Raw genomic sequence first — 283,550 nt, forward strand, 5'->3', positions numbered from 1 at the left:
AGTTTGGGCTGTGGTAACATGAAGTTCAGGAGCTCAAATAAAGTCCGTGCTTGGCACGCACACACTGACCAGCCACTCTGACAAGCCTCACAGCACAGTCAGCCACTGCAGGGCCCAGCAGCTCTCCCAACAGCTGAGCAGACATTGCAGCTTTCATTCAGAAGGCACAGCTGTGTACTCTGAGTACAGATAAAACGTCAAACTGAAGCGTTGCAGGTATTCATAATCTATTTAATAGTGGGACACCAAAGAAGTACTACACATTTTTCTTGAGCACATTAGATTTTGATTTAAGCAATTGCAATTGATGAAGTAATTTCTCAAAAATAGTCTTCTATATTCTACAATCCACAGTTTACTGTATCAGTCTAATAGGTCATATAATGATATACTGTTTGTGCTAACTGGTCTGATCTTTAGCAAAGCATCCTTCCCATTCCTCCACCACCCCAAAAAGTGTTGACAAAATTCAGCCAAATTTTTAAAAATTGTGTGACTTATTTTAGATTTTTCTGCTGACCTAAACACAATGGGAGCTACTAGTTATACACATCTTATGAACGATGTTGCATTTTAATTCTAGAAATCCTCATGCTGATAACAATAAAGTATTTTATACAGCGATCAATTTTTAATGCTTTATTCATTGATTAAAAGAATATAACATTTAACATAAACCATACAACATCAGTCATCAATTCAAACATTCAGCTGGTTTCCTTACATTTTCTGTCAGGAGTTTTTTTTAATCTGATCACATTTATAAGATAAAATCTCACCACATCTGGCATATACACACACTGTGCCAGTGGATTCACTCTACTGATGTACATATAAAATCCGCATGGTATGTGCTCACTGGAGACAAAACAGCGCACACCTGTCAAAAGGTCATTTTAATATAAGATGGTAAAACCATTTGTAAAACACATATAAACTTTTTCCATAAATAGAATCATATCTGGACATCTGTTGCATAAATTGTGTTTTCCAAAGCTTACAATATAGCAGCCAGGTCTCAGCACTGCTGGGCACCCACGTTGGCCACTTACTTTATTATTGCAGACTGTCCTTTAAACATTAAATGCACAACATTCGTACCACTTAAAACTGGGGTCAGGTGGAAGTCTCACAGAGACCACGTCTGTACCGCGGTTGCCCTGAAACAGTTACATCGGCTTCTAAAGCCTCTCAGATATAACAAGATTTTAAAACATACTTCATGGAATGTTCTTCATGCATCATAGCAGCTCATACCTGTGATAGAACAAGCTTTGTATTTGTTTCCTTTCCTTCCTTTACATTCACTATTCACAGTGAAACAGGTGCATGTTTGTTAAGAGTTCTGAGGTTGCTGACTGAGCCACAGCACAGCTGTGTACCACAGGTCGAAATTCGACCTTATATATTACAATCTAGCAGTATCTGGCTGGCCAAAAGTTGGCCTGCCCCTGCCAGCATGTGGGCACTTCTTCGTTTTTAATCTATTCTTTGGCAGCTGACACAGGCGCTGACAGAGAAAATCCAGTGACTTGGTTGTTAGGGATTTCACGACTAATGTTTGTTTGCAGGTGTAGACCTTTGTATTGAAATCTTCACTGTTATGCGTTTACCTCACCGGAGCGCACATTTCTTGCTTTCTCCTTTTAAACTTTGGCCCAAAGCTAACTTTTAAGGAAGATGACAGAACGTGAGAACAAACAAGGAGGAGCTTGCAAAGAATCCAAAAGACTACAGCTTTATGGAGTGGATGTGTAAGTGCAGGAACCTGAATTGCTAGTGTTTCACACCGCTGCTTAGCAGCTAAGGAAAGCCGAGAATGGAGTTAAGCCATGCTGCAGAATCCACACGTGAAATCAAGCAAGGTAAGAGTCTTACAGTGAACAGCCCTGGACAGACTTCTCATCCCTTAAGCCTATTAAGTAGCATGCTACTGGATTAAGCACACAATGACAGCATAGAGATCCACTGGGCTATGGATATGGGTATTAAAAACAGTTGGCTCCCGAGCATAGGACTCCAATAGAATAGCAAAAGAATTCAAAATGCAGTTACTCAATAAAGTAAAGTTAGCCGGCAACCTCAGACAGCCTTTGGCTGTATCTTTACAAGGTTTGGTAGACAAGTCCATTAACCGTGAAAACCCTAAACACTGCCACTTTCAGCTTCTAAACCAATACCCGACTACGTTCTTTGATCAAGAAGTAGAATACACATATATAATTCTATATAGCTAATACTGATTAAACACAGCACAAAGGGGGTTAATTCACACTACCGAAAAAACATAATAGGACCCTACTTGCATATGTAACCACAGGAATTGTAAATAAGGAGCTAAATGCCTTCACTGAAGCTTTGCATCTCTCTGTAAAAGTGACGGGTTGGCTCAGTGAAGACACTGAGCAGCTCTATGTCCATGACGGCGTGCCAAGGGCGACCCAATCCAAGAGATACTTGCTCAATGAAATTGTGTACTGGATCCACATCCTGATCAGCCAGTTCTCCTTGGTCGAATTCAATGCTTTCTTCTGTGACTTCCAGTACTTTCAGGTCAGAGCCACGAAGACGAGCAATTGCTATAAGATTATGAGCCCAGACTGTGTAACCTATGGGGAAAGAAAAACAAAGTTGTTCTGTCGTTTTCCTACAAGGTATTTTCTTACCCTAGAACTTAGTATCAGACCATCCCAGTATCTCTCCCAATCTATTCCATCATGTTCCATCTGGCAGAATTCCCCTAGGGCATTGTGGGGGCTTTCTGGTTTCAAGTGGTGAAGCTGCCATTTTACTCTGAATAAGTAAGTATAAAAATATTTCAGATCATTTAATCAACCTTTTCTAGCTCTTCTTCTACTTGCAGAGCAGTGAACTACTGTAAGTTTATATAAAACTTCAAACCTCCTGTGACTACTGTGTATTAAAATTAGAATGAAAAAAGTGAGTTATTAATTAACTGAATGCATAGAAGGAATGCTTTAAAACTCTGCTTATGCTAGAAAAAAATATTTGCTTTCATTGCTTTAGAAAGTAGACTTATTAAAAAAAAAACAAGCCACCACCAAACAAACAGAAAGTCAGCATGCACACAAACTGGAAGCCTCTGCAGCCTCTTCATGTCATCCCAGTGTGTGTGTTTATGTACATATTTTATATATATATATATATATATATATATATATATATATATATATATATGTAAGATAAACTACATGTATCTTGTTATTCTGTCTGAGATAAAATACAATTACAAAGCTTCCATCTCTTGACACTATATATTAGCATTTCTCTTTAAAAACTCCTACTCGCCAGTTACCTGTAAGCTTTCTGTGCCCTGGCTAAGAGAAATGCAAAGTTCCTCCCTATTCAGATGCAAACCACAGATGGGAATTTCCCTTTTGGGGAACTCTGCCAAATCAGCCCTTCCACTGCAAAAGGCAAGGCTCATTTCTGCTATGATCATCATTCTTGCAGGTGCTAAACTTCTTGGTGAGATGCCCAAGTAGATTCCAAGTAAAGCTGCAGTCTGCACAATATTTAACTGGGAAAGCTGAAGTGCTGAACAGTAAAAGCTGTGGCTTGGTCCTCCAACAATGCAGTTAACATGCTCTACATCATAACGTATCAAAATAGATTGTCAGAGAATGAAGAAAAGATGTCAAAGTAATAAATAAAAGAAATTTCTGTTCTGTTTTCTTTTACTTTTTTCTATTGTGTCTGTGGAAGTATGTTGGTTAGGGTAGGTGTTTAACAAAGAAGCCTGCATATATCTGTAAGGCTCATTTCTCGTATATTAACCATTACAAATGCATGAATTCCCACAATCTTCATCTGCTGGATACTTCACCTCTAACACAACCATCCACAGAAGATGAAGCTGTCTTAATTCAAGCAGCTTAATTCAGCGTCCCTTCCTCAACAGGGACATTGAACTCAATGGAAAATTCCTCCCTGTATGATGACACACTCCTTTCAGGACATGGAGCTCCCACCATCTTCCAGTTATCTTGACTGTAAAGGAACTTACCAAAGAAATATTTGAAAGCAAGTGCAAGAATAAAGGAAGAAAAAAAAAAAGCCCTGTACACAAATCCCCTTTACCATCATTTGGGCAGGTATATGGCTTTTGCTGTAACTTTTAGTGGTGAGATCCTCTATGCACTAGAACAACCATCTTATTCCCAACTTAATCTCATTTTAAATGAACTCTCCTTTCAAAAGCTCTGCCTGAAATTTCTTTGTGACCTCCCAGATGGCAAAAAGTCTCTCTCCAGCTAAGTATTGAGAGGTAAGAGGAAATGATCACTTCACTACTGGTATCACTGAACAACAAATTTACCATGAGCACACTATAATTTATTCTTCCTTGCTAGTAAAAATTTCAACTTTAGTTTTGCTCATGGACAGAATAAAACTTCACCATGATGTTTATAATACAAAGTCATAAAAATCCATGTGGAAGTATCCTTCCCTTAAGGAGGAAGAAAAAATAAAGAAGGCCTCTGTTCTCACAGATGGACCATGCTTTTTATTCACAGTGCCAGATCATACCATTACAATATCCTACTGTCTCCATCCCATCCCAAATGGTCACACACTCTTTACAAGCCTTTCTTTGTTCTGCAAGAATGTATTTAACATCTGCCTTCCTCTGGCTCCTGGACATGGACATTTCCACCATTTGTTGGTGGCAAGACAATGACTTCCCGCAAAAGACAATCCTGAGGCAGCCCATAGGAAGTGTCCTTAGCATATGTTTTCCCCTTCCCCTTTCAGTCAATGACAAGTGGCAGCCACAAGTAGATGGAAATAAAAGCTTTTTCAAAAGCAAACTAATACCAGAAGAGGAAACATACACACACACACAAAAGCCTGAGAAGCACTGGAAGCTGAAGAATAACCACTTCAGGAGACAGAAGAAGAAACCTGAGCACTTCAAGCCAATTATGGCACCTTGAACAAAACCACCTTCTTTTCCTGAAGGAAACTTCACAATATAATATGACAAGTGGAGCCAGAAAACATTATATGGTAAACCTCAGGGAATCCAAGCATGAGGCTAAGATGGATACTTCTTCCTAACAGTGCTCCATCTACAGTTACTACTCTCCAAGAACGATGCTTGCAGTATAGTACTAGAAAAGTTATGTCCACAGCTTAGAAAAGATCAGGAGGCATTTAAAAGCAGCTTAGCCAGCTTCTGCTGCAAAGGAGGGGGAAAAGAAGGGTAAAGAATGCAAATCCCAATGTAACAGCGAGGTGATATTTGGCCATTTTCTCACACAGGCAGACATAGCATCTCTCCAAAGAAAGGTGATGTAGCAACAACCATTTGCTAGACAGAAGCATAAGGGATGTTTGCTTTCCCAACACTTTGCACAGATTAATAACTTCTACTGAATAGACACATGCTGACATGATACTTACACTAGCTTATGTTCAGATGCTTCACTAGCTTTTAAAATTAGATAATATATTAGAGGGCTTTTCTGTAGCAGGAGGATAATTTAAGGTAACACAATTTTAATTTTTTTTAAAGGTCCTCAAACATGTATCCAAATTCTAGAAGAAACTGCTAAAAGCCACACCTAGATTGGCACAATCATGTACCAGCACCCAAAATCTGTCTCACCTGGAAACTATTAAGGAGAGACAGCTGAATTGATCATGCAATGATCCTACTCCCAGCAATGATTTTTCAGTAAAAGACCACAGAAAAAAAAAGAGCAAATACAGCAGGACCTTCTGATTTCAACGAATGGAAACCTGAATGTCCACCTCCTGCTGCTGAAGGTCTCCTGTTTGTACTGAACAACTGGAGATTTACTCCCCCAAGCAGTCTGATGAAACACATTTATTCTTATGCAACACAATAGCCATTGCTTAACTCCTTCATGCATCAGCAAACTTGGTCTTGGTAAGCTGATTCCAGCACAAATAAAAAAACATTATTCTGCATTATTTCAGTTTCGGGTGCCTTAAAATTTACCAGACTGCTGTAACTTCTACCACCAAGTTCTCTATTGATGACAGAGCTGAATAAATTCTAAAAGTTACTGGCTACTATATGGCAAATAAATAAGTGGGATAAACCTAGCTGTGGTATTACTGGTGAAACCAACACACTCAGTGAGGCAACTCCCTCTACATATTTTTCAGCCTTCATCTGCTGGTAGTCTTACCAAATTGGTAACACATGTCTTCTTCTCAGCTTTGGGGCACTTAACCCATGTTATTTACAAACAGGAAGGAAAATCATCTAATCTTGCTGGCACATGAGCTCACAGAAAAATAGCGAATGTTTTCAGTTCACATACACATAACCAGTCACTTAATGGAACTTGCACAGTGCAGACCACTTGCAGCATAAGCCTCCTGGAATGCTCACTTCTTAAGTTATCCTCATTTCTGTGAGGAGTTTAATAAAATCCTACGTGACTTCTCAACAGAAGTTAGTAAGACACAGGCAGGTTTAAAACTTATACACACTAAACACCTTCAACAACAGCATGGATAGCAACAGTGCAGCAGCCTTTTGTATAACATGCCACTAAAACACACTGATTAGAAAGGCTGAAGGCTTGTAAGCATTTAAAAGTCACATACTATGCCCATGCAATGTGTTACCTACCATGAACAGCTAGGAGAGAGAGTCTTGTGCACCTCCAGGCTAATAAGACAAGTGGATCTTCATTCCGGTTGTCACTGAGATCTGGGAAGGCAGACATATCTATCACATCATTCATTAGTATAAAATGAGTGAGGAACTTGTCATACTGCCTGGATATGAGATCAACAACAGCTCCTGAAACACAAGTGACATAGCTGTCAAAGTGAATCCTCTCTAGGGGGATACTGGGCTTAAGAATCCTTAACATATCATCACTCTTGACATCAAAAGCCATTATATAGACCCGAAGATTAGTGCTGTTGCGAGTCAGCGCCTGCCAATTCTCATCTTTTGGCATATTGTCCAATGACTTGTGCATTATGGAAACACTGTGGACCAGGAGAGACAGTCGATGCAAAGGCACATGGTTGCTGTCAGCCAGGACTCTTGCCATTTCAGCTGTAAAATCACAGAAATCCAAAGCGAGCGAACGCAGATTCACAAAGCGCTCCAATTCAACCGCAGTGATAAGAGTGGTATTACCAGGGATGTGGTTGTCCAATAAGCTCAGATGTTCCATGGTGTTGGCTATGGGGTTTGATAAGGAGGACAATGATGTGGGAGTTACTATTTGCAGCATTAACCCACAAGACAGCCATTTCAATTGCCTGCTATTGCCTAATATCTCTTCAAACAGCTGTTGGATTCTGTAAGTAAACAAAACAGACAATGATCCTATTAAACATGGTTTAGTCTTACCAACTGCGTACCATTCAATTGTTTTATTCAAGAATTACTCTTCCTTCATTTATAGCCTTATTCTGCAGGAAGATGCTATTACTATAGTTCTTATGAACTGCAACCAGACTGCAGACCTCCCAGAGCATTTTAACATCCACTGCACTTAAAAGGTTAAAATTGTAAACTAAAAGAAATAGGTACTTTGTCTTTCAAAAATGGTGACACACTATGAGCCTTCACTTCATGTATTTTCCAGCATGTATTTAACACCCTCCCACATACATTTTAAGGTTATGCAAATAAGAAAACCTGTAATGCTTTTAAAATGCAGCTCTTGTTTTTAAAAACAGCTTTTTGTATTTCCTAACTTCTCTAGAACAAATTTAGTACGGAAAAAAAGTAATTTTCAGTGGAAGGTGACAAACTTGGTTTTGAGAGTAAGTTAGAATGATATGAAACTACCTGCTTGATTTGCTCATTAAAGGGTAAAGAACAAACATACAAGAAGATTCTTTAAATAATTCCAAATATAGAACTAACTCTTGGATTTTCAAAAGCCAACAGGTTCATGTTTTACCAAAACAACTTGGACCCAGCAACATTTCAATCTCAAATTATCAGTGCCAGATTATTATGAATTTATTCTGATGTACTCACCTCTCCTACCCCTTTTTTTAAGTTAATAGATGTTCTTTATGTTAAGATATTTTGTTCAAGAAGGCAACAGAAGTATCTTAATTTTTCAATAAAAAATTCAAATAGTACAGTCACACTCCAAAAACTTTCTTCATGTAAGTATTTTTCCAGTCTCTATTCCAAAGCTGTAAAGGCCCAAAAGAGTCCTCCTGCCCAAATGACAAGTGTTCTTTTAGCATATTAGACACATGTAGGTAAGTATTTGATCTCAAGCCCTGGTCAGCATTACAGAGAAGTAGCTGAGCCAGGCTATGACATCAAGAAATAAGATGCCATAAAACCACAGAATATCAAGAAACAAGATCCAGCATAAAAACAGCAGAAATTTTTGTTCCCCAAATCAGGTAATGGTTTTGCACAGAACACTTCTTTTACTGCTATGAAGATCTGTATAGTTTATACATCTAAGCAAAAAAAAAAAAAAAATTTCATCCATATAACTTTAATAGAGATAATGTCTAGGTAAAATTAAAGGTTTGGGCCAGTATCCTGACTGCCAGCAGAGAAACACTAGCACCTTAAGGTGACAGAACAAGGAAAGCACATGGGGCAACTTACCAAATATCTCTCTAGTTTCCAAAACTTTGTAACTCAGTTCTGAGCAGAGGTGGCTTTATGTATTTTGAAACCCTCAGAGACTTCACTTCTACAAATTTATCCAGGTTCCTCCCTTAGGGGAGAAACGGTTTAGCAACCATAACACCCAATAATAAAGAACTTTGCAGTGCGATCATCTCCTCTTCTTGCTTGCTCTGAACCTGTCACCTACTACATTTGATGCCCCATAACCCTTCTGTTGTAATAAAGTTGAAATATCAGCGCTCACTCATCCTCTCTCTTGGCAAATCCTTATTCATCCCTTCCCTTGCCTACATGCGCTTTCTTCCTTCTCCTATGAAGGTATTGGGTTTGCAAGGCCTGACTTCACCCAGGTGGAAAAGCTGGTGTGGTTACTGTATTTATTTTACACCTTGGTTCCCAAGGTTTTACCTAGGATAGTCATCAGGTAAAAAGACTTCTATATTTCCAGATTTCTCCGAATATTTTATTTAAAATTGAGGACTCACAACTGTGACACAAATGAAACTGTTTTACACAACAGGTAAGACCCACAGAACAGTGCAGTTCTTCTATTTTATTCCTAGATTTATTTAGAGTTAAGAAGAAACTTATTTGATCCTGTCAATGTTTGTTTCGTCATTATTCTTGCCAATGCTTAATAGAAGGCTGATTATCTCACAATCCCCCAAAGAATAAGTTTCTACCACAGCAATCCCAAATTTCTTCCAAAGACTCTTCCTTCCCCCCCATACACATCTACAAAGGTGCTGTTATGGTTGCAGCAATGGTAGGATTTATTTTGTAATAGCCCAGGTAATCAATCGTAATAGTGCTTTTAATATTTTACAGAACTGTTGAAGACAAGTTAATTTTGAGGTGTTAAGTAGAAGACTACCATCTATATGCTCACTGCACTAAAAATCTGTTTAAATTAGGGCTCTCATACACCTTAAACATCTGAGCTTAGAAAAATACTGTTTTAGTGCCAGCAAAATTTAATAAAAAGAAATATGACACAGAACTCTGCAGCTCTTGGGTAGCTTTTCTCCCCAGTGGGAACTGCAGTAAAAAACTTTTTAAAATAGAGAGAATGATTTAATGCAATCAACTTTTTATTGCAAGCATCAAAGTATTTACACAAGTATGCAGATTTGTGCTGCTACTCTAATAACCTGTAGGTCCTAGGAAAACTTTCTCCAGTTTTTAGCCAGAGATCAAACATTTCAATAGAGAACATTTAACAGCAATAATTTCTGAATTGTTTTTAATACCTGCTTTTTAAAAAGGCCAGACAGAAAGCACTATATAAGATAGAAGTAATTAATTTTAACATATTTCATATAATTTTTTTAACAGCCTAGCAGGTTTGGTTTTTCCCTCCCCTGCAAATTCTTATGCACATTCTATTTTTCATAAACAGATTGCATCTAACTGGAGTTTGCAAAAATAGCCTGAACTGCATTCTAAAAAATAGACACATGAATTCTTGGAAATTAACACCTACTCTATTACCATGTTAATTTTGCCCAAAGTGCCCAGCAGGTACTACAACATTTATGCTAACTTAACACAATTATCTCAGAGCTCACTTATAAAACTGAAATTTGAGCATATAACAGAGAATACAAGCAGAACTCACTCAGCACATGCTAAAAAGCAATGCAGCCTACTAATGTCTCAACAAGTGTCATCAGCCCCCGCTGCTCCCTGCAGGCAGCAATTATGGGATGGTCACCATTGACCTGTAACCTACAAATTATTATACTGAAACATACAACTTAAAAAATAATTTTTTTTAATGTACTTTCACAATAAATGCCCCAAATGGTGTTTTCATCTAGAGGACAGACCAAAGCCTGACTAAACAGGCACAGTTAGTGCTTAAGCTCCCAAACCAGTCCTAACCAGGACTGAAGCACGTCCATGGCCCTGGACAGGAAGCAGACAGATTACCAAGGTCCATATGGAGGCTATTTGTTTAATTAAATACTATCAAACAAAATATTTTGTTTAATAACAGAGGCTAAACCAGTTCTTTTGGAAACCAAACTATCTGAACCACACAGATCAATCATGAGAAGCAGATTTCAGAAATCCAAAATTTTAGACAACTACCCTTCATTCAACTTGAGACGAATTGTTTACACTGAGCATCCCAACACTAAGAAACAGAGTTGTAAAGAGAATTTTAGGAAGTAACCAGGGACACACATGCTGTACAGAAAAGGAATAAGCATCACAAACTCACGCAAACGTTTATTTTTGAAAATATCCTCCAAAGCCTCCTCTGCCTCAGGAAAACCCTTAGCCTAAAACCTTAGGAAGCATCCTAATGGCTCTGTAATAGCTGAGAGTCCACCTACAGTCTGTTACACCCAGCTCAAAGTCAGATTTCAGGAATCAATTTTTTTCCCTGACTGCTTTAACTGCAGGAAGAAGTTTCTGAAACAGCTAATAAGGTTCATCACCATACAGGTTCCAAAAATCCTCAACCAGTAACACTGTCTCCAAAGGCTGCTTACACATTTCACTGTTAGTTATCAGCATCTACGTTTTGCAACTTACTGATGCAAACCCCAAGCACAAAAACCAAGGCTAAGAAGCCATAAAGATTTACTTTCTGAACTAAGTCTGCTACTAGCTCTCAAACTTTAGACAACTGAATAAAATACTCTCAGCTTTCCTTTAATTTAGACAAGGACTAGCAGGTCCCAAATACACTGTTCTATTCTAGAAAAAAAAACAATCTACCAACAATAAACCCCCCCCAAAAAAGAAACAACAAAAGAAAACACCACCCCCCCAAAAAACCCACCAAGCAAAAACTCACAACAAGAAACAAACAAACACAAAAACCCAACACCAAAATTAACTGAACTAAAAAGAAGTAGCATTTATTAATTTGCTCATTCCAAAATGTGCAAAGGTTAATATTAATCTAAAAGACAAACAAGTTAGATAATCAGTTTTGAATGGTTTATGGCTCCAAAATGTGAATACTGGCTTGAAGAAATGTTTGACCATGCACTCAGCTGACTAAACATCTGCTTAGATGGCTCCCTTCAAGTCCCTTTGCAAAGATTTGATTACATATTTATATTTTCAAAAAGGGTATCAAATAAAGGAGCTTTTACCAAATGAGCCTTTTACCTGCACACAGCACTACTGTACATACATAGACAGAATCACAAATTGCACCAAGTTCTGCACTGGAAACATAACAGATGAAAAAGACACACTATGTAACTCACAGCTCTATTTGCACTGGTTTGCAAATTTAGGTCAGGACCAAACATTCAGTTTGATGACTGTGTTCACATACATACATTCATCTGATAATATGCCTACACTGGTTCTAAAAATCACTCAAAACAAAAAATAGTAAAGACCTAGAGTGGCTGTACTTACTCTACTCCCAAGCTACTGGGTGAATGATGTTTAAATTGACATAAATTAAAATTATGGTATTCAGGTTTTATTGTATCAGAAGTTTTAGCAGTACTGCTAAAATAGTTAGTCAGCATCACTCTCTCTGTGGTAATTTATTCCAGAAGTCAGTAGCTGTTTATAGTGTATTTAACCTTTTCCAAAGAAGAACAAATAACTTATTTGGATTATAAGCATTCAAGGTTTGTCCTGTAATGTAATAATGGCAAGCTAAAATATACCTCTGAACTATACAAGCACACTGAGAGCTGTGATCTTTCAGGAATTCTGCAAATACATAACCTAGTTTTCAGATGCAATTTGAAATAAGTTGTAGCAGTTCCGTGTTTCAACAGTTTCTCTATTTCTCTCTCAAGTTTTGAGAAAACTTGAAAGAGAACATAAACACAAATATGTTTTTAGCTCTTGTGAAATACAACAGATTACTTCCTTTTCTAATTTTTTTCATGTACAGCAATAGTAAGAGGTGCTGGTAATAACTCTTCACCCCTCCTCCCCTTTTGTGGCATTAATATAATAATTTCTAGAACACAATGAAAAGAGGAAAGAAAGGACTCTCATCCTACTGAGAATGGAGGGGAAAAAAACCAACAAAAATACAACAGCCAAAAAACCAGACTACTTCATGTAAATAGCAGGAACACGAACTTATATTTTCACCCTGGTAAAAAACTTAAAGCTTCTCAGTCACATATTTCAGGAACTTCTGAAAGTTCTGTCATCTATTTTTATTATTTTTGTTATTATTATTATCCTGTATTTGATAATTTACAAATATAACTTACTGCTTAATCTTCTTGCCATCAGGATCAACCTTTCCAAGGTAGGTATTTGATATGGTTCCATGTTGCTGCAGAATGCTTATATCCCCAAAGAGACTTAACTTCTGGAGGTTCCTAGGAAACAACAAAACAAAAAGGAATCTGTACACAAAACTAAAATGGCATGGGAAATAATTCTGGAAAAGACAAATGCAGGCAATAAACCCCACCATTACATGGAACACATAGCCTGTGGTGGGAAACACTGTCCTGGAATGCAGGCACGTATGGAACTACAGCATATGAGACTGAAGTATAAAGGGGAAGAGGACTACACAAACTGCTGAAACCAGCTGTAAGAGCAAATACTGCTTTTCAGTCAGCACTGGAGTATTTTCAGCAAGCCTGTAGCACTGCAAAGAAAACTCAGGAGTGGTTTCATACAATTTTTAATCCTTGGAAAATGTGTGTTAAGTGTCACAATGAAAACATCAAATACTTATTCCTTTCAACATTTAACACTGCATTTAATGCCCAAGTAGAATACAATCACAAACAACCCTGCCTGAGCACTTACATCAGCTGGGTTACAAATGGGAGTCCAAACCTGCCTCAATCAAAGCATCATAAACCTGAGACAGGAAAAGCAAAAGCTCTCCACACCCTAATCAAATGTCTAATTTCTGTTATATCAAAGTAGGGGAAGCTTTTCTAATACTCCCCATCAGTAAGGGATAGTGGTCCACCACGACATATGATTTTAACCTTTAGAAGGGTTACCTAAAAAGAAGTGAAAGAACCTCTGAGTTGATGCTGAACATGACACAGTGCACTAGACAGTCACTTTTCCTTTCCCTAGTTCAGTTTGCTGACTTGCATATTTTCTATTCCTAAAACAGATCAAGAAAGAAGTATGCAAATGACTGCAGTTTTAAAGTAGCTGTGTAGCATTTACTATTATTATTTTTGTAGCTGACTAAGTTTTGGGTCAACATTTCTTTTATTTATATAGCCTTTAAATTAGATTTACTCCTAACATGCAAGGACTAGTCTGCAATTGAAAATTAACAAGGCAGAAACTCCAGTTTCACCACGAATGGACACATAAATTAAATTAATCCTAAACAGTAGATGCCAATTAACCTGTAGCTCACAATTACATGAGTTACCATAAATCCTTATTTCTTCTGGCTCACAAAGCATATATTAGTATTTCAAATCAGCCTTGAGGAAAATGCAATATGATTACCATGCTCAAAGCATAGGGAAGCTCTGGTACAGTTCACTACCTCTACAGTACAACCTGATATTCTACCAAGAGAAGATGGGGGCGAAAAAGGATTAAGCAACCAAGTTTTACATTTTTTAGTAGGTATGAGTTGCAGTCTATAATTGTTATCTACCATAAATCATAATTTACCTGTTGTGAAGTTCCTGTATTCAAAAACAGCACACTGATTGCCTGAAATCTATCCACTGTTGCACCTGCTACTTTTTTTCTCTAGGAGAACAACAACTTAACAGCGAGATCCACAAGCTTCATATAAAGTCTGACAAATACTGGAGTCAAATACCTAGAATTTACAACTGTGTCTGAAATTCCAAACATTTAATATTTTGTATTTTAAATACAGGCCTATTGTACTGATGATACACCAAAATAAACTAAGCCTTAAAATATGATCACTATTTTACATATCTCACTAAGACACTGCCTGACCATACTAAAGAATAAGTTTGGCAGGGAAACCTAAAACACTGGCACACCAAACGTGAGAGTATTTTGGCCTCTTTTTTCCTCAAAAGCTGTAAAAGATAATCTGGTATGACAGGGAAGTAGCAGAAACCTCCACCAGGTTTGAAAAGTAGTGTTCACAGCCAATGCTATAAGTAACCTTTATCTTTGATCTTGGTGACTTATTTATGAGAGTCAAGAGCCAAAATGCACTCTCAAGAACAGTTCTGAATCACCTCCATATTCACATCAAACACAGGTCTCGGTTTGTGCCACCCACACCACCAGCCAATGCTACAGTGGGACATAGGCAGGCATTAAGAGGACCACCAAAGCACAGGACACATGGAACACTAATTACTAGCACCCCACACATTTTTACTTCATCTTTTTGACTGCCATTTCATGCAGTACAGAGACAAATGGAAAAGTTCTCTGCCCGAAAACTTAACCAATGACAATATCCAATTATTTTTCCATTCACAGCGCGTTATTACCATCTACAAATGTGATCACAGTTCAACACAATGTTAGATTTTTGCTACTATTTGCAGTTTCATACAACTCCATGACATTCAGTTCACTGCTCATCTTCACAGAGTCCATAAAGTGATTGCTATTTAAAGAAAATTATTTAAAAGTTACTTATCTTTTGCTAAAAGTCATAATGGTATCTTAATCCTGTGTAGTATCCATACATACAGCTGGGGGTAAAACTTGTGTTTTGGAAGGATTTCTAAACCATTTATTTTCCGCTAGCTCAAATAGCACACTAGAAACAAAAAGCTTCTTACTAGGCTCCATCTTCAGCTTTGGTCGGTCTTTTTTAATACCCAATTTAAAAAAAGCACAAAATGTCCTTGCTTACATTCAAGGCGAACAAAGTGGTAAGGCACATATTGTATTACTACACTAGTTTCTGCCAGTTTCAGCTGCCTGTTTAGACCAATAAAAAACAGTCATTAGAAAACATCAAAACCAGATGCAGCCTACTGCTTTGAGCAATTCACCAATTTTTGGTAACTCCAAGAGATAACATACTTCAGCAAGACACCACAGCTTTATAGTAATCTGCATTTTTGTCTCCATAGCAAAGATCAAACGAGTCATACAATTTAACATGCTGCAGAGGAAAAGAGGGGTGTGTGTGTGCATGTCATTACCTTCCTACCTTCCTTTGTAAGCAAGGAAGGAGGAGTAGAGGAGACAATACTTTGGTATCTTAGAGTTACATAAAAGAACAGGATTTTCCTACTGAATGATCACAAGGTGCTTATTAGCTGTTGTACGCATGTAAGTGCAAACAGAAAGTTTGTCACACTCCCACCCTGCCTTGTAGAACTCAGTTTTGAAAGATCAGTTCAAGAAGGTGCAGATCATGAGGACTTAAGAAACACCATGCCCACCCACACCCTTTTTCTCAGTAGTAAGTAGAACATCAGCTTTTAAACAGTTATAAGGTTTGCTATTTTGCCACATTTGCTATCATAAACATAAAAGCTTATGGAAAAGTTACAGATCACTATAAATGCTATTTTAGTACCTTTTCATTAAATAAATGATAGATTCTTAGAGCTCATGAAGGTCCCAATCCTATTACTTCATATGCTGCCACCCACGAAACAACTTGACCTCTGCTTCAAATATGAGACAGACCTTGAACATACCTTTTTGGCAGCAGGAATATTTGTCAAAAAATTTCAGTTGTTTTTAAAACAAATTGCAGACAAGTTGTTATTTCCTTAATTCCATCAGAACTAGCAAAGGTCACTCCAAAATATTTTTCTAGAGACTTAACACACAGATTTGCTTAGAAACTAGCAATTTCATGTTGTACAGAAAATGCTCTTAGTAGCAAATACATCATTCTCCTCTAGCCAAGAGAGCATTTAGAAATTTCATTACTTTTAGTAATTACTTTTCTTAGGTCCTGCAGTTTTGTAAATCCTCAAGGAAATCTGTAGCCATTTAAAATACATGATTTTTCTTGCAAGGAGGAAGGTTGCTACTGCATTGCTTAATAATAAATTTAAAACTCCAAAACAACACTACACAGTTAAGAAACAGCACCACAAAGGCAGATTTCTTCCTTTTCAGCTCTGAAGTGTAAAATGGAACATTTTTTGAACTTATCTGCCAAAAAGCTATCATAAGGGCTGACAGGAGTTATGAAAGACTGCCCTGTTCTAAACTTAATTCCAAAAGGAATGCATTTACAGTGATTCAGCCACTGAAAAAGTTAAAAATTTCCATTTACATTATTTTGGAAATTACAATTGCTATCTTGCATACAGTGAAATACAGTGAAAACAAGAAGGAATTATTAATAGCCCTTGAGTTACAGACAAATAAAGAGAAGCAGAAAAATTAATTACGGACTGCAGACCCTCCTTAGACAAAATTAAGCATCAAGCAGGTGACAAGGTCTCTGGTTTAGACATTAGGTGGTCGCAGTAAGAACTAAGCAGCAATTTGGCACGTGTTAATACTCCTCCTCACCTCTTTTCAATCTCAAAAATCTACTTAAAGAACTAAAACATAGCGTTCTACCTAAGAACTAATAATTTATAGGTAGTTACTTTGCAAGGAAAAAAACCTCAAACATCAAAATAAACTAAAAACCTAGTCTGTTCAAGGAAAAAAAATGAATCTATTCTGAAAGTAAAACTGAAAAAAGGTCAAGTATTTAATGTAAATTATGCCAACTCTTCCCCCACTTTTTTAAATGCTCATTAAAAAAAGCCTGCTGTAATAATCGGGTACCCTGTGTTCCCCACTCATGCATCATTCATTTCAAGCCAAAAGAGCAGCATATAAATTTAGAGACAGCAATAGAGTACGGCAATGCAAAATCCTATCGAAGTCGGTAACTTTTCTTCTCTGTTTTACCACCAAAATGATACTAATCTACCAGAGAACAGGCACTGGAGAAACAACTACTTCTGCACAGTGTTTTACTGCAGTCCAGAGTCCCACTGTGCATACAGAATCTGTAAAATGAACTTCAGAAAGCAAGTATCCTTGTACAGATTTCAGACAAGGCCACGGAGAATTTTTCAAAAGAAAAAGTGTATCAAAAGCCTTCTCACATCGCAGTTAATTTTGACAGCCTCGAACTTCAGTGAGGAAAAAAAGAAACAACTTAGTTTTCTAACAACACCCACATGCAACAGCTCCTATAGATACCACTTATTTTAAAATTCCAAGGCCATGTCATGATATCTGCCTCAGATCAGACAATCACCACAATCACATCAACATTTTTTCCCCTTATAATACTAGCTGGATTTCCCGCAGATTTAACAGTTAAGTGAAAGCTCCTGAAATGCAAGAGAAGACCAATCAAGACCGACGATCACGATTCACACATCAAGGATTCACAGGGCAAGAAATAAGATAAAGGTGAGCTGGACTAACGAGCTGTTTTCTGAAGTGAGGTCTGTAACGCTCAGCCATCGCAGCTGCACCACAGGAAGTACCTGCTGGGGGCAACAGAGCAGAGGAACTGAAAGCGAGACTTCACACACCACATTTGCATTCATCTCAAACCAACGAGGAACTGCATTTAAAGTTCTCTTGCTTCAATTCAAAATAAAGACACAAGGAAGGCCTCAAGCTACTCTCTCATACCTCTGGAATCAAAGGGGGCGGTAACAAGATCATGACTCAGTTGCAGTTAGTTTTCTAAAGGCCATCCACAAGGTTTAATTCATCTTAAAGATGCCCTGAAACACTTGAAGCTTTTTTTCTTCCCTCGATAGGTGAAGCTATATGCGCAGAGAAGAGAAATAATATTAACTATTTCTTATCCTGAAACCTACATGGCTTTCCAAACTCATCATAACCTAACTGTAATATCCTTGCTTTCCTGTCTGACATGCTGACTAGAGGCCATACATTAGGATATCTTATTATCATCTTATTATCTCTATCACACCCCCACACAGTGAAGAGAATGCAAGTATTTTAAAGACCTCAAAGCTGAGGAAATTAGCTAACCTGCCAAAGTAAGAGTGTGAAAAACACAACTACAAGCCACACGAAAATATTTCTATCATTTAAATTCAATTGGGCCAAGAAAGTCCTACACGTGTACATATTTTTCAATAAACAAAAGAGCATAAAACCTCCTCAAACCTCAGACAGGCAGTTAAAACGAGAGGTGACATGAAAGCTCAGCTTTTCTACAGCGAAAGACCTCACAGCTGGAAAGGAGAAGGTATTTTATTGAGGCAGTAATGCAGCGCGCAAGAGCTGTAATTTTAACTCCCCCTTACTAGTTTCTCATACTTTTTTGCAAGCACACACAACGTCTAAACTCTGTCCGTAATAAGGCTTATTTTAAGTGAGAAAGCTGTCTTGTTATGCAGTAAATTCAGACTCCTGGCGCTCACTTGCTCCGTTCGAGCTGCATTCCCCGCTTCCCCCCAAAAGACGAAGAACTTATTACTGCAGCTGTATTTGTTTTGCGTATCGACCAGCCGCACGCCGACTCGACGTCTGAGCGTCTGTATTCCTCCTCAAGCTACATTATACGATAAAAATTAGGTAGTTTGAAGCGGCGCGCCCCCGTTCCTGCCCAACTCGCAGACTCTCTCGCAAACACACAGAGCAGCTCCGAGCGCAGCCCCAGCACGAACCGGCCGCCGCCGGCTCGGGCATCGTTTCCGCCCGCAGAAACCGGCGGGACGGCCGGACCGGGCCCCGCGCGGCTCTGGGGCTCCGTCTGCCCCCCCGCCCGGCACGCCGCTCCCCCGGCGGTACCTGTTGTTGCGGACGCTGCTCAGGACGCACAGCACCAGCTCCAGGTAAGTCCTCAGCAGGTCGAGCCAGCGCGGGCTCAGCGGCGGCGGCGCCTCCCCGTCCCCCGCCACCGCGGCGCCCTCGCCCGCCGCCGCCCCGCCGCCGCCGGTGGGGTAGTTGTCGGCGGCGAACTGTACGCGGAGCTCACGGACGAACCAGCCGCACTTGCGCATGAGGAACTCGAGGCGCGGGCGCTCGGCGGGCGAGACGCGGAGGCTGAGGCGGAGGCGCGGCCAGAGCGCCGGGTAGAAGAGGCACTCCCGCCAGTGCGAGCAGGCGGCCGAGGCCCGCAGCCGGTCGGGGGCCGCCAGGAAGGAGAAAATGTGGACCACCAGCTCGCTGGGCAGGGAGCCGGCGCCCACCGCCTCCCCGCACACCGACATCCCTGGCGCCGGCCCCAGCCCCGCGGCGGCGGCCCCGGGCGGCGGCCCCGGCCTGGCCTGCGGCTCCTGCGACACAAACAACAACATCAATGACACGGCGCGGGGGGGCGGGCGCCGGCCGGGACGCGCCTGCTGCCGGGACGCACCACCCGCGCCGCCGCCGGGGGGGAAGCGAAGGGGCGGAGCGGCCGCTACCACTGGCCGGCGCGGCAGGCAGAGATGGGCCGGACCACCCAGACCTGAAGGCGGCGTGCGAAGGAAGACACTGCCGGCGCCGCGCTCTGTTTCGGCGGGGCGGCCAGAGCCGCCGCGGCGGAGGGAGGAGGGTTCCCCCCGCGGGGAAAATGGAAGGTGCCGGCGGTGGCCTGGGAGGCGGAGCCGGCGCGCCCGCCCCGCGGGGGGACGTTGGCCGTTCCCCCCGCCGTGCCGGCGGCGCGGCCCCCCCGCTCCCCGCCCCTCCGGCGGCTCCCAACGCAGTGCGGCGGAGGCTCTGCCCGGGGCGCGGCCCGGGACCGCATTCCCGGCGGGCTCCGCAGGGGGAGCGCCCGCCGCTGCCGGGGGGCAGGAGCAGGACGGCCCCCGGCGTTTAGGAAAACTTGGGAAGGGTGTCTGGTGATGTCTGGTGGCGGCGGCGCCGAGGCCCGTACGGGACCGCACGTACGCCTTTGAGCCAGCAAAATTACCTCAGCAGCATTCCTGCTGCTGCCGCGGGAAACGCGCTGACTACGCAGGAAAGGTGGAGCGCGGCAGAGTCCGACATGTGACAGAACCGGGTGCGAGCCTGAGGCTATAGAGGAGAAAATGCTCCAAATCTTACCACTCTCAGTTTCTTAAATCTCACGCGCTTTTATAACACTCGTGCCAACATCCGCTGTAGGTGTGTGAGGGTGACTTCTGTGCATGCAGACTTTTGAGAGAATTTAAAAGTCTGTTACATGCTGATGCTGTAAAGGCTGAACAACAAAGTGCTGAAAATTGCATACATTTTTATAATTAAAAAACAATTTATCGAAATAAAATTGAGTACTGCCAGTATCTGAGAATAATGGACACAGTTTCTTTAACAACTTTATATCTGAGTGTTCAGATATGTACACACAAAATAATAAAAGATGTGCTAATAGAAATGAAATCTAGACTCCTCTGCCTACGGAGTATGCACACATTATAACCAGATTCATTAGCAACCAAATTAAACCAGCTCTCTCCCTTTGCTCCATGGCTAGCCGTTTCTGCTGTCTCACAGCAGGGGTGAAAAAACAGCATCACTTATCTTTTCTTGAATCTGGTCCTGGGGGAAATGTGTCTTCCATTTCCCCTTGATTGGAGAGAAGGAGCCTGTAGAGGCAGATGTTGCTATGAAAGTAAAACTATAGGAAATTCCCAGCCAGTTCGCTCATCAGGGACCGGTGCTGCTTCACACACCTGCACAAGTGATTTGAACCAGCATAAACAACTCAGGTAAGTGCTGTGCTACTCCCACTGTGGATTCCACCAAAATTCCCCAGGCAGTCAAGATGCAGGTTCTGCAGCAGCCAAACTCATCTGGCCTAGAAGGATGCAAATGAAAGGAATTTATGCGCCTACATGTCTCCATATTTTAATATCTACTCAGCGACTCCCCATTGTTGAGCTGGTGATGAGTCAAAGGACTTCCAAGATTACTGAGTATCTTAATGTAAAACAGCATCAAGCTTTATGATTCAGTTCCTTTGGATTACCAAAGTAGCATCAAGAAAAGTTGGTTTATGAAGTTTGTAGTTCTGCATTTATTGTTACCTTTGTTGGATTGTGCTGGATCAGTAAAAAAATGGCATACTGAGTTAGGGAAACTTTCCTGTCTGACCACCCAGGAGCTACTCTGGCAGTCACACTCTCACCCACCCAAGCTGGGACCAAAATCCCTTCCCAGTGGGCAGCCTCAGTGAGCCTGACTCCCCACACACCCCCATACTCACAGAGTCAGACAAGGTTTCCTTACCATCTCAAAGCCAGGTTTCCCACAGCAGAGTTTCACTGGTCCCAGACCTTAAAATAATTAAATCTTGGTGAAATAACTACACAGCTTGAGCTGGGATCCTGAACAAGGAAATCCTGATTTTTTTACCCTCACAGTCTAAGCATGGGACCATTTGGGGGTCCTTGGCTCTCTGAGTGTCTGATCACCTGGTTGGGCCACAGGTCCCTGAGCTTGTCAAAGGGTTGGCAGTTCACAGCCTCTTGCCTTGGACTCCAGCCATCCAGAGAGCTCAATCTGCAGCTTACACTGCAGTGCAAACCAAGCTACCTGCACTGAATATATTCCTCAATATATTTCCAAGGTACAGTGAAGTGGTCTTTTACTGTTACTGCTGCATGGCCATTTAATGAGCTCCAGCTTTTTGGGATTGTCTTAAAAAAATTTAGTTTCAGAAGCTATTACTTTCAGTTTTGTAAGCTCTGTCTAAAGCTTCAGGCCACCACAACTGTGGCTGAGTGGTCCAATACGAAAAATGCCAGACTTTCTAGGTTCCCTGGTAGAATCCATCTGCAGGGCCAGTATGGCACTGAGGCAGCCCAGTCTCTGAGGCTGTTGATTCTGGGTGTTGAATCACTTTTCCCTGCCTTGTACAACAGAAATGTGCTTCAGCTTGACTGAAAATTGATTTCACAGTGCAGGCTTTTCTTAGTATTAATGCAATGCCTGCAAGCTGATGGGATAATTACCTCAGAAAAAGACATGCATCAAACTTGCTTGCAGAATTTATGGAGTTACCAGGTGTCTCCAGCAGGTAGCTGATGTCAATAGTCTTTTTGCTGAAGCACTAGGCTGTCAGTATGACTCTCCATTAAGCCACTCACTGCACATTTAAAACTGAGGGAGATGACTGTGAATCTTTATGCTGCAAATCAAATTTTCAAATGTTCTGAAATGCAGTGAAGCCATATTGCACATCTTGGAGGGACTGGAAAAAAGAAGCCATTCCAAAGTAGTTCAAGGCAAGAGATGACAGCCATTTACCAAGAAGTGACCACAGGTTTTTTTTTCACAGTCCACCGTGGATCAGAAGAGGCAGTGCTCTGAGGGAGCCTCAGGAAACCTGATTTTGCCAGCCTTGACAGCTGCTGTTGGGTTACTTCCATAGCAGAGGGTTTTCACTGCCTATCAGCACCAGCACCAGGAGTGTGCCACGAGCAGCTGTGCTGGCACAGGAGTCAGGAGTCACACATGGCTCCAAAGCTACGGGTTAGCCATAACTGAGTTAAAGTTTACAGGGCCTGAAGGTCTCTGATTCAGCTGCTAATGTCAGGACCAGAGGCTGCCAACTTCTTCAGATTCTCTGTTCTGGTCACATACAGATAATGAGCTAAAACCAAAGTGCAAGTTTCTTAAATTACTCAGTCTTTTATTGTTTTTTTAGGTACATTGCAAAGACATGTACATCTCTGGAATTACTAACTTGGTATATATTTTTGTGAGCTACAGTGAACTCCTGGGGTTTTTCATCACTAGCAAGAAGAGACAGAGCAGCAAGTCAGAGCAAAGCCTAAACAGAAACAAAGTATTAGTAGGAAACCGGTGTTTCCACGTGTGCTGTAACAACTTGGGATAATGCGTCTTCCGTATTGATTTATGTGGAAAAAAGGAGCTCAGCAGATTGAAGGTTTCCATACGGTGCCGGCATGATGTTTACCTGTACAGTAGCAATCCATATAGAAAAGTTTTACTCGAAGAGGAACCAGGCTGCAGCTACAGACTGCGGTCCTGGTAACGATCCCGAGGTACCCGGGGAAAGCCCAGGCACCCAGCTGTTCCCGTCTCTTTTCGGGGCGATGGGAGCAGCCGGCGGCAGCGTCGCCCCGCCCCGCGCTCGCCCCGAGCCCGCGCGGTGTTTCCGGCCGGGGCTCGTCACGTCCGGGCGGCGGAGATGCCGGTAAGGCGGGTGCTGGGGGTGGTCCGGCTCCTGCGGGACTTGCCGACCCCCGTGGGTTGCGGGAGCCCAGCGAGCCGCGGGGCGCGAGGGGACGCCCCGGCCCTCCTGTCCTTCCTGTCCCCGCTGCCGGGGCCGCCCCTCACGGCTGCGGCCGGACCCCCGCCCTGGGGCGGGCGGCACCTGCCCCGCCGGGCCTCGGCGCTCCGCCCTGCCCCCGTTCCTCCCCGGGCCTCCGCAGGGCTCCTCCCGGCCGGGGCGGGGGCAGCTGGGCCTGGCAGCTCTGGCTCTGGTGCCCGTGGGTCGCTCGGGGCCCGCCCTGCCGGGCACGGGCTGGCAGGGGCAGCGGGCGGCCGCGGGAGCATCGCCGGGCCCGCTGCGAGCGCAGGGCTGAGTTAGTCTGCGCCCGCTCGCTCGCTCGCTGTGTGCGGTGTCTTGTCCCTCCGCGGCAAGTGAAGCTCCGTGCTGCAGTGCTGCTGTCAGGAGTGTGAGAGGAAGGCTTTTAGGTTCTCTTTTTAGCTGGTCCAGTGTTCTCGTTACTTTTTATCATAGTCGATAGACTGGTAGTTGTGTTGGAAAGAGGAAAAAACTGTTTGTAGTTCACATTTTTCTCCCATCAGCAGTGTCTGAGTGTTTTCCCGGCAGGCAAGAAAAACTTGTTCTTATGTTCCCTTTTTAGCACAAGCATCATATGGGTATTTGTGAAATGAGTTCTGTTTATCTGGGCTCATCAAGAAATTAAATTTCTGATTCTGTGAAATATCTCGACTGACAGGAAGAACTGATGTTTCCTACTGACAGGTTGTTTGTATATGGCTCCCTTTTATCAATAATTTGGATAATTCCACTTTGTTGTGGACTGGGAATTCAGCTTCCTAATATCTTGCATACTTTATGTGATTTGCAGTTGATCCCATAAGTTTCTAGAACAAACAAGGCAATTATCCATTAAAAATTAGTGATTGCAAAGAAAATGTGGTAAATAACATCTTGAAATTAATTTTTAAAGGCTATTTTCTTGATTTAGTGAAATTAGAAATCCAGGAACCTCAGTTAATGAGTTTTACCAATACCTCAAAGTATAATTTACAGTTGCATCAACACATGTTCACTTCTTTTTGCTTTGCTCTTGTTTTTCAGTTCCTCTTTCTTTATGTTTCCTTTTTTGTTGTTTTAGGTTAAATTAATTATTTCCGCAGCAGAGCTTCTTGCAGAAGGACCACCACACTGGTTTGCACTTAGGAAAATATGAAAATAAGCAGGGAGTGTTGTTCTCTCTGAACTAAAAAAAAAACTAAAAAAAAAAAAATCTGTGCCTTGCTGAGAACAGCTGCAGGAGTTGGACATTTGAATCAATGTTATCGGATGAGTTAGAATCCAAACCTGAGGTGAGCAATTATGAACTGAGTTTGGTTCCCAGGAACATTTACGGGCAACACTTAGAGTCAATGAGTTTAATCAGATTGCTGCTTACATACTAATTTTCCAAGTGTTTTCAGTGACATCTTCTAATGCTTCCATGGTTTGATTTGAATGGTAAAAAATTAGAAAATATTGCAAGTTTTTTTCACCTCCTTTCAAGTATCAGCCAATATTGTTGCCTGTTCTCAGGTTACATTTTTTCCACTATTACAGCATTCATTTGTTATGAGAATAAAATAAATTAACAAATTGACTATTTCTTTCCCTCAAACCAAATTGAGTTTACTTGGTTTTGGACAATCTGAATTATTCTATCAGCATCAGCTAGTCCTGTTCTTCAAAGTACTCCTGTTGCCATTCACCAGTTGGCAGAAGTGGTAGGCAGCAGCACACAGGGGATCCCGGTTGCTTAGTGTGAGGCTGCTGGACTGTTCCAGGTTCAGCTGGGCATGAATTGCAGGGACATTAGTGCATGCACAGCTGGCCACAAACAGGTAAAGCATGAACATTATCACATGCACAGGGAAAGCATGAACAGCCATGGTTTGCTGGTGGGATAGCTGTACCCTCATCACTCGACTCTTGTGCATACTCACATTCACATCTCTGCCAGGCCTACAGTCCTTCTGCCCAGAGCCAGGGCTTTTAAGCCAGTTTCTGGCTGGAATATTTTTTGGTTTTTTTCCAGACTGTGGTAGCCTCCTACTTGCATTAGTCAACTAGAAGCTCACTAGCAGTGGACTAGCTTGTGGTAGAATATTTAGGAATGTCTTTGGTAATTAGATAGGAGGGACTGCAGTGATCAGGCACAGCAGTGTACTGACTAGCAGCCAGCAAACATATGCTTGGAGTCTCTTCTCTCCCCGCTACCCCTGGTTCTTCATTTATCTACCTTGATTCCTCTTTTGATCCTCCCCCTAAACATAGCATAATAAGCTTAACACATCCTGCTGTCTTTGTTGTATTGGATAGTAAGTTTGGTCTCTCATATGAGACCCATTCTGATAAGCCACAATAGCTTTTTTTCTTACCAGTTAAAATTTCTGGTGAGCCTTTACAAGATGTCGCTCTAGCAGCGTCTCACTAATCAGTTGCTGAGGAGTTCTGGGTTTTGTTACTCTTACCTGTAACGCGCTCGATACAAGTGTTTCCAATTTGTTACATTCAACACCACCATCACCACCACCTCCTGCCTCTCCTATTTCTTGCCCTTTTTTCAGGTTGAATGGCCATTAGCTAGCTCTCTGTGCATTAGAGGTCCCCACTTAAAGATGCAGGGGTTGTATCACTTGGTATTCTTGCTTTTCCTCGTTCTCAGCTTTACCTCTGCAGATGGCTAAAGTCCTAGAGGAGAGGACATGGTACAGCTATGAAATACCTTTTGAGGAAGTTTGCAAGACTTAATTGAATGGTTTTTGTTGAGTCTTCTCAACAAAAGTCTTGCGTTTTTATCCCTGTGAGCAATACAGCATGTATCTTAAACTGGTACTCTAAAAAGAATGATGATTACATGCTGGTAATTCATTACAGCTCATGTGATATATTAAGGCATTTGTTTCTTAACAGAGCAGCCAAAGCCCTTCCAATCACACTGTTCAGGAAAAGTAGCTGCAAATTCCTAGCAGCTCTGAGTAGTCTCAGCATGATCTGCAAAGAGTTCCTCTCTCTTGTCTTGTCACTGATATCTCATACATTCTGTCAATTTTCTTCTGAGTTCTGAACTGTAAGGTGGGAGGACTTTGTTACTTTTGTCTGTGAATGGATGGTTTCCCTTAGGTTATTTCGGACAGCCGAGGACTAGGACAGCTGGAATGCTCATTGCTCATTCCTCAAATAGGAGCTGTAACTGGGCCTTGTCTTTTCTTGACTTGAGTAAGGTATTTGTTAATTAGGCTTGTTTACATAATAGTCCTATTTCCTCATGGCAGAGTTGCATTTCCTTCCCAGCAAGCCCATAATAAGAGTTAGCTGTTTATGCTCCAGAAGAAACAGGCCTGGTAAATAAAAAAAGTTACAGTGGTTGTTGCAGAGGGTATCCTTTCTGTAGATGCTGTCTTCTAAACCATATTTCTCAATACTGATCAAGGCTATTTTATACTAAAAACTTTGATTTATTTCCATGTATACACACCCTTTTTTTTTAGTCCTGATTATGAAACTTGGGTGTTAAGTTAGTACTATTTTCTATTGCTTTGATGTGAAACTGGTAGATCCCCTTTTTACACTTTTCCCAAATAGCAGTTCAAGTGTCTCTGAAAATAAATAATGATTTTATATTCTCTAGTGAGCCATGGCACCACAATTCTTATAGCCACAGATGTTTTTTCATATACCCTACCATGTGAGAAATATATTAAGAGCTAGCTGTATTTCCGTGACATCTAGATGATAACAATAGAAGCACTGTCTCTATTGCATAGACTTCTTTGCTACTGATTTTATTCCTAAAGAAGCCACCAACATACCATTACATATTTAATGCTTGAGTAGAGGTGAATCCTCCCTTCATAGGAAGTTACAAAGTTGCTTGGAGACAATTGTATGAACAGATGGATCTGCTTTTTCTTCTGGACTCCCTGCCCCCAAAGCTATGTAACTGTCATCCCTCAGGGAACTGCTAAGATTTGCATTTTGCATGCTTTAAGCCTTCGAGGTGATTTATCACACTTGCACATATTTCCAGTCACCTCCACCATACTGGTCCAGTACAGGGTGCTTTCTGCTCTTGGGGTAACTCCCAGCATGATCAAATTAATTACAACTCTGTTCTGTAAATTGAATTAGTTACTGAAAAGGGCATGAAGAGAGGTATTTTAGCCTCTCCTTTCTCTCCTCCTCACACAAGGAGAGACCCTTGTGATGTAATTAGTTCCCCAGAGGCTGTATGGGAGGAGGACATCCCGGTTTCTAGGTAACAAGCCTTCTGCCCTGCACACCCTTCGGCTCCAGCCCCTCCTTTCTCCTCCCCCTCCACTAAATTTTCTTTTGACCTCTTTATTTTGTTGTGGTTCACTGGTTAAATTTAGAACAGGAATGGCTTTGATTAAAGACATGGTCCCTGCTGCTCTGGGAATCTAGTCTAGCTCTCCAGCTGTCTAGTGGGAGGATAGATCTGAGGTTCTGGAGAACCTTCTTACCCTGTCCCTCCCAGCAATCCCTACTTCATCCAAAGCAGCTGCCTGACACTTCTTGGCTTTTGAATCATCTATTATGGGAGAAACTTAAGATGATCCATCCCAGGTGGCCATATCATAATTTGTTTCTGGTTTGGTTGTTTTGTTGGGTTGGTTGGTTGTGGTTTTAGTTTTGTTTTCTTTTTGTTTTGGTTTTTTTTTTGTGGTTTTGTTTTGTTTTGTTTGGTTGGTTTGATTTGGGTTTTTTTGGGTTTTGTTTTGTTTTTTTGTTGTTGTTGTTAAGGATTTCTAGTGCAGATTCTCGGTTCTTTACACAGTTTTTTGGTTGTTGTTTGTTGTGGGGGTTTTTTTCCGTCTCAGGTCAGCGACATTATTTAAGTCTCTTGGTAACACAAGCATTCTGCATAGTTTGCAGTGATAGACCTTGGCATAATCCTGTCCAACCATTTCTTATTGACCAGCAGGGATAACAAGTATTTGCTTAGTGACCAGAGCCAAGAAATACTTTACATTTTTAATACATTCACTGTCTGTATTATTTACAGAATTTCAGTTATGTGGCATTTCAGCTGAAGTAGTTAAAGGAGGTTATATTCAAGAAGGTGATATGGCAGAGCAAAAATAAAATTCATTATATCAATATCATTCATTATATCATTACATCATCATATGAACTTTGCCCTCCAAGGATTATAGATTCTCTCTGTGTGATTCACTTCTGTCCCATAAAGTTTCAATCTCTTGAGTCAAGGATGTCCTTTTGCAATATTAACATTTGTTTCAAATTCCAAGGGATGTCTTAGCTATAGAGTAAAGCCACCTCATGCCTGTTATTGTTCCTTTGGTAATCTGTTAATATTCTGTACATTCAGTTTCCCTAACTATAACTATTCTGGTGTCCCAAGATGGCCTATCTTCTTTGCTTACAAATTCTAGCACTTTGGTCATAGTGGATCAGTCTCCTCCCTATGGAGGGATTCTACAGTCAGCATCTCAGGAATATTTACAGCCCATTTGGGGACTGTTTGTGATGCCAGATGTTATTTGGTTATGGCATCTGTCAAACTGTATCATCTGGGAGGCTCCTGCCTTCCTGGTCTTTCAGACATGAGACCACTAGACTGTTCCCAGGTGCACACCCAAGTGCACCTGGGCCTGAACGGCAGAAATGTGCCTGTGCACACACAGACAGTACAGACATTATGGCTGTGTGGCAGGATAGGGCTTTTACCAGCACACTCAACACAAATGGCATTCCCGTGGAAAAGAAAGGCCACAAATGGCCTAATCCTGTCCCTACTTATCAGGTAAAAAGGCTTGACATTTTCTAGCATATCACATGTGCCCTCCCTTGGCTGACATGCATACTTGTGGTCCTGCATCTGTCCACTCTGCCAAACCTTGAGTTCTTCCAGTATCCATCTCCAGGCCTTGGGCTTTTTCATTCAACCTCTGGCCAGGATCTTGGGTTTCCAGATGGTGTTTTTCTCTATTTCACAGGCTATGCCAAAGTGAATTTAATCAAATGTGAATGTACTCAGAAACCATTTAAGAGCAGAAAGCATTAGAGAGGATGAGATAGACTCCAGGGGTGATGCAGAGCAGCATCCTGCAGCCTGCTAATGTGGTCAACCAGTATTACCCCCAATCCTGTTTCTGTCCCCAGTAGCTGTTTCTCCCCTATGATCCCTTCATTTCCTTACCTTTGGTCCTTCCCCTAAACATCCATAAGTTTTTCACAGTCCCACAGTCTCCGCTCAAGATACCTTGGTATGTTTTACCCAGTCCCAGAATTTCCCCCATATCCCATAGGAAGTTTGCTCTTGCCAATGAGATATGGGTTCTGGTAACCCAAGATAGCATTGTTTCTCTTCCTTACAAAGTTTCTGGTTGAATTTTTTCAAGGTCAAACTCAAGTTATTCCTGTACTGGCCCATCCATCACTTTCCCAGGAGTTTTGGGTATTTTTGCTCTCTGTTATCTGCAGTTTGCTAGAGTTTGTTAGTGTTTGTGTATCTGTGCATTTAATTTATCACCTGTCCTGTTCCTAGATTTCTGTGCTGAATAGCCAATTACCAGATAGCCTTATAATTTCCTATTTACTTTCAGCGAAAAAACCATATTGCAAGAAGCTTAAGACAGCATGACACAATGTTTGTAATGAGTTTTTTCCTGTATTCCAGTTGCTGTGTTTGTCCACAAAGGTATTCAATGATTTTGAATAGGAAGGCTTAGGAAAAATCTGTCAAGATAAAACTAACATGGAAACTTTTTATTTTGTCTGAATTATTTGAGTTGATGATTGGTTTGCTTTAGTTTATGTGAAGGGTTGAGGTTTTTTTATTTCACATTTTAATAATGGCCATGATTCATGTCAGTTTGTTTCCTTCTGCTTTTTTGCCCTCATAATTCTCTGTACTAGTTTGTCATTACTTTACAAACCAAATTAAAAGGAATTTCTTTCTTCTGAGCATCTGCTTGTGGTTGCTGCATTTTGCTTTTCTCTAGTGGCTTAATTTGCTATGTTGAAGTGGAGAGTTTGAAGCAAAGCTTTCTTCTTGTAGGAGGCAAGTTTCATTTAGGTCTTTTTGTATAAACATAGGTAAGTCCATAAAACAGGTGTTTCATGGTGGAGTGAGAAGCAGTAGGGCTCATCAGCATAAAAGACAATCCAATAATTTAGATCTATCTTAGTGTTCACAGTTTTTAGTCTCTAGTTCTTTTTTCTGCTTGCCTTGTGCATTATTCCTAACTCTCTTTTTACTTCTTTCTCCTATTTTTTAATCCTTAATTAGAATGCATGGCCCTGGGGTGGGGGGGTGACTGTCTCTTATTGCCTACTTATTTTTTTGACAACATAAAAATAGATTCATCTTCTTGCTAGGTCCTCTGGATAATATATCTAAGATGAAACAATTCTAAGCTTTCAAACTGCCATCTGGCTTGTGGCCTAGTTCAAATGGCACATTGCCATCTGAATGACTGCAGGACTTAATTTGTACCTTCATAATTGTCAGTGATGACAGCCTGCTCCTAAGGGAGGGTGAGCAGGGAGTCAAGGGTGATCCCAGCCCAGGCAGTGCCCTCACAGACCAGGGCACAATACTGCAGCACCTGAGCATGGAAGGCAGAGACAGGTGCTGGAATCCACAGCCCTCAGCCCTAGATAAGGCAAATTGGTGAACCAGTCCAGGGTCTACTCAGAGTCCAGCAGGAGCAGTAGAAGATGGGGCTGGAGACACAGATGCAGTAAAAATCTGAGGTTCATGCAGTAGACAGGGCTTGAGACAGGTAAACCTACAGCACAATTCAGGAAGGGAATGACTGGCCCAGGCTGAGCTTAAAAGGAGCCCCTAGGCAGACAGTGTGGGTGCAGGTCCCAGGGAGACCAGTCAGGGCTCTTAAAGCTTCAGAGTTCCTACAGCAGCAGCAGCAGCTCTTTGATTAAAAGTGTTTGAGAAAGCATCAGTATTTCTAGTGTTTTTGTGAGAGGAAATGAACATAGAGAAATCAGAACACAAAATACAATTTTGTTTGTTTTCTTTACAGTTTCTTTGATTTAACAGACTTTCTCTTGATGTAAGAGAGACTCAAAAGACTGCTGTCTGCCACAGGAATAATTTGGAATTAGATAGTTCTGAAAAGGAAGTATTAAGACAATCACAACATAGAAAATAAGAATCAAATTATCTGTGACTGTTGGGTTTTAATCACAAATATACAATGGGCACATCAGGATTTTTTAGTCTTTTTCTTTTGACACTGATGAACTATCTCACTGCACACACACCACCATCTGGGTTCTCTGTGACTGCATGTTAAAATGTGTCACAATGAGGGTAGTAGCTTTTGAATAACTATCTTGTACAATTTCCTTCTGAATGCCAAAGATAAAGTTTGCTACATACAGTTGTTTGCTAGACAGCAGCAGAATCAGCAGAATGCAGGATTTTTGTTAAGGAGTTTCCTAGAGATAAGGAACTTGAGGTTTAACTTTTTAGTGTATTGTTACTGTCCATATTTCTTCATTAAGTGTTTAAAAACCCCTGAGAATGTGAGTATATAAGTTAATTTGTTTGACAGAACTTAAAGGCAAACAAATAGATCCTAAGTGTGGGGTTTGAGCAGTATTTTCTCTGAAATGTGGAGTATGTGTCTGGGTGTGTTACAACTGGCCCCCTTCTGTCCTTCTGAAGTGTAAGGAAGGGGGCCAGTTGTAACACACCCAGGGGAGTGATACAGGGGAGGGATTTGAGTGCATATTTAAAAAAGCTCGTGTAGTTCACGGAATTTGTTCTGTCCATTGCAAAAGTTGGACTGTGTTGTCTCCTAACTCCCAGCAGCACTTCCTTTGTTAAATCAAAATGAACACAGGCTGAGTGCTTGTAGCTTTATCCTTATAAGCATGGGCAGCAGAAAGTACCTGGTTGTGTTCAAGGGTTGCTGTCTAAGGAAAACCTTCCTGGATTTCTTTGGGATCTATCCCCACACTTCTCATTTCACTTGCTAACTAGGCTGGCTTGGGGTTCATTAGCATATGACACGCACTAGAAATTAGTGTGTGCCACTGGAGAGCCACTGGAGAGAGCAGGACCACACAGGATGCAGGTAAGAATGGAGTTTAATAAGAAGACAGGATGGAGTGTAAGATTTAGGCTGTGCCAGACAACTGAATTGACCAACTTCCTGCTTATGTGCAATGGGCCCCTTTTATCCTTCCCTCTCCATTTTCTTATGTTTGTTCTGCCCTGATCCATCTTGATCTTCTCCTTTTCCTGCCTTTGTCCTTTCCCCTAAACAATGCCTAATGAGTCCTGTACAAATCCCCCCAAATCTTTTGACCAGTCCCAAATTCCTCCCCAGGGAATGCATCTCAGTTTAAGACCTGTACCTCTTTATACAATAGTCCCCCTTGTTTCATGTAGTATTTTGGAGAGGGTTTCTTCTGTTAATCCCCTTAGTGGGTGGGTTGGTTGTCCATCTTTGATGGTTTTAGGAGTAGTTGATTTGGATGGGTAAGGCTGTCTGTGTTCTTCCTTTTGTCATCCCAACCATGTTTCTCTGATTGTTATCTGCCTTTGAATAGCCATATGATAGACATCTTTGTAACTAGTCTTCTGATTGCTTTTTTTTAATTTAGAAAAGGCCAACTTTCAATTAAGTATTTAAAGACAATGATTTTAAAAAATACCTTTGCCAAAGGCTGTGGAAAACATTACCTTGAAATGTTAGACCATAATAAAGTATCAAGTGGTGAAATGTTAATTAAAAAGAAATATAGCCTAACTAGACTTACTTTGCAATGATCCGGAGCTGTTTATTATATGTCGAATGAGAAGTTTGTAGGTATTTCAGAGATGACAAACAATTCTTTCCTTGTATTAATATAAATTGAAAACTTTCCATTTATATCTGTATGTATTCATGGTATTATATTCAATGTCTCCTACAAGACAGTAGGGACTACTGGATTGACTGTATTTAGTACTTTTTAAAATGATTTGTGCTGCTCTTGACCTAATCTTCAGTATGTTTTTTCAGCTGCTGGTTCAGTTTGTTCAAAATACTTCTATTCCACTGGGACAAGGACTGGTGGAATCAGAACCAAAAGACATCACCTGTCTCTCTCTGCTTCCTGTTACTGAGACCTCAGAATGCAACAGACTCATGTTGCCAGGTAAGATCTATGTGGCAGATCTTTGTGACCCTGCCCTTCACACAGCTGTCTTTACTTCACCACTGGCCACTGTCTCCTGCTGATCAGACATTCCAGGAGTGGAGGAGCAACTTCAGCAGAATGACTGAATCTTCTCATTTAATAGTGAAGTCTAACTAGTTAGAAACTTCCTCCTCCCTTCTCTCTCAAGTTCTGGGGTTTTTTTCTTAGAAAAATAATTTCATAGGTGTCCTTTAGTCACAGTGTATTTATACTTTTATTTACTCTAGTTTCACTTTCCTCATTAGATGATGAAAGAGATCTCGCTTCTCCAAGTCACACTAATTCTTCCAAAGATGTTTCTTCATCTGCTGTCTTGAGAAGTCTCCAGGTAAATGTAGGCCCTGATGGAGAGGAGACAAGGGCACAGAACGTACAGAAACCATCTGAACTTCTGTCAACTCCAGAAACTTCTAGTTTATTGCAAGACTTCCAGCCCAGCGACAGCACTTCATTCATTCTTCTCAACCTAACAAGAGCAGGTAATTTTCCTTCTGTTTGTCATCTGGCTGGATATGTCTCAGCAGAATGCAGGAGATACAAGTACAACTCTGTCCCTGCTGCTTATGAAGAGGAAAGATAATGAAATTTGCTGGGCATTATTGGATATTTTAGCAGCATTTAGTCATCAACATCTTTCTACAATGTAGAGGTCAGTGGAGACTTTTTCAGGGCAGCTATTTCATCCATGCTATGAACCCTAATCTCTGAGAAACAAAAGACATTTCCCTCTGTGGCATTATTGTTTTACAAATTTGTCTTCTTTTCTAGGGCTGGGGTCTCCCGCAGAGCACTTGGTGTTTGTTCAGGATGAAGCAGAAGATTCTGGCAATGACTTTCTCTCCCATGACAGCACAGACAGCAGTACCCCATGGTTCCTACGAGTGCAGGAATTGGCCCATGACAGTTTAATTGCTGCCACTCGGGCACAGCTCGCAAAGAATGCCAAAGCAAGCAATAATGGTAGGAGATCCACAGATTGTGTCTCAAATTTGAATGTTCCATACAAGACCCCTAGTTTCACATTGTTTCTTCCTCTCTTTAATTCTCTCTTTCTTTGAACCAGTTATGACATCTTCAAATCATCAGTGACAGGATTATACAGAACAATTATGCTTTTTTCTTTATTATAAATAGGCTTCTCATTTTTTCTTGGGGAATGAACTCTGGTGGAACCATCTGTTCATTGTAGCCTACTAGTTCTCCAGTACATGTAAAGAATATCTTCTTGCTGACTGCAGCTGCTTGTTTTTCAACTTTCATTTTCACTTTTAAGAGCCTATTTTTAATATGTACTGTGAATTATACTTTCTTTTTAGCTCCACTGAGTTTGGAGATCAGTTTTCTGGAGAATTCATAGTTGGATTTAGTTACATGCTTCAGACTTAATTATTTTAATAAATAATTGCATGCAAATGCAATATCTCTTATTTTAGCTGAGGTGTTTTTAAAAGCAACTTAGCTAATAGGTGAAATTGACTGCTAGTTAAAATTGGTTGTTTGATATTGATATAGAGACCATTTTTACAATTTCTGGTGCACTGGCTTTCTATTCTTTTTGTGATAAGCCTTATCTGGTAGCAGCTGATCTGATCCAGATGGCTTGTTGGAAATAGTTTATGGGCCTGGTAGGGTTTGCAAATCTGTGTCTGATCCCTGCTATAGGCTAGGCAGCAGCATGTAGGACATCCTAAACAGTTAGTAGCCAGACACAGACCTGATTTACAATCCTGTATCATATATGATGCTGTTTTTTCTATTACATTTGACACATTATAATCTGTATATTTTTTAGATTTCACTGGGCTTTTTTTTTTCCAGGGGAAAATGTTCATCTTTGCACAGGAGATGGGCAACCAAAAGATTCAAGCCCCATTCCTCATTTATCTCGTGTGGAAAGAAAGCTGAAGTGCACAGTTGAGGGCTGTGATCGGACATTTGTATGGCCAGCTCACTTCAAGTATCATCTGAAAACACACCGGTGAGCAGAATGAAGCTATTTGTTGTTATGACCTTGAAAAATGCACTTTGTGTTTGAGATAATGTTAGGTTTTGACATTAAGAAGCTGTGAAAGCCTGGCATTATTCATAGAAATATTAGGTCTGTTGAGTGCTTTAAGTCAATTATGCTGAAAAACTTGGATTAGATTTAGATAATTTTGCAGGTCCTTGTTATGTTTGGTTTAGAATTTTTGTATTTTAACAGGTACTCATATTTAATAAAAGAAAGAAGTCAAATGTTCATGAAAAAATGCATTGCAGTAACTGGTAGTGAAACAGCTTTTTGTTGCTTTGCAGTAACGACCGCTCCTTCACCTGCCCAGCAGAAGGCTGTGGAAAAAGTTTCTACGTCTTGCAGAGGCTGAAGGTGCACATGAGAACTCACAATGGTGAAAAACCCTTTGTGTGCACAGAACTGGGCTGTGGTAAACAGTTCACAACAGCTGGAAATCTGAAGAACCACCTACGAATTCACACTGGTGTGTTTTAGACCTCACCTATTTGTGGTCTGCTGAGGTGGGGTCTTTCCTGAGGAATAAACCACTTCCTCCTCTGTCCTCAAACTACTGAAAGTATTATGTTGTTTACCTCTGCCCTCCATTAATGTCCCTTTTCTGTCAATTCACCTCGATCTGTAGGTCAGCTAAATCAAGTGCTAATCTCTTTTACTATCCTATATAGTTTCACACAGGCTTTACCTTTCAAATGGCGTGTGGTGATGCTATATTCTGCTCAGACACGTGCTCTGAAGATTCCCTTCCAGTAGTGTGATGAAGGGAGGGATATGTGAAACTAGACTGTTACCAAGGGAATAGTTAGTGAACATGACTTCTGAAATTGTGTTTTGTAAAGAGGTTATTTAAAATTCCTGAAAGGCTTAATAGCTTAGATAGTAGGAGCTGTACTGACATCTGCCTAACTGACTAGCTTGTGTTACCTATGCTGCTTGTAGAATGACTACATTTGGGACATACAGGGAAATGAGGAGTGCAGTGGAATGAATAGCAAAAATATAGTAGCAAAGAAAAGTAGAAAAGAGCATTAATTAGAAGGCAGCATTGTGGTGTGCAAACTGCTGTTTGCACCAATGCTAATTTGGGATGTTACTGTATGCTGGAGCCTGTACACTCTCAATTCATGCTCAGCTTTTATAGTAAATAAAATAAGAACCTTTATTTCATAGTGCTGTATTTTATACATGGTTTGTTTATGATGGCTGCTCTGGAGAATATGATCCTGCCTTGTCAGTATTTTTAGAAGTTGGTATAGCAGCCAAAGTGCTTTAGGTATTTTTGTACTAGAAAGTTGTTTGAGAGAGGCACAAAAGTTACTGTTGAAATGACCAGCAATATAATAATGACCAGCAATTTAATTAATGACCTGCAAAGTTCATAGTGAATAATCTGGTGATTTTGTTTGTTTAGTTTTTAAGCCTCAGGGTTATCGCAACACTCAAACAAATGGCCCAGTTTAGGCTTCTTGGAATATTGTTAGAGATTCCTTGATGGCCTTGCAAGCATTGTATTACAGTTGGTTAACATTTCAAAATAACCTTGACAAGTGTGCGAGAACAAGGTCTCCTTGGTAAAATGAAATTACAGATTATGTGGGTCGCCAGCAGCTGTTTGTGCCTTCTGCCTTCCTTAAACACGACCGTATGGTATGTGGTGTGTCGATGCACATGGGAAAAAACTGCTATTTTAAAGTATGTGCAGTCTAGCTGGAACACATGGTTTGGGGGCAGATGTTGGGATGTAGTTAAAAATTGTGTATCCCAATAATAAAATTTTGAATGTGTAGTAACAGCAGCCATAGTTTTTGCAGTTTTCTTTTGCACTTACAGCTCCCAGCCAAGGTGCAGATTAAGTTAATAGGCCCAGCTGATACATGCACAATCCTCCGTGGTAAGAGAGCATTCTGCAACCAGCAGAGTAGTAGCTTCTGGGGGAGTAAATAGTAGCTTCTTAAACTGCAAATGGATAATGTGGAATTAACAGTTTGATCAGACCAAAGGTGTTATCAAATTGCAGGTGTAAATAGCTCCAGGGTGTCTTATAGATGGATCTGTGTGCTGTTATTTGGGTCAATGGTAGTTTTTCCAAACGTTTAAAGATTTATATCAAGCCTGAAAGTACAATCAGTGTTTGAGACTCTGCTACATATTTCAGCTTTGTAACACCAATTGGAACATGCTGTGTTGATCCTTTTTGCTTACAGCTGTCAAATGCTATTGTAGATAAGAGGCTAATAAATGAGGTGTTGGGAGAAGAGTTCTAAAGGCAAAGTCACAGCAGAAATACCTTTAAAAACAAGTTTTCTCTGAAAGAACTACATATATGTTGTACAATAAATTGTTAAAATAGCTTGCTTAATTTCCTGTGGTCTTGCTATTACTCTTGTACAAGGGTCCAGTTAAAAGACTTGAAATCATAGTGTTAAACATGGTATATTGAGTTATTTAGTGGGATGTTGCAGGCAAAAGTTATGTCTAGCTTTATTAAGAGAGTGTTCAAAACAGATTAATTTTATTGCACTGCATTAATGTAGTAACCTTCCAATTTTTCATAAATAAATCCAAAATAGCTGGGATATAAACTTCAGCCCATGAGAACATGAGAACAATTTGTGCCTTGAATTACAGTTCTTCCTCACATAGATATAAATGACTGACACATCTCTCACAGGATTTTGGCAACTTCAGCCTGATCTGAAATAAGGTATAGCATCTGATATGAAGGGAAATACATTTAATGGGATTTTTGGCACTGAGAGGCAAAAAGGGAGCAGGACCCTGTGAGTGTGTGGAACAGAGAGCTGGTTGTTGAGAACTGCAAATAGAAGATAAATCATAGATCAAGTAGTTTTATATTATTCTATTATTATTTGTATAGTTGGAAGATTATCTAGAAACAGTGGTCCCTGGCTTCAGTTTTGATGAATGATGGTCTAAGAATATTTTATAATAATGCCTCTGTTTCCTCTGGTGAAGAGAATGCTGTAAAAGCCTTAGGAAACTAAGGAAGGATGTGCAATTTCCATGGAACTCTGATATACATAAGGCCAAATGGGAGAATAGAGTAGAGATGTCCAGGCTGTTCTCAGGGACTTGGGCAATCAGATTAAGTTATGATCCCAAAATCTAAGAACTTACTTTTCCCTTGTAGGGGAAAAACCCTTTCTGTGTCAGGCACAGGGATGTGGTCGCTCCTTTGCTGAATACTCCAGTCTTCGGAAACATTTGGTTGTCCACTCAGGTAAGAGTCTTCATCTGACATTCTGTGATCTGTCTGAAAAAAGACTTTTATTGTAGGACTTTGATTTGATTTCCTTAAGAAAAAGGAAATCTGGTTTCTACAGAACTTCTGGTCATAGTGTTTTTTTGACTTCCCTTTCCTAGTGCCTGTAGGCTGTACACTTTAATTTTTTAGGTTGTATCTATTTTTAAACTGAAATTACATTCTAAAATTTTTTTCTAAAATATCATGAAGTTTAATATCTTTTTCATAGCTGCCATTTGATTATTTAAAAGAGAGACTCTAGCATCTCTATATATTAACCACAGCCATTTGAATCTGAAATCTCTTTCAAGTGGATTTCTACCATAGGTAGAGTTTTCTGGTATTTTTTCCTACTACATACTTGTAATTGGACAAAGGTTTAGGTGGAAATGTATTTCACAAGTGTTTCAAAGCTTCTGCCTTCTGTTTTGATTGATCTGTCGTAAATATCATCAGCACACAATGAAAATGGTATGTTTGGGGAATAGGAGATTTTATTGAGGTAATAACATTTGGGATTGAGTTCTCCACGCTCTTTCTGTCCTGTCTCTTTGGCTTCCATGCCATTAAGCCAAGAATTATGGACAGCATGCTTGTATTGTGAAAATGATGAGCTGCTCTGTACAATGAAAATCCTTTCACAGTGACAGGTCATCATCAAGTCTGTGCTCAGTAATGTAAAGCAGATGCTGCAATTCATTGTGTGATGGCAGGAGACAGCTTGCTTGCCTCTGGTCATTTTATTCTATATGTGGGACATCAAGTATTTCCATACCAATGAGTAAATGATTTCAAATAACTTGTTACCTCTCATCAATCTGACTTGAAGACTTTGTTACTCTTCAGACTTGAGTTATCCAAGAACTGCCATTACTGATATCTAAACCTCTTCCGTTCTAGAAGCTTATGGCCCTCCAGGAGATGGGAATACGTCTCATTTGGTTTTTACTGATAAATTACCACCAGTGGTATTAACAGCCATTTCAAAACTGTTATTAGTGTTTTAGTTGATGAAGTCTCTTCTCCCAATTTGGTAATTCTTGGGATATTTTTCCCCCTTTGACTCCAAGGAGTGAAGCCCCATCAGTGCCAAATTTGTGGGAAGACATTTTCCCAGAGTGGTAGCAGAAATGTGCATATGAGGAAACACCACTCTCGAATTGGAACAGCTGGCAGCAGGGAGCGAGAACAGCCAGGTAAAGAAGGGAGCACACTCACTTTGGGGAAAAAGTGCAGGAAAACAATTAGTGGATGGTCAAAGAAAAGATGTTTGTCCTGATAATATGAGACCACAAGCCAGTAAGAAACAAAAGTCCGTTCCTCTTGGAGATAAGGACTGTACCCTTCCCCTTGGTGGTCAAGGAGCAGATATGTTTATTGTTTTCAAAATCCATGTGAATCTAGTTGGGTTTTTTTAACATGGATTTTTTCCCTTGGTTATGTTTTCTTGTTGCAAGCAGCGTGGGTTTTTACACAATGTGAATTATTATAAAGAGAAAGCCAATCCTGCATAAGATCCCACCATAGTAAGGTTCAAAACAATAAACATGGTATTTTCCATCCATTGGAGCACTGGCTGCCCAAAGAGTAGGAATGGATAAAGTAGGTGTCTAGGGAAGAATTCAGTATGACTTGAAGGGGGGCAGGGATTGTATCTTATATTGCAGTAATTGCATCATGGGAATTCTCTTTTACCCTTTTTTTTCACAATAGAGTCACTGATGGGCAGCAGTTTGCTGGAAGAATCGACAGTGCATAGTAAGAATCTCATCTCCATGAACTCTCAGCCCAGCCTTGGTGTTGAGTCTCTGCACCTGCCAGACACTGAGTCAATTATTGGAGTAGAAGAGGGTGAGACCAGCTGCTCTTTTTTCCGCCCTCTTATATGTGGTGACTGAGATGGGATCGATCATTCCACCTTGAGGCTCACCACATTGCAGTGGGATGAATGAACATTGCTTTAACTGTGCACAGAGGGGTGGGTAGATAGTGGATGAATCCTAAAACTGGAGTTGGAGAAGATCTACTGGACCAAGTTTCTCTCTTGCAGAGTTTGAAAGGTGAAGTCTACTTAGGTGTCACTTAGCCCATGTTGTGGAACGCCATTTCAAAACTGCTTATGCAGTCCATCTCCTAAAGCCTAAAGTGTTTGTTTTGCTGGAGCACCTAGGAGCCCCAGCTAAGGACCAGGACCTCATTGTGCTAGGCACTGTTCAAATATTCAGTATCTTGAGCAACAGGCCTTCCTTCCACCCTTTACCTTCAGAGACTATATTCTAATACATCTCACTGTCAGAAGCTGACTTACTATATGAAATAAATGTACTACTTGTTATCATTTGGTTATATTTGCTGTGTTCTGTTCCTGCTTTTCCCAGTCATTTTTCTCCAAAATGTTTTTGGTATATCAAGCTCTTTAAATGAGTCTTCCACATGGTGTTCTGAATACTTTGTTAACTTAAAGAGCCTTCACAACTGGTGTTACTGAGAATGCAGAGTTTTGCTAAGGTACTGTGTATCTGTAATAGCTTCTATGCAAAGGGAATGCCTAGAGTTTATATTTCTCCCTAGCTGAATGGAAAGGTAGTGCTGCTGCTGGTACAGATATTGTAACCTGGAGGTTCCTGCAGAAGCTCCACCAGGTACCTGGGAATCAAAGTGATGCAGCTTGGCTGCCATCTCAGCAATTGATGGGAGATACTCCAGTGAGATGTCTTCTTTTCTACAGTATTTCTGTAGGTTAGCTGAACAGGCTGTAAATCTTGTAACTGAATATAACCAAATATTTTCATAAAATGCAAAAATCCAGAACCATAGTTGAAACTCTTTATTTCCATACAATTTTTGAGAAATATTAGGAGAGTACAGCTCTCTTTTAGGATTACAGAAACGTAATCCTCCTTTCAGAACAAAACTTTGTTTAGCAAGAGAGATGTGAGTTTCAGTTACTTAGTTTGATGCTTTTACTTTATTGCATTTCTGCAATTTCAGTTTAGGGACCAATATGAAGGCTTTAATTTATTTGTTATTATATTCATGCATGTCACCTTAGTATTTTTTAAAAGGATATGGCATAATAATTTAAACTTTTGTTCCTCCTTTCTTAGGGTTTCCCTTTTGACTTCACATACTTGGAAACTTCTTTTTTCAGCACCATTAACTATTATTATGGAAATCAGCAACCAATTTTAGTAAATACCCTTTAAAATGTATGTATTAAAATTTCAGTCCCACTGCTCCAAATATATCCATACAAAGAGGCTTTAAACCACAGACTTAGAGCATGGAAGTAATCTTCTTTCCTTCCTCTTTCAATGTGGCAAGGCACGGTGACAATGGTTACATCACTGCTCTTTTCCAGGGGGTACCCAGAGAAAGAACAGCCTCTGGATGTCCTACACAATTAAACCTGTGTAGGAACTGGTACACTGGAACAGCCTTTCTGGAACCCTCCAAGGAGCTGAAGCCTGTTCTCAGTGTGGAGACTGAGTCACTAATGAGGATGTTGCAGTTTGGTGCATTCAGTCTGTAGTGTAGCAGTGTGAAACCCCTGGGCCACAAATCCTTGGATTTAGTACTTTGTTATGATTTTTAATCATGCATTATTTCAGTTTTATATCTTTGTCTAATGTGGTAGGTCTGACAGGTACTGTATTTCTGACTTGATGATAAGGCTGTGTTGTTACAGTGTAAGGAAGAAAGGATTGAGGTGACAAAAAGAGACACATCTTGTATTTAAGTAAGTGAGGAAAAGATGACTGATAAGGAAAATTGAGCAATACGGAAACATCCTATTTATTTGAAAATATTTTAATGTCAAAGTGCAAAATTCTCAGAAAACATTCCAGGTGGCAAGGATTTTTATTTTTGAAATGATTATTAGTGTCAGGCAAAGAAGGATCACTAAAGTGTGAAATACCCCTTTCAAGGTGCACTAGGCATTTGAGTGCAATGTCCTGGCAGGCAACACCTAATCTTTTTTCCTCCAAAATCTATCTTTGATATCACAGTAACCATACAATTAGGACAACAATAATTCAAAGTGATGCATTAAAAGTGTTTAATTACAACGCTCTTCATAACTTTGGTTGTTTTTTTGGGCCAAATTAATGACCTACATTGGTAAGATGTTGAAACACTTTCAATTCATGAAACATGGGAGATGTTTTAATATAGGAAGACTATTGCTTCTTACTAATGGGGGGAAGAAGGCGAGCTGGTAGTGGGTGAATGAAGAATTAACAGCAGAGAAGACTTCCCTTTGAGTCTTCTCCCAAGATGGGTCAAATCGCGATATTTGCTTTTGTAGAAATACCTTGTTTGAAATCATTCTACCACACATGTCTAAAAAGAGGTTTAGCACAGTAGAAGGCATTCTCCCTTTCCTGTGTGCTTCTGTGGCATGAATGCAAGGAGCTGACAGTAGAGGATGCACGTCTTCAATCTTTTATATCTACTTTTATCCAAAGACAGTGCTTCAACCTCTCTAACTTGTTTTGTTGCCCATTAAAGGGAAAGAGCTCACACAAGGGACACTTTTGAAGACTAAGGGAGGCTGCAGGGTTTGCTGGGCTGAACAAGACAGGCTCTAAACAACAGCTGTTTTTTTCCCTTTACTAAATTCTCCCATCTCACCCCACAGCAATTTTTAGGTGCCAGCTTAAACTATTAAGTTCCTGAGGATTAACCTGGAGAATCTTGAACCAAAGAAGTCAAGAATTGATTGATGGATTCTTCTGCAAGCTTTTATGTTGCCACTCCCTTTGTGCTCAGTTCCTCCTGAGGTACTCCTTGCTGTTCAGTACAGTCATCCTTTTCACCCCGAGGCTTGGGCACCCTGCAGAAACAGCGATGGGCTAATACCAGAAATGGTTGGCCCCGTGCATATGAAATAGGGTGCAGTCACAGGAATTCAGAGAGAGAAGCCACAATGCTTAATAAGAACAGTGAAGTTTAGTTTTTCCTACGCTAGATTATAGAAACTGGAATGCATTCATTAACAAGGAAAATATTTTTAATCACAGACAAAAGAGCTGTACTGCATTGTTTTTATTACCTGTGAACATCAGATTCTTCTTCCAGCAAGTCAGTGGCATCTTTTCCTTTTTTCCTTACAAATTCTTTGCTTAGGCCAACCTGCTGCAGGGTGCGTCTGTAGCGACGCTCTGCTCCTTGACGAGCATCATGCTGTGAAATCAAAACTTAAACAGTAAATGCAGAGAACTGGGGATTCCCCATAACAGTCAACTGGTTTTGAAGCGTAAATCTGATGCCCCTAATGGGGACAAGAGGACAACACAACCTCCTGTCCAAAATTTTTGTAGTCTATACAGTACAGTACTGAAACTGAACACTGGGACAATGTCTTACATGTCCCAAAGCCAGAGCTCATGTTTTCCTGCTTCAGTTCTTTTTTTTTCTTCCTTCTTCTACCACATTCCAGTCTTACCAGACTGGTATACTTGTCAGAGTTAGGACTCAGACACTCAAATCAAAAACATGTGCAAAACCCAAGTTATGTGAAATTCTGTAAGCACATTTGCTTGTAAGTGGTAAGAACTAACAACAGTGAAGTAAATAAATGGAGAGTGCCTGTGAAATAACTTCATATCAGCTCAATTGAAAAAGAAGCATCTTGAGTCCTATATTCTCACTGTTTCCAAATGAACCTTGCAAATCAATGTAGTCTGAGATTAGGGTTTTTCAGAGGGACAGTCCCTAAAGATTAAGGTGTTCCATATGGAAGGATAGAAACCTAGTATGAACATAAGTGAACACTATTGATAACGGTGAATTCTTACCAATCTGGTACATGGAAATATTACCAGTATTTATCACACATGTGTTCTCTGCCTCCATTATCAGAACAGAAAGCCTGATCTAGGAGGGTACTTTCTGTTGAGAAACTTTAAATCAGCATATTGTCAATGTATTGTCACTGTCTCTAACCAGCTGCAGTTCCTGCAAAGAAATGAAAGTGAAAGAGAAAACCCAGGGAAAAAGATACAGTACAGATTGTATCTACACCTCAGGTGCAATAGAGATTTGCAGCTGGTACTGTGTGATGGTTGAGATGTGCTGAGTGCAGCCCCAGATTGCAAAGCCTACAGGTGATAAAGGCAACATAATCATCATTAATGTTCTTCTGTAGCAGTAGAGGTACAAAGAAAAAGTGCTTAACTGGAGAGGGTTTTAAGAAAAATTTTTGCATCTCCAAAATGTAGTCTATGGTATTCAGGTGCAGAATAGGTATTTATTTAATTTCTGGTGTGATAAGGCCTTGATTTTCATCAGACCATATACTGTGATTGCAATATATACTTGGAACTGGCAAGCTCTTAGAAATAAGCCTGAATGTTTTTTTTCAAGGAAAAAAATAGGAAGGAATTTAAAGTATACTTTGGTGGCTTTTCCATGTGTTATTTTGAGTGCACCCCAGAGACTGAGACCGTTTGTACCTTCTCATCCATGAACTAATTTGAGACTAGATTTCTTAATGTCTGTCTTAAATGAAAGACAATTTCTCCTATTGCCCAGAAACACCACTTATCTTGGTGACCTGTTCGAAAAGGAATGGTCTGTTCTTGACTCGCAGCTTCATTTCTTCCAGCTCCTTTCTGTATTCTTTTGTTCTGTCTTGCATATTTTGCCTGAAATACAAAAATTGCCTGTCTACTATAGGTTACCTCTGACTGTAACTGATCAGGAATGATGAATTCTCAGTGAGTGTTCCATTCTTTAAATCACTTTGGTAATTCTCCTGATTCTGAATGCTGGGAAAAAAAACCTATAGCTGACAAGTTATGGACCTATTAGCAAAGCTCTTCTAGACTGTAAGCAAAAAACAAGTGTTCACATTTTTAGAAAAACTCGTCTCTTACGTGTTCTTTACCAAGCTACACATTACAGTTGACTGGCTTGTACAAATTAGTTTCTACAAACGTTAATCTAAAGGAAACGGTTCTGAATGGAAGGAGAAGCGTGAAATTGTAAAGATATCCAAATGAATGTGGAATGAATACAATAACCAAAAAAGGCTAGGCTAAGAATGTTTTTATACCCAATCTGTCCTAAAGAATTATCTGATGATCTTCAGTTAGTAGAGCAAATGGTTATTTTTGTGCAGAGTAGGATACTGACCTGTTCTGTTTTAACTTCTCCTTTTGTGTTTCCTCCAGACTTTTATGAGGATCCAGTGCTTTTGCTCGGCTGTTCACAGACTTTTGCATAGCTTGACATTTCAATTTCTGTTTCTCCAGCCAATAAATTCCTTCTTTGTCCCCTTCCTTTTTGTTATCTTGGGCATATCTATATGGAAAAAAAGTTACTGATGAGCCCAAGTGGACTGCCAGACCCACATGCTAGGTGGGAATTTCACTTTTGTAGTCCTCCAAGGAGAAAAGGCAAAATTGCAGCTGTACAAGTGTGCAGTTTCCAAAGCAACTGGGAGACAGAGCAGGACTTAACAAAGAAAGAAGACAGAGAAACATTTGGGAAATGTATTGTTGATGTAGTTGATGTGATGACAGAAAACACTGGGTTTTTTTCCTCTGTATTGGTCAGTAGTTGTACAGTCTTGTAGACAAACTTTCTACCTACCTAATAGCTGATTCTCTCTTTCTAGTTGCATCTGTAATATGCACAGGAAGGGTGTTGGAAGAGAGAGAGGAAAGTCCAGGCAGAGAGTGACTTTTTTGCACTGAAACCTTGGAAAGCTTCTGAGAATCCTGAAAGAAATGAAACTTTATTCAGTGTATTTGTTCACAGACAGTTGCTAGTACAGAATCTCCTCTGTTATTTGCCTACCAAAGAGAACAGCTGGGCTATTCTCTGGGCTACTCACTCTTCTCTCTTCCATCAGCAGAGATTTACATATGGATGGGCTGAGGGACAAGGTGAAGGAGACACGATTAGAGCTATGAAAGGGTGACTGAGCCTTAGCTGTCATAGCTCATTTTGTGTAGAATTTTGTTCTCTTGTTTGGCCTAGAATTCTGCAGTACTCTCAATACAAGGGCAGATGTCACAGGATGTTAACCATTAATAATTAAATGCTATAAACTTGAGAAGCTGGTATCTTGATAGGAGAAAGCAGTACCACAGAAATATCCAGCTATCTCACCTTTATCTTTTCATTAGCCTGCCTCTGCCTGGCATGGAGATTGGAGGTTCTCAGCTTGAATGGCTTATTACGAGTTGGCTCTTTGATTTCTTGTCTCCTTACTGTTTTCCTCTGAAACGCCCAGTAAAGTTCTTCAAAGTCTGGTATTGTTGGATTAATCTTTGGTTTGAAGCTGAAACTTGTGTCCTGTAAGAAGCCAAGTTTTTCCTGCTTAGTTCTGGCGGCAGTTCGGGACTGAGGCTCTCTCCGACAGTTGCTGGTGTCTATAGGAGCTACAGAGCTCTCCAGCAAATCCTTTGCTCTCATTTGAATGCGAATTTCCCTGTAGAGTTCAGCTTCTAAAGGATCAAAAGGAAAGCAATGAGAAGACCCGTGAGTGACATAAAAGGCCGTGAAACTGCCACTGCCCAAGTCTAAACTTTCCATTATTATGGCAGCTACAGATACAGGAGAGATCAAACATCCTGTGCTCTCCTTTCCCCCTTTTTCAGTCCCTCTCTCCTCTGCCTCCCAGGGAAAAATAATTCAAAGATACCAGTAAAACCATGGTAGGGTCTCCTTCTTAGGGATTCATTTCTAGATATCTCTTTTACTTATTGGAGCAATAACTGAGCAGGACTTCTCCTATTCTTAAAGGTACCAGATAACTTGTGCCCTTTGTCTCCTTTGTCTTGCAGAAATGTTAATCTTCCATACTAGTCCCATACTTTTTATATGGGATTTACAGCCATGTTGACTATGTGGTACAAATGAGTCATTCAAGTATACTTGTAACAGATGATGGCTTTTCTATGTAATCTCCAGCAGTAATTGTCTATATTGGAAAAGCTTTTAAGTAAGGAACATTTGATGGATAGATCACGTTTTGTGACTTTTGTGACAAACTTTCTATAGAATATGTTTTAGATTATAGCATCAAACTGAAGTCCTTCCCTGTGCAGCACTAAATATTTATGAAAATGCAGACAGTTGGCTGAGGGTTGGTTTTTTGCTTTTAGGAAAAAAAATCAATACTGCTGTTTGCAAAATAAGATGGTTTTCAGTCAATTTATAGGTATTTATTGCCTGAAGTATGAAATGTTCATTTCTCCTCCCTTCTCATATGCCACATAGAAATAGAACAATGGTTTGTCCTTTGCTGCCTTTTACCTTTCTAATCTATTTAGGTTAAAACAGAATGTTTTCTGATGAAAACTGAACTGGTGTATCCTCAAGAAGAAATCACAGAAACAGTAAAAAAGGAGAAAAGAATGAGAAAAGCCATGAGAATTATTAAAATAGACTGGCTTAGTTCCCACATTCAAGCATGAAGTCTGAATTGCTTACTTCAAACTTTCAACTCTGGTGGCTTAAGCCATCTGAAAGCAGGCAAGCATCAGTAACAATTCCTTGGCTGCCCTGACTAGAATGGTCCTGGCACCTACTTTCCCTGTTTTAGCAACTGAGCCATTGCAAGAGGGAAGGCCACTGGAAACATCAGAGAATGGCAGGAGAGACTGGACTACTACACCATCACTTAGAACCAAACTAATTGCCTGATTTGGGCTCAGGAAATATTTTTCTTCTCTCCTAGGGGTTCTGTGCAGAATGAATCACTTGAATAGGAGTAAAATTGTCAGATCTAAGATACTGCATGGACCTTGGAGACCTATGGCACTACATCTGTCTTCATGTTTGTGTCACAAACCATCTCAGTCCCTTTAGTGCAACCAAAGGTATGGAATCCAGTGCAGGGAAAGATTCCCAGACTGTCACGATCTGCAGCAAAGTGGATATGGAAATCTGCCTGTAAAGCTCAATGTGCCCAGTTTTCTGGGGAGTGGAACAGAACTGCTGTTGCTGACACTCATACAGGACTACTGAACTTAGGGCACTCTACTGCAAGGGTATCTAAACAAAATGCAATGACCAATGACACACAGGAGACTCAACAACACCAGGGGACACTGGCCTTAGGCTCCAAGTGGTGCCCTACAAGCCATGATCTTACCTCCCAGCATGGAGACAGCAAGGGACAGGCAGGGAGGTGCTTTTACAGAAAGAGCCCTGGCATGTTACCTTTCAGTTTATCTCCAAGAAGTGAGTCATAAGTAGATTTAGGAACTTTTTTACTGGCTTGCTTCTGTTTGGAGCTCTCATTTGGGGTTGCTGCTGCCAGGAATTTTTGTCTGATAGCTTCTTTCTTTTTCTCTTCCTTCTCCAGAAAACTGAAGGGCCGCTGTGTTGAAAGTAGCAGCTCCTTTCTTTTCTGTGTTGCTGCTTGCCTGCGAATCTCATTCTGCTCCATTATTTCCTGATAAAGGGGCAGAAACACATGGGCAGGTACAGGCTGTGCCCGGAATTGTTTCTGACATTCAGCTTCATCCTGGCTTTGCCTTTTGTCTCTGTGTGTGTCTAGTTCAAGGAACATGTATGACTTCATCAACTCTGACTTTTTGCGAGCTTCCCGCAGGGTCATTTTGAAAGGCTGAGGGATGGTGATGGAAGGAATCCAGGGAGATGAAGCGCTTTTTGGCCTCAAGCGGGACTTAGGAAACAAGTGAGGCTTTTGCTGATCCCAGGTACTGTCTGAGGTGAGGTCGGTCAAAGAACTGGACTGCCTTATGTTACCAGATGTGTGACTAAGACAAACACATTATGAAGGGGAAATTAGTGACATTATTAAAAAACAGGGTTAAAAGAAGGGAGACACTACTGATTAAGAGAACGACACCACAGGCTGAGCTGGTTGTTAAAAGACAGGCCTAGGGTTTGTCATTCTCAGGCTCCATATTTCGCTTTGCTACCAAAGTTCGTGAGCAGAGCTTTGCTTGTTTTGTTTTCCATGTATAAAATGGAAGTTAGGCCTACTTAGCTTTGTCATGCAATTTATTATGCTGAGAGCACTCTATTGCCAGAAAGGCCACAAGCAAACCATAAAGTTCCAGCTGTAGGGTTATCTTGCTAATAGGTACTCAATATAACAGACAAATGCAGGACAGGCAATCAGGCACACAGATGCACAAATGCCAACAAACAGTACCAAACACTAGCATTCCTGGGATGCTGATGGGAATGTCATTACAAGAAACTGCTTTAGTGTGATGGTTGAGAGGTTCAGCTAGAAACTTTGTACCTGAGAAGATGACCATATTATTGACAATAAGAAAACCCACCTGAGACTATCCTGGGTCTCATTAAAATGGCAAACTTCTCATAGGATGTCTAAGGGTGATTGTGAAAGTGAGTGAAACTTAGATTTTAAGGATGGAATAAATGCAGGCAAAAGGAAGGATCAAGGTGAATCAGAGTGGACCAAGAACAGCAAAGGGGAAAAAAGGGGGAGGGGGGGAGACAGAAGGTGCAGATGATGTGTGAACAGACTCCTGGTCAATACACTTGCTGGTAATTGCTGCAGTCTCTTCTTCTTCATAAACTATTTCCTTTGTAAGAGTGCACGTGTGACCTGCTAGTGAATGCAAAGCTAGATTAACCACAAGGAAAGTCATCTGAGAGCTCGACCTTGGAAAGCCCACAGCTCTGAAGACTGGATACTGGATAAGAATGTGTGTCATCTGCTGGCACATTTCAAGCATGATTAGCTGATGAGTGAGCCGGGGATTTGTGCTGTTCGTGTTTTAGGTGAAAGCTGCTTACGTGGGCACCTACTGGCCCATCCTCCCTGCTGTGACTCCACCTGTGGCCAGTGTTCCGGCACTGTACACGCGCATTTTGGGGCATCATGCTCCGCCTCCTCCCTGGCCAGAGGGAGAAGGAATCCTGCACCCCATCCTGCCATCCGTACCAGGTATCGTCCTACCTGAGAGCCTCCCTCAGCTTCTCACGCAGAACTTCCGCCTCCCTCCTGAAGCCCTCCAGCTCCTCATCTTCTTCGAACACTCCGAGGTCACCCCATAATTCTGCCTGGCACGGTACGCCCGGTTCTAACGGAGACCGCCGGCCCCCCATCCCGATAGGACGCTCTCAGCTCCTTGCCCGGCGGCGGGAGACGCAGGGGTCGGCGCGTTACAGCCTGAGGGTATGTCGCGTAACCTGGAAAAAAACGAAACGAATCGGGAAGTGCGGGATCCGGGGTCGCGACCCCGCCTCCCCGCCCGAGAGCGCCGCAGCCGGGCCCCCGCTCGACTGCGGACCGCCGCCTCAGCCCGCCCCGCCCCAATGAGCGCGGCCAGCGGCGCTCGGGCCCGCCCACTCGGCCGCACGCAGCCAATCAGACGTGAGGCCGGCGGCACGCGCAGCCGTTGTCATGGTTCCCCGCGCCACTTCCGCCGCCGTCAGTTCCGCGGCGATGGCGGCGCTGCGCGGGCGGGCGCTGCTGGCCCCGCTCGGAGCGCGGCTCAGGGCCGGGCCCGGGCCTCGCGCCCTGCTCCGCTCTGCCGCCTCCAACCCGCCGCTCTACGATGTGGTGGTGTCGGGCGGGGGCATGGTCGGGAGCGCCATGGCCGCCGTGCTGGGTAAGGCTGTGACCCACTCCCCGCAGTGTGAGGTAACCGTGTACAGGATCTCAGTGTCCGGGACCTGCTGAGGGATCCTTGATCCTGCTCTAAAGTTCGCCTGAGGCTCTTTGGTGAGCCGGTCAGTGATGAGCCAAGCCGTATCTGTGTGTATGCACAGCTGTTAATGGGGCCGTTAGCTGGAGTTTTATAGACTGTGGTGTTCCTGTCAAACATGCTCATCCTTAAATAGCTGGCGGATAATGTCACCCTTAGCCAAAATGCTTTTCTGTATATAGAATCATACAATGGGTTGGAAGGGACCTTAAATATCACCTAGTTCCAACTCCCTGCCGTGTGCAGGGACACGTTCCACAGACCGGGTTGCTCCAAGCCACATCCAGCCTGGCCTCAAACACCTCCAGGGTTGGGACATTTACATCTTCTCTGACACTTACATCTTCTCTTCATTTACACCTGTTCCAGTGCCTCACTATCCTCACAGCAAAGAACTTACTCTTAATATATAATTTAAGCCTACTCTCTTTCACTTTGGATCTGTTCCCCCTTGTTCTGTCACTACATGATCTTGTAAAAAGTCCCTTTTTGTCTTTCTTGTGGGCTCCCTTCAGGTACTGTAAGGCCACAATTCAGTCACCCCTAAGTCATCTCTTTTCCAGGCTGAACAAACCACATTTGCTCACTCTTTCCTCGTAGAAGAGGTGCTCCATCCATCTAATCATTATCATCTGATCTCAAGTTTCATTCTCTAACCCGGTATTTTAAACACTGGAATACCAAGTTAAAATGGATTTCTGCTTACTTTGTATCCTTAGAGATCCTGAGAGTACTGGCTGCTCCTTTCTTTGCAACGTGGATTCAGAAGGGTGCAGTAGTGACAGAAACCTAAAAGAAATAGTGCCCAGAAGATCAGAGATGCTGAGCAATAAGTGCTTTGCAAGTATAAGGGCTTACCGTGCAAGCTTAAGTTCTGCTTGTATTGTTAAACAGGAGCCCAGTGGATTTGGGATGGCATAAGGATCCCCTCCAGCAGGGGTGCCTAAGGCTGACAAGCAGGTTTGGGACCTCTCAGGAGATGAGGTTATTACTGTGCATAACCTAGAGATTATGCCCAGGACACTGCTGTCGCTAGGGCTGCTGTAGTAGTAAACTCTAGATGTTGCAAGGACACCACTTCTGTCCTCAGTGCCTTCTGCATCTGTGGTGGTTGGGATGCTGCAAGCATGGCCAGCTCAGCTGCAGTGTTTTACACTTCACTTGAGTTTTCTTTTTTTTCAGTTCTTTTTATGTGGAAGTTTAAAGTCTAAAGTGGCTGTGCTGTTCCATTGTCAGAATGTGAGGGCAGGGAAAATATTAATGCATCATTGCTACGTATCACAGAAGTTTTATTTTGATCTCTTCTTCTATAAGGAAAATTTATGTTTAAGCTCTGGAAAATGTGTTCTGGAGTTAACATGGAGTAAATATTGCAGATTTATCTTGATAATACTCCAGTAATAAATTTTCATTTTAAAATTGCACAAATTTGTACAAAAATGTAAGCTTTATGTAAAAGGGAAATATGTAATCCTTGCTTTAGCTGCAAAAGAGTCGTCCATCTCAGTAACAGGGCTGTAGTCATAAAGCTTTAACATAGAAAAGTTGACCTGCCTGGTCAAAACCTGTACTGTATATGTATTTCTTTATTAAGTGTTGCATCTACTCTGTCTTATTACAAAAACTCAGGTGTTCTGTTTTTGAGATTTTTGGCAGGAACATTGTATCAAAGCATGTATTTGCTTATTTTAGGGCATGACATCCACTTCCATGATAAAAAGATTGCTTTGCTGGAGGCGGGTCCTAGGAAAGAATATGATCACATGCCAGACAGTTACAGCAACAGGGTCAGTTCCATCTCCCCAGGATCAGCAACCCTCCTAAGCAGTAAGTATGATTTTGTTGTTTGCATTTTTAACATTTATATTTGAGCTGGTTTTGTTGAAACAAAAACCCCTTTGACCATGTGTTGCCTTCACCTTAACATCAGTAGGATTATTTGCCTTTGTCTCTACATGCTGAGTTGAGGTGATTAAATCCAAATTCTCTTGATAACAAGGATCTATGTTCTGGTATCTTGGTATCTGATTTGTTATTATATAAATATTTGTGACTTTAGGCTAGTGAAAGGTTGTAAGGTGCTCTCTACAGCACCTAGAATGTTCTATTCAAAAAGAAGCTTAGTGCTTTGTAGGCTGGTAACTCAGTCCTCAATTAATGAGGATTAATTGTCATTTTAAAGAGATATTTGAGCCTTGATTCCTTTTGGAGAAAGAAATGTTCTCTACAATAATGGCTGTGCATTTCTATGTCTGTTTTATTACCCAGTGATGGGACAGTGAGAGCTGTCTGTTAGGTTAGAGGTTCGTGGAGAGCTCTTGTTTCTTTCCCGCTGGCTTGTGTTAACAATAAAACAATGTGATTCTGGAGCTGGGATAGCACTGAGGCAGACCTGGCGCTGTCTAGGGATGGTGCAAGCCAAGCCTGAGCATAGTCAGGGAAGGGTGGAGGAGAGTGTGGAGTGAGCTTCAGTTTAGTTTTGGTCTCAGTGTCCCATGTGAACCTGTATCTCTGTGTATTTCTGTCCTTTTTCTCTTTCAGGTTGTGGTGCCTGGGATCATGTCTGCAGCCTGAGACTCAAACCCTTCCGGCGAATGCAGGTGCCTTAGGGCTGCAGATACACCTTGTGTCTGTCTACTCTGAATTCTCAAAAGTACTTGCATAAATGGCACAAAGTTTTTTCTTTCTATGGTAAAGGGTGGGTCATACTTATGTTCATTTCTGTCCCTTTTTTGTGGGTAGCAGTCTGCTCAGAAATACCTGTCCTCAGGGCCTTGATGTTACAGGCTGAAAGGTGGATTCCTAATGGCAGCTATAGATATGGAGGCTTGGGTATTAGCCAGGAAATAAAGGTAAAGGGTGTATTGGTTTGGCTGGGATAGAGTTTCTTCTCTTCATGGTGGCTTGTATGGAACAGTGTTTCAGATTTGTGTTGAAAACTGTTGATAGCACAAGGGTGTTTTAGCTATTGCTGAGCAGCACTTACACAGTGCCAAAGCTTTCTCACACTGCCCTGCCTGTGAGCAGGCTGGGAGTGCACAAGAAGCTGGGAGGGTACACAGGCTGGACAACTGACCCTGACTGATAATCCATACCATATGGTGTCATGCTCAGCAATAAAAGCTGAGGAAAAGAAGAAGGAAAGATGGGAAGTTTGGAGGGATGGTGTTTGTTTTCCCAAGTAACCGTTATGCTTGATGGAGCCCTGCTCTCCTGGAGATGGCTAAACACCTGCTTGCCCTTGGGAAGCAGTGAATTAATTCCTTGGTTTGCTTTGCTTGAACATGTGGCTTTTGCTTTTCCTATTAAACTGCATTTACTTCAAGCCATGAGTTTTGTACTTTCACCCTTTCAGTTTTTTTCCCCATCTCAGTACAGGGGAGTAAGGAAGCAGCTGCGTGGGGCTGAGTTGCCTGCTGGGGTTAACCTACAGCAAGGTTGTAGCATAGCTTCCTATGTCAATTATGTAACAGAAAAGTAGGGATGAAAAACTTGACTTGGAATTACTTTTAGCTTAAGCTAAATAATTTAATGAAATTAGTTATGTGGTGCACTTTAGTAGCTGGGAATGGACAGTAATCCAGGGTGTTTTGTCTAGTTCTATATTTCTACATTACTGTGTCTTTTTGCTGTTAAGTCCCTGAAATGAACTTCTTTATCACATAGCTTCATGTAATATATTTTTTCTTTGTAGGTGTGGGATGCTTGTTCAGAAGCCATGATCGTTTTTGAGAAAGATGACTTAGATGACATGGGTTACATAGTGGAGAATGATGTCATTATGTCTGCTCTCACAAAACAGTTAGATGCAGTAGCAGGTAGTGGACAACTTCTTCAATGTTTTATTTCCTGCAGATAGCTTTCAGTTACTTGCCTTCTATTGTGTGCTAAGTCTTGAGAGGGAGAAATTCATCTAACAAGTAACTCTTGAGAAATGGGCACCTTCTGGAATTGGGAAGGAGGGAGAAATCTGACTTCCAAAGGCTACAGAGCAGGAAAGCACTTGGATATGTAGTTCTCCAGAATACAGTCTCTTCAAAATTGGACTTAATTAAAAAATCTGTACCTCCTTGTCCAGAGCAGGCCTTACAGTGACAAGGGGTTGTCCATATCTGTTTTTTTGGGGTGCCTTGAGAATTGTAGGGTGAGCTGCTAGGGTGCTGTTAAGACATCTGCATGGCCTTGGCTGTTGTAGCAATGTTTCCTTTTTCCTGTCCATGTCATGACCATGGTACTCTGTGTTCCGATCAGACCGCGTGGAGGTCTTCTACAGCAGCAAAGCAGTTGGGTACACCTGGCCCCTTCCTTCCCATGGCTGTGACACAAGCCCTTGGGTCCAAGTTGAGTTAGCTGATGGACGCAGACTTCAGACCAAGCTGCTGGTAACTAAGCTCTTTATTTCTGTTGATAAGGCATCATCCCTAACCCAAGTCCTTTCCACTGGATTTTGTTCCAATTCCATGTGTGCCACTCCACCCATGTGGAGTGCTAGAGTGACATGAGTGGCTAGCCCTGTCTGTGAGGGTGTGTGACACTGGGCATGGCCTTCTCTCTGCCTGGTGCAAGGAGATGCTGCTGAATTTGAGAAGAGCAGAAGGGGCCACCTCTTCTGGTTTTGGGGGGATTGTTTTTTTCCTGAATGAACAGACAATATACAGATGCAGTCTGAGGTTTTTAGAGTGAAATACTAGCTCCTAATGTTTCTAGGAGCTGCTGAAGAAGTTGCTGTGCATCTCTTTGTTTTACAGATTGGTGCAGATGGTCATAACTCTATGGTCCGGAAGGAAGCTGAAATTAAGAACATTGAACATCAGTATGACCAGTCAGCTGTGGTGGCAACTCTCCATTTATCTGAGGTAAAATTCTGCTAAACTGACTCTTCCATAAGCTGTAGAACCTAAGAGGGTGATCTGGCTTGCTGCCCACTTGCTTCTTTCCACTGTAGGCTACAGACAACAATGTAGCATGGCAGCGGTTCCTTCCCACTGGGCCAATTGCGCTTCTTCCGGTAAGGTGTTTGTAGTTTTTAAAATGTTTTTTAAAATTTTTGTAGTCTAGTAACTTTATTTCTGTCCATGCCTTGGTGTGTTGGTTCTGTCTCTTAAGAATTTGCGCATCTGCCCTTCGCTCTTCATTTATTGCATTTTCCCCTCCTGCCATCTCCCTCTATCCTTGGCATTTCCCACTTGTAGCAAGTTGGGCAGGAACTGTAATTTTCAGAGGGACTGATGGTGGGAGGCAGGGCAGGGGGGAAGTCTTTGCACTGAATATTTATTTTTGTTTCTTTTTCTCTTGATATTTATCCCTGACACTCTCTTAAACTAGCTGTCTGACACTGCCAGCTCTCTGGTGTGGTCTACATCTCATGACCATGCATCGGAACTTCTTGCCATGGATGAGGAAAGCTTTGTGGATAGCATCAACTCTGCCTTTGTGAGTATCAGCCTCGTGACAGGGAAGAGGCTTTAAGAAATAGAACAGAATTCTGTAGCTAAAAAACAGTAATGGGAGAGGTGCATTCTGAAGTTCCTTCCTCTGGTGAGAATGATATTAAAGAGGCAGTTAGCAAAGAAAAGATGACCCCTTGGGACTGAATTAGGTTAGTTCTGAAAGTCACAGAAATTAACCTAAATTTCCAAAAGGTAGGAAGAGTGGGCTCATCCTAGCTGGAAATTTCTATGTCCTAAAATGGTGAAGATAGTTTTTTCTACTGTATAGTTTTGTCCAAGTGGTTAAAATTCAGTATTTGGAACTCGGATTTTTTTTCAGCTGGGTTCTTTTATGGGTCTAGTTTGGGTCAGCTTCCAAAGATTTGTTTGTCTGTTTCAGTGGAGCAACATAAACCACTCTGACTTCATTGACACTGCTGGGGCCGTGTTTCGTTCTGCCATTTCACTGCTGAAGCCCTCGGGGACTGCAGTCCGTCAGCTACCCCCAAGTGTTGCTGAGGTGGATGCAGAGAGCCGGGCCATGTTCCCCCTGGGACTGGGCCACGCCACAGAGTATGTCCGGCCCCGCGTGGCTCTCATCGGGTAAGGTGCTCAGCACCGCCCTTGGGTGGGCGAGTGGCATGTGGTTAGAAATGACCTGAGGACAGCAACTCCCCGTCAACAAATTAGATGTTAGAAATGATACATTGTTCCAGTTTGACTTTACCCAGATCTGGTTTGTTCTGTGTGCCCTGCTGTCCTTTTGTGTGAGTAGCTTTCTGCCCATTATCTCTGCTCTCTGTGTAAATTGAAAGATAATTATTTCCCTTTCCTTGTTTGTACAGTTCAGTGAAACAATCCAGTATCTCATGCTGGATCTGTACTTCCCCTTACGTTATACCAGCCATTCTGAGCACCACTTTGAGTTTTAAACTCACCTTTTTTGAACATAAATGACAAAAATGACTGCATGTGGGATGTCAGAGACTTTTGTATGGTAGCCTATTCGAACAGGAAAATACCTCATTTCTTATATTCTGAGGTCACATGTACTTTCTTCTCTGCCCCAGCTGCAGTATGGTGGTAGCTTTTAGTAATTCTTGGATGCTGTGCTACACTTTTGTGTGGTGCGCTTTTCATCTTTCCAACCTATGGACTACTCTATGCTTGGGAGCGCACTGTGCTTTATAGCTTGGTAAAGCACATGATCCTGCATTTCATATCAAAACTTAATCTAATTTCTTTAACTTTGTGACTCTCACAGCAATGATTGTCTTTAAGCTTTACAGATAAGTCTGTTCATAGGAGAATCCGATTGTGTTTCCATTCAATGATGATCCCACCTCTCCTTTATACTCGTGTCTGTCCACTTTGTGTTTGTGCAATGTGCCATTGACAGAGCTCCTGTTGTGCTGAGGTCACTTACAAAAGCATAAAGGCCTGTTCCACGTGTGATCTGAGAGGACTTTGGCTAGTCACCTCTTTATAATTTTTCCTTTCAGACCTGCTTTTTGTTACCTCCCCTATGTCTTGCTTCTTACAACTGGAGAGGCAGTCAGGTAGTTCAGCATAGCATGCAAGGAGGTACTGGATAAAGCGCATATGCTGCTCTAAGGTGGTTCATTGCAAAGAGGTGAGGAGTGCTACACTGATCCCTTCTGGGGTTGTCAGCCACTGTGGCTTTCTTCAAGAAGGGAAATAAATTTCTGTCTTTTCTTGCTCCAGGGATGCAGCACACAGAGTCCATCCACTTGCAGGACAAGGAGTGAACCTGGGCTTTGGTGATATTGCATGTTTAGCTCATCACCTCAGTGCAGCAGCCTTCAACGGGAGCGATCTGGGTAAGGCTCCAAGCCAACATTTGGGCAGTAAAAGATTAGTCCTCCCAGGCCTTTGCTGCAGTACCTCTGGTTAGCATGCTCCTGTCCTGTGTTTGAAAGCTTTGTGGAAGCAAAGCAGTTCATGATTCTTGGATGCAGTTTCCATCCCACGAATCTTAAAGCTGCTTAAAAAAAAATAAAGCTCTGCAGGATGGCAGTTAGAGATGTGGCGAGATGAAGAGCACTAGCTGGTGGAAAGAGGTCTTTATTGAGATGGACCATTTCTCTGCTCTCTTTCAGTTCCCAGAGGAAACTGCTCTATAGATAAGATGCACAATTGTTTGTGGCATGTCAAGTGTAATAGAAACCTTCAATTATCTCTTCCAGGCTCCTTAAAACACCTCCTCAAGTTTGAAACAGAACGTCAGAGGCATAATGTCTCCTTGATAGCTGCTACTGATGTGCTAAAAAGGCTGTACTCTACCACACTGGCTCCTCTGGTGTTGCTGAGGACATGGGGATTGCAAGCAACAAATGCCCTGCCTCCTGTCAAAGTAAGGATCTCACTTCAGTGAGGGCTGTAGGAATTGTCCAAAACTATTTATGAAATATGCACAAGATGTAAAGATCTTTGTTTTCAATGAAACATTTTTGGTTGGAAAATACCAGTTTAAACTGGGGGGTTTGTGTCCTGAATGGGCCTGAGAAGTTCCTAAACAACTGATGACTCAGTAGAGACTTTTTTCCCCCCCTGCCAGCACAAGGGATATAAAAGATCTAAGTGTCTTATATTCTGTATCAGTAATTAGGGGTTGGAGGTCATCAGAAGTCTTTGGCTTTATTTTGCTATGGAATTAGTGTCAAACCTTGAATTGTATTCCAGCAATGCACAGAGAAAACAGGACTGTGAAGACACATGTTCACTAAGAGATGGGATGACTTCCCAGATGCTGTGTGCAGCCCACAGTTAACTGTTTCTGTGCTGTTTTGCCTTGTGAATTGTTCCCTCGTGGCAGAAGTTCAAGTTTCTAAAATGGGAATTACCTGAGGAAGGCGGTGGTGTGGAGTTTCTGTCTTAGACCTCTGTTTGCAGCCCATCTGCCTGAACTTCTCACCCTCTTGACCTAGTTGCTGGATTTTTGTGAGGTTCCTTAAGCCCTCTGCTCTCAAAGCTCCCAAGCACCAGCAAATTAGATTCTCATCTTTGGATTTCAATTTTTACTTCATTTATTCTCCATCTTCATATTAAACACAGTTGCCCTGTTTCCTTTGTGTCATGGTCACAGTTGAGACACTTCCTCAACTAAAAATCTGTACATTCCTAAGGCAGAGCAGCTGCCACTGGCACACTGTCTTCATTAAGGAAGACTATGCTGCTGCTTCAGTGCTCACAAGTTTTTTTCCTCTTTCTCTGTTGAAAAGAAAAAAACAAATGAAAATGTCTTTTCTGAGCACAGAACCCATTGGTAATACCAGTTTTACACTACTTGGGAAGGACAGGAATGCTACAATTTTGTTAATTTTCTAGGACATAGGGATAGGTTCTCTGTGTGTGGCTAGAAAGACTGGCCAAGAACTGTTGTTCATTTATATGAATGGGAACGTGCCTAAAGGTTCTTTCTAAAACACATGCTTATGAATTACTTCTCTTTTTCTTCTCTTTTAGGAGCAAATCATGGCTTTTGCCAGCAAGTGATCTGTTGTCAGTCTGCCTGGCAGCAGCTTGCCTATGAATGCATTGCCCTTAAAAGGACTGTGACTTACTTGAATCTTTGAATTTTTATTTTAATTTACAATAAAACTGAGGGATTGAGCTGTGTATGACACCATCCACTGGTTTATGCAAAAGCTGTCACATTTGCCCTCCTCAAGAGGATTTAGGGTTTCTTTCCATAGTACCACGATGTCTTCAGCCACAGAACTAAGTGTAGTATGTGCTTTTAATCTGGGCCTCCTGAATTGAAGATTGAGGTGCAAACAGCTGTCTGTCTTTTGGCAAACACAGTGCTGAATTTTGCCAGCTGCTGGCTAATTTTTAACAGCTTTTGCTGCTTAATTACTTTCAGTTTCTTCTGATATGATTGCTAGAGCTGTAACATCACTCCTGGCTTCTTGGCACCTCAGCTCAGACAGAAGGGGTAGTTTGCAGCAGAGAGAAACAACACATGGTGGCAGATATATTTTAAAACTCTGTCTGTTGTTCTTTCACCCTTTTCCCTGCCTTTCTCTTGGTGCTTTATTTAATAATGGTGTTTCTTGTGGAACTGGATAAGGGCTCCATGGAAAAGATACAAGGCAACAATAATATCCAGGAAAGAAAACTATACCACAACATCTTGAATATTGTTAAAAATTCTTTAATTACTAAAATAGACAATTCAAGATATTCTGTCTTCGGTTCCAAACACCAGCCTCTTGCATTAGACATTTGCCACTCACAGACTTAAACTAAGCACTGCCCACGGGCAAGATTTACATATATGAGTGACCAGTATCAGAAATTAACATCAGAGAGAATGAAACCCAAGTTTTGAAATGAAAGCCATTACTTGTGCTTCTACAGTCACTCATATTAGGCAGTTCTTGTTAGTGGCTGGCTCAAAGACATTACAAAGGAGGAGATAAAAATCAGGGCTGCAAGTAGAGCTCTTCTCTTAAAAATGGCTGCTTACTCTTCAGTTTAGGTAATAAATAATCTCATTGCACTAGGGTAAGTGTGAGGACTTGACTGGGTTGTCCAGATCCCCCCACCCACTTGGGTTCAGATGTAAACAGCAGGGGTTCAATTCTGCAAATTCTTGCAAAAATAAACCTTTTAACAGAGTTTTTGTTTCTCCCATAACTGAAGGATCATGCCAGTAAGAGAGAGTAGAAGTTCTGCTTCAGTTAACAAATTGTGCCACTGACAAATGAAGGCCCTGAGCATTCAGATTAAATGCAACTTTGGTACTGGGAAGCAGATGCTACCCCCTAGCATTTGTAGTACCAGAGTCTGAGGAAAAGAATGCAGAAAAAACAATTTCCTCTGCATGGTACCCTTCTTCTAGTCCCTCCTTGCTTCAGACAAAAACCAGCCCTCAAGCCCTCCTCAGGGCTTGTGTGTTTTCAGGGGGCAGATAACACTGCTGCTTCTCCCTTAGGTGGAGCATCCCACCTTCAAAACACAGCCTCACTGCTGCCAGCTCTTAGCCCCAAGATCCAGTAAGAGTTTGTCATTGCACTGGCTCAGACTGAAAGATGATTTCTGGATTATTAAATTAGCTTGTTCTTAGGGTAACACAGCCTGCAGTAACCACTGCATCCTGCTTTGTGTTTTCTGAGAATACAGAAGTGTTCACTGAAGACATAATGAATGCATTTGCAGTCACCTTGTTCTGCAGACCAAACCCTATACCGAGTTTTACCAACAGTAGGAAATGTTTATGGTTGAGAAGAGGCTGCAATTACTTTCTTTATGTTCAAACAGAAACTTCTAGAGAGGAAGGAACAGAACTTTGGTGTGACACAGGAATTTCTCAATGTGGATCTCAAACAGATTCTGGTAAGGACCACACATGTAGGATGAGCATGTCCTGTTTCAAAAAAGCAGCCTGAATTTATGGCAAAGTGTCAGTGATGAGACAAGTATGGATGGCTCCATCCACAACCCTTGGCTTCTTGTTGCTGACTGAACTTGTTCAATCAAAAGCATGCCTTGTACCCTCATGCTGTAAAACCTGAGACATGAGAAGCAGTAGCTTAATCAGCCACAGGCAAACTTGCACTGCTAACTAGAGGAAAAGGACTAATGTTCACAGTAAGGCAAGTTTCTAAGTCTCCAAACTGTTTGGCAAGACCACTGAAGACACGAGTGCATGACTTCCTCCCCTTGCTGGAAATTACCAATTATTTTCAAACCCAATTTGCAGAGAAGTCAGCATGAGGGCAGTCTTCGGTTTGACAGAAAGGTGTTTTAGAGCAACTGGGACAGTTGGGTAACTGCAACTGTCCACCAGGGAAATGTTCATCACAAGATATCAGTGGCTAGAAGTTTCCCTTAGTCACAACAGTAACACCTCTTTGTTGTGATGGGGTAAATTCACCTGTACCTTACACATTCCTTGAAGAGGTGAAGACAGTAGCAAGCTGCCAATTACTTCATGGGGTGGAAGACATTTCTACAGCTGTTTTTACTTAGGGCAATGGATGGGTTTCAAATGGCAGGCCACACCTTAGAGCTCACTCCAGCAAAAGGGACTGTGGCGCTCAGACCTCTTGCTGGCCCAGCAGGCCTTGCTGGGCTGTGACCCGCCTGCTGTCCTTGGGATAGCACCAGACTTGACTCTTGGGTGAGCACCACCTCAGGTCAGGTGTCCTGAATCAGTTCATACAAGAACCCGAGGAGCACCAGCAGCAGAGGGAAGAAGGCTGTGGGTGTGCCTTGCTGAGAGCAGAGAAACAGAACTGGCTCTCAAAGCAAAGTGAGCTGTCAGATCAGCCATTTCATCTGACTGCAGTCTCCTTGTGGGTGGAATGTGACAAGCTCATCTTCTGGCAGTTGAGTTTCAATAGCTGGCACTGCTGCCTCGTTGTGCCAGCACAACTATGTGTTATGACTACATGCTGAATGAATAAATTTATCAAGTCTGGTAGTCAGATGTACGGTGTAGCTGCACAGACTTGGAAAGGGCAGCAAAACTGAAACACAGGCACACATTCTGCTTAGGAAATGCCTACTGCCCAAAAAAATGCTTGGTAAATGACTATGTTTTAGCCAGCACCTTTCCTAAAACCATGCCCAAAGTATACTTACAGCAGACCTGTGAAAGACTGGAATATTCTTGCCATGTATTTGCTAAGCTAGCAGCTGGGTTTTTGGAACACTGAGGTTGGCAGCATCCAGAGTTGTTCACTTTTCTCTGCATCACTGTTGATGCTATTCCTAATTTCTGTATTTAACATCTCACAAGCAAACTGAAGTTATGCATGTTTAAAATAGAAGGGGGTAGGGGAAATCATGTGTCTGTAGTCTGCCACCACATCCAGGAACTCTGTGCTTCTAACAAACTTGCTGGTGAAAGCTGGTTTTGAGCCCCTTGCTTATTCTCTGCTGGAGTTTAGACCTTTTGACTTTCTTAAGGCAGATTCTGGATCATTTATGGCAATCACAGTTATAAATCATACTCTCATTAGGCACAATGCCAATCCAGGGTAAAGAGCTGTCATATATTTTTGGTCCATGTTCTGCTCTGTGACCAGTCCAGCTGAACACCATACCTGGAGATTGCAGTTTACTTTCTCAGCATTTTCAGAAATGCTGAAGTCCACAGCAGTATCACAAGTCAATATGTCATCCCCAGAGACTGCAGCAGGTAAAAGGTAGCACCCAAAGTCCAGCTTGTCTCTATGTTGTTTACTTTCTTCGTCAACTATAAAGGAAGAAAAACAAGTTATTCCTGACAGTTCTCTAGATTCATAAGTTACACAAATGACAGTAACTACATGTTACAAATCTGGAAAGATTCAGTAGATAATTAGTCAGAAAAATTAACTAATGCATGTTAATCAATAGGGATTTAACTGTTTTTTCTCACCTTTAAGACTGTGTTGTCCCTAAATCCAAAACCTTCCTTTAATAAAGCAGCGATGTAAGTGAGATCCATGCAGAGGAAAGGACTGGCTGAGTTGTACCTCTCCATGTTATCACAGACTAGAGAAGGAAAAAAGAAAAAAAAAAGGGATCTCAGCAAAATAACAACTTTTATCCACATTGTACATTTGAACTGAACTCAAGCCAAAGCTTACTAAAACAAGCCACCCTCTTCTACTGGTTATGTACGACACATGGTACACACTACAGAGCTGTTCTACAATGCTGGAGAATAAACCATATAGTACATCCAGTTTCTCTTAACTCCATCAAAACTACACCTTTTATGACAGCAACATAATCCACACAGCTCTTTTGAAGAACCTCTGCTCAACTGATAACTAGCAGGGTGTTAGATTACTTATTTTTTCAAGAACACAGCATCACTTGTTTTCATCTTCTCCATGGATGGATCCAGTAATGGATTCCACTTTCTAGGATGGCAGTTTATGGTATGTTTTCCAACCACACTTGTCTAAGGAAATGGAAGAGGCTATTGCCCAACCAACCACTCGCTTGCTGCAGCCAAGTCAAGACTCCGTAGTCAGGGTGACAGTGACTGGGAAATGTATTTACACTAAGCATCATGTTCTGGACCTACTGTTGCTGCCCTGTTCTACCAGCAGCAAGAGCAGAGTTCACTTCCCCCTAAGAAAACATTAGCAGCATCCCTCTACTATTGAAATGAGATAGAGAAGAATTAGTTCAGGCTCACAGAACCGATCACCTGATGGTCTAAAGCTAAGTAAGTCGTTTGATAATGTTAGGTAAGATCTTAGCTACGTCTTTGGAAATAAACTCTCTCACTATCCAGGGAAAAAATAACAACCAACCCACACTCAAACTTTAGAGCCTAATCCCCCTATTCAAAATCATCCAAGTTTCCAGGGAGATTAAGTTAAACTGAAAAATCATTAAAACTTAGGCCTTATTTTAGGAAAAGTCAGTCCTGAACTACATAATTAAGCATCTTCTGCTGAAAAATATGGTCTTCTATTGTCTTGAGAATGATCACAGTACAGAGGTAATTTGCTTTTAGCCATCAGCAGCCAGGCAAGGTGGGAGCTCTTTATCCACAGGAGGTACAAAACTAGAACAAGCATTCAGGAAAAAAGACAGGAGGAGGTAAAGGAATGTGGACTAGGCTATCAGACTTAAAAACCCTGTCCCTCCATTTTGTTAGAGATTAAATAGGATTTAAGGTGACAGACTTGCAGAATTCAGTGCTCTCTTAAACTCAGAGAGTTGCAGTTTGACAGAAGCTCTTGATGCAGCAAATTCACTTTCTTTTGTAGTGACTCTGTGAACTACCTCCTTCTCTTGAACAGAGCTGTAAATCCACCAACACCTCAGTGCTCTATCAGTATTGTCTTCTGCATTAGAGTCTTTGACTAATAAAAGTAACATGACAGGTGTAAGTGCAATAAAGGTTAAATAAATTTGCTTTTCTTCCAAGTCACATTATGTGCTGCCTACACATTGATATTTTTGTTATTTCTTGTCCAAACCAGTTTCCCAGCTCATGACAATTACCTTCTTTGGCTTTTCTTTCAAAATCTCTCACTTCCAAAACACCTCCGCGTTCATAATCTGAAAAAGATGTGAGAAAACATCATCATAGACCTGACAGCATTTGAATTCTTTATCCAAGTTGACCCTAGAATGCAACTCAGGGATGCTGCACTAGGAGTGAGACCTGCTTGGAACAGAAGACAGAGCTGCAGGTGTAACTGGAGCCCAGAGTATATTTCATGCGCTGAACACCAAACTGCAGTGACAGATAAATGTCCTTCCCTCCAGGAATTTTGTGTATCTCCTCTTTCTCAATAACATTGCTTTCCTCTGCTCCCCATGGCTCCAGCCACCAGGGTTCCTCTGTCTACTTTCTGGAAGGCATGCTCACATGAAGTAGATTATCCCAAATTTACCAATTAGGTTGGTGTCAGCTGCTCGATCATAGTAATAGGAGAAAGCATAGAAGGAACTTCCACGAATCTCCTCTGGTTGGTGAAGTTTCCCTTTGACAACCTTGAGTACTTCCAAGTAGCAAGGCTTGAATCCTGTTTCTCCTGTCAGGAAAAACACAGACTGGGTGAGCCAAAGAGCATATGCAAGAGATGGAAGAAATAGTGGCAACAGGATGAAAAATTAAAGAAGCAGAGATTAAAGCACCAGAACAAGAGCTTAGATATCCCTTCTGTAATCCAACATGGCATCTACACACAGGTGAGGACTCTAAAAGCCCCTCATCAAGGAGAACTGGTTAGAGCAGATCACTGCTGTGTCTGAAAGAAGGGCCACACAAACTACTTCCATGTCAGGCAAAACTCCCATTGACATGTTCTGTGGCCAGCAGAATCTTCTACATTTGCTGCCACATGTTAGATAAAACCTTGCTTTCTCTCCCCAGCACATCGTAATTTTACCAACCTACTCCACACACATGAAATCTGCAATTCAGCTCTCATGTCCCCAGTCCGTTCAAGTCTATGATGGCAGCAGACTCACCCTCTCTACACAGCATTAGAGACTTATTATTATTAGAGACTTAAGAAACAGTTCTACAAGTGAGATTAACTGGTAGGCCAAAATGTTTGTACCCTAACACAAACAGAATTTTTGCACGTTGCTCAAAGCCTCAGAAAAACCTCTCTTATTTGCACAAGTAATTCTAAACATTTCCTATAAAGGTATGATTTGTAACAAGAGATCACAGTCAGAGGACAGGGGTACAGGTCAGCTACTCTTACAGCTTCAGATTTTAACCTGAATTTCTCAGAAGTCAACCTTTTCAACTGGACAGATATCCTTCATATCCCAATCATCATCAGTTAACTGAGGAAATATTTGACAAGGAAAAACTCAGATTCTGGAGATAAGACTTATTGTAAAAGAAACAAGTCTCCTTTATTTACCTTCTTTGTTACCACCATACTGATATTTCACTCCCCCGGAGTGCCACTCTGCCTCCAACTGCTTTGGCAAACAAGAACTGCGGAACATTTGTCCATCCACAACTGGAAAGAGAGCAGAGAGGAGAGTCAGGAAGCATAGAATTTTACATAGCTATAAATCAATGGCAGAACCAGAAAAGACTGAAAGACCTTCATTAAAAAGTCTTTAAGTGGAAGTACAAAAATCTGAATTGATGGATGTGGCACTAACTGATTACAAATTAAGGACCAGTCTCAAGTCTGGAAAAGTTGTATCCATTTTGTCCTCCAAACAGCAGAGCAGCTAGGCTTGTCATTTCTTAATGAGATAAATGGTACAAGGGTATCTGGATAATGGCTATTCACCACAAAAGACAAGAAATGAGAGGTGATAAACACACAGATGCACAAACCCTCATGAGAGCAGATAACCAAGACAAACAAAACAACTGAGCAATGAAGACAAAACCTCCTAAGATAGAGATCAATGGCCACCACAGGATCCACTGAATGTACCTTTGAGGGGTTCAACCAGAAATACTGTAACTGATAAGAAGAAAACATGATTATTGCTGCACACACAGGTCTCACAGAAAAAGCAAACTTCTAACAGTATGCTTGAGGCACACTCTGGGACAGCAAAATTTGCTATGGGATGCTTAGGGAAAGGCTCAAAGGCTGGGAAAAGGGGGAATTAAGGGATCAGGGAAGTGCAGCTATGGCAAACCAGAGGGCACTATAAAAGAAGACAGTCACAAGTAAGCAGGCAGCTGGTCCATGTGCTTTTCTGTCTGAGCCTTGTGACCAATCATTGCAGTCTGTCCTATCTTCTTCTTAATCCCTACTCCCAAATGTTTTTGATTTGAGTACATTCCAGTAATTATCACAAGTCCATCTAGCTGCCAAGTAAGAATCCAGAAGGTGGAAAGACCCCAGGTCCTGGCCAGAGACTAGACAAAAGGTCCAAGCTCTGGGTGAGAGACTGGAAAGACTCAGGAATGTGAATATGCACTCAGGTTACTGAGTGAGAGCATGTGATGTGCTCCTGGGCTTCTATCTAGACTAGGGCATGCACACAACAGGTCTGGGGAACGCTACAGGCCAGGCAGATCCTACAAAGTGGGTCTGGCCTAAGCAGCAACCCTAAGGAAAAGGATCTGTTTATGCTGCTTATGCTTCTGTGGATGCTTGTAAAGCTGTGTGTTTGTGGCTGGCCATGGTGTTTGTATGCTCCCACATGTGCATTTCTGGAATTTGCACTTGAATGTCACTGCTAGTTGATCTCAAAAACAGGGAAAAGCAGCTGTCTCAAAAGACAACCCCTTAACAAGTGGTAGCTGTTTTCAGACAAACATATACCATCAGAAACATAGAAAAGCACAGGATACAGAAGTGAAGACACACAGGAAATGGGCTGCTAACACAAGGCTGAGTCTAAACATCTCTTCATAAATCTTAAATGTTTTAGTTTATGAACATACCTTCCATGTTCAAAGCTCCAAGCGTTGCAAGTCTTGCAGCTTTTAATCCAAACCCCAAATAGCTGTGAACAACAAAAGACAGATGTTATAGTCTTGATTCCTGCACATCTGGTATACTTTACCCATAGCCCTCTTCCTAAGTCCTGGAACACCCAAACCAAATTTCCTTCCTCTGATTCCCAAAAGGCTCCCTCTCTAAAACAGAGTTCCCTTTGCCAGAACAACCCTGAGGGCCCAAAGAGTGACACAAACGCAAGAAATACAAAGAGTTGTAAAATGGGTGAATCTAAAACTGCAGGAAGTGGTTAGAGCTGATGTGGCATTTATACAAGATGATCATGAAAAGCAAAAAAGCACCACCTTAAAAATGAGGGAGGAAGAAGGGTGTGTGCTGAGTGCATGGGAATAGGGCAGCCACTCTTATGCAGCACACACAAAACTATGTGCTCTTAGGGCAGAGTGCAGAACCTCCCACAAAATAGGAACTGTGGCTTTGTGTGAAATTCACCTGTTTTGACTCCACAGTAACTGCTACATTCATTATAAGCTAGAATATGAACAATGCTTATGAGAATGTCATCACACATTGCAGCAACACAGCTAGATTAAAATCCTGTTGATCCTTTCATTCCCATCTCTGTGTTTGGCCACTTACCACTTTTGTCATGTCATTTTAAACATTTCCAGAATATCCAGAGTGAAACTAACCTCCAGCTCTCTCTCAACTTTTAGGAGATGATTTTTCAATCCCAGTTATTTTAGGTGATCTAATGGACTGTATCAATGACTACAGCAATTAGTTACATCAGCAAATGTAAGGAGTAGGAGAGGATGACTATTAGGCCAGCTCTGCTGTCAAGTAACCAGATTCTATAACTGGCTGAGATGGTAATGTTCACTCCACTAAGTCTCAGGAAGTCCTCCTTCCAAATCTCTGATCGTTTTTAGTTCTGACTACTGGCACAATATCTACCTTTCTGCTTGTTTCAGAATATTTGGCTTGATTCCAGTAATAAGAATTCTTTTCCTTAAATATGGGTTCACAATGCTGTCCCTTCATTTGACAGACTGCCTAATATTCCCTTGCAGTGACATTAACCATGATCCTGGAACACTTCCAGCCAGCTAATGTCATGTTCCACTTCTACTGTTCCATGCAGATAAGTAGTAAAAAAGTCATGGTGTCTGCTGCTGGTACCAGGATGATGTGGCTCTTAGCTCAGGGACTGATTTCCTCAGTGGAAATAGCAGTTTTTGCTCCTCACCTGTGGGTATAGAGCTTGTACGTGCTATTAAACATTTCAAATGAGGTAAGAAAATCCTCAGGGGTTTCCTTCAGAGTTTCCTAGAAGTTAAGTAAAAGAAAAAATTGTTTTCATTTATATTATGCAATAAAGAATAACCAACTTTAATGTAGTAACACAGATATACCCATACAGTTTACTGCACACTCATCTGATCTGCTTTGAAAACAAAGTACAGCTTTCCAATGCTGCCACTGCTGTAATATCTGCAGCTTTTAACACTGATTTTATTTATATGCATCTTTGTGCTACTTCAATGTATAACAGGGAAGCACAACAGATCAGGATGAAAACACTTCCTAATTCAGGTAACCTGAATTTTTCTAGAGTACTTACATGTTACTCGACATGAAGAGAGTCCCCATCCCCATTACCAGAAATCAGCTGCACAACAAGTGCTATGAACTTTTTCAAGTCACACTAGGCACCTAAACTGAGGAACTCAGAAGAACTAAAAATACAAGGTATAGGCCCCATTTTCACCATGTCGAATGTCTTGCTGGTGCTCAGGGAAACACTGACCACTCACTCCCAGTCTTAGGGCTGCTTCACCTAAATTAGCCTCTTGTCTCACCACCTCCAGTTTCTTCCTCTCAGTCTTCTCTCTGTGCACACCTCCATCCCCCTGGGACCCTGCCCTAGCCTCCTGTCAGATTAACTCACACTCTTGCAAGGCTGAACTGCTCAGCAATCATTTACTGATTCTTTGTGTCCCCTCCCTAAGCTCTCAGTCTCAGTTTCTGTCTCTCCTCTCCTCATGGCCCCATCCTCCCACCCCTTCTTGGCTCCAAGCACTTTTATCATCTGCGGTTATTCTGGGCCAAGCAGCAGAGTCAGAGAGAACTGAAGCTGCACAGTCCTGCAGTTACCATTCAAGTAGGGAGATCCAGATCTGGGTTATTTTTTCTAGAGTCCTAGACAGAAGCCTGCTCAAAGCTGAAAGGAATTTGACAGTATTCAGCTTGAGCTTCTCCTGAGCAAATACAAATCAAAATTTGTTTTGGGTCTCAAGTTGATTATCACTGAAATGGCAGTCATATCCTTGGCCTCATACACACAGACTGCCATATTTTGAGTTCTGTTTCTAAACCTTACATCACAAAAACTATTTAAAGGAGAGATCCTCAAAAAAAAATTAGTTTGGAGAAAACAATTTTTATGCCCTACTTTCACAAAAAATGAGGCAGACACCAGACAGACAATTTCATAATTACTATGATTGGTTTTCAGTTGCTTTTAGCTTTGGCAATAATGCCATGAAATTAAAATCAGCTCCATACAGTTGTCACTATATGTTCCTCTACTTGCTTTTAATTTGTATTTAATTAATGAATCTCTTACAGTATTTTGTTCAAAACTAATACAAGAGCAAGCATGTGACTGCCTCGGATTGCAGGAAGGAAAAGTCTCCACTGCAAATCAAAGGGAGGTATCCCCACTAATTCTGTCAGATGGGAAAAACTCCCAAAAACATACTAAGCTTATTTATTTGAACTTGACAGCACAGGTGAGAAGCAGACATAGTGTACAAGCATGAACCTTGACTCCACACTGCCCTACAAATGCACACCATTAGTCCTGGTCAGCAGCAAACACTTCAGGCCTTTTCCTGCAAGGCTGGAAGGGGACATTTGAATCCTGAGCTGCAGTTCAGCCTATTTCACAGTTCTATTTATTCTCCAAAACCCTGACATGCAACACCCTTTCCTGTTGGTCCAGTGCCCACTTTAGCAGGTGTTATCAACACAAAACAGAGGACAAGCCCAGAGTATACTTGAGGCTTTGCTGAACAGGATAAGGTTGCATGTCATGTTTCAACATAACACACAGTTGCAGAATTAGAGTATCCTGATGTGAAAGCCATGTGTTTTGTAGCCACCAAACATCCTTTGATAATCTTAAGTTCTATAAAAAAAAAGTTAAAGAAATTACTCCTTCAGAAAGAGTGACATAAACACATCACAATATGAAGGTACAGAATAGGTAATTTTCTCATGCAAACTGCAGAGTTGGGTCCCAGTTCAAATTGTTTCTAAACAGCTACAGAACTACTAAAAAATCCAGCAGAGGTGTCTGGGGGACAGAGAGCAGAATGCTCAAAAGGAATGAGAAGAAACTGCGAAGAAAACAGAGAACTGACTGTGCTGACTTTGCTGCTATTAAAGAAATTTACCCTACACAACACTCCTCCCCTCCAAAACTTAGTGAAGATCTGTTATCAGACTCGAATGGGAAAAAAAAGAAGATAGACCAGCCCCTACATTCTTCTAATATTCAAGAACATTACCTAGAAATGTTCTACATTTGCTGAATACACAGCAATATCAACATTAATGAGACTTTCCCAGCCTCAGTCTAGAAAACAAAAGCTGGTTCTTTTTGGTTTTACTCATTTGCTTTCTTTTTATTTCCTCATGATTCAGGCTCCTTTGTTTGCAGCGCCTATCAGCCGGATCTCAAAGGGAACAGAAATACAGATGTTCTGTAAACCAGGGATGTTCTGCTTGTGCCACTGCTGACAAAGTGGCACCAGAGAGTGCAGCAGTGCTCAGGTCTCTCCACCAGCCTTGCAGTCCCAACCCACACACTTTTAACCACTCCTCACCTCAAACCGTGGCAGGAATGTGATTTGGGTTGAGGCTCCTCCCAAGTCCAGAATCCCAACAGTTTGCTGGTTCTGGCCAGACAGCTGCCCTGCAAACAACACCGTGCTCAGAACAGCCCCAAGTGCACAAATGCTGAAATGCAGACACTGTGTGGATGCTCAGGCAGCCCCCAGGTGATCACAGCAATACAAGGAGGGCTGAGCTGCCCTTCAAAGAAAAAACCTCAAAGAGAACAGGCAGGCAAACAGAAGGTATTACAGAATGAGACACAGACTTTCTTCCTTGATTCCAATCTCTCCTCCAAAGAGACAAAAGCAGATAAATCTCCAGATATCAAGCAAAAGCTGAAAGTAAGAGACAAAGTATCTCCTGCAGAAGACTGTCAGGGAAAGTACACAAATTTTGTAACCACCATGTAGCTGGGCAAAAGCAGTAGGGGAAGGAAGGGTAGTAAGAGCCAAACCAGCTATTATAATTTCTCTTCACCCAGAGCAGCTTTTATGCTTGCTCATCTATCTACTAGAGTACTGATTTTCTTTTCTCTAGATTGCACTCCCAGAAGCTCTTAGAGGCAGTAGTGCTAAGGCACCATGCCCCGCAGCACCACTGTAGCTGCACAGCTCACACTGGGATGAAGAACGCTGCAAGAACTTGTTTCCCACACATGAGCAGTACCACTCCCCAAAGCATGTTAGGGAAACCAGCCTGCCAGTGCCTCCAAGATCTGAGTAAATTTTGGCACCTTCAGGGTTAAGATGTCTCCTTCTTACTACAGACTCTGGAACACAGTCTGCCCAAGGCAATCCTCTGCTTTAGCATTGGTGAGAGAGCAGGCAGAAAAAGCATGGCCAAGGCAGAGGAACTTAGGGTGATCATCTCCAGAGAAGTTACTCAAGTTCAAGTTTAGAGTAGTTATACAGAATTAATTACCTGTCAAAAAGTTCACAGTGATCCAAGCTAAAATTCCTGCAATGAGTGAAAAAAAAGAAAAAAAACCAGTCACCATTAAATACTCCCACAATCTCCTGCCCACTGTTCCTAGCCCTCCGCAGGTTATTTATTTACCTGGAAGTCATTATTAGCTTAACCCAACCACCCCAGACTTCAGAGATTATTTCAAACTCATAATTAAATTATATGATGCATTACTGATTCATACAAGTCTCATGAGCTGAAATAGGTAGGACTTTGTAATATCCATGCAACTGCAGCACACATAAATCATATCTATTATCCAAACAACATACAAAGAAGTAATGAGCTGACACAATGCACAAGTTTCCTTGGGGCTGTTTTTGCAGTCCAGCATTTCAATTCCTAATCTGAAAACTGCATTCACACCACTCTGTGTTTTAATCTTAAGGTTTCTATAATTACACTGCAGACAGAGCAGCAACCAGTAAAACACAAACAGCTCCTTTGACTCCAGTGGCTTGCTTGACACTGACATGATTCTCACCCACACATGTGACAGTAGAAGAGGTAGGGATTTTAAATAAATTTGGCAGGCTGCCCTGTGCTCTTTATGCCTCATTGGTACTGCCCCATGTCAATAAAAGAGTTCTCCCTACTGTACAATTCACCCATTAATCCATAGTGACAAAAATACTTGAAGACTTTATGATACTTCTCCTTTTCTCACAGCCCATGTGGACAGATTTTTTCTTTAATCTTCCTCCATTTATTAGTAGTTTAAGCACTGTGATAATTCTTTCCTTCAACACCTTCCAAAGTGGCAACTTATCTGCCATAAGGAAGAGTTCTGAACTGAACATAACATGACAGGATGTTTTTTTTCATCAGGCATCCATACAGGTGATTATTACTTGCCCATTCTCCAAGGTAGTAAGTCTGGATATGTAGTCAGAATGTTACACTGTTTTCTGCACTGCAAAATCATTGCTCACTCCAAACCTACAACATATTTCACCTTTTCTTGTATTTTACAGTACTTGTTGGCTACTTTACTAGCAGTATTTTTCCCAACAGAATATTTTTAACTTACTATTTTATTATTTAGTTATCTATTTTTAATACTTGCCAATTATCCTTCATTCTCCTCTAATATTCACAATCCTCCCAATTTTAGGTTGAAAATTGATGAGCTGATCATAATAGGTTATTTTTAATGCTAATATTGCAGAATTTACAAGGCATTTTCCATAAGCTTCCCAGCTTGCTAAATATTGTCATGTAGCCTTTCAGAGGTGGACACCACCTCCTTTGCACCAGTTCCCAGGAGCAGGCTTCAGCTGGTCAGCCTGCATCAGGCAATGCTTATTGTTGAGATAAAGTTTTGTCCTGAAACTTGTGAAATCTTTTTGTCTATCTGCATTTGTAGCCCAACAGGTGACCAAGTAATGAATAGCACCTCAAAAAGGCAGGATTGCATTGTTTCAAACAGGGTCAGAAACATTTTATTTTTTTCTGCTTAGTTTAGGGACCATTTTTCTTTCCCTCTCATGTTCCTAAGATATCCCTCTTTTTCCCATTTCTCTTTGCTTTTACTTTTTACCCCTCCTAAAACACACCTTCATGAGATCCGTCCATGATGCCAACACTGTCCTCTGGAACCAGGAATGGTGATTCCTCAAAGACTTCTTTCACCTGAGCAAAGAAATAGTGATTCGATTGCTTGGTCTTCAGAGACTTGTTCCGCTCTGAGGGTGACAAAGTTTTGTTTTATACAGCAGTAGAAACTAAGACAAGTGTGTGGAGTAGGGGCTAGGAAAGAAAGAACTACTGTAGGTCTCTCTCCATGCCTTGTGTCACAGCAAGACACAGGATTTCAGGACCAGACAAGATACTCTGTGAGTTTTATGCTATCATGGGATTACAGTCTCTTTTCAGAGATTAAATTCTCTTATGCTAAACAGAATAGAGAACTGAATTTAAAAAAAAAAAGAAACAGGGAGAACAATACCAGTGCATCCAACTCAGTACTACCTCAGAAAGCAGAGCCTGAGCTTTCTCCTCTGACAGCAAGCGAAGTCCAGCTGTGGCTTTTAACACCACTGGGGTCTTTTTCCAGAGATGAGGTGGCACAGCATCTACAGCCATGTCCAGCAATGTTTTGACAGTTTCAGCACCCTAAAAGGAAAAATATGCTTTTTATATGGTTTCCTCCTACAGGCCATCAGAGAATATGCCTCTCAGTTTCCCCTCAAAACTGTGAGAACAGTATTCAATAGCAGAAGATACTCACACCCAAGATAAGTACAAAAACCATGCCAGACATCTCATTAGAACATTAAGCAGAATGTCTGCATTGGAAGGAAAGTTGTATTCACAAATATATTTTAAGGAAGATCAATATCAGTGTTTGTGGAAGGTATTTTTTTGAAAGGATGGAGGGAGGCGAGGGAACTGATAACCTGACAAACCTAAACATCTTGCAGGATGATGAAACTAAATGGTGCAATTACTGACTGAGGCTACCAAAGCAAGGGCAAACTGTAGGGAGAATTGTAAGGGGGCACAGTATTCCCCAATGAGTTGCAGCTGTGTTAACACCTGTAAGTAATTGAGCACCAGGGGCATAAAAGGGTGGAGCTGGACAAAGAGTCAGAAGACTGCAAGAAGAAGCAGGAGAGTCCCAGAGAGGGTTGCAGCGAGGACAAGGAGAGTCCCAGGAGAAGATGGTGAGTTCCCCTAGAAGGGCATGAATAATATCAGAAGAAGACTGACCCCATGAGGGTAGACCCCAGGAGAGGGTTGGAGAAGCTCTGGACATGCCAGGGCTCTGTGGCAGTCTGGCAGCAATATCCTTCGTTGGATCACTGCTAGATTAGCTGCAGATGCTCCTGGCTGGGTGCTTCGGGAAAAGCCCCTGGAGGGGATGGACTCTGTTGTTGTAATGCTTACTGTTATATATGAGTGTACTTGTAATGTTTACTGTTATGTATGTATTGTTGTAAACATGTTTAATACAACAGCAAACATCTGTAGATTTCACTAAATGCAACATAAGAATTCCAAGTGTGTCCATAGCAATTATTGTAATTAAAATGCCAGCTGTGCAATGGTTACCACACAGGGTACAGACATCACTGCTGGCTCTCAATTATTTCCACTGCTCTAACAATCGCAGTTTGGCATTAGCAATAAATATTCTCCTGTGAAATGCCTAGAAATCTATTTTGGGCCGAGTTCTCCTCTCTTACCCAAAAAACAAGTTTTACTGGAATCATAGGTGATCTTATAAAAGTTTTAAAAAAATCCCCAATCCATTCACTCTTCCATGAAGTGTCACACTCAAATTCCTGTAGCATGGAATCCAACTGAGCAAATGAGAAACCAGAAATCCCCATAATGCTAGCTCCCAACTTCAAGGCTGCTGAAGCACACAAAATAGTGTATCTAATCTGTCATTTCTCTGGCACCTCCTTTAGTTTGTGAAAGAGCTTCCTGTCAGCACAGGGGGTCTGGAAAATGGCAGCTTACTTCAGAACTGAGAAAAGTATTTCTAAATGAGACAGAGTATGCATTTACTCATATTTGGGGTAGCTGTAGAGGAAATAAACACTGAATATGGATGCTGCTAGAGACAAAAATCACTTTGTCTTTGAAATTCTCAAAGGCATATAGTCTAGTTATATAAACATTGAAGCAATTAATTAATCCACTGTTCCACTGATGAAATATGTAAAACACCAGCTCCTATTTCACCATGTTAAACTTAACTCACAAAAGTAGAGGAACAGGTTTAGAGAGACAGCAGCAGAACTTTCACATTTCTTCTTGACTTTTTGCAATTGCAATCAGTAATACTTGAACTTGGTAGACTCTAATGACTATAACAGAAGCACGACCAACTCCCAGGGAATGAAGGCCAGTCCTACCTTTTCAGGCTGATCAGCATATGCAGACAGACCTGGCTTCACAGACTCAAAGATTTCCCCTTCCACCTCTGGAAGGTTTTCTGCACAAACAAAACATTACATGATGCAGTCAACAACTCAAATCTTATTCTTTAATTTCCAAAAGGTTGCCCTCAACTCCTGTGAAGTGACTATCCTTGATTCTCCTTGCAAACAAGATTATTCCCCTCCTGAAACAAGCCTTGTACCTTCACTTCAGGAACATATTTAGCAGAAACTTGCCCTTGTACCCTCCAAGTTCACAAACAATTTATTAATAACATGTTGTAATAATTAAAAGTATGTTCATTTAGCATTTGTGAACTACAGTAAGTTACAACAATGCAGCATAACTGTCACCTAGTCTTAATAGAATTTCTTTCCCTTTCTGTCCTTAAAAAAGTTGTGAAATACTAGTGCATATTAAGACACACACCATCAATACCCAATTATCCTAAGGTGATTCATCCAACTCAGACAGAACAGAGCTAACTGTGCTCAAGTACTTGACTGAGAAGCCAAACAAGTTTGACCACTGCTCCCAGAGCAGTTGGGGTGTAGAAGCTATCCCTGAGTAATGCATACTGCAAGCCAGGCTGAGTCAAACACAACTGGACCTTGTACCAGTCCTTCCAAACCATGGATGAAATCATGCAGAGACACATAAGCACTATGACCCAGCAAGCAGCCCTCAACCTTTGCAAACCTGCTGGCTCACTGTACCCAAGCTACTTCATCCTCCTGAATCCATCCTGTCATACATGCAGCCAAAATCAGGCACCTCTACACCATGAGAGCACCAGATACACAGGAGTGTGGTGCCTCTTAGCACACTTCTCCTGGGAATGGCTCAGACCTTCAGTACTTAATAGCTCTTTAATTTACTGATTTTAATTTGCTACAAAATGTGACATAAACATATGCAGAATTCAAGTATCTCACGATAAAATTTAAGGTAACATGCAACCTGACAAAACCAGCCTAAGTATCTTTTTATCTCAATGAGATATTCCTTTTAAGCAGCTGCATAGATGAAAATGTTTGAAAATTTAGAATTCTCCAGTATACCCAGAATTGTATCTCTGAGACTCAAAAGACCTACAAAAAAGGTATTTAAACAGCAAAACACCATGACAAATGGACAACAAACACCTGCAGGAGGACCATTTGAAGGACAAACTGTAGAAATCTTCAGCTGCTCCCAAATGCTGAGCTGGCAAAAAACAAAACTGTTTTGAGAAGATGGAATCTAAGTCAACATACATGGGGGTCTTACCTGGGCTCTTCTGCACAAAGGTGTAAATATGAATACGGGTTCCAGTGCTTCCTGCATCAAACATGATGCCATAAAAAGTGTTTGCTTTGGCATTTATAGGGCACACATTAGGTGGAAAGAACTCCTGAAACCACATTTCCCTGTTTGAATGTGAAAGAACGAAGGGCAAAGAGGAAAATGCCAATGCTATAAGGATGGGAAGTCTGGAAGATGCCATCTTGCCAGGACCTCTTGAGGCTGTCAAGCACGTATCAGCAATAACAGGGCTGCAGAAGGTCCTGAAGAGAAAAAGAAAAGAAAGAAGGAATGGAAATTACCAAGAGCTCTCTCCTTTAAAACTCTGTTAAAAAAGAAAATAAATAAACCATTCTGTACATATACATTCTCCCTTTAGGTGCTTTCCAACACCTCATCCAAAAAGAGTTTATTGCACTTAGTGCTATAATTACATCTAACTAATTTGTACTTTCAGAGTAAAGGTCTCTTCATTTCCCAAGCGCAGAAGAGACAGAGTAGTTTGCTTTCCAGTGTTTCTAGTTTCCACTTTTAGACAATTTCTTCCTCTTATTTGTCTTGCAGGTTTTAAATATTCAGAGTCTCCAGTACCTCCTCCCAAAAGCCCAAATATTATCTGAAAAGCAGCAGTGCCAGAGGGGAACTCTGGGCAGAATCACTTTAACATTTGCACACTTGAGATGCTGTGGCAGAACACAAGTATTATTCAGAGTCACAAACAAAGAGAATTTCATCTCGGGCTAAGAACAGCTGCTGGGAGAGAATAGCACACAGAGAGAATGAAGGCATATCCTTCCAGCAGCATCCCCATCTCCGAGAAAAGCCTGAGCTGCACCAGAGGGGCTGAACTGAAATGCACCTGAGCTCTGCCTCTCCCTATTTTTTCATATTTTTCTTTTCTGTTTTTTTGATTTGGTTCTTATTTTTAGAATTATAAACAACAACAAAAAAATCATAGCAAAACCCACACACTCTCACAAACCTAAAGCAGTTGCCCCAAAGACTCAGGTTGCTTACAGAGCTTTTAACAACAGTGTCCCAAAGCTGTGTTACACAGTATTGGATATCAAGATACAACTACATGGTCCCTTAACACCTATCCCTTTGCATGTATTTTTCCTAAGATATGCTAATAAAATACATGGGCCCAGAAATCATGGGGTGCCCAGGTAAAAAGAAGGACACTATCTAGGCATCTTTAACAGCAGAAAAGAGCATGTGGCCAGATGTCCCACCATATGCAGTATCGCCTGCACCAGCCCACACACAGAGCACTCTGCATACAGAAGGTGCAAACAGTTCCTTATCACTTCCCAGACACTTGGTAACGCATGCAACCACCCACAGCACTGCAGATTCTACTTTATGTGGCTGTTCATCAGCTGTGCCCAAGACCCCTGCCCACTGCTTGCTCTTACACTTGACTGCTTTTTAGCAATCTGCTTAGCCCCACCATGTTCATTCTCTTGAAATCTTCACTTGCTGTCTCTATCCTACATGTATTCATTCCTAAACCCTCCCCTTTCGTTTCTATGTGTGTTTACCATAGCCTCTATTTCCTCACACCTTTCTCCCACACCCAAAAATCTCACTTATACCACTTCCTTTTATCTCAGATTCAGCCCTTGTAAGACATTTATTATTTCCATTCTTCACCTTTGTCCCCAGTTACAGCAAAGGGAGATTAACTTTTACCCATTCCCAGCAAAAAACATCACATTCCTCAGGCACCTCTGTAACTCACTCCAGCATTCTGCTATGTCTAGAGCCACAAAGTGCACAGCCCACTGCAGATGGGTAACCTCACCTGTCTGCTGTGACCTTTATTTTTATCCTCCCATTTCAAAAATGCAGAAATGCGGGCAGAGACTCCTGATCCTCTCTGCCTTAGAAGCACACTCTGGAAAGAACTGACCACAATTCCACCAGCAGACAAATAAACTCCAACTGCAGTAACTTCTAAAGTATACAGATTTTATGTGGAAAGGAGTAAGTAGGTAATTCTGTAACAAAGTGCTCTCCTGGAGAGGCTTGATGAGACGAGCCAAGCAGTTTGGCACTTTTGTGGCTATGGATTTGTACTAAGACGCAGCTGGCATTACCCAGGTTTGCTTCACCACAGCAAGGAGGGCCACTGAAAATCCAAGCAGCTGCACTGTTTTAACAGAACTGTAAGGTGCCTTAGTGAGAGCCACCTTCCAGCAGGTCTGAAGAGGTGTTCTTATTCTCATGCAATGTAAGGATTTTGTTTAATGAACTACCACAAATGCAACCCAAGCACCTGTCTTAAGAACAAACTCCAGAGTCCTATTACAAACAGCACATGTGACAGTTATGTAAGCCTCAGAATCTCTGATGATCCGAAAATATCTGAGCAACTGCCATCATTAACTCATACTTTCCTTACCAGACCTACGAGAACCTTAGTCTCGCATGAAATTTCCTCACAAAGCTTCTCTTCTCCATCCCTTCTCAGATATTCACCACTTTCTGTTTTCTACATTTCCCCTTTTTTCCTTTCTCCTTTTATACTTCTAAGGAAGTATAGAACTCCAACAAAACGTCAAACTCACAACCAATCACCACGGGATTTTATTTTTCCTCTCCCTCATTAAGAATGAAAAACGCACGCTGAGCCCCTTCAATGACTGGTGAAGTCCATTTAATCAAGCACACCAGCAAAACAATGTCCACAAGAAGAATGACAACAGATGAGAGTAAGAAATCAGAGCAAGAGAAAGAAGTCAGGAGAGCATAACAGAAATGGAAATGGAAAAAATGTGGAAAGACAGAATCGAAAGTATGGAAGAAAAAATTCAGGGTAGAAATACACAAGACATAAGTTACTGAGAAGGATAAATATATTTTCAAAACAGTTCCTCTCAAACAACTTAAAAGTCCTAGCTGGTATCAGAACTCAAGAGGGTGGAGAAAATGAAGAATAAACAGAAAGGAGAAAACAGGGTAATTGTTATGTGAGCACAAGGTTATTAATGCAATCAAGCAGTTCAGCCAGGTAAAGCCTACAGCTCCCTATCAATAGGCTCAGTTACTGTCCTTCAAAAGGAGCAGTAATAATCAGCACTGACCATGAACATGTTAGGCACACACCTGAAGCAGGATGGAAGCAACAACAGCTATTCCACTCCAGGGACTCCTAATGAAAACCACCTCCAGAGCACCAAGGCAAGAGACACCGTGCCTGCGCTCCGTCACCTCGGCTGCCAGCTAACAGGAGTGGACTATGTATCAGGCAAATTATAAGGTCATGAAGGCACATCAAATACCAATCGAGTTGTTTTATTCAAATTTGAGTTTATCATTACTCAATACAAGCAGTGAAACATGATTATATAACTACACAGGATGAATTTCAAGAAGTTGAAAGTTAACTCGAGATCGAGTTAGTAAAACATTTACACAAACACTACTGTTGACCTCAACACCGCTGAGGCCTGAGCCAGCAGAACAGCACAGAACACTCATTTCCCAGTGCAGAGAAACACATGTAAATGTCATCTGTACACAGCAGATTTTAGGTACTAAATAAAAAACACCCAATATAAAAAATTTGGGAGCTATGCAAACTGTATGATCCAGAAATATTGGGATGTTGCATAGAGACTTCCAAGACTGAAAGCATGAATAAGAAGGAAAAAAAACCCCACAACCAAAGTCTCCCTAAACAACAAAATTAAAAACTATAGCATAATAATAACTAACGTTAAGACAGCAAAACACAACCTTACTTAGAGCCCACCATACACAAAAACACTGGTAATTTTCAAGACAAGAAATATTCTGTACTTGACTATTTCTGACAAAATAACACGCAAAACACAAACCACACAACAGAAGCATCTCCCTGTAAAAACAAATGTGATCTGAAGGGAGGGAGAAGCAGTGTACCAGAGTTACACACGAATTTCACTTCTGTTTCCTAAGACAATATTGGGAAATATTTGGAGGTACACAAAAATATTAAAAAATAATAATAAATATTAATTATGTAAACACAGGCAAATATTTTACTAAAATAACTATATTAGGAAACAAATAAAATTACATAATTCAATTAATATTCTTCCATGCTGAAGCACACCAGAAATCATTCAGAATGGAAACTCTTCTGCACTAAAACAGTAACAAAATCTATTTTCCAGATGAGCAGCTCTTATGGTCACAAAATCTGTTTCCCAGATGAGAGCTTTAACACTTAACACTCGTGACTAAATAAATGCTTTTAAACCTTTTTTTCCCAGAAGAAAAAAGGTTATTACATTTTTTCTGGAGTTACTTTTATCTTTTAAAAAAATAGCTTTATAGATTGTTTTGACAAAAACTTAAGCTTCTTAAAAGCACACTGTTTAGAAGACTCAATAGAAGGAATAACTGAATTCAAAGGCAGAATTTCCCAGTATTTCCATAAAAATAATGGCACAAGTGCACATATGTTTTCAGTAAAATGCTGGCTCTAGAGCGTTGAACTCCAGGGGAAAAAAGTAGAACCAACTCACAAACATCCGTTATAGGAAGTTTTAATCTCTCTTCCCCCATACGGAGGCTCCAAATACACATTATTTATTTATTCACATTTCTGGCCAAGTGGGTTTTCAACTTTCCTCTTTAATTAGCCCGAGGCAGCTTTTCCAGGGAACCGCTACACGGCGGTGCGGGCACCCGCGCAGAGCGGCGAACGCGCTCACCTGCGGGGCTCTAACGGCACTTTCCCTTTCCCTGGCACAGCCGCTATTCCCGGAAAACAGACCTTGGCAGCCCCGGGGCGCCCAGGGCTCTGCCTGCATGCCGGGCTGGGAGCGCTGGCTCCCGGGAATGCCGCTCCCCGGGAATGCGCCGGACACGGCGCCTCAGGCCCCGCCAGACCCCGTCGCCCGGGGCTGCTGGCTCCGTCCCTGCCGCGCATCCCGGCGCCAGCGTGTCCTGCCTCGCTCCATTTCCCACAGCCGCGACCCAAGCCCCCGCCCTGGGCACGCCCGAAACCCTTCCCTACCTTCCTTCCCTCTGCCCTGGCAAAAGCCTCCGCGGATCCCCCCGTGCCCCGGCGGGGAGCGCGGCCCGGGACCCGCAGTTCTTCCCGGAGGCGGCAGCGGTGGCGCTGGGCAGGAACACCCGCAGGACCGCCCGTCCCCGCCTCACCGGCGGCCAGCGCTATCGTTCGGCCGGGACGGGACGTCCTCCCGCCCGCCCCTGGGGATAACGGGGACGCCGGCGCAGCTTTCGCGTCTCCCGCTGCCTGCCCGGCCTCGCACCCAGCGGAGCGCACTCCCGGGACGCCGGGACCGAGCACGGCTCGGGGGCGTTTACCCAGCCCGGGAGCGGCGTTCCCGATCCCGGCGCCGTTGGCACCGGGGGGATTGGGGGGGGGACGGAACGGGACGGCGGGCGCGCGGTGTCCATGACAGCGCGCGGACGCTGCCGCGCCCCTCCCCCCGCCCCCGCCGGCTGCGCGCGCTCACCGGCCGCTCGCGGCGCTGCATCCCGCCGGCCCCGCGCGCCGCGTCACCGCCAGCCCACGTGACGCGCCGCCCGTCGCGGGAGTTGCGCGTGGCGGGCGCGCGCCGCCCGGGCTCCGCGGGAACGGGAGTCAGTCCCTCCCGCCGGGCCCGACACCGCTCCCGGCCCGCAGCCACCGGCGGCCAGCTCCCGTCCCGCGGCGGCACGGCACGGCACGGCACGGCACGGCACGGCACGGCACGGCACGGCACGGCACGGCGCGAGCTCCCCGCAGGCAGCGCCCGTCCCGCCGGGGCCGTGCTGTGGGACGGCAGCGCCCCCCGCGGGCGGGAAGGCGCCAGGCGGGTCGGGCCGCAGGGACGGGCCTCGTGCCGCCCCCGCTCCCGCCCCGCTCCTTCGCGAGCGAGCGCTGAACGGCGGAGCGAGCCCGGCGGGGCGGCACGGCACGGTGATCGGGGCCTTCAGCACGCCATGGCCAAGGAGAGGCTGGAGCGCTTGTTCAGCTCGGAAAAAGAGAAAGCTGAGAGGGAACGTGCTGGGTCTGGCTCCTTGGAGGAGGCTTTGGAGAAAACGGAGCCAAACTCTGCTCGGAACACAATGAAAAAGAAGCCCTGTGCTGTGGTTCCCATTTGCTTATCCATTTACCCTTATTCCTACTTTTCTAAATCCAAGTACCAAGCAAATCCCTTTTACAGTTAGAAAAAAACCCTGAGAATGGAAGCGAAAGTTCAGTTATTTAAACATCTAATTTATTGAATAAGAAGATGCAAAGGTCTAATCCCCAGACACTGATGAAGTGAGTTTGTAGGAAACTATTTTCTTGCTTGTGTGCCAGTGCTTGCATTCAGCCTATCTAGTATAAAAGATCTTACTTGGACCTTTCTCCAGAGGGCCAATTTTCTTTTTGTATCTGTCACTTTTTCTCCTTTTCTAAACTTCCTGAGCACTGCACCACCATCTGTAGCACAGACCAGACAGCTACAGTATAAAGTGGAAACACTGGAAATGGCCTTACAGCACATGACCAGAAAATCTGTAAGAGAGACTGAGAAACTCAGCATCCACCAAGTATGGTGGGGATCAAAAAACTGCAGCAACTACTAGAAATGCAGGATTGAGAGATGGACAGAGTGAAAAACATAGCCCAGAATATCTTAAATGAGGGGATTGAGGTGGAAAGACTCTACATAGATGCTCTGTGATGTGAATCAGGAGATCACATCCAGTAGAAAACATTAGAAGAAAAAGGCCCAAACTGCCTATAACAAAAAAATATGGAGGCATGTGCAGCAAAGAAGCAATTTCCCCAAATCAAAACGTTCAAAAGCAACAGAAATAGCGCAAATAAAGTGCACAGAGACCTAGAGGAAGCACATAAATGCTGCTCGTATGCAAATGTTGAAAACTAGTGTCCATCTTCCTAGACAGATTCCTAAAAAGTCCTTTGCATGATAATATTTTTTGTATTTGGAATTTCTGTAGTGCCAATAATTGTATGAGTTTCAGTATCCTATAAATTAGCAATGACTTTGTGGGAACCTAATTTCAACTAGGTTATCACTTTTTGGTCCTTATTTCTATGGATTAAACTAAAGGTAAACTCAAAAGAGTTATTTGCATATTCTGCCATGTCATGTGGAATTTGATAGAGAACTTCCAGTACAGATGTGCTGCTGTAGTTTCATTTTAATAACTATCATTGCTTCTTTTTTGTTTTATAGGCATTTCTTTTTCTGGCATTGCTCTTTTGCTTTTTACTCACTCCAGTGAGCTAGCAGTGAAGCCTAAAAAAATTACAATTAAGATGCTAACAGCTCTTTACTGTATTGCTGATCATTTAACATAAACATACATTAGATGACAAATCCAGTCTGTTTTCCATATCTCAGAAGCCTCTGCTTTGCACTGTGCTTTCAAGGCTGTTTTCATCAAGCTTTCTAATAATTTAAAAATTAAGTAATTACATGAAACAGACACTGGCATATTGAAAACAGGATCCCATGCAGTGCAATACTGATTGACAGGATTACATTTTATAGTGAATAAAACAAAATCTCAGATTTACAAGTGTATCTCAGAATTTCTGTTAGGATGCAGTTTAAAATAAATTAGAGCATTCTGCAGTAGCCAGTATTGCAGGTCTCCAGCCTCATGCTAGACATCTGTACCTACCAACTGCAGCAGTGTCTGAGCACTTGGATTTCAAGCCAAAAGAGTTAAGGTCCCCCATAGCTGAAGCTTTCATACATCCTTGATGAGAGATTAACGTGATCCTAAACCTCAGAAAATTGTTTGTTTAGGATGGATTGGCTACTGAATAACTTGGTGACACACAGTCAGTTGGAATGCTTTGTTCAGGTTATCTCAAAGATGATACAGCAGAAACACTCCCTGAAAAACCAGGGTCAAATCTGTAATTGAGGTCCAAGGAGTCTTCTCCCCTGGAGAAGAAGGGAGAGACTGGAACTGAGAGAGAAAGTTGTGTATTGACCCTTTTATGTATGAACAGGAGAGATAAGGAAAGGACAATGCATTTGAAACTTGTTAATGTTAGTACAAGGCCTCCCTCTCCCTATTTATTACCACTAACAGAAGTCGTTGGGTTTGTTTTATTTACTTTAGAGAGCCTTAGATTTAGAAGTTGAAAACACAACACTGTGCTTACATTTATTTTTAAAATTTATGTGCTATGAAAAGCTGAATAAGAGCAATGCAGACCTAGAATTTTAAACCTGCTTTACACATACAGAATCCATGAATGATATGCCTTTGAAATTTTCTCCTAATATATTGATCTTTTCCATGTTTTTCAAGGGAAAATTTTTTTAAAAACTGGATATCAGTAAGTTGACACGAGAAAAAAAAAACCCATGTTTTGTGATTGCTTTTTGTCCAAATGAATGAGACAAATCCATGGTAATATTTTGTTTCTTCAGTAGGTGGATACCGAACTGAGCTGATCACTCCAGGTCACAGGATTCCAGTAAATTCTGAATCTAACATAAGAATCTAGCTGTGTGCCTTGGTGTGAGGTACTTTAACTTCTTCAAAAAGTTGGTACACTATATACTGACTTTGTACATGCACTAGACTATACTGTTAGATCTTTGTGTATTGTATCAAAAGAAGAACAAGTGGAAATAAATTTTGATACTGCTAAGGTCAAGAATAGAAGTCAGGAGAATTAACTTTGCTCAGTGCAGTGGGATTTATTTTGTTCAGTCATTAATGGAGCCCTATCCATCTTTACCAAACAAGTAAATAATGTCTATTGTGACAGTAGCACTCCCCAGATATATTTCCTTATAAGAGTATTGTAAAGCAAACTTCCCAGTATTAAAAAGTACAAATATCTGCAGCCAGATTATGAAAAGTTTACTTGCTCTATGGTTCATTGCTATCTGCATAAGAAGTGTGGGAGCAGGACTTTAGAGATACCTAAAATATGGCTTACAATGAAAATTCCAAGTGCAAGCAGCATTAAGTATATTATAAGCTGTGAATTGGGACATAAGATTATAGTAAGGTATCTATGTGCACATGAATGTTTGTGTGACAAAAGTGAGGAATTTTTTATTAATTTTAAGATTTGTTTTTGAGTTGATCTTTCAGCAGCAGGCATTTAGACACAGTTTTCTCACAGTTTTTCACATGGAAAAATATCTCATGACCTCCTAAAGCCCTCTCTTGTTGAAAAGCAGGTTTATGTCTTCTAGAGGATGCTCTTGTGAAAGTCCATGATCATACAAGGAGGCACATTTTCAGCTAGCACAGTGAGTTTTGATTAAAAAGGCAAAATCTCTGCAGCTGATGTTGCATTCAGTATAGGATCATAGAAGGTGGTCCATGATGAAGACTCATATGCCTGATTTTCAGATACCAACTCAGATACAACTTTATTGCTAATTATAACACTCCAAGGCAAGCAGTGTTAGCTTACCCTGGAGGAATAGGTAGGGCGGGGTTCTGCCATGCACAGCTTGTCAGAGGTGAGGCAGCCAAGCACACGAGCCAAAATGCAATACTCAGACATCAAATTACCAGATAAAGTTCATCAGCAGGAGCCCTGGAGGCATTTATACATAAAGATATAGAAAGATGTGAGACACTTCCTTTGGAAAGGCAGGCTCCCACTTTCCAAAATGGACATGGAAGTGGGTTGGAGCCTTTTTCTTGACATAGACAGGAAAAAAACCGCTCAGAGTGCAAGTCACAGGACCCAATTCTCAGAAGTGGTTAAGCCATTTTAAAACAATTTTTTGATTTTAAAACAATTTTTGGACTGGAGCATATTAGATAGCTTTCAGAATCTAGATTTCAGTGCTTTCTGAGCAAGAAAGTCTTATAAATAGTCTTCAAAGGATTGACTATGAAATTGTATTTTAATAGTCTAAAGAAATTATGAGATACTTTAGACTATACTTTTGTATAACATAGCAGATACATTATTTAGCTTATTTTTATGTGAAATATTAAATAAAAAGGAGCATAAACAGATGAGTGGAAAGCAGTAACAGCAGTAAGATGAGGCAGGTAAATTACAATCAAATAGCATCTACAGCTTGATCTAAAAAAGGCAGTTCATTACTAGAAAAGGAACACACAAGATTTATATTTCTAGTTCAATTATTTAAAACTATCTGTGTAAAAATGCTGTTGGAAATATGGATAATTAGAAAAGATATTTGCACACAAATGAAAAGATCATACAGGTGTGTAGAAGATATCTGGAGAAAGTGCAGGAATAGTCCTGCAGTACCTCAGGGAGCAGGTAACCTTGATAATAGACTGCTTTTGTTACAGGAGTAGATGGGTTTTAGAATTTCTAAAAGAAGGATACAATGGACAAAGGATACAAGGACAACAGCAAAGTCAGAATAGCAATGCTGATTAGGGAGAAAATTAAGGCACTGTGAAAGTAAATGACTGTAGACAATATTAGAGGCTGTTAATTAGTATTTCTTTCCTCGGTACTTGAGTGAATGCCAATGTCTTAATAATGACTTACCTAGAATATTTTACCTTTGCAACACAGAAAATACTTATCCCAGCCTAATGTTTATTACACAGCAGGTGACATTATCAGATTCATCCTCTTCTGCAGTGATCCTTCCACATGTTCAGATGTTAACAGCACAGACCAAGTAAGGCAGCTATATACTTTCCATGAACAGCAGCCAGCAATTAGCAAGTCATCTGCACTTTTCATTTTGAAAGTTAGCTTCTGAGTAAGGCTGTGAATTCTAGATCCCCTGTCTGCTGCACTGCTGCTTTGACTTGTTTGTGTCTGAAATCCATCTGAAATATACTTCTTTTTCTCCTTCTTAAAGACCTAATTTTTTGCCAAGCCAAAAGCTTGCAAGACCCTGTACAAGGCACTAGCATTTGGACTAGTGGTTAGAACCTGTGTATAAAGTGTTGGTATAACTTAGTGAAGATGTCTGTGATCAAATTATGTGTACATGGAAACAGAAACAAGGCATTCCTTGAAATGCTCTGCAAGGAAACTGGTACAGAGGTCCCTGAAATACTGTAAAAGGAAAATGTATACATGGGTTACAGGAGTTGCAGACCATCTCCTGTGAAGAGGGGAATAAAATCAACATCACACCTATGTAAGGTCTTACCAAGGAACAGTCATGCTCTGCAGAAATATATTAGCACATTTTTAATTTGTAATCAAATTGCAAGGTGAGAATTTCCCTCTAGTGTATAGCAGAGGAAAAAAACAAGATACAAACATTAGTGAATCCACAGCAATTGCTAATATAGAGCTGTCAGTTACAGGGCATCTTTACCAGAAGGCAGGATACAAAATGTTCACATTCAGATTGTTTAATTAGAACACTTAATGGTTACAATCATTAGAAGAATATTATTTTCCATGGATGTTTGAGTGAGATCCTTGCAGATCCTTCATGGCTGCATCATCTTTCAGGAACCAGCAATAAAAATATAGGTTCTCCAGCTCCAAATGCACATATTCTTAAAACCACATTGTATATACCAAGCCTTACTCCTCTCTAGCAATAGGAACTTGCAGTCCCAAGAGTACATGACTGTGTTTGAGCAAATGTGACAAGGAGTCAATCAACCAACACAAGAAATACAGCTACAATCAGGACAGCTACAATCAGGACAGGAAGCCAACAGACAAGGCCTGGCTGCTTTGTTATTAAAAAATGTGTTCTTTCTTCCTACTGACCTGTCTACTTAGGCTCCATTTTATTTGGACGCACATGATGCTGTGACACAGATACACATACATGGTTATGTTTCTGCTTCCACTGTTTCATTATGGTACAGGACATGTAGGTTTGTATCCCTTAGCACAGGGAAAAGGCACCAAACAACAACTTTCAGCTATGATGGAGTTGCTGGCAAGCTTGAGCATACAAGCCCCAGACAGAACAAGAACAGAAGTTTACAAGCTGTCAAAGGTACAGTGAAGGTCACTGTACCATACAGAAATTTCTTTCATCCTCAGACAAGCAATCAAATATGCTTTCCTGAAAAATCCATACAAAGCTATTTCCCAGTGTTTTGGAAACTGCTTGACAGGTGAAAGACTGACAACTTGCTATTTTCATTGTATGTAAAGTCACTTCTGTGAGACACCCAAGATGTCCCAGTTATGTCACTCAAAATGAGTACTCATCTTAGAGTAAGGTGAACTCAGAATCTTAATAAGCAAGATAAAGAGGTAAATAAACCTGCTACAAGATGTAGTCAGGAGTGAGTCACTAAGGCTAAAGATACTAAAGTGAAAACCAGAGTTATGTTCAAGTTCACGGGGTCTGGAAAGAAACACAACCTAAGTCCAATCTCAGTGGCTGCCCTTTCAGTTCGATAAGGTTATTTAGTCTTTGATAGGTTGTATGGAAAAAATTAGTTCAGCTAACCAAAAAACACTGACAGCAACAGAAAATCCAGACCATGAGTCACATGAGCCCACATAGTAACAGATCCTTGAGACAAAGGAGCTTTCTATCCATTCCCAAGTAAAGGGTGATAGTCAGGACAAAGCTGAAAAGTGCAGCATAGAAGGGCACCAGGAACAGCATCTGCAAAGGCTGGTTTAGTTTCCCATAGTTGGCATAACCACAGCAGGCTTGACAATGGTGGCATCTTCCTCTTTCCATTGAGAAATGATAGTTTTCAGCTGTGTATAGAACTGCACTCCCTGGAGGAGAGATCCACATATCAGATATTTGGCCTTATGAATTCCTCAGATCTACACTAGTGGTATATCAAACAGGTTTTGCTTTATCTAAAAAGGAAAGAGTTTTCTTCTGTGGAAACAATTCTTGTCAGCCTGTTCTTTTTACCAATTTCACAAAGATTCTGATTCTGTGAGAAAGATTGCTAGTTATTGCTCCCTTCTCAAATATCCTAAAAAGATTTGCATTTTTTTACTTAAGGGAAAAATAAAGAGGAATGGGCTATTTATGGTTGTGACATGCTTTATGGTGCTGTGATCACTGGCTGGTTTTCAGTTTCCTGGTTGAAATACCTTCAAAGTCTCCTCACTAATGAGGTCTGATGACCATCTGCCCATTGCCATTTATAACATTTATATCAGTGATTATCACAATTCAGATTTATCACAATTCAACCCAAGGGAGTACTCTGAATCAGAAAGTTACCTGTTTGCCATAGAAATTGGTGTCCCCTCTGAAAGAAGCACGAGAGCCAGTGAAGGAGAACATGGGCAGAGGTACTGGGATTGGAACGTTGACACCCACCTACACAAAGGAAAGCTGCCATATTAGTCACAAGAAATAGCAGATTGCAGAGCACTCTCCAAATGCTTCTGCATTTTCTTATGTCTGAGGCTGGGTACTGCTGGCTGAGAGGGCAGTGATTACAGCTGAATGGTTACTCACTGTAAATGGTGAGGGCTAAAAGCAACAATCCTAGCTGGAACATACCTGCCCCACATCTACTAAGTGAGAATATTTCCGAGCTGTGGCTCCATTGGTGGTGAAGATTGCAGTTCCATTCCCATAGGGGTTACTGTTCACCATCTCAATGGCCTCGTCCAAAGTGTCTGCTTCCAGCACCACTAGGACAGGCCCAAAGATTTCCTCCTTATAGCAAGTCATGTTTGGCTGCCAATACAAACAGTAGAAAAAGCAGCTTGTATAAAGGATATAATAAAAATATCATAGTAAATAGGATATAAGAAACACACGTGCTGTTGGTACTCATAATATTCCTAAGATTACTGATCATACTGCATTGCCACAGGCCATCCTTCAGTCCTCCTTACCTCTTCACCATTTCCCATGCCCTGTCCTCTATCTAGTGCACTAAAGAAGGCACCACTTTTCATCTCCAGAGTGCTTTCTGCTTTTACTGCCCGCATTACAAGGAGCACTTCATTGACACTGTGCAAGGGAAGGCTGAGCCATTTGTGGCCTTTCTACCTGGTGATCATTGGTCACCACACCATTTTTCAGCTGACCTTGCAATACACACTTGCAAGCACTGGTTTTGGTCGTCTTACCTTCACTTTGGCAAGGATCGTTGGTCCAACAAAATTACCCTTTTCATAACCCTTCACTTTGACATTACGTCCATCCAGGAGAAGGCTGGCACCTTCTTTTACTCCTTTCTCAATCAGACTGCAAACCCGTTCCTTAGCTTGGGGACTGATTAGAGGCCCAAGATCTGCTCCAGGCTGATCTCCTGTGAAGAGGCAGAGACACCAAGTTTTTAACTCTGACAACTTCCTTTTCATAGGCATCTGGGAGATAACTACACTGGCGGGAAAAATCTGAAAATCCTGATGTTTCTGAGACACAGAACACAGAATTGAGACATTGATGAGCAGGAACAATAGCCTGCAGCTCTCATAATCAGCACAGAATCACCAGAAAGACAAAATTCAACAATAGATTCTTCTCAGGAAGGAAACTTTTCCCCTTTGCAGCACTTTATTGAATATAAACACAATATAATTTCCTTAGAATTGAAACAGTCTAGCTTTTTCAAAGTACTTGTTTCCATTTTTCTTTTTTTATTGTATGCTTACTAAAATTGGAAGGATCTTGAAATGATGTTGCTACATAAATGGCAGATATGAGTTAAACATAGGATTTAACCTTAAATCCCCAGTTAAAACAAGACTGATCCTGTAAACATTGCATCACAGTCCCAGCAGCAGCTGAAAACATATTCCTACCTCCAAGTCTAGGGCTGGGTTTCCCAATCCAGACAATCTGCTAGCTCCTACCCCTACACATCAAACCTGTGGTGCCAATAGCTCCAAGGGTCACAACACAGTATGGCAGATAAGCTGACCTAAAAAGCTATAGTTGCACAGAAGTGAAGTACCTTGTAAAAACTATCTGTACCTGCATTTACTCGTAGATTTTTGGCTCTGTCTACAAGCTCTGGCAGCCATTTCTGAGCTTCTCCTACTAGAATTGCTGTGGACAGGGCCATGCAGCGTTGGCCAGCTGCTCCAAAAGCAGCTCCAACCAGCTGGTTCAAGGTGTTCTCTTTATTGGCATCAGGCATCACCACACCATGATTCTTGGCTCCCTGAAAAACAACACACACAGTCTCCCATTATAAACCACTCCAGACTTCTTCCCTAGTCCTCTGGCAATGATTTCTTATAGTGGCTATGATTCTGCTACCAACAGGCTGGCAAGAGAGCAGCCTTATCACTTAGCTATCAGCAGCAAAGTCAGCTTCTGCTGCTGAGCGGTGTGGTCTCTCTTAACATTCACAGGTGACAGAGGTGGTCTATGTGCTCAAGTGTGCTCTGTTCAGAGACATTACCATGTTGGCCTGGACTCTCTTGCCATTCCGGGATCCTCTCTCATAGATGTACTCGCCAGCCTGATTAGATCCCACAAAGCTGATTGCTCTGATATCCGGATGGTCACAAATGAAATTCACAGCTTCAAATAGGAAATAATACATTGTAACTGTGATGCACAAACACGTCCCTCCGTTCCCACCCCCACAGCACTAAATCTATGTATCTTTCTTCTCACTGAAATTATTGCCTCTGTGTTCCCACACCTGAGTTCCCTGAAAGCCTGTCTGTGTAACTTTTCACTCACTTCTTAGGACACATACTCCTGCCCTGTCTTCATTCTCCCGGCTCTCTTACATCTCTTCATGCTTGGGGCACCTCCCAGGGTGCCTGAGCTTTGTTGAAGTGAAGTTACTGTTCTCTATTTGTACCATCATGTCCTGAAGCTACTAGTTGTGTTGTAAAAAATAGCATGTTAGGAGCCAGGATACTGGCATCCACTGTATAGCCAGTGAGGCATTTCATTCTTGTTTAGGCTTCTTTGTGAAACCAAGATGATTTATCTACTTATTTTAGCTGCAATTTAGGTTGCTAAATAGAATTTGAGCACTTACATGCCTTGGGAACTCTGACCCCAATCCCCAAAATTTTGTCCACCATATCTCCTGAAAGATCTGGTGCAAGGTGACAGAGAATCTCCCACTCACCTTTCAGCTTCATCAATAGAGCAAACCCATCTAACAGCAGCAGTCTCAGACTCTCCAGCTGGTACCTCCCACTGAGCACACACCACAACACAATACATCTGTCATCTCCCAGGAAGGGTTGTTATTACCTTCATGTTGTCCATGGATAATATTCAGGGTCCCATCAGGGGCACCAGCATCCTGAAACAGCTTGGCAAGGAACATTAGTGCTCCTGGTACACGCTCAGACGGTTTCATCAAGAAGGTGTTTCCACAAACCATGGCCATGGGGAACATCCAAAGAGGAATCATGGCCGGGAAGTTGAATGGTGCAATGCCAGCACACACGCCCAGAGGCAGGCGGTAGGTGTAAGTGTCCATGTCTTTAGTGATGGAGGGCATGGTCTCCCCAAGGATGAGGGATGTCACACTGCAAGCGTGTTCAACCACCTCTGCAGCAGAAAGGGCAATATGCTGCTGGATGATCTGTTAACAGTTAGTCCCCAAACTCCCTTTTCACTACTGCCTTTACCCACCTCTTTCTTCCAGCCTCTTCTCCCACAACTTAAAACTCACTGTGCTCCAGAAAACCCCTCTGCCATAATTGTGAACAAATTATGAATGGATTCTCTCTTGACCACACTGCACATCATTGTGATAGGAGTACAGGCACAACAGCCCCACTACAAAATGCACAGGTATAGCACTATTGTACCACCTGCGACTCAACCTTAGATATCTGAAAACAGGTGAGAAGTTCTTATCCCTTTTCAGTAGTTTGCAGCCATTCCTAGAAAAAGCTCTAACGACTTGGAAGTGATTTAAAGATACTCTATCTAAGAAAACTCTTCAGCTTAGAGCTACAATTGACACTTTTCTTTGACTAGGGGGCTATAAAAGGATCAACATATACAGAGCAATCAGTTGCTCAGGAGACCTCATCCCTTCCTGTGGGTTCTCAAACCCCCTTTTTTAACAGGAGGAGCCAGCAGCTTACGGAGGCCTCGGAAAACATCTCCCTCAGCATCAGCCAGGGTTTTCCCTTGCTCATAGGTGATGAGTTTGGAAATTTCTTTCTGAAAATGGAAAGCACAATATTTATGAATGTTAGAAAAGTGCCCACCCATGAAATAGATTGCAAGGATAAGACAGAATTAACAGAGAGTTGAACATCACAATGAATAGACTGAACAGAATCCAGAAAAACCTATGCTGACTGATTTGCTTTTTATAAAAAAGAAGCCAATAACCCACACAGGTGACATTTTAGAAAAAATCATCCTAGGATGGCTTGTATTCTAATGCTTTCAGGTATGACAGCACATACACACCAAAAAAATCCATCAGAGAAACCCAAAAACAGTAACATGTCTTCATCAATTGACACGTTCCATCAAGGCTCAAAGTTCCTTCCACGGTCTTTTGGTAAAGGGACAAATTCAGAATAATACTCCCTAAGAAGCACAGCCTCTCTGTTACCATTGGATGGGAAGTGTTTTGCTGCAGCTCTCAACAGTGTCTCAGTTGGTTCCTTGATCATGGCAACACCTCATCAAGAACTCTGTAAACCCTGAGTCTCTCAATTTAGTTCCTAAAATCAGCTGCAATGCATTCAGCCATAGCCATCACACACAGCCATGGTGTCTCACCAGATTGTCTTTGATGAGTTGTTGATAGCGCAGAAAGATTTGCTGGCGACTCAAAACAGATGTTTCTGACCAGTTCCAAAAAGCCTTTTTGCAAGAAGCCACAGCTGCCTCCATCTCACTGGCTGTAGCTTTCGGTACACGGCCAACCACCTCATTTGTGGCCTGAAACAGAAAACAAATTGCATCAAAACTCAGCTTTTCTCATATTTTCCCACCAATCATTCAAGAGTCCTTTCACAGTACACACCTAATATTCTTGTTCTACAAGGAGTTGTACTTCTGAGGGCAGAGCACAAAAGAAATGCCTTCCTTGATTGCAAACAAAAGGCCTGGGCTACAACTGGAGTAGTTCTGAAAACCTGCACTCCAAATATATCAAGTTAGGCACTCAGAAAACTACAAATGCAATGCTGATTTCCAAGCTGGAGTTGAAGTGATTTGTCTATCTTGAAACTTCTAGAGAGTATAAGGCAAAAGTTTCTGTGGGCTTTGGTCTTTTCCCTCTCCATTCATCTGGCTGGTTCATCTGTCTGTCCCTCTTGCACATTAAATGAGGCAAAATTCCTTTGTGAAAATCAGGACATGACTGTGTAATCGACATTGATGTTAGCTTACCCATACCCCTAGGCCAAAGTACTATATCTACATGCAACCTTAACTCTACGGTATTTTAACTTCAAACTTGTTGCCAGTTTAATCTCCTTCTAATGTTCTCTTAAAAATTAAATCTGCTTTGACATGACAAAAATTTCAGATATCTCACTAAGAGAGAAACTACTCAAAACAAGAGGAAGAAAATTAAACAAGAACACTGCTTGCTACATAGACACCAAATGAGCTTCCTGAACATGACTTGCTGCTCTGATCATTTCCACACAGCAAATGAAAATAGAGCTTTACAGAGAAGATTTAGAAACTGCTCTTTAAATGCTTACTAGGGAGGCCAGGAGGATCAGAATTCTGAGCGCAACCTCATTTCCATTTGTCTTTGGTGGAATACATAGACAATACAAGTGCTACTTATCTATTTTGTGCTGCATAGCATCCAGCTCTGTGATTATTGTGGGCCAGAGATGGAAGCTCTCTGAAAGGAGAGGAGCTTCAGCTGTCAAGATTTTTCACCTTTTTACTCTGAGAGTAGTATCAGCCTCTATCAGGACTTCACTTTCAGCTGGCATCAAATCACACCCAGTTGATTTCATATACAGGGTGAAAGACACCCTTCAGAAATTTGACATACTCATCACAGAGCCCTTCTATGAAAAAAACAAACAAACAAACAACAACCAGAATTGAAGCTTTCTTTCTGGAGATCAAGGGCTTACTATGTGAGAGAGGTAAAGGTGATAGTAACTTATTCTGAGATTGACATTTCATGTGAAAAGGAAACTGAGAAGCTGTAGAGTGCCTTTAAGCTCCAAGTCTAAACCTTTCCTAAGAAATATGTGTATGTTTTTCTTCTGCCACATCCTGAAGAGAGGCACAGACCTTTGTTTCACAGTGATCACATTTACAGAAGATGAGACCATTCACTTACCGGGTTGTGGATATCAATCCATTCTGTAGTTTTGGACTCAATAAACTTCCCATCAATGAAGAGTTTGGTTGTTGGCTGTGGAGGGCAAAACATTGAACAGTGAGTTATTTTGTCTCAATGTGCCTAAATACCTGTGTGCCATATTACATGCAAGCCTTCATAATTTACTGCTATGTGAACCACTAGAGTCTGGATCCAGTCTGGATCTTCACAGCAAGACCCAGCTAACTGCTCTCTGCCCCATTTTGCTCTCACTTTACACCAAAATGGCCAAAATGCTTTCTAAAATCAGTTATAGATAAAAATATATTGCTCTGCTTATGTTCAGAATTGTTTCAGTCTATTTAATCAAAACCTGAAAAACTGCAACTCATAAATGTTAAGAAGAAACAGTTAATAATTCACTTCATGGGAATTCCATGAACCCAGTGCAGACTGTACCACTGTCCCATGTGCCTCATTCCCATCAAGCCACTAAGCAGGTTCATCTTTCCAGTTTATAGCTTCAAGCAGAAAATTGGACTTTCCCCACCCCCTGCTTGGTTTTGCAACTAAGAGCAGGAAACCTGTATCTGTGGACTGTCCTGGCTGGCAGCACAGAAAACAGAACCTTCCCACTCAGATGAAGAGGAGGGACAAGGAAACTTTGGAATAAGAATTTCAGGCAAACATAGAACAGAACAGAAAGCAGAGGTAAAAGCTGTAATCAGTATTAGATAGGCAACAAAACTGTACCATGCAGGAAAACAAATTGTGACTGTATAAATTAAGGAACTAGAAAAGATGAGTTGACGTTGGTAGGTAAGGAGAAAGCAAGAACGAGTTAATCATGACACAAATCCATCACTTGGGGAGAACAGGTAAGAGAAAGGGGAAATGGATCTTCTGTACGAATAACAGAAATGGGACATGTCAACAGAACTGGGATATAAACCCAAATATATCAGAGAACTGAAGAAATTATGGTGTGGAATTATGAAAGGGAGATGAGGACTTGGATGCTATCCAAAGTGTAATGAAGAGAAAGAGATCAGAGGAAGAATCAGGAACATAAATGGTATTGGGTGGACAAGTAATGACAGTGAAAAGTGGATGAAAATGAAAAAAAAATAAGCAGCAATGTTAGTTGGAACAAATTGAGAAAGCTTTGAGATGAGAAAGCTAGGATCAGAAGTATAAAATAAGCCTGTTAATAGACAAGCAAAACTTAATGAATTGGAAAGCAACACTAGAAGAGAATTAAAATTAAAAAGTTGCAGATAATTATGTAGCTGGAATCACACTTGGGGAAGAGAGGCAGAAATCTGTGCCTGTGAAAACACAAACTCTAGAACCTGGAAGGAAGCACAGGAAATCTGAGTCCCTTGACCAAGTTTCCTGACTGTCAGAAAAGCTGCTGGTCTAGTGCTGGCCTAAAGAATGACAAACTCCTCTGGCTGTTAATCACTCCATTAGCCTCACTGAGGCTAATGCAATGGAGCTGCAAACTCCAGGGCTTTATGACCCACACAGACTTCAGCGCAATGGAGTTAATGTTTTTTCAAATTGCTTATCTCAAACATTGCACACGCAACAAAAAATACTTTAGGCAAGCCAGGAAATGGTGAACTAAAATTAATTGTACTTTTTCCATAAGATCGCCACCCTTTTTTATGTAGAGAATGCACCTGCTGTGGAAATGTGGACGGTAGTAAAGCACACTACTTATGGAATCCTGGTTTGGAGTTCGGAGAGAGTTCAGCCATGGTCAGCAGAGGAAAAAAGGCAGTACAACAACTAAAGCTGTTTGACACTGTCCGAAGGAAACCAGATCCTCTGCCTTTCGCAAACAGATGCAGGAAGCCAGTCCAGAGCCCCCGGCAGGAACGCGATGTGATGGGCGGCCCCCGCTCAGCTCCCAATTCTCACAAAACGGACACGGAACTTTTCTCCGTCCCTCCCGTCGAGCACGGGGGCAGTGCCGATGTTTGTTCCACCGGACCCACCCGGACCCACCGGGGTTCCAGCCGAGCGGGCGGGAGCGGCCTCAGCGGAGCCGCCCTGAGGGCAGTGTCCGGCGGGCGGCGGCGCCCGGGGCTCTCCCGCGCCTCCCTCCCCGCCCACCGGCTCCGCTCCGCGGGACGGGCACTCACCACCGAGGAGGAGAAGGACGCGGCGACTGAGGCGATCCAGGGGGCACCGGCTCTCCGCGGCAGCTAGACGGGGGGAAGCACAGAACACCTCAGGGCGGGTCAGGCAGCGCCTCCCCCCGATCCCCCTCCGGCTGCTCCCCGCCCGGGACCGAGCCCCCGCGGGGTCCCGGGGCCAGGTAAGCCACGACCCCCCTGTTTCCCCCAAGCGGGCCGGGGTCGGCCGCCTCACCCTGAGCGCCACGCGGCGCCGCCCGCCCCACACTCCGCGCGCCGCCGCCGCCGCCGCCGCCATCCCGGCCGAGGGTCCGCGCTCCGAGGCCCCCGGCGGCGCCCCCCGCCCCACCCCGCCCGGGGCCCCGCCCCCGCGCGGCCCGCGGCCAATCGCCGCCAGCAGCCGCTCCGGCCACGCCTCCCGCGGCCCCCGCCCCCCGTGCCGGGCCGCCGATTGGCGGAGGGGGCCGAGCCGCCCTCCGAGCGTCGAGGCCCGGCCCCGCCCGACCCAGCGCCGCCCCGCGGCGGCCGCGAGAGCGGCACGTGGGGCTCGGGGGCGGGGTTTGTTTTCCGCTCCCGCTCGGCCGCGAGCGCGGTCACGTGAGGCGCGCGCCATGGCGGCTCCGGCGGACGGTGAGGCGGGAGGGCCCGGCGGCACCGCCGCTGCCCCGCGCCGCTCCCCGCCCGGCCTCCCCTCACCCCCTCTCTGTTGCAGGCGCCGACCTGGAGGCCTCGCTGCTGAGCTTCGAGAAACTGGACCGCGCCTCCCCGGACCTGTGGCCCGAGCAGCGTAAGTCCGGCGGGCCCGCGGCCCCGAGTGTGACAGCTCCGGGAGGGGTGGGGAGAGCCCGATGGGGCCGGGCCGCCTTGGGGCAGCTGCACGGGCCGGGACCGGGCGGGGTGGCGGTGCTGCCCGCAGGGACACTCACCCCGCGCCAACCTCCGCTTTCTCTCCCCAGTTCCCGGCGTTGCCGAGTTCGCCGCCTCCTTCAAAAGCGTGAGTGAGCGCTGCTTTGCCTTTCGCGTTTCCTCCTTCTATGTAATGGCAGATCTGCAGGTTCTCTGGCGGGCTTTACATCTTCTATGAACCATATCTCAGTAATAAGTCCAGTATATGCTACAATATACCTTTTGGTTTTAGTGTATCTTTTATATATGTGTTTCTTTTTTATACTTTATGCAGTTCACTGTGGATGAGAATTATACTTTGGAAGCAATGAAGGGTTTTAAACTTCAGAAAATCTTATTTTTCATACTGATTTTTGGCTTGTGGATAGTTGTATGCCGTTCTAAACTCTAAAATGTCCAGGAAGAAACAAGATTAAATGTAAAAGTTTTTCTATGGAGCACACTCTCATATTTTTGCTGTCAGTGTAACTAGTTCTCAATACAGATCATACTTCATTGTATAATTCTAAAAATGGGCTTTTCTGAATATGAACTTCTATTTTTTCAAAACAGCCAATTACAAGTTCTCCTCCCAAGTGGATGGCTGAATTAGAAAATGATGATATTGATATGCTGAAGGGTGAGTATGAATATTGTGGGCAGGAATTGAGGTTGCCAAAGCACATGGGAATTCAGTACTTGCTTAAGAGGCTTAAAGCACTTGTTCTTTAAATGTTCTGGTGGTGGCCCTATGGCCTGAGATCTCTAGTCATCATGTTTGCAGAATCTGCAGCTCAGAAGTCTCTTCATCTTATTAATGATAGCCATTTTCATTAAACCAGTTATTTCCAAGAGCCTATCCAGATGTTAGTGGCAGGCTGAGTTTTTAAAACAAGCAGTGTAACATTGTGCATATTCGAGTCACCTCCCTTAGCCTTTTTTATCACTGTATAAAAATAATGAGCATCTCCTGCATTTTGAGAAGTAGCATGGATTTTTTGGAGAGGCTCAGCTGATCAGTTGGTGAGTAGCTTAGACTTGATTGACTTGTTCAGAGGTGCTCTACCTGTGTGTTCCCTCACAGATCCAGGAGCTCCAATGCAATGGTGAGGCTGCAAGGGCAAGTTACAGCAGGACTAGCTAGTATGTGCACTTGCTGCATGTTGCAGCTGTTAGTTTGCAGTAAACAGCCTTCAGTGTGCTCTGCCTGTCTTGAATTCTGGATGGTGATGTGTGATTGTGTCACAGTGACGTCTCATGGCTGCAGAGTGAAAGTGAGATGATTTAACTCTGACTTGCTCCAAGAAATGTGCTTGAACTCACATTATTAATGCAAAATAAGTCCATTCCCTTGCATACTTTTATATAGATTGTTCTTGTTGCAATGTGAACTTACAGGAACTTCAGAAGTATGGGTCAAATTACTCTTTGCAATGGTGGCAGATGAAAGCGTGGACTAGAGTCATGGCTGTCCTTCTCCTTATGTTAAAATTAGCAGTGGAGTCAGCTTGAATTTTGAACATACACTGCTCACTGAAACAGATCCTGACAGAAGTATGGCTTGAAAGTGCTCTGTGATCTGCTACTGGAGGACTATAGACAGAGTTAAAATTCACCTTCTCTCTTCTTCAGAGTTGGGAAGCCTTACTACAGCTAATCTGATGGAAAAAGTTCGTGGCCTGCAGAACCTGGCTTATCAACTGGGACTGGATGAATGTAAGTGCTGTACACAGATATGACTGACTGCATTGCAAATCTTTCCACTAAAGCATGTGCTTGTACATTGGTAGCTGGAAAAGTGTGTTGGCAGATTTGGCAAGTGTTTGACAGTGACCTCCTGCAACAGGATGAGAGAATGAGCTTACATCTCCAACTTACAGCCTGCCTACATGGGGGAAAACATGTCTGTCAGTCTGGTGTTACCCAGTGGCACAGAGACTTCTGTTCCTGAATTAACATTTTCTTACATAAATCAGGTCACTTTGCTTAATTTCCCAGTCAGATACTAAAGGTATTTCTCAGAATACTTCTCTAATTCCATGCACTGCCTCCACAGGGAAACTTGCACTTGTGTATAGGATTCTCCTGTCACTTTGCTGTTCATACTGTTTTCTGCTTCTGTAGCTGTTACTTTTATCTACACTCAGTTGTGTCAGGCAGTGATGTCATTGAGGAATAAAGATGACTTTCATCCAATTGCAAACAGCCAATTCTTACTGTGGTTTTTTGAAGAAAGAGTTCCTTTCATTGTCTCCTTTAGAGCTCTTGTTAACAGGTTGATACAGCTTTGAGGATTTCAAGAGTATTGTGGAGTTGTTTTTAATGCTAGCCATACATACTGCCACATTTATTTTTTTTCTGTTTAGTTATGCTCTAACAAAGACCCTGGTTGTAATTACTCTTGGACTATGCAAAGCACCAAAAGTTTCAAGTCTTTCACCTTCCTTTCAGTGGGTAACACAACTTAGTAATAAACCTTTAGAGTGTTTCTGACTGCAAACATAGGATAGCCTAATGCATTCTTAATAACAAATCATTAAACTTGTTTTAGCATACTTTTTTATTTTACTTTCAGTGCATTAGCATTAGTCTGTTAAGACTGTGGAAAGCATTAGTAGAGTAGCAGTTAAAGTATAACAGTGTAAAACTGAGTCAAATGCAAAGGTTGCCTGATGGTTGGCTTTCTCAGTTGAGCTGTAGGCTCTGATGTCAGACAGTGTTGTTCTGCTAGATGGACTTTAGCAAAGCCTGAGTTGCAGTAAAGCTGGGGAGGTGCTTGGTTCCTTATTGCATGTGCAATATTTGTTGCATGTGGTTCCATTTATTTTTACTGAGAACAAATGCATATGTGAAGAAGACGAAGTGAGTGAAAACTGAAATATGAGGCTCAACGGTTTTAACTTAAGTCTTGAATTTTCAACCTTTATGAAAGATTTCCATGCTTGTAACTTCTTGTCACTGAAGGCAGTTTTCCTTTACTGTAATCCATTGAATATTTTGTGTGTTGTAATATACATTTATCTTTGGAAAATTTTTACCAAAAATTAGTTGTGGAATTTGAACAGAAGCTGCTCAGGACTGTTTTTCCTGATACTGTCTTTAGGTTATTTTCTCTTGCTTATTCTATAAGTGATAGAATAAGAAAAAAAATTCGAAAGATCTGTTCATTAAAGTTAAGGGACTTGTGGTTTGGTCTCGGACGTATATAATTGAGTTACATCTCTGTAACTGAAATTTACTGGTCCCCTCTTGACTTGGCTGGTTCATTGAAACTGGCTGTCAAAAGCAGGACCAAACCTGCTGCTCACCAGTCTCCTCTAGATGGCAGCATGAGGCCTCCCGCAGAAGTTTTTCTTCTTTTTTTATAAAACTCTGACATTTCACTTATGGTTTAAAGCTGTTCTTCCCAAGATTGTTTTTTGTGACATATTTTCCTTTCAGAATGTGCACTGTCTTTTTTTATGGTATTTTCAAGTGTTTCATCAGCAGTGAGGTTGAGACACAATTCTGCTTCATTGTATTAACTTACTTTTCCTTCTAACTCTTCTCTTCTAGATCCCACCTCAAATCCTTTGTATTTTCAAAGACTTTTATTTTCATCCAAGTTATTAATTGTGTACTGTGCAGGACCAGGGTGATTCCTGCAGCACTCCGTGAAAAATGCGTCTATTAAGTGATATTGCAATCATGTTGTGAGATCTGTTATTGTTATACCCAGTTCACAACATACTTTACATCAATTTTGCATTAGAATTCATTAGGCAAAGTGCTCTGGGACAGGGTACCTTTTGGAAAGTTTATTTATTGAGGTACTATTGTGACATTAGCGTTGAAATCTGAATAATTGATTTGGCATGATGTAATTTGATAAATTAATAATTACTGTTACATGTCTTGTTTCCTGAGTTCATGTGAGCTCTCTTACTATTTGGTCTGTATAAGTGGACTTTCTTGACAAGTTTGGAATGGATGTATTGAATGTTTTGTTCATCTTGATGAGACATCTGGATGGCTTTCATCTAGGAACAGTTGAATACTGTTATCTGAATCCCACATTTTTCAGTTCTCAGTTCCTCTTTGGTTCCGTGCTTTTCACAGATTTCCTTTCTATACAATTAACTTCCTCCCCTCTTTTTCCCATAGGGGGTTACCTTTACTTTCTGTAACTCTCTCTAGTTTGTTGACTGCTCCATGTCTTAAGTGAATCAATTTAATTTATCAACATATAATTTGGCTTTTCTTTCCAGCTTGTTCTACCACTTTCTTGGCATGGTAGTAGGTGGATTTTTGCTCAAAATATTCCTTGCAGAATATTCTTCCCTTCCTTAGCACAGGGTTCATGTCAAAGTATAGCTTTCCTTGAATGAAGCAGGAACCATTTAAAAAGGAATTTTTACTTTCCCGTTTAAGGAGAGGCTTGGGTCTCTTTTGTGTATTTATTCTTTGTTAAAAGGTGATTCTGGAGTTCTCTGAAAGCTTCCAGGCTCAGGTCCTTGTATCAAGAAAGTCTTTTAAAAATAAATTATTTTTCAGCACTTCTGAGGTTTCAGCTTGTGTTTCCTTGTCTGCTTTTTAAGCTCTGTAAAATTCTACCTCATCATTTTGCTTGTAGCTGATTTTCTCTTTTTGCTTTGGTTCTCAGAATCATAGAAACATTTAGGCTGAAAAAGACCTCCAAGATTATGAAGTCCAACCTTCTCACATTAGAGCTTCTACTTTCCTTTAGTTAATTAATTATTTTATTGGTTAGAATAATCAAAACTATTTTTAGTATTCAAAGTCCTGCTTTGTGTCAATTTTACTGTTACAGTTAATGTGGGTATTTTAAGGAAGAAGGAATTGGGCTCAATGAATACATGGATCTTTAGTTATTCATACAGTTAGGGTGACTTTGGGAGACATAGTAGCTCTCCTGAATGTGAGCTGCAGCCACTCAGTGAGTCTCATTTTTGAGTTTGGGGAAGAAAAAAGATAAAGTCTTGTTATGAACTTTTTTCCTCTTCTCTGTGTCCCTTAATTTTTCCACTTGCAGGCTTTGTTTGGAGTGGAGTAGTGAGCACTGCAGAATGAGCAGACCTCAGTTAATGTGACAAGCAAGAGAGAAATAGTTCTTTTTTGGGAACACAGTCACAGACCCTGACTCAATGTTTGCGGCCCACAAAGCAGCAAGTTTCAAAACACTTAATGTAAATAACTGCAAATTTAGGTTGGAAGCTCTGTTTTTCCACTGTGTGACCCATTGCACCTTTTGGAGTGTCTGAGTCAAAATTGACTTTAGAATTTTGAAGTCTTGGTTTCATGAAAGGGCAACTCTGAGAAGTCCGTGCATTTAAAGATATGTCCTCTCATCCTTTGGGATGTAGGTATGCAGAGAGAAATATCTGAGAACTGCATACACAGAGGAAAATGCTTTTCTTATTAAAAAAAAAAACTTAAAGTTTGGTTTTTTCTAAACTTCAGAAAAGAACTTATGTATAAAAGACAGGTTGCATGGGAGCATGGGAAAGGCACTCTGTCACTAAAGGAATGTGGTTGTCCAGGGACTTTTTGAAGGCCCTACTATTGTTTCCCTGTGAATCTCGGATATTTTTCAGATAACACCTGCTATACTGGTTCAGAAGTCCTGAAATGGAAATATAGATAGCTGGTATCACAGCTGTCTTTATAAAATCTCACTGCTGCCAGAATGGTTATTTAGCCACTGTGGTTATCACAGTACAGCTCCAGTGGTACTGTCAGTGCAAGACTTCTGCAAAGCCTGTTCTTCTTAAGCCCCAATATCTTTGTGGGGGTAATGGTGCCTGGGTGCTGTGTGTGCCTTAAATATTAGAAAATATGGGATAACTGACCAAACAGATATGAATATCATTTATAATTTCCTTGTCAGTGATTTTTGCTAGTCTAAACTCTTGTGTTAGGTTAAATTTTTATTTGGAGTTGAAGGTAGTTTGTGATGTTCTTGCTGTAAAATTAGGAATGACTGTATTATCCAATGTCAAACCCTCATACTCTTTCGAAAGGAATGAGACAGTTCCCAGACATGCTCAACTAAGTCTCTTTATTTATAGTTTCCCATGGTTTTGTGCACCCTGGCTTTCGCTAGGTTCTAGCATCTTTGCTCCTATTTTCTTTGTAATGCTTATTTATTTTCCATATATGTTCAAGCAAATAAAAAAAATGTTGCAGTTGAAGAGCTCTTTAATCAAGGGCTTACAGATTAGACCTGGATGACCTGTGAGATTGCAGGTGAACAGCAAAAGGTTGGTCATCTTGTAGCACCAGACTGATAGAGGAAAAGCCAGGCCAGTTTAGTCAATCAGTAATCATTTTCTTTAATATCAAGAATAAGTAAATGGCTAGGGTTTTTTGGCCTGGACAGAAGCAGCTGATGTAGTACATGATAAAGAGCTGTAAAATATTGATGCACAGAAAGTGTGAATAGGGAATGACTCCTCACGGTTTCTCATAGTATGAGAGCCAGAGAGAATGAAAGAGTGTGTGGGGACAGACATGAGGAGACACTTGTGTTGTGCACTGAAGTCAGAACACATCACCGCTGGAGCTTGTGGTCGTGGAGTTTCTCACTCAGTAATGAGAAAAATGATTGGAAGATAAATCCTTCCAGGATGTCTGACTGTTGAGGAGTCCCCAGTGCCTTGGACATCTTGGAGATGCATAAAGCAGAGAGAGATTACTGTGCAGGTACAGCTGGGTGCCTCCCTGCACTTCACTCCTCTATAGATGTTTGCCATTGGCATGTCACTCAGGGTGGTGGGTTGGAAGGACCTTTTGTTTGACAATGGATATTTTCATTTATTTATTTTAGTAATAGGCTAAACTGCCTGGTAGTTAAGCAACCACTACCAGAAATCTCTGAGGGTTCCCTGTAATGGGGGGACTCTTCCAGAGACAGCAAGAGATGGATGGGCACATGAATGAGGAGCAACTACCTTGCTCTCAAGTTAAGCTGTCGCTGAGTTTGAATTGTAGTCCTCTGCAACCTCAGCAGCCTCTGAAATTTCTGGAATATCATAAAGGAGTTCTTCTGAATTCCAAGCTATGTACAGATCACCACTCTTCCTTAGATTGGTAGTCTTCGGTTTTTCATTTTTCATTTCAGGTAAATGCTGTCTGTTGTGATCTCTTGCCTGCAAGTTCAGCTTTTTTGTAGGTTTGGATGGGCAGAGCAGTTAATCAGGATTTAACTGCAGCATTTTTTGAGCGTACACCCTTAGTTTTGTCAGTGATCCTTGCAGGCTACTGTCATTGAGTTTTGGATGTTGTTTATTTTTTTTACTTCTTTTTGATGCTGATCATAGGCAGGATATGTTTAAATTGGGCTCCATCCTTGGTGGACTGAACTTACCGAAGTAGGAGAGAGGGCATGACAGTTGCTACGCTTGAACTTTGTATATACAAAGAATTGCTGAATTAGGCTCAAAATGAGGAAATTAGGGAAGATCATGTATCCTTTTTCTGAAATATCTTTTTCCTTTTGTGTGATGGATTTGCTTGCCTAGGAGTGTCTCCATGTAGCATGAACATGCAGCCTTTTTAGGCTCCATGCAAAACACCTTTGTACCCAAACAGGCTTCTATCAATGATGTAATTGATCAGATAAAAATATTTTCTGATCATAACCACTTTTTCTTTAGTTCTGGCAGCACAGAGGCTTTTTAAGCTCAGAAGTCTTACTTTATATTTGTGAACATGGCCTTACTTCTGCATTACAGTTGCCTGGTGCTCTTTCTGCTGTATGTACAGTTGTTAGCAACAAAATGTTTCAGGTTCTTACATATGAACAGATGTGTAAGTAAAGGGTGCTTTAAAATGTCTTATGACATCTTGTGAAATCTCTTGTTGGTCCATTTTAATGTCCACTCTGTAGTCTGGAGAGTTGCATGGAAAAGTGAATTGGACTCTTGTGGTGTCTTAATAGTCAAAATGAGGTTTTGAAACTGTGTAGAAGAGCTGACTCTTTCTATAACATGAACTCTTTCCCTATTTCCTTGGGGAAATAAGACTGGCTAAAGTGTCATGGTGGAGCTGGAGAAGAGAACTGCCTTTTGGAGAGGTGAGAAGGAGGAAAGAAAGTGAAAAAATAGCGTGTGATTTGGATCTACATCCCACAGCAGTGTCAGTGCCAGTTATTATGAAGATACAGCAGTGTTGTTACCACCTTGACTGCTGACAAAAGAGTGAGGAAGATGCTCAATTTTTCTTTGTTAAAGTACCGTACTTCTAGCACTTGTGTGCTTGTATTAATCTGAAACATCATGGAAGAAAATACGTTTTGGATTGCCTACATTGTTCTAAATATGTTGGGCTTGGAAAAGAACAATGTCTGCCAAGTCTAGTGCTTGTTATATTCTTAAACAAAATTTTGTTTACATGCAAGGTGAACTGTCCTGCATAAAAAGAAGCAGTTTGAGGTGTGTGTGCTTCAGTTATTTCTGCTTTGCTTAGAATTTTCTTTGTAGCAACTGTTTTTTTCTTGGTTAGTTTTCTGCATTCCCTGCCTTGCTGAGTGAATCTTCATCATGTTTCAGTTTTGCTTGAAAGCATATTTCTCACTTATTTTGTTATTTAGTACTGTGTTTGGCAAGGACTTTATGTGAAATAGTATACTTCATGTGCTTCAAAGCTTGAAGGCAGAGTTTTACATCTGCACAACAAAATTATGCTCTTTGGACACGGGATTTCTATAACACACAGTTAGCTTGAGGTGTTACTCAGAGTCAGTAGACTTCTCCCACAGAATGGGTCACATTTCGGGTGGTTCATTTTTGGGTTAGGAGATGATCACTGAGAATTTCAGAAGCTCACAATCAGCTGAAATGGTTGCTTTAGTTTTTCACAGTAGGAAAAATATAGAGGCTGTTTTCAGTTTTCATTCATAGTAATTCTTGGGCCTTATTTGATTGTTTCAGAGAGGTGAAAAGAACACTTAAATTGTCTGTTAAGATATTTATACGGCTTGTCACCACAATATCCAAGGTGCTATGATTTCCTTGTGAAACCTTGGCCTTTCTCTTGATTCTTTTTACGCTCTCCTCCCACACTGTAGATCTACTGCTTCATTTTAATGCACATCGCTGTGGTAAGAGGTACTCTGCATCTGCAGAGGGACAAGGAAATCGCCTTTCCTTATACTGGTTGCTGGGTGGCTTATTTACAGGCAGGATTTTTCGGGGGCATCTCCAATTGGAAGAGAGAGACATCAGAATGCCAGCTTGAAATTGCAATTCTTACATGATCTGTGAATTGGCTAATTCTGACATGTAGGTAGTTAAGAAATTATTACAGTCAGAGGAGTCATGACCTCAACTTTTCATCATCTCCATTGGCTTGTACCCGAGTTTGGAAGTGAAGGAGGCATAGGAAGTTTTAATTGTACCTGTGTGATTTATCCTCAGTCAGCTCTTTAATTTCTTCTGGCTGTCTGAGGTTTCCGACACGCTGTAAATTTCTCCAACTTTTTCATTATCTGCAATTTCTTTATGACTCATGAATCGGAGTGGAGAGAGAGTGTGGATTTACAGCAGAGATAAACATGTCCATAAAGTCTGTATCTGTGTCAGTAATTGTACTGCTGTCAGTGACTGTCCTGTTTTACAGGTCTCTCTTGGGAGAGGAACACGCTTTGCTCCTGGTGTCAGAGAAGTGTTCACTTTGATTTGCATTAACGTGCCAGGAGATTAGGTTGCAATGGTGAGGATGGAAATTGAGTTTGGACCATGGCTGCTATTGTTTGGTTTTTTAAAATAAGTGGGTGTGTATTTGAGTTGCCCACTGTGTGCAAAAAAAAAAAAAAAAAAAAAAGGCACATTCCTGTTACTCTTAAATATAAAATCAGGAAGAGACAGTATACTGATGCTATCAGATGTGAGTCTACCCATATGCATAGATAATGCATTCTTACCATAAAACAAATGCTGTGTCTAGGTAACTGTCATATATGGAAAGAAATACTGTATGGATCCTTGGGGTGTTCTCTGTCTGCTGGTAAAGTAGAATGAATATTTCTGTAAGTTTCAAGAAATTTCTGCATCTTTGCCTTCTTGCCCTTCCCTTACCCTTAGGAAAGGATGCTGTGGTGGATATTGATGGTGAGTTCTAAGGCATCATCGTAGTCTCCAGGCATTGATGATTCTGATTGCTGCAGAAGGAGGTGTATACTTGTGAAGTTTGAGAAAAGGAAAAAAAAAATCTCTAAAACTCTCCTGTATGTGTTAGAAGTTCAAACTTCTACAGTTTCTCTGTGCTTGTATTTTCTCTTTGATGCCTGATGTAGATAATTGTCTATGTGGAATCTTCTTTGTTAAATTCTTTGTTTGGATTGGATTTTTTTGTCTGTGACTTATTTTTTTTCATAATAAGGTAATTATTTTACCACAGAATTATTTTAAAATATCCAAAGTGACTGTAAAGCCCCAAATTTCCATTTTGCCAGGTATTCATTGAGACTCCTAAATGCAGCTGATTGCATTTTTCTAATTCTGATGGACACCTCTTACCAAAGGGAGATTATCATAAACAATGTAAACTCTGTGATTGCGTAGATAGCTTTAAAATGTGGTTAGATATAAAAGAAATGCTAAAATAACACCTGCCATTGCATGGTGAATTCTAGAACCTGAAGACAGAGTCCCATCTTTGGAACTGAGTTTCCAAAGCTATATATATAAGGATCACATGCTGAGTGGCCCAAAAGCTGGCAGATAATTGCTGTTGAAGTGAGTGATGCTCAATGCAACAGCTAAATTCTAAATAAAAGCTGAGTTGATGAGATACTTTTTACCTGATCTTTTTTGAAATGTGTTCTTTTTCCTTTTCTCTTGTCCTTCTCCTCACCATTTCTATGTGCCCCTACCTAATTTGTGAATCTGATTTTGTTAAAACAAAGGCTACCTCTGAAAGGTACTTCAGCCAGAATGTATTACTTGCTGTATTAAAACAAGACAAAAACAACACCTTTGCCTCCACCGAAAAGAAAGCCAGGACAGCAAATACCAACAAACAAGAACTACAAAATAAAAACACTAAACCAATTAAAAAACCCCCACAAAACATTTCTTATATTCTGGTATTCATGTCTAAGAGTGTCTCTTCTGAAAGTCCCCTTTGTTTCCTAGAGTTTGTTCAGTAGAAGGAAGAAATTCTGCAATGGTTTGATAGTTTCTGGAAAAGACTTTTTGAGTTTATGTTGATAGAGTGAAGGTTGATCTAGATACTTTCTGTGGTTAAGAAAAGGGAAGTGTTAGTAGGGAAGAAGAGAAAGAAATCTGATTAATCTGAAAACTGACCAAACTGGTCTGAAGACTGTGAAGTCAGTCATCTGATTCATCACTGTTAACTTCTGCGGGATTTTTGTTACGCTACTCAAAGCACCAATTTGTGCTTTGCAAAGACATCTGGAATATTAGCACTGGTCAGTCAACTAGTGGAACACATTGTGCAGTCACCAGTTCTGCACTCTCTGTTCTTGGAGGTTTTCCAGACCTGACTCAAACATTTAGGCACAATGATCTATCCTCATAAGCGACCCCACTTTGACCAGGAGACCTCCTGAGCCTTTGTAACCCCGGTCATGCAGGGGCTCCATGTTTTCCATGTTTCTCTGATCTAAGTTCTCCTTCTAGAACTAGAAGTGCATTTGAAGCCTGCATTCCCCACAGCACCAAACAGTTCAGCTTATGAGCTTTAGGCAGGTGCAGCTCTCTGATCTGCCTCTATGGGAGCAGCTGATTAGGAACAGGAAACCTAAGAATTCCTGTGTCACAGTGATGGCTTTTGGGCTTTGGGGGATGGTGAATGGACTTTCAAATACTTCCATTGACAGAGCTGATTACAAGTCTGTGCAATGTGGGCTGCAGAGCCCATATTTGTGCACAGGAAGGTACAGTCCATTCAGTACAATTCTTTAAGCAGAGTAGGAGAATGGTCCTCAGCATACACAGAGGTTCTTGTGTCTTGGCTGAAATGAACAGTAAAACCACCCTCATCTTTCTAGACAACTAGAGGGTCAGTGAGGCTTGACTGAAGAGCTTTTAGCCACAAAAGTAAAGGAATGGGCTGTCACATTAAAGCATTTCTACCTGCCACATGCTTGGCACAGAAAGAAACATGACTACAAACAAAATGTTCTTACATTATACTGTCAGAAGCCTATTTTTTGCTACTCTCATTCTGACAGGATAACTTGTAGACTACTGTCAGTGGAGGAATTGAGGATGGGGAAAAGTTTGATCAAGCATAAGGTTATGTGCATTTTTCTATTATCATTTAAAATCACAAAAATGCCTAACAAATCTCAGGAGTCATTCTAGCTGGGACTCTCAAATCTTTACAACTGCTCTGTATTTATTATTTAAACATCTTTTGCTTTGTCCATGCCTTTATTCAATTAAAACTTTCCACTTCTGTGTTACTAGAATATTTACTCTGTATTTACAGATATTGGAAAGATTATCTGTATGCCATCTCTGTCTGAAATGTTTTCCTGTAAATTTTGGCTTCTGGCAGGAGTAAAGAGAATTTTCTTCCACAGTATGGGTTGCTGGACCTATTTGCAGAGCAGCAGCTGATCCTAGTGAAAAATCTCACTAGAGTGTGACTTTGGAGACTTGGCTCAGCTTCTGGTACTACCCTTCTTCTACTTGGTTCATTTATTTGCCTTCTTATGTGCCTCTTCCTATCTCCCCAACTGTAAGGTGGAGTTCATGTAAACTTGGTTTTGCAAGAAAAAATAATGAATTTTTTAAAAATAGCATATAAAGCATTTATTGTTAAGTATCCTTTGCTGTGGGCTGCTGTTTGTTGTTTCCCCCTGCTTGCTGCTATTATATGCCACAGGAAGGTATCATTAGAATATTGTGTCAGTCACCAGTAGTAAATTGAGAATATGATAATTGAACAGCTCCCAATATCGAGTGCTCTTCAGCCTGGGACCCAAGCAGGGTAGCTAAGAAAAACAAGGCTATAAGGCTATTCTCAGCCATTTGCAGACATTTTATATATAAAAGGATTTCTATTTGCAAGCAGTATAAAGGTTAGAAATTATTAGTTGGTATCCATGCTAATGCCAGAGATTACTACCTGTTTGGTTTGCTATATTCCTCTTCAGTTTCCTCCATTTTGGATCCAGTGATAATGCATACAAAGCTAGATGAAAATTTGCCAAGCATTTTGTCACTTTATTGAGTGGTTTCAGTCTTTCAGAGCATGAAGTCTTCTGTAACATCAATAGTGAATTTGCCACCTTACCTCTTGCGCCTGCAGTAAATGCAGCTTTGAGCATTCTCTCTGTACAATGTTGCTGGACCAAGTCTGATAGTATCTGTCTCTTATTGCCTCATTAACTTGTGAGCATTAGAACAAGATAAAAATGCCCTAAAGCCTCTTATCTGATGATTGTTGTAACCTTCTGAGTGCCATTAGTTTAAGTTTGCAATCAAATGCTTCCCCTGAGTATAAGGAGCACTGATTAAACCTGAAGCGTCCCCAGAGGCTTTTACGGCTGTCATGGGGGCGGTGGCTGCTCCTGTCCAAAAGGAAAGGGGGGCTGGAGGTCCCAGTGGGAGGGCCACTCTGCAGACATCCACGTGGCTGCCCCAGCTGTTCTGCTTTGCCTAATGAATTGTTTTACAAGGAGAGGCTGGATATTGTCATCACAGGCTGCCTTCCCCAGGGACTGAAGCCAGCCTGATAATGACTAATGTTAGTGATAGTAATTGAAGTGTGATGGCTCTCCAGGGACTTGCACACACGCAGAGCTGTCAGGCACTTGTGGCTGGTACAGTCCCATGAATACCTCAGAAATGCTTTTTAATTGCTTGACTTTCATAACTAGTTCCCATACATATCCTTCAGAAATGCACATTCTAAGGGGATAAGGAAAAGGAGCTGAGGACTCTGCCGTGACCCTTGGTGTACACAGGTAGTTACTGACCTGACGTGTTTCCAGTGCAGTGTTCTTGCTCCCCTTAGTCTTGGTGTGGACCTGCTTGCTGTCTGCACAGGCATGTACAACAGATTACACCTGAATGTACCTTTTGTGTCTAAGCCTTGTCTTCTTGATGCACAAAGATTGTACTTGATTCTTGAAGAAGACAATAATTTTATTTAAGAATATTAAAGGATTGCTGTTGTTAATAGCATGGAAGCAATGACAGCTATTTGCACTTTCTTAGGCATTGAAAACTGAATGCAAGATAAATCTTGTAAAAACGTAGCATATGCATGTGTCCCAATATGGCTGGAGTTTATGGCCATGAGATTTTGGGATTCTAGGGCAGAGGAGTAACCAATTTGTGTAAAATAGAGTGATTTTTGTTCTGAAAATGTTCTCATTTAGAAATGCATTGTTGAATATAGCAGTGGGCCTGAGATAAAAATATCCCCAATGGGGTACTGTACTCCTGACTTCCAGGATCCCAACATGAACTTGTCAGGATGCTGAGATATTTTGATTTGCCTCTCTCTCTACAGGAAGGTTTTACTGTGGCTTTTTGAGCTCTAGCTGGAGATCAAAAAAGGAATCTTGATGCTGTTGCCAGCAGAGTAGACATACTACCTCTTCTCATCATATTCATTGCAAGTTTGTTCTTCACCTCCCCCCTCCAGTGAAGTGTTGGCTCTTAGAAATTTATTTTGGTAATAAAACATTACTTTATACTTGCCCATGAAAGCATGTTTGAAGGCTGTGGATTCTTTAAAGTGTCCAAGGGATTGTTGTTCCCTAAGCACACTGCAAACTTGTATCATAATTAAGTCTAATGAATTAATGTGAAGAAAGTTAAGCTCATAACTTTAAGTGGTTAACTTGGGCTCTTAAAATGTGGACCCAAACCTGTGTTTGGTGTGCTGTAATTCGGTTGTCAGTCCCAAAATTGTATGCTTCAATGGGTTTTGGTTCTGAGAAAACAGCTGAATTTATTCTTGCTATTTTTGGTCACAGTGAGGAGATAACAAAGTTGTGCTTACTGCTTTTCACAGTTTTAAGTCTTGACAGTAAAGCTAAAGGACATAATTTAGTTATTTTCTTGCAATTTATCTTACAACTTGTACTGTAATTGAGGAAGTGGGAATAGGAAACTCCATGCTGTGTAAGAAGAGATTTTCGGTTTGTAATTTATTTATACTGATTGGTTGCTACAGAACAAGCACAAGAGTGGAGATAATTGAAAGACATCTAATAACTTATTAAGTAGATTTCATTTATGTGCTGTTTTGAGCACTGTTTTAGTGAAGGCTTTTAAGCTTTATTATAATATGTTCAGCAGAATATATTTCCCGTGTAGAAATTATTTTACATTGATAGGGCACTTTCATATGGAGAGCTTTTTGTGCTATGAGGAATATATCCACATATTGTTTAAATTCACAAAGTGACAATTATTTTGGTATCACTATGCATGGTCATGTAACATTTTGCTTTTCAGGTATTTGGTGATTTTTTACAAACATATGTATTATAAATAAGTATCTCTAAGTCCTTGCACAACTTCCCCCCAAACCTATAATTACATTTTTAAGCTTTCCAAGTTTACTGGCAATACAGTAAGTATTAGCTCCCATATTCTTCAAATTAAAGTGTGATTTCTGTTTTCTCACTTTGGAGTTTGATGTCTGTTCTCCTGAACAGGTAAAGTCGGGTTTGGTCAGTAGCTGGAGGGGATTCCATGAAGAGCCCAGGTGTTGCATTAAGCAGCATTGGTGCCCTTCTTCTGGAGGATTGCTGAACTATTATCCTGTGGTAGCTCTAGAGGGCTCTCTGCTGTTGGAAATGTCACATTTCTAATCACTTTTATGACAAAGGTCTAAATAACCTGTTGGTCGTTAAGGAACTCATAACACTTTTTTTGCAAATGCTACCCTCATTGTCATCAGCAAAATATAGCATATGCAATTAGAATCTAATTTTCTCCAGTGTCAATTAAAGGGTCTCATTTTTATTCTGAACTGTGTTGTACTCTGCCTGTAAATGTCTGTCACTTAAGTTACAGAATTTAAGTAGTGTAAGAAATAATTTTTGTGTGTGCAGTTGGTGACGTTCCTTGTTAAGTCAGTAAGAGTATGATGTTGGTGGCACTGACTGTGCAAGAAAGAGAGAAGATAATCATCCCAGGCTTTATTGTAATCATGCAGTTTGTTACTTAGTAGCCTTAAAAGTATACAGGCATTGTTTCAGGAGAATTGGAAATAAATGTATAAGATGGAGGACAAGATGGGACAGGATAAAAGTATACAGAGTAATTTTCAGCAGAGTAATAGGTGCTTGTCCTCAAGTTCTATGAAGGCATTACAAAGGAAGGACTACCTTCTGGTGATACTTCTGCTTTTATTTTAATACCCTTTGGATGTTATACAGGGACATGAATTCCAGTTCTGCTTGGGGGGTGGGCAGTGGCATGCTGGGTTTGACTGGCTATCTGCATCAGACTTGGTTGCGTTAAAATGGACTTCAAACTGATTAGTTTGAAAATCAGTCGAGCAGTTAAAGATTGTAATGTTGTTTTCTCTGTTGTAATAGTAAATTCTATTTTCTTACAGTTTTGTAGGGCTTTTTCTGTATGTGTCCCAGTGCTACATTGTTTTCACTCAGTTGTGTTTTGCAAGCAGTGAAAACCAGAAATAACTAGGGGTAACATCTGTGAAAAGTACAAGACTAGAAATAGCGTCCATCTACACTGGAAATAACTGCAACATGATTGCAGATTATATTTTGCAGCACCTTTAGGCATCATGGTTGGATGTTATGGGCAGTGCTGCAGTGTGCTGCATGATAAGGAGCTTATATACTGAGGGAGTGAAAATAACATTGATGCTCAGTGAGCTTCCCAGTTGAAAACGTGCACAAGTGTCCTATTTTTACTCAGTGGTGAGTTCTGTCTTGGGTATTCTGCAAAGCCCTCATTTGAAATCACCCTTGTGAATTTACTGCTGAAGGGGGAAAAGGTGAAGTATGGGTAGACTCAGGAAAGGAAGAGGTTGTTTTATTTTCACTGGTAGCATTTGCAGTTCCCCAAGCAATGAGGGCTGCAGAAACTGGCTTTTGAGAGCCACAGCTTGATTAGATGTTTGGGTCTGTTGTAAAATCCTGTGGTGTCTGCCTCTTGTGCCAGTGTGAAAATCCTCCTTATACAGTGGAGAAAAGGGGTTGAGAAATCTTTCCTGTAAATTCTGCGTCTTTTTCCTTCTTCTAGGAACTACATTACATAGTAGGAAGAATGCACTGAATCACTCTTATTTTAGGAAAACACAAACTAATAACAATTCAGCTATTGATTACTTTTTCAGACAGTAAAAAGATACTTCTTCCAGGATTCATTTCCCCATGCTATCCTTGACTTCAAACACCTGCAACTTACAAGTTCTGGTTGTAGATGAATTCAAACACTCAGTCCTCCTAGCATTTTGGATGTATTTATTGCATGTACTACATCTTTTCATGTCTAACCACTGTAATTTGAGAGGAAATAATATATTTTTTATTTAAGGTTATGGGTTGTACTACTTCAGTGGAAGTGGGGATTTTATATATTTTAATGCACTACTGCAATTTTTGTGTAATGGAATCTTATATTGATACCTTTTGTGTAACTATTGAGATTTTGCTTGTAAATTCAGAGGATATAGGGATAGCCAGTTTTAAACTACATAAGATTTTGCAATGTTTTTTGAAATATATTTTCAAGTAATTGTGATTGGACTGAAATATTTTTTGTGAGATACAGTATTGTGGAGTGGCATCTGCATCCTCTTTATGCTTTGACTTGTTAGTTTTGAGTACTTTTGTAGTCAGTTAATAGCATGATCAGAATACTGGAGTTGCTAAACAAAATGTCTCATAACAGTGTCTCAGAATTAGTGTTAACAGAAATGCTCTCAATATGTTTAAACATGCCTCCATCTCTATTTCATGTAACACTCTATATTGTTGAATCCTGTCAGTTTTGAGATAGAAATATTTTAGGAAGGAGTAAGGAAAAAATATGCTTTTGGCTACTGCATCTGTGTGAGGGACATCCACCTTATTTAGAGCATTTGAAAATAGAATCCCTGTATTTACTGTGTTTACCTATGTTTACTTCCCTGTAGAGCTGTTCAAGAAAGTGGCAGAGGGGACGCATTGAAAGTTACTTAGTACAAATTTGTATTGAGAAGGAAAAGGAAATAAAATTTCTATAGTCTTCCATTCCTACTTGTTTTCTGATTAAGTAGCTATGGTGGGTAACAATCAGGTGCATATGAGTTTTGGAGCTCACTACACAGCTGACGGGGATAAAAAAGTTCTTCACCAGCAGTAGGCTTTAACCTTCAGAGGCCCATGTATATAAGCTTTGTGTTATATGGCTGTATTCTAACTGCCTTAAGGTGTATCCAGTGCATATACAAGTCTTCACTTCCAGGTCTGCTTTTTACTGATTACTCCATATCTTTTTTTTTTTAATAGAGAAATTATTTGTTAAATTTTTTTTAGTCATTTTCACTTTTTGGTAATCAGCAGCATCACTGACTTTTTGTGTCTGAGTTTGAATGTACAGTAGTGGTGTTCCATTATAAAAACAGTTTAGTTGAAATTATTATAGCAGAAATAATGTAAAGGTTGTAACAGCATGCAGTTTTCAAAAAGTTGAACTTTCTGTGTAAATGCATGTATTAATGTTACCTGGCAGTTGTTTTCAGCTTCGGTCTGAATATTTTATTCAAACTTTTGAAAATGCGTCTTTTTTTCTTTATTATTTTGCCCTAGTTTTGTTGCACTGATGGCTCTGTTTAGTGAACCTTCTCCAGCTATTCCACACACTGGGCCATCAGTGGATGATAATTCCCTAGTTGCAATGGGTGGCAGTGCCTGCTCTCTGAAGAGCTGGCTTGTGAATCCTTGTCCGAGGTTCTGGTCTAAATCTCTTGGTCATGCTGGGGTCACCACAGTGCATTTACCAGGCTGAAGTTGCAAAATCCTCAGTGCCCAGGTTGCCTGGTGCTTCCCTGTTAGAATTCAATGTGCCAGACCCACGGCACCCCTGTCTTTCATGAATGGAATTCAAAAAGACACTTATATTTCCATAAATAAATTAGGAATTCAGTGGCTTCTTCCGGCTAATCAGGGCAGGCTGATAAACCTTGCTAGCTGTTTAATAAATGAATTGTGACTGATTACCTATTAATATGGACGCCTCAGGAATTCACCCTGGGGGAAGCAGAGCAGTGAAATAGAGAGGGGCATGGCCCCCTGGGAAATCAGGGCTTCATGTTTGCAGCTTAAATATCTCTGTGAAGTATCAATAAGGAGGTAATTGAATTTTGAACACAAACATGAGCGCTGGATGGATGAAGGAGAGGGGGGCCCTGATCATCTCTTCATGCCCCTTCATACTCCCCTCCCCTTCTCCTTAGAGACCACTCTAGTGAAGATAGATGCTAAATCCATTAAATAAAGATTAGACTGTGTCGTGGTAGAAAATGGCAGCTTAGCTAGATCCCTGGGCAAATTGGGACCTTTAAGCAATACAGAAAATTAAAATATACATTTTTAACAAGTGTGCTGTCGACACAGTAATAATGACTCTGTGGCTTGTGGGGTTTGCTCACCTTTCAGATCTGCTTTTGTTTGGTTATATCACTTGCTCTTGTTTTGAAACCAGCCTGCTTGGTCTCTCTGAAGCAGAGAAGACTTAGGGGAAGGAAGGTTATTTTCCCACCTTGCTTTCTTTGGCAGTTTTTATTGGCTCTTATGCTTATAATAATATAGAAGATCAGTACTCTTGTATTTGAAGATGAAAATAATTAACTTTGGCTCTGACACACTCAGTTGCATGTTCTGATAAGAAGTTGGAGATAATCTAGGGGAAGTGTGGAGATGTAAATGTGATCAAACTTTTTAGAAATACTTTTTATTTTCTAAGCACATGGCTTTGTTTTTTATTTACTCCAGATCAATTTTTCTGAATTCTACTCTTATGGGAAAGATTAGGATAGGGGTGTTCATTGTAAAAGGTCAATTTTTTTTTTTGTCACGCAGTGAATTGTAGAAACACAGCTGAAGTGGTGTTCAAAGGGTGACAGTGTTTCTTTTTAATACTGTGCTAGACATAGAACACAACCAGGCCTTCTTCACAATCTCACATACCCTATTGTCTGTTGCAGAAAGTCAACAGATTTTCTTGGGTTTTGCAGGCAGAACCTCATCTGCCTGTACAAGTAGAAGACCTATTGCTATACTGAAGAGACTACTCCTCCTACTTTTTCCAAGTAAGATGATCATTCTACAGAATAAAATCCAAAATTGTTTCTGTTTAATTATTTGGAATAAGAAATGAGCCTAAACCAGTGTTTCCCTGGAGATAACTGCTGTTCCTTCCATCTAGATTTTTTTTTCTTTGGTCTAGATATTTTTGAAAATGGAAAGAGAATAAAAAGGTTTTGTGCTTTACTGAATGTCTCAGTTTAAGACAAGTTAGGAGGAAATCCCAAAACACTGAATTACAGTGGACTGAGACAGTAGTAACATGGGGACTTCTATCTGTTCTTGCACAACATCTCCCTGATAATACCACTTTCCTGTTATCAGACTTCTCTCAAATATTAGCAGTTGTGCCCAGAAAATCCTTGATGCTGCATCTTCAGCTTTAACTGCTAAGAAGTGAACTCAGCATGTTCGTTTTTTGTTTCAAAAGAACAGTAGATATTATTAAGTACAAAAAAGTATTAACACACACATGCCATTCCAGAGACAGTAGTGAGCATATTGGGAATGTTTTATCTTCCATTAACTTAGAGCTGCATTCAGACATGGTTTTCTATTTGTTTTCCAGACTATGATCTGCATCCACATCCTAGCAGTTTCCTCACTTGTCTTTTGTGACAGGTGTTTTGCATTGGGAATATCTGTATTCTTTCATCCAGCCATGCTTCTCGGAAGATAAAAAACTTTGTAAGCTGGCTTAACCTCAAAAATTCTCTTTCTCAGTGTTGACACCAAATTGAAAATGAACAAGTACCACCCCTTAGCTAAATTGCAGTAATTGATTGTGTATGTGCTGGAGCCTGTCTCAATTGAAGAAGCCCGATCTCAAGCCTGGTAAGGGGAGATTACACCACTGGCTTTACCTTTGGTCAAGCATGTCGACCATGGGCTTCTTTTTTTTGGGATTTCCTGGCTTTTGTTCTTCTTGCAAGGGGACACTTCCTTTCCTGAACCCCACCCCTCTCTCTCCAGTTCTCAGTCTGCTATTTATAACACATCTGGTTTCCTTTAACCTTAGCTGGCCCCTTTCAAAGAAGTCACCTGTACCTTAACAGCATATGTCCTTTTTTTTTCTTATGCTATGGGCATTCCTTAGCCTTATTATATCACCTACGCCTCTGCCTCTTTTGGAGATTTTTCTGCCCTCTTCTTCCTGCTTGTACACTTAGACTAATTTTCTAGCTCAGGAGTCTTCCTTCCTTTATCTATCCCAAACTTAAAAGGAAACTCTTGCTAATTTGTTCTGTAGCTTCTTCTGAAGGCAGGCCTGTGCCAGGAACCTCACAAGCTTATGGCTTTCCATATTAAGGCATTTAGTGATGCAACATTTTAATTAAATTAACCAGAATTCGTAAATTGTAGATAGACAGATTTTCCAGATCATCTCAATATGAGCTTTTAGAGTGATCAACACTCTGCTGGTGTTTAATCCATCAGACTGCCATATGGAGTGTTGAAGAGTAGAATATCTGTTTATTAACAATTGTTGTTTTTTCACGTCAGCAAGTACGATTTTTGTATTTGAGGACCTAGGAGTGCAATCTGTTCCTGCATCTCTTACATGAGTTATATCAACCTCATGCCAGACCTCATTTCGTGCCAATCCCTCTTTTTTAACTCTATTTAGGTGATCCAATAGGCTGTCTAAATGGCATAATAGAGCAAGAGTCTTCAAAAGTCCTTTGGTTACACTATCACAAGGGAAATGTGTTCAGATGTCCTTTATGGGAAATTGCAGATATCCATATTGTCAGTGATTTCTGTGAACATTTGAGACACATTTAGTGAAGCTTTGCAATTTGATTGACCATAATATGTCATAATTCACAAAAGTCAGAAAATTGTTCAAGATCAAGCCAATATTGTATACACTCTGAGTTAATAAATACTTGTTCCCAAATCCTAGGATATCTGGTGTTGGACTACTCTAGGAATAGAATTTACCAGTCTCTTTAGAGCAGTTGGCTGTTCCATTTTATTGTGAAATATAAGTCTGTTTCTACTCATTTTGCTGAGTGAATGCTTTCCATTGTTGGTCTTTCCAATGGGAAAAATACTCTTCAGGCAGGTGGAAAAAATCTTCTTGTTGTGACGTTTTCATTGCTCTTCTCAGAAAGAAGTATTAGCTCTTCTAGAGTGGGAGATAAGTGCAGTAAGTCCAAGCACCCAAGCCATAATCTAAATCTTCTTCCATTTTTTGATATGACACTTATGGAATAAAACCTTTCCTATATATCCACACAGTGCTTATCCAAGTTTTTATAATATTATACCTTTATCAGAATCTTTTACTCTGATCTTATCAAATCTTGATGAGCTCCATATTTTGACTGTGATCAAGATCTCCATACATTCCTACACATACTTCACTATTGTATCAGACCATTTCTCCATTTCTCTTTCTCGTCATGTTTTTTTCTTTGTTGTTCTGATGTTCTGTATGTTGTGGGCTTTTACATGACTTTTGTGTTTTGGATTAAAAACTTGCTCTTTGGCAGAATTGTCTTGACAAATCTGTCTGAACTTGCTGGAGAATTTACTCAAAGTAATTGGGGTTTGTGCACAGTTGATAAATGTAGCAGGATTTAATAATGCTTTGCATGTGCCCCTTAAACCTCCTGAGCTCCTGGGATCATCCAAAACAGCCAGGTCCAGAATAGCCAGGTCCCCAGCATGGTGAAGCTGAGCAAATTGTTCTTCTCCTGTATGACTTCAGGCTTGAGTGAATCTCCAAGTCACAGCAAATTATTATGCTATCTCCTACCTCATGTGTTTGAATTTATTAATTGTTTATACTTTACACCCTGTATTTCTGCATAAGGTCTAATAATCTTTTCCCAGGAAGGAAATAAGTCTTATTCTCTCTTTTGTAACTTTGGATACTCTGTTACATATTTTGGTAGGCATAATTTTGAGATAGTGTGGTGTACGCTGTTCACTTCTAGAGAGCTGCTTATAAAACAAGTGTTTTCTTCATGAGAATGTGGGGGGAAAGACGTCTTCTTTGATTTCTTTGATTTTGAAAGGTAGTGCAGTTGTTATTTTACATCTCTTCAATTGAGAAGATAAATTGAAAATTCCTATTGACTCCCAACCCTGAAAAGAATGAGAGGGGAGAAAATCATAAAACAAGTAATGGAAGCTAGTCAGATTAAAATTAGCAAAAATAAATGCTTTTTATGTGATGAATTATTTGATGTGGGACTTTCTGCCACACTGGGATTTTTTTTTGAGCAAGTACTTAGCAGCAATTGAAAAGTAATCAGGCAATTAAATGGACAATGAGAAAATTTTTAGTTAGAGTCAAAAAAATCTAAAATTAAGTAGGAAATATCAGCTGTTTCAGGATATAAAACAAGCACTTAAGAAGAGGAGGAATCTTTCACTAATAATTATTCCATATGTCTTCATGATGTGGCTCCCTAATTTGTCTTTTCCTGTGATGCTTCTGATCTTGGCTGTAGTCAGACAGGATATCTGACTGGGTAGATTACTGATCTGCCTTGCTCTATCAGTTCCTGTGCTCATTTACAGTTTTTATGACTACAGAGCACAGAGATTCTTGTTTAATAGGAAATGACATTTCTACAATCTCCTTTAGCAACTAGTCATGGGTCCTATTTATATATAGGATTTTGTATATAAGATTTTAGTCAGTGGTATAGAATGCAAATTCTGAGCATGCTCTGAGTTACATCTCTGGAGAGAGCATCATTATTAAACCTTTTTGAAGATGTCCCTGGTGGCATCTCCATAGAGCAGGTGGCCTGCATGGCACAAGCACACAGAGAGTCAAGAGCCTGTGTCTTATCAGACCATATAATCTAAAAATCACTCAGCCTGTTTTGGTCTCCTGGGGAGATGATGACGATGACACAGGACTCTTATGCTAAAAACTAATTGTTAACCTGCAGAGGACCTCATTCAACACAAATCCCAGCAGAAAAGGGCTGGGTGATGGATATTTCTGGGTAGCAGACCAAGCTCTCGTTTGGTTTTCAACAGACAGTTCTCTGGGTTGCCCCAAGATTTTCATGTCTAGTATCTGGCTTACTTGAAAATAAAGAGCACATTAATTAAAAAAAAAAACCCAACAAACAAAGCTTAAAATTTTTGTTTAATAATGTATGCATATAAAACTGAAAGGAGCAAAGAATTCGTTCCCTGTCTCAGGGCATAAAATGCCCTCACTCTTACCTGTGGTACTTGGGTTTCCTGGAGCATTAAGCAAAGCAGTGGGTGGATAGAAGGTTAAAGGCAGGGGAACAGTGTTGAAAATGAATGCAGCAAGTAAGTAGTATATGGAAAAGGAATGTGGGATTGTATATACATCTGTTGATTGAAACACGGCCAGAAGATCCATGAAGTGACGCATCTTCATTTGCAATGCCACATCCAGTGGTGTCCTCTGTGCCTGAGCATGAGGAAGACATTGGTAGGCTGGAGTGAGTGGGCCACCAGGATGATCAGGGGCTGGAGCACTGGCCCGGTGAGCAGAGGCCAGGGTCTCATTCAGCATGGAGAAGAGGTGATCTCACAGGGACCTGGTAGCTGCCTGCTAGAACATGCAGGGAGGTTACTTGAGAAGATGGAGTCAGGCTGTGGGAGGACAAGAGACAATAATTGTAAATTGATGCAGGAATGTTTCTGACTGGAATCAAGAGAAAACTTTTCCAGCATGGAACAGTCAAGTATTGGAAGGATTGTCAAGAGAGGTTGTGCAGTCTCCATCTGTGGATGTTTTTATGGCTTGACTGGATAAAGCCTTGAGCAGTGTTTCTGTTCTGGACAGAACATTAACTGGAGACCTGTCAAGGGTCTAGCAAATCTGATTCTGTACAATTTTCCTCATATGATATTGTACTGTATGCCTTGTTTGATATGTTCTCTTCTGGTAGATTAAATTTTCGTCACTAAGCACTTTTTCCTTGTATCCTCATTTTATTATACCTCTTCTACTCTGCTGTACCTTCCAAACTCTAAATATATCTGATAATTCCATTGTCACTGGATCATGGAGTCTTCAGAGTTCTCCTGACTTCCAAAGTTTCTTCAGTACCCCTCAACCCTCAGAGCAGTGCTTCCAGTCACCAAATCTGTGGAGACTCTTCATGGCAAAGCAGAGCCAGTGCCTTCTGCTTTCCTTTCTGAGCTGTCCTGTAGAAGGTTTGCTGTCTGCTGTGCTGCAGTGTTCTTTCTTCTGGTAGTGGATGAAAACCAATTCTGTGCTCATTAAAAGATACCAGTCTCGCTGCATTCGGCTTTCATAAGAGAAGTACCTAATGGTAGATGTGGCCTCAGACCCGTGGTATGCATGGACTGTAAATAAACATGAAGGGATTTTTGGAAGCAGATGAGTACCAAAGCTTACTGGGCTACTCTCAGTAGACCGTCTGGAGAAAAAAAGAATGATTTTTTCTTTTGTAATGATGTTTTGTTTGGCTTTATTTCTGGGTTTCAAAAAGCTGGAGTTTCTTCTGGCCTCTACTCTCAGGAGGTATCTTCAGACTCCAATACCCTCTGTATTTCTTGGATTCTTAATATTTTCTTCAAAACTCATCAATACTAAAAGCATGAGGATGTTAGTGAAAAATATTCTCACATTTCCTTTTGGATCTGGGAGGGTATTTTTGGGTATATCTTTTACATCTGCTTTTACAGTTAAGCCTTGCCTAGTTGCCTTTAAGCTTGTTAGCAGTTAAATTGTAATAATTGTAGCAGAACCTACATTGTTTAGATTTTAATACCCATTCCAAATAGCCTTATTTATTACAACTTATTACAGTTTTGTTATCAAGTAGATCAGATTAGCACTAGTCATAGATTCTCTGAGTAATAACAGATTTTTGCTGTTCATTCAAACTTGACTGTCCTAGCATTTGGATGCTGTAAAATCTGTAACATTTCTAAATCGGTGCAAGGTGTCTTGTGACCAGCTTGGAGTTGGTAAAGATGGTTTTGAATTTCCTGAATCCTGGAATTCTGGTCTCTCAGATACTCCTCAGTTCAGGGTATTGCTGCCAGAAGAGTATTGTAGTGGGCAGAACACATGAAACTTCTCAAGTTAAAATGACTTAAATTATACAACTATACCTTAAAATGCTGGAATAAAGCAGGCAGTAAATATACTGGGAAGGATGTGGGTAGGGGTAAGGGTAATAGTTACATGAAGTACCTTTGATTCACACAAAGGAAAAAATAAAATTACGGAGGCAGTTGTGAAGGTTTTCTTCTGCAGCCCACAAACTGCATATTGCTGTTCTTCCATAATTCTGTCTTAACAAAGCCTGAGGCTTTGACCTTGGAACACTGAGATTTCAGTCATTTGCATATATTTAGCTATACAGACTTTTTCCTTGGATTTTTGGGAAGTTTGGAAGTCTTAATGTTATGTGTTGTATCGTACTCATTGCAAAAGGAATCTTGGTTTAAATAATGTGCAAATCAAATAGTATTTTTCAGTCAACACCCATAAATCTTTTCATAGAGACCTTCAATACTGATAATGCATTGTTCTGTCAAGGGCTGCAGTCATCTAAACAGAACAATGTTTCAATAAGGAATCCTGGGATTATAAAACATTTTAAAGATTTAGTCTGCTCTTTAAAGTAAAGACATACTTCTGGACAAATAAATACAGACTACCGTATTATGAGCTCCTTTGATCTAGATATCTCTTTCCATTAAGTTTGTTGACGGAAGTTAAATTTTAAAATTCAGTTCTTCTTCACAGTTCAGGCCATTAGCTAACCTATTGACAAGGGCTAGTTTCTACCTTTTGGAGGTCAAGGAAGCTGTACCCTTCTTGATCCAGTGCTGCAAGCCTCCCTGTAAACAAGCCTTGGTGTCTTCTGATTGGATTTGTGTGCCCTGGCTTGCATAACCATATAGCTTGTATCCCAGCGTTATTAGCCAAAAGGAATATAGGGACTTACATAATCATTACACGATTATTTTTCAGTAACTGTACTGTAAATATGTAATTCTCTCTGCTCCTAATAACTCTTAATCCTCTTGTTTCTATTGGCTCCTGAGCTCAGATTTGGCCGTGGCCTCCATGCCCTGGCCACTGATAAAACTTGAAAAAATTGTTACTCTCAGGGTTCACCTGCTTTGCTCCCAGCAGCAAATACGTGTTCCCCAGTGCAGGCAGGGGCACTGTGTTGTGGGAGCATGCGCAGCACTTCACCTCTGTTCCTTCTGAGAAAGGCCCATTCACCTCCAGAAACCTTTCATACCTGGCTCTCTGTGTATGTTCAGCACAGACCTCTTTGCTGAGCTACTTTGTGCGTTTTATGCCCGAGAATTCTAGTGCAAACAGTTTTGATCTCATTTCTGCATGTTGTTTGAGAAAGAAGATTCTTCCTTGAGATCCTGTGGTGAGAAAATCTAAATTATCAAGAACTCCTGATCCACTGCAGGTGTTGGAAACCAGGAAGAGGTTATTTTCCTTTCGGTACAAGCAAATAGAAGAAGGCCCTTTAGAGTCCTTATAGAAGCACGGCCCTATTCTGCTGTTTAGTTGTGGTATATGTGGGTTTTGGTGGTCAGAACTCTCGCAAGTTGTAGATCTTCCAATGATTATTTGTGCTAGTAAAGTGCCTTTCAGGTATATTTGAAAATATCCTCAACTTGGATGCAAAATTACTTTTCTTACTGCTTTTAATATTAGAAGTGTAACTCGGGTTTTTTTTTATTTCAGCCTTACAAAATAGGTGAAAATAATTTTTCTGTGTTTAATTAGCTGCATGAGTCAGTGCCTGGTCTTAGGTCTTGGCATTTTTGGCATGCAAAATTTTCTTGTGTATTTGACCTTGGCTTTATTGCAGAATAAATATTTTAAGCTGCTAGTTGTGTGTAGTTGGTTTTTTTTTGTCTTTGGTCTGAGTCTAGGGGGCAGACATAAGGAGCACTGAGGGAAGTGAAGTGTATAAACCACAATTAGAATTGCAGTGCACAGGTGTCTGTAGATCTTACACAATTGCCAAGCTATTTGTTTCTCAAATGATAGGGGCTTTGGGAGTGTATTTTGGAGAATAAAGGGAGCAGAAGGCCTTCAATTTGCATGTTAGGATTGTGGGTTTGGTTGTTTGGGATTTTTTGGGGTTTTTTTGGTTTTTTTTTCCAAATCCTGCTTTAAATTCTTCCAGACTTGCTACATCTGATATCTTTACAGATTCGGCATATTGAATGGTTGAAAGTGATCTACTGTGGCTGGGGATGCAGTTTATAACTGCCTTCAGAGAGGAATCAGCATTGAAGAATAAAAATTTCTTGCATAGTATCTTTTCTTTGAGCATCAGTTTAGGTCTTGTGGTTTAAAAATCTGAATGCCAGCATTGAAAATAAGATGACTTGTAATAATATTAAAAAAGAATGACTTTTGCATCAAGGTTATGGGTGAGTTCTGCTGCAGGCCCTCGAGGATCTTTTTGGGAAGAGAGGCATCTTAAATCTCTATGCTAGTCATACACAAAATATTATTGCAATGAAAAAATAGTGACGTGAATAAACAGCAGCTCACAGTACAGGATGCATGATGTATCAGGAGTCCTAGTGTTCACTGTATTTTGCAGTTTAATGCACAATAATATTTTAGTTCTGTATTTGTGTATGCTCCACTCACTGTGTTGGATCTATATTCTTAGGATGTGAGGTTCCATTAAAAAATAAATAATAATGGCAGCCCCCGCTCCCCCCACATGTACTCATTTTCTGTAATATGGTAATGATATCACCGTAGCAGTAATTACGGGTCATCTTCATTTCTTTCATCTCTGCTGCTTCTGATGGCTTCATTCCTTTGACGGAGAAGATTTGGCTCTGGGTGCTGTGATTATTTTGTTAAGCATTATTCGAATAGACAGGAGTGAGAGAAATTAATCAATCCAAATGCAATTAGCATCATGTTTAACCCAGTGATGGACGTCTCAAGGTGAAACAGCCAGGGGAGTTTCAGACATTATTATTCAATCCAGTGGCTCTTATCTAAATTATAATCAAGAGGTTTTTATTGGCTTTGCAGAGAGAAGATGTAACTCTTTCCCTGCTTTGGGGGTCAAAGGGATCAGATCTTTGGCCCTACAAAACATTGGCTGCAGGCAACTCCTAGAATTGGGAGGTACTGTAAGAGTTTACTGTGGTATCAGGATCACTCAGGACAAAATACCTGCACATCTTAGTATCTGTGGCCTGGAACATAAGTTTAGTAGCTCCCTGGTCATTGGCAGGGTTGTCTTTGCCCCTAGCATTTCATTGACTGACTTTGCCTATCTGTATGTGAGTGAATATTGTTTGTAGTTTCAGCATTTGAAGCTCTGTGAACATCACAGCTTGCAACTGAATGCAAGCAGAATGGTAACCTCCTTGCAAGGTAGGAAAATCTGGTTAGGAGAGCAAGGTAAATTATTCTGAGGGAAGAAATCTGATTTTTCTTACAGCAGATATAATGTTAGTATTTATTGATAGCTACAATAACATTTTTGAGGATTTATTAATCTGCAGCAGATATTTTGTCACTGGATAATCCTGAATGATCTCTGAGATCTCTTATCAGGTATAAGATAAAACATGAGTACTACATGTGGAGAAAAACAAGGTGGAAAGAGGTCATGTGAGGATTTCACAGTTCTGGAAGGCATTAGGTATTTGATTACAATTCTTAAGGCTCTAGCTAACACTCACTAAACTGTTTCAATAGTTTAAAACTTTTATCAGTCTCAGCTATTTAGCACTTCTCTGTCAGAGGGGACTGTTCTCATAGCGTACTGGGAGGATCAGCCCATGTGCTCACCTGCTCCGATTCACAGCCTGGCTTTGTGCAAGCTTTCACCTTTGGCATTTCACAACAAGCCATGCCAGACTGTGAGGTACAGCTGATGTAAGGGCACATTGTGCTGTCTCATTCACCAAGGGAAGGACATGATGTTTTGTACCAAGGGGGTGTTATTATTTAAAAATGCTGCAGCGAGACTTGACAGCTCATCTTTCAGAGCCTGAATTCTAGCACAGTTGCTGAATCCTTTTGCATACATCTTGTGCTGGTTTTGGCTGGGGTAGAGTTAATTTTCTCCACAGTGGCTGGTATGGCCCTGTGTTCTGGATTTGTGCTGCACACAGGTTGATAATAGAGATGGTTTTGGTATTGGTGAGCAGAGCCAAGGCCTTTTCTCCTTCCTGTACTGCCGCGCTGGCAAAGTGGCTCGAGATGCATGGAAGGTTGGGAGGAGACAGAGCTGGGATGGGTGATCCAAACTGACCAAAGGGATATTCTAGACCACATGACATTGTGATCAGTGGATAAAGTGGGCGGGAGAAGGAGGAGGAGAGGGATGTTCAGAGTGGTGATGTTTGTCTTCCCAAGTCACCATTATGTGTGAGAGGGCCATGCTTTCCTGGAGATGCTGAACACCTACCTGCCATGGGAAGCAGTGAATCAATTCCTTGTTTTGCTTTGCTTTCTCTGTTAAACTGTCTTAATCCTGACTCACAAATTCCCCAGCTTTTACCCTTCTGATCCTCTCCCTGATTCTAGTGAGGAGTGAGCAAATGGCTGAATAGGGCTTGGTTGCTGGTTGAGGTGAAAGCACAACAATCTGTACTGAGGCTGTGATCCCATCTGTAAGATGGGAATTAAATCACTGTATGTTTCAAGAATATTGTAAGGCTTGATGAACTTTGCCAGTGCTTTGATACTGACTACTGAGAGATGCCATGGTAGTACAGACTTATTCCACCTGGAGGTTTACACTGATTGTGTGGTTTTACCTGAGGACTGTGTTTCAGGAGTGTTATGTGATTGCAGTGATCTTCTGTGTCCGTGTAACAGTTCCCGAAGCACAGCTTGGAGTGTCTGCATGTGCCAGTTGTGCCCCCAGTGAAGGTGACTGACCTTGTTTTCACTAGCCACTGCTCTCCTGAGATGGCAGTTCAACTCTCTCTGAAATTGGGCTTGGGGTAGCATTCACTGGTAAGTATTTGTCCAAGGCCAACAGTCTTCAACTAGCAGCTCATTTGACACTTATATTAGGAAGTAGACAGCAGATAGCAGAGTAATTGAAGCTCTGTCCATGAAGAAAGAGGTGTGAGCTGGTGCCAGGTGGTGAGAGGATTTTGGGGGTCTGGTTTGATATAGATCTGCAGGGACCAGCTTCTATCTCTCTTGACAGAAGTTCAGATTATGCTGTCTGGGTAAAAATATTCTCTTGGTCTTGTCTGTCATATGCCTCTTTTTTCTTTGAGGGCTGTTCAGTAATAATGTCGATCTTAAGTATTTTTGCTGATTTTAAGTTACCGTTTTGCCTTCAACCCTCACCCCTGACTTATTTTTTTATTTTCCTTCCACATGCAGTATTAGTTGACCCCAAATGAAAGGTGTGACTTTGCAGCTGGCTTTCACAAATTCAGTCAAGCAAAAACTCCCACAGTCGTTCACAGGCAGGTTCCTCTAGACCTTTTTTATGTCCTGCCAACTAAGAAAAAGAATCACTGTGTCTTCTTATCCTAACATTGTATCTCAGCACATGAGAAATAATTTCTGATGCAACAGATTCTTGTGATAGAAGGTTAAAAACCAGAGAACTGTTCTGCTGTCTTTCTGCAATTCATATTCTTTGCCATAAAATGGTAATTTGCATTGACAGTGCTTCAGAAATAAACCTTTCTAGTTTTGTTTTCTATGTAGTCCAAGGACACAGCAGTATTTGAGGGTGCATGATTAGTACTTCAAAGGAATCCTTCCATGCTGAAAAACAAGTTCTTTAGCTACCATAAGTACAACTGCATGAGAGAAATAACTGATAAGCTAACAAAGTGTAACAGTGCCTAAAATAGCCTTTTGTAGGCAAGAATGTAGCATTCAAAATGTGACACTGCAAGTCATTTCAGTGCTAAAAACATCACTTGTATTTCTGGGTTTTATTAGTAGCAAGACCTTTAGATTTCAGCAAGGCTACATTTTCAGCTCAGGAGGGATCACAGTCAAATTTGTCCCATAAGTTGTACATCTGGGAGAGAAGCTAAGAAGTGCTTCTTTAGCAAGTGACTTTGTATTAAAATATCGATAATTTGAAGGTACTCACAGACTTTGTTTTGAGGTTTTTAGATAAGCCCAGAAGTGGTAAGCAGTGAAGGTATAATGTTCATGATGAATGTGTGATAAATACAGTTTGTCACATATGTCTTTTACATGGACTTTATCCCCAAGCGTGTTCTGGCCATATTTAAGTGTATATTATGTTTAAGAAATGTGCAAGCATGTGTGTTACTTAGGATTCTCCTGGATGAAAGTTGCTTATATAAGTCACTGTTTTCCTTGCTGATTTTAAAGCAGTAAATCCTTCCATTATTTCCTGGCTCTCCAGACCTTATGACACAATATGTCCTGTGCTGTTATATGTGTGAGAAGGCTTTTTATGGGGAGCAATCAGGCTGGACCCCAATCTCCAGTGCAGTGGTTTTTTTCTAATTAAATTGTCAGTGGAAGGAATATCCGGAACAGCAGTTTTCATTTTCAATTGAGGAAAAAACATTATGAGTCTTTGTCATTTGATTAAAAGTTACTTAACCTTTAAATTGCTACAGATGTAAAGATAGCTCTGAGTTTCCAATGTAATCGCCTCCAAGTTAAAATCAGGAAAATCTTTGTGTAATGAAACCCATATGTCATAGTGAAAGGATGCAAAGCACTGGCAGAGTGGGCTGCTCTAGCAGGAGATTCTGCACCCAATCTTGTTAACCAGGACTGCTTTTGGTAATCCCTCATCTCCTCACTTGTAGGAAATCAATCTGTACCACTGAATCTTTTCAACCAGCAACTATAAAATTTACTGCGGAGAGGCAGCTTGGGGACAATTGTAGTAAAAACGGAGCCTGAGGCAACAAGGCTAAATGTGGGATTGAGGGATTGAAGTTCTAAAGAGGAGATTATATTAAACCTTATTCTGCTCCCCTATCAAGTGGAAATATCTCTTCCTCCTTTCAGCCCCAGCCTTTCCTATCCAGTACCTGTTCTTGAGATCTGCCTGGCAGATCTTTGCCAGGCAGCAAACTTAATTCCTACAGTACAGCATTCTCTGTTAATTATAATAGCCTGATACCATTTTTCAATACATTTATCTGATGGAGTTTATACAAGCACTACTTCCAGAGCAACCAGTGCTATTATCAACCTAAACTGTTTTTTTCTGTGGAGTTCAGTGTCTTCCTTCTCCCTAGTAGGTGGGATTAATTTGTATCCAAGCTATTGCAATGGTATCCAGTCTTGATTTTTCTATTGTAGTAGATGCACAGCATAGGCAAGGTTGTAAATCATGACTTGTCATGCAGATTCATGTTTCTGGTTTGTGCTGCGCAGCCTCTGTAGTATGTGTGTCTGCTGGTACAATGAAACCTGTGCTCAAACCCTCTCTTCCCTTGAAGTCCATGCTTTAAACTACCATTGTAAAGAAAAATCCCTGAGGTTTTCACTATAGTTTTGTCCAACCTTTTAATTAAAAAATCCACCTCTATCTACTATTCAAATGGCTTCTGCTGGTCCCTTGGGTGGTTGCTTAAAGCTGATTTTACCATCTCTCTTAGCCTGCAATCGTATTTGGAATGTGGGTGATGGTTTCTTCATTCACAAGCTCTTCCCTCACTCCAGCAAGCTCCATAAGACCCCAATGGAAATGATATTCCTATTATTAAGAATTCATTTCTCAGAAGCAATACTGAGCAGAGAAGTCCGTTTAATATTAGAGCCTTTTACTGTGCAAAATCCATCAAATCATATTCCAGTGCAGATTAAAAAGAAACAAAGGTGAAGGAATAGCCAAGATGTTTGAAGGCAGTACCATGTAGTAGAAATTTGGCCTGTGTTTACCAGGAATACATGGAACTGTGGTTCTTGGGCAAATAAGAGAAGCAGCTGAAGCAGGGAAGACAAGATTGTTAATGCTTGTGGAAACTTGCCCTTAGTTTGGCTGTGGTTTTTCTGTCAAATGAGGATGTTACTTCCTGGCCATTTTCATACATATACAAAGATAAAAGGTCCTTTTTCTTTCTTGGTTTGGCATCATATCATTAAAAATAAAGCCCTGCTGCAAGCCTGAGTCTGTGAGGAGACGAGGAATACAGAATAGCAGAAGGCTGTCTCCTGCTCCTAATGGGATTTTGTAGCAGCATGTGCGAGTTTGTTTCAGAAGTCAGAAATGAACAGATGTTGGTATAAATTACCTCTGTGTCTGATGTCTTGCAAATTAAAAGCGCGGTTGGCATCACTAAACAATTTCACCAGGTTGGGGGGGGAAGCGGGTGGTGATTATTGTAGCAGGTCGGTAAGAATCTTTAAGCTGCAGCAGAACAGGATAGCAAGGATAAAGGAATGAAGAATAAAATGAGAGGTCTGTGAATTAATCTGAAATGTTAACATCTCCGATGACAAGTGAACAGGCAGGCACGTGCTCTGGAGCAACTTCCAACCCACAGTAATTTCACTCAGCGCACAGAAAGAGTCTGTGCTCTCTGCCTGATTTATAGGGTGCAGCCCTCTTTGGGGGAACAGAATTGTCATGCATTTGTATATCTCCTCTATGGGACTTGCACTCTGGAAAACTTTCCACTTTGTCAACTGCAGTTCAGCTTACGTGCTGTTCTCATTAAGAGTGTTTTAAAACCCTGCACTATTGTTGGAGCAAGGCAGGGAGGTGTCAAAGAACTAAGTACTAAGAATCTATTCCAAACTGAAATTTAAAAAATATTTCCGTTTTATTTAATCATGTTCTTTGGGCATAACAACTTAGTTCCTGACAAAATACCAATCCCCTCTGTTCTTCTGCAGCACCTTCTACCCCTGTGTCACTTCAGCAGCACTTAAAGCATACAGGTTATCTTGGAGTTGGGGAGGTAGAGGTACAAATGAGTACTTTTGTGGTAGCTCGTGCTGTGCATCGGAAGCAGGATCCCAGGTGATATAACTCACAGCTCGAAGCCTGAGGCAAGAAAACAGTGCAAAGATCTGCTTGAACCTGCAGCCAGTCTGAAGCACGTTCCACTCAGGACAGTGGACTTTGCAGCCTACAAGTATCAGTATGTAACAGACAGGTTATATACTCTTAAATACAATTAATTGTTTCACAGGAATTTTGCTGATGACAATACTCGTGATAAAATTTTGTGTAAACAAATTAGAATGTAGTAATTTAAAGAAGAGGCCTTAAGACACAAATTCTAACTTTTATGTAAACAATACCAAAATGTCTTTATCTGGGTGCACACTGAGTATTGTAAGCTGAACATTTTTATTACATTTTAGTTCTGTTCTGACAGATAATCAATAATGTCAAAAGAAAACCCAACATCAACAAATCCACCTCCAGTTTTTATGCGAATCTTAATTTCTGATGTTTGTCTCAGTAGAGAAGTCAGGAGTTGAATGGATAAAACAGAAAATTAATTCCTTTCTCCTTCTAGACTGTCTTTGCGACTAGGTGTGGGAAACATGCATGCTTTCAGCATTTCTGTGAATAAAACCCTCCATGTTTTGATGCTTGCCAGTCCAGCACAAAGCTTACACCTCTATTGAAAAGAAATGGAGGGGCACCAGTGGGAAGATTGTCTTTCTCCAGGCCTCATTTGCTAATGGTGCTGTCTTTGATGCATTGTATTGTTATTGCAAGACAAGAAAGGTATGAGGACTGCTCTGCCAGCTTCTGAGCTTGTGGGTTCTCAAGTCAGAAATGTCTCATGCAGAAAAGTGGCTGTGTAAACCCTGCTGTAATACAGCTACCAGAGATTGATGATACTGAGAGTGAGAGAGAGACATATAAGCCTTGCCTTGCTGTATTAAACATCGAAGGACTGACAACACGGAGAGAAAGAGAAGACCAAAGCTCTATAAACTTTACTTTATTACCCTATCCATAGATGAACTACATTGAAGGAATATAACCCTCATTATATTACAGCATCCAGGGACTGACTGACACTGCTGAGAGAGAGAAAATGCCGCCTAATTTCTGTTGAAGATCACATTATCTAGGGACCAATAATCCTGAAACAGAGAGAGTTCCACAATCTCTGACAGATTATAACATACAGGAGCAATTGTGCTGAGATAGAGTAATGGAGATTTGGATTTCGCCATTCAGAGATGGATAGGACAGGGAAAAGGAGGTGCTGCAAGAGCATAATGCAGTAGGAATAGAAAGCATAGATTGTATGTAATGAGACAGCCTGTGGGAATTATTGCTGAGTTTAGAAGATTCCAGACCATGCCTGCATTTGTAGCATGTCAGGAATTCAAGCTGAAATGCGGTTTTATTTATTTTCCACTTTAATAGGTAAATAAAATAATGCTTGGTTTTGGAACAAGTCCAAATCTAAATTAATTTCTTGTCCTATGGTTAGATTATGCTATACAATTATACAGATTATACTTGTTATATAATTGTTTGAGTTTCTTGGCTTTTTAAAAAATACTGATTTCTTTTTCCTCCCTTGTGATTTCAGCCAGAGAAATGACTCGAGGGAAATTCCTGAACATCCTAGAGAAACCCAAAAAGTAGCTGCATCTAACATTTGGATGAAAATACCCCAACTAAGTAATTTCATGTACTGCAGATCCAGATGAAGCCCAGAAAGTCTAAGAAGAACAAAGCTCTTGCTCTAGACCTTCAGAAGCAAGCATCTCTTTTTGCTTCCACAGCTCATCTCTTTATGGGGGAAATGTACAATATGCACAGGTCACAGGGACTGCAGTTGGTTGCATTGGAATTTGGACTTCATCTGACCATAGGATGTCCAGCAGGAGGACTTGGCCCTGCATGCTGTGACACAGTTACCTGTTTCAATCAGCAGTTCAAAGTGAACAGCCAGTGTCCTTACTCAGCTGCTCTCAGGGCCAGCCTGTTTGAGGTACACAGCAGATCTGACACTGGCCAGTGTCCACCATGAGGCTTTGACCCTTTGGTGTGTCTTTTGTCTGAGATGCAGTGATTTCCTGTGTGCAATGCCTGTGCTGAAGGATTTGAGTGTAGTTTGGGGTGTGGATTGACCAGGAGCACTGGCTCAGCAGGAGCACATGCTTTTAGTGTAGAAGCCAAGTGCAGTCTGCATTAGATTCCAGTTGCCCACTGTCTTCAGAGAAGCACATCTGGTACCCTGAGGAAGAGCTCCAGACCTTTGGTGTGCCAGGAGCTTCATTTCACCTCTGAGTGGTTCTCTAAGTGAAATTGAAACTAACAGACCACGGGGAGTAAGAAGTGTTACTGTGTCTCCAGGAAGATATCCTCACTGAAGCTTTGCCCACTACACAAAGAAACAGCTTTTTCAGTCCTCTGCAATTCTTTGCTTCTTGCAGGGCTAGAAACTGGAAAGAGTTCTAAAGTTGAAAGATGGTAATGTTTTAAGTTATCACTCCAAGAAGTGGCACCAGGACTGTTAGCCACATTGTGAAGATGGTCTGCCTATACAGGATCTCAACTTTCTGAAAATAATGTTTTGTGGTATTTTTAATTGCTTAAAAACCAGCACCTCAAAATTTTCTTCTCCTACAGACCCAGAATTTTTAAGATAGAAACTTCTGTGAGCTGCTCCCTTTTAGAATACTGTGATTACAGTTTAATGCCTTTTTCTTCTGTTCTTGCACTTCTACATATTCACCCCTTGGAAGAGGTATAGAGCATGTTCAGACTTTTTGTTTTATTTAAGAGAATTTTTTTTTCATTCCATCCTTATTTGTTTTCCTAGAAAAAAAAATTTAACCATTAGTATATATGTTCTTTTTTAGGATACAACATAATGTTGAAACATAACATAATGTTATTTTTACCATGCAGACTTTTCAAAATGTGTAATTTCTCAGGCTGTAGTCACATATGAGAGGAGAAATTATTTGGAAATAGTACATGTAACAAGCTGTCCTTACAGCACTGCATTTTTCTGGCTTTGCAGAGAGAGGAGACTCTTTTTGGGTGTGCAATAAAGAGGGGGAGATTTTTTTTTTGATAAAATAGACTTCTGAGTTTTACTGAATTGCTGGGGACCCTTTGGTTTGCAGTCTGTGGTTTTTGGTTATTGCCAGTCAGAACTAGGTTTGTTTTGGACAGCTCTGGTTAACTAAGTTTAAGTAGTTAAGTTCTACATCCTGGAAAGACCCTGCACAAATTTAGACATATCAGGAGCCTGATTTAAGATTTAACAGAGTTATTTCTGTCCTTCACAGTTTATGCAGGGCTGAGCTTAACAGGAACTCCATCCCTTGAGAACATGAGAATTAAGACAGATGAATGAGAAGAGAAGCTGAAAGTGGTAGTTCAGGAACAGAAAAAAAACCCTGTTTGCAAACTGTTGTTGATGTAGCTTTAAGCATTGAATTATAGATTTGGAATGCAAATTTATGTTTGTATACTATATATGTAATATATGTACGCATATATGACATAATGAGATACTTCATCTGTATCACCAGTATTTTATAGAGATTTCTTGGTCCAACACATTAAGGAATTGAGATCTGAAAGGAGGATAAAGCAAAATATATGAAAGCCTGTCCTGGAAGTATATGTGTATTTTCTGATATGTGCAGTAAGAAATTTCAAACTCTAGGTGGTTTTTAGTAACATACACATGTTTTAAAAGAAAACCAAAAAACAAGAAGAAAAATCTCCTTTTGTTATACACAGTAATCATCTTCTATAGGGCAGCCATTAACATATGCTTTAGAATTGTGATATTTTTTGATTTTGTACTTATCATCTCTAGAGGTGAGTCAATGATGTTATTTTTTATTGACAATATTGATATGTAATTTTGTGTGTTAGCCAGAGAAGTTTTTCTGTCTGTTATTGCTTTTTGGTTTAATAATATGCAAATGCAAATCTCAGAGGTTTGTTTGGGTTTCCAAAATAGCCCTCTGAGATGCAAAAGCTTTTCCTTGGCCACTTAGGCAATACTATTCCTCAGGCTCTTCTTTACTTATCTGCATGACACCACCTCAGGGTGTGGCCTGTGGATGTTCCATTCCCATCAGTAAATAAATATTTGTCAATATACAAATGCTACTAAGGGTTTTTGTACCCTTTTGAACCCAATTTTTTTCTTCAGTGCTATCCTTCCTGACATCCATGCAGTTATCTATCTGTACAAGAAAATCTGTGACTTTTTGTTACTGATGGGAATGAAGAGTGTAAGAAAATCAAGATTTGGTAATATTAATCAAGCTGATGCATTGTTTTATAAAGTGTTTTCATGTATTGGTATATTAGATGTTACTCTGAATTTCTTGGAAGTAAACTCAATATTTATTTGGTTCCTTTTAAATGCCAGTGTTACACACATTCAGTTATAAAGGCTGTTCACTTTGGTCTTGGATTATCAAATGCTTTGCTATCTAATCCAACTGAGAAGAAATTCTTGTTTGTTATGTTAATCATTATGAAAATAAAAGTCTGTGTGCACTGGCAGTTGAATAACGTGATATTCCATTTAACTCTGTGTTTTGCCATTACAAAATCAACAATTTTGTAACAGCCCTGTAACTCACAGTTCTCAATTTTGATTAATATTTCCCTCAAAAGATACCTAAGAATGACAGATTAGTGAAAATTGACTAATCCATCTTGGAGGTAACATTTGGACCTTATTCTGGTTTTACTGATTTTTATGTTACATAAAAATGCAAGGTACTGTTACAAGTCAAATCACAAGCCAGTCTTATCTGTAATCTTCTCTTTGCTTATAAACAGTTGTAGAAGGATAGGGAAGGATATAAACAAAAGGCTTACACAGTGATTTTGTATTAGGGTAACTTACACAGCATCCAGCAATCTGTTTTAGTTGAATCTGGTCCACAGTAGACCCTACCCTCCATAAATTTGTCTTAGTCCTAATTTTAATGTACTTCTGACCTGAAAAATGCCCCAGGATAGTGAGTTCCATACTTCAGTTATACAAAGAAAGGTTAAAAATTAAAAAAACCCAAACAAACAAAAAAAGCTTGGGGGGGAAAGTTGTTTTAAATCTGCTGATAATTCCGTTTTGAAACTTTCACTTATTTTATTGTTGGCAACAGTTGTTTGGATTTTTTCTTCCTCACTGTCTGTGCACTACTCATGATTTTTCAGGTTCCACTATGGTTTTTTTTCCTGTGGTTATGTTCACTTTCCTTGTGTTCACAGTGTTCAGTGGTTTGTCTTCTACTACAGCCTGAGCTGGCAGAATCAAAATTGCAGAGTAGTCGTAGTGCAAGCCTACTGTGAAGTGTGAAGCCTAATTGCAGCTCATACTTTGTTACTCCACTGTTTTCTTTCACAGGATCTGGGCCTAAATCTTGTTTTGAGTGTCTCTAAGAACAGAATCATCAGCCAGATTTGCAGCTGATCTCATCCACGTCACCTGCAGTGCTGGGCAAACAATGATTTTTCCAAATCACAGTGACAGTGATGCCAAGCATTCCGTGCTGATGAACTGACACCTGGCAATTCCATTGTCAGCCTATGCAGTATGTGAAAAAGGTACATTTCATCTTTGTCACGTGGTCTAAAATCCTGCCCTCCCAAAAGTTCGGTAACTTCTCATAAACATTTCTGTAGTACTTCTAAACTAATATATATTTTTAGATATATACAATCCAAAGAAAAAGACACCTTGCAAATTAGTGTTGCAGGAAGTCCACAGCGACGCATACTCTCCGCTAGAACCAGCATCATTCAAAAACACCAGAGATACAATCTCTTGTGTAGCACTTCAAGCATCCTCACGTTTGAGTTTCTCCTAGGTAAAAACCTTAGGCAACAAAGGTACTCGTAGTGGAAAATGTGTCATGTCTTTGAGTGAGCTATCTGAACATGGCATGGAAATAATTCACAGAGCATGAAAATAATCCTCACTTCTTAGTGTTGTACCTCCATCTTGATATGCCAGTCTGTACTGACACTTTTGAAAAAGTCATTAAATAATCTTTAGTAGAAGGTGATAATTCATTGAAAGACAATTTTCTAGCAGGTTGTCTCTGTATCTTCAGCCCAGGAAAATTCTAGTTGGACAGAAACTTCTCATGGAGCAACAACTCTGAGCTGGATAAAAATGATTCGAAGAACAAATGCAAATGTTGTAAACACATTTCTGTTACAGCAAAACCTTCCCACCACAGAAATAGCAAAACCCACACCCACTCCTACGTGTACATCCCAGCACATACATCAGCCAGAGTGCCAGATGCATCCAAAAGGTATTGCATGTGTGATGCCAAATATACACTGCCCTGATAAGAGATGCACCTTGGTATTTTTAGAAGGCAAGAAAAGAGGAAAAAAAAAAGTCGAAAAAGAGAGACAAAGAAAATCAAGGATAAGGAAATGAAAAAGGCTGGATCCTTTTGGTTTTACATAATGCTGTTCTTCTTGGAATCAAACCTATTCTAGAAACACGTTATTTCTGCAAGCCAATCTTTACACCAGTGCTTTGAGCTTCTTTCAGGAGGATGTGAAATGCAATATTCTGAACTCAAATCATTGTGGCCAATCATAAAGTGCACATAAAGATAGTTAAAAGGTTAAGTAGTCAAAGATCCAGACGGATCCAGTTGTTACAGAATGTAATCCACATTCTGAATAGAATATGTGCAACAATGCTAGTTTTATTTAGATTTTGCTAGATTTTCAGCATGGCAGCATCCCTTTGCATCTTGACTTCATCATCCACTGAAAGTGCTGGTTTTTAGACTTGACCTTTTCCAACGTGTCTCTTTGAGGAGGATGACTGACTCCAGGCAGCTGATGAGTGTACAGAATAGGCGTTTTCTTGTTGGGTTTGTGTGGTTGACCTCTGCCCTGCCTGCTGATTCCGATAATACAGATCAGTGACCAGTGAAGCCAGAATGCTCCCTGCCTGTCTCTGTTATAGACACCTCAGTAAGGAACAGAAAAGAGGAAGAGGGCTGAGCTTGAAAGCCCTTACTTAATTGCTAGTAGAAAAAATGGGTAATAAGAATGACCTTGCACCTTATTTATTGACCAGATCTCTGTGAGGACAAAGTACTTGACTTGGTTCTGTATCACTTGAAAGGCTGGCTCTGTGGCCCATAGCTGATGAGTAGGTGTAATAATATAGGGTAATTAAATTTTGCACTTGCAGACACTTATATGTGAGGGAGGATTTCCCTCTCAAAAATAACAGGCTCTGTTTTCTTCATAATCACAGAATTTTAAGCTAAATTTGAAGCAGCAGAAATTTGCCATCTTCCACTTACCATGATAGCCCAAAATGCAGGAGGCTATGCATGAAAAGGCAGGAAGAGAGCTCAGCAGCTACATGAGAATGAGGGATGAGACCAGCAGAGCAACCCATATGGGCACAGGTGCTCAGGCTGCCTGGTTTTGTGGCCTTCAGTTTGTTTTCCTCTCTCTGTAGTACAATAACTTTTTAATTGTAGTTAATTTAAATTTTTATATATATATATATATATATATATATATGTATATATGTATGTATGTATATTGATTATCCCAAATTGCCTTTCAGAGAAAACAAGAAAGCAATGGCACCTGTCTTTCTCTTGTACTCTGCATGGATGAGCTTGTCACCCTGTCTTAGGTTTTCCCCCTGCTTTGCACACTGAAGCCAAATAGCACATGTGAAAACGGGACAAATGGCTTCTGTTGAGGCCCATTGTGGGAGGAATCAGGGTGAGCCCTGATTTGCAGAAGGGATCAGTTTGTAATCAGCTGCACAGGAGGAAAATGGATCTGCAGGCTGTGAGTAGCCTTAACAGGATCAGCTGTGATATTTTGCTCAATATGATAATTTTTTATTTTTGTAATCAAAAATTAGGGAAAATGTTTTCCTAAAAAATACTTGGTTGATGATGGTTTCTGAAGAAAGTGCCAGGTCAAAAATTAGAGGCACTATGTGTCTTTCTTTGCCTTATTTTGATAAGAGAGCTTGAGCTGGGATCTCCTACCCACCTCACAACTCTTGTTTTTAATATTTTGTTAGAATCTTTAGAAACCTGTCCTGTGAGACCCAGCACATGTTCCTTTACATTAGAACTGATAGGACCTTGTTTACTGACATGCCTCTTCCCAGCCTGAGCTCTGGGGCAGACCCATGGCAAAGCCTCACTGGAGAAGAGCCCATGCCAGCTGCAGCATTTCTCTAAGGGCAGTTCACAGCAAGCCTCAGCAGAGACTTGAGGCAAATCTTTGCTGTCAGACGTTTGGTTTTGATGGTGCATTTCTGTGTGAAAGCACAAGTACCTGTGAACCAGTGGAGATGACAGAAGATAAGACAGCCTAGAGAGTTGAATTCAAGTTTCCACCATGCAGGTAGACGGTGGAGATGGAGAAAGGATGGAGAAGGCCCATGTCCCCAGCACCGTGGCTGATGCCCGGCTGCTGGCCCTGTGCCACGTAGCTGGGCCCCAGCGCCTGGATGCTTTTCTGGCTGTTTCTCGCCGTCCCCCTTCTCCTGCCGGTGCCCGGGAGGCGGCTCCCTGTCCGTCTGTGGCGCAGGGAGCGCTGGCTGCCGCTCGTTAGAAGAATTCCCCCAAGTCAGACCTATGGTACGAGCCGTGTGAAGCGGAAGACAATTAGGGGCTTATTAGTGTCCTGGGGAGACGTGTAACTTGTGTTGCTGGGACTTACCAAAACAGCGAGAGTCTTACCGGCAAGCTCCAGCCGAGAAAAGACTGAGGGATTGTCTCACCTAATTACGGGGAATGGGCCTCTTTGTGTTTGTGATTCGGTACGGTTGTCCGATCGCTTTTCTCTGGCTGCTGGCTCAGGCCGAGCTGGAAGTGTGCTAATTAGAAGAGAAATGGACGTAGTGATCCTGTCAGCTCTCGTTACCGGCGTGCACAAAGCCGAATATTATTCTGAGGCAGTGTTTTGTGAGTGTCCCTCTTCCAGCTCTCATTAAGGGCAAGGTTGGTGGACGGAGAGGGGACTTGACCACATGGGTTGGCTAATGGAGCACAGTTACCGTTACTGTGCTAATTAACGGGCTCAGGAGGCAAATGTTTCTCCAACCAGCAGTCCCAGCAGCTGCACCTGGTGCTTCCAAAACCCAACCATCTCGCTGGGCAAGCCAGGCAAACACTGTGTGGATGCGGAAGGGGGTTATGTATGATGCATCCATCAGCCATCCAAAAGTGCAGAACCAGTAAAATGGCCATCAGAGAGATGGAAAGGACGTAGTGCTGCAGTAGCAGCAGGTCAAGCTCCAGCAGTCCCCTCTCCCCAGTGACCCTTCACATAGAGCACAATGTGTCAGCTTCTGCCCCTGGAAAGTGAGTAGCAAGGAGAGAGATGAGGAATTGCCAGGACCTCCAGGTGCCACCAAAGAAAGAAATCTCCTGAGAGTTGTTACAATCATCACAGCTCTCAATATGGCCAGGAAGGGGAAAGCTGGAAAGATGAGAGGTGGCATGGATGTGAATCAGACTATCCCTCTCTGTGTTGAAGATGGGATGCTTCTGGTCTGAGATGAAAAGCAAGATGTATGTACATATCAGGATGATTGTACTGCTCAAAAAGTCAGTTAGCAATATTGAAATGATGCACAAAAGTTAATGTAGGTGAAGATGATGACCAAAGAAGCCATTGAAAATGCTAAAACCAAAATGTGTGCTTTTGTGTCATTAGCCTGAAACTAATACAGTGAGTAAAGAGAGTGACAGAAGACAGTGACTTACTACAGAGGGAGTAGAGAGAGACAGAAGACAAAGCAGGAGCCAGAGCAGCTCTGTAGTGTCACAGCTGAGATGGCCTCAGCAGAAGGGAAGAACAGTGTGTGCTGAGGAGGCTCAACAGAAGTAAGTAGTTTTATTAACTCGTCACACAAACTTTCATTTTAATACATAGGTGTTTTGTAAACAGAGTAACTTGCACAAGTTAATTGCTGGTTGATGTTTCTAAAGTTATGGGCATGTATTAGTGATTAGGTCTGATTTGGATGTTACGATCATTCTAAAGGTCCTTGGTATCTTTGGGCTAAATGTAGTAAAACATACAACCATGTCTTAAACGTTTTGATTTGCTTTCTCTCTTTTAACAGTGTATTCATTGCATGCACTCAGGCATGCTTGGGTACTGTTTTCAGACATCCTTTGTCAAGGGTTAAAGATGCAAGAGGTTCCCTCTTTACTTTTGTAGTTTATTTTTCCCTGGTGGTGAAGCTGTTCCAGCAGGAGGGTTTGTGTCCTTCCAAGTCTCCAGCAACAGTCTCCTGTCATCTTGGATGGAGCTTGAACTCTGCCTTGTGCTTGTGCCTCCTTATTTTTTCTGTCTCCAATAGCTGTGACCCAAACACGGATCCTTTTGCCATAGCAGCATGTTCCCTGTGTCCAAGCCCTGTAGTCCTGCGAGCTGTAAAAGCCTTTCCCTTTTAACTGGGGTTCTTTTCCTGCTGGCTGCTGTGATGGCTTGAATCTTAGGAGTCTTGATCTTAGAAGCCTGATCTCCAAAGAGGGCTTGAGAAGTATCTTCTCTGCAAAGAGGTTTATTCTAGAAGGAGGAGATGTATAATCCTCTTACTAAAACACAGAGAGGAAAGGAGAAAAGCTTTATTGCTCCTGCCTTACCCCAGTGAGCTGGCAGCTTTTATGCTGCCTCATGAATAGAAAGAGGCAAAGGTCTGAACACAAGCACTCTACCTGGGCTGAGGCTCTCTCCTGGATGCTCAGCGAAACCCATGTCTGCACTGCTTTTCAGTGTCACAGCAGAACAGTTTCTGAAAAAGAAAAACAACTGCCTGTTACACCATGTGGCCACTTCAGTCTTGGTCTAAGGGGGAGTCACAAGTCACTGGCAGAAAACCAAAGACCATCATACCCATATCCATTTTTGTGCTTTGGAAGCTCAGGAGTCGAGTGGCCTCCTTGTGTAAATGTTGTGACACTTCCCATGTCAGGCCTTCCTCAAGAGACTGGGCTTTACAGGCAGACACCAGGAGAAAAGACACACTGATGGTTTTGCCAATTTATCTCTGTTTCTTTGCCCAAGGAAGTATTGGTATCCCTGCTTGTAACATCTTTTATCTGACTGGCCTGCCATCTTGCTGTATGGATAATATCATGTCAAATTTCTGACTTCCAAATGCAAATAAGGATCCACTGACCATAAAAAAATTGTTGGTTTTATGTCCTTGTGATGATGGCATTCTGATAAAGAACATCCATCATACAGACTAGCAGTACTCAAGAACATTGTGAGGAGAGGTTAAAATATGCAGATGGAGGGGAAGGGTGCAATGGCTTCTTGTGGCCTTCACCGAGACCTCGTGGCATTCATGTAACACATGGATGGCACCTGGCCCGTGGGCTGGAGTGGCGCTTGGAGGACATCTCTTCAGCAGTTTGAGTTCTCAAGTGCACTACCAAAGTCCTTCAATTCATGGTGACCTCAGCAAGTATCAAACCTCTATTGTGCTCTGCATCATGGAATCACAAAATTTGGTGAACGTTTCTATCCTCAAGAGGTTATAAGAAGATGAAACAGTAAAAGGATGGGAGAAGAAAAGGAGATGTCAGGATGTAAAGAGTCTTGTTAGAGGTTATCCAGTGCAGTTCAAACCCTGTAACTTCTAAGCCACAGTCGAGTGGCCCTTCCACTGCTTTCCATCGGCTTTGTTATTTCATTAAATAGATGTGGGTTTTAAAGTAAGTTAATAAATAAAAATGCAAATGCCTAAGCAACCAACAGGAATAAGAAATTTAAATAACAATAAATTACAGTACAATACCAGACATTTTAATCTTTTTTTTCCAAGACCTGTAAGAATAATTCTATGAATTTAATTTTGAGTGACTTTATGCAGTGTTAAAGATTTGAGAATTTAAAAATAGAACTCTGTAAATGAAGGTTTCTTACAGCACTGTTAACTGCCACAGTGTGCATGGTGTACTCACATATTTAGGAGAAAGCTATGAGCATTACAGAGACCCTACAAATAATCATAACATCTTCACTGATGTAGAACACTTACTCTGACTTTGCTGAGCTTTTTACACTCGGGCACAGAGGGTGTAAGTGCTGCTTTGCAGATTTCATGTAATTCCACACTCGCTTAGTCCAAATGTCTGCTGACAAACCAAGGCAGGAAAAATGTAATTTTCCTAATTTTACCATGTTTAAAATCTTGCTATTGCTCTGATGATCTGTGGATCTGATCTTGCCTTCACACAGAACATTATTAAAATGATCACTGCAGCTCTCTAGGGAGCATAAAACTATTTCCTCTAACAAAAGAGAGATAATTTTTCTCATTCACTTCAATAATTTGGAAAGGGAGGAATTTGCTACAATAGATATTAGTGTACCCCATTTGTGTATGCATCTGGGTAAGGCTTACAGGAATTTTACTAGCAAGTATCAAAATATTATCAGGTTTTTTGGTGGGAGAGAACTGTGGAAATAAAGCGATATGGAAAACGGAAAGAAAAATACAGTCAAGTGAGAAGAATTAGAGACTTAGAAATAGGAACTTAGAGGACAGGAGACCAAGACAAGTAAAAAAGTACATTTTGGAAGACAGCAAGGCATGGGCAGGAGGTTGGAGCAAATGCAAAGGAATGAAAGAGGCAGACCGTTGTAAATCCAGTATAAGAAGAAGAATAGTGAAAAAAACAAAACACAAGGGAAGAAAATAGGAAGAGGTGGTTGTTTTCAGCAAGAAGGAGTTCAGAGAAAAGCAGAAGTTTCATGAGCAGTGGCACCAGCCAATGAAGTGTGGTTTTCCTTGTGGATGTGTCTCTCAAGACTGTGTCATGTGTGAATTCTCTGGTGCCTTACAGGAGGTATGCTCACACTTCAGCAAGGGCAGTCACTGGATTTCTTTCTTAGCCAATTAATGTAATAAAATGTACAGAAATGTACAGAAATGCATTTTCTACCTGGAAAGTTGTCTGAAATTGGCCTACAGTTTCAAAAGTCATTGGGACACCCATGTACACCTGTGGATGGATGCTAAGATTAGATGATTAATAGCTGAAATTGCAAATGGACAGAGTGAGTGATAGAGAATGGGAAAACATTAGGAAAATGGGGATTTATGTCTACTGTTAATGCATTTAATTTGTTTTACTGCCATTTCCTTTCCTGGTTTTACAATTTCTGAAAAATGAACAAGGATCTGTTTAAAGCCCTCCTCCCAGATCAGGCTGACTTCACTGTATCCATACTGGTTGTTTCTGGGGAGAAAAATCTCTTACAGCAATTTTGTCTCCAGCATCAGACAAAAGATTCCAGGAGCTGCCCTACCAGCTACACCATCAAAACCTGCCTGAGACCTCACTGAAAGCATATGTGGGACAAAGATGCTGCAAAGGCCTTCTGGTCTTTCCATACTGGGGTGAATTGCAGCTCTATTACTCAAACACTTTAGCTGTTTTTCTGCTGTGCTACACAGCTAAGTCCTATCTCATTGATTCCTGCTGCAGTTATTCTTATCTGGTGTTTTCTAGGGACCTCCTCGTGACTGTATACTGTGGTTTGGACAATACTTGTATTTTTACTGGCATGCCATTTTATTTTCAGCTGCTCTATCCCTATGTGCTTCCATATTTCAGTCTCTTAACAAAATTTCCTGATTTTCAGGCAGAAGGTGTCATGTCAAGAGGTGTTAAATAGGACAGAGCTGACCGCTGATCTCTGGAAGAGAGATCTCTCCCTCTAGCACAATGCCTTTTAATGCATCATTATCCTTTATTTGTGGGTGTCCAGCCAATTTTTCATTCCATCTAGTGGTGTAGCCAAACCCATTTGCATTAATTTTGAGTAGGATTTATGTATCAAATCTTTACTAAAATCTAAATGTATCAAATCCATTGTGTTCCCATCATCCACTAATTTTGTAATTCTATTTTAAAAGCAGGTTTCTCCAGCACAATTTAGTCTTTAGAAATCCCTAATACAAATGTTTGTTTTCTTATCTCTGGTTAGCAATTTTTTTGTCATTTTTAAAACTCTGTTATTTTACTAGCTATAGATATTCCTAGGAACTCCAAATTTACTTATTTTTCATTTTGTTTTAATGATCAGTAGCACAGTTCCTTTTCCCTAGGCAGCGTCCTAGTTTTTGTAACTTAACAAAATTATTGTCTGTGACAAAAAAGTAACATTTGTCATTTTCCTTGCAGCGAGTGGATAGTTGTCTCTTTTGTCCTGAACACTTGAGTGTACAGACAGGGTGTTATATAGCTGATGAGCCAAATGTGCTGCCAGTGAAACAAACATGTGGAAATCATTGACTTCTTAAGTGAATCCAGTCAGGATTTTTGCCTGGTAATATCCATTCTGGTCAATTGTTATTGCCTACTGAAGAAGTATCAGGAGGGCATTTGTATATGATTTTATTATAATGTTCATAAAAGTCTTAAAGTAAGATGAAATAAAAATAGCATCCAAATAAGCTACATCCATATTTGTACACATACGTAAGCTATAAGTATTATTGAGGGAAGCTAACAAAAAGAACACCGTATTATCAGAACAGTAAATTAATTTTGTCTCAGCACTGGATTGAAGTCATCAAAATAATGCCTAAATAGTCAGCCCCTATAAATTCTGAGAAGCTGTCCTTCCACACTGGTCATAAATCCCAGCTTGGAGCTATACCAAGTAAACAGTCTGTACTTTCAAGGGCTGAGTATCTGATGTCTTTTCACATCTAGCACTTACACAGTTTCAAAATACCTTTAGCTGGGAGAAGGTATGGATAGATGCTCAGAATCAGCTGTCCCTGTGCTCTTTCCTGAGTCACTTCTCCAGATCTGCAGGAGGTACTGTCAGTGCCTTAGTCAGAAATGAGGGGCAGACCTTTTACTGCTTGTACCTGACTTGTGCTGTTGGAGGGCAGCTCATCCCATACCCCCCTGACAGTCCCAGGTTTACCAAAGTGCCCTCTTCACTCTGGACCTTTGGTCCTTATTGGAGGTACAGAGAGATGGATTCTGGAAAGGAGGAACTCACTTGGTCTCTTACTCTTTTCAATGTGACCAACAGCGCTGGGGCACTCCAGGAGACTAATACTCCTGCAGACTTGGTGATCTAAAAAGAGAAAGGTTTCCTTCTCTTTCTTCTTTGTTGTTCACACTGCCTTGCAGCATCTTCAAACAAATTAGATATAAGATCTCCCTTGTGACTCTTCAGTTTAATTCAAACAAGTTTGCAACAGATTAGCACTGCTGTTCATGGACATAGTGTAAGCTAAATGTTCAAAAATATTCTTTATTTATTTTCTACAGCATGGAAACTGATGGCTTTTGGTTCTCTCACCTCAAGATGTTAAAATGCAGAACATGTAAGGTGGTTTGTTTTTATTTGGGTCTGTCAAATATCTTCAAAAATGCCAACATTTAATGGAAAATTAATATAAAATTTCTACAGAAGTAATGGGAACAATACTAGCACAAAGGTCAGGCATTCAAAATTTATTCATCAGGGAAATAAAAATACATTTGGGCTAGTAATAAATTTCACAATTTCTATTCCTTCTGCTAAGCTAAAATGAAATAAACATTCTTATTTTTCTGGCAAACAAGATCATTACAGTAACCCTCTTATTCCTGAGCAAGGCAGTCGATCAGGTATCTTCTCTTCTGAAACCCAGATACTGATAGAGAATAGTTACTTAACAGCTTTTTAAGGTGAAAGATGTTTGAAATTATATAAAAAGTCTGTGCACCTGTGTACACTCTTCTGCTAACTGGCTTCTCAGGCACACGAAGTTAAGTATGTGGATCAGAAATTTGTGCATCATGTACTGCATTTGGGTAGGAACTGTAGAACTTTGATCCTGAGGTCTCATTTAAGCTTAAAATACAAGCTGGTTTTCTGGTGATTGAGAGCTATGTCACTTACATAGACAGCACCAGAAAAATAACTTTCTTTGAACTTCAGAATTGGAGGTAGACCTGCTTGGTGTAAACATGGGCTATGGATATTTCTTCATTTCTGAAGCTGTTTAGCAGCTTCTTGACTTAAAATTCAGCTTTCTAATTGCTTTGGGAGAGTTGTCATCCACCCTTGCAGAGAAGGTGCCAATATACAGATGTACAAACATGGGCATAGTAGTTATGACATGGATTTTAAAGCAACATTCCATGAAGCTTCTGTTGTTGGCATCATAATTTTGAGCTACTTCACACAGGCTCTGTGTATGTGGAAAAAAGCCTGTTTCTGGAGCCAGACTCAATGGAAACAGCTTATTTTTGGTGGCCACTCGCTCCATAAGTTACAGAAGAAATTCTTAGGTACAAAAAAGAAGCTGGAAATATTTCAGAAAAATAAGGGCTAAGAAGCTCTCCCTCTAGCCATTCCTGCTCCTCAGGTTCAGAGCAGCCCTCTCAGCCTGTTGTATTATCTCTTGCTGCAGAGGTACCCAAATTAAATGGGGACACTGGAGAATCAGCAGGTTGCTCTTTTAGAAGTCACTGATTACAGATGGTGGTGTGGACAGGTTCAGACACAGCTTCAGCTGCACATGCAGTTATGAGATAGGCCTTTTTGGCTGCACATGTGCTGCAGGGATGTTAGTGCTGGAAACTGCTTGTATCTGCCAGATCTGAGAAGAATAGATGTAGTCAAGAAAATCTTAGTGTTTTACATCTAATGCTCTTCCTCCCTGAAATGGCCTGAGCTATGTCCAAAGAGGAAAGCAACAGGAAGGCTATCACAGAAGGAACAAGCTGTGTTGCCATCTGAGCACAGTTCTCATCCAGTGACACAAATGACTGTTTCAGCATCTTGTGCTGGCCCAGGTGTCAGCATCCTTGCTACTGCTCAGGTAATCATCTTCTAAAAGACTCCAACCTGCTGAAAGTCCAGATTGCTTTCCAATGCGGTAGTCTTCCCTCAGAGACTTCCTCCCCTTTTTTGGATTCCCAAAATCAAGATAATTTCAAAGCCAAAACTTCTGAGATTAAAAGTAAATTAAATTCAAATGGGTTACCCTGTCATTGATCACAGCAATAGTTTCCATTCTGCTAACTGACTTAGAAAGCTTATGTCTAGTTTGTGTAGGGATTACTTGCACTTTTACGCTTGTAAAACAAACTACTGGTATTACACACTGCCAATTTTCTTTTTCTCCAGCATCCACAGACTTAGTACAGAAAGGAGTTTCCCTAAATTTAATTGAGTTCTGGATGTCCAACTGACCTGTATTTAAATGCCAATAGCTTGCTATATACCAATAGCCAGTATCCCTGGCTGAAATGACATCAGCCTGAGTCACAACATACTGTTATAGGATGGATTTCTCTGAGGAAACACCTCTCAAATAAATGATCCTATGCTATACTGATTCTTACATCAGTATGACAATCCTAGTGAGGCTACTTACCACTCCCTCCCAAAGATCGTATCTTGTAAAATTTCCTGCTAGTAGAACTAACCCCCTAAGACTGGACTCAGCAATCTCTGTACAGACAGAAGGAGCTCCTGACTCAGTTGCCACAGAATCATGAACATTGGAAAAGACCTCTAAGATTGAATCCAACCATAAAGGTATCTCTGACAGGTCTACCACCATATCCCTAAGCACCACATCTACATGCTTTTGGAACACTTCCAGGGATGGTGAGTGGGACTTGTGGCTTCCAGATACTTGGCAATTTAGGCAAACATTCAGTACCAAAAAGGAAGTTTTCTTAAAGCTTAGACCTCAGAAGAGTCGTGGACCCTATGAAACATTCCTTCTTCTGGAAGGAAATCAGCATGACAGTGTGGCATTTGGTGGCTGAGGCTTTCTACAGCAAGAGAGAGCTCTAAAGGTTCAGTGAGTTAAAATATGCAGAATGCACTTTTCCTGTCTGGATCTACCTCAGACATCCTGTTAAATGGGGGCAACCACTTGATCTACCTTTGTCCTAGCACTCCATCTGTAAGCTGATGACATTACACAAGCCCATAGAAAATGGATATGGTTAAATATATCCTTGCCCATGAGATTCTTTCATCACTGTTGATGAATCTGTGTCAACAGAGAAAAGAGGAAGAAATTCATGAGGAGGTAACCCAGTGCTATGCGTAATGCTCCATATTACTGCACCAATGTACAGTCTTTGTATTTACACTACAAGGCAACAGCCTTGTAATAGTCAAGATGAGAAATGGCCAAGGTTTAGCCAATTTCAACAATGGATTTAGAGAGAAAAAGAGGAAACTACCTGTCTGGGCTCCTCCCAATAACTCCTCTCCCAGGTTCTAAATGATAAATGCCACTATAAAAGTTGTTGGGGTGATCTCCTCTCAAATGCAACTTAAATTATGGACACCTTCTCCTGAAAGAGACAGGCACACGAAAGGTTCTAAGCAAGTGAACAAAATTTATTTGTCACATGGGTCCATTTGGCCTCTGTACCATGAATCATCACCCAGGCCGGGTGTGTTTAGGGTAGAAAGAAGGAACAACAAATGGGAGAAGGGTATTAAATAATAATTGCCATAGAGACCAGTCAGCTTTACCCGACTGCATGAAATTTAAACAAGAGAGTTTGAAAATGAAACATCAGTACATTTCAAAGGGATGCAGGGCAGTGTACAAGTTAGCTGTAGAATGTAACAACAGAATATCAAAGCAAGCTGTTTAGTCAGGTTTCTAAAAGCCACTGTCAGCAATATGCAAATGAGACACCTATATTTTTCATCCTCTCTGATCACACCACGAATGTGAGGATGGCATAGCACTTTCAGAGGAGCCAGAGGCAGAAATAAAGCTAAAATAAGGCAGAGGAATGATGCCAATGTGTGAAGGGAAGTGTCTGAGAAGGCTTCAGTTGCAATGCAGCTTCCTCTGGCTGAAGAGCCCCAGTGGTCAGGTCAAACTGTGATTTATGATGATTTTTTAGATTCTTCACCAGACTTCCATATGCTCACAGAAGAGTTGTCTGCTATTTTGCCAGGAGATCCATTCCTTTGATTTCTGTAATCCAAGCCTTCATTGCCCAGAGCAATGCACAATGCCTTGGTATGAATGAAGCCTGTGTCTGCCCTACAGTCCAGCTGTTACTGTGCCCTGTAGTCATTCTGCTCACCAGCATGGCTTACTTCTCATTGCTCCTCTCAGCCACTTTCTGTACTGGCTTACCATTGAATCCTGATCCAAGCTTACTAACTAGGCATTACATCCATCATGTCTACGGCAAGACTTCCTGAAGAGGAGATGGAGTCTGAGGGTGATGAGCCCTCCCACAGCAACAAGAAGCCATCACAAACCTTTGTGACCTTACATTTCTCCAGCCACATCCTCTCTGACATAATTAGACAGTAACTTTTAAAAAGGCATCCTCTGCCCCTCTCCTCAGCATTGCCGGGAACATCCCAGATCTGTGAGCTGCCAGTCCCCTAGGAGAGGAGTAGCCATAAGGCCAGACCTCTGGCAGTCATCTTCAGGTAACCAGCCTTGTGCTTGTCGAAAATGGTGAAGATGGTTTTATGGTCAAGGCCCAGGGTGTAGGGCTCGAAAAGCTGGATCCAGCTTAGATTTTCAAAGTAACCTTGGTTGTGTCATTTACCATCTCTCTATGCAGGGATTCCGCCAGTTCTACAAAGGTGAGATAAGGATACATTTGTGAATCCAGAGGACATGCCTGAATTCTCCAGTGAGGGAGATCAATAGGATGTTAGGTAAATAGCTCTCTTGCTGTCCTGTGATTTGCATAAAGAGCAACTGAGAGAAGTTGTACCGAAAAAATACACCCTTTTTTCAATCAGTAGCTGTATGATGTAAACATGAAGTGACTAATAATGTCTTGCAGTACAGCAAGCACGAGTGCTTCCAGCCTGCCGGCAGCTGCTGTGAACTCCTGTTGGAGTGATGGACCTGTGGCATCCCTCCATCGCCCCGGACACCCTGCTGGAGCCATGGGCATGCTGCAGGACTGCTGGCCCAGCCTATAGGGAGCTGCAGCCTTGGGAGCCTTCATCCCACGCGCATCTCTCTCCCCTTCTGCCTGCATGCTCGGCTTCTTGTCCTCGAGCCTCCAGGCCATCACCAACCGCCAAACTCCTCTCCTCCTGCTTTATTACCACAGGGAGCCCTCCTGCCCTGCAGCATCCCTCCTGCTGCGTCCCCTCTGGGGCTGGTGGTGCTCCCGACGCTCCGTGGCCGCGGCCCCCAGCATGCCCTCTCCCGCCGGGCAGCCTCACTGTCCCCACCCCGGGCCGCCAGGTGAGTGGGCAGCAAGCGGGCACCAGAGGGGGGCTGCACATCACCTGACCTCCTCCAGCTGATTCCCTCAGACAGGACGTCAAGTTAATGAGCCCTCAGGCCTGTAATTAGCTGTCAATTACCTCAAATTAATCAACTCCTCGCCTAATTAAGCATAATCGGCAGGTGGGCAGAAAACGGGCCATTGTGCGGGAGCCATGAGAAAAGCATGGCTGGCAAACTTGTTTAGGATCAGCGGCGCATTCCCGGACGCCGCGCCACCGACACCCGGGCGCCCGCCCCGCTCGCGGGGCCGGCCCCCGGGCCCCGGCCCCGGGACCCCCCCCGGCCCCCGGGACCCCAGCCCCGCCCCGGCCCCCCCCCGGACCCCCCCCCGGACCCACGGCCCCGCCCCGGGACCCCAGCCCCGGCCCCGGGACCCCGGCCCCAGGACCCCAGCCCCGGCCCCGGGACCCCGGCCCCCCGAGACTCCAGCCCCGGCCCCGGCCCCCGGGACCCCGGCCCCCCGAGACTCCGGCCCCGGCCCCCGGGACCCCGGCCTGCCGCGATGGGGCAGTGCGGACGGGGCCCCGCCGGCGTGGGGCGGCCCCAGTGCTGCCTGGGGGCCCGGGCCCGCAAAGAGCCATGGCCTGGGCTTAGGGGTGGGAGTTTCTTCTTGCGAAATATCCGCACCACCAAGCCCCAATGCACCACCTCGCCCGCCGCATCTTCTCTCCCCGGCTTGCCGTGCTTTCTGCGCTCGTACCCTGCTCGTGTCTCTCTGAGAAAGGGACTGAAACACACGCCCCGTTCCCTGACCCGCGCCCTCCTCGATTCTGAGCGCACCGGTTTAACAGCGTGGACATACATCTGGGTGGAAACGAGGGTTTCAACAGGTGCTAACTGCTACGTATAAAAATGAGTCATACTAAATTACTTTTTGTGTGGAATTAACACAATCCAAGAAAGGCCCCCATCCATCCTTCAGAGCTCTGTTTGGCGACGGGGAGACATTCCCCGCCGAGGCCAGAGAAGGAGCAGGGCTCCTGCCAGCTCTCGGATGTCACTGGAGCGCAGGACGCAAACTGCTCCCCACCGTGCTGGGACCGGATCCTGCACCCTGCCCGCTAAATCCCAGCGAGCACCCGCTTTATCTGGAGGCAAACAGAGCATGATATCCTTCTGAGCTACAGAGAAGAGCTGGGGAAAATGCAATTTCATCGTAAAAGTATTATGCCCAATATTAAAGTGAAAGGTTTTGATTATGCCTAGAAAGGTTTTGTTTGTTTGTTTGTTTGTTTGTTTTTGTTTTAAAAATTTATTTCTTGTTTGTGTGTTGGTTTTTTCTTTTTTTATTTTTTATGTAGCCAGATTATCACCCAGCGTGCTGGATTTACACTGCATTAGCGATTGTCAAGATTAGAGCAGAATCCCCAGATAACAAACAGGAACACAAGACGTAAATTTATGACATAATAGCAATAGAAATGCAACAATAATCATAGTCAAAAGAAGGATGCAATGGAGGGCAAGTTGAATATCTCAGACCTGAAGGGAGAAGCTCCATGCATGGGAGTGGCTTTGATTAAAAATCCCCATTATGTCCACAAGTATAATTTTATACATCCTTTTCCTGACAGAGGGGAAAAACAACAGCCCAGCACAGGTCAGGCAAAGTTGGTCCATGAAACCCCAGCAATTATAGGGACAAGTTAGGCAGTGCACCTTCCCCTTGGACCCTGCTAAGTGTTTATGCAAGTCACAAAAACTTCCTGGGCCTCCCAAAAGAAGGTGTACAGAAAACTTTGCATTCCTAGGCCTGCAGCTGTTTGGAACACAAGCCCCAAGAGGAGAGGCTGCAGGCAGCCCCTGCCCTGCAAAGGGTGTCATCGGCTGGTGCGAGAGAGGCTGCGGAGTTGCCGTGCTGGGGAAGGAGTGGGATCCTGGCAGCTGGCCTGACCCCGAGGGATTAGAGACTCCCCACCTCCCCAGCTCACACGGTGGCACATGCTGCAGCCGGGCCCAAGAAGCCCCTTTTTATTTCCTGCCTGCCCTGTTCTCAGTCAAGCGCTTATTACTGCAGCAGGAGGCTTGGGCAGGGACCCCTCTGCACACATAATGCAAGAGTCATGAGATGCCAGGGGACTCAGTCTCCCCTTGTCAAAGCCACTGTTTTCCAGAGCTTCTCCTGCACCTGCCATCTCAGGGTGATGATTAGATCCTTCTGGGGAAAAACCTTTTATTTGGGAATCAGGAACTCAAATATCTTCCCTTCCCTCATTTATGAGCATTGTTTTTCCCAGCTCCTTTCTCCATCACGCGTCTTCCTTTGGCTGAAACACTGATTGCCCTCTTTGGGGTCCATCAGCACATTCACAAGGACCAGGCTGGAAGGGATGCACTGCATGATGGTGTCAGGGATGGTGACATGAGCTGCAGGCAAATAGCACTCTCCAGCAGTTCCCTGCTTATTTGCCAGCATGCTGCACACTGGTTTTACCTGCTCATTCCCATTTAGAGCTGGAGCACTCAAATTACTTACATCAAGGCTGACTACCCAGTTCTACTATTAGCGGCTCTCTTAATCACTCATAACATTTTGGTTGGGGAGTATGAAGTTCTTCAGATCTGATCTCTATCCAAGGAAGCAGTGGTTGTTTTGACTGTGCTGTGTTTGAACAAAAATGGGCCAGGGATTTATGACTTTAAGTGCCCAAGCCTCAGAATCCTTATCCCACTATAAACCAAAACTCTATGTTCATGGAAATTAAAGAAAAAAACACAAAACAGACAAACAGGCAGTAGAATTCTGTTAGGACTAAAATGATGAAGCAACTTTCAATGTTCCATTGAAAATCCATTGCAACAAGGGCTGAGCTGTTACAGGTAAAGAAATGGTGCTGAGAGAGGCAGTGTTACTGCTGCTGGGGTGCTGCTGCTGCTGCCTGGGAACCTCCTTGCTGAAGGGACTGCATGGTGAGCGAGTGTGCAAGGCACTGCACGGCTGAATGCTGCCCCACGGGGAAACCAGGGGCTTGACTGGAACTGCACATGGCCACCTCTTTCATGAGCACACCTGGAGCCTGGCTGCTGGCTGCAGAGCCACCTCTTGGAGAGGAAGAGGAGGGGTAGAGGGGCAGGGTCAGAGCTGATCAGAGGAGTCCAGCGGCTATTCCTATCTATCTATCTATCTATCTATCTATCTATCTATCTATCTATCTATCTATCTATCTATCTATCTATCTATCAGAGTCTATCTCTGACACTGTTTGAACTTGACTGGCCACTCAACTGTATCAGACTATGCTGTCCTGCAGGTAGTGCCCCAGCTGGGAAAATGCTCTTCTCTTCCTTGGCACTGTCATAACAAACAGCAAAAAAAGCTGGGTAAGCAGTGAAGCTGTGCCATTCTCTGAGTTTGAAAAAGCAAAAGCTATAACTATTTCATTAATTATTTTGGCCAATGAGTTGGAAACAACAGCAGGGAATTGATAATCACTTGCCTGTAATTCTGTCTGTACACAATACTGTTTGCAAGGATCATGGTCACCATCTCATTTACTTTGTGCAATGCCGTAACACTGAGGCTGGCCATGTTTTGGTTTGGTCGTTCCTTATTGCACTGCCTTGGCAAGCAGCAGGAGTAGTTTGAGGGGAAGGCACTGCAGCTCTAAACAGTCATTTCTACAAAAGCCATGAAATTCTCTGGACTTAACAGCTAAGTGGAGCAAGATGGACAGTGAGATCTTCCTGACCAATCCCTCTGTGCAGCTCTACTCCATGATTAATAAAAATAAAGGACTCAGGTTAGAAAGTACTTACAGCATGCATAAGTGTTTTAAACATGATTCTCCTACACGTGTTCATTACAACACAATCTGCAGTCACAGATCTGTAGTGTTGTAGTCTCTTCCTGGCCACGCATGAAACCAACTTCAGTAACAGCTGGGGAACCACTAAAAACAGCAGCCACTCCCCAAGGCCAAAGGTTTTGGGCTAACCTCGAGCAGGCTGCCTTTCCTCATCTCCTGCTTGCCCTGCACCCCATGGAAAGGTACAGCAGCCTGTCAGCATCAGGATTTAAGAAAAGCATGAAGCAAAGTCACAAATTTTAGAACTGTTCAGTGTCACACCTGGTGCACAGCCTCATCCTGGCACTGAGGGTATGCACATACAAACGCGTGCAAGTCTGCTTAACAAGGTGCAAGCCTGCTGTGTACCTGGGCAGGAATCCCAGGGTCTAGGAGCAGCTGTGCCCAGGCCAGGAGCCTTGAGGGTGACCAAGACAAGAGGCTGGCTGTGGAGATACTCCGGCACAGCTCCGTGCTGCCAGGCAAGAGTCAGCTACCAGGCAGACCAAGCCACATCTGTCCCTGCTTGTCTGTGTAGACACACATTGAATAACCATGGCTGCTTCCCAGAGTGAGTTTCTAGGCTTCATTATATTTTTACTTGTCTTGCAAGGGACAGAGCAAGCGCTCTGATGAATGAAGGGAAAGGACTGCTTGCTTTGCAGGAGATTTATGTGGCAGTCTCTCTCTCTCAAGAAATGCTGTGTGCTGTTCCTCACAGTTGTCATCCCTAGACAGCTGTAGACAGGGTACACTGCACTTGGGGAGCCAGCAGATGAGCACGCTGTCACTGCCCTGCTCCAACCAGCAGCGTTCACCAGCTGAGTCTGGGTGCTACTGAAGGACACAATGTGCTGGTTTTTGCCAGTGTTGCTCCAGTGATCTGAGCTAGCCTTCGCAACCCAGGTGGCTTCAGGAGACCCTTGTATGTGTTCAGGAGACCCTTTGCATCACTGTCAATGCCTGTGAGCATGGATGCTGCACAATCCCTGCGTGTGTCAGTCCCTCACCCACTGTGGATGCTGAAAAAGCTGCAAGTGTTGGTAGGTTCGTGATGCTGGATGGGGACACCACTGCTAAGGGGGCAGAGGGCACAGGTGGTCCTGGGCCAGGGGCTGTGCACATGAAGGCAGCAGTGGGTCCAGGACGTGCTGCCCAGTGTGCAGAGGCTATGGTGGGCAGCAAGCAGGGACCATATGGAAGGTGCTGACAAACGAGGGCGCTGAAGCAAAGGCTGCAAATGAGTTTAGCAGACAGACATTTTGAAGAGGGGGAGGCAGAGGGAGTGGAGGAGAGCAGGAGAAAGGGAGAGCTCAACACCACAACCAAGAGGGGCCTGCCAGGGTCACACAGGCCTGCTGGACAGTGCTCCATTTTCCCTCGCCGCACACCTTTTTCCAGTGCCTTAACTTTAAGATCCCTCAAAGGAAAGAGGGGACCAAGGTGTTGTGGCCCCTTCTTTGTTTTTAATTACTTCCCATTTTAATCTTGATTTGCATGTCGATCTCTCAGAACTGGGCCAGGGACTCTACAAAGCCCTCGTCAGCAACTCCCCCAATAATAAACAGGAAAAGGCTTAAGGGGCAAATCACTTGCATGTTAATGAGACTGTTTGCTGGAGTCAAGAGAGAAAACAGCAAACAAACAAATGGACTGAATTCCAGCGGCAGCTGTTTGCTCCTTAATCTCGGCTTGTCAGAGCTGCCCTTTGATGGGACACAATCTACACAAACGATTGTGCTAAATCTTCTAATCTACGTCCTCATTATTACATCCCTTCTTACGCATGTAAATCAGGGACAAACTCATTTTAATATTTAGATAGATTATGGAAGGGAAGGGGAGGGGATTGGAAGGGAAAGGAGCTGCTGGTGGTGTCTGCTCCTGCCGGTTAGGAGGGGTGTTAATAAGGAGCACAGGGCGGGGAACTGTCTGCACAGAGCCCAGGGCAGCAGCAGGAGGAGGAGCACCTGTTGTCAAGGCAAAATGGGGAGTATAAAGGGGCAAGGACACCGACACTGGGATTCTGCAGAAGACATGGGCATGGGGCAACGTTGGCAGGGTGCTGAGGAGGACCCCACCCTGGCATTCCCCAACCCTCTACCCATGCACTCAGTCCCTGGCTTCGTCGAGGTGGGATGCTGACGATACATGGGGGCTTAGTGGTGGCACAGTGAGAGGTGACAGGGCCCCAGTGTGGGGGCACACCAGGGCTGTGGCATTATCCCTGGGTACCTTGCAGTGCAGGGTCTCCTTACAGCACAACACTGTTGTCTCCCACCTCTCCTCAACCTGCCCTCGCTGTTAGTGAGCTGAGGATCAGATCAACCACTAGGCTGGAGAAGCAGGCTAACACCTCTCTGCAAAATTCAAGGATGCAGCCTCACTGCCTCCACATAAATGTCATTAGAGCTGTGGTTATGATATTTAATAATGCTCAAAATAATTGCTGTTACCATAAGTACAACTGTGGGAAAAAGAGCTCTCCTGCATTTCCCTGTCTCTGGCATCTCCTAATCCAATTGTCAACCTACAACCTCCCCTTAACCTTCTTCTTCAACTGCAGCAAACTCATGATACACCAGCCTTATTTCTCTGAGCCCCGTGTCCTCCTCTGCTCCAGGAGGGGCTGTCATATCATAAAATAGGGGAAAAAATTAAAACAACCTGGTTAGTTCACAAATTTGTCATTGACCTAACACCTGTGAAGGAAGGGTGCAGAAGATAAGCAATAGCTTGGTGTACAAAAGGTGAGTACAGAAGAACAGCAGAGGCAAGCTAGAATATAACAAAAAAGGCCAAGCATAAAATAAGTTTGTAAGTAGCAGGATAATCAAAGGGAACAAGAAATCATTCTGTAAATTCATTAGTAGCAAGAGGAAGACTAAGCAAAATATTGGATCTCTGCCCAACAGGGAGTGAAAATTATTGACAAGAGGATAATATTAGAGAAACTAATAACAGTGTTAAAGAAGTAAACTCTTGGCATCGAATAAGAAAAGTGTATGGGAGAGGTAATGTTATTGAGTTAGGTGCATTCAGATTTATTTGGCATAACGAGCTTCATTGAAGGTGCTTAGAAATTTGGCTACAGCAGTCTCAGAGTCAGTAGTGGCTGTCTTCCAGAACCTGCTGAGATGTAGTGGAGTACAGGAAAATCACAGGCATTGCTCTTACAGAAGTGAAGGCAAAGGTGATGGGTAATTATAGACCAATGAGCTTAATTCCCTTTCCCATTAAAATTCTGGAATAAATTACCTAGTTTTCTCTAAATATCAAAGGCTAAAATGAGACAATTGTTTTCAGTGTGAATTTGTCAAGGATCAATCCCTTTCGGTCAATCTAATTTCTTGCTGTAGCAAGGCAACAGGTCTTGTAGATAAAGAAGGAACAGAAGAGGTTGAGTATCTTTATTTCCATTAGCTGCCTAGGCTCCATTTCAAAAGCTATCCTTGTGAGTAAACTAGGGAAATATAAATTAGCAGAAACTAACGTTAGATAGATGAAAAATTAGTTGAAAAACTGCGCTCAGCAAATAGTCCTCAGTGGTTTACTACCAAAATAAAGGATGTATTGAGCATAGCTTCATGAAGATCTGTTCTGAGTCTGGTTCTGCTCACTGGATGAATTAACAACATAGATGACAAAAGGGGGAGTGAGCACATCAGGAAAACACAGACCTGGAAGGCACTTTAAGTACACTGAAGGACAGACTTAGCATTCAAAATCATCTTGGCAATTTAGGAAAGTAGTTGAAAAAACGTAGATGCAATCCAGTAAGAAACCATGCAAAGAATTTCAGTGATGCAGAAAGAATGAAATGCATAAACAGGGGTTGGAAAACAACTTGTTATGCAGCAATTCTTCCAAAAAAGCAGTAGAGGTTAGAAGGGATTACAAGCACTGTCAAAAATACTATGGTGTTGCAAACAAATCAGACCTCCTACTGTAAAGAATGGATAAGACTACAAGTGTCAAGACCTCTGGAAATTACCTTTCCTTGTATTCAGCATTGGTGAGACCTTAGTTTGTGTGTTGAGCCCAGTTTTGGAACTGACTTTCTAAGTGGACTCATTGGAGAGTGCCTAATGGAGGGCAATAAGAATGATCACAGATCTGACACATGTCCTGCAAAGACAAACCTGAAAGAAGCGGTGCTGTGTAACTTGAAGTGGGAAGACGGAGAGAGGATAAAAGAAAATCCCCAAGCATGAAAGCTGTATAGGGAGAAGGAAAAAAGCTGCCCTCTGTGCCCATGGCACAGGAAATTGTAGCAGGAAAGGTCTGTGTTAGACACTAGGAGCAAAATTAAGAAAAATGACCAGGAGGAGCAAAACAGACTGCAAGGGAGACACTGGAAGAAATTACTTAGATGCTTGTCCCTCTGTCTGGAGGGAGATGGGTATAATTGGTCATGGCACAGGCAGAAGGGACAAAGAGACAGCTTCTCTGGGCTCCCACTAGTCCTAGCTTTCTAGCAATCCATCTCCTGATTTGACATCCACCATCTAACCTTCAGCAGTGTTTGAGATGCAGGTACACAGAGAGTGATGAGGCATAAGGAAGTGACACAGGTTCACTGAACACACCGCTGCTCTCCTTACCCACGCCCCACTGTTACTTACTAACCAGGAACAGCGACAGGATGGAGACCTGAAAAATGATGGAAACCCCAGAGCTGACTGGACTCTGGAGATGGACGAAGTACTGGCCCTTACCATCTTCTGGGGTGTGGCTAAAGGGAAGGGGCAGGGGTGTGCCACCCAGATCACTGCTGTATGAGCCCATGATTGATTGAGCATTGCTGTGAGAGTTAAAAGAGTGGTGTGAGCATCTGCTTCCCTGTCACCACCAGATAACCCACCTGACTGCTGGTCCTGCTCCTCCCTGCTAGGAAAACTAAATCAAGTGATGCCTTTAAGACTTAAAATAAACTGTCTATATACCTTAAGACAAATATCTATTTCTGCAGCATTTCCCTTGGGAAATCTAGCAAGGTTGTAAATGTATGAGGTTGGCATGAGTATCCACCACAAGTAATGGAATTTCAAGTAAAGGTTGGAAAATTTTCCTTTACCCTTTCTCTCTATTCCCAGCTATTTTCACTCTGTATGACTGTCGTTCATCACCTTCTTTCCTTGGACACCTGGATTCTTAATAATAGAATAGAAATAAAGGACCATTTAGGTTGGAAACAACCTTTAATATCATTGAGTCCAACCATTTACCCAGCAGTGAACGATGCCCCTAAAACCCACATCTATGTGTCTTATAAATACTTCCAGGGCTATACTCAACCACTTCCCTGGGCAGCCTGTTCCTGTGCTTGGCAACCCTTTCTATGAAGAATTTTTTTCTAATATTCAATCTGACCCTCCCCTGGCACAGCTTGGGACCATTTGCCCTTGTCCTTGGTAGAAGAGACTGAACATCACCTGGCTACAACCTCCTTTCAGGTAATTATAGAGAAATAAATTATCTCCCAAACAACCCCAGTTCCCTCAGGTGCTCCTCACAGGACTTGTGCTCCAGACTCCTCACCAGCTCTGTTGCCCTTCTCTGGACACACTCCAGCACCTCAATGTCCTTCTTGTAGTGAGGAGCCCAGAACTGAATACAAGATCCAAGGTGTGACCTTGCCAGTCCCAAGAACAGGGGACAATCCCTGCCCTGGTCCTGCTGGACATACTGTTTCTGGCACAAGCCAGGATGCTTGTGTCACACACTTGTATCACACTTGTGCCCCACACACCTTTGTCTGTCTGAGGAGCACAAACCTTTTCATTTGAGATGAGGGACAGACCATGAGAGGATAATGGTCCCTTGGCCAGATGGGCCTTGGACTTATATCCACTATATCTGGGATTAAAGGTGGACACATTCTCAGGATCCATCTTTGAGTCAATACAAGCAGCTCACTGTTGTGTTCTAGACGTTGTGCTGATTCTCAGGTTGCATTGTCTGCCAAGCCAGGATATCAGCTCTGGCTCTTCAAAGCTCTCCCAGAGTCAATTATGTCTGAGTCTGCATTTTCATCACAGCCCACCTGCTCATTTGGGAAAACACAGTGGCCTAAGTCTATGGTGAAGTGAGGGAAACTGGAGATGAAATGGAGATAAATGTCGATGAGCTTTGGCTACTGAATAAGTTTGCAAAGGAAATACACTACACCAGACTGGATATGTTTAGGACATACAGCAGTGCTCCCTTTCTTATGAAGCTTTTTCACCATAACAGAAAAGGTTAATATTATAAAATATTATTAAAACAAACAAACAAATGCAGTAGTCCCTCCTTAATAGACTATATAACCAATTACCAAACTAGTTTAATAGTCCTCAGGAAAACTGGTTTGAAACCCTAAGACATGTGGCAGCCCCCAGTATGCTTAAGGGAAGGCAGCATCAGGAAAGACACAGAGCATGCAGAAGATTGCAGGAAAACATGTCAGAGAGGTTGCAATGGGACATGGTACATTATGGAGGAGTTTCCTGCCTTCACTGGGATTTATATGAGCCAAGCAGGCAGGATGCAAGGAGTCAGCAGCATTGCACAGCTCCTGTGTCTTGCAGTGGTGGCTACTACCAGTAACAGGGTAAATGTGTGAGAGAGAAAACATCTAATCTATTAAAAGTTCCCCATGACAGGGTTCCCATAGTCCTGCCAGTTACTCTGGGGAAATGGCTACAGTTTAACATCATCCATTCCCCCTCAATGCTCGCCTTTACCCTCTGCATAGGTGACCTGTGATCTGCCTTCCACTTAGTGACTAGTACTCCTCTCCCTGGTGCTAGCCCAAATCTTAGTCTTTCTCATCAGATTCCGTACCTTTCTGGTGGCTGAGGGATTCCTATTCTTCTCTCTTCAGTTATCACTTAAGTCAGACACATCTCTGCATGGCTCACAGACCAAAACCACAAGTTCCCAGGCATTATCTTTCCTCTTTTCTATGCTCTGTTCCATTTATTAGTATTTCCTTAAAAAACAAAATTGCACAACTGCATAGAAAATTTGAGTTTTAATATTGGAGAAATACAACATAAATAGGCTGCTCCACAATGTCATGTTTCTGATTATGGAGTTGTTTCAATCCTTTTTAGATCTTTGTCATATTGCAAAAGTACCTTGCAATCATACCAAACTATTATGCCCAGCTGTTCTCATTGTCCTACTCTCTGTCTCTGAGGCACATTTTTTGGCTCTGGGATTTTTCTCTTTAAACGTGTTGCTGATTTGGCTCCCACCTATGTTGTCCATGCTGCAGCACTCTGGTTTTCTTCAGCTCGTGGGCATAAATTCTCCCAACTCAGTATCCTGCAAATGGCATTAATACACCCCTCGGTCACCTTTCTTTGTTGGTTATGAAGACTTAAAGAAGGGCTGATTTAAACCCTCCTTGCTGAGAACTTTTGTCCCAACTTTATGGCTGTAGTCAGTCATATGGCTACATTCTTGTTATCACTGATAACTCCTATCTGAAAAATTCACAATAATTCTTCCACTGGCAATTTCACATTTTGCTAATTAGAGCCTCAAGAATCGACCTGAAAAGGGAATTTTTTAATCAACAAAAAACCCCTGCAGAGCTGAACAAAGCCCAGTGCATTTCTGACACTGGGCAAGAAGGTCACTTGAACCACTTTAATTTCATTTGCATTGTATTCTTAGCAATTCAACCTGAATTTATTTTGACATACAAATCTTGTGAGTAGTCTTCCCGCACACTGAATGCATCTTTGGTGTTCCCTTCCTCCAACAATTCCATAACACGAAGAAATTCAGTATGCAAGGCAAAATTCCTCCAGTTATGACGGAGTGATGGAAATTAGACTTTTGCTGTAGCAATTGAGTTTAGCATTCTTTCCCCCTTTGGAAGAGAAATTGATCTATCATGCTTCTTTCTTCAGCACCTAGCTCTGTGGCATCCAGATGTTGTAGAGAAGTAATATAACCACAGCCCAGAACAAGAACTTCATTTTGATCTTCCCTTGTTGAGGCAGAGGAATATGCAGTTGTGCTGTTCCACTACTGCAAAAGCAGAGAAATACCTTTCCTCCCTTATAGTGGGATCCATCTTGCTTAACTTTAGATGCCCACACCTGAGCTAGTCTTGGGCCACTTCTCTAGTCAGTATCTATCTCATCAATAAAGTCAGTGGAGATGCAATTCCCCTAATCCAGTTTATTTTACCTTATCAAGGTAAGATAAACCATGTCCTAGGCTCTCCTGAGCCTATTGGTCAGAGTCCTCTGGCTACAATGGGAGTATGGCCAAAGTAGACTCCCTACCCTGCAGGTATTCCTGCTGGATCTGATGTATCCCGCTGCCACATTGTGTTGTCTCTCTGGACAGTATTTGACCCCACTTTTGCATTTGCTCATCCTGACAGTGCCCATATAGATGACAACAGGCCCGAATCTTGGGGCTGTTCTTTCACATTGCTGCTGCCACAATGCTTTAGTCCAGTTCCTCTGTGGTACTTGGTTACTGCCTTTGATCCTGGAACCTCTCTTTGAACTGTCTACCTACAAAAGTTTTTCCTGATTCCAAAATTCAGAGTTTGGGACAAGCAATGAAAGATTAGACCGTGTCTATCAAAGAGCAGGGAGGCATTTTTGAGGAGTAAGGAATAGGCTCCAGGGTTCCAGTCAGGCCTGCACAAAGTACTAGGCTTGGCAGCTAGCTGGTGTTCTGAGTTGGAGTAGCTCCTTCACTGCTGCCTCCACCCTATGGTCAGGTCAGTGCAGCTCTGGGCTATCGCACAGGAAATCATTAAAAGATCTGGGTTAGAAACAACATCTCCCTGGGAGGCAAAGGGCACCTCCAGGTGCTGATATGGCCACTGTTTTCAGCCTTCAGAGAAATGATGTTTGATATAGGTTGGTCCCTCAGGTAAAGTGAGACAGGTCAGGCTTGATGGCCTCTTGTATGTGTGTTTATATCCAACACACAATACCCAAATATTCCTAGCATCTCCCCTCACACCTGAGTCCTCCCAGGGAGCAAGGGCAGCTTTTGGAGAGTCCTCATTAGGTCACCAGCCTTGGGAGCTGAAATCTCCCCTCCCCCCCCTTGGTACACAACTGTTCCTCATTTACATAAATTATCTCTATTCAATTATCTGTCCAGATGTCCGAATTGTGCCACCAATGATCTGTGAATGAATTAAAAATGGAATATAATTTAATAATAACTGATTAGAAGGAGATTAGTTGTTATATAAAAAGCAAAAACCAAGAGATAGCTAGTTGCCCTTAATCCGAGCCAATCCACAGTAATTATAGAAATACAGTCTCGCTTGCTCTCCTTCCCATTTCTCTTCTTCTCCCCCCACATTTTCTCTCTTTCTCCTTTTCCCTTTTCCCTCTGTCCTTTCTTTCCTCGCTCTCTCCCCCCTCTTTCTTTTTTGTTTCTTGGTCTCCATCCCTCCTGTGCCTTCTCTCCACTTTCTCCTCCTGATTATAACTACCTACGTCAACAGAGTCAAAGCCCCTCCGGCTGCTGAAACACCCGTGTAGCTGGGGATGTCCTGGCAGATCCAACCAGCAATAGCTTTCAGCTGCATTAACATCCTGTCTTTCAAGCCATGTTAATGATGGTGTCTTTATACTCTCACTTTTCTGTTAAACATTTCTGGAATCACTGCTTTTCCCCTTGGTTCATAAGGCAGGCTCTTTAAAGGTTTCCCTCTTCTTATCTTTTGGAGTCATGCAGAGCAATTCCTACATTATCCTGGATGTTTTACAATCATAAGCAGCACAGAGGCTCTGTTCCTCCTCCTCTTGCACCAGGAAGAACCAGCAGCAAGTGCCCGAGCCCCTGTGGTGTCTCTTCTGAAAAAAAGCACCCAGACTTTTGCAGGAAACTTGCCATAGGTTTTTTTTCAGGGATATTTTCTCCTCTCCCAGTCATACTGCCCGAGCCAGGCTGAGATAGTGCCACACTTAGTAATGGAGGCAGAAAAAAATTGGAGAGAAAAATACAGCACCTTGTTGTCTGAATGCTCTATGGGGATCCCCCATCCTGTCTAACAGAGCTCCCTCTCTCCCTCCTAGCTGCCACCCACCTGTGTCAGCTGGGACTTCTGGTGCAAACCTCCACCATTCACTGTGATTTGCAATGGCACGAAACTGAATAACTAAAAACTATTATTAGTTTATGTTTATTCCTCTTGTAAATTAGAACAAGAAAAAAAATTGCTGACGTTAGTGGACAATTTATTTCACGTAATTTCATAACATGATTTGGAAACTATCAGCCAGTAACAGCCTAAGTCAAATTTCCCCACTAGTTCAACATGGGGCTTGTCAGACGTGGACAGTGATGATTAGGGATATTGCTTACAGACACACTCTTACAAGAAAAATGGAGCTGAAAACAGATATACTCACTGTCACAGACTCACCTCCCTGTACTAAGATACCAGATATTTAAAATCTCCAATGTCTTGGCTTGCTATGTGAATGCAGTCTTTCTGAATTAAAAGCTGTCCTCTCCCTTCATACATCAGCCTTAAGAGCAGTGCTCACAGCAGCACTTTTTGCCTCTTCTGAGCACTAAGCCATCTGCAGCTGGTTGGCTCTACCAAGGTGGAGCAGAAATCAGAGAGACTGAAGCTCTGAGGCCCAGAGAGCTACATGATGTAATACTACACAGATCATTTTGATGAGCTCACTAATGACACTCTGATGGTAGTTGGTAGTTATTTTACCCTTTAATGCACCTTCTATTTCTTTAAAATAGAAGGATTTGTAGACATAAAGGATGTAGTTAAGGCTACATGCAGTTAAAGCTTCACCAAGAACCAGCAAATGTTTCCCAAATAAATTTTAAGAATGTTAGCATCAAAAAACCCCAACCATTTCAAAAGCAGTAGAAATTAATTACTACAAAATGTGTAAAGTTTTGAATACCCAGTCATTCAACCCCTTTCATTAGCACAAATGAAAATGTGAAGATTTACTTTGTCATTCCATTAATATGCAGTTTGGGTAAATCATCTTGTTTTTTCAAGAAACACCACCCTGACCTTCAAAAATACATATGAAGGTTTATTCTGGTAAGCTAGTTTGTGTAAGTGCTGGAAGCACACAGTATTTTTTCCCTGTTTAGTTGGTAACTCCAGAATGGACCACCAGTTCCAAAGGAAGATGATCAAGAGCTAGTTAAGGTAACATGTCTCATTTACAGGTCACTGCAACTAAAATTCTTCATTAACTGTAATTTATGTGTTGTTGCAAATGTTACAATGCTGCCTTACATATCACTATATTTGTGCTTTTCATGAAGACCTCTAAGAATCAAGAGAGTACAAGAAAATTTCAACTTTTATTAAAAAGCACTGCTGGTGCAAAATGTTTGACGACACCAATTGGAGCCATTTTACTGCAGAAAAAAACTAAAAGAAGATTAATACATCATTTAAAGCCTTCTACAATTTTGAACCTAATATATTTATTTTTTATGGACTTAATTCAAAAACTTTGGACTCTTGGGCATTTGCAGTGAGCATTTTTATATTTTGATAATTAAAATGTTATCACTCTGTGGCTAGAAGATGTGTTCAGCAGACTTTGAAGGATATTATTTACATATGATTTGGCTTTGATAGTCTTATTTTTTTTGAGTAACATTTTAGTCACAAACAGTTCAATTGGCTTCTATGAGTACTATTCAATATGATAATGTGAGGAGAGGTAGAAAATCTGTTCCCTAGGTTAATGCAAGACAAGCCATAGTTACTGAAGGTAATGATTTCTGGTTTGAAAAGTGTTTTGTTCTGTTTTATACATCCATAACTAAAGCCCACATGAAAACATTTTGCATTTTGGTATTTCTGTTGCAGAATTTCAAAGTTAAAGGGATTACTGTAATGTTTCTTTATTGTTAATTTTCCCAGGTTTAGATTTATGTTAGAGGATGTGCCAACTGTAATCGTGATCAAGCCCTTAACACACGTTACCTTTTTATTCTCCCTCTTTTTGCATTGTTTCTATCAGGGTTTTGGCATTGGTTTTCTAGTGTTCATAATCCTCTAGAGCAGCCTTAGTTCGAAGTTGTTTTTCTTGATGATTGTTATGGGGATCTTCAGGAAGGGATGTGCACTTAAATCTAAGAACAAATTGTAATGTTTTGTTTCATTTTTTAGTCCAGGTTTTGTTAGAAGTCTGAAAACAAAGGGCAGTGCCATGGCATGAGCGGAGGGACCAGGAGCACTGCAGTCCAGTCCTCCCATAACTCCACCAGATGACAGCGGGTTTAGCACACCAAAGCCAAGTGACTCCTGCAGACCAGCCCATGTGCAGGACCTTCTCCAGGTGATGCTCCTGCACGTCACCCATGAGGGGCAGTGGCACCACCCTGTGCCACTGGCTTTGCCCAGCCTCATCCCTGGGCAGCAAGCACTGCTTTCTTTCCAGGGTCTGTAAACACCTTAGTTCAGTTCTGAGTGCTTCCTTATCTCTTTAACCTCTTCCCATCTAACAAACATGCATGGCTCATCTCCCTGGGCGCCACCTCTGCCACACAAACCAAACCCCTGGCAGCTGGCTGAGAGCCGGCTTTGCCCATGCTGTGCCACACAAAAGCAGCAGCAATGACAGAGGCTTCTCTCATCCCAGACTGTCAAAATGCTCTTTAAAGTCACCTAAGTTCAACTGTAAAGTGTCTGTGGAGTGAGCCTGTGGCATCTTCAGGAATCCACACTGATCTGAAGGTGGGCTGCTCAGCTCCACACACGGATGAAGGCAGAGATGTGTTGCTAAACAGAGATTATTTTGCAACAGAACAGGACAAGTCTTCCAACAAAATGGGATGCACATTGGAAGGTATGCAAGGATGCAAGATTAGAAAGAGGCCCAGGAGTGCCCATAAACAATGGACTTATCCCAAGCAACCCAAATTTGAGATACACACAAGATATCCCAGCTGCTAATACAGACTCCAAGGAAACAAAGGGCACCCTGGGCTCACTGTGGCTCCTCGGTCCTTTGGTTCACCAAGGGGGAAGCAAAGGGATGGTGGGACTCCAGTGGTTCAGATCAAAGCAGTGACACCTGCCGGCAGATGCCTGGGCAGCCAGAGCACAGCAGGGGTGACATGGGCTCACCGTGGTCACACTGAGCCTCCACACAGCCCCAGCTTCATCGAGTCACAGAATACCCTGAGCTGGACAGGACCCACAGGGATCACCACAGTCCAGCTCCTGCCTTGGGAATGTCCCCTGTTTAGATCCAACCAGGGTTGCCCAGATAGGGGAACCTTTTGACTCCATCCCTTCACCTGATTCCCCATTACTGCATTCAATGGTGGCTCCATGGATTTGTTTTGGACTTTGCATGGCTCTAAGTGCCCTGCAGGTTATTAATTCATTAGGGCACACTGGGAGGCACTAAAAACAGTTGTTGCTGAAGACTTGGCACCTCCACTGTAGACATTTAGGGTGATTTGTTTGGCTTAGCTCTTCTCTGGAGCAAGGACCCATTAGCAGCTGGAAGGTGTTGGAAGTGGAACCACATCATCTTCCAATGCTATTTCATCTGAAAGGACACCAGGCTGAGCCTCCTGCCACCCCTGTGCAACACAGAGCAGCAACTGAGGCAACCGGGATCTCAGCATACAGAGAGCAACCTGGATCCAACAACCACCCTGAATGCGGACAGACTCATCAGTCACCAAGTCTGACCTGAGCCAAGACTGCAAGGTTTGGCTGTGCTGGAGCATGTGTTTTAGAAGGTCTGAGTGGGAAAGGCCATTCCTCAGGCAAACAGTTTTAATGCTGGAATATTAGACATGGCTGTAAATCAGGTTCTCTCATACTGTGGGAAATTCTAGCATTTTAAAGTATTTCTCTCCATGGAGAATTAATGTAGTTTTAAAATGCTGGTTTTGCAACTGATTCTTTTTTTAACTAGTCTTACAGGTCATCAGGAACAGCTGACAGCAAACAATATATACTACAATATACAGACACTGTGATTGACAATGGAGACAGTGATTCCTAGTTTATATTTTAAAATTAAGGTCATCTGCAATTTCGTGGCACATGAAATATTTCACACTTTTGGCAGCATGAAGATTCTATGCTGTGTTATAACAAAAGGATTTTCCATTAATTTAGCATTTACTCAGTACTATGTAGCAAATGTACTTAACAGTTTGAAAATTAAAATGAAAATAGATTTAAACGATTTTTCAAGCTATAATGTGATAGTAGGAGAATAATATAAAATGAAAATGCATAAATTAACATCAGAAAATACATTTCAGAACAATTTTGTAAAACAAACGGTTTCAAAATATATTGTTCTAGGGATTTCTGTAAGCAGCTAGATATTTTTCTGTCAAAAGCCCAAATACTTTCATCCAAAGAAGTTTTTTCCAACAAGAAGCTGTTTTTAAAATCTCTTGTCTACTCTACTAATTATCCTCACTGTGAAAAATTCAGGCCTTATATTAATACTTATACTTAATTAAATTAATTATGAATTAGTTAGCTTGACCTTCTAGTGCTAAATCCTGTTATGCCTTTGTTAATAAATTAAAGAACCTTCCATCCTCTGAAAGTGTCTCTCCTAACTTATAGGTTGTTTATGAAGTTCTTATCTGAATAATTTCCAGTTCTTTGGTGTTTTTTATTGAAAATGTAGACACCAGAAGTGGACACAGTATGAGTCTGTTATGGTCTTGAGATGCCAAGACCACCCTCATTCTGCTAGGTAGCATTTTCTTGCTGATAGATCCTGAAATGGCATAGCTCTGATAGAGCAGATTACACCAAAAATCCATGCTTAGTTTTTGTTATCTGTCACATGTCCTCCATCCTCCTCAGAGCCACTGCTTCCCATGACAGCAGCCTGTGACCTTCATTTTCTCTTCTGAGATATATAGTCTTGCATTTGGCTATATTAAAATCACATATTGTTCAAATGAGCAGAGCCTGCCAATCGATCCAGATTGCTCAGAATAACTGACCTACTCCCATCATTATTTATCACTCCACCAATTTTTATGTCAAGTTGAAATCATTACCTGCATTGATTTTGTATTTTCTTCTGAGTCACCACAAAGATATTGCATGGTATGGACCAAGAACTGATCTCTAGACAACACATCTTTGAAATTTCTCTGGCAGTGGATGATTCCCCAGTGAATTTGTCAGAAGCACTAATTAGTCAGCTTTTAATTCATTTAACGCGTGTAATTCCGATTCCACCTCAAGCTAATTTTTCACCAAGGAAGTGACGGGGTGCCAAGTGAAGTGCTGGCCCGGCACCCAAACGCACGGTGACAGCGGCTGTCCCGCACCGCTCTATTTCTCCCTCTCCCGCGAACCAAGCCGCACTCCAAATGACGTTCCCCACTGAGCACCCATCCGCCGCGATTATCGGGGCGGTGGATTCGGGCACTCCGCACCCCGCCGTGCCAAGCGGCCCCCGGCTCTGGTGCTGCCTCGGCTGCGGGGCTGCCCGGGGAAAGGCAGGAGCCGGGAGCGGCAGGAGCCCGGCTGCGGGGCTGCCCGGGGAAAGGCGGGAGCCGGGAGCGGCGGGAGCCCGGCTGCGGGGCTGCCCGGGGAAAGGCGGGAGCCGGGAGCGGCAGGAGCCCGGCTGCGGGGCTGCCCGGGGAAAGGCGGGAGCCGGGAGCGGCGGGAGCCCGGCTGCGGGGCTGCCCGGGGAAAGGCGGGAGCCCGGCTGCGGGGCTGCCCGGGAAAGCGGGAGCCGGAGCGGCAGGAGCCCGGCTGCGGGGCTGCCCGGGGAAAGGCGGGAGCCCGGAGCGGCAGGAGCCCGGCTGCGGGGCTGCCCGGGGAAAGGCAGGAGCCGGGAGCCGCGGGAGCCCGGCTGCGGGGCTGCCCCGGGGAAAGGCGGGAGCCCGGCTGCGGGGCTGCCCCGGGGAAAGGCAGGAGCCGGGAGCGGCGGGAGCCCGGCTGCGGGGCTGCCCCGGGGGTCCCCGCGCCCGGGAGCCTCCGCGGCCGGCGGCGGAGCTGCCGCCGGTAATTAGCGGCATTAGCGGAAGGAAAGTTGCCTGCTCTGATCTCCCGTCCCGAGGCCACAAGGTCCCCGGGCGTCTCCATCCCTCGCCAGCCCTTCCCTTTCCTTTCCTCACTGCTCTATTGCAGGCCAGGGCGGCCACCCCCTTCTCCCCTTCCCTCCCCGGCAGCCGGGGGAGGCTCCCGCTTGTATTTACCAGCAAATGATTAATTGTTGCTCGACGCAGGCCGCTAATGCTGCTAATCCGGGCGGCTGCGTGTTCGGCCGCTCGCCCCGTGCCAGGCCCCGCGGACCGGGCTGAGCCCCCGCCTGTAATTACTGCCCAGACAAATCTCTGCAAACAGAGGAGCGGGGAAATCTCTGCCCATATTGCAAGGGGCTCCGGCCCCCACCCGCGGAATAATTTTGAGACTCAAATCCCAGCAAAGACCTGCTACAAATTGCTGCAAATTAAGCTGATTTTGCCCCGAATGAGGGATTTTCTGCTGCAGATCAGCCCTTCCCGGAGCTGATGAGGTGGGGATTAGAGAAGGGACTGAAATCAAAGGGACAGGATGGTGCGGGAGGGGGGAGCCCGAGAGGGGAGCCCAGCAGTGAAAGTCCTGGAGCATTAACACTTATTGATTTCTACTTTGCTGACATTTTATTCTATTACCAAGTTTACGATTAGCCTAAAGTAGGATCCGTGACAGCCAGGGCAGGGTGCGGATCCCCGAGGGGTGAGGGGCACTCACTTCTTGGGTTTGCACCCCAGCAGCCCCGCAGGCGTCCGCTCCGAGCAAATGCCGCCTTCCGGGGGCTGCCCGGCTCCTGGCGCTGGACGGGTTGGGATGTGAACTGAGTTTGCAGCCCCGGGCAGGCTGCACTCTCTTTTTGCTCACCAAGAGGATGCTGGTGATTTTGAGGAGAGGGAGCTTTCTCCAAATTCTAGATCCTTATCAACCCCGAAATCTTTCCTATTATGTTTGATGGGAATAGTCAGTTTACCCCCTTTTCAACATCGGTCTGTCCATCTCTCCATCCCTTCTTCTCTCCCTCTCCCTTCCCTCTGGATCCTCATTTCCATCTGTTTAAACAGCAACAGCAATGTCTGTTGCAGGTATTTCAAATTGCACCATTAAAGATTTTATGTTGTGGATGTTAAAATTAAAAAGATATATGTGCAAATAGTCACTATGAATTTAATCAACTTGATTTAATACTAATAGGAAACAGCAAATGGAATTTATGACTCAAAAAGAAGTGAATTTTTTAAATAAATACAAGTACTTTGTGAAAAACAGAAAAAAAAAATCCCAATCTGAAGAGTTTATTAGAGTCTAATCCCCCAACAACAACTGAAACCGGGGCTGCCCACCCAATAATCCTGGCTGCCATTAAAATATTAAAGATAAATCTAATCGTCTCTTTATCCAAAATAAGCGACTTTTATGTGGAGAGAAAATGTCTAACCCTTTGGGAAGAGAATTACTCCTAATGCATCAAATGGAATTCAGTCAGGATGGCAAAACTAGGTTTAAAAGCAAATGAGATGGTAATAGAGATAAAGGCCAGTATAACAAATTAAAAATACTCATTTACACGAATTAAAATCACTCCTGAAAGGGTTCTGAGTAAGGAGGCCACTGGATGGTCTTCGCCCTTCTTGGCATGCATGGCTTTATGCAGCCTCTCAGGACACGAGGGAAGGCAGGATGTGGTGCTGAGTATCTGTGGGGGGGAAGATCTGTTCCTGACCCCATCTCTCTGAGGCAGTTTTTGCCCATATTCTACAGTGGCCCCAAACCCATATGTAGCCGAAGTTATCTGTCCATGGGAACACTGTTGAGGATGAGAGTCCCCAGGAAGCTCACCCAGCTTGAGCAAAATCACCTCTGGGACGTGGAAAATGAGATTACTACATGCCAGGAGGAGTTGCACCTGAGCGGTGTTTGAGCACAGCACCCCATGCAGAGGGCTGGGAGCTGTGAACTTCCTCTCCTTTCCTGCTACCTGAGAGGCTTAAAAGGAAAGGGGCAAGGCAGAGAGGAAACCTGTGGGCACTGCTGCCTTCCCAAGCCCTGTGCCTGGACAGAGCCAGCATCCCAGCCACAGTTCCCCTTCCCTTCCCTTCCCTTCCCTTCCCTTCCCTTCCCTTCCCTTCCCTTCCCTTCCCTTCCCTTCCCTTCCCTTCCCTTCCCTTCCCTTCCCTTCCCTTCCCTTCCCTTCCCTTCCCTTCCCTTCCCTTCCCTTCCCTTCCCTTCCCTTCCCTTCCCTTCCCACAGCTTCACACCCTGCACGTGGGAAACAGCTTCCAGGCACAACCTGCTTGTTCTGGACCTGCAGGAGGGTCAGAGCCCCATGGAAGGGCATGGATGTGGGCAAGGGCAGCAGCACAGCTGCTGATGGGTTCTGGAGTGGGGGCTGCTGCAGCATCCTGCCTCCACACACATCCCCATGGGCACTGATGTGATGAAGAACGTTGTAGCTGGTTCCAGTACCTTGTTAGATCACTTTGAGATTGTCTGTGTGCCCCAATTTTGGAAACCCAAACCAATGCTTTGGGAAAATCCCACTGGAATGCTTTTTCCTAAACACAGCCCAGGGCACACTCAAGGTGCCATTTGCAATGGGTTGTAGGCAAGCACATTTGCCAAAACTGGGAAGATGCTGAGTTCCCTCACAGCCAACTTCATGAAAGACATCTGGTAAATCACCAAAACACGCCTTCACCTGCTCAGTCTTCTCCTATGCATGAAATGCAAACATGGTGCCAAAGAGAGAAAGTAAAACAAATGGAAATGTCCTCACTAGCAATATGTGGCATGAGTAAGAGCAGTTCTTTACAGCATCAGAGCTTCAGGCTGCTTAGATTCCCTAGCATCATTTTAGGTTCACTTTGCAGTTTTAAGATTATTGATGCAATTTTATAGGCAAAATAATTTTTTCTTTAGTTAACGATTATGATCTGGAAAGTAAGATTGCTTCCTTTAGGGAAAAAGCCACTTGTCTTCCAAAATACACAAACCAATCATGTAAGATTAAACCCACCTGTCCTTAAACCTACCCAGTGAAATTTCCCCAAGATAGGTATCCTATCCTAATGCCTGCCCTAAAGAGGATCAGCATCCTGTCCTGACACCTTCCTGGCTGTTAAGGAGTTTCTCCTACTGCCTTGCCACAGACAAAGCCATCTGCTGTAATGCCTCTGGTCTATCTGCTATGCTCAGTAGATACAGTGGACAATTTTGGAAGACCACCACTGCTACATTTTTTAAAATGTATTTGAAGACTTGTTGGCATCTCACTTCAGTCATCTTCTCTGTAGACCAAAGAAATGTCTGCTTTCTAGATATCTCATTATTTTTCTGCTGTCCCTCGCCAGTCAGCCCAGATCTGTCCTGAAGCTCAGGATGCAGAACAGGTAGAGCAGAGTGCAACCTGGGCCATGGGCTGGCTAGAAAGCTGCTTTAGATACTTTATATTGTGTATTGTCCCCAGGACAGGTACTTACCCATGGACAGAAGCTGTATCTAGTAATATTTTCCTATATATTTATTTTGCTTAAAGATTCCATACCTTGTAATAAAACTAAATCTCCCTGAGATTCCCCCCTAACACAAACACATACTTTTCTTTAAACAAGACAGAGCGTTTTTAAATCTGATGATGGAAAGGACATCAAATTGATCCTCAAATTTCCTCTTTCTCACAAACTAAGGAAAGGGAACACCTAATATAGTTAAACAAAAATGCATCAGACAAACCCCTTTGGTAAAATGTATCATTTATCTGAAGTACTCACGTGCCAAGCATTATTTAGAAGTGAGCAGGACATCCTCAGCCAAAAACTATATTATAATTAATTATTATAATTAAGTGGTAATGAGGTGGCCAACATTCATGGTGAATCAAGCAAATCTTTCTATACATTTATGACAGCTTCATTTAGGATGTCCAGGTCAAACATCATTACTTTCCTACACCACATTTTAGCTGACTTTAAAATTATATCTGCTGAACAGACTTTAGTCCACATGGTAAAGCCCATGTCTTCCTGCTCTGTTACTTTCTAATAAATCAACACTGGAACTCTTGAAACTTGTTGAACAAAAATAAGTTCGGTTGCTCCAGGAGAATTAAAAGCATGTCTACATACGGGTCTAGCTTGCTAAAAAGTAATTTATAGTAAGCTTCTTTAAAAAGGAGAAATAAACATTTATCCACTGAATAATATTCTCTTCTGTTTCAGGAGTTGGAGAAGAGTGGCAATAAACCTCTGGAATTGCCCCATCCAGCACTGCCCAGAGAGAGGAACTGAACCAGATGTGATAGGGCTCTGACATGCAGCACCCACTCCAGACTGGCCCAAAGGGTTACATTTTTCTCCTCTGATTTCCAGGCTACTGGAAGTTACTGATATATTCAGCTAACAGAAAGCTTTGATATCCAGCCCTTACCTGCTCAGCAGCCCCATGCAGAAAAGGTTGTGTTTAACCCATTGTCACAAGCAGAGCAGAGCCACCCAACGCCTCAAGCTGTGCTGGAGGAGAGGTGTCCTTGCCCCAGGAAACTGCAGGACAGAGGAACTGCCTGTGGTGCAGCATGGCCGAGTCCTAGCAGCTGGATGTTCCACGTGACATGAGTGGAAGTGCTCAGCCAGAGAGAAAATACGAGAAATATGGATGCATCTGTGTCAGGAGAGAAAGAGACATATAATGGAAAAAAGAGGAAAATGTCAGAAGTGCTAAGCAAAGTGAAATCCTAGCTCTGCTAAATGTCAGTGACCAAGGTCCTGCTGTCTTCAGTAGGATGAAGATTTTACCCAGGGGTTAAGAGGTGCAGCTCAAAACTACCAGGATGATTCAGAGCAGGCAGAAACAGAGAGGTCTGCTCAGGGCTGCAGTAACTCAGCCAGCAGCTGCCAGCTGGGAGCATTTGACCATGGGCATGACAGGTGCCATAATCTCCTGTCATCATGTACTTTGTATCTTTGATTATTTAGACATCCATAGACTGACATGTAAAGAAAAATGTATGTTCAATAGGACGCTTGACATCAGAAGCTTCTTATATGGGAAGGCTTTTATATAGAGAGAACATCCCTATCAGACACTATAATCTCCATGGAATTTGAGATTTTAGGGCCTGAAGGGAATATTACAACCTTCTATCCTGAACTTCAAGATAAAATAGGCTACAAAACCAAAAAATTCTGCATCAGGCCAATATCTTCTGGATGAGTTATAGATCATCTCTTACAAACTTCCAGCCTTGGTTTGAAGACTTTGTATGATAGAATTTATATGAAGACTTTATATGATAGAATTTAAAACATCTGTAGGCAGATAGCTCTGGTCAGTCTTCATGTCTCAGCAGTTTTGATTAATACAGCAAGTGTCTCTTCTTGTAATATTAGCATTATCATGTCTTATATCCATCTACAGTGCAACATATGGTGGAAGGATAATGTAAAAATGTCCACTGACTGTGACTTCGGTGGATCACCAGTGCTCCCCAAAGTTTAAGAACATAGCTAAAATAAAAACATACTAAGAGAGACTTTGAATAAAAGTATTTTTACATATGTAAGTTTTGAAAGGAGACAGGCAGGAGCTGTATGCACTTGCACTGCAGAGGAGACCAAGATAACTGATGCAGTGCTGGAAGAACCCAAAAGCCATTGTAGAGGAGATGGAAGAGCCCAGGGAGATCTGTTCTGACCTATCTGTTTGAATCATCAGAATATCACAGAATGTTTTGGGTCAAAAAGGACCTTAAAGATCGTGTAGTTCTAACCCTCTGCCATGAGCAGGGATGTCACCTGCTAGATCAGGTTGCTTCAAGCCCCATCCAGCCTGGCCTTGGACACTTCCAAGGATGGGGTATTCACAACTTTTCTGAGCAACCTGTTTAGTGCCTCACTACTCCCTGAATAAAGAATTTCTTCCTAACATCTAATCTAAATATTTCCTCATTCCATTTAAAACCATCCCCCCTTGTCCTCTCCCTGTCTACCCATGCAAAAAGTTGCCCTCCATCTTTTTTAAGGCACTTTTATCCACTGAGGTTTGTTTAGACAAGGACAGCTTTGAAGCCAGTGCTGACAGAGACAGCAAAGATCATGCTTCTGTTATGGAAATGGAAAAGAAGTTACACTTCTTTAGAGACTAAGGGGTTAACAACAAACACTGCTTCTACTGGGATTCAAGTTTTCCAGGACGCAGGAGAAGGCTGAAGTAAAGCTAAGACTGAAGAAAGAACCAAGTCAGCCCAATACATGTGCCTGGATGAAGGATAGATTTGCAAACAAATGGGAGAAGTGGAAAAGTTCAGCCCCATGGATAAGATAGATTAACTATGGAAAAGGAAAAAGGATGAGCTGGATCAGAAAAATGTGAGAGAATTCAAGGTTTCTAATGTTTCTCTCCCCAGGAAACCATCTGAGTCATGTAGTTGAGGAAAGCTTATGTAAAGCCAGAATTTTTTCTGGTGAAGACAGGGCAAAAATATTGCCAGAAATTAGTTAGAGAGGAATTGAGTAATACAAGTACTGATATATAAGAAACTTCAGTATACATCAGCAAGGCCCCTATGTCTATGCCTTTATATCCTGACAGTGGTCAGAACATTAACTTTGTATGAACTATTTCTAATCACCTGTCAAGGAGGCTAAAAGTGATAAAGGTGACACAAGCTGTAGAGTGGACCTCAGGCTGATGAACTCTGATGGGCTTGGCAAATTGGCCTCTGTGTCTAGCTTGAGCTAGAACACCTAAATAATCCACACCCCTCTACCTGTCCTTGGGCAGGGATGCAGAGGTGGGTCTGAAGGAAAAGGAGAAATTGTGGTGCACAAAGGGCTGTCAGAACACAGGCTCAAGTTGAGAAGCAGCTCCTGTGCACATCCACACCCTCTGTGAGCTCTGGGCAGTTCTTCAGGCAGAACAACAGTGTGCATCTCCTCACACTGATACTGGTACCACACAGAGGTATTACAACATTTCAGAGGGCTTTGGACCTGGTGGGTTTAGTTCTACAGCAGACTGCAGCTTGGGGCCACATAACCCACACAATGTCATTCTCCCTCAGAGATGTTTGGGGAGGAACTGTTTCTGGAGAAATTTGAAGCAGTTTACAGAGAACTTGAGAATTAGAGAAATCATAATAAAGTTATGAATAATTTATTGGCAAGATGATAGCTTGAATTTTTACCCTAACAGACCCAGTCATGCTGAGGCACCGCTTGTGTTGGCGTTCACATTCAACCTGGCAACTCCAGGTTGAATGCTGGGGAAGGAAATTGCATACCATACCTGGGGAGCCCCAACGAGGTGGGACAGAGGTCAAACCAAGAACTGGCTAATGCAGACAAGACACAACCAAAGTTTGAGGTGGTAGGATTGTCTGATATGTCCCTGACAAGGTGTACATTGCAACCTCCCCACCCTCTAGGAGAGAACCTGGCTGCTCAAGGTCAGCTCACTGAGGAAAGCCCTGGAGGGACCCTCAGCAGGGGCTCCTCCTTCCTCTGCTTGGCAGCTGCTTTTAAACTGAGGTCTCATTCCTGGCTCCTGCCTGAGCTACAGGCCTGGACCAGGCCATGTACCTACTGATCTGGACCCCCCATTCAGGGACTTCATGGCCAGAACCTGGAGCTGCCTCATCCCCATGAACTTGTCTGGTGATCTGGACTGAAGGCTGAGTCTGGCTACAGCCCACAGCTCCTCTGCTTGCCTTGCTCAGGTACAGTGAGATGGGGCCAGGGCTGGGGGAAACCTACTCCAATGGCTCTTAGCACATTTGGCTCCCAGCTTCCTGTCCTTTAGAAAGCAGCTGGGCACCCCAGTGCTCTGTCAGTCTTCGTTCACTTCTTCTGAACCATTTCCATCTTTGTGGAGATGTGAGTTTCTTTACAATAATGGCTGGGAACATGACTACCTTGCTGCTCTAACATGAGACAGTCCCAGCAATCCTGCCATCACAGTGGAGGTGCCCTTGGTTTGCTCAGGGAAGGCATGATTTTCAGCATCTACAGCAGCTCCCAATTCTTTGGCTAGCCAAGACTCTAAACCAGGATTTCCAAAGTTTGCAGGACATGGCCTTTGGGCAGTCCAAAACACTTGTGGCCATCCTGGACAGAAAACACAAATTTCAGAGAGAGTCCCTGCCCTTGTTTCACATGCACCTGGCACCAGACAGCCTTCTCCAGAGACCAGGAGGACAGGTTTCCCCTGGGGACAGATTCCCCTTCATGGGAAGGCTGGAGCCATTTATCCTGATGAGCCACCCCAGAGGCCTGCAAAACGGAGAAGGGGAGCAATAGGGAGCTGCTTCTCCTCGAAGCTGAGGCAGAAGATGGATTTTCCATGCTGATCTGGAGCTGCAGTCCCAGCCCAGTGTGGTATCCCGCTGATTAGCTGGCGCCATGAGCAGGCTGCAGGAGCCGCGGCTGGCCGCTATCGCCGGACGTGTGCTGGGGCAGCTCCCCTTGCCTCGGGATGAGCGGAACAGGAAAAGTCTTGTGGCTTCTCTTAGTTTAGTGTCTTTGGTTGGGGTAATGCTGGCAGGGATGAGGTGTGTGGTGTCTTGCCCACAGATGAAAAAAGGCAAGCTAAGAAGACACTGTGTGGTTCAGAAACCCTGCTCATGGGCATGGGTGTCTAGGGAGTCCAAGCAACTGTTTCACTTCCTCTGATGGCATGGAGCCGAATGCTTCTCCAACCTGCAAAGCCTCCAGCTCAGTATTTTCAAGGAAGATTGCTCAGTTTTAATTCTTAGTTCTCCTGCATGGGCCGTAATTTCTCTTCTGACCTCTTATCTCAGAATATGGGATGAGCAGGAAAGCCAGAGAGCCCGTGGTTTCCCTACACGTAAGCCTTGCGCATCTCTCCTCCAGGGCCGGTGCCCCACGCCGTGCGTGTTTATGAAAGCAGGGATGCCTCTATCCCTCCCTCCCTCCCTTCCTAACCCCACCTCCCCAGCACGGCTGGAGGCGAAGCGGGGCCGGGGCCTGCGGGGCCGGGCCGGGCCCTCTTTGCGCAGGGGCGGGCGGCAGCCCCAGTCCGCTGCCGGGCACCGGCCCCAGCCCGCCGAGCAGCGGCCCCGCCGCCGCCGGTGCCGGCTTTTTGGCATCCCTAATCGCGGCTGGCCTCTGTGATTGGCTGCGCGGCTCTGACCCCGCTCGGGCTCCCGGCTGGGCGGATAAAAGGGGCCTGAGCCGGGGGCTCCCAGGCATTCCCGGAGCGGGCACCAGGGACCGCTGGCCGCAGCATGACGGGCAAAGCGGGCGCGGCGCTGGCCCCCAGCCTGCCCGGCAAGCCCAAGCCCGACGGCGCGGCCGCCGCCCCCGCCGCCCCGCCACTGCCTCCGCCGCCCCCCGCGGCTGGGGTCAAGTCCAACTCCGGGCCCACCCCTCCCCGCTGCACCGGCTTCGGCATCCAGGAGATCCTGGGCTTGAACAAGGAGCCGCCGTCGCACCCTCGGGCCGCCCTGGACTCTCTGCCCGCCGGGCACCTGCTGGCGGCCCGCTCCGTACTCAGTCCCGCCGGGGTGGGCGGCGTGGGCATGGGGCTGCTGGGCGCCAGCGGCATCCCCGGCTTTTACACCCAGCCCACCTTCCTAGAGGTGCTCTCCGACCCTCAGAGCGTCCACCTGCAGCCCCTGGCCCGGGCCCCCGGGCAGCTGGACAGCAGCCAGACGGCCAGCTCAGGTAGGCACGTCCCCGGCCCCCGGGGACCCGCTGCGCCCCGCCAGCACCGCCGCCCGCACCCAGCCGCCGCCCGCACCCCGTGTCCCGGCGGGAGGCCACTTGCTCGGCGGTGGAAGGGAGATTTCGTTTCGATCCCGAGAATGAGGAGAAGGGCGGGCGGGACCATATTTTCCCCCGTCCGGTGCTGCGGCCGCGGTCTGATGGCGCGGCCCCAGTCGCCCGGCCTAGGGATGCGCAGAGCCCCGTCGGAGCGGCCCCCGCGACCCCGTGTTGCAGGATAATTAGGGGTCTTTCGGCATCCTTTTCCTAGACGGCTGCAGCCTCCCACAACTCAGCCTACAGGCCCCGTTCCGCGGCCGCTTCGGGTCCCCCCAGAGCGGCAGGCAGCAGCGCTGGACCCTGGCTCCGCGGGCAATTCCCGACCTCTCTCCGGCAGCGGCGCCCGTCCCGGGCCGTGCCCGTGGCCCCCGCCCGCAGCACGGCCCGCCGAGCAGCACGGCGCCGGGCCCGGGCAGGTGGCGCGGCGCCGCGGGCAGGAGTGGGACAGGAGCGTGCATCGAAATACGGATCCCCGATCCGTCCCCCGGTTGCTCCTTCGGGGCAAAGGCGGCGGCGTCCTGCCCTCAGCACCCCCGGGCCGTGGCATCCCTGGGGAGCCCGGGGCGGCGGATAGGCAGCAGCTCCTCCCGGAGCTTGTTTTTGCTGGTTGGTAGCTCCGTAAACCTCCGTTTCTCCCTCCCCGCTCCGGTGTTTCCGGGGCGCAGTCCGGGATCCTCGGGCTGGGGCAGGCGGTCGCGGTTGCCCGGCCGCGGAGCGGGGGCTGCAGCTTTCCCGTTTTCCTACTGTTTGGTTGAGCTCGCCGGGCTCTGCGTGCTAGCAGCGAGGCAACAGCAGCCTCAGCAAACGACTCTGGTGGAGAGAGGCGAGAGCTAGAGCCCGGTGCCGGCCCGGAGCCTTCCCTGGCTGGGGCGGATCGCCCCGAGCTGCCCGCACCGATCGGGAGCGGCGCCGGTGCCGCGCTGGAGGGAGCAGCCGGCGTCGGGCCCCGTCCGCGGCGCGATCGCAACGAAATCTTCGGCCAGAGCCGGCGGAGGGAGCGCAGCCGGCGGGCCTGGCCCTGCCCGGAGGACTCTGGCGGGGAGCGAACCCCGGCCCACAGCCGCTGCCTGTCTTTCCGCAGATTCCGAGGATGTCTCCTCCAGCGACCGAAAAATGTCCAAATCCTCCCTAAATCAGAGCAAGAAACGAAAGAAGAGGCGGCACAGGTAAGACAGCGGCGGCCACCCCGCTCCCGTCGCCTCAGTCCCCGGGGAAGCAGCCAGCGGCGAGCCCGGCCGCCCCGGCGGGCACGGCCCGCTCCGGCCTGGAGCTAAATATTCTGCCCGGCCGCCGGAGCGCCCCGGCACTCCTGCGGCTTCTCCAGCGGGTCCTTCCCTTTATTCTTTCCCCCTGTCCAAAATAAATCGGATACGGGGACGTGCCTATAGGGAGTGGGGGATTCGACCACAGGTGTCATTTTATTTAATTTTTTCTGTCTGCGGATCCAGATATCCCGGGTCGCAATCCTGTGCAGCCCACGAGCTGCGGTGGAATGCGGATCATCAGTGTTTGGAAGGGAAAATCATCAACCTGTCAGAAATAATAAAAGCCGTTTTCAGCTCCACATGCAGCAATCTTAATACTGGCTGTCAGCAAGACAGAATTCCTATCAATAATTTAAATATTTTATTACGTTAAAATAAATATTTTGCCAATAGATTAAATAGTTGGGAATCAGAGACAGCCTGCAAAGAAGCTGAAGAAGGCTGGGAAACTGTTTAAGGAAACGAAGATCCACTTTGAGATTTGGTTTCCTATAAGCACGGTCACGGTAATAGACTTTGCCTGACTTCTCCCACAGTTAAAATGGAGTTGGCTTGTTTGCGCTTTATAAACAGAAACGAAAAATCCCGTGCTGGGTTCTGGCATTGCTGTGGCCAGAGCGCCAGGACAAAGGAAGGCCAAACACCATGCACTGAGGGTGATTTAGGAATAATTAAATCAATCCTGCCACGATGCAGGAAAGGTGGATTAAAAGACGCTCCAGTGAAAGCTTAGCAGGATGCGGGGTGGAAGGAGACCGACTATCCCGGGAGCCATCCTGCTCTGTGTGCAACAGGAGGCTCGGTCTGGAGGGCTGCTTTCCAAAGCCGGACCCCTCCCCAGGCAAATGTTCCCAGTTTGGGTGCTCTGGAGTGAGTACGAGTTCATTTCCTTTGCACCCCAGACGGGGCTGGGCGATAACACAGCTGGGACTGGTATACAGGTCCCGGTCTGGATGAGAGATAGGAAACGAAATTCAGATTTGTTTTCAGTTCTAGACAGAAACAGACCTGCAACATTTGTCTGTAGTTGAATATTCCGTTGTAAACAGTTAAGACCTCTAATTGTACAGAGGAAGGGCTGGAAGACTGGCCAATAGCCTGCAAATAGCTGCAGGATAGAAACACCGAAAGGGGCAGTGGGTTGTGAATTGCAAAAGGGACGGGGACTACCCGGGCATGAGCTAAAAAGGGAAAACTTCAGCTGAATGTCAGCAAAACCCTCCCGCCGGTGAGGCTGGACAGGCTTCTGCGCTCTTGTGGGAGGAAGATGGAGGGGAATGCTTGAAATCTAAACTGGATCAAAATTGGAATAATTTTTTCTGTGGTCCCAGAGAGAGCAAATACATGATTCAGGGTGCCTTTGCTGTCCCTAGAGTTCACAGATTTGTCAGAGTTGAAGAAAAACTGTTCGAAAAGAGAATGGATTTAAAAGTGAATTTAAAGAAAGGTCTGATTGCAGGCAGGTCCCTTGCATTTGCATCCTGCTGTTGTTAGCACTATTATCGATTTGGTGGAATCCTTTTCATTTTGTATAGTGGAGGATATTTCTGGTATTTTCTGTTTATGCTCTCTGGAACTGAAAGGCTTTTCTGAAATTCTGATGTATTTTAGAAAATGACTCTATTTCCTCTTTCCTTCTGGGAGATACCTGTTTTTTAGATTGATGGTAAATTTACACATCTACTTTGCACAAGAGCTGCAATTCGTTGGTGGGTTTAGGATTGTTTTATTTTGGTTTGGTTTTTTCGTTGAGTTTATTTTTTTTTTTGTTTGATTTGGTTTTTTGGTTGAGGTTTTTTTGTTTGATTTGGTTTTTGGTTGAGTTTTTTTGTTTTTTGTTTTGGTTTTTGGTTGGTTGGGGTTTTTTGTTTGTTTGTTGTTTGGTTTGTTTGTTTGGTTGGTTTTTTTTGCCATTGCAATATTTTTAGCTTTTATCTAAAATTGTGCTTTCTCTCCTGGAGGAGTTGAAGGGTGGGAGTTTTAACCCTCAGGGAGTGGAAGTGGTCCGAGACTTCTCATCCATCTGCTAGGGAAAGGCTTTCATCTGTCTCGGCTTTCCAGCTGCTGATTTTTCAATTTGGTTGTCCCAAACTGAGAACGGCTGCGTGGAGGCAGGTTGGGCTGCTGCCTGCTCGGGGCAGTCCAGGAGGATTTCTAAAGGATAATGGGGTAATGCAAACTGGCAGGGAGCAGCTAAGGAGATTTTGGAGCAGAAGCAGCCAGGGGAAAGGCAGAGGAAGGGAGCTGGTCCTGGCTCTCATGGGGAAGAACTGGTGAAAATTGGTGGGTTAGGGTGGAGAAAACATTTGGAGAATTTGTCCAAAGACTGAGACTCAAGGTGAAGGATTATTGCTCTTGGAGATTGAAGAGGCTAAGGACCAGCAGCTGGGAAAGGGCTCAGCACCTCTCCAGATGGGGTGCTGAGGAGATGATGTGATGATCCTCACGAGAGGCGGCAGAGTCTCCGATCAGCTGCCATCGCTGCGGGTGCTGGCTGCTCGGCAGGCACTGTCTCCAGAGGCAAGTCCCTGAAAGGGAAGGTGATTTGTAACTGTTAAAAATGCTGTCTTCTGGCATTTTCTGGTTCTCCTTTCACCCTGGCACTTGACCTTTTGTGCACAGAAACACAGGAGGTGGGGAAAAGCGATGTATTAGCTGGTCACCCAGGTTTCACTGTTTTCAGTGTCCATTTCTTTGGCTCTTCATCATCTTTGCTGCTTCTTGTGTTTTGATCAAAGAGTTTTACTCCCCTCAGGACAATCTTCACATCCTATCAACTGGAGGAGCTGGAAAAAGCCTTCAATGAGGCCCACTATCCTGACGTGTATGCTAGAGAGATGTTGGCCATGAAAACAGAGTTGCCAGAAGACAGGATACAGGTAATCATATCTCTTGGACCCCCTTATTGTGCTGCTCTCTGCCATGCTCATCCCTCCATGAAGAAAAGGTAGCGGCATGGGCAGGCTGACATTTTCTAAATAAACTTCCCCAGGCTGTCCACTCTCCTGCTTTTGATGGCTAGGCAGATCAGATATTCTTGGCAGATTTGTATTTGGTGTTTGTATGTTGACATGTGCTGTGTGTGGTGGGTGGTTCCAGCAATTGGGGGTGTAACAGAGGCGGTCTTAAATCAGAGAAGGACAACAGGCATGCAAAAAAAGATGACCGTGTTTCAAGGTCTTGGTAAAAGCAAGAAGAGAGCCTCCCAGAGACCATGTCTGGGTAGGCATTGCTGAAGGGAAAGAGCTCATCTCTGCTCCTTTGGCCACAGAAGGATGCACAGGGATAGCGTGGGCAGCTAGTACAGCTGTGGGTAGGATGCAGTGTGGGAATGATGGGTGAGTCCCAGCAAGATGTTTGCACAATGTCTGCACTTCGACTGTATTTGCCTCCTCAAGTGACGTTTCCCTGAAAGTTTCTGGGGATAATTCTTTGTTATTTTTTTATTAATCCATTAAATTTTATTAAGGTAACAGCTTTTAGCATTAAGGTTTTAGCTGCATGTCAGTCCTGTCATGGTACTGTGAGAAGGTGGAACAAGGGGGTGTGGAATATCACTGCTGTGTGGGGAATCCTCCAGCAGGAAGGAGCAGCCTGAGCTGCAGGGCTGGGCCAGGTCCAGCCTTTGGCATGCACTACAGCCAGAAAGCTGGAGAAGACTTAACAGCTACTTTTTCCAGTGTGGGAGGCACGCGGGACAGAGTTAACATGATGTTCACAAGGGTGGGCTCCAGCAGCTCCTTTTGCCTTGCCTTTACCCCATGGCTTGCTCCCACCAGGTTTCTACACAAGGCACAGGATTGTAATGGCCAAGCCTTGAGCAGGTGGAGTTCTGGTCTGGCTGGAAGTCAACCTGCCCTGGTTCTCCACACAGTGGCAGTGGCTGGCCTCTGTGGCTGGCGCACAGTAGTTTCTACAAGAGATGTTGTCCTACACGCCATGTGGTGTTGGGAGGGTCCTGGTTTCCCTGGTTCCTTCTTCTGTTCATCCCTCATGCATGCCCAGCACCCACCAAGCTGTGTCTTGAGCTTCTGCTCTTCCTTTGCTGAAGAGATGGCCCAGGAGGCTGCTCCCTTGTGGGTTTGGAATGTAGCTCAGAGGGCACTTAGCAGGATAACATTGATGCTGGAAGCTGCTGAGGTATGACCCTGTGCAGGGACAGGAAGATCCTCCAAAACAAAAGTGTAGCCTTTTTCCCCTCTGTTCTGAGCCCCTCTCACCACCCTGATTCTTGCGCTCAATCAAAAATGACATTTTAATAAAAGCAGCTCATGCTTCTTATCCCATTGACCTGGCAGGACTCCTGCTGATCTAACAGCTTGTAGATAACCTGTGTGTTAACAGGATTTCCATCAGACTCCAGAAATAATGCCCCACCATCTCAATCCTGCCTGATGCATTAGGATTTTGCTCTGCGAAACAAGCCTTGATGCTTTGCCTTTAGAAGGAGTGGATGGATGGTCACTTCTCCACTTGTGATCCTGTAGGACATCAGGCCAAGAGAGGAGAGATTGTTGGGAGTTTATTGTTGCTCACAGCCACAATTTGGTGCTGGACTGGAAAGAAGATCCTTTGGTTTCCCATAAAAGACCTTTCCAAGGAAGAGGTTCCTCTAGTGGCACAGTGTATGTTGAATTCCAGAGGCCCCATTTCTCTGGCCAGAGCTGAGAGCATTCACTCTGTGTGAGGTGGAGTGGCAGATGTTGTGGCAGACAGTGTAGAGCTGACACAGCTTGTACGGCTTCAGCACCTGGAACACCCTGAGTATTTTAACTGATTTGGAAATTAAATAGCAGGAAAAGTATCTTAGCTGTCACTGACTGGTCTGCCCTGTCATTCTGCAGCTGGCTAATGAGCAACTGCTTGCTCCTCCTGTATGGCAGCTTTTAAACCTAGGAGTGCTCCTTACTGTGACCCCTGTGCTCTTGAGATCAGGTTAGCCTTGGGCAGCAGAAGCACCCCAATGTATGGCTGTTCTGAACATCAGGTGTAACTAACGGCACATGTATTCCAGGAAAAAGCAATTGTGAATAACAGTTTTCCTGGCCATGAAAGAGGAAATAATGAGAAACAACAGAATTTCTGTGGCATCTGTTGAGCACCTTGCCAGGGTGAGCATCAGGCTCACAGAGGAGTCCTGAGCACCACTGTTCTTTCCAACAGGTCAGCAATCCACTGTCCCTTACCATACATTCTATGAAATCTCCTTGTCAATATTTTTTGTGTGTGACAAGCCATGACAAGGTGATTCCCAACTTTGATCATACTTCTTGATATTTTACCTCATATTCCTTTTCAACTTTGGGCCTTTTTGTCACAAGCCTAATTATTTCCCCTTGGTTATAAAGTTCATGCTCTTTAAATAAATGTAAGATATTTCTTCTCCTGGTCAGTTTGGTTTTCATCATTGCTGAAGTAAGTTGCAAAGATCTCTCCTTAAATCATCCTTCATAAATCACATGCTCATCTCTTAATCACATGGTTGCTCTTACATGAAGCCATCCTGTCTGTCAGCCTTCCTGGAGATAAGGGACCCCATGCCTACAGCTGCGTGCTGGGTATGCTCATACCAGCTCAGCTGGACTTGTGGGCCTTTGCAGCCTTGGATCAGCACTGGTCTGCTTGCTTCAGCTTTATCTAATGCAGTTGCTTCAAACTTCTTTTAGACAGATTTTATTTTATGCTCAGGATTTTCCCTTCAGTGTTCTGGGTTTCATATTTTGTTAACTTTGGCTGACAAGCATAAAAACAGCCCTACCAGCTCTGACAGCGGTGAGAGGTGGGTGCCACACAGGGCAGCTCTCTAGTGATACTGAGCACTTTGTCAGTCTCCTGGGATTTTGAAGGCATGTAAATTTCTTAATATCCCATGGCAAGAAGTTCTGCAGCAGAACTGCCTGAGTGCAGTAGATCTTGCTTTGAATCTCTTATCATCATTTAATGTCCCTTGGAAGAGACAGCTTACAATGAATCTTTACTCCCATCTTAATAATATTTATAATTTCACATCATCACCTTTTTTTCCTTGCATGAGTTTCTAGCTGCCTGAGGGAGCTGTATAGTTTTGCATTTTCATTGCAGCTTGTGGTTCCTCTCATCTTTCAGCGATTCTCTCTCCTTCCTGTAGGTCATTAATGAAAGTGTTTTCTAATATTGTCGTGAGCATCATATGTTGTGAACTTCTACAGCATTTCATGTGGTTTCCCACTGGATCCTCACCTAAGACTGATGTCTACTCCTTATTTTCATTCATGGAATTATTTCTCAGGAGGTATTAGTCAAAGAGAAAGTAAATCACCTATGAAATTTGATGTGAAAGTGAAATTCAAAGAGGGCAATTGAAAGAATGATATATAGGAACTGTTTGCAGATAAAGCCTTCAGCAGAACACTACAAATAGCCATCAGAGGCCAAGAAAGTTACTGGTTTAAGAGAACATTGAATACAGGAAAAAAATATTCAAACCCTCCATTTAAAGAGGATATGAAAGTGTATTTTTTTTCCAAGGCAGACACACACTGTGTGTATCTTATGCCCACACTGAGCTGGCTGCTCCTGGAAGGAAAATGAGCATCCTCTCATTGGGCAGCATGGGAAAATAATTTTTTTATTCTAGTGAGATACTATGCACAAGTCACATCAGATGTCACTGTGGCCGTTTTGCAAGATACTTGAAAAAGACCACATTAATCAATGTATTTGAAAGAATATTCATAGGAGTTGAAGTGCCAGTATTGGGATAAACCCAGGCTGTTCTGTAAAATCCAAGTGAGGTAAGTAGATTCCTGTGGGGAAGTATATCCTTAATAAACATGGTGAAGTATTAAAAATGTCCTGAGGTTGACAAATACTTAAATTGCTGTTTCTCATAACAAATCTCGTAAGTGTAACATGTAGATTTTAGATAAGTTATCCCTATTGAATTTAATTATAAATAACAGTTCCAAACTTTAATATGAGTAGTTACAATATGAAAGTTCAGTAACAGTTTGATTTGGGGATTATTGAAGTGATTGTGTATGATTGTCCTTAAAGTATGTCTCCTATTAATCAAACAAATTGATTAATCAGTATTTTAAAAAAATAAGATCCTGGCTGCTATTGTATGGACATTAGAGTCACCTTTTAAGGGAAGTAATCAATTAAGAAAAGGTAATAAAACTGCTAAAAATTGTCAGTTCTTGTTGTTAAAAGGTGCATGGTAATTATTGGATGACAATTTTTGGGACAAATGAAATTGCTCACATAAGCAAAAGGAATCTCAAGAAGAGGCTGGTGCTGCCTGAGGAGTGGGGATTGTCTGTGCACCCAGCAAGCTTTGTCAGGCACCTAAGAGGCCAATTTTGGCTAAAAACAAAACAAGGTCAATTAAATCTCTAATTGAAAAAGTATTGGTTTAGCTATCAGATTAGCACATTTCAGTATCACTGAGAAGCCTTTAGGAGCTGAACAGGGATGGAGGAATCAGGAGTAATCATTTAGAGGGAAGCAAGTACCAAGAGTATTTTGCAAGGACAGGCTTACCTTCTTTCAGTTTTGCAAGAAGGTTCTCTGTTTAGAGATGAACATAATTTGACAAAGCTTGAGGAACCTGTACTGCACTGAGTGTGAGCTGAGGAGTGAACACACGGAGCCCCCTCAAGAAACATGATAGAAAGCATGAAGGAAAAATTAGTTTTATGCAGCTTTAGCAGCCCTGGCTTCTCCCTCTCCTGCCAGATTTTCCTGCTTGTTGCAGAGTGCTGAGGTGTAGTCTGGATCCCAGTGTAAGTATGGAATGCTGTGATTGCTCCACGCAGCTGGTGACCTTTCCTGAATGTGTGCCTGGAATGGCTGCCAAAGCAGTACTTAGTGAGACAGAAAGTGGTGATTGTGGCTTTTCTAAGCTTATCACTATCACTCTAAGAAGTGAGGGCCCGTCTACTTTTGTTAAAATTTTGGGTGACTCTCACACATAGAACAGAGCAAGGCCAGCATGAGGCACACTGCCAGTGAGTTCCAACTGGTACCTCTGTGCAGCACATTCACGGGACCACGTGGCTGGAAGGAAATTGCCACACTGGGTAGGGTTGTTGGAGGTAGATTACCAAGGTGAAGGACAAGCCAAAAGTGTTGCTGTTGTGTAAGCCAACTATTTCAAAATATATACATTTTAAGAGCCCTGCAAGCAGTTAATTGTGAAATAGAGTTGAGCAGCTAGTGCTGGCTAGCTTTGCCAATGATTCGTGAGCACTGGGGCAAGCCATGGCTCTGATACCAGACAAGTGTCATAAACTTCCCCTATGCTTCTAGAAATGTAGAAAGTACACAAGTGAGAGTAATAAAACTAATCAAACTTAGTGGCTTACTGAGAATATTATTATGAGTTTTTCTCATGGCATATGGTGCATCTCTGCCTCCATGTCTTTAATTGGTATGTTAGGAGTGCATCCACTTTTCTGCCTCTTCAATAACATGCTTGTTTAGTTGATCTAAATTCATATTCATTTCCATTTTTCAATTAAGAGTTGTTTAATTTGGCCCTTTCTCTAATGGATTGTTTTCATTACCCTTTATCTATGGCCTGTTTTCAGCCCATGTGCTAGAACTTCGTTTACAAGTTAATTACCAGAGCTGCAAACAGAGGGGCTGGGTGATGGGAGAGAGCAGGGGCCCAGGCAAGTTTTCCAAAGGGATTCTTGTCTGAAAAGTATTACACTACATGCTTTTGGACAGAGAAAGAAAATGTGGTAGGAGAAAAGAAGGAAAATGGAGGGCTGGGAATGACACTTCAGCTTAATGAAGTGGGGGCTCCCCTGCTTGTTGCTAGACCATGCAGATTGCCTGCTTATCTTGTGGGATTTTATCCTGCTACAACTGGGGTTGCTAGGTGCAGTTTTAAAATGTCTCTTTGATGAAGAGGTGAAGGTATAGAGTTATGAATATTTTCTTTACCCAGGTACTGCTTTATCCCTCTATGTTCAGTCCCTGAGTTGCTTTAGCCACTGATCAATTTTCTAAATGAAACAAGAACAAATAAAACCAAACTTGCCTCTTCTTGCCTTCTGCTCTGTTCTTGCAAGATGTTTATGGCTGTCCTAGGATAAGGGACTGGGAATTTGATGTGCTTTTGCACAGAACTGGGAGGAAAACAGGGCCCTTTACTCTGCTTGTTCTCTCCCTGGTTTGGAGACACTATCAGCAAGGATCTGACACCTGCAAGCGTTGGGTCACACGAGTTCCCTGTGAGAAGAAAGATGGGCGGGCAACAAAACATGCTGAAGCTCATTTCTCTGGAGTGCCTTGGTAAAGGCTTTCCCCATCATGTCCAAGAGAATCAGGAATGGCTCTGCAGGCATGATGCCAGGCTGGGACAGCTCTTCCCTGCATTCATCCCCCCATTTTCTTGGTCTAAACAACAGTAGTTTAAGGTTAACACTTCTCTGAGTTAGCTTAGGCTTGCAGTTCCTTGATCACTTTAGCTCTTCTGGAAATACCATCCCAAATCCCTATGCTGGGAGCACTTGTATTCACTTCTTCACTTAATGATGAACTTTATTTTCTCTCTTCTGATACCACTGCAGTTTTTCACATCTGATTTTTAAAAATCATTGGTCATCCCAGCAATTTCAGTAGTTAATTCCTCTCCAGCCTTATGACATCTGGCAGAGGGAACAGCTATGGTTGTGTTCATGTTTTCCTTTAATGACCCTTTATTACAAAGTTTTCCTCCCTTCCTGGCTTTGAATAGAGATTTTTCTAACAGTTCAATAACACAGGCACTTTGGACACTCAGTTAATTTACTCTCTCCTTTATTTCTTAATGGATCTATTTCTCTCTGTAGTGTTTTTCTTTTACCCTGACAGATCTCAACAAGTTCTTCTGATTCTTCTCTGGAAGCACAAACCTGCTCTCCTTTTCATTGCCCTTCTCTGTGGGCGTTCTGTGCGCCAGGTTTTGCCCAGGCACTGTAGAGCAGTCCAGTCCTCAGCAGACATACCAAAAGCCTCAATCTCCACGTGCATGAGGCTGGCAGGTCCTTCTGTGGAGCAGAAAAGAGGAACTGAGCTCTGAAACAAACTGTTTCTGCAGTATCTTACAACAACGATGCCTTCCAGAGGGTGCTTTATCAGAGGCAGGGAAAAAGCATTAGATGCTCTTCTGTCTACCCTGAGCATGACTGTCCTGGCAGCAGCAGTGAGAGGTGCTCAGTTTAGGACCTGCCCAGTGTGAGAAGCACACGTGCTCCCTACTTTCTCTCTCAGCAGGTAGCTGGTAGGCTCCCAAATGTCTGAGCAAAGGCAGAGCTGAAACCATGGCTCCCACACAGTTATTAGAGCTTTCAGTTGCAGCTTTCTCTTCAAAACTGTAGCAGGGGAATGCAAGCCAAGCATTGCTTGTAGCTGGTTGCCTTTCTGTGAGTTATATGAATGCTCATGCCTTGCATGTTGCACACTCATAACCATGGGGGTTATGTTCCTTCCCTGGTCTAGAAGTAACCTGGTGACTGACTCGTGCCTGGCTGCTGTAGCTGACCTGCTACAAGGTGGCTGAGCAGCAGCACCTTGCCAGGCCAGGTTAGCTCCTACCTGTGCTGCTCGGGCAGGCCAGCACAGACAGGCTGCCCACCCACACCTCTGGGTCACCTACAGCTTTGGGACCCACAGGGCAGCACACTTTCTCACTGTGCTACCCTTTCCTTTCTAAGGACACTGCTTGGCTCATCCAGAGGGAGGGCTGAACTGTGAGTGTCATGGAGAAAAAAATTCTTGGAAGGATCTAGCCATCCCATCCATGTGAACATGCATGAGGAATATCTGTGCCAGCCACTGCTCATGGCCAGATGTGCCAGTGATGTCCATTCCAAGACAACTTGCTTTATTCCATCACATTTTTCTGGTATCTCTGAGTCCCTTCACTGCCAGCCTCCCAACTCAGAATGCCCCATCACTGTCACTACAACAATTGCCATTTGTTATTTCACTGGATCAACTTCTTCAGCTTATATGATGACCATGACTGAGATCAAGGCTCAGTGTCTAAGTGACAGCTAAGGGAGACACCTGGGACTGTGCTGTCCTGGTGTGAGCAGCATTCCTGGCCAGCCTGCATGTCACCAGCTCTGCAGGTCACACCATCAGCTGTGCTGTGCCCAAGCTGGTGGTGTTGGCTGCAGGTGTCAGCAGCACAGCAGCAGGAGCCAGTGCCTGGAGCATCTGTTCTCTGCAGCTGGAAGATGTCATGTGAAAACCCCTGGAGTTGTGAATTACCCAAAGAAGGTTAAGGGTACACAGAGCTGAGGAAAAAGAGCCAGGAGCAGACACATGGTAGGAGTAGAGCGCTGAAGGCCCACCCAAGCTGGTGCGTGGAAACTGATTACATCTTACAGCATTTTATAAAATGTCATGTTTGTATAGATATCTTCCAGCTAATGCTTCAAGGGTGCTTGGGGACTTTGCAGACTGTCCCCATGCATGTAAGGCTTGAGCCCTATCTCAGGGAGCAGTGGGCACCAGCAGTACTGCAGACACCATCTCTTGCTGGTGCACAGCCTCTGGTGCTGATGTGTTTTTCTGGAGAAGGTCAGAGAGCACCTCTGCCCTTTGCTCAGTGTCTGGGCAGGGCACCAGGGAGCTGATGCAGGGGGCAGTCCCAGAGCACAGGCAGTGCTCCACAGCCTCAGGGGAATGCTGGCATCCCATGGTCTCATTTCAGGGCCCATTGAAAGGCATTGTGAAGGGGATGCGGCATTTCTCCTCTGACTGTCCTAACTCACCTTCTCTAGCATGAAAGTGATAATGTGGTGTGTCCCTGCATGATTACAGAGTGCATTACCTACGGGTGTTTATGAAAATCTATGCTAAGGTTTCTGCAGAGCAGTGTTAGTGGGGGAAAAGAAGGCAAAATGGAATAATTCAGGCAGGATAGCAGCTTGGTTAATGGAGTCAGGTACTGTGATCACCTAAAGGATGGATGTGCACTATCGCTGTTTGTGACAATGACAGATGTCTCCCTGGGTTTCTGTGGATTAGGATGATGACTGCACTCTTGTCAGCTTTCTTGTGACTATCATGCTTCTATGACCCTGATGTTTTTCTTGTTTTTCACTCAGCATGTTAGAAAAGGAGGAATGTGGGTGTTGATCTGCCAGGTCCCAGCAAACGGGAGTCTATTCTGTAGCGCCAGCTAAGCTACTGGTCAGTTGGAACCACAGTGTGGCTGTGATGAAGTCAATGTCTCAGAGATGCATTTGCTGTGCAGATGTGATGCCCACACAGACTGAGTGTGTGCTGAAGCACTGATCTCACTGTAGCAACCCTGCACATCATGTGCACACTTGTTTTCCTTGGGGGAAGATGGGATCCCTGCAGCAATGAAGCTCTTTGCTTTTGAAAGGTTACAGGAAGTGAAAAAACGTTGCCCATGAGGCCAGGTGAAAACCTCCGATTAAGATGGTGAAGTGAAGAGGGATTTTATAGCTTTGGTTGCATAAGTCATATAAATTGCAACAAACAGTTATTCTTGGCCCATGTAGTGCCTTTAAGAGCAGGATTCAGAGACAGGACTAGCCTGCAGGACTGGTGGCATGGTAATATCATGCACATTTTTGCTGGGTGCCCATTAAGCCCGTATTCAATGAGTGCCCTGTTACTCTTTTACCTTAGAGGGGACCCAAGCATGATGCACCATCATGTCTTCACTCAAGAGGGATGAGCACTGTCTCACAGCTCATCTTGTGTCTCTGGTTGGACCTGTTTGCCAAGCGGGTTGGACACAACTCCAGCTTTTATCAGAAAGGCTCTTGCTATGTTATGTATAGGAATAGCCCTTTCTAAAGGGAGTTCAGCAAGCTCTTTCCCAGTGTTTAGCAAGAAGAGGGATGATGAGTCCTTTGATCAGCCATGCAACCCATGTGCAACCTTTACTGCTCTCATTTAACTTCATAACCACTTTACACCTGCCATAGAAAGTGATGTCACCATAAACAGTACCAATAACTTTGACGTTACATTTGAAAAGACAGCAATAAACTGTTTCCAGGCTTACACAGGTGCTGCAGTCTCCACTAGCAGTCAGGAAGCTTTTCTGTCGTGATTGCTAAAACAGAGGGATTTGAGGAAGCCCCAGGGCACAGTCAGACCTCAGGCTCTCATGGCAGTCTGTTATACAGCGCCAGTATGGGTGGGGACGTGCTCCAAGCAAGATATGAGGCCATTCTTTTCAGTGTTCACATCTTCAGATTGAACCCAGCCAGGGCTACAGGTCCTGTCTGATATGAGGATGAGAACATCACTGTTTTATCAGAGGGGGTTTTAATTTTGAGCACTATCACTGTTAAGTCTTGGGTTGGCCAGGGAGGAGGTAGAAAGAGAGAAGTGTATTTGTCAGCAGAAACTGGGTACCGAGATAGCAACCCTCCCGGCCGGGGAGGGCAGCTGGAGGTGTTGGCTCGACCCCCGCAGAGCGCTTCGGGCAGGGAAGTGCCGGACAAAGAGCGCACACCCGCCTGTCCGTGCGCGGGCGAGCCGCTCCCAGCGTCACTCGGCGGCCTCGGGCCTCTGCCCCTTCCTTCGGGGGCTGTTCCGCCCACAGCTGTGCGCAGCCGCTCCTGCAGCCCGGCAGAGGCACGCGCTGCGGCGTCTGTGTGTCCGTGTCCGTGTGTCCGCGCGTGCGGACGGGCACCTGCCTGTGGCCATCTAGCGGACACAGCTCGTGCTGCTCTGCGCTCCACAAACCTCGCTCCTTGAAACGCCCCTGTTGGAATGCAGGGCGAGAGACCGGTTGAAGCAAAATTTCACAATTATCAAGCCTGGAATTTTCCTTCAATAGATGAGGAATGATTGGGCAAGAAAAATATATATTTTTTTATATTAATAAGGAAAAAAAAATCCAATATAAAGTCTCCTGTCTTTTTACCCTAGCTTAGAAAATAGCTGCCAAAAAATGAGTGTTACCAGTGGAAAATTTTAGGTTGAGAAAACCAGAAACAATGCACAGGAATACCACAGATGTTTTACAATATCCCTTCACTAATTCAGATTTCTGAATTATGGGTAACCTCAGGGAGATTTCTCTCTTCAGCAGACAATGTTTCAGACACTGATTTGGTAAACAAACTATTATGATGAATGTGGATAACAAGGATGTGTCAAGTCTTATGTCCCCTTGCAAAATGAGAGATTTCTCCTCCTACAATTTGCTCTTCTACATCATCAATAATATGAAGAAGTATCAGTTGTCATTTGTGATTCAGAGGAGGAAACTGCTGAGATTATCCTTGCCAATCTTGACTCCAAAATTCCCACTCCAAAACACTCGCAACCCTATAGTCAAGTACAGAGTGCCTGAACTTTTATTGCTTTGGGTAGTGGGCACTGGAGGTGAGTGTTAGGTGATGATTAAAGTTAGAAACATTCCCATTTTTTGCAATATTGCAAGACAAACCTGTCCACTTTTCTCCGTTGTTCATTTTTGGAGAACAGGCTTCCTGGAGCAGCTTACCAGATTTCACAAAGGGTGTTTGTGTGAAAATAGAGGCGTGAAACTTTTTGTGGAGTAACACATTGGTCCAAAAGACACCTCTGCACATCATATTGTGACAGCTTTGCACAAACATGTGACATGTTTCAATCTAAAATTAACCAGAAGGTTTCACCACTGCCCATGAGGTGTGGAAGCAGAAGCACAGTCCTTTCACCATACCTTGGGCTGTGCAACAGAGACCCAGATGAAAACAAGTGAGAAGGAAGGTGCAGGGTACAGAGCAATGTCAGTAAAGCATTTCACAAAGCTGAGCCAATCCTCAGGGTGGGAAGGGGCAAGAGGAAATGTGGACAAACCTAGACATTGTTTGAAGCAGACCAAATCTTACAGAGTCCGAGGAAACTGTAGAGTAGGTATCTCCAAGCAGACAATAAGCAGCCAAAGAATGCCAAAACCACAAGAGATGTGTAAGGTGAATAAAGTGTAAGGGGGAAACCCTCTCCTGGAAAAGTGAGGTGCCAATACTAAATAACTGCATATTTGGATGTTGTCACTGATGTGCCAACACAGCTGAAAATAGCTCTGAGTTACTCAGATCACCATGTAATTCAGCTCACAATCAAGGCATGTGAAATTTTTGGCAGCACGTTGATAAATTTGAAGAAATCCCTGAGATGATCTCGTAAATGAAAGTTCCACTGATGGAGCCATCTGAATGAGGACAAAATCATGAAAACAGGACACAGGGGACAATCCTGCTGATTTGAAATGGCATGAGGTCTGCCAGTGCCATGCTGGAGCTCGTCACTCAGTGTTCCTCAGAATGAGCTTGTGACAGAGATGCTTGACTGGGATCTGATCCCAGCAATACACAGTATTGAGTACCATTGGTTTCACTTCATTTCATGATGAAGCCTCAGATGAAGATATGGTTCCTAGTATTAAAGCTAGATAGTAGGTCTTCCTGATTTCTGCTCTGCTAAACATTCTGGGATTTCAAACTTTCATTTTTTCCTAATCAAAACCAAGAAGAAATTCCCATCAAATGACCAAAAATTGGTTTTGGAAATCTGAGAATGATCTTACTGAGACGTTGATGCAATTTTGTTTGTCTCATTTGGCTTTAAAGCATAGATTTTGCATGTCTTAGGCAGCTGAGATTAAAATACGGCATTCAGAAGAAAGCTATAGATAATTTTGATTACACTTCCACTGGCTGGACACAGTTTTTCCTGTGTGATTGAATCAGCATTTTTTGATTGAAGATTTTCTACCAGCTCTAGTCAAAATTGGGCTGCCAGCTGGCAAAGCTTCTGCTGCCTCCAGCATTTCCACTGCCATGGAAAAGGGGATGCTCCAGGGTAGCAGGTTTTGTGGCAGTGGGCAGTGCTGGGCCAGGCTGACCCAGCCAGGGAAAAGGAAGAGGAGCATGAGGCAGGCAGGAATATGATAGGGGCATCAGGGCAGGAGGGAAGAGAAAGGGCAAGTGGTAAAAGCATCAGTAAAGAGGCACCTGCAGCTCTGCACCCTGTGCTCTGGGAATGGGAGGATTCATCACCTGGAGTGAGACCCTCTGCCAGCATCCTGCTGACTGCCCAGCCAAGCAAACCCATGTTTCACACAGGCATGGAGGAGAGGGCGAAGAGAGGAAGCTCTGCATTCCTGAGGGTCTTTGCTTAGGCCCTGGAGATTTGCAACCCTCCCCGGTCCAGGGGTTACAGACTGGCAGTATGAAAGTGTAAATCACACCGTTTAGCATGCAGAGGAGGTGACATGTGGTGAAGCAGCCTCCTTCCTCAGCCTGGTAAAATCCTCTCTGACATGCACAGAGTGTCTTCTGCTGGGAGAAGCTGGGATCACAGCCAGTGGGACCACCACCCCACCCATTCCACAGAGCTGGCTGGGGGAGCAGGCTGGCTGGGCTCCTGGGAATGGCCAAGGATGGCTGTCATCAGTGCTAGCAAGCCACCCATCTGCCCACCCTGCAGCTCTGTCCCTACCATAAGGTTTCAGTGCTGAGTAGTTCTCTGCACAGGTAGGAGATGATATTGCCTTGCCACCTGAGACCAGGACATCACTCAGTGGCATCAGTCTTATGGTCCCCATGGCAGAGCTGGGGGACTGGCACAGACCCCCAGTGCTCCCCACTGCAGCTTGAGCTCCCCCACAGCTATGAGTAGTGGGGATAAGAGAGGGTTAAGCTGTCAGCTCTGTAATGTTAAACAGGTGTCAAAGGCACCTCCATATATCTGCAGATTGAAATCAAATTCTTTGCAGTATAAAAAGATAAATTACCCAGGCGATTCCCGCCTCATCCCACTCATCAGGCCAGCGCCAGACGGCAAGCAATTTTTTTTTTTAATGTGCTAACGACCTAATCAAGCAATCAAGTCGGAGAAGATTGCGGAGTGACCCCGAGCATCCATCTGCCAGCGAGACCCCGACATTCATTTCCATTCTGCCGTGTACTTTCCGGGAAAGGGAGGGAAAAAAATAGAAAAGAAAAAAAATCCTAAACAAATTAACACCCAATTTTCTGTGAGTCTAATTAGTTAAATGAGGAGGTGTTTGGGGTGTCCACCGGGAGGGAGGGACTGCCTCTCGGAGAGGGGCCTGGTAACTCCGTGGCATTAATTAGCGCAGGTCAATGGCGTGGTTCCCTGGGGACCAGCTGCTTTAATTTCCCGTGATATTTCAGTGCCTGAGGCCCATCGATTCAAACTGAAATTAACTTATTTTTCAATCAGGCCTGGGCTGCCCCTGGGGCTGACTCTTCCTTTGCCTCCTTCTGAATAGACCTCAAGCAATTTTTCATCTAAAGCTGATGCCTCTGCTCGGGGGGAGAAGGGAGGGGGGCTGGGGAGGGAGGAGGGTGAGGGAGACAAGAGGAATGGAAATCGGAGAGAGAGCACTAATAGATTTCTGTGAGTATCACCCCCTCCCTGCCATTGCTGCCTGCCTCTCTGCTCACTGCCCCCCAGGTCACAGCTCAGAGATTATTCTGCCAATTTTCTGAGAAGATGAGGGGTTTTTCAAACTGGGAATTCAGGGCAAAGCGCACAGAGCAGCTTCCCCCTTCTTTCGAGCATCCGCCCCCATCCCAGCCCTCCCTGCAGGCACTGCTGCCTGCAGCCCTGTACCACTGCTCAGACACACAGCAAATAATGAAAGAAAATCCCAGGCACGAGAGCCAAAAACCACTAGAAAAAAGACGTTGCACTGGCAAATTAATTACATCCTGTGGAGAGGGATGAGACCTGCTTTCACACTTGGCCCTCTCCACTCCTTCAAGGGAGGGAGGGAGAGATACCCAATGTCTTTTGCATGGGGGAAGAGGTTGTATTGCCTTTGGGATAAACATCCACCCATCTGCTTTCATCATGCTGCAGAAGTACATGCATGTTCCCACGTGGGAAGGGGCCTGGCATGCCTTCTCCATGCACAAAACCCGTGTCCCTCCTTGTTGCTCGCTCCAGGTTTGGTTCCAGAACCGGCGGGCCAAATGGCGGAAGAGGGAGAAGTGCTGGGGCAGGAGCAGTGTGATGGCTGAGTACGGGCTCTACGGTGCCATGGTGCGTCACTCCATCCCGCTGCCTGAGTCCATCCTCAAGTCTGCCAAGGATGGCATCATGGAGTCCTGTGCCCCTTGGCTCCTGGGTAAGAGAGCAGCCAACTTCATGGGGGATGGCAAATGGGTAGAGACAGGGGGATGCAGGGAAGAAATCAGAGTCGTGTTGAAAATAGGTGAGGGGCAGCAGGGCAAGGTCCTCCCCATCCTGCCACCCTCAATGCCTCTGTCTGCCAACGACTCTTGTCAATAGGGTTCCACCAAATTCCTGCTGGACCTTGGATCATGACCTGCAGAATCTGCCTGGACACAAATTTGCCCACATGCTCAGGCTGGTGCTAACCTTCCCTTCCCATGGCTCAAGCATATTTCATGCCCAGCTCTGGAGCAGGGGCTCCAATCCTTGCCCAAGGCAGGAGGTCATCCCTGTCTCACTCCTCCAGCCCTGTGATGTTGGATAGGGTGCTAGGACTCCCAAATGCTCTCTTTGTCCAAATTTCACTTGGTTTTCTGTGCAAACATGGAAGTAGCAGCTATCCCGTCACACTCCTGCTCTTTGCTTCCCCCTTTCTGACCTTCCAGGCTGGTTCTGCCCCAAAACTAGTATCTGGCATCTTGACAATGGGCTGTCCTGTCCTTATGTCTGTGTGAAACAGAGAGAGGCAGAAGGGTGTTTGTGGTCTGACACAGAAATAAAAATATCCCTCCTAATGAGGGATCTCCTTCCCCAGCCTCGGTGAAGCTCAGGCAGCTATACTGCTGTCTGAGACCCTCATCTCCATACAGGAACAAGTTAGCTTCAGGTTCACAGAGAGAAATGAAGGGGAGAGTAATTATAGACCTTTGGGACCAGCCACAGTCCACAGATGCTGGGCTGCCCTTGTGCGGGGGCCAGAGCGAGTGGCTCGCCATGACTGCTGTGTGAAGCAAGGGTTTCTGCTTTTCCTTAATTCTGGCCTCTCTTTATCTTTGCTGTTTTCAGTTCAAGATGGCTTTCCCATGCCCAGGCGCTTTTCTAAACCCGAATACCAACAATTCTTTTTAGGGATGCACAAAAAGTCTCTGGAGGCAGCGGCTGAGGCGGGGAGGAAGACAGAGGTGGAGCGCCAGGCCCTGCCCAAGCTTGACAAAGGTGACAAGGAAGAAAGGGGTCCTGATCCCAAAACCACCATTTCCCAGGAGGAACTGAGAGAAAACAGCATTGCTGCCCTCAGGGCCAAAGCTCAGGAGCACAGCACCAAAGTCCTGGGGACCATTGCTGGGGACAGCCCAGCCCCAGGCAGGAAGCCGGAGACAGGGGAGGAGGCGGCAGTGGCAGAGGATGAGAGACAGACGGAGAAGTTGAACTCATCGCAGAAGGAGGAGAAGCTGATCTAGGGGCAATAGAGGTGGCAGAAGCCAGCCCCGACAGACACTGTGTCCTCTGGGGGCCATGTTCCCCTTTGGACTGCCAGGTGTCCCTGGCCACCCCTGCCAGGGAGAGGGGCCCTGGTCTCTGTGTTTGGGGCTGCCTGGCAGGGGTGCCCACTGCCTGCTCCCCTTGAGCATACCCCTGCCCCTTGCTCCTCCACCCCACCAGGCCTTCCTCACCCCCCACCCCTTCCTTCTGGGGAACTGGGAAGTGTCACATCATTGCTGCCACCAATGACACTAAGGCTCTGGTCCCTTCACCCTCACACCTGGCTCTGGGACTTTCCCCTTCTGCTGCAGCCCCAAACCCCACTGGCCGTCCTGAAGCAAGCCTACTCCCTGCTGCCATGCATCTCCTTGGTGCACATCTCTGCCCAGTGCTGCCCAGGCCCCTTCCCCTTGTGCCCGGTCCCACTGTGTCCCAGGCAGACATGTCACCTTCTGCTGACCATCGCCTCTGCCTGTGGCCCAGGCTGCAGCAGGACAAGCCCATGGCAGAGCTTGCATGAAACAATGACCATCCATCTAGGGCGGTTTGCATCTTCCACCCATCTCTCCCTGCTCCGCACTAAGGTCTGCGGGGAAGGGACTGCAGCTTAAGAGCAGTTATGTTTTGCCTCTCTTTGGCAGGGAGAGGCAGGTTTAGCCCACAGGCACGACACCCTGGTCCCACCTGGCACCCTGAGCTGACCCCAGCCCATTTCACTGGCTCCTGCAGGGCTGGGTCTGACTCCGCACCAAACACCAAAACCCTACACCCCTGCAGAGGGGATGAGTGGTGAATTTATTTATTGAATACATTATTCTAGGTGAGACAACAACATCCACCTAATGTATTTCTTGAACTAAATTTGTCCAGCACACCCTCTGAGCGTTAAAGGGAATGACAGCCATGCACATCCACCCTGATACACCCTGTAACGTGTACATACATTCCATAGGAGCACACACAGACCCACACAGCCAAACTCACTCCATGGTACCATCACCTTCCCATCCCAGTAAAGCACTATCCCCCCTCCGAAAGCTGTAGGACAGTGACTTCCAGGTGACCCTTTCTGTCCTGCTTTCAGCTGTGAGCACCCTTTCCCCAGAGCTACTGTTTCTCTTCCATCAGAGGTTAAGCCCAGACATCCAACCTGTTTGTCTTTGTCCCCCGATCGTTTGACGTGTTAGATGATAGCCCATGGAGTGTAAATAATGTATATACAGTGAGAAAATAATTCAGTATTGAGGTGTTTGAGATATGGAGCTGTAACAACTTCTAGTCACCCAGCATCTGTGATTTATGTGCCATTTTCTGTAAAGATATGAAGAAGAATAAAACTAAACAGGAATACTGTGTATGAGTCCAGTCACCAATGTTCAAGGAGGGCAAGTTCAGCCAAAGCTCAGAGGGAGTTGGATGTCATGCTGTAGCCAGAGAGAGGTAAGAGATCCAAAGCAGCCCAGAGGTCTGCACTTTCCTCCCCACTGGGGCATGGAAGAACTGGGGCTTGGGTCTCTCTCTGCAGTGAAATACAAAACTGAAAGGGGTGTGCTTGTACTTGGAGCAGAAGTCACAGCATACAACTGGTAAAAGAACAAGTCACTGCAGTGTCCAGAGAAGCTGTGGTGCTTTGGGTCACCCCATATCACATTGCCCTGGTGTTCAGAGGGTCAGACAGACCTCCAGGCAGGCTCAGCCTCTGCCAGGAACAGGCTGCAGGGCCCCGCTGGCCTGAGGACCTGGGGCAGCAGCCAGACACCACAAGTGCAGGGGAGCTGGCTGAGAGGGAAGGCCACCCATGGGACTTACAGCTAGGTGAGCTCCAATTCGAGAGCAATGGAAGCCTATTCTGGGTTACCAGGCATAGTGGGTTTAGTGCTGGCCAAACACCAACACATCCACTAGAATTATTTACTCATTTCCTGCAGTGAGAGGGATTAGGAGGAGGGCAAAACAGGCTCAAAACTTTAAAGGGTATAAATAAAACTTTATTAACAGAATTAAAAGAAATATAAAAAAAAATCAGAATAAACCTTCAGAACACTTCTCCTTCCCCCACACCCTCTTTTCTTTCCCACTGAAAACGTAAAGAGACAAAACCTGTGACTTTCAGTTTGTCACCTCTAAAACAGTCTTTCTTCAGTTCCCTTAGGGAGAGGAGTCTCTCTTGCCTCGCTATGGAGACTTCTCCACAAGAAACAGTTCTCTCATGGTTTTTAATTTCCACATATAGCAGCCGCCTGGAAATGTGAAGTCCCCCCCATCTCTTGCAGCCTTCCCACAGCCTGTGTTCATGGGCCATGTCAACTTACAGGGTACTATTTTAAGGATGAGCAAAAGTTCTTTTCATCCATCTCTGGGAACAGAGGTTTTCTTCTTTCTGTTCCTGGGCAAGGTTTCTCCTCTCTCTCATGTCTCTCTGTTCAAGTTTCTCATTGGATCACAGCCACTGGAACATCTGCTTATTTCAACACGGATTCCCTCCAATGCATTCCATGAATTACAGGGAAAAAACAAAGTCTGATATATCAAATGTATCTTCATCATAGCCTTACAAAAGAATTTCAGCCCAAAACTAAGGCATCTCCTCAATCCCCTCCCATCTAGAATTTGATCCTTCCTCACTGACCTCAGTGTCCCACGTTGTTTTTCTCTACGTGTCTTCACCCTTTCCTTTTCCTGATTCGGGAGAGAACTGGTATTTGTAGGCTGGTTTGTTCTCAAGCTTAATCAATGAAACAGTTTTTATGGGGCTCAGCGGTGCTGACAGGTTGATCTCATCCAGGCTCCGCACCAGAGATCGCCCACTGCGCCTCTCGCTGCCGGTCACTGCTCTCCGCCGACACTGCGCGACTCGCGCCGGCCGCTGGCTCTGCTCAGGGCTTTTCTTCACATGGAGCACTGAAAACAGGAAAAGCTGCTGCTGCTGCCATTTTTGTCCTTCTGTCCACAGCATGGCTGGCTAAAAGGGGCTAAATAAAGTTCATTGGGAGTCATGCTGAGGAGCCACAGCCATGCGCTGCTGTCCTGGTCGTGCTGATTTTGGCCGTGCAGTCCCGACCATGTGGCCGCTCCTGGCCCGGGATGACAGAGGCCACTCCTAGCCCTGGCTGCTCCTGGCCTTCGGGCTGAACATGGGGCCAACTGTGGGGTCACTCCCAGCGCTGGTCCTGGTCTCGTGGTTGCACTGAGCATTGGGATGGGCCCCGTCAGCATGGCCTGGCGAAGCCGCTGGCAAAAAAAGGACCAGCAGGCTCTGCTGGGGCGGGGCCCCAGCTGCCTCACTGGCACAGGGCCTGGTGGGCTTCGCGGGAAGGGCCAGGGCCAGGGCCACAGCAGAACCCGGCGCGGCCCAGGCCAGCCCAGCCAGTCACCGGCTCAAAGGCCAAAAGTCAAGAGAACTTCTCGAGGGCCGCGTTCGTTTGTTTTTAAACCCGCTTTGCCGGAGAGGCGTGTGCAACTCTTCTTGAGTGGTTCAACCGGGTATCAATCTTCAAACCAGCCAGCTGATTGGCTCTTCAAACTAGCCATCTGATTGGCTCTTCAAACTAGCCATCTGATTGGCTCTGCCAGGCCCCCCAGGGACCCGCCCCTGCGGCCAGTGGGCTCCTCCCCAAGGGAACGCAGCTTGTGTTCGAACAGGACACCGGGTAGGGAGCCGGCAGCCTCTCTCTCCCGGAGAGAATCCGGGAATGGTCTGCTGCAAACACCTAATGTCTTCTAGGGACAGGAAGAATGCTGAGGTGCATAGGAAATAAGAGACTTGTGAACAATGAGGCTGCTTGGCCTGACTTTGTAGAGAGGCTGTAGGCCCAAAGGTCTGTGTTTCCTCAGGGGACAGGGCCCTTGTGGGTCGCGCCAAGCTCGGGGTGGCTTTGACACAAAACAGGTGTGTGGTCTGGGATGAGTGCACCTGATGGGAAATGGCGGCTGTCTCCCACACTGGTGTCCAGCCTGCCCACCAAACATACCAGACATACCAGCCCCATAGATGGTGAGTGGTGTTACACTTCGAAGAGCAAAGAGGAGATCTACTAACCCTGTCATCTCTGCTGTTGATTCCTTAGGTGTGCGTGACTCAGAACAACTCTACTTGCAGGGAGAGACTTTCTCTGCTCTTCTCTTGTGCCCTCTAGGAAGAGAAGGGAATTTGATCAATGACATTAAGGAATCCTGCAAATTCTAACCTTAAAAAACCTACCTATATAGGGCCTGAAGGAAAGGAAGGTAGGAAAAAACCCCTCTTTGGAGGCAGGGAGGCAGCTGAGCTCTGCTGTGGTGGGTGGTGGGAGGTCAGCGTGAGGAGAGGGGCTGCAATGCTTCATGCCAAACCACGCCAGCTGCTCCACCATGGCCTCATTGAATGCTCCCAGCCCAGCTGATGGGTGGCACAGCCAGTCTGTAGTGGTTGGGAGGAGGCAGAGAGCCCAGCCCAACCTGCCAGAGGGACAGCTCTGACAGCCCCCCAGCAAGGTGGGTGGGATGGGATGCAATATTCCTCTCCTGCAGCTGACAGCTACGTGAGAAAAACTTTCCCTGGCCCACCACAGCCTAGTGCTCTGCCAGAAATGGCCGTTAATTCTGGCCGTCACTCATGACTAGCATGGGGGTGGCCCTAAGATTTATAGGGACCTGCCCCAAGGTGCCTTTGTGGCCAGCAGAGGACGGGGGGATGCAGAGGCAAGGGAGGAGATGGTGATGAATAGATGGAGGTGTGAGGGAGGCAAGTGGGGATGAAACAGATGGCTCTGGGGATGCAGTGCAGCCCTAGGAGAGAAGGAGCAGGCTCTTGGAGTCTGGCCCAGGCACTTTGGCCCCTGAGGAGAACCCAGGCACACGTTTAACCTGGCTCCTGTTCAAGAACTGCTGTCAGGACTCAGATTAGCATGAAGGTTATTTTCAGTCAAATATTTCTACAGTCCACTCCTTTCCCCTCTCTTTCAGTGATTGAATTTCTTTTTTCCCATAGTGCTGTGGAAGAGAGGAGGAGAGGAACAAGGCAGGGCAGAAGAGGTGACCAGGCTCCCTGTGTGAGAGAGCTGCTTTGTGTCCAGTCATCCCTACCATGTAGCCCCACCTTCCACAGAGGCCTGCGTCTTGCCTGGGCCAGGTGTCCCGAGCAGCTGTGAGGGCTGCAGGTATCCATCTCCTCAGTGAGAGGCAGATACCCTGCAGCGATGGCCAGGCTGCTGGCCAGGACCTGCTGCTTCAAAGCTCTTTCTCAGGCTCCCAGATGCCCTTCTGGGCTGGTGGCTGCCAGACTCTGGAGCCACGGGCCTCTCACTGCCTACATGCCTGAAGCTGTTGCCTTCCCCAGAGCCAAGGACCACCAAGATTTGTACAAGGTGTCAGTGGAGCAGAGTGACATCTTCTGGGGAGCGCTAGGAAGGAGCCGGCTCACCTGGATCACCCCTTTCCGCTCTGTTCAGGACTGCAACTTGTACCAGGGCAGAGTCTCCTGGTTCCTGGGGGGGCAGCTGAATGTGACAGGTAAGGAAGGAGATGGACATGGGATTGTACCAAGCACTTGCAGGTGCTTCTATGTGTGTGACTTCAGCCCTGGGAATGTATCAGAAGGGCACAGAGTTAAAGGTCTGGAGAGAGTGGGATCCCCAAAAGGTCCAGTTGGTCCTGCAGTGGCTGTAGTGTAAGGTTGTGGCTGACCCTAAGGAAGCAGCTGGGTTTCACTGGAGAGGTCACAGCTGGATTGGTGTGTGCTGGGAGCTGGGTTGCTCTCCCCCAGCCCCCGTGGATCCCACCACAGTGCAGTAGCTCTGTCCTGCAGGATGATAGGCACTAACATCAAAACCCTGTGCATTCAGCAGGCAGGGTTGCTCTAGGTCATTCCTGCTCAGAGGAGGCAAGATGTATCTGTAAAAAGCAAAATACAGGAGAAATGAGCCATAGTGTCACCACTGTAGTGGGAGCCTCTTCTGTGGCCTGGGGCTGTTGGCTTAGGGTGTCCATCAGAGGAAGACACAGGATGGTGACACTGTGTCCTGCTCACAGTGCTGTTGGTCCCTGTGCTCAAAATACAGATCTCTGAGAAAACCAGATCTTATGTAATCTATTGGGAAAAAGAGCAGGAGTTATTTTCCTTTAGCATTTCACATCTTACTTTTTCTCTTTTTATACGCATTTCTTTCTCTCCTGGAAAACTGCAAATGGTCAGAAGAAAAAAGTTGGTATGCAAACTGGGGCTGCTGCATCACCCCACAACTTTAGCAGGTTTAAGGAAAACAGAGAGTGGAACAAGGCTTCTGAGGAAACTGCAGCTGCCAGCAATGTGGGAAACTACATGGAAGAACTGCAGCCAAAGCCTCAGCTTACAATGTCCCTGGAAAGGCAGGAGTTGTGCACTCTGTATTTACCCTGGCTCTTTTCCATCTTGGACGAATGCACTCTGCAGCCTTCCAGTGCAGAGCTTCCCTTTGGTCCTAGATTTGTTATTTAGGAGCGCACCACCACTAAAAACTGTCTGGTTCACCCCAGAGGCAGCTGCAAGGCAGTGCTGGGTGGAGTGACAGCTTAGTTAATGTTTGTCAGCACTCTGAGGGCACTGGGTATGTGACCTCCAAAGGGACTTCAGGCGTTTTCTGCTCTGGACTGCATGAGGTCACAGTTAAGGAGGAAGCTGATAGTGGGGTTTGGCAGGTATCGGACTGGTGAGGAGCAAAACAGGCTTGGGTTGGTGCTTGTGATCTCCTGGCTGCTATCCACAAAGGTTGCCCAAGGCTAATGCTGAGAAGACTCACACACAGCCCTGACTTTGACCTGAAAATGGGACAGGCAGTGCTGGCTTTATGAGCGGTAAGAGGTACTAAGGGTTGCTCTGTCAATTATACTGGGTTTTCCTTTCCAGTGAATTGTCTGGACCGACATGTCCATGTAGCCCCAGACAAAGTGGCCTTAATCTGGGAGAAGGATGAACCTGGAGAGGAGGTACGGGTGACCTACAGGTCAGTAATTACCTCTCAACATATGAGAGACACATGGTAGCATGCGTGGACACTGCAGAGGGCTGATCTGCTGATGTGTGTCATGTGAGGGAATGCAGCATCCCTTCACACAGATCCAGAGTGTGGTAGCTGTTGGCTTGCTTGTGCTGATCTGAAACTTAAGCCCTGATTAAATCTCCTGGGCCCTGAGGGGTCCCTGCCCAGCTGGGGAGGCAGATATAAGCCCCTTGGGGCAGCCCTGCAATGCTTGTAGGTAAGACACACAGGAAAGCCACACGTGTGCCTTCCCACCGAGGTTCCTGTTATCTAAACTTCTGGGTAAGTGGTCTGCAAGGAAAGCAAATTCACAGCTGCAAATGCATTGAGAAATCCCACACTCATCCTCATGTCAGCAGTGCTGCTGGATTTGGCTCTCTGGGACAGCTGCCTGTCCAGCCCTGCTAGGTTGGTCTGGGGCCTCCCACCTTCCAGCTTAAATTGCCTGCTCTCTGAGTCACTGCCACAGAATTCACTTAAATCTCTCTGCACACCAAACAAGTCCCTCTGTCCTCTCTGACTTCAGGCCTCACACAACAAATATGACCAGCCACTCCTGCTAATTCCCATGCATGGAGAGCCCTTCCATAAAATGACTCACTGACAGCCAAGCTGTGGTTTCTGGGAGGGACACTTCTTGAGAGAGCCATCTTTCTGCTCACTGCTTTCCTAGAGCTGTTGTTCTTGCTTGACCTCAGCTTTAGTTAAGCATGGGACCCTGTTTTGGGGAAAGATATCTAACTTCTCACATGTAACCTCCAGATGTGCAGGGTAGTGTGTCACACTGGTTGTACAGGTTGGTAAGAAATGTGGAGGCTGTCATTGAGAAAGTCAGCTGAGGTGTTGTGGGTTTGCTGAGCCAGAGGAATTGCCAGTGGCTGTTGTTGTACAGAAATCATTCTAATTTATGTCTTTTCCATAAATAGCGGTCTGTGTTAGAGACTCTCTTCTTTCCTTCCCACTCATTTTTACAGCTCTCCCATGGTCTTCCAGAGTGAGGAGAGTTAGGCTATGTAGGGATATAAGCTGTGTCCTTGTGACTCTGAGGCCCCCATCTTTATGCATGCAGGTAAGATCTGCAGGAAAGCCTCTAACAGTGTCATTGCTTCTTTGGGCAGGGAACTGCTGGAGCTGACGTGCCGCCTGGGAAATACCCTGAAAAGGCAAGGGGTGAAGCAGGGTGACAGGGTGACAATCTACATGCCCCCGTGCCCACTGGCAGTGGCCAGCATGCTGGCTTGTGCCCGCATCGGGGCCGTGCACGCTGTGGTGTTTGCTGGCTTCAGTGCAGAGTCTCTGGCTGACAGGATCAGGGATGGTAAGAGGCAGTGGGTGACAGTGACGTATTTCCCTTGGGGGACAGTGCTGAGCTTGTTGGTTCAGCTGCTCAGGGGGCTCAGGGTTGTGTGGATGGCAAAGGTTTTCTGAGTGAGACTCCCTGGGCTCTCTGAGAGTACCCTGGCTTAATGTATAGTCATGGAGCAGGTACTAGCAACCCAGTAAATGGCATGAGCTCACTAAATACATTCTAGCCCATGGGATGAACAGGTTTTCTCTTTCATCCATGGGACTGAAGGACTGGGATACAATGTCTCCTGTAAGGGGATGCAACACAGGCAGAAATGGCTGGAAAACCAAGATGCAAAGCTGCTGTATTTGTTAAGTGAAGGACATGAGTACTAAGGGCTGGGAGACAGAGAGAGAGGTGAAAGGTCATGGCAGAGCCAAACTGCTCTGTGAGTGGTGGAGAGGGACAGAGTTGCTAATGTGGCTCTTCTGTCTTCTGCAGCCCAGTCAGAGACAGTGATTACAGTCAACCAGGGGCTAAGAGGTGGCAAGATTATTGAGTTAAAGAAGACAGTGGACCAGGCTGTGAAGCAGTGCCCTGGAGTGAAACGGGTTCTGGTTTCCATGAGGACCACCAGCAAGGTTCCCATGACAGCTCTAGATGTGCCCCTGGAGGAGGTGAGAGGCTGCCCAGCCATTCTGCCACTTCTCCTGGGCAAAGTGCTTGCTCTAGGTGCAGGGACACTGGGTGGAGAGGATCTCACCTGGCCATGGCAGTTTTGCTGGCATTGACAGAATTTGGGGACATTGTCACATAGCAGCAGTGGCAGTCAGAGCTGCACACAAGTTCAGGACAGTCCCAGTAGCCATTGGTGTGTCTTCCCACACTACCAGCCCTGTACTGTCGGGGCAGGCAGTGCAAACCAGAGCACATAGCAGGGTGGACAGGGGCCTAGAAACACATGAGACATGGGCTGCTACTTTGTGAATCCAGCCTTGGACTGCCACTACACTGTCACATAGGGGCCTGCTGGCAGACCTGGCATGTGCCAATTATCCATAGCACACAGGGTGGCTAGGCTGCCAGCATGGAGCACAACTTCTGAATAGGTGAGCCCCTGCCATCCATTTCTTCTGAAAGATGTTTGTAGGGAGCAGGGCACTCCCTACAAGTGCTCAGAGGAGAGGGAGACTTGGGAGAAAGGTGCACAAGCAGGTGTGGAGATGACACAAGGGAGGCTGTGAGACCCTGAGAGAACTGCTGTGTTCTTTCCTGCAGGAGATGATGAAGGAGGATGCATACTGTGAGCCTGCTGTCATGGACAGTGAAGACATGTTGTTTCTTCTCTACACATCAGGCAGCACTGGCAAACCCAAGGGCTTGGTTCATTCCCAGGCTGTTTGCTGCTCTCACACACAAGGTAATGGATCCCAGCCACAAAGTGCTCATGAGCCAGCAGTTCATAGGCAGTGCAGGGAAAACACATGCTCCTTGTTGCATTACAAGCCTCAACTTTATCCAGTGCAAAGCCTCTGGGAAGCTCTCCAAGCCCCAGCAGACCACATGTGACTACAGGTAGTACTCCATAGCAGGGTCTCCCAAATACATACTGCTCTGAGGTACCTTCATGACTTTGTTCTTTCATTGTCCTACACTAAACAGAACCATTGGATAGGATGCTCAGCCTTGCAAGAGTAAGTTTATATTACTGGGTAAGGAGGAAAAAGCCAATTAGTTCCTAGAAACTGGGGCTTTTCCTAAGTGTAACTACCCCAGCTCAGGTGGGAGATCAAAGGCAGTGCTTCTGGGAGGAGCACATGTGCAATACCTGTAAAAGCTGGTGAGTGCCCTTCAGATATAGACCCCAGTGGGCCTATATCTGAAGAGTGTGGGTCATCTTTGGGAAGAGAAAAACCTTTAACAACAACACATGCCCAAAACAAACTTAGAACTGGATAAAAGGGCACTGAGTCCAGCAAAGAGATGCCTTTGGCTGTAGGAATGGTTGGAAGGAGCATTCCTATGACATAATATGCGGTTCCATGTAGGAGGGAGTTCTCACCTAAACAGTCCCTTAGCTTTGGATCTGGCTCTTCCCAAGTATGACTGCAGTTCCAGTAGAGCCTCAGAGCACACACCCTGGGACAAAGCAAGCTCAGGGCTGGCTGGTCTTCTCTGTTAGGTGTGAGTGCTGAAGGCCATACCTCCTGGGGGTGTGCCAGAGGTGTGGGAGCCCTTGGCTTTCCTGTGAACTAAGCTGTGCCCAGTGTGATGGGTGACCCTCTCAAGACCCTCAGAGGTTTGCAGGAGCCAGGGCTGTCATTCCAGAATGGCAATGCAGGGGATGAGCAGCATGTGGCCATGTTAGCTCCCAGGAGCACTGGAAACATGGACACAGGGCTGACACACTCAGATCCCTCCACTGGATGGGGCAGACTGCTGCTACCATAACTCACTGCTCCACTAAAAAGAGACAGAAGAACTAAAAGAAGCTTCCATTATGGCACCTCTGAACACTTAAGGCCCCGGAGTCCCCAGATGAAAGTCAGCAGGGAGCTGCAGGAAGAAAAGAGTGGGGTCTGAAACCACAGAAATCAGAGGAGACAGCAAGAAGTGATAGGCTAGTGGGAGAGTGGCCCTTAGGAAGCTTTCCAGGCACTGAGTAAATGAAATTAAGAGTTCTTTAGGAAGCTGGTTGTGTTGCTGCCAATATGACAGCACTCAGCTCTGCTCTGCACAGGGTAGTCATCATTCCTTCATGCTCCAGCCTTGCAGCCAAGGGTCTCATGAGGAATAAATGGGGCAGTGGGAAGAAGAACTTGTTTTGCTTTCTGCCTTCAGGCACAGCACTGCACTCACCCAGCTGAGATGGAGAGATTCCAACTCTTGTGGGCAGGCTGGGGTTGCTCTGGGCCAAGGCATCACATGGTCCCTCTGCTTGCTGCCTCATTGCTCCTGTGCTGGACTCCTTGCTGAGCTCAGGGGGTTTGGAGTGTTTACTGTCCATCTGGAGTCCAGCAGCACCTACAGGAGGCTCATGGAGTCCTCTACCACTTTGCTCGTGCCTACAACTCCTTCCACATAGTCACATAAGTACAGAAGCATCTTTCTTACCCAGAAGGTTCTGGGTGTTACAGGATACTTGGATCAGCCTTGTCTAAATACCAGCAAAAGGAAAGAAAAGCTGTATCTCTTACCATTGGAAAAGAGCAAATTTGTATGTGAGGTTTTTTTAAGTGCCTGTCTCCTGTATCTTCACAGTTTTGGTTTTTATTTAACTTCAATTTTATTTAACGAATTTTGTTTTTTCTGACTTTTTTTTTAAAGAAACTCTTTGCAGGAAGAAGGTGTCCCTGCAGGGGTGGTAGGAAGACAGAAGAATGCAGTAATTTTAGGGCTGACAGAGAGTACACTGCTCCCTGTTGTGCCCCCTGCAGGAATGCAGGCCCAGGTGAAACCCTCACTGCCTCTCTTTTCTTGTTCAGTACGTGTTTGACTACCAGGACAGGGACATCTTTGGCTGTGTGGCAGACATTGGCTGGATCACGGGACACACCTACGTGGTCTATGGCCCCCTCTGCAATGGTGGTACCACTGTCCTTTTTGAGAGCACTCCTGTCTACCCTAACCCTGGTGAGTGAGGTGACTCATGGGAGCTGGGACATTTCACAGCAGGCAGGGAGCTGGCAGCTTGATGCCAGGACATGAGCAGCAAAGGCTCTGTTGCCTCAGCAGCAGCCCATGGGCTGCAAGGGGAAGTCTTTTCCTCTGCTTAGGAAGCAACTGCTGCTTCTCCAGGGGTGGAGCTGTTAATCCCTCTCCTTCCCTGCAGAAGGAATGGTAGCAGAGCTAGATGATGTGAAGAAAAAGGGGCTGCTGCTCCTGAACTGCTTCCATCCTTCCCACCATAACAATTAACTTGGCTGAGGGTCCTGGCACTGCTGGAGAGCCTTTGCTCTCACCTCTTCTTTCTCTGCCTTGGTGTTGGGCTGGGAGGACCTGTGTGGATGCTTAGTAGCCCTGTTTCCATTCCAGGCCGCTACTGGGAAACAGTAGAGAGGTTAAGAATTAACCAGTTCTATGGGGCACCCACCGCCATCCGCCTGCTCCTGAGGTACGGCAATGAATGGGTGAAGAAGTATGACCGCTCTTCTCTCAAAATGCTTGGCTCAGGTAAGTGCAGCAAAATGGACTGAAAGCAAATCCTTGGACATCACATTGTGCCTCTTCATAATGTCCTGGGTTGACTATATGATGCTTTTATCCCCAGTTGTCTTGTTCTGTTTATGCTGAATAATAAGTTTTGCACCTTTAAGACTTGTTCCAGAGAGTGAAGAGGGGAGAGAAGGAGCGTGCAGTTTGTTTTCAGACCCTGCACTCACTCCTCCACATTCTTCTTCCTAGACTGTTGTTGTCTGCAGATGGACAGACAGCAGGACAGAGCTCTCCTTTTTTTTAGTTAGTTTTAGCTAGCTGAGACAAAGAAGTTCCCTGGACTGTGGGGTTTTTTCCCTTTTCTTTGGACCTGTTTAAACCTGCTCTGGACTGAGAGTTTGCCAAGAGTAGCAGCACATGAGACGCCAGAGTCAGGAGACTGCACTATTTCTGCTCTGCCCTATTGTTTTTCCCCTTGCAGTGGGGGAACCCATCAACAAGGAGGCGTGGGAATGGTACTTCCGTGTGGTCGGTGAGACACGATGCCCAGTAGTGGACACTTGGTGGCAAACTGGTGAGATGAATATGATTCCTTGTTCCAGTTTCTGCTCTCCCAGGCTTTAGGAGAGACCTGCTGCTTTTCTGGCCAAATGATAGTGGTTGTTGCTGACAGTCTTGTATGAGCAAGGCTGTAAGGGCCCTTGAGCACCCAAACATACAAGAGAAAAATGGCCTTTAAAGCTAACCTAGATAAACATGGGGATTTGAGGGTACATCTCAACAGATCCCTGCTGAACTAAATGAGCATAATCATCCTTCTGCAAAGTTCCTTCCCCGGCTCTCTGGCAAAGCCAGCCCATGCAGTATGTAGTAAGGGACAGGACAAATGCTGTTGGCCAAGCAGTGCTACTTGGCATTCCTCTTATCCCTGACTTTGATGAGCTTTACAGTTTCTTTTCCTTCAGAAACAGGAGGCATCTGTATCTCACCCCGTCCTTCTAATCCTGGAGCTGAAATCCTTCCAGGCATGGCTATGAGACCCTTTTTTGGGATCAGCCCCTCCCTCCTGGATGATAAGGTATGTTTATAACCTGCAGTCCAGGTGCTGGCTCAGCCCCCTTTCCCCCAGATGCTTGCTGTGTGTACTTGCCAACGGGAGTGGAAATCTGTAAGCATCTCTTTCCTGCTCATCTCTGCTAGACAGCAACCTTCCTTACTGGAAAGGGACAAACAGGGAAGCTGTTCTTCCAGCTAGTGCAGAAGTTGAGTTGGTGTCCAGCTTGCACTGTCCTGACAAGAGAGGCTGTGTTTGGGCTCCCTGGCACATCTTTCCAGGAAGGACAGGGCTGGGAAGGGACAGCCAGTCTCCCTGGAGAGGCCTTGTATCCCACCACAGGAGGCATTTTGTTGCAGGCAAATGCTGGGAGAGACTAAGCCTGTCCTGTTGAAGTGAGGCACACAGGACCCTCCTCACTGCCCTCCCTGACATTTCCATCACAGCATTGTTAAACAGGCAGTACCTAAACATCCCAAGTATCTTCAGCCATGGTTACTAAAAGGTAACTATTTTACAGGGAAATGTCCTTCTGGAAAATGATGTCTCAGGAGCTCTTTGCATCTCACAAGCCTGGCCCGGTATGGCACGAACCATTTACAATGACCACAAGAGATTTCTGAAAACTTACCTGACTTCTTATCCAGGTAAGGAAACATGTGGCAAGACACTTGCACACGTTTGGTTTGGTATGGTTGGGTCCACTTGCTGGCTTTCTGTATGGGGCAGGATTCAGAAGAGCTGATATTGCTCCTTTGTTCTCCCAGAGACCCTCCACAGTCCTGAAGCCTTTCATCTCCCTGATGTGATCTGATATCACAGCACTGCCCCTGACCAACCTTCCCAATTGGATGACACATTGTTTTAAGGCAGTGGATTTGTCCTTCTGCCCCCAGTCCCCTTGAGCACGGACCTCTTGCTGCATCTCTTGCAAACCCTGTCAGCCTCTGTGACTCACCCAGAGCACTGTGCAAGCCCAAGTGTGTCTGTCTTGATGTAATGCAAAGAGAAGCAGCAAGACCACAGGCACCTGCACTGCAGCAAAGTGCCCCCAGCACATGGTGATGAGACAGGCACAGCATTAGCCAGTACACTGCAGAATGAGGGCAGGAGCCTGATGATAGAGCAGGTACCAACACAGGCAGAAGACTAACAAGGAAGGTGGGCACATTTACCCTGAGCAGTCAAGGAAGTAGCAGAGGACATGGGCCCTGAAGCCAACAGAGAGGAGGAAGGGAAATATAGCTGAGTATAGGTGCTGAGCAGCTCACATGCTCCCTGCAACAAGTGACTGTGGCATGGTTCTGGCTACTGCAGGATTTTTCTTCACTGGGGATGGTGTGTATCGTACCAGTGAGGGCTACTACCAGCTAACAGGACGGCTGGATGACATCATTAGCATCAGTGGACACCGGCTGGGCACTGCAGAGGTGGAGAATGTTGTGGTAAGAGATGTGGGTGGGAGGTAAAGCCATCCAAACTAAAGCAGTCAGGGGCAGAAGGAAAAGATCAGTGCTTGCAGACCTACTGAGGCAGGAAGGAAAAAGGGCAGAGGCCATCTGAGGTCCTTCCTTACCCCCCTGCATTATTGTGGGCTGCAGCAGCCAAGTCAGGTCAGGGCAGCTTCAGGGGGCAGCCAGCCTGCCAAAAGCACTGAGTCAAACCCCTGCCCTCTTCTCTTCCAGAATCACCATGTGGCAGTGGCAGAGTCTGCTGTCATTGGCTACCCACATGAGATCAAGGGAGAAGGTAAGATGCTTTCTTTCCTGCCCCAAAACATCTCCTGGGGTTATGGCACTGCAGTGGGAAGTGGGACTGGTAGCAGTGCTGTGTCCACACCATACAGCATGTTAGTGGGGATCTCAGCACATCCATCACAACCTACACCTGCCCACCAACCAGCTAGGCTTTGCCTAAGGTGGCAGCAGCAGCGCTTCGGTGTGGCCAAAAGCACGCAGTTTTGGCTACAGAGCATCCCCTGAGCCCCCCAGCAGAGAGGGGCTCTCCTGGCACTAGATCCAGGCAGGTCTCAGGGGCATGGTATGCACTGTGCTCAGTGACCTGGTGGTTCTTCTGCCAGGAGCCTATGTGTTTGTTGTGCTGAAGAAGAAGGCCAGTGACTACACACAGGAGAATCTTGCTGCTGAGCTGCAGGAGCTCATCTCAAAGAAGATTGCTAAGTATGCAGCTCCAGATTATGTTCAGGTAACACAAGCAAACTGGTCCAACACCCACACTGGCAGATAGGCCGAGCCCTTTCTCTCAGCCTTGACTCTGCTCCTTCCCATCACAGGTCACACACCGGCTGCCCAAGACACGCTCGGGGAAGATTATGCGTCGCGTGCTACGGAAAATTGTGGAGGACAAGGCCAGTGAGCTTGGGGACCTAACCACCCTGGATGACCATGAGGCTGTGCAGCAGATCATAGAGGGACACAAGCACCTTGTGGAGCGGCAGAAGGGCCACTAGCTTGGCTCAGCCAGCAGCTACCTTCTCCTCCTTCACTGCAAAACCAGGGAACATCCAGAAAAGCTACTACGCAAGTGGTGGCCAGTAAGTTCTCAGATTACACCTCCACTGCAGTCTTGAAGTGACCTCTCCACAACAAAAGAGACCCTCAAAACCTGTCTCCATACACCCATGTAGACAGAGGAGAGAACATGTCTCATCATAGGCAAAAGAGTAAGGGGAGATTAGCTGTTTCATTCTATGAAAGCAGAGGGCAGAAAGCCCTCCTTGAGGTTCCTTGTGCCTTGCAGTAGCTGAAGAGGTAGCAGCAGGCAGATTGTCCAGCCCTGGATAGGGATACTACTCCTACCTCTGCTTTGCTCTTTTGCAATAGTCTTGTCCAGGACCATTGCCAGTATACAAGCATCTCCTCCAAAGCAAACCCCAGAAAGAAAACAGGCAACAGTCCAGTTAACAAATATTGACTGTTCTCCATAAAAACAGTGTGAAAACAGCCCCCAGATTTTAATACAAAAATGTTCCTTTCACCTGTAGCCGTGTATTACAAAGAGAGCAGAGACATGCCCTGTGCTAGCATTCTCATCCCTTGTCTCCTGCTGGCAAACACAATTCTTGACAGAGCCACAAGGTACATAAATCTGTTCTGCAGAGCTGTGTATCCAAGACAGAGCTCCTCACAAGGCACAGAGAGCAGAAAAGGAGGTTGCATTCTAGCCTCACACCAGTGTATTCCAGACAAAGTGGAGGTTTCTCTGGCTGTTATTTCTACAAGACCCATGAGGCAGCATCTTCTCTCAGGGCAGCCTAGGAGCTCAGCTCCTTTCTCTTGTGAGAGCCAGGGAGGCAGAAGGAGGCTGGGAGAAGGGTGGCATGGTTGTGTCTACTCTTGGCAGAACTCCACACCATGAGTACAGACATACTCTGTGTCCATCAGCAAAATCCAGAACTGGTCTTGCACTGTTTGACACAGCTGCTGGCTTGGCAGCTCCATGTCTGCTATTGAGAACTCTTCCACACATGTGCAGGTTTCTGTGGCTGGCCAGACAAGGGCAAGTTCTTCAGTATCCTTCCTCAGAGGGGAGCCGCTTCAGCTTCTCACATCGAGTGAGCTCCCATCTTCCCTCCCCATGAAGTTTCAAAATCCAGCTGTGGAACTGCAAGTCAACAGCACATTGAAGGATGTCTCTACAAGAGCACGGTCCACCCCCAGTGAGGTCCTCCAGCCTTAGTCACTCCCCTCTGCTTGCCAGAGACCCTCTCTACCTCACCACCACGAGGGGGGCATGGAGCACTGCCTCCCTGTCTCACCTTTTCCAGGCTGGGTCTGTGTCCCACACTGATCAGTGTCATGCCCAGCTGAAGGCACATACGGTACAGTTCATGCTCCACCTCTTCTGTCAAGGCGCTGGTGGCTTCATCTAATACTGAAAGAAAAGCCATGAGCCCCACAGATCCTCTCCCAACCAGACATCTCCTGTAGGCAAGAACAGCAACTCCCAATAACATTTCACATATTAACTGGAGCTCACCAAGAGCATCTGCAGAAGGCAAGTGAGGAGAAACCTAAGGACTCTGGTATTCCTCTGGCACAGTTGGTGTCAGGCAACTAGGAAAGCTGTCTTTCCCCTCAAGTACTTGAATCCATCCAAACCACACTGTTCACCTCATCCCTCTCCCTCAATAGCTGCCCACCACTGCCTCATCCCCATCAGGGCAAAAGCCAAGACACGAGCTTCTCCAGGCAGACCACGTGCCAGAGTGCCAGGCTGAACAGCAGTCAGCGTACTCTTCCAGCACAGACCCCACATGGAGCAGGTAGGATGGCCTGTGGCACCTTCCTGACTATTAAGGGTAAATACTACAGACCTGGAGCAAATAAATTCAAATCATCTCTACAGCTTTTAGTTTGCAATCCACAGGTTCCTTCTGCCCAGACATCACTTAGCTGTGCCACGGGCTTCAGGGGAAAGAGAGGTACTTACATGTAGCTACCTGCTACTGAAACTGGCTCTGTTCACCCACATCCAACCTGGCCCTCATGGCAAGTCCTCCAACAGCTCAAGCCCCAGCAGAGCCTAAGGACTCGGTCCCATTAGCTAATCACAGATGTTTCTGTGGTCTCTTAGGACTATCCCACTGCTCCTTGTCTTCTTTTGCCACAACAGGGCTAAATCTTCCATATTGCCCCACAATGGTACAGATGCTCTAGAGCTTCAGATACGACAGCTGCCACACTCTCCAACACATGCACTTTTTTGCACAGCAACTGGTGAGCAGGCTGACAAAGTTCTTCTAGTGCCATTGGACATGGACCATGAACATTAATCACCAGCTCCCCAAGAAGAAAATGTCTTATGTACAGCCTCTTGATTTACCACTGTCCTCACAAATAATGAAACGTTTTCATATTTCACAAATGAATCCTCTGTGTGCTATGCTGCTAAAATAATGGCCGAGACAAAGCATGTTCCTAGCACAAAAGGGATTTCATGAGCTGTCTCTGTACCAGCTTCTCTATACACCAAAGGCCTTGTATTTTTTTCTCCCCTCTTTTGTAGTCAGTCACTCACCTGCGTATTTTGGCTGGAGGTAGAAGAGCCGTGCAAATGAGAGCCTCTGCATCTCCCCTGGGGACAGGATGTCATACCTGCAGCAGGGTTGAGATTCAACACCTTCCTCAAGAAACAGAGCTTGTTTGCTGAAAATCTTATGGCTTCTGATACTGGAGACCAGCAAACAACTGTCCCTGTGTGTCCCTTGTGCCCCCTCTGTACTGGGACTGGCTCTGCAGCCCTGTACACAGTCAGCTGCCCGCAGAACACTACAGCTGGTGATTGTTGGCATAGATGCTTGGGCCATGAAGGCTTTGCTCCTGTATAGTGTCCACATCTCACAGAACACAGATAGACACAGATAAATCCAGCAGCAATGTGAATCTGCTTAGAAGTGTTCCCCACTCAGAAATCACCCAAATACACACAGACAGTGGGCTCCCTTACCAGTTCCAGTCCACCTGTTCATCCAGTCCTCCAGCCCTTGCCAGCAAATCAGTCTACAGAGAGCACAGCAGACTTGTGAACACAGTCCCCAACCCTATCAGCCTATGGCCCTGAGCATAACCACCCGCTTTTTGCCAGTCTCCCTTTCCCCACTGGAGCTGAAGTTGTACCATATTTCTCCTCCTCTTTCTGTCCCATAGACAGCTGTGTCCCAGGCACAGACAATGTCCCCACATAAATTCAGCACACAATCATGCTGTGCTGCCACAAGAAATCATCCCTTCTTCCCTCACTGGTGGCACCAGGAAAGAAGGCAGCAGTGCTATCAGTGACTCACCAGCCCAGCCAGCTCCAGGAATCGCACAATCCTCTCATCATCTGCAGACCCTAGGGAGAAAGCCATACAGCATAAGGAGAGGCAGTGTGTGCTGAGGCCACTGCTGAATGAAGGAGTTGGTGAGGCAGGAGGGAAAAACTGGAGTATCTCCTGAGGCTCAATGTAGTTGACCTGACCACTTAGTTATACCAGATCCTGTACTTTGGCAGATAGCCCCAAAGATTGACCTTCCTTGAAAGTATTAACCGTGCCTGTGAGCAGCATACCAGGAAGTAGCTGGGCTCCACAGATACACCTGAGATTTGCCTCAGTTCATGGCCACAGCCAGAACACAAGGATCCAGGCTTCAACTGCCAAGGCCCTGCCCAGTTTCTCTCTTAGCTGAGACTGCACACTACAAGTAGTGGAGTCATGGGAACAGGGCTCAGGTAAGAGCCAGCAAAAGGACCCTATGTGGAAGAGAAATACCTCAGGGTGAGTCAGCTGTGGAGCAGAACATACACTTGAGCTGGTACAGTTAGCATTTACGGAAGTTGAGAGGAAGGGCTGTGCATCTACCATGGACCTCTCTGAAGCTGCAGGAGAGCCACAAAAGTAGCTGAGGGCTGTAGTTAACTCTCAGCAAGATTGTGACTCCCAAGCCACAGCAGACCACATGTGGTCTGGCTTTGGAAGAGGGTAGGGGAGAGAAAAGATCCATATATTCTGACCACAACAGTGTGCAAAGCCCTGGGACATCATTTTGAAAAAGTGGAAAAGTAAAAGATGGAGGTGGATGGAAAATAAGATTAAGGCAAATATGGCTTGCTGAAAGTCAGACTGTACTAAACAAATCAGACGTATCCTGACAGCAACATATAACATGTCCAGCACAGCAGGAAGAGCATGGCCAGCTTGTCCTCATTATACTAAGAGAGCAAGTTCTTATCAAGTGAGTATGCTCCCTCACAAAAGGAGGGGGACACAGAATTGACCTTAACACACACTAATCTTCTAGGGAACACCAGAGCAACAAAAGCAAAATGGATGAATGTTCCTGATGGGTTACAGCAGGGAAGAAGCTGCACGGGGTACAGGACAGTGAGGCACTACCACAGCGTTGGTTAATTGCTCTAAGGGATTTTCACAAACCTGAAAGTGGATAGATCTCCTTCAGGGGATAGATCACCTGTTTAACAGAGCAAAAGAAACCATGTCAGAAGGAGCTGGACACTTCATCAGAGATGCAATAATATAAACTCAGGCACAAGGGAAGGAGCACCCACAGGTATCCTCCCTCTTGCAGGGTTTGCAGGGCATTACGACAGCTGGGAGCACAGCTGAGGCCAGAGCAAACACAGACCCTGGGCTCACCTGCTCACGCAGGCTGCCGTCAGTGAAGAAGGGCCTCTGTGGTAGGAACACCACTCCTCGGGGGCCAAAGCAGGTCAGCATCCTGATGCTCCCTGCACAGAGACACTCATCACATCTGCAGTATCAGGCAGGAACTTCCCACTGCCCCATGTAGTCCTGTCCCATGAAGTAGCCAACTAGACCCCACAAAAGTGTGTTTGCAACACAGAGCAAAGCAATGAGAGCCAAAGCCTGTGACAAGAGATGGGTGGCTCAAATCAGTGTATCAGTGACACATTCACCATCACATGGTGGCACTGGTCTCACAAACTGCCACACTGCCATCTTGCAAACTCAGGGTAGCCTTGGTTGAGAAGAAGAAGGCTGAGGCAAGTAGCAGTCCTCACCCCGTGTGCTCTCCCAGAGCCCTCCGAGGACCCTCAGGAGAGATGTCTTCCCTGTACCAGTGTTTCCCACAATCATCACACTGTTTCCTTGTGAGATCCTGAGGTTCAAGTCCTTGATGAGCAGCTTGCCAGAGGACGGTACTGAGAGTGTCACTCGCTCCAGAAGGAAAGCTGTGTCCCTTGGCACTGGGTCCTCCCCAGAATGGCTACTGGGCCACCACCAAGACAAAGAACAAGAGATCCGAGGGTAAGTGACCACGCTGAGATTGGCAAAAATCAGGGACCTTAGACCCCCTGTGCCTCTGTGACAGTAGCCCTGCCCCACACACCCTGGGAATGACAACTGACAGTGAGCACTGCCTGCTCCAACCAAAAGCATGCAACATACTGTGACACCAAGGGCCACCTCCCTCCCATGGCAACCCCACACTCTGGCACGTAAGCTACAAGCCAGCCAGTTGCTGAGAGGCGACTCACCCGTCCAAATCCCAACTCGTTTTGGCTTCTGAGTAGTTACCATTTTCTTTTCTGCCAAGGCTCAGCAAGGTCTCCTGCAGTTCACCAATCCTAGACACACAAGAGGTTGCATGAAAGCCAGGGACAACTACAGCAGCCTCCTCACAATATCCAAACTTGCCCATGCTTGCACAAAAACAACAGGTTTTTTGTTTTGTTTTTTTTATCACAGACCTGGGCACAGTCTTGTTCTGCACTGCCCTTTCCTCCAGAGATGTGCCCACAGATAAGCTCACCTGTGTGTGTAGCCAGCTACATCAGTAACAGTGCTGGAGAGATCTATGAGCTGGCTGAAGCAGCCAATGAGGTAGATGGAAACAAAGGCATTCTGGGGAGAAATCACATGGCAGAGTAAGGGTCAGTGCTGAGCTGGGGCCCTGACCCTTATTCCACGACTGCAAGGAGGCAGCCAAGGAGTCCACACATTTGGCCACATCAGCTGTCTCAGGAGGGATGAATGAGGAGTGGTGAAGTCATGCAGGACGGTGGGAGTGAAGATGACCACATTTGAAAGAAGCAGGGCTTCCCTGCTCAGTGGAGCAGTTTCTGCCAGGTAGACACACATCCTGTCACCCAGGGATGGTGTTTGCAGAGTGCCTGATGGCCTGCCTAGGGCCCAGCATGCTTGCCCAAGTCACACAGGTCCATACCACCACCCCTGCCTCAGCACCGTATATGGCTCAGAGCAGGGTGCCTCAGCCTGCAGTGCCCACTTAGCTATTTTTAGCTCTGCATTCTCTGTCACAAGCCAGCTTTGAGTATCCGTAAAGAGTCAGGTCAGGAAGGTGAATGCAAGCCAGCTCAGCCTCACTGGTGGCAAGGCTCACCACAGGCAGTAGCCCAGGGCATAATCCAGACCCACAGCACTGTACAGACCCATCTCCACCTGCACTGCTGAAAACCAGAGGCTTTCTGACCTCCTGGGTTTTTTAGACACAGAGGTCTGAGCCAGGAAACACTTACATAAATGTGTCCTTGACAGTTCTCACGCCCAAGTTAATCAGATACCAGCTACCTACAAGCTCCTGTTTCCATAACACTGAGAGCTGGGACAGTCTAACCTGAAGATCAAGTGCTGCAGGTTATCTAGTCCCAGGGCCACCAGCACCACATGAAACCTCCATCCTCAGTGCCTGCTCACCCTCCACAATGGGGTCACAGAGATAACCCTTAGCTCACCTTGCTGACAAGGGCACTGAGCTCTGTTGGACTCAGGTCACCGTAGACACCAGAAAAGATGGGAATGGCAATGACCACGTAGCTCAGGATGCTGCCCAGGTAATCAAAAGTGTTGATCCCAACTGGGCACAAGCACATTGAAAGAAGACAGTGAGTTAAAGTAGAAACCTCTGTCCCAGCCAGGCCCAAGTGCTGACCTTGAGCCCAATCAGAGGAAGAGCCATGTTCTTGCCTCGGCCCTTTATGATGAACCAGAGCAGAAAAACCCATTTTGCAGGATAGCACAAGCACCAGGGTAAAAATGCATTTGCCAAGCAAAGAGCACTTTGGGGCAGGCCCCTGAGCAGAGAATCATCATCCAGACACACAGCTCAGTGTGTGGGGCAAAAGCCACTTTGCCTGCTTGTTGCTATGCTTCAGGGGCCTGACTGATTCACTGTTAACAGGAGGGAAGGGCAAAAAGGAAGCTCTCAGGTGAGACAGTTTGCCGTGACAGTTGCCAAGTGTATCTTGGGAGCACATGGGCAGAAAGACTTAAGATTCCAAATTCCCACAGACACTTCTGTTCAGGGTTCTCCCTTCATTACACTGCTCAGAAGCTCACTGTGCTGCTAAGATCAGGAACAGCTGTCTTTATAGGGTCATTTAAAGAAAAAAACTGGACTCAGTGAAAAAGGGAGAATGAATATTTTCAGGGAACAGCTATGCCTAAGGGACAGGCTCTATAGGAAAGAAGTTTCCACAGCTCCCAATAACATACAGAGTGCCCAAAGCTCAGGCCGTTCCCTCTTTTCTTGGCGTGTGAACACCTGCACCACAAAAAGCCAGATTCTGGGTCCTCTACAACTTTGCCTCTTTATGAGGCTTTTACACAACAGGATTTTTATTTAGCACTGCAGGAGGCACCCTCTGTTCACCCTCAGGGCTTTCACAGAGCAGCAAGAGGCAGAAGAAGAAAACACAGCACCCACCCAACTGCTCTACCAGTAGAGTTTCCCAGTGTGTGGGCCATCAGAATGGAGTTACCACACATCCCACTCTCCCCACAACTCTGCCCACTCACTGTATAGCCACAGCTCCTTGCCTATCAGCTCTCTCTGGGTCTTCAGCAGGCTCTGCAGCCTCCGGTTTGTGCGCATGTGCTCCACTCGCCCAGCCCTGTAAAAGTAACATTGCAACATGCCAGACATCCTAGAACCTTGGGCTTTAAAACTGAAGCTCTGAACGGGCCTGGCACCTTTGCTTCTGACTAACAAACTCTTTATTGACCAGGAACTGAATAGCCGGGACTGCCTTCCTGAAGGGTATCGTCAAGGAACTCTGGCTGAATCAAGCAGTCCTATAAATCTCTCCCAGAGCCCATGGCTGCTGCTGTTGCAGCCGGAGCAGGTAAAGCCAGGCCAGACACTGTCAGAAGGCTCCAGCCTGAAGCAATGTACACCCAAGGTCAAACACAGTTCTCAAGTACAGCCTGGCTGGAAAAGAGGGATGGTACTGCTACAGAGCTGGACCCAGAAAGGAGAGGGCAGAGGAGAGTCCAGGGGTGATAATCAGCCCACATGGCCTGCATGGCCAGCAGCCTTAGCCCACCTCTTCCCACTTCCCACTCCACAGGAATGGGCAAAGGCAAGTCCTAAGCAGTACAAGCCCCAGTACAGGTACCCCAGCTCCACAACTTCCCCCTTCCCAGGGCTATCTCCATCAGGTCACCCACCTCACATGTTAGTGGTGATGCTCCAGTGGCCAGGCTGAGCCAGGAGCAAGGAGACATCTCCTAAACCATCACCTTCAAGCAAGTGTGACAGCTCCTGCTGCTGCTTTGCAAGGCCTGGGCTGCCCTCAGGTGGCAAAATGCAGAGAGTGCTCCACATGTCATTTCAGTCTCCCACCTGCCATAGCACCTATTGCCCCTGACATCCAACACAGGCTTGTGCCCACTACACATGATCTATGCAACAGAAGAATCACTAGGGCCCAAGAAAACAGGGCCAGAAGCAGCACAAAAACGTCCAAAATAAGATTTTTGAGGTCTCATTTCTAAAGATTCTCAGTTCATAGAAAAATACATTTTCTTTCTCGAAAGTGAATCTGGTTAGAATTCAGTTTGGCTCTACTGCCTTACAACACATCTCAGATAACTACTGAGCTGCAGTCCTTGCTTTCCATGTATTAGGAAAGGAGAAAGGCTTGGATACAAGGAATTAAAGGTGAGAAAGGAACTGGGGCCCTTTGTTCTAGAGCTATTATTCTGTTGCAGATGAGGAGAGATTGCTGTATTGGTTTCTTCTTTTCCTCCATTTCACTTCACTTTTAAAGCAAGTTTGCCAAGGACTTGGTAACAAAAGAAGTAAAAGGGTGGCAGTGCTCTGCTTCTGTTTCTTCCTTTACCAAAGCAATGTTTAGGCAGTCTTAAGAGGACAAGATCACAAGCTAGAGAAGTTGAGCAATCAAAACCAGCCAGTCACCATATGCTCCTCCTCTTGCAGGATTCTAGGAATGCAACCTTTTAAAAAATTCCTTTATTTTTAATTATGATGCATACCATGAAAATACCTGGTTATGTGCAACTCAGCTAAGTTCTAGTTTCACACAAAATTAATATTTTCTACTAAAACATTGTACTGAACCAAAACATTCTGTTTTCTGGTATAATAATCCACTTTCCATTTTCTACTTAGTAATAGAATTTAAAAAATCAAAAATGTGAGGGAAAGTACTGCATCTTAAATAAGGGCATGTAATTACAGTATCTTTTCCATTATAAAAAATTATCATCAACCAGTAAGAATCCGAGTACAAAAAAACCCCTCAGACTTGCCAGTGCAAACCAAGATTGATTTTGGTTATTTAAATGAGTTTCATGCCTGCCAATGTAAGTTGTTATGAAATCAGTGATTTTGAATCAAACCACTGTGAGGGCAGCACCACAGCACTTGAAATGCTCACTCAATATAGCATGAAGGAGCCAAATACAGGTCATGGGCAGGGAAGACCAGAGAGAGGACATGTGCTACAATTCCTGGAAGAAGTGCAATTTCACAACGTATAGAGCAAAGGCAGACTCATGACAAGAGAGAAGCAACAACCTCCTGCCACCCCAACACAAGCTACACCAAATTCATGCTTCTTTTCCTGGTGAACCAAGCAGCAGCTCAACAGGCTTCAGGGCATCACTAAATGGGGGAGGTGCTGCTGGGCTCCTGATTGTGTGCTCAGCTCTGGGGTGAATGGCATTGAGTAAATTCAGAGCACCAGTACAGCATATGGAGGGTCAGGGCACAGACTGAGCAAAAGGAGCAAAGCAGAGCTAAGGTGGCCAAGGAGCAGCTAGCACACCCACAGAAGACATGCAGGCAAGCAGCAGCAGGATGGGGCCAGAAGCAACATGCAACAAGTCCTCAGCAGAATCAGATGCAATAAGACTTTGAGCAATCTTCCAGGTAAGGACCTAGCAAAACATCAGTAACAGTCTCTAAGCCAACACCAAATCTGTATCTGCCTCTGAGGATGTTAGAAGGGAAGCAAAGGAAAGATAGTCGTCTCCAGTTGCTGTGGATAATTTCTTGCAGATGATGCACAGAATGCAAAGAACCAAGTCTCAGGGCTGTATGATGCTGAAGGGGAAGGGATAGAAAGCTGCAGCAACAGAACTTGGGCTCCTTTGGGATATGTGAACACAACAAGGATGCTCTGAACTGGGACAATCCTTTTGAGGATACAAAGAAATTAACACTACTAACCTGTAGAAAGCAGCTGGTTCTGCATTGACACGAATCTGCATGTGCTTGAACCTGTACAAGCAAAAAAACATAATTGTGCACAAATGCTCAGTGAATTATGTAGCCAAAACCATTCCTAGAGGAAACTTATATTGCATGTTAGAGCAGTGATCTGAGGCATCTCTTCACAGAAATATTCAACAAGCTCAGAAAGGCACCAGAGACCAAGGCTTAACCTGAGGTGCCATCATTCAGGGCCAGCTCAGTGGTACATTTGTTTGATATCCTGCTGTCTCTGCACATCTTCTTAGCCCTTGGGCCTACTTTTTGCTGCTAGTCCAGCATCTCCACCATACAAAATCACCACAGCCAACTGCCCTGGGCTGGGTTCCCTGTGCCACAACAGCTTATGCTGCTGTCCCTGGATGCCTTGAACCCCAGGGAAAGCTACAAAGCCCCTGCTACACACACAGCCAACCCTGCAAGCAAGGGGGAGGAGGGGAGTTGCAGAGCATATGGAAAGACTGGGCTGTGAGACTGAACCAAGGGCATTGCCTGCCATGACACAAGGCTGTGAATGGTTGGCAGGGGCTCAGTACACTGACTGTGAGGCACCATTGCACAGGTAGCCTTCTCTGAGTGTGGGGAAAGTCACAGACAGGAGAATTAGCTACATACACAGCCCTGAACGGGGACAAAAAATCAGCTTTCACAGAAGCTCCCAAGGAGAAGTGAAAACACAGCTCTGCTGGGACTCACCTGAAATCTCCCTCCAGTTTTTCCTGCTGCACAAGTTTAGACACAATTGGGCTCATCAACACTTTGTTAATCATCGTCCCAATGATGAAATACCCAAAGATGCTCACCGGGCCTAGCCAGCCTGTGCTACAGAGGAGAAAGAGAAGTCAGCCAATAATCCAAGCAAAAGGACACTCCTGCACCATTAGGCTCAAGCAATCAGAGCCCTCAGCTGTCACCTATCTTGGCTTTCACAGAAGTTTGGGGCCAACATTGCACATCCCAGGATCCCCAAGGCAGAGTTCTCCTGGGAGTACAGAGACCACTCACCCACGTGTACAAATATCCATCTGGGGAGTTATAATGTGGGTGGCAGGCTCCAAAAGAAGAACACAGGAAAGAGGTGTGCATGCAGGCCCAGGATACATCCTTACCTGTGAAAGCACTGGTATGTGTAGTAGGCCAGTGTGAAGGGTGAGATGACGAGCTTGCTGGCCATGGAGCTGAGCTGCCTGCAGAACCTCTCCACATCCTGGCTGATGCGCTGGTCCCTGCTCAACACAGAGCCATTGACATCATTACAGCCCAGAAGCAAGAGGCAGCATTAAACCCTAAGAGGGCACAAAGCAGGCTGTTTCAGTGCATGAACACAGGACAGGCAGCAGGTGAACAACCTTACCTGGGAAGGATCTGCAGATTTCCCACAGGAGACCATTTTCATGGCCCAGCAGGACCCACCCAAGAGCCTTCATGGCACCCAGGAAGAACAACTCTTGCCATTGCTTTCAACCTGTTCCTTGTATTTATCCCTTGTTCCACTTTCAACGTTGTTCAACACTTGTGCTGAAGGTCTCTGCATCATTGTCCTTTACTCCTCTCCTGGAACAACCCCCATATTATGAAAAACTACTGACTGTCCCTCTAACCTTCAGTACTGGACTGAGATGCCATCAGACCCACCAGGACAGGCTAGAGCACAAGCCAGGCCTTCGCCAGCTATTGGATATTTGCAAACACTTCCATCAAAGCTACCCTTTCACAAGATCCAATCCCTTGGCTCTGCGCGGAGTGCCTCTGGTTCCTTTGTTGCAAAGAAGGAAGTGTTTCTACCCACCCCAGCCCACAAGAGCAGGAAGCAGCACACCAAGCCTTCTCACCTCACTAGCAGCAGGCACATGGGTGACAAACCCTCAAGTCCCATCTATCCCACTACTGAGCAGGAGTTGCACTTGGGATAACTAGGAAGAATTTCAGTATATTTACTCCTCAGCACCTCATCTGTCCAGAGCACATGGATGCAGGCTTCAGCCTACTGTTGCTAAGCTCCAGTGGAAAGGCCATAACTTAATGCTGGAGTTCAGAATGAAGAGCAAGGATGGACTCCTGGATAGTCTCAGAGCAGATACTACCACAAAGGCACTCATCTTTTAACACTTTTGCAGTTCTGGAACAGCAATAGATTTAATTCTGGGGCAGCTCTCACCCTGACTGACCTCGCAGCATCATTTTTCCTTCTCCTCAGACTGTAATATTCCCACAAAATTGTAACTTAAATTGTGCTAGAGTCTCATAGGAGGATATTGCTTTTTACAAGCTATTAAGTAACATGCAATGAAAATACATGAAACACAGGAAAGCATCAACTCAAATGCCCTACTAGGTGCTGCAAGTGCTTGTATGCCACTCAGAACCCACTCTTCATTCCTTCAAAGTGGGTGACTCCTTGCATTTAACACTCAGTTTTGTTTCCACTGCATAACGGGAGGTCTCTCTTGCTCTAGGTTTGTTCTCTAAGTACCTGGTGCAGGGAAAAAGCACTCAGCAAGGAATTGCAAGATGAAGAGAATTTTTGCAGTGGCACCAAAACCACACTAAACAGTAAGACAAAGTTGGAGCAGAAGCAAGGTGTAATGAGACATACTCCACAGTAATCCCACACATTTGGTCTGCAAAGGCCATGAGAGCTGTCTCTTGCTGCAGGGCAGACTGACCCAGTTGTCTCCTGCATTTCACTGCACAATGTGAACATGTTCCCTAGTTAAAAATAAACCTGAGCAGAATAATCATGTGGTGAGGGGCCTCTGTCCTTCTCTTCCACTTGTGTCCCCAAAGAAAAAGACAGGCATGCAGGAGCTACTGGCTTCACTGTGCTGCACTGCCTGGGAATAGCTGCATGCCCTGGTGACAAACATGTTTTCTTAACCTCTCCTTGTAACTCCATGCCACTGAAAACACTATCAGAAATGAACACTTAATGATATTGGGAGTAAACACAACAGCAACCCGGAAGGGCATCAGCTTGATAATGACGACCTACTGCACAACATGTGGAGCTGTTTGACCCAAGCTGAACCTCTCTCCCTGCTTGCTGCTCCCCCTTAGATACCCAGCATGTTTTCTTGCAGCAGCCACACAAACTGCCCTGCTCTGCAATGAAGGAGCAAGGACAGGCAGCCAGTAGCAACAGGCAGCAGAACTGCAGAAGCTGCTTCACTTTCTTGAAGTTTCCACTATTAGCAAGGGTTAGGAGTCCCTGCAAGACAGCAGTTTTTTCCCCAGGACCCTGGGCATGGTCTCCTCTTGCCGTCAACATGGAATATGGCACCAATGCAGTGACTAGATCAGAGGTGCCCACTCCAGCAGAAGAAAGCTTGGAGTCTCAAAACAATGGTATAACAACACATTATTTAGAAAACATTCCCCTTTGATTTCTAGTTTTTCAGCTAGTATTTAATAATAACAACTTTAAATTTTGGAGAGGGAAGAATCAGGGAGATTCTACACTGAGATTAGCTCAGTTGGTTAAAGCATGGTGCTAATAATGCCACAGGTTCAATCCCTTTGTGGGCTATTCACTTAAAGAGTTGGACTCGATCCATGTGGGTCCACTCCAACTAAGAGTATTTCGTGATTCTGTGACCTCTCACATGATGTCTAACATAGGATTTTTAGCTTTTCACAGTGTGCAACTATGACAGCAGTGCCCTGTGTGTGAGGACAGGCTGGAAGGCCAAGGTCCACACACAGCTGTGAGGAAGGGCATTCGACCTTTGCAGCGCAGCCCAGACAGATCAACAGCTCTGCAGTAAGCAGGACAGTGCACAAAGCAAACTGGAGAGGGATCCACAAGGAAAGCTCCTCCTCTTATATTTCAAGTCACCACTGACACTTCCTTCCTAGGAACAGGAAAGGGAAACGCAGCCCTCATACAGTGCAAAACAAAGCCCTTCCTGATTTGGCTCCCATGGGTTATCAAACCACTAAAATACAACTGAACTGTGCTCAGCTGCAGATCCTGGTGTTTGAAGTTCAAACAGAACAGGGACTGTGCTAATGCACCAGCAGTGTGAAGGAAAGGAGAGGCACTGCTGACTCCAGCCAGGCCCTTTGCAACATCACACAGTGTCAAGGGTTGAGTTTGCAGATAGCATGTTTTATAGCAGCACTAGATAGATCCTTGTTCCAATGGGCATCCACTTTCCTTGCAGCTGAAACATCCTGCCCCTAAAGCCATCATGACCAGCAGTCACAGGAGTTCCCAGCAATAGGTATTACCTCCCACCAGGGTAGAAGACGGTCCCTAGATTTGTGCCTAGATGGTAAAAGCTTCTAGGGCTCAAGCCCCTACACAGAGACAAAGAGAAGTCAGGAAAAGGTAGGCAGCAGCCCAGGAGAAGCCAAGCAAGATACTGAAAGATACTGTGCCAGCAGCCTACGGGTTATCGATGTCCTCACGCAGCACGAGCAGGTTGTAGTAGACCTGGCCTTGGAAGTAGCAGCTGTGGAGGTATTCAGTGAGGGATTTCCTCCAGTTCACATACATCATGTTGCAGATAAACTGGTCGAAACTTTTTAGCTGGAACAAGGGCAAAGAGATAAGTGAGAACAAACATTTTTTCAAAACGAAATAAAAACATCATGCCAGGAGCCATGAGCAGCTTTCTCTTCCTTTCCCAAGACACATGAGCCTCTGGTCTTACCGTGGAGTTCACAATGATCAGAGTCACAGCAACGGCAGTCAATGTTTTGAATCCGGAGAAGTCCTTGTTCCCTAGGACCTCATAGTACTGGCTGGGGATGACGCCGACCTGGTAAATAACCAGCTGCTCTGGAGGAGAAAGGCAAGCAGGGGAAGGAATTGATGGACTGCGGTGACAAGGCAAACTGGGGACCACAGGGAGCAGACGTGGGGTACAGCCCCCCAACCCCACCACCCGGGCTCACCCAGCAAGGCGACACCGAGCAGCGTCAGGAACATGAGGGCGCTCGGGGAGGGCCACCCGGGAAAGAGCACGGCCAGGAGCCGCAGGAACCGCCGCAGGAACAGCCCGTCCAGCCGGGAACCAGCCCTGCAACGGAGGGAGACGCGGGGGGTGGCAGTGAGCTCGGGGGTCCCACCCCATCTCCCCTCCGCCACGCTCCGGCCCAGCCCGCTCCGTCCTCACCGCCCGCGGGCCCCGGCGCCCCCCGCACTGCTGCGGCCCCCCGCCATCGGCGCCCTCCGGACCTGACCGGCCTGGCCCGGCCCGGCAGGCGAGACCCGCCCCCGCGGGCGCTTTACATGAATATTCATCACCTCTCCTCGCCCTGCATCCGCCCCGCCGGGAGCGACCGCCGCTGCCGCCGCTTCCGCGTGCGGCGTCACCACAGAGCTCCCGCCCAGCGCCGCCTCTCCCGCGCGGCCGAGCGGGCACAGCGCCCCCTGGCGGCGCCGGGCGGGTGTGCTGCTCAGCGCCCGCGCCGTCCCCACAGCGCGGAGCCGGGCGGGCCATCCCGGCGGGCCGTGCCGGCGCGGTGCGTGTGCTCGCGTCTCTCACCTCCTGCCCCCCGCCTGCTCACAGAGCCGGACCGGGGTGCCGGGAAGGGTCCAGGGCCGAGCCGGAGGGCCGCAGAACCGGGCACTAACCCCTGTCTTGAGGGAGGAGCAGGGCAGGCACGAACTGATCCCTCTGCGGATCCCAGGGGCTGAGGGACAGTCGCCGTGGGCAGCAGGTATTGCCCGCCTGTTAGAGGGGAGACAAGAAAGAAGCACCAGTACTAATTCTGCACATTCGTCTTATTTTGGGGTGGGCAGTGAAGTTTCAGGTTGCTTCCTAAGGACTCACAACTGGCAGTGGCCCCTGCAGGGGATTTCTCAAGCCGGGACATTGGGATTAGGCAGACATCCCCAGCGCGATGGTGAATGGCAGTGCGCGCTCCCCACCCTGCTGCAGGAACGCGAACGAAGCAGCGCGAAACCCCCGGCAAAGGGAAAGACTTCAAGAAAGCAGCAATGAGCTGTCAGTGAATGGAGCCTCACCGGCTTCTCAGTGACAGTTTTAATATAGAAACCAACTAATTTTTTTTTTTTCAGGTTTGGTTTGGAATCTGGTTTCATAACCCAAAAAGTTATGAAATATTTCAGAACAAGTAAATTTCTAGACAAACCTGGTGATTAGAGATGAGAGATCCTATGAGCTGCCATGCCTTCCTTGTGGACTCCACCCGATGTGAGGAGCGTCAGAGCCGAAACCCCGTCAGGGGCTCGGAGACTGGCATGATCAGAACACTTGGTGGCTAGATTTCGATCCTGCAAATGAATTGCCAGTTTGGTATGAAGGCTGGAAGGTGTCACAGGTTTAAAGGGTGTTTTTATAAGATGTACACAAGGTGAAAATATAAGTTTTAAAAATTTTGTATAAAGGTAATGGGGACAAGATGGAGGGAACAGGGCGTGTCTCATCCTTCTTCCTTCTTCTTCTTGTTCTCCATCTTCTGCTGTGGTGTTGGCACTCAAAGATTGGTTTGGGGAAGGGGTGCACTGTCAAATGAGTGGGTTAAGGAAAAAAATTTGTGAAATAAGAGACGGAGCAGCGTGAGGGTGGCTGCCTTGCTGGTCAGACCTCTGTCTGCCAGGGAGAAAATTTTGTAAATAAGACTTAATAAACAACCTGAAGACCGAACAGCAAAGAGTCAGTCTCATTCTTCAGAGCCTGGGGTCGCTCCCTGGACCACCCAACTCACCTCGGGGGCAGAGAACAAGCAGCCGACCCCGAGATTCCTTACTTATGTGTCTCTCACCTACCATCCAGTTGATGCCATTTCTTCTGCAGAGCCTTTGGGCTTTTGCGTGTACCCTGTGGGTCCCTCTTCCCATATGCCTAGTAGCTTTGTTCTTCTGCCATTTCCCTGCCTCCCAGCCCGCCTTCTCTCCCTTCATCCTCATCTCCTTCATCTTTGCTCTGCTGCTACCTGCTCAGTGGTCCAGATAATTCATACTTCACACTTCACAAAATCAGTGTATATATTCTCAGGGATGAAAGAAGACACATCAGTGTGTTTCCTCAGCAAAAGGCCTTGTCTCTAAGCAGTGCCCTTTTCTCCTTGCCCTCATCTCCCTTCTCTCATCTCTTTTGGAATTCACAATGCTATCAGTCATACCTAAAGGTTAAGCTCCAGAGGGCAGAGATCAGCCCTGTGAAAACCTGACCTCACTGATGACTAACTTTTATGTTAAAAGAATCATGGGGGTTTTTTTCTCAGCTGTTGCATCAGACCTGGATGACGTTTGCTCCTAGGCAGTCACATCCTCTCATGGGGCAGTACTGCAGCTGTGGCAATTGTGTGGGTCACCTTGTCAATGGCTACCAGGATTGAACTGATTCCTTTGCTGTCCACTTTATGATGAGGGGGTATTCCTTCCCTCCCAACTGATGAAATGGCTTTGCAGCACCAGGGGAGTCAGAGGATCGAACACAGAGATGAGATGGCCACAACTGTCTGTCCCAAGCCCGCCCTCCTACTTCTTCCTTCTCCCAGCCCTTTGTTCTGTCACTGGCACCCCACGACCTCCACGTGATAAAGCACACGCTGTGAGCTCCCTTTGGCATATCAGCTTCATGATTTTCCCTGGGAACTCTCCTAAGGCAGCCAAGATCAAGAACAAAAGAGAAGTGCTTTCTCAGTGCCTCTCCATCCCCCCTCCGAGGCTGTGCCCTAGACACTCAGCTGCTGTCAGCACAGAAACATTTACATCTTTTACAGCACTCCAGCTCTACTTCTCACGTTTCTCCCCCAGCAAACACCATGGCCATTTCAGTGTGTGCCTGGGGGCAGGGCTTGGGAAAGGACTGGGGAATCACAACTTGAGCAAAGTTTTATGGGTCTGTTTGCACTGAAGGGCCATATCTCAGCTCCCTGACTAGCTACAGACCCACGAGAAACCCCCTCTGCATTGCTAACCTGTCACCGAAGTGTATGCCATGAATCCAGGGAAGGGAGAGCTGGGCCTGGCTTGCTGCGTCCTGGGCTCCTTGAGGCAGTGCAAGTTAATTCCTTGTGGTGTTTAACCGCAGCCCCATCTGCTCCTGCTTGCTAGGTGTGAAACATCCCATCCCCCATCCTCCCCTGCATGTTCCATGCATTTTTGCCCTGCCCTGGACCAGTGAAGGAAGCCAGATCCTCCTGCATACCTGGCCTCCCTGCCCCTGGCTCACGTCGTTCCCCACTGCCCCTCTATGTTTCCATTTCCCTGTGGTCCCTCTCTGCCTGCTGGCCTGAAGCTGGGATGCAGGGAGAAGCCTGACAAACCCATCTTTTGCTGCCTTTGTGTGGTAAGTGGTCCTGGGTGTCCTCAGAAGCACGCAGCAGCTTCTGTCATCAAGAAACGCGAAACTGCAGCCTTGAATCTGTAGTTTGCTTTCCCTCCTTCCCAGGTCTTCCTTAATGCTGCTGCCTTTGTGATGTTGCGTAATGAAGCACTGCCAGAAGATTATCCCCTTCCTGGGCTTTCCAAAACTGAATCCACCGTTTCCTGCCCATGTTTCCAATTTCAAGTCCCCTCATAGGTACCTGTCCTCACCGGAGCTTGCAGCTTCTTCAGTGTGGGATCACCTAAAAGCTTTAGCCCTCCAGCAGATCATTAGTAAGGAAGGGGTAATAAAAACTCCCATCCTGAGTTTCAGCTCTGTCTGTATTAGGGTGTGACCTAAACCAGCTAATTTTCAGCTGGATCAGCAAGCTGAACTGACTGACAGAGTCCCTCACACTCCTGTGCCACCCCAAAGCAGAGAGTGGGAATGGGAAACCGAGGGGGAGCAAACAGCATAGGCCAGGCTCAGCACGGCTTAAACCTCCATGGAGCCGCACCACGGGCTCCTGCTGTGATATCTTAATGATTCTGCCTTTTCCTTCTCCACACTCTGTGTCTTAATTAGCCTTTCCCCCTCCTGTGGGCCAAACTGCTCTGCTTTCTTTTCAATCCTCCTTCCTTGTGCTTTGCCTCTAACAGTATCTTTCTACTGTACACTTCAAAGGGTTTGCTTGCTGCATCTCCCCCATGCTGGCATTGGCTGGTAACACCCCCGAAGCAGGCCAGGTCTGCCATGAACTCATAGTCATTGAAACGGCTTTGGGCCCTTTGGATCTGGGTAAGAAGCAGGCATGGGGGAGGAGAGGTCAAGGATTTTCGGCATTTCACCTATAAGAAGAATTATTAGTAACACAGGAAAAAAAAAAGGGGGGGAAGGGACCCCTCCTCCACCCACCCACCCTCCCCAGAGGAGAGCCCGCTGAGGGCAGAGTGCTTTTATGTGCAAGTGGGAGGGAAGGAGAGTGTTAGGGCTTCAGAGGGAAATGCTTTGATCTTGACTTTGAATCTCCTTCAGTTCCCAGCTCTCCCCCACTCTCCCACCTATGGCCAGGACCACAGGATGAGGCCAGGACTCCTAGTCCTTGCTCAGTGCTATGGTACTTCACTTGCTGTTTCACATTTAATGTCCTCCTGTGCACCTGGGAGCCTCACAGAGGCCTCGTGGAGCAAGAGCACAGTGCCAACACCAAGTTCAAACTTTCCCCCTATCTCACAGAATGGGAAGAGAAAGGGACCCCAGTTGGGCAGAAGCCAGAAGGGAAAAGAGCCCCGAGATGAGCAGAGGTGAATTAGAGATGGGACCTGCTCTCAAGGTTCCCCAGGGCGGCCATCAGGCAGATCTGGCTCTCCCATGTGTCCTGGTGCATTAGACTGGTCAGTGCTGAACATGACCCAGGAGATGAACTAGGAAGCAGTAACCATTAGGAGAGGGACAGGGAGTGGCTCTCAGAAGACAGCACTGATGTCCCCATGTCCCACAAGGAGTTATTTTAAGTTGGAGAGAGGAGAACAGAAATGACAGCCCTTGGTGTTCTCTGCAGGATGGGAAGGAGATGGCACTGATGAGTGCTGGACGATGGGGAACGACCCTGAGTTCTGATTCACTTCAAAGGAAGAGGACTATAGGGTGTGAGAGAGACTTAGGGGCCTTCAGTTTCTTGTCCAAGGTGGGATCTAATGTGTAGGCAAGTTCCCCACTTCCCTTGGGAGATTAAACTCCTGACTGGGCCTTGCCCTTAAGCTGTCTTCAAGTTCAAGCCAAATACTTCTGTGTCTGTGTTGCTCCTTTTTTTCTCAGCTGAAGTCACTCCTGTTAATTGTTGTCCCTTGCTGAGGTTGATGCACTTGAATATCCCTGCCTGCCAGTTCTCACTTCAGCACCACTAAATAGATTTTTTCCTCACATCATCTCCTATTTATAATTTAATCACTCCAGCTCTGCTACTCCTGGCTGAAAACTTCATATAGTTTGTTAGTTTCCCTTTCAGTATGATTGAAGCAGACCTGTCTGCCGGTCCAGCACTGTCCCAGGCATGCACAGACCAGAGGGTGCCCCACAGGACTTCTCTGCAGAGCCCAACCATTGCTCTCTGAGCATCACTGTAAGGGCTTCAGCACAGACATGAGGCAGTGGGTCAAAGGTGGTTTCAGGCCTGGGAATGGGAAGTACCAGACAATGTGAATGCCAAAACAGGACTTCTATCATTCACAGTAAACAAGTTACTACAAAAATTGAGTGGACTTCATGTTTTTCAGGTCCCTCTTGGGCAATATTGCAGCAGAACGCCTTGAACCTCCTTCTCCCTAAGACTGGTGGGCATACTGCAGCTGCAGCAATCTGATTTCTCTTGCCAGTTCAGGCTGCAAGCTCTGCTCATTGCTCTTTCCTTGTGGAGCAATGCAAGGCACAGGAGAGAAAGCAGCCAAGACAGTAGACACTTAGGACCCTCCTAGGAGCTCCCATGCTCTCATTTCCATCAGCCCCTCTACAGTCCCATCTCCCCTGACTCCCTGGAGAGATTCAAATTCTGCAGTGCTCTGGAGCAAGAAAGGTGGGGAAAACAGAAGCCAGGGTACCAGCAATAACTTTAAGAGGATGGATGTGCCAATTTAGCCTATGTATAGAATATAAATAGGTCATAAAGTAGTGTGGGTCAACCTTTTCCAGCTCCAGAAGTGGTTTTGGCAACTGATCCACAGTCTGACCTGCCCCAAATGGCATTTGGCTGCCCAGGTGTTTCAGTTACATCCCATCCTCTCTGAATAGTCTCATCTGGTCCAGCCATGGACAGCCCTGCAGTAGGCAGTGTGCTCTGACTCCCTCTACTCCTGGAGGTCCCCTAGGAGTGGGACTGGAGAACTTTCTTGATGGGGTGGATAGATGAGTGTTTAAATGTTGTCCCCATGTGTGACACTGTCAAGATTGCCACATTCCAGTGACAGAACTAGTGCAAGCCCTGCTTTATTATACAAGAACTGAGCACTAAGTCCTTGAGACATCCTCATGATGTCTCAAGAAGTCTATCTGTTAAAGAAAGAGGTTGTTAATGACTTGGGAGAAAGCTCTGTGCCCAAACCTGGAGCAGTAAAACTTGCCCTACAGCACGTGCCTGGAGACCCCCCACAGCCGGACATTTCTGCACCTTTTCTCTGAGCCTTGTCTGGGAGAGAACGGGCTGCAAGCAGGCAGGTTAAAACCCAACAGACAGAAAAGCTTCTGGCAGCTATAGCTAAGCTGCAAAGGTCTCCATGGTTGTAATGATGAAGCATCCTGAACCAAAGCAGGAAGCACGCTGGTCCCCCACTGAACTCCTCCAAGGAACAGAAAAATGCTAACTACTTGTTTATAAGCTGGAAGCGGGTGTGTGCAGTCATCTGCATAACAGAACTGCCCAAGCTGTCTCTTTGTGTGTTTTCCAGCTCCTATGTTAATCACTGACCCTGCTGACTCTGGCATTTACCAGTGTCTCACTGCCCTGTGAGCACCGCTTTGCATTTGCAACCAAAGAAGTTAAAAGGATGAAGGATGAGAAGGGAAGCTCAGCAGCTGTGGATATGAACACCAGCCTGCCAGAGGGGAAAAGAGCCAAGACTGGACAGGTTGATAGAGAGAGTGGAGCTGGCTTTGAAAGATTGTCTGAAGGGGATAAAGCTCACCAGGGAATGCTTTAGGTCTCTCTTCCTTGCACTGTAGCTTCTCTGGGTCCAGTGAGAGTGACCTCTTTGAGTCCTGAAGGCCGGGGTTCAGTGTCACCTGGGATGATGACTCCTAACTGAGGCTGGGAAGACTCAATCAGCCTGTCCACAGCTTCCAGGGAGCCCTTTCCTCCGGTCAAACCCTCCCTGCATTCCTGGGATCAAATGTGAGACAAGAGAAGTGGGAAAAAATGCTCAGGGAAATGTGCTGCAGGGCAGTGAAGGTATGCCTTGATTTGTGCAGCAATGCTTGCCCCTGGACTGCGGTGTAAGCAAAGGCAGCAGGAGAGGGAGCTGGGCACATTTAGCCTTTGAAATATCTGTGTTTGGTTGCTTCCTGAATTGCCCAGGAATCCTATACATGGTGTCTCTGTGAGCCCTCCTGCCCTCTCATTGCCAAATGCTGCAGCAGAAATGAGTGCCACAGTGAGGTTCCCCAAGGGCAGAGGCGTGTGGGGCAGGAAACCCTTGCTGTCTGTGGCATCAGGAGTTACTTTGTGCCCCTCACTGGATTTGGAGCAATTGTGGCAGGTTTCAGGCTGGTCCCCAGGGATAGGCTGGGGAGAGGGAGAGGAGACTAGATACTGCCTGCAACCAGAGCTACACACACACAGGGGACATGGAAATACTGATGCAGTTAGCGAAGATCCCAGCTCTTCCCTCTTGACCAAACTATGACCCCCGTCATTAAAATGCACCCAGGCCTCACACCCAAGACCAGATGGGCTCCTTGGGCTCCTGTTTTGGGGTGGTGTAGGTTGGGACGAGACAGGTTCTGGAGGAAGCTCTAGAGCTCTAGACATGTGCAGAGGCCATAGGGTGGAGGTGGTGTTGACAACTTAGCAATGCTGGATCGATGCTGGAGCGAGGTGCCTGATGTGCTGGCTGTTTGCACAGCCTCACGTGATGCCAAGAGACAGGATGAAGCCATTGTGAGAGCGGGAGTTAAGGAGGGGGATCTCGGCCCTGAGATTAGGCTGAGGAGACAGCCGGGCAGAGATAATGGGGGGAAAGACAGCTCCACTGAGGGCCAGGCATCCGCAGGCAGATGTAAGGCTGTCCAGAGCTGAGGACAGGGAAAAGGTTTCTATAATTTGGGTGCCTCCCACAGACAAATGATAAGGTTTTGACGGGCAGCTTTGTCTGCCTTAGAAGCCCAAGGGTCCCACCAGCCTGGCCTTGCTGGTGAAAGGGCTCCACTTGGGAAAGAGAGAGGAAAGGGCATGTCCTAGCTAGCAGGACAGAAGGACCATGGCCTCGTCAGGAACAAGCCAGGAGAAGGGCGCAGACACAGATACAGGCTGTGCCAAGCCTTGCTTGGGCTGCAGTGCCACTCACCCGGGACATGCCTGCTCGCCGTGGGACACGATGGCGCAGGCAGGCGCCCAGCTCCCACCCCGTGGCCCCAGTGGGCTCCGCCACTCGCCATGCGGCTCAAGGCATGCGGGCGGGATGAGGGGCAGGAGGATGCTTTGGGGCGCGGGGTGCCTGGGCGCTCCGGGGCGCAGCGGGGCAGGGCGGCCGGAGGCGGCGGGCCCTTTAAGTGCGGCGGCGGCGGCACAATGGCCATTATCACTTTAGCTTTGGAAGTGACCCCCGGCCCGCTCCGCTTTCATCTGGGTCGGGGCCGCGGGGATGGCCCGCTTCCTGGCGGGGGAGGGGAGGGCGGGGGCCGGCGGGGAGAGGAGAGGAGGGGAGGGGCGGCCCGGCCCGGCTCGGCCCGGCCCGGCGCCGCACGCGGCCGCCCGCTCCCGGGGGTCACTGCGGGGCTGGCACCGGGGCGGCCGCGGCTCCGCGCCGCTTCCTGCCGCCGCCCTTAAAGGTGCGGGGCGGCCCAGGGTGCGGGCTGGGCGTGACTTGACCCGCGGAGTCAGGTGAGTGCCGAGCCGTGCTGGGCGCCGTCGGGGCCGTGGCTCCTCGGCTCCTCGCCATCCCCTCCAAAGCCGCGGGCTGTCCCGCTGTGGCGGCACCATCCCCGGGCGGGCGGGCGTCCAGTCGCCTTCTGCCCTCGGTCTCCGCTCCGCAGCTACCCGGGCACCGGCGGCCTCTCCCCCGGCCCGGGGCTGTGTGTCCCTTTGTCTCCTGGCGAGGGGAGCGGCCGCCTGTGCTCCCACCCGGGGTGCGGGGCCGGCCCCGTCGCGGGGCAGCCGCACGGAGCCGCCTCCGCCGCCTTCGGGAGAGGCGTAGGCAGCCGCGGGTGCCGGGGCTGGGGGTGTCTGTCAGGCGCCGCCCGCACCGAGCGCTCAGTGCCCCCGTCCGAGGGGCGGACGAAGCCGGACTTGGCTGCGGCGCTTCGGCCTAGGTTAAGGTGGGTCTGAGGCTTTTCCCTCTCCCGTTGAGCGACGCCCCGTTTGTGAGCTTCGGTGGATCTGTGGATGTTGGCAGATGGAGCAGGCATCCTGCTGCCTTTGCTGCTTGCCCCTGGAGCTCCTCCGGTGATATTTCTAGCCTAGACAGCTGCTGGAGGCTACCACTTCTGTGCTCCTGCCGTACGGTCCCGCTGGTTCAAATATTCTCCTCTCAAATGAGAACCTGTACCACTGGGGTGGTGTGAACCCGCAGCTGGGGCTGGGCAGTGAACCGCTTTACCCAGGCGGGCTGGGGTGCATGAACACCCCTGCTCCTCTGGGGTACCTGGGGTCTTGGGCAGTTGGGGCTGAAGTCTCCTGGATTCCTGCTGGTGGGAGCATTTTTGGGACTGGCTGGGGGAACTTGCACTACTGGATGCCACCAGCCCATCAGTTTAGGTGAGGGAACGTGACCTGCAGCTGTTTCTTATCTGTTACAATGCAAAAGTGGCCAGGTTAGGTAAAACCTTTATCAGCAGCAAAAAGCTCCCTTGGTTACTTCTTGGTGCTGAGGTGGTTTAGTGAACACTTGTCTGTCGTGTTCTGCATGCTTCCCTGGGGCTGTGCAGGGAGAAGCGTTCCCTTTGCATCAGGTCCTCTGTGCTGAGAGCTGCTGGGTTTGATCTGGCCATGAACCAAGCCCCCTGGCTTTTCTGACTTCTGGTTCTGATTTCCCCAAGCCTCTCTCCACCTGCCCCAGGAGTTCCCTGCTGCTGATTCAGCTGTGGGTTTTGCCTTAGGATTGCTCTGGGACGCAGGAGCTGACAATGACATTGAGGCTGTGAATTTATTGCTGAAGAAAAGGATTAATCGCCATTAGCTGTGCCTCCAGCTCTTTCTCAGTCTATGAGGGGCTGGGAAATGCCAACTAGGACAGAAATACCGGGGTTGTTGCTGATGCTTTCTAGTCTATATCAACTATGTCCTCATCCTCTTCCGGGTGAAAAATGTCTGTCTTGTCTTTCTTGGCTCTTCTGGTGGGACAGGGCTCAGCAGAGCTTGGCTGCTGCAAGGGGAGCTGGCTGGCTCCTAAAGCATTTGACAGACCACAGAGAGGGAGGACTTGGGCTCTCTCAGCCCTATAGTTTTCCTGAGTTGTGCCTTTGTTTCAGCTCCTCAAGCTCATGTCACTTAATGTAGGCTTAGTCAAAATTTCTACAGACTTCTAGGAAAATAACAGTGTAGATCTGACCTGAAGTGACAATTCCATACCTTCTCAGACCAGGATTTTAGGACAGGTTTATCTTCCCTGCTTCACAGCTGTGTGCATTCTCCTGTGTTTGTCTCTAGTAACTGATGCCCTACAGCTGTGGGAGCAGCTGTAAAACGTTCTGGCCTCTGACATGCAGGAGATTGTGGAGAAGTTTGGAGCAGGGGAAGGGATGCAATTGGTGACTACCTGTCATCTGATTAAAGGCAAGGGGCAGACGCAGCAGCACAGAGGCTCCTTGTGATGAAGAATTTCTATGTGTCTGTGTGATTCTGTGGCACCTCGTGTGGTTTGTTCAGGCCAGGGGCCATAGATGTTACAGCACTAATAACCATATCTGCAGCAGGGCTGAAAACTGGGAGAGTTCTGGCTGGACATCTGCTTTACTGTACAGCTGCTGCTTTTTCTGCTTCTGCTGTTCCTCATGTACCCACAGAGCTGTGAGTGCATAGTCGTACCTGTGAAGTGTTGAGAGAAGGTGAGCTCTGCTGGGCTGTGAACTGAGCAGGCTGCAAAGTGATGCTGTACATAGTAGGCATGATATGAGAATGAAGATTAGGAGAAAATGGGGGAGATTTGGCTTCTTGAGTGAGGTGTTGTGGTCCCTGAGAGAAAACTGGCCCAAATAAGGGGGGAGAGTAGGCTGGCTGGGGACAGGCCTGAGCTGCCTGACTGTGAAAGGATGCTGAAGAGGGCTGCACTGATGAAGCTGGAGCTAAGACCCATGCAGCCATCATGAAAGGAGTGCTGGGGATAGAACCACATGGGAATCCAAAAGCTGAACAAAACTTCTGGATTCCTATGTGGAATCCAGTAGAAATACAAAGCTTTGACCCTTTGTATTTCATGAGTGGGAACGGGCATGCAGAGGGAGGCAGGATAGGACTGGGACCGGCTCAGGCAGGGAGGAGTACTCCATAAAGACTCTGTAGTACCGACTCAGTGCTTGCACTCTGTCTGTACTTTTGGGTTGCCTCCTGCCTGGTAGCTCATCCAAGAGAAGCCCTCCTTTTGTGCCTTCTCCTTAGCTGGTGGTGTGTGTCGGCTGAGCAGCAAGTGGCATCTGGTGTTGGCTCAGGTAGCGTAGCCATGGCTTGGGCTGGCTCTGTCACTTCTATCCAAGGTTCTGTGGCAGTTTTTGGTGCATGCAATGGGTGCAGCTGCAGTGCCCTGCTCCGAGGGAGAAGGCAAGCTCCTTGCCCCTTCTTCTGTTGAGCTTGAGCCAGGTGCGTCCATGGCCCCATGCAGGGTGGTTCTGTCACAGGTTCTTTCCTGCAGCGATGACATTTTCCCTTTGAGGGAAACTTTTCCCTGGGTGCACCTAGGAGAGTAGTAAAATGGAAATGATGGAACCACTAGAGGGAGAGGTGGGTGTAGGAGTGATGCCAGGCCAAAACCAGGTATGCAGTGGTAGGAGGTGACCTGGCTTCCCACCCCATGGGTGCAGTCCCTCCTTAATTCTGCTTAGACTAGTGGAGGCTGTGTGCCATATGTGCTGCCCACAGGAGGTCACTGGTGAGCAAGCTGAGCTGTTCCATTCCCGGGTCTGCCTGGTGAGGACTGGAGCTTCCTCCTTTGTCCTTGCAATGTGCATGGTGGCCTTTCCTCTACATTTTTCCCCCATCCTATCCTTTGGTCAGGAGCTGGATTTGGAGGCCAGGTCACTGCCAGTCTGGAGTGTGCAATGTCTTCATCTCCAGTGACTTCCTTATTTTTGCCATCCTTCAGGATGATCCAGAGGCACCAGCTGGTGCAGTCTGTGCTGCAGGAGCTACAGGAAGCCACCGAATGCTTTGGTCTGGAGGGCCTCACCAGTGCTGCGCTGGAGGCAGAGAGGACCTTGTCATCTTTCTCCCTGCCTGGTTATTGTGGAAGTCAGTTCCAAGAGGAGCTGGAGGTTGACCGGGTAGCCAGGAGCCTCTATCCTGAGGATGCCCCAAGTAACATGCTGCCTCTCGTTTGCAAGGGTGAGGGAAACCGCCTCTTTGAGGCTGCTAGCGTGCTGCTCTGGGGCAACCCCAGCCTCAGCCTGGAGCTGCAGGTGCGAACTGTGGTGGAGATGCTGCTGCACAAACAATACTACTTGAATGGCATGATTGATTCCAAAGTGATGCTGCAGGCTGCCCGCTACTCCCTCTGCACTGAGGAGACCCCGGAGATGACCAGCCTCCCCATGGCTATCCTGGAAGCCATCTTTGATGCTGATATCAAAGCTACCTGTTTTCCTGGCACCTTTGCCAACATGTGGCATGTCTACGCTCTTGCCTCAGTACTGCAGTGTAACATCTACTCTATCTATCCCATGAGCAACTTGAAGATCCGACCCTATTTTAACCGGCTGATCCGGCCCAGGAAGTGTGGCCCACGAACTTCCACGCTACACATCATGTGGTCAGGGCAGCAGCTCTCCCGGCAGGTCTTCAAAGCACAGTATTTTGTGGCTGTGGTTGGTCTGGAGGAGCTGGAACCCACAATACCTTCACCAGAGCCTCCTGTCCAGCCCATGAAGACCCTTGAGCTGCTGAACAGTGACCCCCAGCTGACCTACTCCAACCTGCGTGACCGCTACAGCATTACCAAGAGCACCTTCTACCGCTGGAAGCGCCAGTCTCGGGAGCACCGGCAGAAAGCGGCTGCCAGGTTTGCAGCTAAACACTTCCTGCAGTCCTGCTTTCAGGAGGGCAATGTAATCCCCCTCCAGCACTTCCGACAAATGTTTCCAGAAATCTCCCGATCCACATACTATGCCTGGAAGCATGAGATGCAGAGCACAGTCAATGGTGATACCTCTGCTCTGTCGGACGCCCACAGCTTGCAGGAACTTCACAGGGTTGTCCCAAAAAAGGCTGATGTGAATGAGCAAAGAAATCCACAGGGGAGCTTAAAATCCCCAAGTACTTCCCCAGATCCCATTCAAGCAGGAATCTTTATGCAAGGAGCCAAATCCTACCTGGAGAAATGCATTTCCATGAACACTCTGGTGCCTTACAGATGCTTCAAACGCAGCTTCCCAGGCATCTCCAGGTCCACTTACTATAACTGGCGAAGAAAAGCGATCAAGGAGAACCCCAACTTCAAACACCCCCAGTCACCCTTGGATAACCAGAAAACTCTAGCTATAGGAAAGCCATTCCTGCAGTTGAAGCCAAGCAGTGTCCCTGTTAGGAAGAGACGGAATGGAGACCAACCAGCATCCAGGAGTCTGCTGCAGCTCCATCCTTCTCTGTGCTGGAGAAAGCAGCTGCGAGATGTGGCCAGGAGGCAGGTCCAGCAATGGCAGCTGCCGTTCTGCAAGTACCGCCTGCGCTATCCATCTCTCTCCTCCACAGCCTACTGGTTTTGGAAGGGCAGTGGCCAAACCATGTGGCAGCATCGCCTGCCCTGGAGCAGCTCCAGCCTGCCATTGAACCGTGTGGCTTCCCTGGCACCTCCAAGAGCAGAGCCAGGCCTCAAACCTCAGTGCCATGTGGAAGTAGCCACGAAGCACACAGATAAGCCAGTGCCTGCTGTGCCGTGCAACACCAGCATTTCGGGCTATGCCGTGTCGGAGAGAGCCAGCAGCGGGATGTTTGTGATGGATGTGATTGCCACTGCCCAGTTCAAGGCACAGGCCAAGCTGTTCCTGCAGCAGCGCTTTGAGTCGAAGACCTTCCCAACCTACAAGGAGTTCAGTGCCCGCTTCCCACTCACGGCCCGCTCCACCTATTACATGTGGAAGCGCGCCCTGCACGATGGGCTGACGTTGGTGGATGCCTGAGCTGGCCACAGCTCCTCTGCTGATGTGCCCTTTGGCCCTATGGTGCAGTGCCCAGGTTGGGGCCTCGCTGATTTTTGTTCTGGTTTGGTTTTGTTTTGTTCCTAGTCTCTGGCTTTCTTTTTTGTGTGGTTCAATCAGGTATGGGAGCATCCTTGTAGTGCCTATTGCCAGAGGCTGGAGGAGTGGAAGGAGAAGGCATTGAGTATCCCAAGGGAGAGGGGCCAGGTAATTTTCCTTTCTTTGTGCTCAGAGGATGAGCAAGGGAGGTAATACTGTGCCAGTGTCATGGGATGTTGCTGGGCCTCATGAGATGGATGTGAAAGTCTCTCTGCCCCAGGCAGTTGCTTGAATGAGTAATGTGGATGTTCAGGATGAGCATGGAGGTGCCTAGCATCTCATCAGTGAGCAGAGTAGTAGTGGCTCAGCTGTAGGTGAGGTTTGGGAAGTGCTCAGCTTTATGTAAGAAGCATCTTTGGGCTTTTCCCAGCTAAGGAGAATAAAAGCTTCATTTGGGATGAGTGAGGCTCTTACTTGTAATACCTGCCTCTGGCTGCCCTGATCTTTCCTAGATGGAGCAGAGACTGGTAGATGAGGGGACTTGTTTGTGTCCTCACTGTAATCGGTATGCTGGGAATGCTAAGCTAGGAGTCAGTGTCTTTTGCAGGCCCTGGAGAAGCTGTCCCTGACCTTTCAGGTCTTGTAGCAATCACATTTCACACAAACCTTTATTCTCTCAGCTGGCAGCTACCCTACTTTTTCTAGGGTCTCTCTTCCTGAAGTCTAGGAGAATGCAGAGAGACTGCAACTTGTGTGCCCTGCATCCCCTGTGCTGTGCTGCAAGCAACATGGATGCGTATTTCTCACTTGTAAGAAACCAAAACAATAAAGACTCTTCCACTCCTTGTCCTGTGTGGTTTCTCACTCTCACTGCATGATTTCTAGGCAAGGCTTTTTTCCCCTCCCTGTCTTCTTTCTGAAACTGTTGAATGGGCAGGAGAGACTGTGCACACCGCAATCACTGTTCCTGAGAAGGTCCTCTTCTGGTTCCTGGTGGGGAGTGTCTGCTGCTTGATGTTGCCTCTCTGGAGGCCTGGCTGGAGCTGTGCTTTCCCTGGTAGGAGCCTAAGGCTTGCTTTCCAGAACAGATGCAAGGCTGGAGATAACCCAGTGTGCCCAGCCCTGTGTGACAGCAGGGGTGCACAGACAGTGTCTGAGGTTGTTGGTGCCCTGCCCTGAAGTGGTGGTGGTGTACTGGGAGGCTGAAACCACCTCTTGTATCTCTGCCCTGTGAGCATCTTGAGGTGTAAGACTGAGGAGGGCTCTGCCTGACTCCAAAAACCTTCATCCCCTTAGCGTGTGAGTTCTCCTGTGGTGTCTGTCAGCATGGCTGTGCAGGACTAAGCTCTAGGATGATGTCTAGGGCTGGCTGGTACCGCTGGCTGTCACCAACTGCAGTACCTGGTCTTGCTTCCCAGGAAGCTGTCAGAACTCAGAGCAACCTGCAGATGTGGGGGGAGAGCTTCCCAAGCTCTGCATTTACAGGGTCAGCAGGACTGACTCTTGTCTTACTCTCAGGCCTTTGACAGGGCATTAGGAGCTTTGGTGACCACATTAAGAGGAGATGCCATAACACATGTGGTGTGTCTGTCCCAAATCCACCCTCCTGCTCTGCCCCACCTCCCAAAACTGCACACAAATAACTTGCTTTTCCTTAAGGTGTCTGGAACCTGTCACTGGCTGCAGCCCGGTCCTGTTCCTGAAGTAGTCTGGCTTCACTCCCTGTGAGCCTCCCAGGCAGAGGGGCCCTATGCTAGAAAGGTCTGCTGAGCTTTCTTCTGCAGCAGCCTGGCAGGAGAAAGGGGTGCTCAGACTTGTTCTGTGGTGGGGCAGCCATGTTGAACCAGGATCTGGGGCATGTCTGAGAAACCATTTAGCTCCTTGTCCTTGGTGATGGTGGGGTCTCACCACTGCCCATCCAGCCCAGCACGTCCTCTGTGGTCCCAGAGGAGGCGTTCTGGGGCACTTGCTGTTTTGGGAAGGGAGACACATAAGGAGCAGGGAGCTGCCAAGCAGCGCTGTGTGCTGCTGCAGAGAGCCCTGGGCTCTGTGTCAGGAAGTAATTGAAGTAATTAGCTGCCAGGGAGGACTCATCCATGAACTCCTCTAAGGGACTGAGCTGGTAATTACTGCAGAAAGATTACCTATGTCTCCAAACTGCTGGAGGCTGGAGATAGCTGCTTTCAGCAGCAGTGTGGTGGCTGTGGCAGCAGCTGTGAAAATGGATGGAAGACCCCCCCCCCCCAGTGTTCTCTGCCATGCCTGAGCCAAGGGAAGCAGCAGGAAGGGTGGGTTTTCTGATAGTGGCTGGTGCCAACATGGGCCTTGTTTGGATGGCCATGAGGCTGGGGCAGCCTGTGCCTGACAGCAGGGCTGGGGCATCCATCAGCATGGCACAGCACAAGGGGTAGTGGTCAGGTGCTGCTGGGGGCAGGTGGGCATCAGGAGAGCCTGGGAGAGCCTTTGTGGTGTGTCCAGTGCTCTGCAGAGTGAAGGAATAGTTTCTGCTTCACATCACCCAACTCTCCCTGAACTGGGAGTGCTGCATGCATCACACGTGGCCAGTTGCAGGATGAACCTCTTGTGGGTACTGGGTTCCACAACCCTTTGCAAGACAATTTTTAGGAGCCCTGATGAAGAGATCTAGGTGTAATATTTTCCTTGCCCTTAGCTGGATGCCTGGGTGGGGCATGGGGGGACAATAATACTCATTTCCCTCCCTTTGCCTTGATGGCAGCAGGCCATGTTGGATCACTGCCTGCTGGCACCACCTAAATGGTGAGTGCTTGTTCATTATTGATGTCATTTGTGGCTGAGCACAGTTTAAATGGGGGGAAATGGTAGCAATTGATTGGTAAATGTCATGCTGCTATCACACTGGGCTGGTGCTGGGAGGTGAGTTTGAGGCAGGCTCTGCTGCTCCACATCACAGTGCCAGGCACCGGGTGGTGCATGGTGCCCCTTTGCACCTGGGCAGTGAGCTTTAGCTCAGGTGTCACCTCAACTCTGTCGCAGACAGGTGCTTATAAATACTGACCCCAGAAGAGATGAAAATTAAAAGGTGACTGAAAAGAAGCTGGGGGGCTGCAAAGCACACAGGGACCAGCCTTTAGCTTACCTGTAATTTGGGGCTCTCCTCTGCCCTGCCGCTAAGGCATCTCATTGCGTCCCTGGGAGGAGTGTGGAAGGTGGGCAGTGCAGTGCAGCAGAGCCTGCCCAGGTGCTGTGGGAATTGTTGATTATGCCCAAGCAAAGCTTTGGGACATTTAGCTGATACATGTTAGCTCAAGCATGGCTTTGCCTCCAGATTTTGCACAGGCAGTTTGTTTGTTGGTGTGAAGAGCAATAGGGTTGGTCTTAAAAGCACATCAAGGTGGCAGAAGGGTTGCATTTCACAGGATAGCTCCTGTGCTTCCCTGGGATCATCAGAGTAGAGAAGTAACAGCAGCAAGATAGAGAAGCCAGAGCCACCATTCAAAACTGCTCACATGCTGACAAGCACAGCAGCAATTCATTATCAAGAATATCTGTGTGGGGAGGGGAAAAAAGATGAGAGGAAAAAAAAAGGATCATTTTTATCAGCCCCCTGCATAATTCCCTCCATAGGTCCCGACTACAGGCAACTAGTGCTGCCAAGCCAATTCAGTTGTTCAAACAGAATCTTTTTCCTTCTGTGCTCCAGGGGTATTTGTGGGGGACCATTTGCCTCTGTCCCAGCAGGTTATGCCAGCCACTGTCACTGTTCCCTGTTCTTCTACCACCCGCTCTGCCTCCTTTCCATTAAAATTCATCTCATGTGCTGTGGCTGAAAATGTCTTCTGGAGTCCAGCTGTGGCCCATCACTGCCCTGCCATTATGCTTCATGAATATTTTTTTACTGAACCAATTACCCAAACATCAGATCGGCCTTTTTCATGTTAGAGCAATGGCTCAGGCCTTTCCCTGGTTGCTGCCAGCTGAGGACCTCCCTGCCTGCTGCAGCAATTCCTGCTGGCAACACCTCATTGTGTTTCCCTGCATTTCATCCCATCTCCACCACTCCTGCCTTCAAGGTAGCCCACTTTCTCTACTCTTCTGTGTTTCAAAGCTCTCCTAATTTGTCTCATTAGCAAATGACACTAAGGTATGTAGCAAATGACACTTTTTTCTATGCCAGCTTGCCAGTGAAAATATGGAAGATTAGTCCTCATACAGATCCTGAAGGATCTTATCCTTCAGCCCAACTGATCTAAAATATCAACAGCCCATTAATATCTGTCTGAGCTTTCTTGGACCAGCCCCCACCTGACAACTCTTGGTGTGGTTCCATCCCAGCAGTTTGGCCAAGTTCCAGATGCAGTGTTCCAGCCTTTCCTCTTCTAGAAAACAAGTAAGCTGATGTGTAAGGCTATTTTAGCACAGTCAACATCTGGAAAATACTGCAGTTTTGGAGAAAATATTCAGGTATGAAAGCACTTTAGGAAGCAAACTTTCCTTTTTCCAACCTATTAGTGTCAAGAGTTTGGTACCTATGCCTAGACTTTGCTATACTATTTTGAGGATAGCATTTCAGCAGATACTGCACTTATATTTGCATTTCATTTCTCCTCCCCTGGCATCTTCCTTTACTGATCTCCCCATCCCTTTTCCATCACTTTGGTAACTGTAGTGCTGGGAAAGGTAGGAGAGCTGTGGCAGGATGGACATGCACTCCTGCCAAACTCAGGTGCTTGAAAATAAAGTTATATCTTCAAGGCACTTCCATAACTGGGGGAGTCTGGGCAGGGAGCCTGCCTGGGTGGCTGGAAGGGCCCCTCGCCCACTGGGCTGTCCCTCAGCTCTCTGTGCCAGGAGAAGGCAGCACTCTGTCTGCACTCTGAGCTCTGTGAGAAACTGGGATTGATCCTGCCTGACATTTTAGATTTATTTAAAAATTAAGTCAGCAAATACTGCAAGGATTAAAAACTGGTTAAGCATTGTGTTTCCAAAAGTAGATGGAGCAATTGCAGAGCAGGGGCATTTCTGCTGGGAAGCCTTCAGAGGATGGGAGCAAGTTGAGCACAGCCCTGCAGCCAGAAAAGCTCCTGAGCAGAAATGGGCAGGAGTGGGGCAGGGTTGGGGGAGAAGAGAGGCTCTTCCACCACTGCCTCCATCCTATCCTCATCCCCATCCCACTCTCTGTCATACCTGGAGGGGCAGCTCCAGCTTCTCTGCTCAGGGGAGATCCTGCTGATTTTGGATGAGGAGACACAGGCTCTGTCTGGCCCAGGAACTCCTAAGCTGAGTGCTTCTAACACCTGTTAGTCTTAAATCTCCAAATCTTCTGAAGTACCATCAATGAGATACTTAAATTGCATCTTCAGCATATGCCTAGTAAAGGGCATTTGTGGTCCATCTGCAAAGGCCTTCCTTGCTTCTGAGATCCAGCCCAGACATCAACTAGAGCAATACCAGGGTCAGCTCAGACGAGCAGCACACCTGCAGACCTGGTCCCCAAATGTGCCTGTGCCTGGACACCACCAGGACATGGAGTGGAGCAGTGGAGAGGAGGCTGTATTGGGTACAGCCCCTTGGGGATAGATGAGCAGTGGAGGGTGGTGCCAACACCCCCCTGTGTCACTAACCAAGCCCCTCCAGAGGCATCACAGCAAGCCCTGTCACTCACCAGTGACCATGGAGACCATGCCTTGTCCTCAGCAAGGTGTCCCCACCTAGTGCTCTGTCTCCTCTTGACAGCACTTGTCCTCTTGCCCCATGGGGGCAGCTTGACCCCAGCAGTGTGTTCTGGCACGTGTGGCTGCCAGAGTCTGTGCAAGAGTGAGCTGCTGCCTGTGTGTGTGGTGAGAGCAGAGCTAATGAAGCTCCTGATTTCCCAGCAGCTGATGCCTGCCTGAGCAATATCTCTTAATTGGCTTCTCTCTGCAAAAATCCTCTCTCACCAGCCCCAGGAGAGATGGCATTGCCACAGGCTGTGCCTCCCCATGTTCTCTCCACTGCAGGCTGTTTTTTGGGGAGCAAAGAGGAAAAGATAAACTAGTAAAGCGATGCACTTCTACATGATTTTTAAAGGGGTTTTTTTGGACAGAAATAAAAATTTGCCCTGTCTCAGATAATTAGCTATTTCCTTACTGGATTACTGTGAAGGGACTCACAGTGCTATTAAGTGAGCCAAAGGACTCACTCTGCTTTTATTTCCCCATGTCTCTTTCCTCACCATCCTCCAGATGAGAGATGGGGGTGAAATAAGGGCATTTCTGCTCCACCAGTATGGTTGCAATCCCACCCCCCTGATGAGTGCTGGTGAAAGAGCAGATGGTGGCTTTGTCCTCCCAGGGAGTGAGGGTGCTGGGAGTGCAGCAGGAAGGACACCCCATATGCTGCTCTGGTAGTTTCCACATCACCCACCTTGGGGCTCACCCCAAGGAGGGGCAGGTTGGCTGGGAGTGTGGACCGGTGTCCTAGTGGATCCCATTGGCTGAGGACAGTGTCCCACAGGGGTTCTGAGTCTCCCACAAACCACACCAGGTTTTTTCCCCTTTGCCTTCCTCTCACCTCGTCCTTGTGGGAAGAGGAGTGAGATCCAGCATGGCCCCATCCCAGCATCCCCCATCAGTACTTCCCAGCTCCTGTTTGTAGCCAGTGAGACTGTTTTGGCACACCACAGCGCTTGCCAGGGGGTGAGCAGTGGCAGCAGAGCAGGTGACAGCTCAGATGTATTGATCACTCAGATCTGTGCTGAGGTGCTGGTGCTTCTTTGCTCAGCAGCTTTCTTCCTGGCTGCATCCAGAAGGAGCTGGGATTCAAAGGCCACCCCTGCCCTTGGCACAGGCTTCATCCACCCTGTCCTTAGCTGCTTCTGAAGAGAAAAGCCTGCAGGAAGTGCTCACCTTGATGCTGCGGAGGTTACAAAAGGAGCTCAAGCTGGAAAACAACATGTTTTCCACTGCTGTGAAAAGAAACCAAATCCCAATACACCTCAGACAGTGCTGCTTTGAGCTCCTGGCTGAGCAAGGAGCATCTCCAAGGTAGGGGAGGGATGGAGGGGACGTTCAGCCTGTCCAGGGAGTGGTGGAGTGGTGCTGGCTTGGTCCCCAAGTTCTTGTCCTCACAGCAAGGAGGGCATCTGCAACACCTAGTCGTGGTATTTCTGGCAACCCAAAGGCCACTGAGTGTGTGAAACGAGAGAGGGGTGTTTGTGCACAGACTGGGGGAAGGGGGCAGGGATTGAGCTTTCTGGTGACTGTCCATGTCTGTCACTCGGTGTCACTGGTTTAGGATGAAGGCTGGTAGTACTGGTGGGGAAACTGAGCCAGGGCATGGGCATTTGGGGGAGGAGGGTGATGGTACAGGGCTGAGGTGCTTGTGCTGAGGGTGCCAGTCAGTACCCGTGTTCACAGGGACACGCACCTGCAGCCATCTGGTGGGGAACTTGGTTACAATCAGATGTCCCAATCATGAATGGAGAGGAGGGAGTTGTTCTGCTGTGTCATGGAACTCTCCAGTACCACTTGTGGTTATTTTTTAGAAAGCTCTGGGATGCAGAGAAGGACAGCAGCAGTGGTTATAGGGCATCACTGTTTCACCAACCCTCTTCCACCCCCATCTCAGAGACCCCAAAGTCTCCCTCATCAGCCACCAGGGATCTCACTTTGTCACCGCCCCTCTACACAGACAAAGATCATCTTTGCACTTTCTGCCCTTCGCATCACCTCCCACAGCAGTGACCTGCCAGGCTCCCTCCATTCCTTCTTTCTGAGCTAGACATGTTGCCAGGCCAGAACTCAAGGCTATTCCTCCTTTCCCCCAAATTTCTGAGTATCCCCTGTGGGATCTGGACCATTACAGAGCTCTGCTGCTGAGCTGAGGGTCCTGGCTGGGAGAGGGACCCCTTCTCTGGGAGGGCAGGAAGAAGGGGCTGAAGAGTCACTTCTTCCACACCCACTGGTAGTTTAATTTAACTTTTTTTTTTAAGCTCAGTCACATTTCTGGAGCTTGAACCTTCCCTGACTGCTGTGTCTTGTTGCCTTTTTGCTTCCTTCCCTTCTGCTCAGGCAGCTACAGCAGACGCTGTGAGTCTATAATAAGTTATTCAGCAGTGATCATGCTCTTCCTTGGATTTAAATTTCCACATGTTTCCCTTCAGGCTGTTTCCAACTAATTTCTGCATTTGCATAATGCCCCCCTTAGGGATGCTCTGGCACAGCCCCTTCTCCCCTGCTTTGACAAGTTCATCAGGGATTCAGGCTATTAGTGGAAAAGACTCTAATTCTGTTGGCCCTTTAGCCTGCTCCTTCCCCATGCAGCTCCAATTAAAAAAGACAAGGAAGCAGTTTGGGGTTCAGAGGCATGGACTGCCCATGGGAAGTGGGCTGAAGACTGCTGGACCCCCCACCCTTGGAAGGCCCTGGAGGGAACCAGCTGGAAGAATTACAAATTCAGAAGCAAATGCTGTATCTTATTGTAGATTCTGGTCTGGCAGCCCAAATAATTTTGTCTCGACCAGAATCAGCAGAGACCCCCCCACCCCTGCTGATTCTGGGGTACTTGAAGGGGAGAGATGAGGAGGGCTGTAGCTGGGACAGCACTGGCTGGGGGTGGTGGGGCTGGTCACCCGTGCTGCAGATGCACCCACAGACATCCCCTCTCCTGAAATAATGCTCTTGCTTGGTTATTTGGAGAGATGGACATCCAGGAAGGCTGAGCACATGCAGGAGAGGGGAATGAAAACCATCACATGGGTGCCAGCTGAGTCTCCCCCTTATTACTCTTCTCTAAGGCCACCTCACCTCTTTTGGACATGCCAGCCCTTCCCTGCAAATTCTGCCTCTCTGTCTGCCATCAGAAGCAAGATCTGCTTATTTCCTCCTGATGTTTGTATTTTTCTGCCCCTCTTCAAGCAGATTTATGCTTCTACTACACACAGATGCTCCACTCTCTGTCCCTAATTCTTGTCCAACTACACAGGGGGGAAAAAAGCCTGCACCACCATCCTGCTCTTGGTGGTATTTGCCCGCTGTGATCTACACTGAAACACACTTCCCTCCAAGGTACCCAGGCACCAGCTAGATTATAACTTCCTTCAGGAACAGCATAAACACCTCCATATTTGAGTGTGGCACTCTCGTGAAGCTCACCTCTTTGATAGCCAGCTCCACATTATTACAGAGTCTTTTCTCCTGCTTTTTTTTATTAGTTCTTCCATGTTAAAAAACATAATGGGAACTTTCAGACCAGCTTCTGTACAGGTCTCTGATGCACTTCTCTCTTTTATGGCTCAAGTACAATGGCAATCGCAGACATTAACATGCTTCTTTAGGATGAAATGTACATTTGAATGGCACCCAGCTGGAGGAACATGCTGCATCTCTTGCAAAGCTGGCTGCAGCCTGCCCAGAAACTCTGCGAAGGGGGTGAGGGATGCCCAGAGTCTGCCTGCAGTCTCGTGCACATGGGGAAAGAGTCAACAGGAGAGCCAGAGAGAGGAGGGTGGTCAAAGGTGGATGCTGGAGAGAGGGGGGTGAGGCATGGCTTCTTAATGCCAGCCCTTTGGGGCAACCATTGCCTTCATACCCACTTCTGAAGCATTTCATGTGTTGCTGACAATATACAAATAAGCAAAAGTAAGATGTATGGCAGGGGTGCTTGGTATTTCCTTGTTACCAGAGGCTTTTGGATGGATGGAGATACCTCTCTCCGAGGCACGGGAAGGAGTGTGTTGAGGTCACCCTGTGTCTCAGGCTCCTTCCACGTCTCCTCCTTCTCTGGATCTCGTCTCCTCACAAACAGCACTCCCATCCCAGATTCTGCAGGTTTTGTCAGCCTTTTCTTTCCATCCCTCTTTGCATGCAGGGCCCTGACCTAGCACAAGGAGTGGAATCCTTCAAGACCAGAACCCCTCCCAGGACACTTCTTAGGTAGAGATTTCCATTACAAATCTTTTGAGGGCCCAGCACTCTGGGACGGCAACCTTATGAGGGCTCTGACTTGGGATCATCATGGCAGTCACTATTAACACAGAGAAAACCTTGCTGTCTCTACCAGCTTGTGCCAACAATAGGACAGATGGTGTGCAGCCACCAGCCTGCCTTCCTCCTTGTTTCTGATTTGGGATAGACCAGCAACTGGGATGTTCTCCTGTGGATCAGGGGTCTGTCTGCAGAGGGATGCAGAGAGCATGCCTGTTGGTCTTGTCCATGCTCTGTCCTCCTACTTCACTGCAGCTGAGGGGTCAGGCCACCCCATGGCACTGAAGTGGGAATGTTGTCCCCATCACAGGAGTCTGGAGACCCCCCCAGGACTCTGGCCTCCCAGAAGAAGCAGCAGTCATTCCCTGGCACCATAGCCCTCTTCTCCCTGTGTGTACCCTTCATGGGCCAAGCCTGGGCAAGGGATGGATCTCCCAGCTGCAGGGCTGAGAAGGGAAGCTGTAACCCCAGACTGGGGTGGTTGCACCAGCCCAGCAGCGTGTGGTTTCTCTCCTGCACATCTTCCACCAGGCAAATGTGCTCCTCCTTGTCCCAGCAGCCAGGCTGGTGCTCAATTCCCCGTTGTTAGACAGTCACATGCCACAGCCTCAGGGAGAACAGGAGTCCACTGTTTGTCTGCAAGAGGAAGAAACCTGCACAGGACATCCATGCTGGGCCCTGCTGTGCAAGCAGCCCTCGCAGGCCCCGGTGCTCTGTGCTCCGCAGGAAAGCTCAATCCCAGCAGGGTCAGCGGCCAGGGATGGCAGTGACATGCAGGTGGCAGCTACACGTGGCCCCCTTTGGAGAGATAAGCAATCAGTGCTACCACCACGCCGATGTACACTCCTGTGCCAATGGTGATGGAGAGCGCCGCAAGGAACAGAGCTCGGCGGGAAGCTGAGCTGGCCAGGTGAAAATCTCCTTTGGAGACAGCCTTGCTGGTCTGGAAGGAGAAGAAACGCTTGTTGCTCACAGCTGTACCAACCTGGCCTTTAACCAGCATGCAGTTGTTTCATTTCTGAGTCAGTGCTTCAGGCCACTGCACCCCATGGAGGCTGGGAACAGACAGCAAAGTGTCTGTCAGTCTGGGAGGGCTCAGAACAGCAGTGCCACCTGCACACATTTCCCTGTGGATTTTGCCTCCAAGGGAAACATGGGCTTCAGCTACTTGTCTGACAGCACCCCTCTGGGCACACAGCCAGAGCTGTGAGAGGGTGGCTGGACTCTTGTGAGACCTCAGTGCATGGGGTGATGGCTGTGTGGTACTGGCCAGATACCAGTGCACCCTATACAGAGATGTAATGAGAACTGCCTAGGCTCAGGGAGCTGACTCTTGATGGCGTGGTCTGTTGGTCCAGCTGTGCTGCCACCTGATTTTTCCTGCATGGGGTTTTCAGCTGAAGCCTATTTGCTGCTGAGGGGCTGCTGAAACTAGCAGTGGAGACAGATCCTTATCTCTCTGGAAAAGGATGGCAACTTCCAGCTTCTCTGAGTGCTCAGGGCATATCCCAATATGCTCTTGTTACCTGCTACTTGAGTTCAAGTTTCCAGGTGGGCATCAATGCATTCAATGTGCAAAGACACTAAACAGAGATATGGTCCTTGCCTCAGTGAGTGAACAAAGGGGGTAGTTATAGAAAATGGAGCTAGATATAAACTGCCCCACCTACATCACCACGTGGAGAGTGCACTGTGCTATCTTGCACTATGTGGAAAATGTGAAATCAACTGCTCCTTGGGGTCCTAATCAATTAATGCTTCCCCTGCCTCTCACCAACTCTGTGCCAGGAACTCATGTAATATATTTTTCCACCTCTGTTCCTATCCTCTTGATTTAACTTCTTAATGCCTCCTCCCATCTATTCTTGGTACAGCAGCATCTATGCAAATGTGGACTAAATCCTCTGGCTCTGCATGAATTATTCTGGGTCAACAGCAGTGTAAGTGAGCCCAGGCTCCAGGCTAAGTCCTCAGGGACACAGCAGTTCCTGTGAGCTGCTGCAGCCTGAGGGCCATTGCCTCTCCAGCCTCTGCCAGCCTGGCATTGGCTCCCACAGGTCAGCCAATGTGCATCAGAAACAAGTGCAAGAGAGGAGCTGTAGTGTGATGCAGACCCCAAGCTCCCCTTTGCCTCCAGCCTCCAGAGCAGCCTGGCTCCTGTAGCATGAGCTGCCTCAGTCTGGGTCATGGTGTAGAACCTTCACATTACTGGAGAATGGGAGGACAGGTGGGAAAATGCCATTTTCCTGAACCTGGCTTGAGAGTGAGAAGCTGGGCAAGGGGCCAAGAGGGGCCCCAGTTCCCTAAATAACAGCCAGAAAAGCCAAAGGAAAAGCCTGACCTCCAGTAACCCACACCAGAACTGGAGGGGGTCCAACCCCACAACAATTGTGGAGACATCCAGGAGCACCCTTTGTCTCAACCCTCAGAGTTATGGCCATGGCACAGAGATGAGCCTTAGATTCAGAAAGGTGCTGGTCACCTCCATGGGCTGCTGAGGCTTTCAGGGCCCTTGCTGTAACACTTGGCACATGCAGGCAAGCAAAGGGATTCCTTACCCCTTGGGAGAAGTAGAAGGCAGCAATCCCCAGGGGCCAGAAGCAACACAGCATGGAGAAAAGGGCCAAGCCCAAGTGGTCCCGGGGAGGCAGCATCAGGAAATGATCCTCGCTTTCGCTGTCGCTGGACGAGTCGCTCTGCAAAACCAGATGGATTCAGCACATGCCCACCTCCCCGTGCCACTCTGCAGGCTGCATCTCAGCACCTCGCCTGCCAGCTCCCACTCTCTCCCAATCCCATCACATGTTCTCATACAATTCCCACTGGCACATTCAAGGAGTAAATTTCAAAAATATTTTACACTCTTCAGCATGGTTTGATGAGGATCAACGTAGCTCAGCAAATTGGATTCTCGGCTCCCTGCCAGAGCAAATGCTGGGGGTCTGGGATTTCCCTGCATTAGAGAGAGTCTTTAACTGAAATACCTTCAGCTTTGGCAGAACTGACTGTTTGTCAGCTTAAACAAACTTAAACAGAGTGAGTTATCCCCATTAGAGTCTAGGAGATCAATATCTTGCTAAACTAATTTAGGAAGTGAGGGAAAGCATTTGAAGTGGAGGCTCCATCGCAGGGCAGCATGCCCTGTCCCCTTAGTGAGTCACTGCTCAGTGGCTGTGGGGAGCCCTCTTGCCTTTGGGCACTGCTGGGCCAGCCTCAGACCGCCCTGCAGGTGATGTGTCTTGGTGGGGAAGGGACACAGAGGTGGGGACATCCCTGCTGCCCTCTGAACAGGCTGCGCCACCCACACCAAAAGAGGCAGAGCTGTGCTGGGTCATCAGGCATCAGCTCCAGTGGGCTCTGGGACCCTCTCCCACCTCTCAAGATCCTGGATGATGTTTCCCAGCCTTGGCACCACTGTTCAAGTATAGCACAGCAAGGAGGCTGCTTTGTCAGCTCTCATTCTTCCTGTGCAGGATTCATCCTGTCTTTATATATATCTATAAAGCTTTCTCTCAGCTGCTGCCATCATGCATGTGAATTTTGCTGTTATGCAAGAATTGCTGTTTCTCTTTAGCTCGAGTGCCCCAGCAGCAGCAGCAGGCTGCCCTTCTCAAAGCATTCCCATTTCCCAAGGGTCCTGCAGAGACCCACATCCCTTTTGCTCCCAGCAGCAGGCAGCCAGGCTTCTCTTAGAGAAGCTGACTTTCTTCTGAGGTCAGCAGTGAGGAAAAAGGAGCAGAAATGATAAGGAGGAAGAAGAAATACTGGGTGCACAGGGAGGCTGGTGAGGCAGGAGATGGTAGGATTTGGGGGGGAGTTCTGGGTAAAGAAGGGAGAATAAATTATCAAGAATTGAACCAACATCCAAAAAGAACGATCACAGGAGTTTAGTGCCATCCTACCTGTCCAAGCTCACCTCATACTCCTGGAGCTCCTCTTCCTCCACCTCATAGGAAACAGTTTGGATACGGATGTCACTCTCTACCAGGCAGGATCCTTGTGCCTCTTGCCCTTCAGGAGCTTCAGATGAAGACTCCTTGCTCTCTGTAAAAGTGGTCTCGCAGCTTTCCATCTTGCTGTCCTTGGCCTTGAGAGCAGTCTCGTCCTTCACGAGGATGAAACTGGGGCCGTACAAAGCCTCAACAGCCAGCTGCAGGGAACTGGCATCCAGCAGCTGGTGAGTCCTGGCACCACCAGTGTTTTGGAATATGTAGGAATACAGTTTCCCTTGGCAGCGATGGCTGGGGTAGTCCTGGCTGTGGTGCTGGTGGTAAGAATAGCTGCTGCCCAGGTGGCCATTGGGCTTGGCCAGGAGCGGGTTTTGGAGCTCACGCACGCTCTCCATGCTGCCGGCGGTGCTGGGGAGATCCTGCAGGAGCAGAGGGGTGGGAGGGAGCAGGCTGTTATTTCAGCAAGGCAAGGGAGCACAAAAGCACAACCAATGTCAAGAGGCTAGTGCGAACAGAAAAAATTGGCAATACTGGAGAAAACAAGACCCCTCCCCACCTCTGCACAGCTTGAATGCTATCTCCCCAGGTGGTAGCAAGATAAGGATGCAACCCTGCAGTAAGGTTATCTGATTCTGGCTGGATTACCATGAGGACTTGCTGTATCTATAATGCATCTTAAGTTGGCCATGTGCAGCCTGACAGGAAAGGACCTACTGCATCTTTTCTGCTGGTTCATAATGTGTGCTGTGACTGACAGCACAGAAGTAGATAAGAGACTGACAATCATTGAAGGAGCCTCCCTGACTCCCCAAAGCAGAGGGTTGCATGGTGAATTATATCCCACTGGACATTACACATACACCTAACTGGCTTTCAGGTGCATAGGAAATTCTCTAGGTCTCATCCAAGCCTGAACTGGGGCTGAGGCAAGTGCAGTGAGCCACCAAGGGAAGCCAGGGGGCTGCTGTGAGGACATGGAGGTGGTGTTTAGGCTGGTGTGGGAGTGCTGGATGCTCAGCCAGCTGTGAGGAGGAACAGAAACATGTGGACATTAAAGGGGAGAGTCCATGGGGTTTGGTCCACTTTGAAATGATGAAATTTTGAGTAAATGATCCATCACATCAAAGTGCTGTTTAAACCAGCTCCACCCCTGGGTACAGAGGCAGCCAGACATCCTTGGCTCTGGGCCAGCAGCTTCAGAAAATGCTGAGTCCAGAGGAGATCCTCAGCTACAAATGTCAACACGGATTTCTTCCTCAGGGAAACTCCTTTCCTCCATTTCAGAGTGCTGAAGGCTTGTACTGTTCTCATTTTTTTCCCATGAAAATTTTTCAGATGAAATATTTCCACCCCTTTCCTTCAGAGGAGCATTTACTATTTTGGCTTCCCAACCCACCTTGGAACAAAGAAAAAGTACAGTGAAATATCAGCATTCTCAGGAGAGAGAAACAATTACTTTGCCCTCTTCACTCCCTGAGCCCCAGGTTCTACAGTCTCTTTAGCATTTTCCCATGCCACCTTATTGCCTTGCAACCTCAAATGTTCTTGTTCTCCTTAGAGGCCTGGGTCACTGACTCCTCTGCAGGATGCTGTGCAGCAGGGTCACACTTCCTCCTGCTGTAAGAATGCCTGAGGTGCACTAGGTTTTCTGATAGACAGCACATCATCTTGGCTTTAAATCTCAAGGGGGAAATATAAATAGAGCAACTGAAGACTTGAGAAACTGAAAAGCCCAAGTGGTCCTGTTTCCTTGGCCAAACTCTACCACACCAGGCAGATGGAGAGCCATGCGTGGTTTTAAATGCACCTGTCCATTGGCTTTGTTTGGGCAGTGGTCATCACATTTTGGGAACCTGCTCAGGAAAATGGAACTGTTCAAAAGCTCTCTTATGCTACTAAAACACTGTGCATTTTGGTGAATGCCCTTCACTTCTCCCTTTCTAAAATCATTCCCTGCCTTCCACAGTCTCCCACCTTACTTATAAAGCTGCTAGTGGCTCGTGCAGCAGATGGCCATTAAGTATTTTCAAAATATTTAAGAGAGATGCATATTTATAGCAAAGATGGTTTTATTTTCTGCACAGACATGGAGAAGCTCAAAGCTACATCCCAGTTTTCAGGCAAGGAAATCACAATCCTCTTCTTTGCTTAACTTAACATGCAAATTAGATTTCTAATAAAATAACCTATTTTTTAACAAAACTGTAAGGAGAGACCAGTCACCAAGTGTCATTTGAGAGCAGCAGCCAAAGCAGGAGCCCAGCACTAGTGAGAGAAAATTGACAGTTTTAGTACAGCATCCATGCCTTATTTCAAGAAATGATTCTGGCAGCAAGATAGGATAGGAAGGAATGGGATCTTGCTGAGAACTGCTGAAGGGAGTCAGTTCCAAATGTGCTGAGAAACACCAGCAGAGGGACCTCGGGCAGGCTGCTGGCCCTGGGCAGCAGGTGCTGCCTGTGTGGAACCTGCTGTGCTTCTCATGGTCCTCAGCAACAGGCTGGAGAAGGAGCAGAGCTGCACAGAAAAGCCACACATTCACAGCAGCAAGCGCTGGGAAACAGAGAGTGGGAGGGGGAAAGAGGGAAAGGAGCTGGGAGGAATTGGAAACCTAAAAGGCAGTTTGGGAGGTGCCAGGGAAGCAGTGTGGGAAGAGTGCATCTGTGCAGCTGGACTGCTGCTGGATGTGGACTCTGTTGGGTCCCAAAGGATGCTAGAAGGGCTAGTGGGAGATGTCTCACTGACCTGGGCTCTGGGGAAGAGGCAGCAAGGGCTTGCAGGCAGCAAATGTCCAAGGCTGAACATACCTTGGAAAAATAACAGTGTGGGTATCAAAAGAAATCACAGGAAAAAATTCCTCAAGTATGAGGAAGTCTGTGAATGTGGGCTGGGCAGGGCTGAGGCTTCATCCCAGGGAAGTAGGGCGAGCTCAAACCTTTCTGGTCCCTCAGATTGTCCTGGAGCTGTGCTTAGAGCAGAGCCAGGATCTTGGAGCTGCTGCACAAAGCATGGACAGGGCAGGGATACAGCTAGAAGGCTTTAGCCTGTGCTAGTCCTAAACCCTCTGGAATTAGAAAAGATTCACCTGTACTAAAGTCTCTTTTCCTTGCTGCCTTCCACTCTTGGGAGTTGGGGCTCATGCTCTCCCTGGGAGACTGCAGGGACAAGGTAAAAGTGCAGAAGAAAATCTCACAGTGCTTCTGATCAATAAGCAAGGGAGCCACCAACTGCAGCCTTCTTGCCCAGTCCTGGCATTTGTCAGCTGTGGGGAGGGGACAGTGAGGGCCAGTGTCACAACACGCTTGCAGCAGTGTGGTCAGCCCTGCTGGAGAGCAGCCAGGCTGAAACCTTCCTCTCCAATAATGGTGAAGATGTGAAAGGGCCCCAGTACCAGAGGGGTTAGAGATGCTTCCCAACCCTCAGTCACCAAGATCAGCACATGTACAGAATGGCCTGGGTTTGCAGGTGCTGACAAGGGCCATCGAGACTCTAGAGATGACATTGGAGAGGGAATGGCAGAGAGAGTGAGGCCCTGCCCTGCATGCACATGTGCAGGGAAGGAGAGAGTCAGACCAGCCCTGCAGTTGTACCCAAACCCCACTTGGGTTATCTGAATCCTACAGGGAATTTAGCCACACAAGGACTTAAAAAAGGAAGCCTAGTAATAAAATAAGCCTGGTGAGAAAGAAAGCCTGTTAATAACCAAGCTTGGGGAAAGAGGAGTGAAGTCAGAAGATGAAAGCAAGAACGCAGTAAAAGACAAAATTGTCGAAGAGTGGCCATTGATTGCCAGCAAGACTGGATAGCATCCATCAGCCCCATGGGGCTGGTCTGGGCTGTACTGGCAGCAGGAAATGGAGGTGAGATGCTGCAGGGTGCATGGGGAGGATGCACATACCCAGATGTGCTGCTGAGTGCATGGGGGGATGCACACACCCAGATGTGCTGCTGGGTGCATGGGGAGGATGCACATACCCAGATGTGCTGCTGGGTGCATGGGGGGATGCACACACACAGATGTGCTGCACAGGGAGGATGCACACACACACACACACACACACACACACACACACACACACACACACACACACAGAGATGTGCTGCTGGGTGCACAGGAGGATGCACACACCCAGATGTGCTGCACAGGGTGGATGCACACACACACACACACACAGATGTGCTGCTGGGTGCACAGGAGGATGCACACACCCAGATGTGCTGCACAGGGAGGATGACACACACACACACACACACACACACACAGATGTGCTGCTGGGTGCACAGGGAGGATGCACATACAAGCATACACACACAACTTGGGCACACCTGGGGGAGGCAGACTGCGGTGCCCTGGTTGAGCTGAACCATTGCTGCAGCTCTGCTGCTGCCTGACAGCTGCTGGCTCCCTACGATCTGCCTCCCCCTGTGCACGGCTGCTCCTGTACAGCTCCTGCACAGCTGGCTGAGCGGGCCCCCACACGCCCCAGCCTGGCTGCAGCAGCCCCCAGCAGAGTGGGAAATGCACAGCTGGGTTGTGTACTCTCAGATTCTTTAGGCGAGTGCTGGGTAAAATGAGCCAAAATAAGGCACGAAAATAAAGAGGTATCAAATTTAGCTTTGTATTTCACAGATCTCACCTCCACACCACATCCCCTGAGGCAGTTCTCAGAGGGACCCTTGGCACAGATGCCGGCTATGATAAGCCAGCTAATGATGAATTAAGTAGCTGTTCCAGGAATCAATCATCATTTAATTGCCCTGTCAAGCAAACACTCTGCCTTGCTTCCCGGGCTCATTAGCAGGTTGTGGCTGTGGTGCATGTCCCCAGACTCCGGAGTGAGAAGGTTAGCCCACCCTGCCTGAAGGCTTTCCCCTTCAGGACCGCACCAGGGGAGGTCGGTGTCCTCAGGCATTGGTGTCCTGCTGCACTGCCATGCCCTGGCTGGCCTGAGGGCAGGGGACAGCGTGAATGCCTGTTCCTAATCAAGCTGATGTTAAGCAGCACCATGGCCAGGTACAGCTACCATAGCCCCAGGACAGATGTGGACCCACTCCTGATGGAAAAAGAAAGCATAGGAGATTTGTTGAGCTCTTGTCCCTGAGCCTGGACCTTCCTAGAAGCTCTCAGGAGGTGCTTTGGATCTTCTAAGCAGAGGCCCAGGTCCAGTCAGGACATAGTACCTCTGCCTCAGGGCATCCGAGTCATTCTGATGAAAGCCATCTCACAAAAGCTGCTGAGAAGCAAAGGCACAGCATTGCCTGGGCAGCTGTCATTTTGGAAAGTGGGGAGGAAGAAATGGCTGTGAAAGCTCATGGACAATGTGTCTGGCAGGAGTGGACCAAGCCCCCTCTCAACCCTGTGCAGCAGCAGGGATCCCTGGCATGTCCCAGCCCTGAGCCCTGCAGGGTGAAGCACAGCTCCAGGGGAGAAGGAAGTGCTTTCATCAGCCCCACAGACATGATTGCAGAAAGCAGTTTGGCTCCAGTCCACACAGAAGCATTCCCATGGGTGCCCGTCTGACACCAGTGCTTCTGGCTTGGGCACAGCACAAGCATGTAGATTGAGGGGCTGCTCATCCCCGGGGTGTAACAAAGCCTCCACCAGTCCTGGGAAAGGTTGCTGTGGCATCAGGTGAGGTGGGCTGGGGGCTGGAAAGGTCAGAGGGGTGATGTGGGGGAGGCAGGTCCCAGTGTGGGGCAGGAGGGAAGGGTGGTGAGACGTGATGGCCCCAACGGGGCTGGCAGAGATGGTACCCAGAGAAACAAAAGAGCACAGTAGGGAGAGCAGTGGGAAGGGAAATGGGCAAGAGGCATGGGGCAGGGGAAGCAAAGTGACATCTGAGCCAGACAGAGAAGGATCCTGGCCACCAACACGGAGAAGAAGAGGACTATGAAGCTGCTGGAGGGGAAAGAGCTGGTGAGGACCAGGAGGGAAGGAAGAAGGTGACACAAAGCCTGGACTTGGTTTAGAGAGAGGATAGCTGAGGCATTTGTGATGTAGAGAATCTGATTCACACCTTTGATGCAGCTGGTTTGATAGAGCTGGAAGGGAGTGAATAAAATGCTTGTTCTGATCTCCTGACAGGTGGAAAGCCAGTACCAAAGGGCTGCTGGCTCCAACAGAGACTAAATTGCTCTGAGAATTGGGATGCCATGGGCTGCTTTTCAAGGATCACAAGTCAAATTGGGCAATTTCCAGGTGGAAACCGGGTCTTTATTGTCTCTGATAAAAACGTTTCTCTGCGGCAGTGTTCTGACCCAGCTATGCTCAGAACTAAGGTGTTGCTTCCTGATGGTAGGGAGCAGCAAATCCATCCCTGGGGCTCGCAGGGAAGAGCTGGACTGGTTTCGGAGAAGCTGTTCCAGGGGCTCCAGGGCTGGGGCTCCCACCCCTCCCTGTCCCCAGCTGCAGTGCCAGCAATCTGGACACACTGCCGGTGCGCATCACATCCACAGGGGAGCAGCGGAAACTCCATCGCCTCCAGGCAGCATTCCCACAACACCCGGCTTCACCCGGGGCGTGCCTGCACATGCACAGGCTGTGCGGCGCCGCAGGGTGGTCGTGGCTGCCGTGTCCCCCGCCTCGGCCGCGTCCGGCGCTCGCCAGGCGGCCACCAGGTGTCCCCGGCGCGCCGCGCAGCGCCCACCGCGCCGCGCCAACAGCACAGCTCCGTGCCAACAGCCCCGCACAGCCCCGCTCAGCACCGCACCAACAGCACCGCACCAACAGCACAGCCCCGCACCGCCCCGCACCAACAACACCGCCCCGCACAGCCCCGCACCAACAGCCCCGCACCTGCCGCACAGCCCCGCATCGCCCGAACAGTCCCACACCCCGCTAGGAGTCCCGCACATCCCGCATCGCCCCGGCCGCTCCCGACCCCCAGCGTCCCGGGGCTGGGGCCGGCGGCTGCGGACGCAGCCTGGGTCCGGTGCCTGTGTGCCCAAATCTCTGGGGAAGGCTACGGCGCCCCAGCACCCCACGGCTGGCGCTGGCTCGTCTAGCGAGGGCGCGGCGCCGGCCCGGGGCCGGGATGCGCCCCGCCGTGCCCCTCGGGCAACAGATGTACGGGAAGGGCTCGTCGGGCCGGCGACGCGGGAAGGAAGCATGGACGGTGATGGAACTAAAGCACATGGTGGTGTGGGTGGCTAGGTGTAAAATTAGCAGGTTTGGACTCTCTCGGCATGGCCTTTTTTAAGCAGGAGACGCAAACAAGTAAATAAGGTGTTGTCGGAAGTTTCTGCGGGCTGTTCCGTGTACGTGGGACCAGGGAGGAGAGCGGGCAGGGTCGGGGGCTGCTCCTGCGGCTGGTCCGGAGCTGGAGGGCAGCGGAGCGGCCGTGGGGTGCCCAGCCGAGGCACAGCAGAGGGGGTGACCTGACTGATATCACTGGGCCAGGGAAGTGGACCAGGACAGGATCAGGGATGGGCAAGTTCCGAAGGTTCCAACAGCCACAGTGGGACAGTTCTCAGCCTCAGAGCACTCCTGATGGGTTTGCATCCAAACAAACAGCAGCCCTGCAGCACCCTCAACAAGAAGCCTCTGTGAGGGGCTTTAAAGGGGCACATGACACCAAACAAAGCTGATGGATTGCTCTCACCACAGGCTTCTTCAGTTTCCTCTATGGGGACCCAGCAGGGTTGCTGGGAGGCAGTGGAGGTCAGGGCTATGACTCCCAGATGTGGTTGCTGCTGGAGCTGTCAGCATCTCCAGCCCTTTGAGGCGTTAGCCAGTGAAGACAGTTTTGGAAGTCGGGCTCTCACTTCTTATCTGAGCCAAAAATACCAGTTGAGGATCAGAGGAGACTAATTCCCCTGCCTGCTACAGCATCTAAATCACTGTCTGGGAGAAACATGAGCTCAGACTGGGTCTGGGCTTCAACCTTCTCTTCCTCAGCTCAGGACCACCCTAAGGAATTACAGTAAGACTGCTCTCTGGAGAGAGGAGCATTGGCATTCTGCCCTCAGTGTAGAAAGCCTACTTAGAAAGATCCATGTATGCAGAGGCACTGAGAGCCAAACTCACTGACACCTGGGCTCCAATGCCTCCAGCACACAGGCAGCCCAACCCCTCGCCCCAGATCAGGCTCCTTGCTCAGAGTGCCCAAAGGGACAAGTATCCCACTGGACTGCTCACAGAGGTCCTTCAAGATGTGTTCACTATAAAGACATTCTCTCTGCTGCTGGAAGATGCACAGAAGCTCTTGCTGGCAGATTGTAATTTTGCTCATGGCTGATTTTCCTCTGCTAATGACTACAGTCCTCTATTTCACATCAGGTTTTCTCCATCACTATTTATACCCGGTATTGAACTGAACACAATGGTTATCCTAAATGGCTCCATGCTCTTCTCCAAGTAGGCACTTTTACCCAAACCCTTCTCTCCAGTCACATCATCTCTGCTTCAAGGCTCTCCTGCTCATGAGGTCCCACAGGCCATTTGTGGCTGCTGTTATTACGGGACCCTGCACCCCTCATCTGAGAGCATCAATGGCTTGTGCTGGAGCAGACCTGTGCCTCATGCTCCTCTCCAGGACCAGCTGTGCTCCCCTTTGCCCTGCAGCCCAGCCTGGGACCACGTGCAGGTCTGCATCCCAGGGATGATCTCCCTTCAACATCCTGGCACCCAGCACAGCAGTGGTCAGGCAGATGGGACGTGCCTTTCTTCCAAGTGAGAGACTTGCGCCATCCAAGACCAAAATGGGGACAGGGACGTAGCACTCAAGGTAGCAGCAGTTGTTGGAGGCACATAAAGATGTTCTCCCCTTCACAGCTGTGGCTTGCTGATAGAGCAGCTTAGCCACAGCACCTAACTCCACCCTCACATCTCCCTGAAAATCCCCGTTATCAATTGAAGCTGGCAATGTAAAGCATCTGTTAAGCACTGCTCATTTGTCTCTGTTCAGAACATATCCGTACTCAAATGATTCATTAGCACCCTGAAGGCTGGTGCATGCAGCACCCTCATCTCCCCACTGCCCTGTTTATTTTATCCATGTCTCCCTGCCTTCAGCTCAGGGCTATTTCCACCTTGCTTACTGTGTCCTGATTCTCCTGGGGATTCACAAGGCTCCTCCGTGGTTCAGATGTTTAATTCATCTGCCAATGATCTGGTCTCTCTTTAAAAACAAACTTAAGTTGTGGAGATGACACTTTTCTAGCTTACTTTTCCAAGCCCTAAGTTTCCAATTATCAGCAGTAAGATGATTTCCTGGTCCAGCAAATAAGTGGATTGCTGTCTCCCCATCTGGCAAACACCTGCAGGCCCAGACAAACTTCAAGGTGTTAAAATTATTACTAGGGTCAAAAAGTGCAATCCAAACCAGATGTTGAGAGTATCTTCCATATTCCAGAATTCCATATTGCCAAAGAATACTCAAGTGGAGACATGCCCTCTAGTTTGAGGAGGGGCAGTTCACACTGGTTTATTCTATTGTCAGGAATATAATGAGAGGAAAGGCAGAAGCTGCCCCCAGCCATCCCACAACCGTTGTCCATCCCACAATATCAGACTCCAGGATGATGCAGAGGATAGTGCTAAATTTTCTCCCATATGATATGGAAACAAAGCTGTTACTAAACAATATCACATTTTCTTTTCCATGACCTGGTCAAGTCGCCTTGCTGAGGTGCTCTCTGGACTGCTCCTTCATTTGCTTTGTGGATGTTTTCCATTTCCTCCTGGGCCATTTCTCTTCCCAGCCCATGACACCACCCCCCTGGGAGAGGACTCAGCTTGCTTCTTGCACCCATCCAGAGGCACAGTGTGTTGAAAGAGGCAGTTGTGCACAGGGTGAGCTGCACTGTTGGTCCTTTGTGGGCTGAAGGAGAACGTTCTGCTCATGGTGTTTCCCTCCCAGCATGCTCCTGCTGCGTGGGGACCCTCTTGTCCTTCCACGCCTCCATGGAAGTCATGGAGAGCGGGAAGGATTTGCAGAGAAACCTCTGCCCAGCTCAGGAGCAGCATCAGTGTGGCTGTCACACATGGCATTGAATCTCTGATGTGCCTTGGGCCAATTTTTCACACCAGCTGTTGGGCTTCCAGACACATAGCTTGGGGACAAATCCTGCAACCAGCTCTGGTTTTCAAAACATACCTGAAGTGTTTTACTTCAAAAGGAAGCTGGTTTAAGTGATGCGCCCAAGAAACGCTGGGGATCATTGCATCCTTCCCTTCCAGGCTGAGTGAAGTGTTTGGTTTGCTCCCTTTTTCACTTGACAGAGAAACAGCCACAGAAGGACAATTTGGAGGAAACCCGTAACACATTTTTTTTCCTCTCTAATGCTGTGCCTTGGCCCTTCACTCAGAAAAGCCAATCATTTGCCCATCTCCAACTCTACAAATAGAGAAATTCTGTCTAAACATGTTGCCTGAAATTACTACCCTGAAAGCAGCAATGGAGTTGCAGCTCCTGCAAGTGGTACCTGCCAGTCACAGGCTCTGGTCCAGAACTTCAGGAAATAGGCAAAAAAAAAGGGGGGCAGAAAGGGCAGAGCTTTGGACTACCTAGTGAAGTCAAAGATGGTCCTGGGAAGATGTGAGTACATCCCAACACAAGCAGAGGGGCTGTGAGGGGGGCAGACAAACCAAAATGGCCTGAAGTGCCCGTGCCCGTGCCCATGCCAGGGCCCCACTGACTGCTCTGCCATAAGCTCCTGGCCTGGGCAGGATTGGCCCTTTTGGGGCTTGCTCCAGGGAGCTTGTAGGTGGTAGAGGGAAATTTTAAGGGCCAATTTTTTTCTGAGTACTTGGTCACTTCTCTGCAAGTGATGGTGATTTTTGCAGGCTGGGCTGAGGGCAGGAAGGAGTTGGGTACCATGCAAAAGCAGGGATCTGCTGTACAAACTCACTGTGCTAGAGCTGCAGCAAATTACTCATTCTTTAATAATGGTGTTTATTACCTTCCTCTGACGGTGGCTCAGGGAGACAAAGTGAAGTGGATTCAGCTCCCCAAAGCTTCAGCTCTGCCAGCTGTTTTTATGACACAAGAAACTTTTGCCAGTGAAATGCAGTCACTGCATTTTGGCTTGGGTAATTTCTTCTCATGACAATCTACAAAGTAACCAGCAACTATCCCTCAAAGACCTAAGCTATTTTTTCCCTCGCGGGTGGCAGGCAGGCTCAGACCCCACTTCTCTGGTTTCCCCTGGTATTTATATAGTGCTACCTTCATCCTGGGAAAAAGGTTTTTACTGGGTGCAGATCCAAGCTAAATGAAAGGAGAATTTATCTTTTTCAGAAGCAAAGGAAGCAGCCCAGTAAAATGGGTTTGGGAGAGCAGCATGGCTTTTGTGAAACCCGCAGCAGCTTCGGAGAAGGAATTATAAACAGGCACTGGGTAGAGAAGGAAAGTGCTTCCCATTGAAACTCCTGAACGAGTGGCTTTTTCCCCCAGACACAAAATGGGAGGTCATCCTCAGGGCTACAGGGAGATGGTGCTGCTCAGGGAAGCCGTGTCGCTGGCACAAGTCACGGCACCCTCAGCAGCTGTGTGTGCCGAGGTGCCCGGACTGCTCCCCTGCCCAGCCGCATCCCGCCCATGGCCGGCAGTGGCGTGGCTCCCCCGGCTGCTGAGGCTTCTCAGAGGAAGAAAACCACCCCCAAACTTCAGCCGGCGGCTGAGCTGCCACCCGGGGAGGGAGTCCTGAAGGCAGCCTGGGTCCAAGGTGTCACTGCAATTGCTCCGACATATCTGGCCTCCAAAACTTTGGTTGAAATCCTTACATTTTGGCCACCCCAGAGCCTCTGACGGGGTAATTTGTCCTGCTTTCTCCAGGTTGTAGCCTTTCATTTTTACATCCCCCAAGGTATTTTCTGACCCCCTGGCGCCAACTGGAGCTCGGCGCGATGCTGCCTTTCCCTGGGGACGCGCTGCCATCCCACCGGAGCAGCCTGGGGACGCTGGGGACGAGCTCCGGGACCCCCCGGGAACGCCGACCGGCCCGGCTGCCAGCGGGGGTGCCCCCACCCGAGAGCCGTACGCGGGTCCTTACCTGCGTGCCGAGGGAGGGCTCACCCGCCAAGTTGGAGCACGGGCGGCGGGAGTGGAGAGGCGGCGGCTGGCATGACGGCGGCCGGCAGCGCTCGGCGGCCCCGCCGCGGCCTGCGGCCGGGTGGGCGGCGGGCGGCCCTGCGGCGGGCCGGGCCGCGGCCGGGGGAGCGGCGGGAGCGCGGAGCCCCGGCCGGGGGCGCGGTGCGGCGGCGCGGAGCGCGGCGCGGGGCCGGCGGGAGCGGCTGCGGCCGGAGCCGCTTCACCTCCGCAGAGCCGCGCTCGATCGGCGCTGCTGCGATCAGCGGCTCGAGGGCTGGCCGAGGGGAGCCGCGCCGCTGCTCCCGACGTGACTGCTTCTCCTGCTGCTTCCGAGAGCACCGCACAAACTCTCTCCTTTCTCTCCGGATCGCTGCGTTTCCCAGGGCACAGCCCTTCCCACTCCCCCAGCGAGGGAAAGACCCGGTGTCAGCGAGCAGAGTTTAAAGGAAAAGGATAAAAGCGATTTCTCGCTGCCCGAGCCGGTGCTGCGGGGACGGGCAGCCCGGCCTGGGGGCTGCACCCCAGGGACAGCCAGCTCGTTTGCTGGCTCAGTCAGGTATTTTTCTGCCCTGCTCCGTAAGAATCAGGGTGGCAGGCTGATTCGCCCCACACACATCTGGGCATCGCTCCGATTAGTGGAGGTAACCCGGGTTTGCACCAGCACGGCCAGAGTCAAGACCGCAGCTCCAACAGCCCATTCTCCCCGAGCCCCTTTCCCCCCGCTCCCCCAAATGTCCCGGGGAGCTCGTGATGCTCCCTCACGTTTCGGCAGCTCCCTGAGCCCTGTACCGATGCCCTGCTGTTCCTAAACTCCCCAGATGTCCCCCTAATCGTTTTCCCCACCTCAGGACCACCCAGCATGGAGACGGCTGTTGGCAGATACACACGCGGCTGGAGCCTGGTCTAGCCACAGCGACCTGCTCGAGCGGCAGAGAGCAGCTCTCCTTCAGCATCCTCAGCGCTGCTGTGCCGCGAGCAGCCCGTGGCAGGGACACCCAGGTGCGACCCGCAGCCACCCGTGGCCACCAGCAATACTGCCCTGCAGCCCACGGACAGGCTCCCGTAGGACTGTGCTGTGTCTTCTCAGCACAACGTGACTTTCTGAAGGTCCGGGCTTGTCTCTAACACCTCCCAGCTTCCTCCAGGAGCTGAACTGCCAGCTGAGGGGCTATGTACCACGGCAGCTGGGTCTCACGGTCCCATTGCCCGAGGGGCTGGGGCACTGGCTAGGGAAGGAGATGGGCAGGCAGCCTCCCTCTGCTCCAGCTCCTCTAGCTCTCTCAGATAGCTGCACATCTGTCCAGTAGCAGCAGAGACACCCTTTTGAAAAGCTAAAAGGACTGAATTACGTGGGCTAACAACAGGACTGAAGTGCATGTGTTCCCTAAAGAAGCAGTGACAGGTGGCCAGCTTTCCCTCCCTGGGGGTAATGTCTGTGTCCCACTGTCGGCAACCCCAGCAGGTCTGGGGAGGATTTGAGCCCAGAATGCAAGCACCAGGCTGGGGGCCTCAGCAGGGAAGCTGTCTTTGAGGATGTCAGCCAGAGCACAAAGGCTGCTGCTATGAGCAGAGTGATCTTCAGGGAAAATATATCCCTGTGGCCAGACACAGCCTGTATAGTTTGAGGGGAGTCTAAGAAGGAAATAGTTGTCCCCATGTCTCTAGGGAGTGGGACAGACAGGAAAGGGCTAGGGGGAAAGTAAGGAAGTCTTGCATCTCTACCATCCTAAGTCTGTCTAATCCAGATTAGAAGAATGCTCTGGAAGTGGCCTCAGGATGTGACCTGGGACACAGGAACAGAGCAGATGACTTGTAGGGGTTCCTTCAGCCCTGCTGACTCCAACTGCAGCAAAGTCCCAGCAGGTGTGAAGTAAAGCTCTGGCTGTGCACACCTCAAGATACAGTGTGGGAGTGGGGTGAGCTGCAGCCCTGTGAGGAAGCAGAGGTGTCAGTGGGACTTGCTGTCACATGGGTGGGAGCAAAGAGGTTTGGTGGCAATCCCCTTCCCTGAGTAAAGTCCCCATAAGGGCCCTGCTCACGTCCTCAGGAGCTCGTGGGGATGAAGTCAGCACTGACTGCCTCCTTCCCAGTCCTGCTGTTTGCCTCACTTATGAGATCCCATGCAGCCCTGTCCAGCCAGCATGGGGTAATTAAAGGCAAAGAGGCCCCATTCATCAAGGACAGCCTCTTGGCAAGCATGGAGAGACTGTGGAGTTATAGGGAAGCAAGACATGCTCAAAACCCCATCTCTCCCTATCCTGGGGGAGCATGAAAGAAAAACTCAGTTGCTGGATGAAGCATCTTCATCCATGTCTTTGTGAGGCCCGGATAGCTTTGTTGGCTTTTCCACACGCAGAAGGATGGAGGATAGCTCACAGGGGCATCACTGCCACAATGGTGTGCATGGTCACCTCCACCACAGCCATCCCTGCACAGTTCTGGCCAGCTCCTTCCATCAGCTGGGGATGGCTGCTCCATCCTTCCCCAGAGCCATGCATCTCCCTGGAGTAATGAGCTGGTGCAGCAGTTGCCTGGCCAGGCAGAAGATCAGCCCTCACCAACTTTTACAGATACACTGCTTAGCAGCAGAGCTGCAGCACTGGTTCTCCTGCTTGAACAATGAGAAGGCGGCATTAGCATCCCAAATCAAAGCCTCTCTGGCCTCGAGTGGCTCTGGGAGAAATGTATGCGTACACAGATATGTACATGCTTGTGGAGGTATGGTGAAAATCAGCCCAAGTCATGTGGTTTGGGGCTTTGCTTTTATAACCACAGCCATTCAGCCCAGATCAGAGATGGGCAGTGTCCCTGGGAGGTGACATGAGGCAAGAGGCTGTGTGACCTAGAAGAGTCAGCCAGAGATAAAACACTTCTGGGGCACTGAGGATAAGCTGCCAGTTGGAAACTTTCCTGCCCAGAAAAAGAAAAGGGACAGACTCTGAAGGGAATGTAGCAAAATGCACAGAGCCTCCCACTCCACTGAACCTTCTTCTTGTATTTATGCATCCACTGGGATGCATGAAATGAAAATGGATATCAAAATGGCCCTTTGCTCTCAGCTGCAAGGGAGACTCTGTTGAGAACCCATCCAACAGAAGGAAATGAGATCTCATTACATTAAATATTAGCTGATGCACTATCCCATTGGACTTGTTATACAATCCAAATGATGTACCTCTTCAAAAAATAATTAGAAAAAATGTTGCTGGAGACATAAAATACAAAAGAAAAAGGCTATACTTGTGTTTCAGGCCTGCCTGGCATGGAAAGGTGGGGTTTTGTTTTTGATTATGTTCTCTGAAACATTAAAATCTGCCTGCCAATATGTTCTGAGCTTCACATGCTTCATTTAACTACAGACATAGCAACAGATAAATATGCCATGACAAATTTGGTAACATTACTTTATTGACAGCCAAAAAAACCCTCAGATCACTCAAGACTAAAAGCCTGAACTCCTGCCAAACAATCACAAGCGGAGTGCTGAGATGAAAGATTTCGCGCCAGAACTGGACAGACGCTGCTAAAACGCCCAACAACTGGAAGGTCTCCACAAAGGTGAGGGCTCAGCTGCAGAGCATCCTCAAAGAAACAGAAACAGAGAGTGAAAACACAATGAAAGGGACACAAACCACACTTGAGATGACTGAGCATTGTTGCTCAGGTGACTGCATCAGCAGGACAGGAGAACATCAGGCCGGACTCTCTTGTCAGAGGCACTCAGTGCAGGTGAGGCATGTGAGGGGATTTGAAGCACCTGTTTGTGATGGCTGAGGGGAGCACCAAGCAGATTAAAGTTATATTTGCAGCTATTAAAAATGATCAGATTAGTGAAATCTAGAGACAAGAGAGAAGCTTCAGAGGGATGAGCCAAAGCTAATTAATTGGGCAGCGTGATGGGAGAAGAAATTAAGCATGGACGGGGGAAGGTAAAACATATTGGAAGGAACAAGTTCAGTGCTTCATAATCACTAGTGATTTCTAAATAAACTGGAAGCATGAAGGCAAAAAAATTATGTGGGCGTATCTGTGGACAATAGAGCGAAAACCATCTGGTTAATGTACAGTGGTGAGGAAAAAAACCCCGAACATGCTGTCAGATTGCTTTCATAAAGGGATACAGAAAATAATAAAAAAATTACAGTACTGTGTTGGTCATGACTCAGCTGTTATGGATAAATTGGGGTTTTTCAATTAGAAGAGAGATTCAGATCATTTATTGTGAAAAATACAGTTAAAAAAACCCAAGTCTTCTGTAAAAGTGAAGCATTAAGCCCTGGAGGGCAGAATGAAGTTTTTAAAGTGTTCATGAGGAAGTGTGGCCATTTAGGAGGCAACAGTAAACAACACATTGGATGCAGTTCCCTTATGAAACATGGCACCCAGCATCAGATCTTGTCAGGACTCTGATATGATGTGAATAGCACCTGATAACACAGGTTAACTCCAACCTCACACGGAGTTAAAGCTCCTGAGAAACCTGTGTTTGCAATATATATGAATAGCATCCTTCTGGAATTAGTGTAATTTTCCTCCTTCTTAGCAAACGTTGTCTTCTGAGGAGGCTGGAGATTAAAATGCTCTGGTGCAGTAACATCCACAGGGAATCCCTTCCTATCCCTCCCTGGCTCCCCGTCACCCATGGCCCTGAGTGTCTCATGTAGCCATGTCCAAGGGGGCC

At 45.3% G+C, this 283,550-nt stretch overlaps 12 protein-coding genes across 21 annotated transcripts; 6 read left to right on the top strand and 6 right to left on the bottom strand.

The window, feature by feature from the left end:
- Positions 1-67: 67 nt before the first annotated feature.
- Positions 68-19,824, bottom strand: FBXO33 (F-box protein 33). Its single transcript, XM_030949720.1, has 4 exons — positions 19,316-19,824; positions 12,841-12,951; positions 6,632-7,317; positions 68-2,609 (listed from the first exon to the last, which is right to left on the bottom strand). The coding sequence occupies exons 1-4, from the start codon at positions 19,822-19,824 to the stop codon at positions 2,338-2,340; spliced, it is 1,578 nt and encodes a 525-aa protein (XP_030805580.1). The 3' UTR covers positions 68-2,337.
- A 3,796-nt stretch (positions 19,825-23,620) lies between these two features.
- Positions 23,621-43,003, top strand: ZNF410 (zinc finger protein 410). Its single transcript, XM_030949338.1, has 10 exons — positions 23,621-23,651; positions 24,826-25,036; positions 33,746-33,881; positions 34,169-34,402; positions 34,692-34,883; positions 35,742-35,901; positions 36,219-36,400; positions 39,086-39,175; positions 40,270-40,395; positions 40,913-43,003. The coding sequence occupies exons 2-10, from the start codon at positions 25,004-25,006 to the stop codon at positions 41,095-41,097; spliced, it is 1,338 nt and encodes a 445-aa protein (XP_030805198.1). The 5' UTR covers positions 23,621-23,651; positions 24,826-25,003; the 3' UTR covers positions 41,098-43,003.
- On the bottom strand, positions 42,140-51,452 carry FAM161B (FAM161 centrosomal protein B). 2 transcript variants are annotated; one of them, XM_030949337.1, is made up of 8 exons: positions 51,120-51,452; positions 49,379-49,941; positions 47,321-47,658; positions 46,799-46,926; positions 46,340-46,507; positions 45,759-45,849; positions 44,256-44,386; positions 42,140-44,036 (listed from the first exon to the last, which is right to left on the bottom strand). In XM_030949337.1, the coding sequence occupies exons 1-8, from the start codon at positions 51,266-51,268 to the stop codon at positions 43,946-43,948; spliced, it is 1,659 nt and encodes a 552-aa protein (XP_030805197.1). In that variant the 5' UTR covers positions 51,269-51,452; the 3' UTR covers positions 42,140-43,945. The 2 variants fall into 2 exon arrangements, 1 of the variants encoding a protein (XP_030805197.1); XR_004060763.1 differs by lacking the exon at positions 45,759-45,849 and having other exon boundaries at positions 43,900-44,036.
- Positions 51,453-51,599: 147 nt separating this feature from the next.
- On the top strand, positions 51,600-60,948 carry COQ6 (coenzyme Q6, monooxygenase). The gene is made up of 12 exons (XM_030949176.1): positions 51,600-51,774; positions 53,563-53,697; positions 54,412-54,470; positions 55,565-55,688; positions 56,122-56,252; positions 56,619-56,726; positions 56,816-56,878; positions 57,196-57,303; positions 57,700-57,902; positions 59,025-59,140; positions 59,507-59,673; positions 60,786-60,948. Exons 1-12 carry the CDS (start codon positions 51,609-51,611, stop codon positions 60,813-60,815), a joined length of 1,410 nt encoding a protein of 469 aa, XP_030805036.1. The 5' UTR covers positions 51,600-51,608; the 3' UTR covers positions 60,816-60,948.
- A 512-nt stretch (positions 60,949-61,460) lies between these two features.
- ENTPD5 (ectonucleoside triphosphate diphosphohydrolase 5 (inactive)) lies at positions 61,461-84,754 on the bottom strand. 3 transcript variants are annotated; one of them, XM_030949174.1, is made up of 14 exons: positions 84,700-84,754; positions 79,208-79,485; positions 77,914-77,993; positions 76,019-76,162; positions 75,604-75,679; positions 74,003-74,038; positions 73,072-73,160; positions 70,428-70,507; positions 69,163-69,224; positions 67,664-67,765; positions 66,677-66,817; positions 66,282-66,338; positions 64,693-64,808; positions 61,461-64,527 (listed from the first exon to the last, which is right to left on the bottom strand). In XM_030949174.1, exons 2-14 carry the CDS (start codon positions 79,422-79,424, stop codon positions 64,441-64,443), a joined length of 1,287 nt encoding a protein of 428 aa, XP_030805034.1. In that variant the 5' UTR covers positions 79,425-79,485; positions 84,700-84,754; the 3' UTR covers positions 61,461-64,440. The 3 variants fall into 3 exon arrangements, with proteins under 3 accessions (XP_030805034.1, XP_030805033.1, XP_030805035.1); XM_030949173.1 differs by lacking the exon at positions 84,700-84,754 and adding an exon at positions 84,234-84,634; XM_030949175.1 differs by lacking the exon at positions 84,700-84,754 and adding an exon at positions 82,334-82,405.
- A 5,584-nt stretch (positions 84,755-90,338) lies between these two features.
- ALDH6A1 (aldehyde dehydrogenase 6 family member A1) lies at positions 90,339-100,754 on the bottom strand. The gene is made up of 12 exons (XM_030950155.1): positions 100,703-100,754; positions 100,474-100,536; positions 98,342-98,416; positions 96,805-96,966; positions 96,153-96,231; positions 95,305-95,607; positions 94,490-94,611; positions 94,057-94,246; positions 93,207-93,388; positions 92,629-92,808; positions 92,344-92,442; positions 90,339-91,880 (listed from the first exon to the last, which is right to left on the bottom strand). The coding sequence occupies exons 4-12, from the start codon at positions 96,916-96,918 to the stop codon at positions 91,776-91,778; spliced, it is 1,374 nt and encodes a 457-aa protein (XP_030806015.1). The 5' UTR covers positions 96,919-96,966; positions 98,342-98,416; positions 100,474-100,536; positions 100,703-100,754; the 3' UTR covers positions 90,339-91,775.
- A 234-nt stretch (positions 100,755-100,988) lies between these two features.
- Positions 100,989-140,024, top strand: LIN52 (lin-52 DREAM MuvB core complex component). The gene is made up of 6 exons (XM_030949700.1): positions 100,989-101,097; positions 101,180-101,254; positions 101,424-101,461; positions 101,926-101,992; positions 102,985-103,068; positions 138,095-140,024. Exons 1-6 carry the CDS (start codon positions 101,079-101,081, stop codon positions 138,148-138,150), a joined length of 339 nt encoding a protein of 112 aa, XP_030805560.1. The 5' UTR covers positions 100,989-101,078; the 3' UTR covers positions 138,151-140,024.
- A 45,798-nt stretch (positions 140,025-185,822) lies between these two features.
- On the top strand, positions 185,823-207,081 carry VSX2 (visual system homeobox 2). Its single transcript, XM_030950108.1, has 5 exons — positions 185,823-186,261; positions 187,442-187,526; positions 190,381-190,504; positions 205,566-205,746; positions 206,703-207,081. The coding sequence occupies exons 1-5, from the start codon at positions 185,823-185,825 to the stop codon at positions 207,032-207,034; spliced, it is 1,161 nt and encodes a 386-aa protein (XP_030805968.1). The 3' UTR covers positions 207,035-207,081.
- Positions 207,082-212,233: 5,152 nt separating this feature from the next.
- Positions 212,234-223,018, top strand: LOC115904363 (acetyl-coenzyme A synthetase 2-like, mitochondrial). Its single transcript, XM_030949706.1, is given in 15 exon segments — positions 212,234-212,546; positions 213,919-214,015; positions 215,170-215,369; positions 215,841-216,016; positions 216,618-216,733; positions 216,735-216,759; positions 218,825-218,972; positions 219,375-219,512; positions 219,976-220,068; positions 220,460-220,572; positions 221,069-221,195; positions 221,866-221,993; positions 222,234-222,297; positions 222,629-222,753; positions 222,842-223,018. Coding segments are annotated over 15 exon segments (2,040 nt in total).
- A 450-nt stretch (positions 223,019-223,468) lies between these two features.
- Positions 223,469-238,920, bottom strand: ABCD4 (ATP binding cassette subfamily D member 4). Of its 7 annotated transcripts, none has more exons than XM_030950010.1 (19): positions 238,822-238,920; positions 238,470-238,594; positions 238,226-238,353; positions 237,962-238,101; positions 234,680-234,796; positions 234,267-234,392; positions 233,529-233,579; positions 230,852-230,946; positions 229,789-229,910; positions 228,846-228,937; positions 228,571-228,660; positions 228,094-228,299; positions 227,708-227,799; positions 227,486-227,522; positions 226,355-226,404; positions 226,018-226,070; positions 225,589-225,665; positions 224,327-224,442; positions 223,469-224,172 (listed from the first exon to the last, which is right to left on the bottom strand). In XM_030950010.1, exons 1-19 carry the CDS (start codon positions 238,836-238,838, stop codon positions 224,077-224,079), a joined length of 1,830 nt encoding a protein of 609 aa, XP_030805870.1. In that variant the 5' UTR covers positions 238,839-238,920; the 3' UTR covers positions 223,469-224,076. The 7 variants fall into 7 exon arrangements, 6 of the variants coding, with proteins under 6 accessions (XP_030805870.1, XP_030805869.1, XP_030805874.1 ...); XM_030950009.1 differs by having other exon boundaries at positions 228,094-228,302; XM_030950014.1 differs by having other exon boundaries at positions 228,094-228,302; positions 238,226-238,348; positions 238,822-238,832.
- An 8,407-nt stretch (positions 238,921-247,327) lies between these two features.
- Positions 247,328-253,042, top strand: VRTN (vertebrae development associated). Its single transcript, XM_030949865.1, has 2 exons — positions 247,328-247,445; positions 250,858-253,042. Exon 2 carries the CDS (start codon positions 250,859-250,861, stop codon positions 252,884-252,886), a length of 2,028 nt encoding a protein of 675 aa, XP_030805725.1. The 5' UTR covers positions 247,328-247,445; position 250,858; the 3' UTR covers positions 252,887-253,042.
- An 8,998-nt stretch (positions 253,043-262,040) lies between these two features.
- SYNDIG1L (synapse differentiation inducing 1 like) lies at positions 262,041-278,935 on the bottom strand. Its single transcript, XM_030949786.1, has 4 exons — positions 278,832-278,935; positions 266,804-267,256; positions 265,446-265,583; positions 262,041-263,830 (listed from the first exon to the last, which is right to left on the bottom strand). The coding sequence occupies exons 2-4, from the start codon at positions 267,230-267,232 to the stop codon at positions 263,672-263,674; spliced, it is 726 nt and encodes a 241-aa protein (XP_030805646.1). The 5' UTR covers positions 267,233-267,256; positions 278,832-278,935; the 3' UTR covers positions 262,041-263,671.
- Positions 278,936-283,550: the final 4,615 nt, after the last annotated feature.

The sequence above is a fragment of the Camarhynchus parvulus genome, chromosome 5 (assembly GCF_901933205.1).
Source record: "Camarhynchus parvulus chromosome 5, STF_HiC, whole genome shotgun sequence".
Lineage (NCBI taxonomy): Eukaryota > Metazoa > Chordata > Aves > Passeriformes > Thraupidae > Camarhynchus > Camarhynchus parvulus.

Bases quoted from the DNA above. Each gene is read 5' to 3' on its own strand.
- FAM161B (XM_030949337.1), bottom strand. From the start codon at position 51,268: ATGGGGGGCCGGCGGTCTCCGTTAGAACCGGGCGTACCGTGCCAGGCA. The intron at 49,942-51,119 runs GTAGGACGATAC...TGTTTGTCTTAG, and splicing joins AAGCTGAGGGAGGCTCTCAG to TCACACATCTGGTAACATAA. The intron at 46,927-47,320 runs GTGAGATAGCTG...CATTTCTTTCAG, and splicing joins AGGCTAATGAAAAGATAAAG to GATTCTCAGAAGCTTTCCAA.
- ENTPD5 (XM_030949174.1), bottom strand. From the start codon at position 79,424: ATGGCATCTTCCAGACTTCCCATCCTTATAGCATTGGCATTTTCCTCT. The intron at 73,161-74,002 runs GTAATTAATTCT...TGTTGTTTGCAG, and splicing joins CACTGTGAACTTTTTGACAG to GGCAGCTGTCTGGCCAGAAC. The intron at 69,225-70,427 runs GTGAGGAGCAAA...TGTTGTTCACAG, and splicing joins TACAAGCTCTATACCCACAG to CTATTTGGGGTTTGGATTAA.
- VSX2 (XM_030950108.1), top strand. From the start codon at position 185,823: ATGACGGGCAAAGCGGGCGCGGCGCTGGCCCCCAGCCTGCCCGGCAAG. The intron at 190,505-205,565 runs GTAATCATATCT...TGCTCGCTCCAG, and splicing joins TGCCAGAAGACAGGATACAG to GTTTGGTTCCAGAACCGGCG. The intron at 205,747-206,702 runs GTAAGAGAGCAG...AATTCTTTTTAG, and splicing joins CTGTGCCCCTTGGCTCCTGG to GGATGCACAAAAAGTCTCTG.
- COQ6 (XM_030949176.1), top strand. From the start codon at position 51,609: ATGGCGGCGCTGCGCGGGCGGGCGCTGCTGGCCCCGCTCGGAGCGCGG. The intron at 57,304-57,699 runs GTGAGTATCAGC...TGTCTGTTTCAG, and splicing joins ATAGCATCAACTCTGCCTTT to TGGAGCAACATAAACCACTC. The intron at 57,903-59,024 runs GTAAGGTGCTCA...TTCTTGCTCCAG, and splicing joins CCCCGCGTGGCTCTCATCGG to GGATGCAGCACACAGAGTCC.
- LIN52 (XM_030949700.1), top strand. The intron at 101,993-102,984 runs GTGAGTATGAAT...TCTCTTCTTCAG, and splicing joins TGATATTGATATGCTGAAGG to AGTTGGGAAGCCTTACTACA. The intron at 103,069-138,094 runs GTAAGTGCTGTA...TTGTGATTTCAG, and splicing joins TCAACTGGGACTGGATGAAT to CCAGAGAAATGACTCGAGGG.
- ABCD4 (XM_030950009.1), bottom strand. The intron at 238,354-238,469 runs GTGAGCCCGGGT...TTTCTCCTCCAG, and splicing joins GCTCGGTGTCGCCTTGCTGG to AGCAGCTGGTTATTTACCAG. The intron at 228,661-228,845 runs GTGAGCTTATCT...TTGTGTGTCTAG, and splicing joins GTAGCTGGCTACACACACAG to GATTGGTGAACTGCAGGAGA.
- VRTN (XM_030949865.1), top strand. From the start codon at position 250,859: ATGATCCAGAGGCACCAGCTGGTGCAGTCTGTGCTGCAGGAGCTACAG.
- FBXO33 (XM_030949720.1), bottom strand. From the start codon at position 19,824: ATGTTGTTGTTTGTGTCGCAGGAGCCGCAGGCCAGGCCGGGGCCGCCG. The intron at 7,318-12,840 runs GTAAGTTATATT...GTTTACTTACAG, and splicing joins GATGGCAAGAAGATTAAGCA to AATCCAACAGCTGTTTGAAG. The intron at 2,610-6,631 runs GTAGGTAACACA...CTTTCCCCATAG, and splicing joins CTCTCTCCTAGCTGTTCATG to GTTACACAGTCTGGGCTCAT.
- ALDH6A1 (XM_030950155.1), bottom strand. From the start codon at position 96,918: ATGGAGGCAGCTGTGGCTTCTTGCAAAAAGGCTTTTTGGAACTGGTCA. The intron at 93,389-94,056 runs GTACAGATAGTT...GCCTCTTCACAG, and splicing joins AAATCTACGAGTAAATGCAG to GAGATCAGCCTGGAGCAGAT. The intron at 92,443-92,628 runs GTATGTTCCAGC...TCCTTTGTGTAG, and splicing joins ACTTAGTAGATGTGGGGCAG to GTGGGTGTCAACGTTCCAAT.
- SYNDIG1L (XM_030949786.1), bottom strand. From the start codon at position 267,232: ATGGAGAGCGTGCGTGAGCTCCAAAACCCGCTCCTGGCCAAGCCCAAT. The intron at 265,584-266,803 runs GTGAGCTTGGAC...CTGGTTTTGCAG, and splicing joins AGGAGCTCCAGGAGTATGAG to AGCGACTCGTCCAGCGACAG. The intron at 263,831-265,445 runs GTAAGGAATCCC...TTCTCCTTCCAG, and splicing joins CCTTCTACTTCTCCCAAGGG to ACCAGCAAGGCTGTCTCCAA.
- ZNF410 (XM_030949338.1), top strand. From the start codon at position 25,004: ATGTTATCGGATGAGTTAGAATCCAAACCTGAG. The intron at 35,902-36,218 runs GTGAGCAGAATG...GTTGCTTTGCAG, and splicing joins TATCATCTGAAAACACACCG to TAACGACCGCTCCTTCACCT. The intron at 36,401-39,085 runs GTGTGTTTTAGA...TTTCCCTTGTAG, and splicing joins CCACCTACGAATTCACACTG to GGGAAAAACCCTTTCTGTGT.